General features: G+C 52.9%; 2 protein-coding genes across 2 annotated transcripts; both read left to right on the forward strand.

The window, feature by feature from the left end:
• The first annotated feature begins 14,642 nt into the window (after positions 1-14,642).
• HMCN2 (hemicentin 2) lies at positions 14,643-168,072 on the forward strand. The gene is given in 101 exon segments (XM_036856498.1): positions 14,643-14,892; positions 34,816-34,886; positions 36,374-36,532; positions 37,348-37,470; positions 43,538-43,709; positions 44,371-44,477; positions 45,376-45,496; positions 47,525-47,788; positions 50,218-50,362; positions 50,890-51,011; positions 52,842-53,114; positions 54,215-54,356; positions 54,833-54,960; positions 55,678-55,791; positions 58,029-58,178; positions 65,107-65,295; positions 66,317-66,412; positions 66,720-66,847; positions 68,788-68,805; positions 68,807-68,864; positions 68,867-68,890; positions 68,893-68,931; positions 72,059-72,171; positions 72,296-72,455; positions 73,509-73,674; positions 82,976-83,103; positions 85,282-85,536; positions 86,195-86,281; positions 89,602-89,796; positions 90,757-90,887; positions 91,223-91,352; positions 91,776-91,902; positions 93,080-93,234; positions 94,213-94,491; positions 96,016-96,297; positions 96,954-97,062; positions 97,293-97,462; positions 98,337-98,491; positions 98,934-99,030; positions 99,504-99,599; positions 101,151-101,327; positions 103,002-103,159; positions 104,013-104,136; positions 104,563-104,738; positions 105,751-105,847; positions 106,051-106,170; positions 108,662-108,823; positions 109,649-109,930; positions 110,974-111,141; positions 112,283-112,396; positions 112,841-112,927; positions 113,647-113,838; positions 114,690-114,863; positions 114,993-115,106; positions 115,616-115,758; positions 116,436-116,586; positions 117,195-117,413; positions 119,032-119,145; positions 119,556-119,743; positions 120,384-120,480; positions 121,249-121,410; positions 121,585-121,698; positions 122,665-122,867; positions 123,578-123,650; positions 125,238-125,369; positions 128,081-128,224; positions 128,313-128,472; positions 128,561-128,685; positions 129,137-129,320; positions 131,634-131,731; positions 132,277-132,543; positions 133,063-133,253; positions 133,718-133,799; positions 133,895-134,031; positions 134,652-134,793; positions 134,880-135,024; positions 135,902-136,029; positions 136,659-136,815; positions 137,614-137,735; positions 138,588-138,752; positions 140,019-140,126; positions 140,361-140,495; positions 140,809-140,943; positions 141,500-141,690; positions 143,064-143,277; positions 144,544-144,678; positions 145,673-145,863; positions 147,413-147,494; positions 155,971-156,240; positions 158,359-158,508; positions 159,920-160,057; positions 160,158-160,279; positions 160,613-160,850; positions 160,995-161,057; positions 161,168-161,290; positions 161,982-162,116; positions 163,201-163,329; positions 163,888-164,205; positions 165,168-165,287; positions 166,147-166,273; positions 167,272-168,072. Coding segments are annotated over 101 exon segments (15,186 nt in total). The 3' UTR covers positions 167,618-168,072.
• Positions 168,073-178,050: 9,978 nt separating this feature from the next.
• ASS1 (argininosuccinate synthase 1) lies at positions 178,051-229,342 on the forward strand. Its single transcript, XM_036856775.1, has 15 exons — positions 178,051-178,246; positions 185,230-185,339; positions 187,269-187,337; positions 189,017-189,205; positions 195,246-195,302; positions 197,317-197,391; positions 200,704-200,774; positions 201,350-201,380; positions 206,463-206,553; positions 209,395-209,479; positions 210,012-210,076; positions 218,541-218,672; positions 223,543-223,699; positions 227,767-227,832; positions 229,054-229,342. The coding sequence occupies exons 2-15, from the start codon at positions 185,235-185,237 to the stop codon at positions 229,097-229,099; spliced, it is 1,239 nt and encodes a 412-aa protein (XP_036712670.1). The 5' UTR covers positions 178,051-178,246; positions 185,230-185,234; the 3' UTR covers positions 229,100-229,342.
• The last annotated feature ends 47,716 nt before the right edge of the window (positions 229,343-277,058 follow it).

Here is a 277,058-nt window from a genome sequence, read left to right on the forward strand (position 1 = left end):
TGCCTTCTATGTCTTCTTGGGGTTGTTTGTTTTCTTACGGTTGGGTTTTCAGAGTTCTTTATACATTCTGGATACAAGCCCTTTATTGGGCATGTGATTTGCCAATATTTTCTCACAGTCTGTAGCTTGTCTTTTCATTCTCTTAACAGTCTTTCACAGAATGAACATTTTTGATTTTGATGGTGGTCGTCAGTTTTTTCTTTTATGGATTATACTTTTGGTGGTATGTTTAAGAACTCATTGCCTAGCCCCGGATCATGAATATCTTATCCTCTATTTTTTTTTTTTTTGAGTTTTATAGTTTCATGTTTTTTCATATTTAGATCTATGACCCATTTGAGTCAATCTTTGTATAAGATGTGAAGTTTAGGGCAAGGTTTTTTTTTTTTGTCATTGCTGAGTTTTTGCATATGGATATCCAATGGTTCCAAGACCGTTCATTGAAGTGATTATCCTTTCTCCATTGAATTGCCTTTGCACCTTTGTCAAAAATCAACTGGCCATAATTATGTGTGTCTATATCTGGACTTCCTATGCTTTCCATTGATCTATGTAGCTATTCCTTCACCAGTACCACACTGACTTGATTGATAACTTCTGCTGTATAGTAAGTCTTAAAACTGAGTACTGTGAATCTGTCCACATTAGCCTTCTTTTTCAAAATAGTTTTGGTTATTCTAGTCTATTTGTCTTTCAGTATAAATTTTAGAACTGGTTTCTTTATATCTTAGAGACTGCTAGGATTTGTATCGGAATTGCATTAAGTCTACAGATCAGTTTGTGGAGAATTGACATCTTTACTGTATTGAGTCTCCAATCCATAAACTCAGTATGTCTTTTCATTCCTTTGCTTCCTTTCATCAACACTTTGCAGTTTTCAGCATATGGATCCTATAGACGTTTTGTTAGATTTTTACCTAATTATCTCATTTTGGGGAGCTATTGTAAAGCAGTATTAAAAAAATTTTGTTTTTGATTTCCAATTGTTCACTACTACTGATATAAAAATAAGATGAATTTTTGTGTGTTGATCTTGACCCTGCCACCTGGGTAAACTCACTTATTAGTTCTGGGATATTTTGGCGGGGGGTAAATTCATTGGAATTTTCTATTCTGACAATCATGTCATCTGAAAGGAAGGACAGTTTTCTTTCTTTCCAGTCTACAGCCAGCTCTCTCCCCACCCCCACCCACTTTTTTCTTGCCTTGTTATACTGACTAGGACTTCCTAGAATGATGTTGAAAAGGAGTGGTGAGAGTGGACATTGTTTTCTTGCTCCCAATCTTAGGGGGAGGGTGTTCAGTCTCTCAGCAATAAGTCTGATGTTAGTGGTATGTTTTTGTTTTTGTTTTTGTTTTGCAGTTGCCATTTATCAGGGTGAGTCAGTTCACTTCTATTCCTACGGCTGAGAATTTTTTCAAGAATGGATATTGCATTTTGTCAAATTCTTTCTCTGAATTGATTGATATGATCATATGGTTTTTCTTCTTTTTTTTAACATTTTATTGGAGTATAATTGCTTTACAATGGTGTGTTAGTTTCTGCTTTATAACAAAGTGAATCATTTATACATATACATATATCCCCATAACTCCTCCTCTTGCGTCTCCCTCCACCCTCCCTATCCCACCCCTCTAGGTGGCCACAAAGCACAGAGCTGAGGGGCTTCCCTCGTGGCGCAGTAGTTAAGAATCTGCCTGCCAGGGCTTCCCTGGTGGCGCAGTGGTTGAGAATCTGCCTGACGATGCAGGGGACACGGGTTCGAGCCCTGGTCTGGGAAGATCCCACATGCCGCGGAGCAACTAGGCCCGTGAGCCACAACTACTGAGCCTGCGCGTCTGGAGCCTGTGCTCCACAACAACAGAGGCCGCGATAGTGAGAGGCCCGCGCACCGCGATGAAGAGTGGCCCCCGCTCGCCGCAACTGGAGAAAGCCCTTGTGCAGAAACGAAGACCCAACACAGCCATAAATAAATAAATAAATAAAATTAAAAAAAAAAAAAAAAAAAAAAAAAAAAAAGAATCTGCCTGCCAATGCAAGGGACATGGGTTCGAGCCCTGGCTCGGGAAGATCCCACATGCCGTGGAGCAACTAAGCCCGTGCGCCACAACTACTGAGCCTGAGCTCTAGAGCCCACAAGCCACAGCTACTGAGCCCACATGCCACAACTACTGAAACCTGCGCACCTAGAGCCTGTGCTCCGCAACAAGAATTAGCCCCCGCTCACCGCAACTAGAGAAAGCCCGTGCACAGCAACAAAGACCCAACACAGCCAAAAATAAATAAATTAATTAATTTAAAAAAAACCAAAAAACCAAACAAAGAACAAAGCACGGAGCTGATCTCCCTGTGCTATGCGGCTGCTTCCTACTAGCTATCTATTTTACATTTGGTAGTAAGACAACCCTCAGAATGGGAGAAAATATTTGCAAATGAACCAATGGACAAAGGATTAATCTCCAAAATCTGCAAGCAGCTCATGCAGCTCAATATCAAAAAAACAAACAACCCAATCCAAAAATGGGCAGAAGACCTAAATAGACATTTCTCCAAAGAAGATATACAGATTGCCAACAAACACATGAAAGAATGCTCAACATCACTAATCATTAGAGAAATGCAAATCAAAACTACAATGAGGTTTTTCTTCTTTAGGCTGACCATATGGTGGGTTAAACTGATTGCTTTTGAACAGTGAACTAGTCTTAAATTCCTGGGATAAACCCACCTTGGTCTTGGTGTATTATTCTTTTTATCTATTTCTGAATTTGGTTTGCTGTTGTTTTGTTGATGAGTTTTGCATCTTTGTTCATGAGAAATATTGGTCTGTAGTTTTCTTTGTTTGTCCTTATCTGGTTTTGATATCAGGTTGTGTCATAAAATGAGTTACAAAGTGTTCCCTTCTCTTTTACTGGGTAGGATTTTCTCACCTCCTTAAATATTTGGTACAATTCACCAGTAAATTACTCAGGTAAGAAATCTTCCTTTTTGGAAGGCTTTTAAATTATAAATTCAATTTATTTATTAGTTATAGGATGAGTCAGGTTATCTATTTCACCTTGGGTGAGTTTTGGTACTTTGTTGTTTTTGAAGAATTTCTCCATTTCATCTAAATTTTTGAGTTTATGTGCACAGAATTGTTCAGACTATTCCTTGTTATTCTTTTAATGTCTGTGTGCCTGCAGTGATCTCTTTTCTTTCATTCCTGATATTGATAATTTTTTTGTTTTCCTTTGTCAGTTTGCTGGCAGTTTATCAATTTTATTGATCTTTTCAAAGAATAAGCTTCTGGTTTCACTGATTTTCTCTGTCATTTTCCTGATTTCAACTTCATTGATTTCAGCTCTTTCTATTTCCTTCCTTATGGTTTGGATTTATTTTAAGCCTCTTTTTCTAGCTTCTTAAAATGGAAGCCTCGATTATTGATTTGAGAACTTTCTTTTCTAATATGAACATTTAATGCTATAAACTTTCCCCTAAACACTGCTTTACCTGCATCCCAAATATTTTGATACATTATCTTATCATTTTTCTTATTGATTTCTAGTTTAATTCCACTATGGTCAGAGAACATACTTTGTATATTTTAATTCTTTTAAATTTGTTAAGGTTTGTTATGACCAGGATCTGGTCTATCTTGGTCTCCTAGTTGCAATCAAAAAGAAAGTGAATTCTGAAATTGTTAGGTGGAGTGTTCTATAATATGGCACAAATGAACCTAACTACAAAACAGAAACAGACTCATAGACATAGAGAACAGACTTGTGGTTGCCAAGGGGGAGGGGGAGGGAAAGAGATGGACTGGGAATTTGGGGTTGGTAGATGCAAACTTTTACATTTAGAATGGATAAACAACAAGGTCCTAATGTATAGCACAGGGAACTATATTCAATATCCTGTGATAAACCGTAATGGAAAAGATTATAAAAAAAGAATGTAGGGGCTTCCCCGGTGGTGCAGTGGTTGAGAGTCTGCCTGCCAATGCAGGAGACACGGGTTCGAGCCCTGGTCTGGGAAGATCCCACATGCTGCGGAGCAACTAGGCCCGTGAACCACAATTACTGAGCCTGCGCGTCTGGAGCCTGTGCTCCACAACAAGAGAGGCCGTGATAATGAGAGGCCCGCGCACCGCAATGAGGAGTGGCCCCCACTTGCCGCACCTAGAGAAAGCCCTTGCACAGAAACGAAGACCCAACACACCCATAAATAATAAATAAATAAATTAAAAAAAAAAGAATGTATATATGTGTATAACTGAGTCACCTTGCTGTACAGCAGAGACTGGCACAACACTGTAAATCAAATATACTACAATTAAAAAAATGAAACAAACAAAGAAAAGAGTTTGAAATGTCAGTTAGATACAGGTGGTTGATGGTGGTGCTAAGTTATTCTGTATCATTGCTGGTTCTATCAATTACTAAGAGAAGCCGAGTCACCACATATAGCAGTTGCTCAAGTAGGGGTCAAAACGGCACTTTTGAAGGACAAGATGGCTGAGTCCTCACGGCCGCATTGGTTTGTTCATTGCACCATCTTGGGAGGCAGACACACATGGGTTTGAATCTCCACAGTCCCCCTGCTCCCTAAGGGGGAATTCATGGTTAACAGCTGAGTTTCAGACGTCACCTATGTACGTCCAAACACACATATGCCTAGAACTAACTTTTCATTTCTTATGACATTTTTGAGGAGGGAAGTTTGATGGGGTCTGGGTATTCACTGCCTTTGCCCCTCCCTGACCTAATAAACGTTTTGTTGTTTTCTCTGAGACTTTGTGGGCTGATAAGGAGTAATGGTTAGAGAAGTTGGGATAAGTCGAAAGGGGCTAAATTAAGTTGCATTTAAAAAAGAGCTCATTGCTATGAAGGAGAAAATACTTGATTTGGGAGGGAGTGAAAAGGAGAAATTTAGAGGCGCATCTGTGAGGATGAGAGGGCTTCAGGGGAGACGTGTTGAAGGGGGACTTTTAGGGAGCTGAGCAAAATATCAGGAGGTGTAATTCCCCCTCTGCCAATACTCCAAGAGTCTTCAGTAGAGACTGACTTGACTCTTTGATGCCTTTTAGTCGCACTTGTGTTTCTTCGGGCTATGATGTCTTGCCGAGTTGGGCCTGAAGGTCAGACAGAGGCCAAGCTGTCATTCAACGCATTAATTTGTGGGACACCCTACAGGAGCTTGGGGGAGTAGGGTTTCTTTCTTTCCAGGCCCAGAAGGCACAGAACTATGCTCCCTATGCCGGCAGGAGAGAATTGGCCAGAAGTTTACACGTTGGAATTCAGCGAACTCCTTAATTTTGAAAGAACTGTATTTAAAGTGTATCACTTCCTCCAAGAGCAGGTCATCAAATCCCTCAGAGCACAGTTGTCTGGTTACTTCAAAAAATATATTCTTCCCTTTGTCAAGTTCACAGAACTAGGAGGAACCACTTGGCGGTGGTGGTAGTGGTGGTGGGGCTTTAATTAAAAATGTTAGGGGGAAAGAAAGGGGAAACAACCCATCCCAGATCTTGAACCCACTGCCTCCTGTCACTTGCCCCCAACTCTCTGAGTTTTAAATGGGAAGGAGATAATTAGAACCAATGATAATAATAGCTTGTTGTACCCAGCAATTATTGAGCGCTTGCTGGATGCCAGATCATTTCACATGCAGTGAAAGTGCCTAGGCCAGGACCTGACATTAGGAAGATGCTCAGAAAGTATTTGCTGACTGACTAATAATATTGGCCTATTCTGCCAATGATGTTTCAGTGCTCAGGGATTTTGTTCCTTTTAACCGTAAGTCAGCTGCCATCTCAAGAGAAAGACAGGCCCATGAGGCCATCTCCTGAATAAAGCAACACTTCTCCACCTTCAATATTTCAGACTTTTGTTATAAATGGCAGAAACCCAACCCAAAAAAACCTAAACAAAAAAAGGGAACTTATCAATTCATATGATCACACCACAGAAAGTAGGGGGTGGGGAGCAGGGACTTGTCTCTCTTCCTCCCTCTGCTTCTTGTCTCTGCTGGCTTCATTCTCTCCTAATGCAGATGGTCTCCCCCCGGGGGTGGGGAACATGGCTGCTGGCGTCTCCCCCACTCACAGCCTCTGAGTCTTGTTAGCCTGGAAACAAGAAAGATTCTTCCCCAGTAGAAATATCCCAGGGAAGGATGTTGATTGGTTCCACTTGGGTCACGTGCCCATCTCTAGACCAATCCTAGGGAAGTATTTTGATTGGCTCTACTTGGGTCACATGCCCATCTCTAGACCAATCACTGTAGCTGGAGAGATGGGACAGTATGATTAGGGTCACGTGACCCTCTTTGGTTGGGGGAAGTCTGTTGGTATCCATTACCTGAAGGAATGGAGCAGTGTTCTTAACTGTATGCAACAGAAGCTAACTTCTGCTGATTTAAGCAGTGCGACTGGGTGCTCACATGTGAGCTAGGGAATCATGCTTGGTGCTAACCAGGTGGAAACAAACCCCCAAAGCCATTGCAGCCCCAGTCTGATAACTATAGGCTGTGGCTAGCACCACTGCCCCGCCACGCCGGGAGCGTGATCTTGTTGCCACTGCCACCAAGGGGCCAGCAGCTTCTTTGTCTGGCTCTGGACCCAAAGGTCAGCATGAGTGTATATGATGGGTGCAGCCCATGACACCCATGCTTCAGCTGCAAGGGAGGATAGGAAATCAAGTAGCTGTATTTTAGTATTGTGGGTGGCCAAAACTCAAAACAAATGTACACCACAGGGTATATATTGTACATTTGTGCACGGCCACTAACCACTTTGTTCCTGGGGATTTTGTTCCTTCAATGTAGACCTGTTTCTACTAAATGTCAAATGAGAGGTAACCAGATCTCCTTTCGTAGTGGAGTCCACCCCATTAAATCTTGGCACTTGCAAGCGGCTCCTCTTCATGCTAAGAAGGTCACGACTTGATGTCTGGGCTGGCGAGCAACATTTCTCTCTTTCAGATTTTCCAAATGGGCTTTCTTGGGAAGCAGCTCCAGGCATCATTAATTTAAACATCTTTAATCTGATTTCTTTTGCAATTCTCTGCTTTAATCAGAGGTCAGCTGTCACAGCTCAGTTGTTAAGATGGGTCAGTTTCCTTGATGGACATCATTTCCGTGACACTTTGGATCCTTTGCTGGAGATTTCCTGAGGGCAAACTGAATTGGCAGGAAGTGAAAGGAGACATGGGGGCGGGGGTCCAGGGTGGTGGGAGAATTCATTATCCTCACTGCAGCGGCTGAGCTCAGTTTCACTCAGAGGCAGAGGGAGGCCCTGGCTGCCGTCCCCAGATCCCCTGGTCACTGGGAACGCCTTACTCTGCTTTTCCATCCACCCTCCTCAGGGAGCCAGGCCCTGCCTTAAAAAAAAATCTTTTTATTGTGGTGAAATACACATACCGTAAAAGTCGCCATTTAAATTACTTAAAAACATACAGTTCGGTGACAATTTGTACATTTACAATGTCGTGCAACACCACTACTGTCCAGTTGCAGAACATTTTCATCACCCCAAAAGGAAACCCCATACCCACTAAGCAGTGGCTCCCCCCCGGCCCCTCCCCCCAGCCCTGGGCAACCACAGATCTGCTTTCTGTCTCCATGGGTTTGCCTATTTTACGTTCTGGATATTTCCAGATTTGATGCATGTGATTCCATATACGTGGAATCATACATACGTGGCCTTTTGAGTCTAGTTTCTTTCATAATGTTTTTGAGGTTCATTCATATTGTAGCATGCGTCAGTACTCCATTCCTTCTTATTATTGAATAATATGACATATTTTGTTTATCCATTTATCTGTGATGGACATTTGGGTTGTTTCCACCTTTTGGCTAGTGCGAATAATGCTGCTGTGTTGGTGTACAAGTTTTTGTTTGAACACCTGTTTTCTACTCTTTGGGGTATACACCTAGGAGTGGAATTGTTGGACCATATGGTAATTCTGTGTTTAATTTTTTGAGGAACTGCCAAACTGTTTTCACCGTGGCTGCCCCATCTTACATTCCCACTGCCCTGCTCTTCTTGACCTGGCGTCTTTAAATGTTTTGCAGTGATTTTTCTTGGCTGTCACGCTTCCCTTCCATTACCTTGGAGACAGGCTTTCAGAATCTTCTGGTTGACCACAGCCAGTCTGCTGAACAGTCCAAGCTAATGTACTGGGAGAGGGTTAGGGATGTCTTGTCTGAGCCAAGTGCTGTATTACAGGGGCTTCTTGAGTGAATCCCTTCTTCTGTGCCACTTGACACAGAGGAAGTGGTGCTGACAGTGGGCATTTAGTCCTGGTAGGAAGGGAACTATGGCTGTGACAGGAGTGGGGGGGGGTCCTGATTTGGGGGCAGGTGGGGCTTTATAGAATCGCTGGCTTTAATGCCCCTGTCCCCAATACAAAGACTGTCCAATTCTGACCTTGTTCTACAAGCATCTGCGGGAAATTATTCAAATAATGGGAGAGTATAAATTAAGGGGAATTACTAAAGAAACTTGGATACAGCTTATGGTGTTTTAAATGTACTGATTAAGCTCGTGAGTTTATCAAACAATGAATGAAAGGGCTTGGAATCTTCTTGTTCTATCCATCCATTCACACAACACTTATTTATTGAGCTCCTACTATGTGCCCGTGTGTGCTAGGGCTTGGGGACATGAAGGAGACTGAGTCAAATGTGGTCTTTGTCCTTTGGGGGACACTTTCTCGTGGGTCACTTTCTACAGTGGACAATCACAGCTCTTTCCTCAGGGCACCTCAGCACCTCCTCCAGGGCTTGGATTCCAAAGGCAAAACATAAGAAGTCTAGGTATAGAAAAATTGTTTGTTGATTCCTTTAACTACTCATGAAGATCACTGTACATGGGTTTTTTGTGTGCTGCTTGAGTAGAAATAGTTGGGTAAAGCCGTGCACCATGTGAGGGGAAACAGAAGGACAGGCACATCATGGTGAGAATGCTTTTGGCTGCAAGTAACAGAGACTGCAATGCATTTGGCTTAACTCTGAAGGAAAATGCATCATCACACGTGACGAGAAAGGCATACATAGGGCAGCTCCAAAGTTCTCTTCTCTTTGCTCTTTTCTTCTCCCCAGGCTGGCTTTCCTCATGGTTTCAGGCTGCAAAGTTCCAGGGGTCCTATGCAGACACGACATCACTGAGTGGAAGAAGAGGGGCTCTTTCTTCCTTGTGCCTCTTTTTCTAGAAGCTTTACAGCTTAGCTTTTACACTTTGGCCTATGAGTCATCTCAACTTAATTTTAGTGTATGGTGTGCGGTTGGGATCCAGGTTCATTCTTTTTCCATACAGATATCCAACACCATTAGCTCAAAAAGACTTTCCTTTCCCATTGGCACCTCTGTCAAAAATCAATTGCCCAGGGATGTGCAGATCTATTTCAGGACTCTTTTCTGTTCTATTGGCTGATTCATCTTTCTTTTTGCCTATATTACTCTGTCTTAATTACTGTTGCTTTAGAATAAGACTTCAAATCAGGTAGTGTAAGACCTCTGACTTTGTTCTTTTGTGTCTCTTCTGGAGACACACTAGCAGGGTTCCTTCATGTCCCATTGGCCTGGACAGCCTCAAATGCCCATTCCCAGCTCAACCACTGGCCAGGGGACTGGGACCACATGGGTGACCTAGCCCATCAGAATTTCCCTTGGAGAGGGGAATGGGTCACTTCTTCTTCAAATCATGTGGAAGAAGAGTAGACACCTGAACCCGAAAGTCAGGGGAGAAAGCCAGGCTTTCCAGGAAGAAGTGGGGAAAACTTTAGGGTAAGAAGCCAACAGTGTCTGCCAAAATGCACAAAGCAGCTCAGTGGAATTTTTAATTATAGGAGAGAGAGAGAGAGCTAGAACAAAGGAATAAAAGGGACATACAGTAAACCTCAACTCATTCTGGATATTCTTTCCCGCCACTGATGACAATGACAAAGGTGACATCATGGCCATAAGTGACAACAAGGCTTAGCATACAGCACAGTGAGCAACGACCCCTGCCAACGAGGCCAACGAGGTGGGCTCCTTCTCCCCCGACGACAGCATCAGGGGCTCGGCAATACATAAGCTCCATCCGAGGGATGACAAGCCAGGTCTGGGTGGTGGGGAGCGAGTCTTTGAGCTGTGCTCTGGCTTAGCTCTTGTCGTTGTTCGTTCTTGAAGGCATGGGGATGAGTAACAGCTCCTGTAACTCTTGAGCTACTCAAATATTTCTTGGGACCATCTCAAACCATTCACTTATGGTACATGTGACTTGGAGGCTGGTCCCACAGAGGGATGGCTTCAGCAGTAAATCACTCAAGTGCCCGCACACAGTTATGCCGATTCTGACTCCCTAGTCCCCCTCCTTATCCTAAGTAGCTCCATCTTCCCGACTTATTTGTCAGCTCCTTCGACTCCCCGCTAGTCCTGTCCCCCAGGCCCTCACTTAATTCTTCAATTCCTTCTAGAAGAGAGAAACAAGGTTTTGAGGCTGTTTCTACTTCTCAGGCCCTGGGCGTGTGACCACAGAAGGACGGGCAGACTTATGTACACCATTGCTTCTCTCTCTCCTTTCATTTTCCCCAGGCACTTTGGTGAGACATGGTAGGATATGACTTTACGGCATTTCAAAGGTGCTGAGGGTCTGAAACTTGAGTCCAAGTCCAGCCCAAGGAGCTGCCCACCCAGGTCCACGTTAGCTCTAGAAGTTCTGCTTGCTGGAAATCCTGTACAAATCATCCCCCTATGTTTCTGAGGCAGCACGAAGTGGAGGAGCTGATCTCGGGTCCTGTAGAAAGGCAGGCGTGGATGCCAAGTCCAGCCTGGACACAGGACTTCATCTCTCTGAGCCTCAGTTTCCCCACCTGTCACATGAAGGGTAAATATTGACCTCAGCGGAGATCTAAGGGGGTGTTTGGCAGAGTGTCTGGCAGTCAATAAGGATCTGGTAACTGCTATCCATCATTAGTCTTTTTACTCTTTCAGAGGAATAAAGCAGGTTCCTTCAGGGAGAGGGCTGGGGTGGGATGAGGTGAGAGGTGGGTGTTAGAATCACAGAGGCTCTGATATGACCGAGACTAGGATGCCTTTAGGGAGTGGGAGGTGAGGAAGCGAAAGGAAGGCCCATTGGTAGGGAGGGGCCGCTTTTCTTGGACCGGCCAAGTATCTAGAGCCCTGGGTTCTGATCCAGATGCTCAGCTGGTCTTGGATCCCAGTGTAGACACAGTAGACAGGCCTGGATTTCCAAGCCAAGGCTGAGAGAAGGTGACGGGTGGGGGGAAACCATAACAGTGCATGCCTCCTTTAAGCTGACGGGCCAGACCCACGGTGCTCTCCATAGCAAACATGTGGTATGCTAGGAAACAAACAACTCCACTGAGACTGCTCCTTCTGGCAACAGGGGGAAAATGTGGATTATCTCGAGTTCAAAAATGTGGGCTCCCAGGAGGTCTGTAAAGTCGAGGTGGCGGGATGAAAGTTGGTTGATGAGGTTTGGTTGTGTTTTCTCTGGCCTCCTGGGCCCCCTGTGCTCAGGCTTTGCACTGCGGGCCTTGTCACCTGGGTGACCATGTTTATGTTCCTGGGAGCACTGAGCGCTGGGCAAGGCTCAGCTAGGCCATCCTGGATGACAGGTGCCTGCCCAAGGCTCCCTCCCACGGCAACTGGGGGAGGCTTTGCTACCATGAGCTCAGACGTTCCCTTGCATCCTTCTTGTGTCTCCAAGGGACCCCGGAGATGGTTCTAGAGTGGGGGAGTTGCAAGAACCACTGGAGGCCATCTTGTCAACCCCCTTCCATCCCCCAGATTCTACAAATGAGGAACCAAGACAGAGAGGGCAAGGACCTCGCTCAAGGTCACAAGGCTATTTGGGGACTCAAATCCATTGGTCCAACCTGTTCTTGTGATCAGCCTGAGGAGAAGCATCTTGCTTTCCTTGGGACCAGTTCTGCTCTCAGCTCCTCGGGAAGAAGATTTATGGCTTCTTGGCATCTACAAGTTCGACCCTCTGAACTTCGACCTTTCTGAAATGCAAATTGGAACAGGTTGCTTCCTGAGGGACAGTCTTCAGTAGCTCCCCAGGGCCTCTGCAGAAACCCAACGCCCTTTGTAAGACACGTAAGGCCCCTCAAGATCTGGCCTTTGTCCTCTCCTCTGCCACCACCCTCCAGTTGTACGGGCTAGCAGTGGGTCTCTCGTGTCCTCCTGCCTTTGCACATGCTGTTCCTACTCCTCGAATGCCCTTCCCCTCTTGTCCTTGAAGGCTTCTCAGGCTCACTCTGTGGCCTCTTCTGACTCCTGGGCTCAGCCACTCCTTCCTCTGAGCTCCCAGAGCTCTTGGTAATTCCTCTATTAGCACTTAGCTCATTGTCTTAGAATTATTTGTTTACATGTCTCTTCTCCCCTGGGTAGGAAGCATGTCTTACACATCTGTATGTCCCCCCTTCCCCAGCAGGGCCTAGCAGAGCGCTGGACACCCAGCTTAGGCTCAGCCAATGTATGTATGCAGAGTGAATGACCGAAGGACTCATTTGTCCTCAAAGGTCCCCTGCACGGTGCCTGAAATGTCACCGTCTGTGAGCCCTGCCTGGTTCCTGGCTCCTGTTCGCCTTTGCCTTCCCACAGCTGGGGCCTCTTTTCTCTCTCCAACAGCTGGCCCAGCCCTGCCCAGATTCTGGGGCCAGCCACAGCCTTAGCACAGGGAGATTTAAAGAGCCAGTGTTCAGAAGTGCAGGTGACTCAACCTCCCATGAGCTGGACCGTGAGTTCTACTGTCACCTGGGTCTAGGCACTTGGTTCCTACCATATCCCATGAGACAGGCAGCTCCCCGGAGACCATTTTCCCTGGACCCTAGTCCTTCTTATAAAAGGTCCTTGCCCTGGTCTAGAACTGGGTCCCTGAGGATGTGTGTCACTTCTTCCCCATGGCCAGCGCCCAGACATAGGGCTTCTCTGATACCCGCTGACCCATTTAGGTGGCAAACCTTCATCGGGCACCTACCATGTGCAGGTACTGGGTCTCTGCTGCCCCAGAGCTCAGAGTCGGGGTGGGAGGGGCAGAGAAGACATTGGTGATATAGTGTGGTCACCACTAGGACAAGGGGTCAGACGAGGGGCTGTGGGGTCACAGGGCAAGGTGCCGAAGTAACCTCAGAGGTGGGGTCTGAGCTGAGATGGAGGGGGAAGGAGAAGTTATGGGCGGGAGGTGGCGGGGGGGCTTCCTCCTGGTTGAGGGCTCCGGAAGGGAGGGGCTGGAGAAATCCACCGCCCCACCCCCGCCCCCCCTACAGACCCAGAACTTTCAGCCATGTCCATGGGGCTGCCTGCCCCTGTCCTGGGAGCATGATTTTCTCAGGGGAGGGGCTGAAAAGTGAGAGGACCAAGCTGGGCTCCCTCGCATGCTTCTCAAAACCAGGAAGGCCCACAAAAGCTGTCTCTTTATTTATTCAGTCAATATTGAGTGAGCCCCCACCACGTGCCAGGGACTGGGCTGGGGCACTGGAGGCTGACTGGGGGAAACAAGATGCAGCCCTGCCCTCAAGGGGCTCCTAGGCCAGTAGGGAGAGAGACGTAGAAATAAGCCATGAGAGCACAGGCTGAGCTGAGCAGTGGGGGGGTGCCCGACCCTCTCCAGGTGGTGGGAGGGAGCACTGTCTGGGAGGGGATGGCTATAGGCACCCAGACAGCACCACTAGCATCTCACATGCATCCCAGAAACCCCCATGGGATCCAGGGGATCTAGCAAGGCAGGTGGGCAGAGGGGCATCCCCCATCCTCTGGGGTCATCAGATGACCTTAGACAATGTCTGATAACACTTAGAAGAGGCAGCAGAGCCCAGGGGCTTTGGAATCTTTCTAGAGCTGGCTTCTAATCGACTCTCTACTGCTTGAGAGCTGAGTGACTTTGGGCTAATGACTGAGCTTCAGTCTGCTCATCTGTAAAATGGGTTTAGTGTTAGTGCCTCCCTCTAGGGTTGCACCGAGCACTCGAGGAAATAATAACTATGTGAAAACGCTTAGCACATACTAGCTGCTCAACTTCCGTTGCTTGATTATAATAACTGTGATAGACAACAACTGGGAAGCACAGATTCCTGAGGAAAGAAAGGGAGTTACTCTGTGTGTGTGTGTGTGTGTGGGGGGGTCAGTTTTTAGGGGGCTGGGTGGAGGGAGCCACAAAAGCCAGGGCCCGTGGGCAGCCCTCCAGGGCAGGGGCAGCGCCGTTCCCCCTCCCTCTCCCGCCCCCGCAGCGAGGCGCGCGGTCGGCGGGAGGCGCAGGTGTCCAGTGACTCCCATGCGTCCCCATCCCTTGCGGCCTTGGCCGAGGGCCCGGCTCCCTTCTGCCGTCCGCCCCGCGTCCTCCCCTAACCTCGGGTCTGGACTGGCGAGCAGCGGGGCCGGGAAAGTTTGAGTCACAGTGAGGGGAGCGGAGGAGGCGGGGCCCGTGACCCTGAACGGGGTGGGCTCTAAGACCGCCTCGGTCTCCCAGCAGGGGGACCCCGCCGCAAACCCACGTCCCGCGCGCACCGGCCGCGGTCCGACGGAGCGAGGCGCCGCGCCGCGCTGCAGCCGTGCGTCGGGTGGCCGCTGGGCGCACCAGGGCGGTCGCGCTCCCAAGGCCCCGCGAGCTTCCACCGCGGCAGCCGCAGCCCCTCGGCCGCGCTCAGCAAGGATGCCCCGGGCGCCGCTCCTGCGGCTGCTGCTGGCGGTCTCGGCGGCAGCGGCGGTGGCCGGCGAGCCCGGGACGGCGCTGCCCCCTACCACGGGGGACGCCACCCTGGCCATCGTCTTAGACGTTACCGGCTCCATGTGGGACGACCTGATGCAGGTGATGCATGGCGCCTCGCGCATTCTGGAGCGCAGCCTGAGCCGTGGCAGCCAGGCCATCGGCAACTACGCGCTGGTGCCCTTCCGTGATCCAGGTAGCGTCCCCCCGCGCCCCCGGCGGCGTCCGCCGCGCCCTGGCCCGGCGCCCTGGCGCGGTGCGCTCTCCCGCCCGCATTGCGCCCCGGGCGCACTGGACGCCCGCAGGCTGCACCGCGGCCCGGCGGGGGCGCCTTCTCGACGCCTTCACTCTGCCCGAGCCCGGGCACCTGGGGCAGGCCTTGCAGCCGCCGGGTCCTTTCCCCGGGAACCTGCTCTCCCCTTCTCCCGCGCCTTCCGGCTTGCGTCGTCAGGCCAGTGACGGAGAGGCGGGGGCACTGCGTTCAAATGCCGCGCAGCCACCTCCTGGCTCTGCGACTTGAGCAAGTGACCTCACCTTCCGGAGCCTCACCTTCCCCCTTTAGGAAACGGGGCGAGAACTGCCTCCCAAACTTGCTGAGATGTTGAAATGGGTCCTTCGTGTCCAGGGCCTGGCACGCATGAGCCTCCGCAAGGTTTGCGGATTTGCCTTTGTTAATTCTTCAAATTCGCTCCCGTCGTGGGCTTCGGGGGCCAGAAGAGCCACCCAGGCAGGAGAACTTCGCGTCTTGTCCCTCACCTGTTCTCGCGAGAAAAACAGCAGCCAGGTCGCCTCTACCCGCAGTATTCTCACTGCCAGGTCCCCCCACCTAACCTCTTCTACCCTGCAGACAGCACCTCCTTCCCTGCAGCCCCCTGTCTTTCAGCTCGGTGTTAGGGGCATGCCCTAGAAAAGACCCCTGGGAGACCCCACTGTGGGGAGTTTCAGGGAAAACAGCTGTGGAGCGTGCTTAGACTCCCAACTTTCTGAGTGGCAGGACTGCTTTTTCTCCAACATTTTTAATGAAAAACTTCAGACTTACAGCAAAATGGGGGTGGGAAATACATAAACACCTGTCTGCCCACCGCCCAGATCCTGTGATTAATTTTACTCTGTTTTATCATGTTTCTATTAGTCACCTCTCTAGCAGGATAGCTTTATAAAGCCAAAAAATAAAATAAAAATGGCAGATTCCTTGCAGAATTGCTCTGCAAAGTGTTCTTGTGCTGAAAAAATACACAATGGCCCAAGGCTATATGAGCTAGTAAGCCCTTTTAGAAGAATTTTTCTTTATTAATCACAGCATCATTACAGATATTTGAAAAATGGGCCGCAGTCGGTGTACATAATCCCACGCAGCCCTCAGGCTGAGTGTGGAGTCCCTCTGCTTCCAGGAGTTCTGGGCTCTGCAGCTCAAAGCACAGAAGTCAGAGGTCTAGAAAAAGTTTCCTGGGAACATCAGAAGGACAGCTCCCACCTGGGGGTCAGGGGGCAGCAAGGTTGGTGGAATTGTGAAGACGTGGGGTGTGAGGTGTGTCCTGGGGGTTTCAGCTCTGACGCAGTTCACCCTCTACCCCAACTTTCTCGCTCCCTTTCTGGGTCATTCTTGGGCTTCCAAAGATATTGCATTGAGAGAGCTTAGGGATCATTTAATCCAACGCTTCTCTTACGATTGGAGAAACTGAGGCTCAGGACACGGATGGGAATTATGCAAGGCCACCTGCCAGGCTGATGTAATTTCTGATTCATAACCCGTATTTGTCCCTAAAATGCTTGGCTGTAGTTGTAGGGCAGGAGAGCAGCCTGTTGGAACCAGACATAGTGTCCCGGGACCCATAGTGTCCTCACTGCCCCCTCTCTGGCCATCATCTTCATGAAGCCCTCGTGCCATCTCCAACCTCTCCTCCCTGGGTGCCGAGCGCGTGCCTGACTCTCCAGCCTTCACTCCATCTTCTATGAAACAAAAAATCCCATCCTTCTCCCCGCCCCTGCTCCCCAAACCATACTCCCTACAGACACCCCAGGTCCAGTGGAGGGGGACCTCAGCGTTTATTGAGCCTCTGCTGTGTGCACAATCTTGTGAGGCTTCCAGTGTGAAGGGGGCAGGGTTCACACCAAGGAGCTGGCAGTCTGCTGGCGACAAGCCAGGCAGAGGGTGGAAGGTGTCACTCCTGACAGCTCCTGACTATCGGCTAGCAAGGGAAAGGACAAACCAAAGGCTCTCTGAGGAAGCATCATTGGAGCAGGACTTGAAGAAGATGAAGGGAAATTTATCAGCTTTGGACCATTTGGCAATGCTAGCTGCCAGGGATGCAGTGGGACGGAGGTCTCCCTGAGCACATGAAACTCCCTGGGTGGTGGCAGACATGTAGGGGCAGGTGTGTGTGGGTGTGGAGCCAGGGCGTAGGAGGGGTGAAATGGGAAAGCGGGGAGAGGCGAGATTGGTCCTGGCTGTGACTGTGGAACTGAGGACTCGGAGCACTTCGATTTCCTTCTATGGGCTGTGAGCAGCCCCTGAGGGCTTCTGAGCAGGGATTGGATCTGTGGTTTAGGTTAGGCTGTGTCTTTTGAATCAACCAATGGAATTCCCTTTGGTGGAAGAGGAGCTGAGAGTCAGGGGTTTTAGCTGACAGTTCAGGCCCCCCAGGGCTGCGTCCTGGGGGGGCCTTCTTAAAGGAACCCCCTACCTTCCACCCCAAAGACCACGCTTTGCAGGGCAGGTTTCAGTGGTTCTGGACTGCACATGCTTGGAGATAAACCAGAACCTGTGCTTTGGAAATATTTTTTAAAGTTTTTAAATGAAAAAAAGTGGTATGTTCCCAAACTGCAAAGTTAGACTTTTGCTAATGGTTTTATTTTGGCTGAAATTTAGGTTGTTTTCAGGTTTTCTCTATTAAAATGTTGCAAAAAAGCACTCTGGTGTGTAAATCTTTGTCTGCATCTTTGATTGGTTTTTTCATTGGATTAAGTTTTTGGAAGTGGAATTCCTAGGTCGTTATAAACACACTGAGTGGGTAGGCAGCTCTTCAGATTGTTTTCCAATGTTTTGGGAGTTTAAACTTCTACCAGAGGCATTTGAGGGGACCGTTTCAGAGCAGCTGCCCCCAACCCTAGGGATTAGGGTAACATTTTTTTTCCTAATTCAAAAGATGGAAAATGATATCTTCTTATTTTAATTGCTAGTGAGGTTCAGTAAGTTCTCAAGTGTTAACTAGATGTTTTTGTGTGTGAATTTCTTCTTTTGTAAAGTGTCAGTTCCTTTACTCATTTTTCCATTCCGGGTTTTTAGTGGTTTTCTTATCAGTTAGTATGAGGACTTTATATTGATGATATTAGTTGTTTTTTGTTATGTGGTTAGCATTTTTCCTAGTCATTTGTCTTTTAATATTTGTGATTCCTGATGTTTTGAAGTTTTAGATGTTTATGTAGCAAGATCTATTGCCTTTTTCCCTTTGTAATTTCTTCACTTTCATTCTCAGAAAGATTTTTTTTCTATCACAAAATCAGTTACGTACATGTTCTAGGTTTTTTCATTTGTTTTCTTTTTTTTCTCTTCATATTTAATTTTTTAACCTGGAATTTAAAAAAAATTGGCACTGGTATTAAAAATAATTTGATGTAATTCTTCTAGAACAGGATAATTGATGGTACAGTTACATTTTATCAAATAATCCTTTTTCATTCATTTAGATCCTGCCTTTATCCAAAATTACTTTATATCCATTAATTTACCTGGGCTTTCCATTCTGTCCTATTGTATGACAGTTCTTGTGCCAGAAGCACATTGTATTTGGCTTTATAATATTTGGCCTTATAGTAGGGTAAATCCTTCCTCCTATTCTTAAAAAAAAAATTTACCCCCAGCCTTATTGAAATACAATGGACACATAATATTGGGTTAGTTTAAGATGTCCAATGTATTGATTTGATACATTTATATATTGCAAAATGATTACCACCATAGCAGTTAGCTAATGCCTCCATAATGTCACATAATTACCATTTCTTTTTTTGTGGTGAGAACATTTAGGATCTACTTTCTTGGCAATATTCAAGTACATCATACAGTATTATTAGTGATAATTACTATGCTGTACATTCGATTCCCAGAACTTATTCATCTTATAACTGTAAGTTTGTACCCTGTGACTAACATCTCCCCATTTCTCCCACTCCCTGATTCCTGGAAACCACCACTCTACTCTCTGTTTCTCTGAGTTTCACTTTTTTTTTTTTTTAGATTCCACATATAAATGAGATCATACAGTGTTTGTCTTTCTCTGTCTGACTCATTTCACTTAGCATAATGCCCTCAAGGTCCATCCAAGTTGTCCCAAACAGCAGGATTTCCTTCTTTCTCATGGCTGACTAGTACTCCATTGTGTATATAAGCTGTATCTTCTTTATCTTTTCATTGGCTGACAGTTTTAAAATTTTAATAAACTTTTATTTTTAGAACAGTTTTTTTTTTTTTTAATAAATTTATCTTTGGCTGCTTTGGGTCTTCGCTGCTGTGTGCGGGCTTTCTCTAGTTGCAGCAAGCTGGGGCTACTCTTTGTTGTGGTGCGCGGGCTTCTCATTGCAGTGGCTTCTCTTGTTGCGGAGCATGGGCTCTAGGCGCGTGGGCTTCAGTAGTTGTGGCTCTTGGGCTCTGGAGTGCAGGCTGAGTAGTTGTGGCACACGGGCTTAGTTACTCCGTGGCATGTGGGATCTTCTCACACCAGGGCTCGAGCCCGTGTCCCCTGCATTGGCAGGCGGATTCTTAACCACTGTGCCACCAGGGAAGCCCTAAAACAGTTTTAAATTTACAGAATTATTGCAAAGAAGTTCCCATATACCCAACACCCAGTTTTCCCTTTTATTAACATCTTATATTACAATGGTACATTTATCACAATTAACAAACCGTACTGATATGTTATTTTTTTTTTAAGATTTTTTTTTGATATGGACCAATTTTAAAGTCTTTATTGAATTTGTTACAATATTGCTTCTGTTTTATGTTTTGGTTTTTTGGCCTCGAGGCATGTGGGATCTTAGGGATCCTGACCAGGGATCGAACCCGCACCCCTGACATCGGAAGGTGAAGTCTTAACCACTGGACCGCCAGGGAAGTCCCCATATGTTATTATTAACTAAAGTCCGTTACTTTTTTTTTTTTTTGGCTGCATTCTGTCTTCATTGCTGCACACGGGCTTTGTCTCTAGTTGCGGCGAGCTGGGGCTACTCTTCGTTGTGGTGCGCGAGCTTCTCATTGCGGTGGCTGCTCTTGTTGCAGAGCGCGGGCTCTAAGCACACAGGCTTCAGTAGTTGTGTCGCGCAGGCTTCAGTAGTTGTGTCGCGCAGGCTTCAGTAGTTGTGGCTCACGGGCTCTAGAGTGCAGGCTCAGTAGTTGTGGCAGACGGGCTTAGTTGCTCCACGACATGTGGGATCTTCCCAGGCCAGGGCTTGAACCCATGTCCCCTGCATTGGCAGGTGGATTCTTAACCACTGCACCACCAGGGAAGTCCTAAAGTCCATTCTTTATTCAGATTTCCTCAATTTTCCCCTAACATTTGTTCCAGGAGCCCATTCAGGATCCCGTTTAGTTGTCATGTCCCTTAAGGCTTCTTTTGGTTGTGATGGTTTTTCAAACTTTGTTTTTGATAACCTTGACAGTTTTGGCGAGTATTGCCCAGATGTTTTGTCCCTCAGTCATGATTTGCCTGATGTTTTTCTCCGGTTAGACCGGGTGATGGGAGGAAGACCACAGAGGAACAATGCCATTCTCATTATATCATGTCAAGGGTACATGCTATCATTATGACTTATCACTGTTGACGCTGACCTTGATCACCTGGCTGAGGTTGTCAGGTGTCTTCACTGTAAGTGTACTCTTTTCTTCCTCCTTTTCTGTACTGTCCTCTTTGGAAGAAAGTCACTTACACGCAGCCCACACTTAAGAAGTAGGGAGCTGTGATCCACCTTCTTGAACATGGGGTATTTACATAAATTGTTTGGAAATCTTCTGCGTGAGAGAGTTGATTCTTTTCCATTTATTTGTTTATTCAATCATTTATGTATATCAGTATGGACTCATCATAGTTTTTTTTTTTTAATATTTATTTATTTATTTATTTATTTATTTATTTATGGCTGTGTTGGGTCTTCGTTTCTGTGCAAGGGCTTTCTCTAGTTGCGGCGAGTGGGGGCCATCATAGTTTTATACTTTGGGTTATAATCCAATTCTACTTTATTTTGTTGCTCACATGTTTCCAACTTCAGTCATTGGGAGCTCTTTCATTTGGCCTCTGTGTGCCTTTGACATACCCCTATTGTTGTGAATTTTTTTAAAGCACTTTCTTACTTTCTGGCACTACAGGATATTTCAGACTCACCTTATGTATTTCTTTCCCCAGTCCTAGAATTAGTCATTTCTCCAAGGAGCCCTGGTTCCATTGCTTAAAAAATGGTATTAGACACCAGCGTCTGAGTGCTAGGTGTGCTTTTTGCTACTGGGGTGTCACCGCTTCTGCATCTTTAGCTGACAGAGCAAGGAGATCCATGTTTTATATGTAACCTTTGTGTATACCCATATCTATAAATATTTCTCTGTTTAACTGTTTGGATCTGTATTAAGCTGAACATGAGTTCATTCTGATGTCTCCAGCTCTCATTGATTACCACGTGGATCCTTCTAGCTTCCTATTCTTGCTTATCTATAACCTCCCACTCTGACAGTGACTAACCTGGCCTTCACCATTCACCACTCACTCGTCATTTACTTAATTTTCAGTTCCAGTCTACATTTATAGTGCTTTTAGCATTGCTAAATTGCACCCCATGGAAAACAACTTTGTTAATAGAGTACAGTTCTTTTGCCTTTAGTCTTATAGATGCAACTCATTTCCAGAGTTACTTAGCCCTGCAGCTTCTTCATGTTCTTTTTATTCATCTTCTTCGTTTTCAAAATATTCTTGAACATGTTTTCTTTTCAGATGAAAAGTAGAAAACGTAGTCAACTTCCAAAAAAAATTCCTACTGTGAATTTCCTCAGAATTGTGTTAACTCTTGATTTGGGGAAGAATTATCATTTTAAAAAATTTAATTGTTTTCCTCTCGGAGACCTCTTCCTTTTTTTTTTCTTTTTACGTATTTATTTCTTTTTGTAAAAAACTTATAGGTTTTTTTTTTTCCTTATAGGTTCCACCCATTTCTTTTTAAGATAATTTCTAAATGTTTTGGGTTTTGTATGACTATTTTGACCAGGAATTTTTTTCATTACTTTTTTTTTTTTTAAACTTTATTTATTTATTTATTTATTTATTTATTTATTTATGGCTGTGTTGGGTCTTCGTTTCTGCGCGAGGGCTTCCTCTAGTTGCAGCAAGTGGGGGCCACTCTTCATCGCGGTGCGCGGGCCTCTCACTATCGCAGCCTCTCTTGTTGTGGAGCACAGGCTCCAGAGGCGCAGGTTCAGCAATTGTGGCTCACGGGCCTAGTCGCTCCGCGGCATGTGGGATCCTCCCAGACCAGGGCTCGAACCCGTGTCCCCCGCATTGGCAGGCAGACTCTCAACCACTGCGCCACCAGGGAAGCCCTCATTACATTTTTTGCAAATGAGTATTGCTAGTATGTTGGAAAGCAATTTATTTTCATATATTTATTTTGTTTCCAACTTTCTTACTGAAGACTTTGTAAAAAAAACTAGTTCTAATTTTTTGGGGGGTAATGTCTTGAGTTTTCTAGGTTGACAATCACAGCCTGTCCAAATTGTAATATTGTCTCCTCTTTTCCAATCAAATTTTTTGCTTGTTTGGAATGTTTTGTGGTATTTAGCACAGTGTTAAGTAATGGTGGTAGCTGAAGTCGGTCTTGTCTTGCTTCTGATTGTATAACATTGTATGATATTGGTTCTTGGTTTGAGGTTTTCTTCATCAGGTGAAGGAAGATACTTTCATTCTTAATTTTCTAAAGGTAGAAAAAAACACCCGCAAAACAAAAATTCCAAATGGATATGGTGCTGAATTTTAGCCAGTGACTTTCTGGCTTTGTTGAGATATTTGTAAGATCTTTCTCCTGTTGACCTCTGGATGTGATTCCTTCATTTTAAACCATTTCCACATTTCTTGCATAAGCCCTGCTCAGTCATTGTGGATTATTCTTTAATATACAGCTGGATTCTGTTTGCCAGTGTCTTCTTTAGGAGTTTTCCATTTATTTCAATATGTATGATCAGTAAATGATATTCTTTCTTTGTGCTCTTTGTCAAGTTTGGCATCAGGGCTTAGCTCTTTCAGTGAATAACTGACATTATTAAGTTTCCTCAAAAAATTACAAATTTAATACGTGCTTGTTAAATGTTCTAATAACACGACTCTCAAGAGACGCAAACACTTTTAATCATTTTGTGTGCTTCCAGACCGTGTGTGCGTGTCATTCATTTGTTTTTTATTTATTTACTTAGTTTTTTTATTATATAAAAAACGGGATTATACTATGCATACTGTTTTGCAACTTGCTTTTTCTCCCCCACATGCTATATCATGGATCTCTTTTTACGTTAGGAAATATCGATCCACCGCATTGTTTTAATGACTACAGAAGGTGTTACAGGAGGGATCTTAATTTATCTTACCTCGATTTATCCAACCATTCCGACATTATGAAAAATAGTTTGCTTTCAGTTTCCTTACAATATACACACACATTTGCAAAAACAGGTCTATAGGAACGGGACTTCCCTGGTGTTCCCAGTGGGTAAGACTCTGTGCTCCCGATGCAGGGGGCCCGGGTTTGATCCCTGGTCGGGGAATTAGATCCTGCATGCATGCTGCAACTAAGATTTTGCATGCCGCAACTAAAGATCCCGCATGCCGCAACCAAGACCTGGTGCAGCCAAAATAAATAAATATTAAAAAACCACAACATATCTATAGGATAGATTCTCAGACCTGCAATTGGTTCGTTGTTAAAGCATATGAACATTTTTTAAAATTATAATTGGTATCAGCAAATCGTCTTCCAAAAATGCTCTACCATCTAGCCCTCCTACCAAGAGAGTGTGAGACTGCTTTTTTCCCAAACCCTTGCTGGCATCTGGGGACGTCACTCTTCCCTTTTTTGCTAATTTGATAGGTGAGAAATGGTGACCTGTTTTAATTTGCATTTGTCTGATAGAGAGTGAGTTTGAGCATCTTCTCTGGGTCTCCAGGTGTGCTGTCAGCTTTCCCCAGGGAAGAGGTGGTTTTAGGGACTTCCCTAGTGGCGCAGTGGTTAAGAATCTGCCTGCCAATGCAGGGGACACGGGTTCAAGCCCTGGTCCGGGAAGATCCCACATGCCGCGGAGCAACTAAGCCCATGCGCCACAACTGCTGAGCCTGTGCTCTAGAGCCCGCGAGCCACAACTACTGAGCCCGTGCTCTGCAGCAAGAGAAGCCACTGCAGTGAGAAGCCCCCACACCGCAATGAAGAGTAGCCCCTGCTCGCTGCAGCTAGAGATAAAGCCTGTGCAGCAACAAAGACCCAAAGCAGCCCAAAATAAAAATAAATAAATAAATTAAAAAAAATAATAAAGTATGTTCTGTTATTAAAAAAATGTTTATAAAAAAGAAAAGAAAAGAAAAGAAACGGGAAGACTGAGTCGCGGAGAGGGGACACAATTTGCCCACAATGGTGGCAGATGGTGAGACCCTGCTTGGGGCCCCTGCAGCAGGAGGAGGGGGTATGTGCACACCCAGAGTGGCCCCAGGGTTCAAGCCCTGCTTTCAAGGAGGTGGGAAAGGCAGACTCGGGGAAGAGTCCTGGACGTGAGGTCTTTCTGAGACTGGCTCTGTAGCGCCTGGCTGTGACCGTGACCTCTGGGACACACAGACTGGGGGAGGGACTGTAGGATCATCCACGTGAAGGGCTGGGTGGTTCTTCTCGTGTGTGATCCTCATGTGTCCTAGAGGCTCCACACCCTCGTCTTATGGAGTGGAAAGTATTTCCCTATAGAGAGATGGTTCTGGGCCAAGCTTCTGGGGCTCATATGCTCAAGGGCAGCACAAGTGGAGACAAGGTCATGGGTTTCATCATCCCTGCACCTGGCAAGCCCTGCTCAGACGGAACCCACGCCACATCTGCCCAGCTGTTTGGCAGGTGCCCACCTTCAGTCATGAACGTCCCGCCCCCTCCAGGAACAGGAACGAGGGGCTGGGGAACAAGTGCCATATGTCTGCAGCTTCATGCATGGTTGAGAGCTTGGATCTGGGGTCAGACGGACCCAGGTTTGAATCCTATCTCTGATGCTTCCTCATTGTAAGACCTTGGGCAGTTTGCTCTACCTCGCTAGCCCTCAAATTCTCACCTATAAAATGGAGATAGTAAATAGGAGACTTCATAGGTTTCTGTAATGTTTTTCTGAGTGAATGTGTGTCAAGTGCATAGAACAGAATCTGGTGCTTAATAAATATTAAAACAATGGTAGCTGTCATCATCACCATCATCATCGCCCTCATTTTTGGAGGCAGTATAGCCAGTGGCAAATAGAACAGGCTTTGGAGCCAAATATGTGGATTTGGACATTATTCTAGATTGAACAGTGTCGTCACAGAATTCCTGTCTTTCCTAGAACCTCAGAATGTGACCTTTTTTGGAAATAGGGTAATTGAAGATGTAATTAGTTAAGATGAAGTCATACTGAAGTAGAGTGAGCCCTTAATCCAATGTGACTGGTGTCCTTATAAGGAGAGAAGAGACACAGGGAGAAGGATTGGAGTGATGGTGTGTTTACAAGTCAAGGAATACCAAGGATTGCTAGTATCACGAGAAGTGAAGAGGAGGAAGGCATGGAGCAGATTCTCCCCAAGAGTCTTCAGAGAAAGCATGGGCTGCTGACACCTTGATTTTGGACTTCTAGCCTCCAGGACTGTGAGAGAATGTATTTCCATTGTTTAAAGCCACCGGGTTTGTGATATTTTATTACGGTGACCACAGGAAACTAGTACAGTTATTGATTATCACTTGCTAGCTGTATATGACCTTCAGCAAGGTCTTGGCATCCTCAGTTCTAACAGGGAGCTGTTAATAGGACTGAGCTAAACTCTGTACAATAATAAGTACTCGATGCATTGAAGCTGCTGTTAGCATCGTCACCCACTTCTACCTCCACCACCATCAACATCATCATCACCATCATCATCACCATCATCATCACCATCATCATCATCATCACATCATCATCACATCATCATCACATCATCATCACCATCATCATCATCATCACATCATCATCATCACCATCATCATCACCATCACATCATCATCACCATCATCATCACCATCATCATCACCATCATCATCATCATCACATCATCATCACCATCATCATCACCATCATCATCACCATCATCATCATCATCACATCATCGTCACATCATCATCACCATCATCATCACCATCATCATCATCATCACATCATCATCACCATCATCATCACCGTCATCATCCACATCAACATCATGCTAAGAAGGGCTTTTTATCCAGATCCAGTCCTTCCTGGACCGGCTGAAGGAGGGAGATGGAGAGGGGCTCAAGCAACCCCTCTCAGTGGGCAAACTCACATGGGGACATGCCAGGTGTCCTGCCCTGTCCTGGTACCTCACTCTGTCCTGCTGGAAGACAGGTCTTGAAATGGTTACCCTGCTGAAAACACCCTGTCCTGGGGAGCTTTGGCATGATGAGTGATGATGGTGCAGTAGGTCCCAGGAATGACAGATGAAGCCGTGGACCAGCATTAATTAACGACAAGAAGGCATCTATCTCTGTCTCACTGCCTGGAGCTGTAGATGGATGGGTGGGCAGGTGGACAGTCGGGCAGCAAGGAAGACAGGTGGAGAGAAGACCTCCGTGCCTCCAGCCCCGTCTGGGCATCTTGAAAGCTGGTCCAGCCCTGGAATGATGGGACTGGTCAGTAGCAACCAGCGCCCAGAGCTGGTTTGGGGATTATCTGTTCAGTAAAAGGAAGAAATCAGACTAGTTTTTGCACATCAGTGCGTCTGTGTATGTAAGTGTGCTCTCCCCTGAGAGCCTTCTTTGTTCAGAGCTTGGGGCAGAGCTTTTAAAATGCCCTGCCCTCTAACTCAAGAGGAATCACAAACACTTTTGTCCATCTGGCCAGCTCTCCCTTAATATGGCCAACCCCTCTGCATGCCCCAAATAACCACATTTGGTTTCCTGCCTCATTTTGGATCTGTTTCTCTGAGTGATGGGCAGCAGCGTGCTGTGGTGGGAGGGCCTGGGGATCAGGCAGGCTTGGCATTCAGAAATATTTGCTGGGTGTTGATTGTATGCCTGGCATTGTGCTGGGCACAGGATATAAAGATAAAGGGTCCTGGACTTACCTGGTGGCGCAGTGGTTAAGAATCCTCCTGCCAATGCAGGGGACACGGGTTCGAGCCCCGGTCTGGGAAGATCCCACATGCTGTGGAGCAGCTAAGCCTGTGTGCCACAACTAGTGAAGTCCACGCACCTAGAGCCCATGCTCCGCAACAAGAGAAGCCACCATAGTGAGAAGCCCGTGTGCCACAATGAAGAGCAGCCCCCGCTCGCCACAACTAGAGAAAGCCCGCGCGCAGCAACAAAAGACCCCACGCAGCCAAAAACAAATAAATAAAAATTAAAAAAAAAAAAAAAGATAAAGGGTCCTGACTTGGAGCTGCTCAAACAGTATACTCAAACAGTATTTGTTATGAGTAAATGAATGTTATTCATTTACTCCTGTGAACAGTATTTATTAAGCACTTACCATGTGCCAGACGTTGAGGTTGGCAGGAGGTCTATGATGATGAACAAGAGAAGGGGTCACTGTTGGTGTGATGTAGCCAATCAACCCTAGTGCCAAATCTTCCCACCTGACCTTGAAGGACTCTCTTCCCCTCTCTGGCCTCAGTTTCCCCATCTTTTTAAAAGTGGGGGTCTTCGGATTTCTTCATTCTCCACATTGTTATATTTGGCACATAGGTTTGTAGTCAAATCATTTTTTTTCCCAAGCGCATTCCTTTTTTTTTTACCTTTTATTTTATATTGGAGTACAGTTGATTAACAATGTTGTGTTAGTTTCAGGTGTACAACAGAGTGATTCAGTTATACATATACATGTATCTATTCTTTTTCAAATTCTTTTCCCAATTAGGTTGTTACAGAATACTGAGCAGAGTTTACTGTGCTATGAAGTAGGTCCTTGCTGGTTATCCATTTAAAATATAACAGTGTGTACATATCAATCCCAATCTCCCTAACTATCCCTCCTTCCACCCTTCCCCCCTGGAAACCATAAGTTTGCTAAGTCTGTGAGTCTGTTTCTGTTTTGTAAATAAGCTCATTTGTATCATTTTTTTCTTAGATTCCGTATATAAGCGAGATCATACGATATTTCTCTTTCTCTGTCTGACTTACTTCACTTAGTATGACAATGTCTAGGTCCATCCTGGTCAATTAATCTATGACAAAGGAGGCAAGACTATACGATGGAAGAAAGACCGCCTCTTCAATAAACGGTGCTGGGAAAACTGGACAGCTACATGTAAAAAAAAGGAAATTAGAACATTCTTTAACACCATACACAAAAATAAACTCAAAATGGATTAAATACCTAAATGTGAGACTGGACACTATAAAACTCTTAGAGGAAAACATAGGCAGAATACTCTCTGACATAATAAATCACAGCAGTATCTTTTTTGATCCGTCTCCCAGAGTAATGGAAATAAAAACAAAAATGAACAAATGGGACTTAACTAAACTCAAAAGCTTTTGCACAGCAAAGGGAACCATAAACAAAACAAAAAGACAACCCACAGAATGGGAGAAAATATTTACAAATGATGTGACTGACAAGGGATTAGTCTCCAAAATTTATAAACAGCTCATGCAGCTTAATATCAAAACAAACAACCCAATCACAAAATGGGCAGAAGACCTAAATAGACATTTCTCCAAAGAAGACATACAGGTGGCTAAGAGGCACATGAAAAGATGCCCATTCCTTTTTTAAAAATTTATTTTATGGAAGTATGGTTGATTTATGATGTTGTGTTAATTTCTTTGATACAGCAAAGTGATTCGTGTGTGTGTGTGTGTGTGTGTGTGTGTAGGACCTTGTTTTTTACCCATTCTGTATATAATAGTTTGCATCTGCTAATCCCAAACTCCCAGTCCTTCCCTCCCCCCTGCCCCCGGCAACCACAAGTCTGTTCTCTATGTCTGTGCGTCTGTTTCTGTTTCATGGATAAGTTCATTTGTGTTGTATTTTAGATTTCACATATAAGTATATCATATGGTATTTGTCTTTCTCTTTCTGACTTACTTCACTTAGTATGATAATCTCTAGGTCCATCCATGTTGCTGCAAATGGCATTATTTCATTCTTTTTTATGGCTGAGTAGTATTCCATTGTATATATGTACCACATCTTCTTTATCCATTCCTCTGTCGATGGACATTTAGGTTGTTTCCATGTCTTGGCTGCTGTGAATAGTGCTGCTATGAACATAGGGATCTAAGCCCATTCTTGAAGGAGACAGGATGGTGGAGGCTATGATAGGCAGGAAAATGCCCCCCCCACCCCTGCAGATGTCCATAGAACCTGTAAATCTCATACTTGACATGGCAAAAAGGACTTCGCAGAAGTGATTAAGTTAGGAATCTTGAGATGGAGAGATGATCCTGGATTGTCTAGTTGGGCCCATTGTGATCGCAAGTGTCCTTTTAAGAGGGAGGCAGGAGGATCAGAGTCAGAGAAGGAGATGTGATGACAGAGGCGGAGAGAGAGGGCGATATTTAAAGATGCTACATTACTGGCTTTGAAGATGGAGGAAAAGGACCATGATCAAGGAATGAAGGAAGCTTCCAAAAGCTGGAAAAGACAAAGAAATGGATTCTCCCCTAGAGCCTCTGGAAGGAACACAGCCCTGCCGACACCTTGATTTTAGGGCTTCTGACCTCCAGAAATGAATGTGTGTTGTCTTAAGACACTGAGTCTGTAGTAATCTGTCACAGCAGTAATAGGAAACTAAGACAGAGTCCTTAAAGTCCTTTCCAGGGATCTCCAGCCCAGGGGCTCCTCCAGGGCTTCTGGAATTTCCTGCGTCCTGTGTTTGCATACAATCCCTAGTCCTCAGCGTGTGCTGGCCGAGTGCTTGGGATACCAGGAGGTTGCATGAGGCGGTAACTGTTGAGGAGCATTGCTGAGAGGTGTGCGGGAGTTGGAATTGGGCAATTTCCCAAAAGAATCTTCCTCCCTCTCAAAGCACAGAATATCTCAGAACGGCCTTGGCAATGGAAGGTCAGACCTTAGATGCTACGTCTGGCATTCTCCCCACATTCCACCACAGGGCTGCTCATTTTGGGTTTCTCAACCCAATAAAGTCATTTTTTTTAAAAGCTAAAAGAAAAGAAAAGGGGGGGCAAAAAGCCCAGAGGGAGCTGACATAGGTGACCAACATTTTAACACCATACACAAAAATTGTAACACCATACACATAACATTTTAACTTGTGAAGCCCGCTCTTCATAACTAGAGAAAGCCCATAGAACCACGAAGAGAATCAACTCCCTTTGGCTATTATTGTTCTTCCATGAAAGAAGGAGTGATCGTCAACTCCCCAAGCAGGAAGCAGATGGACCGAAGAATAAAGGGTGGTCCTTCCAATTGGAGCACATTTAATTTGTGATAACCCACTTTACCAACTTAATTTTTCTCATGTTGCTGTGAATGGGAGAGAATGTGGTCAGCCTAGAGCTGGTCCAGCCTTGGGAACTGTTGGGTAGTCTGACACCTGTGATAGATTGTGATGGGAGAGGGCAGGGCCACCCAGATTCAGAACTGGCGCAGAGGCTTCTCTCAGTTTCCAGGCAAGGAGAAGTTGCTGTCGATTTTTGAGCAGGGGTGATGTGAGCAAAACTGGCCCCAAGGGCGGCTTCTCTGGCAACGACAGGTGGCTGGATCAGAGGCAGGAACGTCTGGGGATGAGAAGGGCAGTTATGAGGTTACTGAATTTGCATCCAAAGTCTTTACAAATGCCCTTACCTTTGGCCCAGCAATTCTGCTTACGGGCGTGTATCCCAAGGAAACAATGGAACTAGTGCTTGAATGTAGTGGATATAAAGATGTTCTTAATAACATCGTTCATTATAAAAATTGGAAACAAAACAATATGGGCAAGACCATTATTGGACATTTATACAAAGGAAATACTTTGTAGCCATTAAAAATGATTTTGAACTGAGTATTTGACCTTCTGGAAGGATGCTTACAATATGTTGTTCAGTGAAAAGAGTCAAATTAAAAATAGTACATTATTTATACTTAAATAGAAATTCTGCTTCAAATAGTGTACACTTATATAAGATTTACAAATATGCATGAAAGTTTTGAAGGTTACATATAAAAATAAGAGTATCTCTGGTTGGTAGAATTCCCTTCTTTTTCTGCATGTCAGGAATTTCTATGTACAGTTCACAGTTGTCAAGAGCTCAGATTCTGGGACTTCCCTGGTGGCGCAGTGGTTAAGAATCCGCCTGCCAGTGCAGGGGACACAGGTTCGAGCCCTGGTTCGGGAAGATCCCACATGCCGCGGAACAACTAAGCCCGTGCACCACAACTACTGAGCCCGTGTGCCACAATTACTGAAGCCTGCGTGCCTAGAGCGCATGCTCCACAACAAGAGAAACCACAACAATGAGAAGCCTGCTCTTTGCAACTAGAGAAAGCCCGTGTGCAGCAACAAAGACCCAGTGCAGCCAAAATTAATTAATTAATTAATTAAAAAAAGAAAAAGAAGAGCTCAGATTCTGGAGTTGTACAGACCTAAGCTAATATTCTAGCTCTGCTGCTTACTGACTGTGTGTCTTTGGGCAAGTTACTTAGCCTCTCTGAGCTTTCATTTCTCCTCTGTAATATGTGGGTAAGAGTTGGACTTACCAGGTAGGAGGGAGGATTCAGTGAGCTAATATGCAGGAAGCATCTCAACACATAGGCTGGTACATAGTAAGTGCTTAGGAAATGTCAGAATCATTAATGTCATATATTTTTTAATGAATGTATATTATTATGTAATAAAGAAATAACCAATGTTGAGTAAAATTATTACTCTCCTCAGTCAAACTAGAATTTGAGGACCTCATTGGAGCAAGACGGCCTTTGCCTGTCTGCCTCATGTGAGATTGCCCAGCAATTGTGTGTTCAACCAGCCAGAATGGCCATCATTGAAGTCTACAAATAACAAATGCTGGAGGGGGTGCGGAGAAAAGGGAACCCTCCTACACTGTTAGTGGGAATGTAAATTGGTGCAGCCACTATGGAAAACAGTGTGGAGGTTCCTCAAAAAACTAAAAATAGAGTTGCCATATGATCCAGCAATCCCACTCCTGGGCATACATCCAGACAAAACTATAATTCAAAAAGATACATGCACCCCTGTGTTCATAGCAGCACTATTCATAATAGCCAAGATATGGAAACAACCTAAATGTCCATCAACAGACGAATGGATAAAGAAGATGTGATATATATATATACACACAATGGAATACTACTCAGCCATAAAATAGAATGAAATAATACCATTTGTAGCAACATGGATGGACCTAGAGATTATCATACTAAGTGAAGTAAGTCAGAAAGAGAAAGACAAATACCGTGTAATATCACTTATATGTGGAATCTAAAATATGACACAAATGAACATATCTACGAAACAGAAACAGACTCACAGACATAGAGAACAGACTTGTAGTTGCCAAGGGGGAGGGGGGGATGGGAGAGGGAAGGATTGGGAGTTTGGGATTAGCAGATGCAAACTAGTATATATTGGATGGATAAACAACAAGGACCTACTGTATAGCCCAGGGAACTATATTCAATATCCTGTGATAAACCATAATGGAAAAGAATATATATATGTATAACTGAATCACTTTGCTGTATAGCAGAAATTAACACAACATTGTAAATCAACTATACTTAAATGAAATTTAAAAATAGAAAAGAAAAAAAAAGAATTGTATGTTCAGATCAGCAGGGCCAGCTCCTGTTTGCTGAGCCTTTGCTCTAACCCAAGCGAGGCGTTTATCTCCCTGCGTTTACTGGATTCTCACAATGATGGTTCTCAGCTAGGAGAAATGCATCATTTTACAGATGGGGAAACTGAGGCTTGGGACGGTGAAGTAAGCTCTGAGAAGCCGCAAGACTGATGAAGGGTGGAGCCAGGATTCCAGTCAGCTCTGCCTGAGGTCAAAGGTGAGGGTTCGGCTGAATTAGTCACTGCAGAGTTCAGGAGGAAGGCAGAGGAGAAGGCTTGGTGAAGGCCAGAGCAGGTGTGGAAGGGGCCGTTGGGTGTGGGAATAAATACAGAGCAGAAAGGCAGGGCCCTCCAGGTGGTGATTCTGAAAGTATACAGCAGAAGAGCTGGTGTCCAGACCCTTCCTTGGTAATGGTGGATGAATGCCGGATAATGCCATGTGCTTCCTTTTCTAAGAAGGACTAAGGTCTGTTGATGAGTTGCCAAGTATGGGAATTTTTTTTAGGGTGACTGAAATTTAGAATTTTTGAACTAAAAATTGTCACCAAGGACTCAAATGAAATATTTCCTGAAGAAATCTGATGTCCACATCATCTTGCAAAACCCGCACTGTGCACACGTCCACATGGCGAGTTGGAATTCTGGCCGTGTTCTCAGTGCACTGGTAGCCTTGTCTTATGTTAGCTGTGGCTTTCAATTACTGCTCTTTAATAAAAAACTATTTATTAGGGAAATTTTCAAGTATATACAAAGTAAGCAGAATAGTATAATGAATCCCTATATCCCCATCACCCAGCATCACCAAATATTAAAAAAAATCTGCCATTCTTGTTTCATCTATATCTCCTCCCACCCTCCACTCCCCCACTCAACGATGATCATTTTTTATGTTTCTTTTTTTGTGAGGTAAAATTAACATACATTGAAATGGGCAAATCTTCGCTTTACACTTTTGACAAACAGATAACACCTGTGGAACCCACATTCCATCACAATATAGAGCGTTTCTGCCTTCCCAGACAGTTCCTTGGATGTCCCTATCCCACAGACAACCTCCGTTCTGACTTTTTTCACCTTTGATTAATTCTGCCAGTTCCAGAGCTTTCTGTAAATGGAACCATATAGTAGGCACTCTTCTGTGTCTGGCTTCTTTCGTGCAGGATTATGTCTGCGAGATTCATCCATCTGGTTGCCTGTATTGGTAGCTCGTTCCGTTTTCTGGCTGAGTGGTATTTGATTATACGAATGTACCTCAGTTTGTTTATTCATTCACCAGTTGATGGACATCTGGCTTGTTTCCAGTTCTGGGCTATTGTGAAAACAGCTGCTATGAACATTTGAGTACAAGTCTTGGTGTGGACGTATGTTTTCATTTGTCTTGGGTAAATACTTAGGAGTGGAAAGACTGGATCCTGTGGTAGGTGCACGTTTAACTTTGTAGAAACTTCCATTTGTTTTCCAAAGCGGTTGAACCGTTTTTGCATTCCCACCGGCAGTGCGTGAAAGTTTCAGTTGCTCCATATCCTCGCCAACATTTGGGATCCGCCCTTGTAATTAATCCCGCTCTTTTCAAGTGAGCTAATATATGGATGGAGTTTCTGGAAGGTTTAACTTTTGTTGGTCAGTCTGGTGTCGGCCAGTTGCTCTGTGGTCCAAAACTTTATTTGCTCAATTCTCTGTTTCTTTGTCTTCCCAGAATTCCCTTCCCGCTGATGCAGGGGGTGGGTGGGCTGGTAGAGGGGAGGTTTCTAGGGGAGTCATAGTCACAAAAGATCGGGAACTGTGGGTCTGGGGGCGGGACTGGAGTTTTGCCCCCTGCTCCATCTCTGTGCTCCCCTGGAACTCTGGGTCCAGTTTGGAGCAGGCAGGGGGCCAAGTGGCCTGACCTCCCTTCCAGATCTGACCCTGGCAGCCCTGGAAGCTGCTCCCCTACCACTTCCCCATTTGTGGAGGTCTCTGAGGTCCAGGCCTCAGCTCCTCTCCCCTCTGATGGTGGCACATCATGCAGTTGCTGCCCCAGCCCACGGGGGCTATGCGTCTGGGGGTCCAAGCCCACCTGGTCCTCTCTCTCTTCCCTGCAGATATTGGCCCGGTGACCCTCACGGCCGACCCAGCGGTGTTTCAGAGGGAGCTGAGAGAACTCTACGTGCAGGTAGGCTGCCCCGCCCCTGGCTGCTGGCCCTCTGTGTCCTTCTGCCCAGTCCATGCCAGAGGCCAAGGTCTTTGCCCCACCTGGGGGCCAAGGTGGTGCTTCCTGCAACCGCTATGACCTGCCTCCCAGCTCTGCCTGGGGCTGCCCCCCAGCTTGGGGATCCTGCAGATTTTGTATTTTGGGCGTTTCCTTCCTTCATTCAGTGAACCAAGTACCTACAGGACTCCCTGTGCCTGGCATGTAGAAGGTGGTTGTTATTTACTGCATGGATACAGGCTTGGAAGGAGGGGGTATGTGGTAGCTGAGGGAGGATTCAAGAGGGGTCAGTTCAGGCCCCCAAAACCTGGCCCGAGACTGGGTCAGACGTCCCATGGCCTCCTCGGCTTTTGGGCCACACTGAACACCCTGGTTCAGCATATGTCTCCCCGACCCAGCTTCCTGAAGGCAGGGACCCCACGGATCGGTCTAGCTCACCGCCAAGTCCCCCAGGGCCCAGAACAGGGCCCGGCACACGGAAGGGATGAGTGAACCAAAGAGAGAAGCGTTTACTGAAGTTACCACGTGCACACCCTGCTTCCGATGCTGGGTGTGCGAACCTGGGGGGGCAGAGAGCTCCTGGCTGGTGGGCGGGGAGGGGAGGGCTGTGTGTTTATTCGGAATCGGTTCCAGGGCGGGTTACAGAGAGGATCTGAGGAGGCGGCTTTGAATGTTTTCCTCTGCCCACCCCTCACCTCTCCTTCTCCTGGCGACCCCTCTACCCCTCTATCCTCCAAGCCTTGGCTAACACGTGGCTTCTTTGGCGTGTCTGTTAGATGTCCCGGTGGCTCCCATCCCTCCTATCCCACTGGTAGCACTCCTCACAATGGTAACTAAATGCTCGTGTTGTGCTTGTTAGTGTAAAGTCAGCCTCCCATCCAGACTCTGTGGGAGGGACCGTGTCGCTCGGGCATGGGTGAGTGAATGAATGAATGAATGAATGAGTGAATGAAGGAATGAGTGAGTGAATGAATGAATGAAGGAATGAAGGAATGAGTGAGTGAATGAATGAATGAATGAATGAATGAGTGAATGAGTGAATGAAGGAATGAGTGAGTGAATGAATGAATGAATGAGTGAATGAGTGAATGAAGGAATGAGTGAGTGAATGAATGAATGAATGAGTGAATGAGTGAATGAAGGAATGAGTGAGTGAATGAATGAAGGAAGGAATGAAGGAATGAGTGAGTGAGTGAATGAATGAATGAGTGAATGAGTGAATGAAGGAATGAAGGAATGAGTGAGTGAATGAAGGAATGAAGGAATGAGTGAATGAATGAGAGATGAAGCGGATTGGATGCTACACTGTGTCTCAGGGAAGGGAGTGGCTGGGGCCCTGGCCTGACCCTGGACGGGCGGGACAGAGGCCACTGGAGGGGACCCCCGACCTCCCTGGGTGGTCCCCACGGCGAGGAGGTGGGCGGCAGCCGCTGACCTGCCCTGTCCTGCAGGGAGGCGGGGACTGCCCAGAGATGAGCATGGGGGCCATCAAGGCTGCCGTGGAGGTCGCCAACCCCGGCTCCTTCATCTACGTTTTCTCGGACGCCCGCGCCAAGGACTACCACAAGAAAGACGAGGTGCTGCAGCTGCTGCAGCTTAAACAGTCACAGGTGAGCCACCACGAGGGGGTGCTGGGGAAGCTGGGGTCTCCGAGGGCCGCCCCAAGACCCCCACCCCGCGCCGGAGAGCTGAGCTGGTGCTTCTCTGGGTCCGGCCTCCGCCAGCAGTGCCGACCAGCCCGCTGACCGAGCTGGGCTGTGAAGTCCAAGTGTGTTCTCATGCTCCCGCCCCGTCCGCTAGGCCGCATGCCTCCCTGGCGAGACCCATTTTTGATAAAGACCACACCACCCTGCTCCCTTCACACCCCGCCAGAGTCTGGGCAATCCATCTTCCTCCTGGCGTTGCGCTCCCCGCCATTCTTCTTCCGTTGTCTAAGGGTCTGGAAGATGTGCTGGGGCTTTTGCTTCTTGCTTTCACAGAGAGGGGTTGGGAAGGAGATGTGTGCAGGGAAGGGAGGAGGGCCCGCCCGCTGGAATCCTTGGGAAAGACCTCACGGGCTGGGACGCCTCTCTGCTCTCCCCTCTAGAAGGAACTCGGGTTCTCCAAGGTTCTTCTAGCTCTGCGGCCTCCAGGGGCCACTTGGAGCAGAGTCGATTTCCATTCCCTTCCTCGTAGATTTGATAACGGCTCCCATTTATCGAGCACCTACTGTATTCCTGGCCCTGTGATGAACACGTGACCTGCATGAGTCCTGACCCCCACGGGGTGGGAACTCTTATCATTCCCATTTTACAGATGCATCGCCTGAGCCCAGAGAGAGGAAGGGGCTTTCTCCAGGTCACTCCTCCCTGGTTCTGGCCCTGCTACTCACACCTGTAGAAGGTGGCAGAGGAGCCGTGAGCCAGGCTGCCTGTCTCTCTTCTAGGTGGTCTTCGTGCTGACGGGCGACTGTGGTGACCGTACTCATCCTGGCTACCTGGCCTACGAGGAGATTGCTGCCGCCAGCTCCGGGCAGGTGTTCCACTTGGACAGGGAGCGGGTGACCGAGGTGAGCCGGCCCTGACATGCTGCATCTCTGGGCGGCTCGGCCCATGGGTTGCTTGCCATCAGGGACGAGCAGTGCTGAGCGCTCACGCCACAGCAGGAAGCGCAGGAAGCCCGGTGCTCAGGGATTTTTGGCATCATCTGGCCCAACCCTCTCACTCACCCCAAAAGCAGGTGCTGCGGGTTTCTCAGTTTTGCCGGTAAAAAGATTGGGGCTTGAAGGAGCGCGCTGGGTTTTAGCCCGGGTCCCCCAGGAGGTCCAGGCTGGTAGGATAGATCTAACAAAGGCTGGCAGAGTGGGGGTGTAGGGGGAGCTTCTCCCCAGGGTCGAGGAGCCCAGGAGTGGATGGAGGAGCATGGGGGGGGGGGCATCAGATACGGACTGTGTTGCTGAGACAGGAAGTCGAGCTTGGGGACTTGGCAGGGAGAGGCTTGCTTGGCCCTGAAGCCTGATGTGCAGGGCTGCTAATGCCCCAGCGCTGACCAGGTGTCTGCGTCCTCATCTCGGTCTTGGACCAGGTGCCTGCCCTTCCTCCCCTCCAGGCTCCGTCAGTGGCTCAGGTCTCTCCCCGCTTTCCCTCTGCCCAGCACGTCCATTCCTCCCCAGGAGCCAGAGGGATCCTTCCAGTGGCATGTTGGTAAATGTTTCACAACCATCTCTCTCTGGAAGGAACAAGAATGCCCGCTTCCATGGTGTAAATACTCCTGCTTTGGCTGGTTTCAAGCTGCCGTCACGAAGTCGCAGAGCATGGGAAGTGACGCTCATAATCGGCTTTCTTGAGCCTGTATGAGCCGGCTCCTGCATCCCACTGGATCCTCTAAAACAAATCTGACCAACAGGTCCCACCCCATTGTCCCCTGGAACAGGTCCAGACCGTTATCTGAGCTCCGCCTCTCTGAGCCTATCGCCTGTGTTCTCCCCCTTGCCCGCTGCTGCCGCCCTGCTGGCCTCTCTGCTCTTTCTTCAACGCCCCGTGTCTTTCCTCCCCCAGGGCCTTTGCTCGTGTGGCTTGTTTTTCCAGCTCCTCCTCCCCTGGCTCCTCATCTTCCCAGTCTTAGCTGAAATGCACCTTCCTCGATTTCCCATCAAGATTAAGTCTCCTTTCATACCCTCTCCCAGCTCTCTGTACTGCTTTATATAATCGTAATTTTGCAGCTCTGCGATTATTTAATGCCATTAGGCTGTGAGCTCCCTGAGGGCAGGGCCCTTAAGCTCCTGTTTGCTACTGTATCTCCAGCGCCTGGTACAGCCGCCAGCATGGAGCAGGTGTTTGGTAAGTAGCTGGTGAATGGATGACACGGAGTCCCTTGTGCGTGAGGAAGAGAAAGATGAGAGGAACAGCACCTCTGAGGCCACCGCGGCCTCCAGCCAGCCCTGCTCTTGCCTCCGGGAGAGGGTATGGTATGTTGTATATTTATGATCTCCAGGGCCATGTTTAGGTTAGCGCCTTCGCTCCCTGTTGAAAGATGGCGTTTGTGGTTCTCTGCTACACATTAGGATTTATTTCTTTTGGCATGTCAGCTTGCTCTGGCACTAAGCCGCCCAGGCAAGGGTGGGAGGCATTTCAGAGTGGAATGATGGCTTGGTCCTTGTTTTGGGGGTGTCCTATCTGGGAAGTTGCTCGGGAACTGGGTTCCTGCTGGGGCAAATCAGATGTCAGGCATCTGGGTGGGTCGGTGGAGGACCGCTTGCTCAGGTGTGGGGCTGGACTCTCCTAGCCTCTCCCTCGAGCCATGGAACCTGGGGCGAGCCCCTGGCTCCTGGCCGTGGTGCCAGCCTTCCGCCGTGGCAGCCTGGCCGGGCAGGACACGTCTGACGTGGTAGGACATCCGATGGCCAGGATTGGCTGCCCCTGGCTAGGGACCTGGATCTCTCTCCTCCCTGAATAGAGCTCTGTCATTCGTTAGCTTCATGCCTTGTACCTGGCCCCTTCCAGATGTCCCCAGACATTTGGCAAGCTTGGGAAAGTAGCCGGGGCAGCCAGGGCTGTGGTCATCCCCCCAGGAGAGGGAACAGTGCCTTTGCCCAAGCCAAGGGGGCTCCGGCTAGAAGAAGTTGCAAAAGTCCCCCAAACCCTGCCTGTGTAGTCAGTTTTTTGACCATTTCAAAGTGTGTCCAGCATGGCAGGAACGACACATTTTGCGTTCTCTCTTCCCTTCATTTATCGAGCACCTGCTCTGCGCTGGTGCAGCTTTAGGTGCTGGGCGCCGAGAGATAATCCGTCAAGCTTAGGTCTCTGTGCTTTCGGGCGTTTAGCTTTTTCCACCTTTGAGATTCCAGAGTAACTAAAGGAAGGTGAAGATCCCCTCCCCCTGGGAGGGGTAATCTGTAGCTTTTGCCATCCTTCAACGGACAGGGGAGGCAGGCAGTGTGACCCCTCGGGCCTGTCCCAGAGGTGTGCATTTTTTTTTTTGGCCATGCTGCGCAGCATGTGGGGTCTTAGTTCCCCGACCTGGGATCGAAACCATGCCCCCTGCGTTGGAAGCACGGAGTCTTAACCCTTGGACCGCCAGGAAAGTCCCCAGAGGTGTGCATTTTTAATTAGGACTTAGCTAGGTCCAAGAGCCTCCTTGCCCCAGCACATCTTTCCCACAGGCTTCCCCCCAGCTCAGACCCAGCTCAGCGTCCTGTCCCCAGCTCCAACAGAATGGTCAGAATTTCTGGGAAAACCCATCATCCTGAAGCCCTCTGGGCTCCTGGGAAGTCCCATTCTGGGGGCTCGGACCCTTTCCCTGTCCAGCACCAGCAGGTACAAATATGACAAATTGCTCAGAATCTGGGCATTAACCAGGGGAAAGGTGAACTGCCCTCTAAGACAGTAAGGGGGAGGGGAGGTCAGATAAACAGGTGGTTTGGATTAACAGATCAGGAGACACAGGCCCTGGAGATGACCTCATCCTGGACCCTTCCCAGGGGAGGTGGGGTGGTGGGGGGGTTAAGGTCACATGCTGTCTTCAGACCCCAGCTCTGCCACCTGTCTGCTGTGTGACCTTGAGCACAGCACTTAACCTCTCTGGGCCTCTGTTTCCTCAGGTGCACAGTTGGGTTATGAGGGCTACTGCCTGGAGAGATGGTGACAAGGGTAGGAGGAAGACCTCTGCATGAGGCCAGGCACCAGGGAGCCCTGGGTGAGGGTTAATGGTGGGCATACCTCCAGCTCCTGTGCTTCTGTGTGGAGCGCAGAATACACACACCCCAGCTCTAGTGAAGCCCCCTCAAGGGTAAGAGCTTTCTCTGGAAAAGGTTCTCAGGAAGGTAGAGCCTGGGCCCAGTGCCCCGTGGCGCCCAGTTGTCAAAGACCCTCAGTTTTCTGATCTGTGGTTCTTGAGGCCCATTTGGCGCCCCCATCCCCAGCTTCCCCTCTCGGCTTCCTCACCCTGACTATCAGATGCTTTGGGAGGAGCCTCGGGGAATGATTTATCTGCTGTGAACGGCTGAGCGGCAACCATCTGGCCGGGGTAGCAGCGCCAGGTTCTCTCATTCCTTCCCCATCAGCAACAGAGATGAGCCCCAGTGCATTGCTGGCTCCCAGGCCCCCCCTGTCCCGCTAGCATCTGGAAGCCATTACCTTCGCAAATAAACATTAAGCTTGCGTGATGAAGGCTCTCTGCTCAGAAGTTTCCCTCGATTCCTCTCTGAGTCCCCGGGCCATCGCCAGGTCCAGAAGGCTTTGCCCCCAGGCCTGGGCCTGCAGCCGTCTGGCCTTGCTATGGGCAAGAGGGTCAGCACCCCCAGCTCCCGAGTGGTGATGTGCTTATAGGGCAGCCCTCATGGGCGGGCCGCCTCCTGATGGGGTCGCTGTCTTCCTGTCCCATCTCAGCCCTCTCCGTGCAGTAGCTTGAGCTCTTGGGCATCTTCTCTCCATCAAAAAATCCTAGAAAGAGCTTGTAATGACAGTTGCAACACAGTAGCGGGTGTGACTCGTCTGGGTAATTGTCAACTGGTGCTGCCACCACCTCCTGGCAGCTTTGCTCATTTCTGATTTCCTCCTGACCCCTGACAAGGCCTGGCCCCGGGGGAGGAGGACAGTGGTCACAGAGCTGTTGCTTTGCTGTCGGGGAGCTGCCTCACTTACTTCGCCAGCTTCTGTCTGCCTTTCTAGCTGGGAGCCTTGGCTGCTGCTTCTGGTCTACCTCCGCGTGGACAAAGAGCCTTGTCCTCATTTCTTAACCAAAATAGGTGGGATCTTTTCAAGAGAAACATCACTTAGAAAGTTAGGCAAAAACAGAAGAATGAAGTAGCTCCAAATATAAAAACAGAGGAGTTTTCAGAACACAGAATTCTTGTCCAGTGATAACTGAAATCTAGCTGTAAAATCTAGGTGTATATGTTCCAGCTCAGTCTGACCAAAACATATTCATTTTCCAAATCTCAAGCAATTCTTCCAATTCCCTTCTGTTCCCTTTCCCTTCCATGGAAGATCACATGGTAGGCAGAGCTGGAGGACTGTCATTTAGAGCGAGGATGGCCAATGTGTAGCACGCCAGACACCACGTTCTAATTCCAGATCCATGGCAGACATTGCTAATCAATCACAGACCTTTTCCTAATTGAGGCTGAATGTGGCTTCACATTTCTCTGAACAGTATTCCAGGAAGTCACTTCCTGTTGATTAGAACTGGGAAGCAACAGGATACCCCTATGGTTGCTCAGGTATATTCTAAAGTCATGCTTGTAAAGGCATACTTGTTCCTTTTAATTGATTTTTGCTTAAAAATTTTCTATGAGAAGTGTCAAAGATATAGAAAAGTAAAAACAGGGACTTCCCTGGTGGCGCGGTGGTTAAGGATCTGCCTGCCGATGCAGGGGACACGGCTTCGAGCCCTGGTCCGGGAAGATCCCACAAGCCGCGGAGCAACTAAGCCCATGTGCCACAACTACTGAGCCTGCGCTCTAGAGCCCGTGAGCCACAACTACTGAGCCCAAGTGCCACAACTACTGAAGCCCACTCGCCTAGAGCCCGTGCTCCGCAACAAGAGAAGCCACCGCAGTGAGAAGCCCTTACACTGCAACGAAGAGTAGCCCCTGCTCGCCGCAACTAGAGACAAAGCCCGCGCGCAGCAACGAAGACCCAATGCAGCCAAAAATAAATTAAAAAAAAAAAAAAAGATAGACTCCAGCGTAACCCACAATATCACCTGATAAAATGACTAGTACTTTGCTAGTATCAGCTGATGCCAAGCCCATATTCAACTTTCCCTATTTGTCCTCAAAATGTCAAATCAGGATTTAATCAAGGGCTGTGCATTTCATTGGGTTCTTATGTCTGTTAAGTTTCCTTAAATCTGGAGTAGTCCACCCTTTTTTCATGCCACTATCTTGTTGGAGAGGCATTGATTATACAGTGTCCCGTGTTGCGGATTCACCTGATTGCTTCCTTGTTCAGGAGAATAAGTGGTATGGTATTTTGGAGAGAGAGTTACCTGTTTCCTGATTTTCAATGGGACCTGTCTGAAAGAGTAAGATTTTAGAATGAATAAGCAGTTGTAGAAACAAAGGATATAAGATTTCTCAGTGTTGTGATAAGGGTCAGGAGGAGACTATCTTTGCTGTCTGCTTAGAGACATGGTCCTGCTTAGAGAGCATGGTGTCCAGGTGAGGGTGTGGTCTGAGGCCCCTTGGGCAGGGGATGGTGAACCACATTGCTCTGGGAGAGATTCCGGATCTCCAGAGTTCATCAGTGTGTAGGAGGCATCAGGAGGGCTTCCTGGAGGAAGTGATGGGTGTCACAGAAGTTGGCCATGTGAAGAAGGAGGGAAGTCTTCCCAGCAGAGGGCACCCTTTGCTCCTTCTGTCCCAGCTGAGTCCTCTGGATGCCTTCATTCAGGTGTCACAGTTCTGAGCCCACAGGCCAAGAGGGTAGTGACGTGTGAATCGGGCCTAGTATAGGGCAGTGGGGAGTGGGGTGGCCTCAGGTGACTTGGAAAGCCTGTATGCTGCCTAAAACCCACTGGGGGACCAGATTTTGCACACAGCTGGCAGCGTGTTAGGGACCCACCTCCTGTGGGCCAGACACAAGCAAGACATCACGGGCACCTGCTAGTGTCAGCTTCTCATACCTGCCTTCCAGGTGCTGAAGTGGGTGGAGTCAGCAATTCAGGCCTCCAAGGTGCACCTGCTGTCCACGGACCACGAGGAAGGCGGCGAGCACACGTGGAAGATCCCCTTTGACCCCAGCCTGAAGGAGGTCACCATCTCCCTGAGTGGCCCGGGGCCCGAGATCGAGGTCCAAGACCCGCTGGGTACGTGCGACCCAGGGCTGGCCTCCACCTTGGCCCTGAGACTGAGCTAGGAGTCCAGAATGGGACAGAGAGAGAGGCCCTGGGGTGATGGGGGGTTTGGACACAAGGCTCCAGGAGCAAGGAGGGTAGGGGGGATGCCAAGTGAAAGGCAGAGAGGGTACCCGTGGTAGGTGAGGAAGCAGGAAGGCCATTAGCAGCCCAGCTAGGGGAATTAAAATAATGACAGTCCCTGGGCTTCAAGGATCACGTGGCATCTTCCCCGTGTTCTCTCAGTGGCACTCTTCAGTGGCCTGGAGAGTCAGTGGGGGCAAGAATTAGTGGCACATCGTAGAGATGGGAAGCTGGGGCTCTGGGAGGTGGAGTGACTTGTCGGGTCGCCCAGGGTCAGTGTGATTTGGACCCGGTCTCCTGGTCCCATGGTGCTCTGAGGATGTCCTGAGTATTCAGGTCCAGAGGCCAGGGGTACAGCTGGCACCTGGGGAGGGATGAGGATGGAGATCAGGATAAGGTAGAGGCCCGGGTACCACCAAAGGCCTCTTGTCAGTTCCTCTAGGAAGCCCGAGGCTGGTGTTTGGAGCGCTGTGGGTTCCAGGGGATGGGGTGGGCCTCTGTCACCCCCAGGAAATGGTTGGGGACTAAGTGGTCCTTGGGGCTTCCACAGGGAGGATCCTGCAGAGGGACGAGGGCCTCAACGTGCTCCTCAACATCCCTGACTCGGCCAAGGTTGTGGCCTTTAAGCCTGAGCATCCTGGGCTGTGGTCCATCAAGGTAGGGGGCCTTGGGTTCCTGGGGTTGGGGAGACCAGCTTCACCGGCCTGAGATACCACCTCCCTCTTGCCTGGCCCCAGGGAGCCTGGGGCCCTGCGAAGCTGAGAGCTGGAGCGTGGATAGTGATGTGGGCATATCAATAGAAGTAAAGGGTCAAGAACAGAGGAGGAGTATTCTGCCTTGCATCAGTGAGAGGAAGTGGAGTGGTTTGGGGTTAGTTAGGGAACTTCTAAGAAGGGCTTATAGAAACCACTTGAGTGTCCAGAGGTGGGTGACTGAGCTGGCCCGTGGTTCAGAACCCTGTCCTGTGAAGAGTGCACGGAAGCAGCAAGGGTGACCTTGGGCTCAGAGGGGCAGGGCCGGCAGGGGAGCAGGGTCTGCTCTGATCTGCAAGGTGCTGGGGGCAGGCTGGGCTCCTGACAAAGTACCCTGGGATGGGGCAAGCTGCTGCTTCAGGAGGATATGCCCCTTGCTGATCAGGCAAACACGCATGGAGCCCCTGCTGGGCGCCAGGCACGGTGCTGTGTGCTGCAGGCACCGCGATCCTTCAAACTCAGCATCTTTGAGCCAAGAGCTCTCATGCCAGTGGGGAAGGCAAGGCAGGGGTTAGACGTGCAGGGGGACAGACCAGACCCGCGGGTGTTGGGGGCGGTGGTAGTGGGAAAGGCAGGGCAGCTTCGAAAGTGCCGCTCAGGACAGTGCTCTAGCTGGGTTTCTTCCACTTCATTTGGGGGGCATCGTGCTGGGCCCCCAGGGAGCAGGTAAGTTGCCCACCTGTATGCAACGGCGGGAGAATTCCAGCTGCCGATTCCAGGCCGGGTCAGGTCGCCCGCCTCCTGCCTGGAGTTGGGGTGCTGGGTTCGGATGCCCCGGTGACGTGGGCCTGGGCCTGTGCTAGGTCTATAGCAGCGGCCGCCATTCGGTCAGGATCACGGGCATCAGCAACATCGACTTCCGAGCTGGCTTCTCCACTCAGCCCTCCCTGGACCTCAACCACACCATCGAGTGGCCCCTGCAAGGTACGGTGCTCCTGGCCCCAGGGCGATTCAGGGCCGCCTTCCGCGGAGGTGGGGCTCGCCTTTGGGAAGTGGGGGGAGCTCTGGGGGGAGCCGTGAGTGTGTGACTATAGAACGGGCCTGCAGAGGCTGGGTCCAGCCTCTCTGTCACATCACAGTGAACTGCGCCCAGGGCCAGCACTCCCTCTGTCGGCTCCAGCCCAGGTGACTGTGGGACCATTTACCTTTAGAACTTCCTCCCTGCCCCCCGAGGCCTCCAGGACCTCACGCAGTCCCCCTTGCTACTCCTTCCCCTTGCTCTTTGTCGAGATTTGTCTGTCCAGAGCCCCACGTCTTCCAGTGAACATCAGGCCGGTGCAATACATTCAGAGGTGCTTGAGTGGACACCTTCCCCGAAAGGGGGACCAGTGTCTCACTCCAAGGGAACGAGTGTCCTGGTGGACATCCAGATGCCCCTGGAGGCTGATAGCCTGGGGGGACGTTGGAGGCGCAGGATGAGTTTTCCAATGAGAAGCCGCCCACTGGGTTCTGAGGTTGCCTACATACCCCATCATGGCTCCACCTGGAGAAGGCTGGGCCCCCGAGCAGGCAGAGGCTTCTGGCTCAGGGTGCCAGAGCTTCATGCCAGAAAATGCCATCTGGTAGCCAGACCAAGGTCCCAATTATAGTTTGGAAAATATGGTGTCTTGCCACGGGTCCATCCAGAGGATTTTGCTAGGACCAGCTGAACAGAGATGGGGGGGACTAGACCAGGTCAGGCTAACTTTGGACCACAGAATAGTGACCCAAAATGGTGTGTGCTAGATCCTTGGGGCTTTCTTTCTAGTCTGTATCTCCTCTAATGTCTGTCATTCTTGTCAGCCCTTGTAGGTTTCCCCGCCAGGACCAGCAGTAATATCTTCAAAATGAAAAGGGGTCTGCTTGCTCATGTCGTGTTTGTTTTTGCCAGTAGGAGGGAGGGCGCGAGGCAGAGAAGCTTAGTTCCTATTCTAAAGCCAAGAGAGAAAAGAAACCCTACGTGAAGTGCTACAGTGGGGATTGAAAACTGGCCAGTCTCCAGTGGAAGAGGGTGAAGGGGGCCATCTGTGACCCTCTTTGGTTTCTGCTTTTGATAAAGATGTGGGTCCCAGACATCCAAAAGGGACAGAGAAACAGCAGGGCAATTGCAAATGATAAATAGCGATTGGTCTCAGTGCCAGGGGCACCAGGGAGTGGGCGAGGCTGTGGCTAACTGGACAGTGGGGGCCTGGGTCACAGGAACAGCTGCTACACGCCGTTGGCTGCTTGTTGCAACGTGGGAATGGTGCCCAGCACTAACACGCTTGATTTTTCAAAGGAATCTGGACTTCTAGATTTGTATATGCCCCTTCCAGATTGTTTGATATTTTTTCAAAAATTTGAAGGCACTTCCTGGACCACATCCTCTGGTCCCCGGTTTATGATCAGTGAGAGGAAAAAAAACAATGAAGAGCCATCTGCAAAGGGAGCGACCTGACCGTTCCCACATCAACTTAGGAGATTATAAAACCCAAGTCCAGTTCTGTCTGTCCTGGGATAGTGTGGAAAGTACATTTCAACAAGATAGAAAAGGAAACCAAAGGAAAGATGAACATGGGGAAAGGATGGGCAGGAGTCAGCATTCCCAAACCGGGACGTGTGTCTCACCTCGGCCGGTCCCAGAGCCTGCCTGATGGCAGCCAGCACCAGAGTTAGTGGCGGGGCAGGGGTGGGGGTACCCCTTCCCAGTTCTGCTCAGTGAGCACCCCAGTCTGCACAGTGGAGGGGATGTAGCCATGGGAAGCCATGGGTTGGAGGGACACTGGTGTTTCAGGACCACGGACAGTAGCAAGCCCCCGCTTCTCTGCTTATCCCACCCAGCATTAGTTAGCCCAGGGAAGAGAAGGTGAGGGGGCCAGTGACGGCCGGCCAAGCAGGCTGGTCTCTGACTGTGGTCCTAGAGCCCCTGCTTGGGGAGGATCGTGGAGCCCAGCACAGATGGCAGCATCTCCTTCCTCGCCCTTCCCTCTGCAGGGGTGCCCATCTCCCTGGTGATCAACTCCACAGGCCTGCAGGCGCCCGGCCGCCTGGACTCGATGGAGCTCTCACACAGCTCAGGGCGGTCCCTCCTGACTTTGCCCACGCGGCTCCTCTCCAACGGATCCACGCACCAGCTGTGGGGCGGGCCGCCCTTCCGCACCCCCCAGGAGCGCTTCTACCTCAAGGTGAAGGGCAAGGACCATGAGGGAAACCCCCTCCTCCGTGTCTCTGGAGTTTCCTACGGTGGGGTGGCCCCAGGTGAGTCATTGGCTCTTACCACCCCCAGCTCCCTGGTTCCCTTGGAGGCTCATTTCTTTCCGGAAGGCTTTCCTGATTAGATTACATTGGATTAGATTAGGAAATATGTTTTCATTAAACTTCTCTGGGCAGCAGGCTCTGCAAGGCATTATGCCAAATACTGAGATGCTTCAGATGTAGCTTTCAGCTGAAGGATTTGCTGCAAAGTCATCCATCCATCCATGCATCCATCCATCTGTCTGTCCATCCATCCACCTGTGCATTCAACATTCATTTTGTGTCGGTCATGGTACTAGGCACTGTAGACACAGCAGTGGGCAGGGCAGTGGGTATGGGTATGCCCTTCCCTAATCATAATTACTATCATAGTCAAAATCATGGTAATACTAATCTAGTCACCATTTTGAACACTTTCCGTGGGACAGTCCTGGGCCAAGCACTTGCCATGCGTTAGCTCATTGAATGCTTACACCAGTTCTGAGATGTGTCCCCATTTTATAGCTGGGGAAGCCGAGGTCACCCATTTTATAGGGTTGCTCGAAGGGTTCCATAAGCTAATGCACATAACAAGACGGCTCTTGGGTACTCAAGAGGCTGCACACAGGACGTGGGAACCGTGGACCAGGGCCCTCCACACGGCTGCTGTTACTGTGACGTCATTGGAGGTCATGTTGTGTTGGTTCCCATGTGTGTGGCTTTTGCTGGTTTCCTGTGTGTTCCTGAGGTCTCACCATCCGGGTTGGAAGCTTCCAGAAGTCAGGGCAAAGTCTTTGGCTTTCCAGATCTGCCTCTGGTCCTGGGGTGGGGTGGGGTCTGAGTTCACTGGCCATCGGCCTCCTCATTGGGCTTCGTTCCCTCTTCCAGCCCACTCCCCCCTCCCCTGGCAGTGAGCGGGGAGGAGTTCAGAGGTGGATGACACTGGCATTCCATCACCAACTTTGCTGGGGGTCATCCCACTTCATTTAAGGATGCAGGGAGGGTGCCAATGTGCCGGTGGCGAGGTGGAGGACTTGGAGGACCCGAGTGGGGCAGGGCAGGGTCGGGGGCTTGGGACCCCTTCTTTCAGTCTCCTGGCCTCCACTCCCCTGCTGCGGCCCCTGGGCTTCTCCTCCCTTAGCCTTTACAGCTTTGAGGAGGAATTTTCAGGAAGCAATTTCAGCAGCCTCCGTTTCTCTCTCCTGTTCTTTCAGATGGCTCCCAGAGTTTTGAGTTTAGCGCTGGCTTTTGGTCTCCATGTCAGCTGTAGATTCAAGTGTGGAGGTGGGGTTGCGGGGGGGGGGGATGTGCCTCCCCTACTTTCCGGGTCTGGGAGGCTGGGAGTTTGACTGAGAGCAGGAGGCTCTGGGTTTGGAGACATGGGGGTGGGGAGGGCGGGGCCTCAGGTCGCTGGGCTCTTTGAGCTCAAGAAAGAAGGAGCCGGAGCTGGCGCGGCAGAGGCTTCCAGTGCGTGGGGGTGAGTGGTGGTTGCTGTGCGCGCAGCTGAGGACGTGGCTGGATGGCCCAACGCCCCTCTCCCCTGGGAGGTGGCAGGGAGCCTGTAGCATGATGTCACCCGCCGCCCTCCCACCTCCAGCTCTGTGCTCAGAGGAGGTCTGGCACATTGCCTCAGCCTCGGAGCATTTCTGGTGGGGATGGGGGAAGAGGGCAGTGCGAGGGTTGAGCACACGTCCGTGATCGCCCAGTGAGGCACTGACAGTCCAAGACTGACCCTGGGGGACAGTTCTCAGACTTTTCCACTGAAGTAATTCCAAGAGCCAAGGAAAGAATATGTATCACCCCAAGGCCAGGGTCAGGCGAGGGGGGCAGTGGCATCTGATGGGGTTCCCAAGAGGCTCATCCCAAGCTGTGAGATTTCATGGAAGTCTCTTATTTTATCTCAAAAATGCGTGTGAATTTTGTATTCACAGCCATGCTCCAAGTATGCTTATTTTTCAATAAAAAAGGTTTCCCTCCCACAACTTTGGGTAAAACTGACCCTCCAGCCAGACAAGCAGACTCACAGCCCTACCCACACCCCTGGAGAGTCCTGTCTGGGTAGCACTTCGTCAGATTTCAGGGCTGGTTTGACTTCTCTGCCCCACAGAATTGCTAAAATGGTGGCACAGGCTGGTCCGTCCTGGCCAGGCTTCTCACAAACCATAAAAACCCCATGAGTTTTCATTGACGGAGCCGGTCCTGCCACGTGCATGTGCCAGGTGCTTTCCACACCCCATCTCTCACCAACTCCTCACAGCAACACGATGAGGTCAGTAACCCAATTAACCCCATTTTACAGAGGTGGAAACTGAGGCTTCAGGAGGCGACGCAACCTGCTCTTGGTGACCACTGGATGGTGGTGCCAGAGATTGTATCCCGGCCTTCTCTCCCCGGGCTCATCCCTGTGGGTCTCTGTCACTGGAGGAATCCTGAGTGCTGGTCCTTGCCCACAGGTGCCCCCCTGGTCAGCATGCCCCCCAGGATCCACGGCTACCTGCACCAGCCCCTGGTGATCTCCTGCTCTGTGCACAGCGCCCTCCCCTTCTGGCTACAGCTGCGGCGGGATGGAGCCAGACTGGGCGAGGAGAGGCACTTTCAGTGAGTGGCTGAGGGCCGCCCGTTGTTCCCAGCCCCAGGGCTCCTGGGGACCTGATGCCCTGGAGGGATCTAAGGGGGGTGGGTGGCAGGAGTGGGACCTTGGTCTCAGTCATATTGTCCTCCTGGGCACCTCCCAGCTTGGCCAGGGATGGGGGAGGGTGGTTCCCTGAGGCTCCCACTGCTGCTGGGCCATCCTCATGGGATGGGCCTTCCTCAGCTTCTGAAGACTCAACCCATGCAGGCCCAGCTCTGTGCTGGTCAGGGCAGGAAGGACCCTCTTGAGACCCTCCCCGCTATGGTTGGAAGTCCAGGGCTCAGAGAGGGGAAGGCACTTAGAGTCACATAGCATATCATGGGATTGGCATGTCCTTGGCCGTCTGCCTCTTCTTACCAAGTCTCCAGGAGGATTTGCGACCTCCCTTCTGGGCAAGATTCAGGGGACCAAGCCCCCCAGTGTCTGGACGAGGCTGGGGGACCCTGACTGGGGGCTGTGCGACTGTGTGTCTCCAGCTGTTCTTTGTCCACAGGGGGTCAGGGAACAGCAGTTGGGAGATCCCACGGGCCTCCAAGGCTGAGGAAGGCACATATGAATGCACAGCGGTCAGCAGGGCTGGGGCCGGACGAGCAAAGGCCCAGATTGTCGTCACAGGTCTGTCCCTTTGGTCCTGTCCGCGTATCCCCTCCCCACCCCCTTCCTGATTTTTCCCTCTAGGGTTTCCTCCCAGGGTTTCTCCATCTGTGGGCAAGCATGCCAGCCAGCTGCTGGGGTCTGTCCGTCATCCAGAGTCTGATGCCCACACTGCACCTGCTTGCTGGCTCCCCGCCCCCCCTCCCCGTTTGGGCTGTTTCACCCATGAATGGCCTGTGAGTCTCAGCTGCAGCTCGGGCTGTGTCCCCCGCCACCAGCCTCAATCCCACCCCTGACCTCTTGGCCAGCCCCCAGGCCCTCACAGGGGCCGCCGTCCATCCCGTCGTTCCCAACCCTTAATGCTTCCAGGTCCCGCCGCCGTGGCACCATTGAGCTCAGGGAGGCTGGCAATGCCACAGACCCTCCTAAAATGAATGGGCTTTATTTTTAAAATGATGAACCTAAGCTGCCTTGAAGAGAAGAAAAGGGGTCCAACGAACAGGGAGAGATCAGCCACTCTAAGTTGTCCTAAACTCACACAAAATCACGCATGCTCCCTGTAGGAAGACTGGAAAATATAAACCAGCAGAAAAGATCGGAATGACCTGTGATCCCTCTGTTCTATCAAAATGATAGCATTTTGATTTACTTTCTTTCAGACCTTTATCTATGTGTGCATTTTAACAAAAATGGGATAGTATTACACGTACTTAAAACAACCTGATTTGCTGTCATCTAACACTGTAGTGGGTCAGCAAATATTTTACTATAAATGGTAAGTACAGAAAAGTAGAACAGTATAAGGAAATTTGCACGTGCATTTATTAGACTTAATGATTGCTAATCTTTTGCCATATTTGCCTTTTCATTTTATGGCCAAACTATTTTATTTTAAATTTTAATTTTATTGGAGTGTAGTAGATTTACAACGTTGAGTTAGTTTCAGGTGTACAGCAAAGTGATTCAGTTATACATATAACTGAATATATTCTTTATATACATATAACTGAATATATGTATATTCAGTTATACATATATTCATTCTTTTTTTTAGATTCTTTTCTCCTGTAGGTTATCACAGATATGGCTAAACTATTTTAAACTAAATTGTAGGCATCCTGACATTTCAGTATGTATCTCTTTTAAAAACATAGATTTTCCCATATAATAAAGATTCTATGATTACACCTAATAAAATGAATAGTAAGTAATGCCTTAATACTACTTAATTTTGTCCGGAGTCAAATTTCCCCATTCGTATACTTGCACATCATGGTCATTGACATGTGGATCCAGCTTTTTTCCTGCAGGTCCTGCAGACTGTCCCTGGATAGACGGCCTCTGACCTGCCACTTCTTACCACCTTTTCTTGTTGAGAGTGTGGGTTTCTTAGCTCTTCCCTCCTTTGGGGCAGTGGCCTTCCTTAGTTCCACATTTGGCTGCTACTTGTACAGAGAATCGCTCTGTACTTGTTACTCTTTCCCTCTTGAGGGTGATTTCCGAGGCTTTATCCCCCAGGGCGGAATTATTGGCTCAAAGGGTGTGAAGAGTGGTGTAGCTCTTGCTAATATCGCAGTTGGGTGTTGTGTGGAAGGTAGGCGTGCGCACGCATGTGCAGACGCATGCATGCGCACACACACGCACGCATGCACGCAGCCCCCTCGACGGGTGTGTGATGGCCGTGGGGTGGCGCCGTCCGGGCATGGTGAGCAGATGCTGGTGAACTGCTCTGCTGGCTGATGTGTCCTGAGGAGTGCGGTGGGCTCTGGGGTCTGGACACCACCAGGGCCTGCAGGATGGCCCCCTCCCTGTGTCAACCCTTCAGTGCCTCCTGTACTCCTGTTCCTGCAGACCCCCCGCCGCAGGTGGTCCCTGTCCCCAACGTGACCGTGTCCTCTGGAGAGACCGCCGTTCTGTCCTGCCGGGTCCTGGGCGAGGGCCCCTACAACCTGACGTGGGTCCGGGACTGGCGAATCCTGTCGACCTCGACGGGCAGAGTCACCCAGCTGGCCAACCTGTCTCTGGAGGTCAGGGACATCACCCCCAGTGACGGCGGGCGGTACCAGTGCATGGCCAGCAACTCCAACGGGGTCACGAGGGCGTCCGTCTGGCTCCTGGTGCGAGGTGAGGCTGCTGTCCTCCCAATTCAACACAATACCTAGCATTTCCCTCCAAAGCCCATCAATCCATCTCTCTGCCCAGACGTCACCTCTGGCAGGCAATGTCAGCCCTTTCAGTGTTTTCTCAACCTTCAGAGGAAGACGATTCTGTAGCCTTCCAGCGTAAGTGTAGTGGTTCTCACTGTTGGGAAGTTCATCCTCATATCTGACCTAAATTTCTACTGCTGTAGGCCAAGCCAATTTCACTGAGTCCTGTCCTCTTCCCCTGCCATTGAACACCTCCATTACCTACCCCTCTCAATATGCAGGACAGAGATGGAACAGTGGAAACTTCCGAAAGCCCAGAGATCAGACGTCCTTGGCAGGGGTTGGGTAGCACCGACCAGATGGGGGTGGAGGAGGCAGTGGGAAGAACCCACGTCGGGAGTGTTGGTGCCTGGATTAGGTACTAACCTAGGATTTAGGTCCACCCAGGATTTAGACAGATCCTCCTCCCTGGGGTGCTATCTCCCCAAGTGTAAAAGTGAGTGTGTTGGAACAAGTTTTCTCTCTTATGCTAGTGACTGTTGATTGACTGCCTAGAGTGTGTTGAGAAGGATTCTGAGGCCATATCTAGGCCGCTGGTATGGGAGGGGCGTGTTTGCCGTGTCTAGATGAGATGGCCCACGATGTCTGTTTGAGCGTGACAAGTCCGCTGCACTGTGAGCTTTCCGAGGGCCAGGATAGAACCTACGTTTGCAGCCAATACTTGGGCAGACCTTGAGGTCCACTCAGGTCTCCAGCCCTGGCATCTGGACAGCTCCCTAAGCCTCTTCAGGGTGCTCAGCTCAGAGCAGAAATCCAGGGAGCTCAAGCCTCCCACTGGGGGTTATTGGGAATTCAGGTCCCCGTGTAGCCTGGGGATGTGCCTGGGAGGCTGCCTGGCAACACTCCCCAGTTCCCCAGCAAGCCGCTCCCAAGGATCCAGGCCCCTTGGGACCTTTGCTTCCTTTGTCTACACCGTCTGTGGCTGCCGGGAGGGGCCGGGGGCCCAGGGCTGGGTGCCTGGGACAGCACAACTGCTCTGACAAGCTCCTCCCCACCTGTCCACTCTCTGAACTACAGAGGCCCCACAGGTCAGCATCCACACCAGGTCACAGCGCTTTTCCCAGGGCATGGAGATGAGGGTCAGCTGCTCGGCCTCTGGATACCCTGCACCCCACATTTCCTGGAGCCATGAGGGTCATGCCCTGCAAGAGGACAGCAGGTGAGGGCTCAGGGCTTGGAGGTCTGGGACTGGGAACAGGTGGACTCCCAGGGGACCTCTCTGAGCCTTAGTCTTCTTAACTATTAATATAAATGGGGGAGTAGCATTTGCCCTGCCCTCTTCCTGGGATGATTTGAGGCTGAGGAGACAGATCACTTGGGAAACATGACAGTGTGAGCTCAGGGGTCAGGAGCTACAGCTGCAGAATCCAACAGACCTGTACTTGAATTCTGCCTCTGCCATTCAGGCTGTGTGACCTTGGGCAAGTCACCGTACCTTTCTGAGCCCCATGAATGAAAAAAGAACATACGTAAAGTGCTGAACACACAGCCTGGCACAGAGCAAGCGGTCAGTGTAGAATGGTGTCACCAGTGATGTCGTTAGTTAATTTGTTATTAAAAATGACTGGGGCAACCCCATGTGACCCCACCTAACCAGCCCCTTGCTGTTGAACATGTTTCATGGCACGACTCCAGAGTCCGCGTGGATGCCCAGGGAACCCTGATCATTCAGGGCGTGGCCCCAGAGGATGCTGGGAATTACAGCTGCCAGGCTGCTAATGACGTTGGCACAGACGAGAAGACGGTCACCCTCTACTATGCAGGTACTTGGGTCAAGGGTATCTGCAGGAGAAGGATCTCCAGCCCACCCTCCCTCCCTCCTTCCCATCCCCAGATACTTGTTGAGCATCTACCGTGTGGCAGGCACTGGGGCTACAGCAGTGAACACAGGGTCCCCATCCGGGTGGAGCTTATATTCTAATGGGGAGGCACAAAGCAAACATGCAAACAGATAAATAAGGTGCTTTCAGATGGTGAAGGTACTAGAACGAGTGCAGAGCAGGGTGGTGTGATGGAGTGACGTGCCCCCGGGCAGAGAGGGAAACGGCTGGTACACACAGGACCAGACCCTTGCCGCAGATGGGAATGGGAGCAGCGTTCCAAGCAGAGGGATGGGGTGGGGCAAAAGCCTGGAGGTGGGAATGAGTCCGGGCTGCCCAAGGGGCTGCAAGGAGGCTGGCTGGAGTGAGGGGGCGGGGGAGGGGCAGGCAGCCCCTGTAGGGCCCTTTAGAACCTTGTAGGATTTCGGCTTTTATCTCAAGATCAATGAGGAACAAAAACGGGTTTGGTCCCGGGAGTAACTGGCTTTTTAGAAACCAGCCGAGGCTACATCTTTCTGGGGTGACTGTCCCGGTTGGTGGGGGATGGGGAGGAGGCAGGCGCTCAGCCCCACCTTGTCCCCGCCGCCCCTCCCCCAGCTGCATTCTCTCTCTAGGGAGTCTGCGGGTTGGTCCCCAATTCCCCATCTGCTCCCCACACAGACCCACCGTCCGTCTCCGCCATGAATGCGGTGGTGCTGGCCGCCGTCGGGGAGGAAGTGGTGCTGGCGTGTGAGGCGTCCGGGGTGCCTCCGCCCCGGGTCATCTGGTATCGAGGTACACTGGGTGGGGGGAGGGGCCCTGGAGGGTCAGCTTTCCAGGACGGTCGTGGGGGGCACTCCGAATTGGGTGTCTGGAGATAGAGGACCGTTTCTGGCAGCCCCACTCCCATCCCCAGGCCGGCGTCCACGCAGCTAATGCAGGTTGGCTCCGTGGTTAGGAGCAGGATGTAGAATAGACCTCGATTTGAATTCTGGCTCCCCTGGGTGACCTCAGGCAAGTGACTTGGTATCTCTGAGCCTGCTTCCTTAGCTGGAAAGTCAAAGATAGGTGGTTGTATGAGGATTAAATGAGTCCATATGTGCAAATTGTTTAGAACGAGCCTGGCACACGGGCAGGGCTCAGTGTTCTTAATGATGGTGACGATGGCGATGTGGTTATCTGAGAGCTAGCAGTAATGGTAAGAGGGCTGTTCTGAGGCTCTCCTGAGTTAACGAGTGTAGAGGGTTTTGTCTGTGCCAGACGCGGAGCTGGAGTTTGAATGACAGGAGCTGCTCTTGCGCCCGCACCAGTGGACCTGGGTCCTGGGGCTCCTGCCTCAGACTTTCCAGGGGCAGAACACTGGGCTCCTTCTCAAGCACAGGCACCTCCCACCTGGATGCACTCCAGCCTTTGCAGCACCTGTCTGTGATCTTGTCAGAGCCTCACCTTGACATTGACAGGCAGAGTCAGCTCAGAGTTTGAGCATTTTGTCCACGGTCACCAGCTAGTGGTGGCAGAGGCCTCAGGACTCCTTACTCTGTGCTCAGGTCACTGCCTGTGGTGGCTGAGAGCTCTACCAGCCCAGCCCGGGAGCCCCTTTATAAAGGGGGATCTCTCAATGGAATGTTGCTCAGCCTTGAAAAGGAATGAAGTTCAAGTTGTACAATGATGAAAATACAGTTGCCACTTAAAAATGGTTAAGATAATAAATTTTATGTTTTATTTAAAATTAAATTCAAATTCTTTCTTAATTTGACTCCTATGGCAAAGAAAAAAAAAGAATGAAAAAAAGCAAAATAAAAAAGGAAAATAAATCAGGCTCATAGCAGCTGCTGTGTAGAAATTTCCCCCTACTTCTAATTTGCTGAATGGAGAAAAAAATCTTTTATTTATGATATTTTCAGAGACATTTGCTCTAGTATGGTGTATTTAAGTAGTAAAAAAGTAAAAGAAAAAACAATTTTTCTTAATTTGGAAAAAAGGAGTGAAGTTTTGACACAACATAGATGAACCCTGAGAACATTATGCTAAGTGAAATAAACCAGACACAGAAGGACAAGTATTAAATGATTCCAGTTATTTGAGTGGAATCTCATATATGAGATGCCTAGAATATGCAAATTTATAGAGACCGAAAGGAGAATGGTGGTTGCCAGGGGCTGGGGGATGGGGAAATGGGGAGTTAGTGTTTAATAAGCAGGGTTTCAGTTTAAGAAGATGAAAAAGTTTTGTGGATGGGTGGTGGGAATGGTTGCGTGACAATGTGAATGAACTTAATGCCACTGAATTGGACACTCCAAATGCTTAAAATGGTAAAATTTTGTGTTATGTATATGTATGTACCACAATTTTAAGTGTAAAATATTAAGTTGTAAAAAGAGTTCAGAATCAGGGTGGTCCCTCAGGCCTCAGGAGGGGGAGGCCTGGAGTTGGGGTAGGGGAACAGTGCACAAGGGAAATGAGAATAAAGCCTCAAAGAGGCAGAACTGGGGGGAGAGTGGTCGTCTCCGTGACCCTGGGCTCCTCCCAGAGCTGATCCAAGCCTCAAGTCTGCACCTGAGCAGAGGGTGGGGAGCCAGGAGGGAGGCCCAGGCAAGGAGTTCTTGGGTGATGAACCTGCCGCATGCAAGGGAACAGGCTGAGACTCACTCGTGGTCAACAAAGGGGCTCAGGGAACTGGACCCAAGGGTGCTGACTTTAAAATTGTGACAAAATTCGCCTAACATAACATTTACCATGTTAACCATTTTTAGGTATACAGTTCAGTAGCATTAAGTATATTTACATTGTTGTACAACCATCACCACCATCCATCTCCAGAACCCTTTACATTTAGCAAAACTAAAAATCTGTACTCATTAAACAATAGGGGTCCTGATTCTGGGGGAAATCTTTCCCTCACCCACACCGCTCCAAAGTCCCTGCTTTGTGGAGTTGCAGGAACCCAGGGTCAGGAAGGCAGCCTGATCCCCTGGCCTCCTGTGGTAACCATGGATACCTCCCTGCCTGATGTTTTCTCATCTTTGGTCCAGAGGGTCTTGAAATGATTCTGGCCTCTGAGGGCTCCAGCTCTGGGATGCTGCGAATCCCGGTGGCCCGGGAGAGGGATGCTGGCGTCTATACCTGCCGAGCTGTCAATGAGTTTGGCGATGCCTCTGCAGAAATCCGGCTGGAGGTTGGACGTGAGTGTACACCTTGTCCCCACTTGCCCTGCCCCTCCTGCCTTCCCCCTTCCCCGTCCCCCACCACCTGCCCTATTTCTGAGCAGGGAGGAGAGAGTGGTACCATGTAGCCTGCCAGTGGGGTATTTGCATCATTTGGATCCAGAGCACGTGGGATAGGGATTTTAGAGGGAGATGGTGTATGTGTTACCTCTTGCTGTGTAACAAATTGCCTTAAAACTATGTGGCTTAAAACAATAAGCATCTATTGTCTCATGGTTCTGTGATTCTGGGAGTGGCTTTGCTGGGTGGTTCTAGCTCCAGGTCTCTCATGGGATGGCAGTTAATACCTTGGCCGGGGATGTGGTCATCTGAAGGCTTGACTGGGGCTGGAGAATCCACCCTAAGTTCACTCATGTGGCTGTTGGCAGGAGGCCTCTGTCCCTTACCCAGATAGGCTTCTCCAGAAGGCTTCTTGGGACATGGGTTTTCCCAGAGAAAGTGAGTCAAGAGGGATAGAGATAGAGATAACATCCAAGATGGAAGCGGCAGTCTTTATAACCAGTCGCAGTCTTGGAAGTGACATACCATCACTTCTACTATATTCTATTGGTCACACAGACCAACACTGGTATGTGGTGAGTGGGAGGGACCACTCAAGTGTGAGAATCCCAAGAGGCAGGGGTCACTGCCCATCACAGAGATAGTTTGGTTCCAGCATGGGTGTCATCATCCCTGAGACCTGAGTTCCAGTCTTGTCTTCATCACTTACCATCTATGTGCTTTGGTCAAATCATTGACCCTCAGTTTCCCCATCTGTAAAATGGAGCTGACCACACTACTTCCTTTGTTGGGTGGCTGTGAGGCTTCAATGAAATCAGACACACAATGCTTAGCACAGGGTTTAGCCCATTGTGAGTGCTTAATAAAGGGAGAAGCTATTATCCCCTTTTTACAGATGGGAAGTTTGAATTCTTCTGTGGCTGGTACATGGCCTTGGCTGTGATTATCATGATGTCTAAGTTCCAGGCCTGTATCCTGGGCACTGGGAATTGCTCGGAAGTTGTGGGCACAGCTCCTTGGTGTGCTGAGCTGGAGCGGATTGTGCTCTGAGGGTTGACTGCGGCCATGATGGGAGAGACAGGTGCTGGGAGTTCTAGGGAAGTGCAGAGAATAGAGAATGGACTTGACTGGGCCGGGTGGGATGGCCAAGGGGCTCCCCAGTGAGGCTCAGTCAGGAGGGTCTGGCCCTGGGGGAGATGGTGCCAACTCAGGCTTGGGGATCCTCCCCATCTGTTCCATCATCTATTCCTCCAACATGTGGTCACCTGATAACCAGGCCCTGTGCCCCAGACCCTGTGTTGGGGCTACAATGGCATCTGCCTTTGTGTTGTTCTTGGTGTCCAGAAGAGAGATGGTAAACAGACCATTAGAACACTCAGTGTACTGCGAATTTGGAAGTGGCATCCTTGGGTCCTGTGCCCAGAGAAGGGGGCTAAGCCAACACTGGAGGCCGGGAAGGCTTCTTGGAGGAGGTGATGTGTAAGCTGAACCCAGAAACAGTCAGGTGACGAGCTGGGGAACAGTGTTCCAGGCAGAGGGAACAGTGTTCCAGGCAGAGGGAACAGCATGTGCTGATCTCCCCATAGCAAGAGAAGCAAGGCAGCAAGTGAGGCATAGAGAGGGTGGGGAGGGGAGGCCGGGGCAGCTGCCCAGTTTTGGGTCACTCCCGGCCTTGGGCTAAGGAGCCTGGTGGAGTTTGGGCTTTGTTCTGTGGAGGCGGTGAGCATTTTCTAAGGAGGAGATTGATGTGCTCAGACTTTCCCTATCGAGAGTGCAGTGTGTTGCTGAGCTCTTGGGTGGGGTGGGGTGGATATGGAAAGCCATAGGCCTAGAGCCTGATAATAAAAATATAATAAGGCTTCCATGGAATCTGCCACATGCCAGGGCCAGCTCTAAGCACATTTCATGTACTAACATATAATCCTCGTAACAACCTTTTGAGATGGGTTCTACATTATCCCTTTTATAGATGGAGAAAACGAGGCACAGAGAGGTTAAGTGCCTTGCCCAAAGTCACACAGCTGGTGAGTGGCAGAGCTGAGATCTGAACCCAGGGTCCGGGCCATTAGCCCCTGGACTTGATCCTGATGCTCCCAGCAAGGTGGGCTTGGATGTTGCTTCCCCACTGTGAGCCTCGGGCTCCTCACTTGCAAGATATTTCTGGATGGATGTTGTGTGAGTGAGAGATAAGAAAGGCCTCGGACACAACGGGCTCTGACAAATGTCACTGTCATTGTGATTAGTCAGTAGGTTCTGGGTGAGCAGAGAGGGTGCTCCAGGGAGGGCTGCCCTTGGCATGGTTACAAGCAGTCATCCTTTGCTCTGTGTCTAATTTCTGTCCAGCAAAACCTTATTTCTTTGGGGCCCAGGCTGACATGCCTGTTCCTTCACCTGTTAGCCATGGGTCTTGGGGCCATTTCCCCAGGTGAGAGGTGGGGGGGATGGCTGGCATCCCAGAGGCAGGCTTCTGGGGCACGGGGCCACTGGTGGCCTCTGGCCTTGAGGTCCGGGACGGCATGGACAGTGGCCCAACACCTGTGTGTCTGGGGTGAGCTGGCCTGGCAGCAGTGGTGGGAAATTCAATTTCCTGCCCATCTGGGTGGCAGCTGTGGTGCAACCTTCCTGGCCAGGCTGGCAGAGCCTGCCAGGGCTGAGAACGGGTGGGCACTGTGCCCACGTCCTGCTGTTCAGCTGGGAACTGGCTTCCTGGTGATATTTGGGGCACAGGGAGGACGGCAACCTCCTCCTGTATTGCCAGCAGGTGCCTGTATTTGTGTACCAAGCCTGCGAGGTGATTTTGCATCCCCTCTGGACCTGGCATTTGGCTGATAAGAGTCCTGGATCAATGTCCTGGTCCTGCTGCTTGTTTGGCCAAGTTATTTACCTTTCTGAGCCTCACTTTCGTCATCTGTAAAATGGGGATGATACTGATAGAGGCTGTTCACAAGGTCCTTGAGAGATTTAATGAGATAATGTGCTTCGCTCAGGGCTTGAATAGGATACATAATCAATACACGGCCCGTGGGCTGGACCAGGCTGACAAGGGCCTGGCGAGGCAGAGTGAGGCGGAGTGATTATCACACAGCTGGTGACTGGTCTCCATGGTTGGCACCTGCTCCTGGAGCTCAGTGCTCTTTCTATTACTTTTGTTTTTTTTTTTTTTTTTGCCACGCCACTCGGCATTCGGGATCTTAGTTCCCTGACCGGGGATCGAACCCGTGCCCCCTTCAGTGGAAGTACAGACTGAGTCTTAACCACTGGACCGCCAGGGAAGTCCCACTCTTTCTGTTACTTTAACACTGCCCTGAGCTAAGTTCCCTTTGCCCTGCTGGATTTCTCTCTAAGTGGCTGTTCACTCAGCCCTCTTTCTATCCTCGCATTTTAGTCTCTGCTTCTTATTCCCAACTCGGAAGCCCCTGATTGCTGGGTGAGTGAGCAGGGGAGCAGGGGGTGTGCTTTTGCGGGAGCAAAGACCCTCTGGCCAGCCTGGGGGAGCAGGAGAGAAGCAGAGCTGGGCTCTGTGGCCAGTGTGGTCAGTATCTGGGTGGCTTCTCTATCAGGCACAACAGGCAAGGGCCCAGGGCCCGTGATACTTTTAGGGCTGCTGGACAGGGCTCTGATTTTATTGCCATCAGAAGAAAAAAGTGAAGAATAATAAATAGATTAAAAACGAGTCCGGATTGTGTTTGTCTTTATAAACAGTCATAAAATATCATTTAAAATATTTTTTTAGGGAGGAAAGTCATCCTGCAGCCCTGGCCAATGGGGCTGTGGCTCCAGGCTCGACTGAACGATCTTTCTATGGGGAAAGGAGTCTTCCCGGGAGGCGGATTCGGAGGCCATCCCCAGCATTGTCTCATTCACAGATGCCCTGGAATTCCCTCTAAGTGCAGGGCAGGGGCTGAGGCCAGCCTCTCCCGTGGCCACCCTGCCTGTCTAGACAGTCTTTGGGCCTGAGACCCCCTCCCTCTTCTGACCGAACTGAGTCAGGACTGATTGGAGCTCTCCTTCCTGAGCTGGTGCATCCCCACCAGCTCTGCCCCAGGGCTCTGAGCCACGGGAACTGGGGGGATGGTGGAGGAGGCTGGGGGGCTACAGGGTCTCCAGACAATGATAAAGAGTCCTGGAACTTTAAGGTACTGGAATCAGGGTAAAAATAGTTACCTCTTTCTGGATGGGGAACTGAGGCTCAGAGTGGTGAAGGGGTTCATCCACGGGTGTCCAGTGGGGCAGGGGCAGCAGGGGGGCCCTGCCCAGGCTTCAGGCCTTCAGGCTGGTGTCCCTTGCCCTGGGGCCCAAGTAAGAGGAAGGGATCACCTCTGTCAATTTCACTTCGCTGGGAAGTCCCTGGGGGTGAAGGGAGTGGCCCAGCAGTGCTGTTAAAGGAAGTCTCAGCTTTGGCCACACACTCCTGTCCTGCCCCCTCCCAGCCTGGTGGCTGGCATCCTTGGTGGGGCTGTTCTGTCTTCTGTGGTGTTCCCGGTTCCCCCGCACAGAGCTGCGTCCCCGCAAAAGCGCCGCAGCTGTCAGGTGATGAGACCTGGGCCTCTCCAGGGAGCGCGGCAGCTGCTGTGATGTCTAGCTGTCTCTGGGCACTCGCAGCTCCTGACCCGGAAACCTGCCCAAGGTCAAGGCAGAAAGGGCTGTCCGTGGGGAAATCTGGTGGCTGTGGAGCCAGCCCATGATCCCTCCCTGCCGAAGGTCACCTGAGAGTCTGTGAGGAGGGGTCTTTGAGCCTGAAAGCAGAGGTGGCTGAGCCTCGCGATGGGACCGTGGAAAGGGCATGGGGCTGGGAACCCGTCCCCACACCCGACATGCTGCAGGATCAGGGTGGGCCCCGCCCCGCCCCGCCCCGCCCCGCCCTCGGACTTCAGTCTCCCATCTGCACAATGAGGAGACCAGAGGACCTGCAGCTCTGGTGTACAGGGTTCTGAGGTCCCGCCTTATTTGAGGGACTTCAATGAGGAGCAAGGGGATGGCTGCACAGGAGATAGAGTCACAGTTTTCTGGGCAGGATGTGAGTCGGGATTCACCTCTGAAAGAAGACGGAAGAGATGCCAGGTTACCCCTGAGTACTAGGGGTATGGGGTGTGGTGGCTGAGAGCCTGGGTCTTAGCAGCAGCCAGACCTGGGCTCTGATCCCAGCTCTGCCACTGACTTTGAGCTGCACCTGGGGCAGGTTCTCTCTGATCCTCAGTTTCCCATCTGTAAAATGGGGTTGTGATAATACCCACTTCAATCAGTTTATTGAGGCCCCGAATGAACTCTAAAAGCACCATCACCATGCCTGTCACCTTAGTAGGTTTTCCAAATGCTACCCTTTGTACATGTTATTTGCTTACTATTATAATTCAGCTGTCCTCTCTCAGGGAGGAATTCAGGGCGAGGCCTGCCTGGAGGAGGGAGGTTTGAGCTGGGCCCCTGCGTGGGCTGGGCAGAGCCGGGCAGAAGGCTCTGGGGGTACCTGGCCCTGGAGCTGAGCCACGGCTCTGCTCAGGATGGGAAGAGGGCAATAGCAAAGCTCTGCTCCCGGGGCCAAGGCTCTGCAGGACCCGTGACGCCATCTGAGGCACCTGGATGGAAGACTTTCTTGGATTCTGAGCCGAGGCAGCTGCCAGGCCCCAAATGAGGAAGAAAAGCAACGTGCGGGTGGTGTCTGAGGTTGGGTCCAAGACTGTCTTCCTCCTTGCAGTGATTTTCCAAGTTGTGCTTCTATCTCCTTGGAACTTCCCTACTCCCTGAGGCCAAGAGGGAAATTTGATGTCATGATTTGGATGGATGGGGGAGATTTCTGGAGAGAGACAGCAAGAACAAAAGAGGTGGAGGTTTTTCCACAATGCTGGACGCCATGGGTTCAAAAGAGGCCGAGGACCTTCCTGGTTGTGGGTCTGGGGACAGGGACCTGATGACAGTGCCCAGAAGCTGCAGGGAACAGGGCCTGGACCTGTCTGGCATTGGACCTGCTTCTGGCCGCAGAAAGGTGGAAAGGATCATGAGCTTCTGTTTTGGGAAATAACTTATTTCCATGCGCACCCCCCCCCCCCAATCATAAAAGTAAGACAATGCTTAGAAAAAAAGTTTGGAAGAAGCACTACAAACCATTAACAGTGGTTACCTTGTGGAAGGGCATGGGATTTAGAGTGTGTGGAGCAAAAGTGAAGGAAATAAATCCTCGTGTGTTGCTTGGATGTTTTATAACTCAGGTGAGCAGGGCTGCCCTTGTTTGCATCTGTTATCCTGGTGTAATTATTAATATGGCTCTTTTCACTCTTAAGTGTCCCATTTGGACCATAAAGTATAAGGTCAAGTTATTAATAGGCTTGTTTTGATTTTGTAGTAGAGATTTATGTGCTTATTACAAAACGTTCAACAGCAGAGAAGGATGAAGCAAGGTAAAGATGAGCTAGAATCTCCCCACGAAGCTGGCTGTTTGGGAAATGGTTGCCGGAGTCTAGGAGACCCGTGAAAGGAAGCTCCCGTGGCCCAGGAAGAGGGCAAGGGAGGTGACGCTCAGAGCTGGTGGGGCTCCTGTGGCTGAGGGTGACTTGCAGCCCCTCTGAGGTGGGCTTCCCAGGCAGTGTAACCAGCAGAAACAGGAATGTTGCTCCCCTGTCTGGCTGGGCAAAGCGGGGTCCCTGAGACCCCATATAGGGTATGAGGACTTCACCCTGCCAAAGGGCACTTGCTCTGCCTCATCATCCTCAGGAGCTCTTCAGGGTGGATCCTGCCAAACTCAAGTTGGCCCCGGGAGCCCTGGATATGAGTCAGGTTCATGAGGGCGCGGCTGGAAGAGGGAAAAACCCCCCAGCGATGGGCGGGGAGGCAGTGCCCTGGGGGCTGGGCGGGTCCAACCGCTGGGTGAGGCTGACCACTCACCTCCCTGCAGATGCGCCCCAGCTGACCGAGCTGCCCCAGGATGTCACCGTGGAACTGGGGAGGAGCGCCCTCCTGGCGTGCCGGGCCACGGGCCACCCACCCCCTACGGTCACCTGGCGCCGTGGAGATGGCCAGCCGCTGGGGCCCGGGCAGGGCAGCAGGAGTGGGCAGCCCAATTCAGGAGTGCTGTTCTTTGAAAGTAAGAGATTGGGGCTGAGGGAGGGTGGGCAGGGGAGACAGAATGGCTTCCGACACCCTCAGCCCCCAGACTGGGTGGCCGGGAGCAGGGCCCTGACCCCCAGTGCTGACCATAGGTTGGGCTGTTGCAGGGTCATATTTCAGTTGGGTGACTCTGGTCACGTCATCCCACTACTCTGAACTGGTCACAATAGTGATAATGACAATACCTACCACCTGGGTTTAATAACAGGCCACCTTAAGGAGCTATTGCGTGAATAATACACGTAAATCCCTTAGCACAGTTCCTGACACATATTAAGTGTCATATGTGGTAACCATCATCATCATCATCATCATCACCATCATCACCACCATCATAATCACCATCATCACCATCACCACCATCATCATCACCATCATCACCATCCTCACCATCACCACCATCATCATCACCATCATCACCATCACCACCATCGTCATCACCATCATCACCATCCTCACCATCACCACCACCACCATCATCATCACCATCATCACCATCCTCACCATCACCACCACCATCATCAACATCATCACCACCACCACCATCATCATCACCATCATCACCATCCTCACCATCACCACCATCATTATCACCATCGTCATCACCACCACCACCATCATCGTCACCATCCTCACCATCCTCACCATCACCACCATCATCATCATCGTCACTACTACTGCTTCTATTTACTGTGTGCCAGGCCGGATGCTGAGCACTGTATTTGCATTATCTATTGACCCCTCCCAATCACACTACAGGGTGCAGTTATTGATAAAACTATCCCCATGCTACACATGAACAAGCTGAGCCTTCTCACCCTTCCAAGGCCTGGCTGTATCCCCCATCCCTCTCCTCCCTGCCATCCCAGCCCTCCTACCTAACCTCCGCAGGGCCAGACTGTGACAAGGGCGCGTCTGCACCTGGGGAGCTGGAGCCTGTGGGGGCTGGGGCCGTGATGTGCTCTGACAGTCAGGCCTGCCTCTTTCCTGCCCCTCAGGTGTGATTCCCGAAGACCAGGCCCCGTATGTCTGTGAAGCTCAAAACGTCTTCGGGAAGGTCCAGGCAGAGGCCCACCTCCTTGTGACTGGACATGGTTCGCTGGTGGATCTGGAGAGGAGGGTTTGGGGGGGGACACCAGGCACCCCCAGAGACACCCCCCCCATGACTGCCCATCCTTTGGGACAGGTGTGTCCACAGCCAGGTTCTCCAGGAGGAGCATCTGGACCCCTACTTCCTGGGCAGTGTGCCCCAAGAAGTGCGCCCTTTGACCCTTTAGGGTCCCCAGTCCTGATGCTTCCCCTGGTTCCCTGGGGAGGAGACAGTGGGGAGTGGGGCCCTCTGTCCCCCGGATGCCCACCCACAGGAGTCTCGTGTACCCACACTGTCTCCTCTCCCTATAGCACCTCCACAGATCGCCAGCAGCGCCTCCACCGTCCGGGTGCTGGAGAGGCAGCCCGTGTCCCTGCCCTGCATCATCCTGGCTGGGAGGCCCCGCCCCGAGAGGCGCTGGCTCAAGGCCGGCCGGCCCGTGAGTGCAGGGCCCCTCTGGGTGCAGGGGACGAGTGCGCTGTCACGTTCACACCTCGGTCTTTGCGGTTCCCCTGTTTTGGAACGTCCTCTTCCTTCCTGCTTCTTTCCAGAACCTTCTCTGATAACGCACTGATAGCATCCTTCATCCTCTAGAGTCCTTGGCCGGAGGAGCTTGTGCATTAGTGCTGTGGGCGGGGGCACAGACGCAATGCATTCGTCACCCCCGTTCGGATGATTCCAGGGCAGAGACGTGACCCGAGCGGCTGAACATCTGCCCCGGCTGCCTGGCACACTGCTGGGTGCACAGGGGCTGCTTCGTCCGTTCCCATCCATTTGGTTTTCTTTATTCCCCTCTATTTCCTTTCTGCCATTCACTCCTTCTTTGCCTCTCCCTTTTCCTCCATCCTTCTGGCCTATCCTCAGACATCCCGCGGTCCTTGTGCCCTGGAAGCTATAAAAGAGGTGCCCTCGCCCCAGCAGAGAGCAGACGCTGGACACCCAGAGAGGCAGTGACTGTGTGACCAGATGGCTGCCCTGGTCCCGGCCCCGTTGTTCCAGTGTCTGATGCAGTGCAGACAGGGTCCAGCTCCCGGAGCAGGGAGGCTTTGCCGAGGCTGCTCGAGTGGGTGACTCCTTCCGCAGCCGGTGTAATTAGATGTGACCCCGAGGAGGACCCTGCCTGGGCGTGTAGGCTGGGGCGGTGAGGAGCCTTCCTCAGTAGAATCCGATGGGCATGCGGGGAGGGGTGGCCCTGGGCCTCGTGCACACCAGGATAGGAAGTGGCTCTAGACACAGAGCTTGTTTAGTTCAGCGGGGACGCTGGGTGGACCTGCGCCCGCCCAGCTGCCGAGTGCGAGGAGCAGAGCCCCCCTCAAGCTCACTCAGCCTGAAAGGAGCCTCTCCCGGAACCGGCGTGCAGAATGTGCAATCTGGTCACGGGACAGGGACACAGACAGGGAGGCTGAAAGCGGGCTCAGGCCTGGTGGAAGCGGGCTCGGGCCCCTCACCAACGATGGACTGGCTGGACATCTTTTTTTTTTTTTTTTTTTTTAATAAATTTATTTATTTATTTTTGGCTGCGTTAGGTCTTCGTTGCTGCTCACGGGCTTTCTCTAGTTGCGGCGAGCGGGGGCTACTCTTCGTTGCGGTGCGCGGGCTTCTCATGTTGCAGAGCACGGGCTCTAGGCGCGTGGGCTTCAGTAGTTGTGGCACGCGGGCTCAGTAGTTGTGGCGCACGGGCTTAGTTGCTCCGCGGCATGTGGGATCTTCCCAGACCAGGGCTCGAACCCATATCCCCTGCATTGGCAGGCGGATTCTTAACCACTGCACCACCAGGGAAGCCCCTGGACATCTTTATAGAGGTTGCCCCAGGCCCCATTCTGGACCAGTGCCACCTGCCCCACCCCGGTCCTGATGGGGACAGACCTGGGCAGCCGCCAGGAGTTGCTTCCTCTGCTTCTCTCTCTGGGACCACACCTGATGTGGCCACACCTCTGCTCCGCTCTGCACGGCTCTTTTCTCTCCCCACAGAGGGGCTGTCCCTCCTCTCTGTGGCCTCGGTGTGGAAGGGCCTTGGAGCTTCAGCCCCGACTCAGTAAAGGCTCTGGCTCCAGCCCTGCACTCCTGGGAGAGGCTCCCATCAGCCCCCTGGGTCAGGTGTCTTGCCCTGGACCAGTTGGCCCTGGGAGAGTGGGTCAGCGGCGGGCCGGGGGTCAGGCCCACCTGGTCCTGAGGGTCTGTGTGGGGGGTGGATGAATATCAGGGAAGGGGAAGGAGCATCAAGCCCCCCCAGATTCCCCACCCTCTCCAAACCCCTGGCCTCTCTGTCCAGGCTGCTCCCTGCTGGCCTGGTGGGCAGTGAGGTTTCTGGAGTGCTCTCTCTTGGCTGGCTCTGAGCGGAGCCCTCGGCCCAAGCTGGTGCTTCCTCGCCCTCACCAGCTCCCACCGGGCAGCCAGCAATTCCGTCCGAGCGGATGGCAGCCTCCACCTTGACCAGGCGCTGTTGGAGGACGCAGGAGGTACACCTGTTTGGTCAGCAACTCGGCGGCTCTCAGCACAGGGACGTGGAGCTGGTTGTCCAGGGTGAGTCCTGGGGTGGTGGGGACACGATGCGATGGGGGAAGGCCCCCGGGGGGGAGCTTGATCTTGAACATCTTCGTTTAGACAAATTGCACAAATAGTACATATTCACTGTAGGAAATTTAGAGATTGGACAAACCACCCCCCCAAAAAACCCCCAAAAAAAACCCAAAAACAAAACCAAACAACAAAAAGAAACCTCCCTTAATACCAGTAGCTAAGAAGAACCAGAATAATTTTACATTTTGGTGTGTATCTTTCATACTTTATACACACATGAGTTTGCACATGTACATATACACACACTGTATATATATATAATATATATACATTATATATATTCTTTAGATATGTTGTATATAAATTATTTTTGCATGATATATATCCTTTATATAAATTAGGTATAAATCCTCTGTGTACACATACATAGAAATATTTAGAAACCAACTGGAACCAGGTAATATTTCTGTCTTGCAACCTGAGTGTTTCTTGTGACAATATTTTATGACTCTTTTCTGTCAGTAATACTCAGAAGCAGTGGTTTAAGACCGCATGTCCCCTGTTTGGATGAGCCAGGAGTACCTAACCTGTCCCCTCGTGTCCTGTTTCTCACCAGCGTGAACACCTGGGGATAAACATTCTCATGCCCCACCGTTGCCCATGTGACCAATTCTTTCCCTAGGATAAATTATTGTTGTGGAATTGAGTTTTGACTCACAGAGATTGCACATTTTTAGGGCTTTTCGTGTATTTTGCCCAATTACTTTCCCACCCACAGCGTTGGAGAGTCCCTGTTTCCCTTCACCCACCCAGCCGGGTACCACCGTTCTTTTTAACGTAAAACAAGAAGTTTAAACTAAGTCTGGTTATGTTTTGTCATTTACCGCATATGTTAATATCCTCTTTTGTTTGTTTGTTTCACTTGTTTTATTAAAACCCCGAGGGATGAGCGGGACGAACTCATCATTCCCCATTTTGTAGAGGAAAACTGAGGTTCAGAAGGAGGCTGGGTTTAGAACCCAGCTGTCCTGTCTCCTCATAATTCCAATTAAGAAGAGTGATCAAAGGTTGGGCATGTGTCATGTGCCAGACCTCTGAGAGGCTGTGTGCAGGTTTCACTTAATTTTCCGAACTGCTCCAAGAGGTGGGTTTAAAAGACTCCACGCTTCTTTGAAATTAAGGAAGCTGAGGTTCCGAGATGGAGGTAACTCACGAAGTCACAGGATCAGCAAAGGCTGCCTCTGTAGAAAGCCTCACCCCCCCAACTTCCCACCCTGCCGCACAGCCTTCTCTGTGCGGTGGCGATCAAGCCCGTCTCTCTTGGCTAATTTCATTTCCATTCAACAAATGCTAATCGACTTGCTGGCTTTGGCCATCTGGGAAAATCCAGAAGGGCATTTCCCGCCCTAAAGTAACTGAGTGTTACCGTCAGAGCCCTTGGCTTCTGACTTTCCCTCCTGGTTCTGATTTTTCCATGCCCGTTTCCCCCTCCCCTGCTCCTCTTGGAGACATCCCCCCCTCCCACCCTGTTTTAATGCCTGCAGATCTGGATGGTGCCCAGGACGGATTTTGCACTTGTTTTCAAGTTCACTGTGTCCTGTGAACACTATTTTCTGCCGTTTCTCATCCGTCCATTCCCAGAGAGTGAGCAGGGAATTAGGGTTAATTTAGCTTTTTAGCTGATCAGGGAATACGGGTACCAAAAGATTAAGTGGTTTATCCAAAGTCCCACAGTTAAGAAACGGCACAGCTGGTTCCTAAACACAGGCTGCCCTATGTGGGGGGCATGAATTTACAGCAGTGGTGGCTGTCTTCTTCTGTTAAAATTGTTTGTTTTTTTTTTAAATCATGATAAAATAGGGACTTCCCTGGCAGTCCAGTGGTTAAGACTCTGTGCTTCCACTGCAGGGGGCACGGGTTCGATCCCTGGTTGGGGAACTAAGATCCCACATGCCACGTGGCACAGCCAAAAAATAAAAAAATTTTAAAAATCATGATAAAATATACATAATATAAAACTTACCATTTTAACCATTTTAAAGCCTACAGTTTAGTGGCATAAATTAAGTGGCATAAGTGGCATTCACATTGTTGTGCCACCAGGTTCGTTTGCCCAATGCACGGCAAGCCAAAAGGCTTGCAGTGGAGAAAGGATGTATTCACAAGGCAGCCAAGCGAGGAGACAGGAGAACAAGCCTCAGGTCCACCTCCCCAAAGGCCAGGGGCTTGGAGTATTTATGGGATAAGGAAGCAGGGTGGTCTTTGGCGTGGGGAAAGGTGATTGCAGGTAGGGAAAAGGTGAGGTAGTCAGTGTCCTGTGCAGGTGTATCTGGGTTACATGCTTCTTCATGGGACGCATGTTCAAAAATGGAGGCGCCTAGCATGATCTGACGGTGGGGTTTTTGGCCCTCTGGTGTCAAAAGGTCATTCACCAGATACCTGTGCAGGCCCAGTTTTAGGGTCCGTGGTCCCAACCAGTCTTAGCTGGCTTGAGCTCAAACTAGGCACAGGTGACTCCAAGTTCCTGGAAAACAACTCAGACAAACATCTTATTGTTTAGGCTACATGAAGCTTGGAGGGTCTGCAATTTGCAACGAAACAATTAAGCGAGCTTGCTCAGTGAAGGCGGACTCAAGCAGAGGGGTTTTTAGCAAGCTGTAAGACACGCCAAGAATTTCTGTTAACACAGTTTCAGGATGGGTTTTTTTAACCGTATGGGTTACAGTTTCACAACCATCACCACCATCCATCTCCAGAACTTTTTCACCTTCCCAAACTGAAACTCTGTACCCACCAATTCCCCATTTCCCCCTCCCCTAGCCACTGGCCAGCACCATTCTGCTTCCTGTCTCTATGAATTTGCCTGTTCTAGGTATCTCGTGTAAGTGGAATCATACAGTATTTGTCCTTCTGTGTCTGGCTTATTTCACTTAGCATAATATTTTCAAGGTTCCTCCATGGTGTAACACGTATCACATGTTTATTCCTTTTTAAGGCTGGAAAATATTCCATATGTACACATCACATTCTGTTTATCCATCACCCTCTGTTTGGATTGTTTCCACCTTTTGGCTGTTGTGAATAATGCTGCTATGAACTTTGGTTTATGAAATTGGTTTGTTTTTAAAAGTGCCACCTAGAATCCAGCCCACTGCCACCCACCATATCACCAATGAAGGCGTTCCAGCCTCTCTCCCCTGTGTAGCCTCAGGAGTGCCCACCCCTACCGTCACCTGGACCAAGGTAGGTGAAGCCTGTTACCATAGAGGTAACCAGAGAGGTAGGCCCAGTGCATCATGGGGAGAGGAATGATGCAAATCGCCGTGGGGTGTGGGCTCTGCTGATGTCACCTGTGACTCTACCACAGGAAACCAATGCCCTGGCCTCCAGGGATCCCCACTACAATGTGAGCAAGGATGGTACCCTGGTCATCGCCCGGCCATCTGCCCAGGATGCAGGGGCCTATGTCTGCACAGCCACCAACGCCGTGGGCTTCTCCAGCCAGGAGATGCAGCTTTCTGTCAACAGTGAGTGATGGCCGCCCCTGTCCCGGGAGAGGGGCTTGGCAGGCTTCGAGGCAGGGGCATGGACAATTTGACCTCACCTGCATCTTCCTTGCATCTCGTCAACCCCGCCTCTAGATTCCTCACGTCTGAAGGGCATGTACACCAAAGCTGTCCTCCAGAGCACTGTCCCCCGTAGTGTGGGCATGCTCTAAGAGTGGTTCCAACTCAGCCCTTTGTCACCGGATGGGGGGGAAAGCGTCACATTAACAAGCCTTGGAAAGACACAAGGCCCTACACTGGACCCCCTCCCATCTTGGCAGCCCCTTCGCCCACCTTTCTCCCCAGCTCTTTGTGCCCAGACCTTTTGGCCTCCTTTCAATTTCTTAAATGATCCATCCTGCCTCAGGGCCTTTGCACATGCAGTTCCTTCTGTTAGAATGCCCTTCCCTTACCTGGTCCAGCCTACTTCTCCCGTCAGTCAGATCTCAGTTCTCTCTGACCTCTGAGGCTGTGTCAAATCACTTTGCTGTGAACTCTCTGGAATGTCCCTTTCTTAGTGCCCATCACAACTGTGATTAAATCATTAACTGTGTGTTGAACTGTTTGGAACTAGTGTTTCCCTGGGGCCCTTGGCACAGAGGGAAACTGGGCATCATCTGTTGGTTAATCCCATTTATTCCTGAGAATAAATGGGATAATCAAGGGTGAGAAGGGAGAGAGAGGAGAGGGAGGACAGAACCTGCCAGAGTGTCCCCAGGGAAGGGAAGCAGGATGGAGAGAAGCAAGAGGAGGACACTGGGGCAGGAGGGACCATGTCAGGGTCATCAAAGCAAGACGAGCTTCCAGTGGGAGGATGGGGTAGACAGGTAGGTTGGGGTATGACTGGGGGAAACCATGGGATCTGAGCCCACCCTGAAACCTACACTCTGCCATTATAATAGAGCCCACCCACCTTCTGCATCTCTGGGGTGGCAGTACCACCTGAGCTTCCTGGGGGAGCCGCGCTGGGCCCCTCTGGGCCGCAGCCCCTGGCTTCCTGCTCTGCTCACACTTCCTGCATGATTCTCCCAACAGCCAAGCCCAGGATCCTTGTGAATGGGTCACGTGACGCAGAGAAGCCTCTGAGGGTCACAGCCAAGGCCAGTGATGAGGTGACCCTGGACTGTGAGGCCCAGGGCTCTCCGCCCCCACTGGTCACCTGGGCCAAGGACTCCCTCCCTGTGCCACCCGTCACCGACAGGTAACCCCAATCGTGGGGCCTTGGGTCTGGGGATGGACGGAGCTTGGGGTTTGAGGAAACTGACCTCCAGGTGCCCAGTGACCCGGCCAGTGTGTGGGACCCTGTGGACACCCCCAGGGGCATGCGGTCCGATGACACACACAGCACTTTTGGCCACTGGCCTCTAAGGGAGCATGGACGCCCTTCAGAGGGGGAAGGCCTCTGACATGACACGCACCCGGGTGCTGCAACTCACGGCCGAGGGGCGCTGCGTGCAGGATCGCCTTCAGTCTGCCCAGCAGAGCAGAACTGAGCAGAACTCAGTTTTCTGAGCGGAACTGAGGCTCAGCGAGGTGGGCTGCGCAGCTCGTGGTCACTCAGCTAGGAAAGAGTAATGCCACGGTCGAGACAGCCTCCTGAACGAGACACGTGCTCCGCCCTTGCCTGCTCCGCGGGCCAGGTGTCCGGCAGCCGGGATTTCAGGGATCCTGAGAGTGGGCGGAGAGGGAGGAGGCGGCTTGGGCATCCTTGAAAGCCTGGCTGTACCTCCCCAGGCAGGGGTGTCGGGCGGGGTGGTTCCAGACAAGAAGGCCTCAAACTCCTGGGACCCTTGACCCTCGAGGAGTGGGGCTGTGGCGAGGGGGCAGCTCTGGCCGGTGACATCAGCCCTGGCGGAGCCTTTGAGAAGTTCCAGACGGAGGAGGTCTTGGAGCAGCCTGCTGTGCAAGCTCCCACTCCTGACCCCCACACATGGGTCTCTACCTCTCAGGACATCTGTTTGGTGCGCCCTCCCGTCCTTGAAGCCTGCACACCTGAACGCGGCTGGGGTCCTGGGTGGGGCTGGGCTGGCGCTGTGCTGCCCCCATCCGCGCGCCCTTTGGTGTCTCTGCAGCCCAGGTCGTAGGTGAGGGTGGGAGTGGTCGTCTGGGGAGCCTGCATATCTCCGCAGAAAGCCTGGTCCTGGCTCCCTGGCTGGGCAGCCGCCTGGCAGGTGCTTGTTTATTTATGGTTTGTTACTGAAATGGCACACCGCATTTCCCATTTGTTCACCCCTCCTTGTTGTGATGCGTTAATAGATCAGCCGGGAGCCATAAATCTGTGAGAGCTGCTTTTGCAATGCTGGAGTTTTGTTCTGTTCCTTCTCCCCTGGCCCCCTTCACTTCGTGCTGGCTTACGACTTTCTCTTGAGATTTATGAGATTCCAGGAGTTCACCTACATGAGGTGGGAAAATATGCCTGGAGGGTGGGGCTGGGGTGAAGGGCTCAGACCCTGGAGTTCATCAGACCTGAGTGCGGATCCCGGCTGGTTCTGTATTAGTCATGTGGCCTCAGGTGGCCACTGGTTCCTCTTGGACCGTTTCTCCATCTATAAAGTAGACAAGGTTTAAACCCTGTTCTCGAGATACAGTGATGGATGTGCGATGCTTAGGACATTGTCAGTGGTGGAAAATCACTCCCTTTGATAGCATTTTCCTGCTGCTGCTATAAACTAAAGCATCATTTCCAGCTTTCAAAAATTATCATCATCCTATCTGTTATTTAATTCTCACCAGCTTTTTTCAATGGAAAAACTTTATTGAGATATAAATCACATGCTTTCCAATTCTGTGTTTTTTAGTAAATTCTGAGTTGTGCAACCATCACCACAATTAACTTTAGAACATTTCCAGCACCGTCCTCCACAAAAAAACCCCCACACTCACTGGCAGCCACTTCCCATCCCTGCCCGACCCCAGCCCAGCCCCCGGCAACCACTCATCTGCTTTCTGTCTTTGGATTGATCTCTTCGGGACGTCTCATGTAAATGGAATCATGCGCTATGTGGCTTTTTGTGTCTGGCTGCTTTCACTTAGCATCATGTTTTTGAGGTTCTTGCATGTTGTAGCAGGTGTCAGGACTTTGGTCCTCTTTATGGCTGAATAATATTCCGTTGCCTGGGTAGAGCACCTTTTGTCGATTTATTCACCAGTTGATGGACACTTGCGCTGTTTCCACTTGCTGGCGATTGTGAATAACCTCATAGACCTTTGATTGTATTGACACTTCATTTGTGGGCTCTGGGTCCCCGTGGTTCTTTGGGCCTCGCTGTGGCATCTGACAACTTCCCCACGCAGAACAAAGCTCCCTTTTCTGCCAGACACACAGTTCCCCTTAGTCCCACAGCCATTCAGACAGAAGATGCAGGTTTAAAAAAACCCATGGGAAACACACAGGGAGCAGTGGTGGTGCGGGGGGTGGCTTTGCTGTCGGTCTGCTCCCCTTCCCCTCTACCTCCTCCACCTCTTCCTCTTCCTTCTCCGAGGGACCCCCAAGGCTCAGCTTCAAAGCTGCCGTTCTGGAAGCTTGAGAACTTATTCTGATGCGTCATGGGTATTCGTCTACCTCCAGATTCTGTGCTCCTTCTGCCTGGCTGAGCTGCCCCATCTTCTATGGTGGCCCCCTTCTCTGTCCTTGGATGGGGGAAGGCCTGAACCTACTCGGGTTGCCCGGAGCCTCTCTTTCCTGAACCTGTGCCAACCTTGGCCAAGGGCTGCGGTCAGGGTCACCAACAGACCTCCAGCACTGGTGCTTCTTCAAAGCTCCTTGGTAACTCTGGTGCAATCAGGGTTGAGAACCACAGTGTGGCCGAGCCACTGAGGCCTCCTGCATCTCTGTTTGGGTGGGGCGGGACCCTCTTCTCCGGCTGGCCATCCTGGAGGTGGGTGGGGTGAGCGGCATTATGCCCAGTGCCTTGAGGGGGGAAAAAAGCCATGAGGTGTGGGGAACTGGGATCCTGATATTCCCACTTCCCGGGCTGGGCCCTAACGTGCACACCCACACACCCACAGACACACATAGACATGCACAGACATATACAGACATGCACGGACACATACAGACATGAATACACATGGACAGGCACACAGACAGACACAGACACACATAGACACACAGCCACGCGGACTGACACAAACACAGATACAAACACACGTGGACATGCACACAGACACACCAGAGATGCAGACATGAGAACACGTGGACACATACATATCAGGCTTCTGGGCCAAGGTCGGGCAGGCCACTGCTCTTTCTGGAGATTCTAGAGAATATTCTGAACTCAGGGAGCCTTGACCTCCTGCGTCAGAAAGTCCTAATGGAAAGAAAACATAGTAGGAGCTTGAGTACCCATGAAACTCTAGACCACCCACCCACCCACCTGTGTCCACGACCCCTTCCAGTGTGTTCTTGTAGATGCTTCTAGAGAATTAAATTTAGTGCATCTTCCATTCCGCCCTTATCATTGATATTTTTCCACATTTACCCATTTTCTAGATTCATCCTGGCCCACGTCATTGCTTTTCATTTAAAGGGCAAGATAACATTCCAGGGCGTTCAGCTCTCATCGTTGCTAAGCTCTTTCTCTGTTTGGGGCAGATGCTCCGTTGCCAGTTTTTGGCGGTAATAAATGGGGCTGTTGAAACATTTTTGCACAAATGCTTCTCTTTATCTCCTGGGTCATTTCCTTGGGGTATAGCCCTGAAAGCCAATGGCTGAGTCCAAGGCTGGGAATGGTTATCGGGTGCCTCTTACCCTGTGGGACTGCTGTTTGTGAAAAGACCATTTGAGTTGTGAATTCAGAATTGAAGTCCGCAGGATTTATTGAGCAGCTCATGTGCCCAGGACTGTGCCGAAACTGTCTAGGAGAGAGAAGACATGGGCTCCGGCTGTGTGTGACATCAGGTAGCAAAAGACCTAGGGTCCCATCCCAGCCTTGCCCCCAACTCTCTGAATGAACCTGAGCAAGACCCTTCCCCTCTGTGGGCCTGAGTCTTCCCGTCTGAGAAATGAAAGGGTTGGACAGGCGATGGTGGCCAGAGAAGTGCCTAGTGGCTCTGGTCCCATGATTCAGCCCAGGGATGCTGGGGCGAGGTGGTGTTGCTAGGCAACAGTGTTTGTTTGTGGTTCTGATGTGTAGCTGGGACAGCTGCGAGTGCTCCTGGCTTCAGCACTGGCTCCCGGGGGCAGCCAGCCAGGGTCCCACACGGGGCCAAACCAGCCGCCTCCGGGGGAGGGGAGGGGACAGGGAGAGGATGGAGCCCCGAGGATGCCGCAGGGCAGTTGGCACACCCAGTGCCTCTCGTGGCCCAGTGGAGAGGTGGGGGGCTGCAGCTGGGGTCTGATGATCCAGGAGAAAAGCTGCTTCCTCCTTGGAGGCCGGTGGCGTGTCATGGACTGCCCAGGGGCCCCTCGTGGGGTCTTTACCTTGGTGGATCTTCAGAGCTCATCTGATTCCTGGCCTGGTGGCTGGGTGACCATGGACAGCGGGACTTCATCTCTCTGGGGCTCTGCAAAAGGGGTGATGAGAGTAGGATCTGCCTGCCTTGCAGGTTTGGCTGTTGAGAGTTTCAGGTGACGGCGTGCGCGGAAGTGCTTAGCTGTGCGGTGGCGCGTAGGAAGCGCTCAAGTGTAGACAGGCGTCACCTGTTAGCATCTCTGGGTTTCTGTTGCACAGGCCCAGAGGATGTGCATTCTCCCCCTCGCTCATATATTGTGCTTGGCCCTTTTGTTGGTATCAGGCCCCTCTTCCTAAACTGCTCCAGCTTGGGGTTTCCGTTTGGGGCTTCCTTATAAGGGTCTACGGTGTGGGTCAGGGTCAGAGTGGCCACTGGTGGTTGAAGGTGCTGTCCAGGCTGACGGGTGCTCGTGGGGCGGGGGGGGGGGGACGGGCAATCCCTGCTGCAGGCTCAGACCCCACCCTGGCCCAGCAGACAAGCGCCCAGCATGTATTTGCATGCGGTGGGCGTCTGTTGAGCGCGGTTCGACTGCGTGCTGTGGGTGAGGGTCAGCCCCTGGTGGGCTCGGTTCTGCAGGGGGTGCTGTTCATTCATACGACAGCCTCCGCCCAGGAGGCTCTGCTCACACAGTGAGGTTGGACGGGCCCTTCAGAAACGGGGGCAGCAGGATGAGCGTGGGACACAGCAAGAGGGACTGGACGCAAGCCAACCATCCAGATCCTGAGCCGCCTGAGGGCGGGGAGCGTGTCCTTCACCCCGGCGGCAGCCGGCCCACCTTGAACCCAGCGGCTCTTTGTCATACGAGTGAATGAATGAATGCACGAGAAGCTGGCTGACCTCGGCTCCATGGAACTCAGAGCAGGGGAAGTGTAACCTGCCTGCACTCGTCAGGGAAGGGTTCATGGAGGGGCTAGAGGCTGTGCTGCCTTGAAGGGGGTCTGGGGGCAGGAGAGCAGCATCGAGACAGGGTGGGGTGTGGGAAACAGTGTGAGCGAAGGTGGGAAGGGGTGCGTGTGTGGACACGGACAGCTGGGATTTGCCATCAGATGTTTATCGAGCACCTGTTGTGGGCCAGCACCTGTGCTAAGCGCTGGGAACATGGCAGGAACCACCTGGGCAACCTGGCCGCTCCCTTCATGGAGCTGTCAGACAGCGACAGGTGATTACAGGTGTGTTAAATGCCATAAAGCCTCCAGGAGTGTGTAAGTGAGAACAGGGGTCCAGCAGGGGCAGTTTCCCTGAGCCACAGAGGAGCTGGAGAGGGGACCCCAAGCTGGGTTGCAGCGACGGTGTGGCCTGGGATTTGCACTTTCTATCAGATGCCCTTTGGTCTCTCCAGGCGGATACATCCCCCTTGGAGCTCATAGGACCAGGGGGACACGGCAGGGTAGGTGGATCTCCCTGCCCGTCCCCCATCATCTGCATGGCTGTGTGATCCTCACAGCCGACACCGAAGCCTCGAGCTCGAGCGCAGTGGATGTCATAAACAGGAAATTCCCCTCGAACCTCTCCACGTTTTCATCTGGGCGCCACACGGAGCCATCTGGCTGCTCTTGCCTGGGCGGGGAGGCTGCTGCTAATTACACCACAGGCACAGGGCACACGGCAGCGCTCTCCCCGCTTCCTCCCACCTCCCCCCTGCCCCTGACACCCCTCCCGGGGCTGCAGCCCCCAAACCCCAAGGAGCCTTGGGAATGTGGAGAGAGAGCGCCCGGGGCGTGGGGCGGGGGCGGTGCAGAAGGGCTGCCCTGGAACCCCTAGACCTCTAGGTCCTGTTTGGTCCACCCCAGGCCCGATACCTTTTTCCTATATCTGGTCCGAGTGGGGTTTGCTCTGTGCCAGGTCTGGGCTAGGTTCTGGGGATACAAAGGCAAATAAGATGGCTGGGGATGTGTCCTCTTAGGGCCCACAGGTGACAGGTGGTCACAAGCCGGTGCGGTGAGGGTTGTGATGGGGAGGGCTCTGCAGGCCTCAGCTTGACCATTTATAAGATGGAATTTCCATTCTTTCCATTTTCTCCTTTGTGGTATAGCGAGCAGCCTTCCCTTTCTAGGAAATGACCTGGGGGTCATCATGAGAAAGACAAGATGCCTACATTTATTGTTGAGAATTGTTTCCACTTTTGGAAGTTTCTTTCATTATTTTTTTTATCCCAGAAGCTCCCACTTGCTATCCTTTTAAGGGCTTGGTGAGGGAGGAAGCAACTTCTCTAAAGTTCTTAGAAGAACTAGAAGGCAACCTCTGAGATAAAGGAGTCTAAGATAAAGAGCAGCCTTTTCAAATATGAAGAAATTGGGGTTCAGAGACATTGTCTGCCCTGCCTGGGCTTGCTCAGCATGTCTATAGCAGAATTGGACCTCAGATCCAGAACTCTGGTGCTCAGCCTAGACCTCTTTTTGCAGACCCATGCGTCCCTGCTTGGCTAGTCAAGGTTTGCAGCAAAGTCCCCTGAAGGAACCGTGTCCCTGCACCAAGTGTGACTCAGTGTGTATGTTTCAGCCTCAAACTGATTTGGCTCGTGTTTGGTGGATGTCAACGTTATTTAACTTAAAAAAAAAAACTGTTGGTGAGAAAAGCCAAGCCAGGAGAGGGGAGCCACACAGGGGAAATGTTTACTTGTCACTGAGACAAAAAAGCATCTGTGTTGTGTTTTTTCCTTTTTTCTTCCACTTTGGAAGATTAAGGGACCTACTTAGGGCTGCCCAGCTGATTGGGGGCTGGGGGACGAAGCACCAGACATGTTGAGGGGGGCGTGGTTTTTACTAGCAGCAGGGCTGTTTATCGAGCACTTACTATGTCCCAGGGACCATGGGCTTTGTGTGCATCATGTCACTCCATACGTGCCGTCTCCTGTGATCCCAGGTGAGGACACCGAGGCTCAGGGAGACGGAGTCCTTGGCCCAAGGTCAGCCTTCAAGAGGCCGAATGGTGGTGGATGCGGGGGCCACTTGCTGTCAAAGCCCTGTTCCCATCTGCTCCGCCGGGCTGCTTCTCAGGGCAGGGGCACTTCCCTGTGTCCTGGGGCAGTGCTCCCAAGGGGTGGTCCCCTCTGAGAACCTTGGTAAAGCCCCGATTCCAGCCTCCCCCCACAGATCAGAGTCTCTGCGTGGGTCCTGGGAATCTGTATGTTTCACATATAGCTGGAAGATTCTGATAAGAAGCCCTGCTCTACAAGGGGGAATGATGGACTCTACCTGTGAGAGCTGATGGTGTGTGAGGCTGTGGTGCACGAGTCCTGCTCCTGTGCGTGGGGACACGTACATCAGTGTGCAGAGAACTCTGGTGGTGAAAGAAAGAAAGAACGAATGAAGGAAAGAAGAGAGGGAGGGAGGAAAGAAAAACCTAAATGTTTAAATGCCCACCAAAAGGAGAACAAATTAATCCAATTGTGGTACGATCACACAACAGGCTACTATACAACAGTGAAAAATGAATGAATTAGACCCACACACATACACGTGATGCCATTTATATAAGAGTTTTAAACGATGCAAAACTGCATTGCGTATTGTTATGGATGCACTGTCGTCACCATGACAACAGCTGACCTTTGTTGAATACGCCTCTGTTCCAGGCACTGTGCTGTGAATTAGGTCTTTCAGTACTCTGGACAACCCTATGAGGGATAAGTACCACTGTTGTCTCTTTTTTCCAAAAGGAGACAACTGAGGCACAGAAAGGTTAAGTGACTTGCCCAGCCTCACACAGCAAGCACATGGCAGAACAGCGTCGGACCTAGTTGTCCCAGCCCAGTGCCTGGGCTCTAGAGACCACTGCCTGGTGTATCATTCACAACTGTCCTCAGAGAACTTGCCCCAGGTGCCTGCTGGTTGCTCAGGGCAAACTGGACAAAGGTTTTGCTGGGTAGGGGGATTACAAGCCCACTTTACAGATGGGGAGACAGAAGACCAGCAGGGAAAAGCTAGTCACCCGTGGTTGTCCAGAGAGTCAATTGCCAGCAATATTGACCTGTTTAATAAGTGCATGTCCAGCACTTGGCTTGCACCGGCTTGGGAGATGGGGGCTATTGTCATCCCCGTTTTGCAGAGGAGGAATCTGAGACTCAGCAGAGAGGGGAGTGGAGACCAGGACTGGAGCCCAGCTGTACCCTGATGAGCATAGGCGGGGGAGGGGCTGGCCCTTGGAGGTTACCACCCCCACTCCCCGCCCCCGTGCCAGCTGCTTGCACTTGGGGCCCTGCTGTGGCCAGTGGCCACAGCTGCCCACCCAGTTCTATGGGGGCAGGGGCTGCACAGAGCCAGCACATGTGGGCTGGTGACATCATATCTGCAGGGGCCCCCTGGGGTCCAGCCCAGCTGTAGGAGCCGGGCTGGGGGTCCCAGATCCCTGTGGGATGGGGGCCAGGTGACTTCAGCAAGGTGGGCCAGGTTGGGGAACGCAGCGATGGGGGACCTCTACAGCTTCCTCCTGAGGGCCCAATACAGCGCCGGACAACAGGACACTGAAAAGCCCTGGATTCAGGGCCTGGCCAGACCTGGCACTTAGATGCAGAGGGTCTCTGGGCTGCAACTTCTCCCTGGAAGCCGTGGGGGGCGGGGGGCCCTCCAAATGAGGCCTCATCCCCCTTCTCAGGGCAGGGTCGAGGAACGGTAGGTATGTACATTAGAGGAGGGGGAGTTATTGGTGACTAGGTACCAGGCCCTGGGCTGAGCCCACGTGGAATCTGTTCACCAGCCTCAGCCACAGAACTTCTTAACATGCCCATTTTACAGATGAGGAAATGGAGGCTCCGAGAGGTGAAAGGACTTGCTTCACCCAGCTGGGAAGGGTTCAAAGTTAAACCCAGCCAGCGGACTCCTAGCCTAGTGCTCTTTGTCTGTTACGCAAGTTGGAGGGGACCTGGCCTTGGCCTGGTGGTTTGGGGGAAGTGGAGGCAGGGCAGGGGGAGGAGTGAAGGGTGGGTGGCGGACACTGCCTCAGTCCTGGCAGACTTCCTGGAGGAGGCAGCTGGTTCAAGTTGGGTCTTGAGGCCTTTCCAGCAGAGGTGGGGTCGGTTGGGTTCTTACCAGTGCCCCTCACTCCCACAGGCATCGCCTCCTCCCGTCGGGCTCCCTGCATCTGGCCCAGGCCCAGGTGAGTGACAGCGGCCTCTACGAATGCACAGCCAGTAACCCTGCGGGGTCCGCTGCTCAGTACTACATCCTCAGGGTGCAAGGTAAGGCCCTGGCTGGCAGCCTCTGTGTCACACCGCTCCCCCAAACCCCCATCTTTCTTAGGCCTCTCGTGCCCCTCCCCCATCTCCACGCCAGGCTCTGTCACCTCTTCATGGCCCTCCAGTGTTTCTTCTATCAACTCTATTTCCTGTCTTTTTCAAGCCTTATCTCTCCTTCTCCTCACCCCCCTTCTTCCCCTCTCCTGCACCCCTTGGTTGAGCCCGGAGAGGCTGTTCAGAGGCCCCCTGAGAGCAGAGGGCAGGGCCCTGTGGCGGTGGGGACTTGGGCGTTGGGAGGGGGACCCACGGAGGGGGTTCTGGTTCCTGGCTCGGGTGGGGGCCCAGGAGTGCGTGTTCACCTGGGTGTCCAGGTTGCATTCACAGAAGCCACCCAGTGGAGTCACTCCACCAAAGAGGCGGGACCTTGTCATCTGCAGGAGCGCGGGGATGAGTTGTCTGAGACAGGGGTCCTCTGACTGCAGCCCTCAGCCACTACTGACCTACGTGCCGTTTTCATGTGGCCCACGAGTGAAGAATGATGTCTACATTTTTAAATGATTGGGGGAAAAAAGACAAATAATGTGGCATATGAAAATTATATGGAATTCAGGTTTCAGTGTCCATAAATACAAGCTTTATTGGAGTGCCACCACACGCGTTCAGTTACGTAGCGTCTGTGGCTGCTTTCACGCCGTCATGGCAGAGTTGAGTAGTTGAGACAGAGACCATCTGGTCTGCAAAGCCTTTTCAGAAAAAGCCCTTTCCAGAAAAAGCCAACCCCTGATCTAAGCTGACTCCCCATTTTACAGGTGGACAGGCTGAGGTTCAGAGAGGGAGGGGCTCAAAGCTTCGCTATGAGTTTGCATGAGCGTGGGAGAGAAACAGAGAAGCAGGAAGCAGGGCGATGAGCAGGGCCTCAGAGTCGGCAGAGCTGGGTTTGAATGCTGACTCTGCCACGGACTGGCTGTGTGACCTTAGGCCAGCTGCTTGGCTTCTCTGAGCCTTGGATTCTTCTTCTATAGAGTGGAGGCAATAATGCCTATCCCATAGTTGTCAGAAAGGGTATCGATGACATCAGGCACTCAGCACGGTGGAAACTGCTGTTGTTTTTAGCAAGTGTTTTTAGGGGGGTGGCGGGCAGGGCATGTACACCCTCGTGCTCCTGGACAGCAAGGCTCTGGGCTCCGGGTGGGGGAGCTGATCTCTGCCCAGGGGCCAGCTTCCATAGATGGTCTTATCTTCGGGCTCCTGCTCTGAAGCTGGGAAGGGAGTGGGTGTCCTCAGCTTCCCCCGAGGGCCCAGGACACTTGTCCTCGTCTTCGAGAATTCTCCTGGGCTCAGCCTTGGGGCCGGTCCAGCTCCTATGAGCTGACGCAGTGGGTGACTCTGGTCAAGTCACACAACCTTTCTGAGCCTCAGTTTCTTCATCTGCAAAATGGACATAGCATCACCCACCCCGTAGGAGGGACCAACTGGGATGGAGGATGGGAAAGTTGCTTGAAAAACACAAATGCAGAAGAAACAACACCCACTATCCTCCCCAAGCCAGGAAAGGGAAAGAGCGAGCCGGGAACCCTGAGAGTGAGTCTAGCCGCAATGTTTTAGGCCCCACTGTGGAGCAGGCTCTATGCTGGCTGCTCTAGTGCTGCATCTCATTTCATCCCAGGGCTTCTTTGCGAGGAGGGGAAACCGAGGCTCCAGCCAGTGCGGGGTCCTGTGGCCGAGAGGGGCAGGGCTGGGATTTGAACCTCCCCTTCTGTGCATGCTGCCCCCTGGGCTGAGTCAGTCCCGCTGCCCCCTGGGCCTCAATGTCCCCATCCGGCACTGAGCTGGTGTTTCCCAGCTGGTGGTTCTCAAATGGTGCTGGGTGCAAGCCTGGGGGTAGGGATGGGGGTGGGGGCTGGGGAGGGGTGGGGTGGGGAGTAAGCTGAGCATGGAGGAGCAATTCTTTGATGGCAACACGTGTGTTCAAGGAAAAGGCTGATTCTACTCTTGCGGGGGGGGGTCCACACGGGATGTCCTACTATCAGTCGCCCCCCACAATGACGATTTCTGCTGGTTGGTGATGTCCAGGGGTGTGGGGAGCCCTGCAGCAGGCCGGGCCCTTTCTGTAAGTCTGGGCTCTGTGACTCCCCCGACCCGGGACCCCTGCCTTGACACCCCTCCCCGTGGCCCTGTCAGTGCCCCCCCAGGTGCAGCAGGGCCCGCGGGTCCTGAAGGCACTGGTGGGAGAGGCTCTGGACCTGAACTGCGTGGCCGAGGGCAACCCGGAGCCCCAGCTGACCTGGTCCAAGGATGGGGTGGCCCTGCGGGGCGGGGGGCCCGAGGGCTCCGTCCACTTCATGGCCATCCGAACCTCGGACGCTGGGACGTACCGCTGTGAGGCCTCCAGCAGCGCTGGGCTGGATGCGTGGGAGCTGGAGCTCAGGGTGCTGGGTGAGTCTCCCTCGAACCCCCAGAGCTCACCTCCCCACTCCTTCCCCAGCAGCAGCCTGGGCTTCTGAGCTGCTGGACCCCTTCCTTCCTCCCAGCCCCCGAAGCCATGTCGGGCCGCTTTCACCAGCCCTGGGGGGGGCTCCGTCCTCAGGGTGGGGTGCAGGCACCGTGAGGTGGTGATTGAAGAGCAGCGGGCCAGCTTCTCCCGCTTTCCAGCTGGACAACCATCGGCCAGTCATTTACATTCTCTGACCCTGTAACATGGGTCCAGTAACATGTGAGGGGTCAGTGAGAGAATGTGTGTGAAGTGCCTGGTGCATAGAAAGTTCTGGATCCCTGGTGCTAGCATTTTCACTATGATGAATCTGAAACACACTCAGAGAAGGCAGGGCAGGACGATCCTGAGCTCAGCCCCCCGAGCCCGCGGGGTCGTGCGTGGCACTGGGGGCTGTTCCATGGACCACCCTGCAGGCGGTGAGCTGGCGCCATGGCCCTGACTCTCCCTGAGGCTGAGGGCTGGAACGTGGGGCTTGTACCCCCTTATTCCAGCTGGGGTTCTGGATGGGAATGCCCCCTCCACCAGCCCTGGGCTCCTGGTGGGGGGAGCATCAGGCTTTGGGTTTGGGCGTGTGAGTGTGGCCGCATTACCTTCCACCAGAGCCGCCATACTGGGGGGCCGATGAGACCAGTGGCCTGCTGGAGAGGGTAGCAGGAGAGAACGCCAGCTTGCCGTGCCCTGCCAGAGGTGAGGCTGGGCCCTGGGCGGGCTGGGAGGGGGAGAAAACCCACCCATGTTTCAGCGCCCTGGGTCACTGTGGGCAGTGCGCGTGGGTATGGAGGCTTATGGGGTCCCCACTCCTGTCCAGGACCATGCCAGGCACTTCATCCCATCAACAGCCCTATAGGATGGGTATTAGCATTAGCCCTTTTTTTTTTTTTTTTTTTTTTAATTAGGGGCAATTTAAGCCCAGAGCGGTTAAGAGGGTTGCCTGAGGTCACAGCCAGAAGGTGACTCACGGAGTATAATCTGCTTTAAGCCCAGCCCCGAGCAGTGCCCGTTAAACCCTGGGCCCCTCTGCGACTGGAGATTGTAACAGCTGGGGCTGAGGAAGGCCCTAGGGTCCTAGGATCGGTGCATGGTGGCCCCTGCCTCTCCCCGAGCCCCAGGCTTTCTCACAGGACGTGGATTCATGCAGTGCTGGGCAAACCAGTCCTTTGGGACCCCCTTTGGGCTACAGCACAGTGTGGGGTCGAGATAGCCACCCCTGGGTCAATTGCCTGGTGCCGGGCAGTTCACACCTCCTTTCTGAGCCTCAGTTTTCCCAGCTGTCCAGTGGGGTCACACCTGTCCCTCCACACAGGGCTGCTGTGAAGGCCCAGTGGACAACAGAAAAGTTTAGGTCCCAGCACCGTGCCTGGCACACAGTAGGAGCTTGGGGAAATGTGTTGAATGGATTCTACTTTTCTGTAAAATCTCCCTGTGGCACCCAGTGGATCCCACTGGCTGCCAGAGTTGCTTCTGGCTTTGGGTCAAAATGGCCAAAATGTCTCCCCTGTGCATGAATGGTTCTGTCTAGAAGGGCAGGTGTCTGGGTGTCTAAGAAGCAAGTGGTAGCTTACAAAAAGCCTGGCAGGAGCCAGGAGAGCTGGTTCTAGTCTGCACTGCACCTCCTCATGCCACAGGACCCAGGGAAGTCCTTGGAATGGGACAGAGGGAGGGCCAGGTAGGAGGCAGGTGGGAGCAGACCACCTGGAGGGGCCATCGTCCCGCTCTTGACCAGGGCGCCACCTCGTGTCAGTATCTGGTAACAGCAAGGAACCTTTAGGGCCCTCCCGGGACGTGGGAGGTGGGAGGTGGGACCACCAGCCCCGGCCTCCTGCCCTGATACCCCACAGTCACTCACAACCCCTGCATCATCCCTGGTCAGCCAGGGGCCTGTCCTCTGGGCCTGACTCCAGCCAAGTCAGCATAAGCCAAGTCCCTCCATCAAAACTGCCTGTCCCCGCCCCGCGCCACACCCCACCCCCCTTGGCCTTCTCTCTTTCAAGCAGGTGGCTGCCCGGTGGGCAGTGTTGGGCGCTGGTATTCACCAGCCATGTGACCTTGGGCTCGGAGGGCTCGGAGGGAGAAAGGAGAAAGCCTGGAGCACCAGAGGGCGTGACCCATGGGAGCCCTGGTACCTGCAGTGGGTGGCACCATCCGCCTCCTCCTCGTGGGGTGGGACAGAGGCCAGGAGCCTGGCCACCAACTTGCTGGTGATTTTGGGCATTGCTCCTCTCTTGGTCCCTGTAAAATGGGAGTGGAGGCAAGATGAGTGATTTTTCAGCAGCAGCTTGAGTCCCTGGAGTCTTCCCATCACAGAGCAGTGGTGCAGTTCTGTGTGGTTAGAGCTCATTTAGGGGTTAGATGTTTGCATTAAAAAAAAAAAAAAAAGCCTCCAGGGTTCAAAACTCAATACCCCTCAAGGCCAGCAGCTCTGAAGTCCTGGTCTCTGGGTGGTGGGAGGATGGACTGGGGCCTTCGGGAAAAGATGAGGAGCTGGGAGGGGCATGTGTGTGTCTGTGGGGTGTATGTGTGTATGTTGTGTGTATGTGTTCACACATGTGTCTCCATGGTGGGGAGCAGCTGGGACACTCCAGCAGGCATCCTGGGCAGGCACAGAGGAAACGGCAGAGGGTTCTATGAGAAAACAGACACAGAGGATTAAGTAGCCCAAAGATCGCAGAGCATGGGTGGCCCTCCTTTTCCCTCAGGGCCAGCGGGCAGAGTCCCCAGCACTTAAGCAGGAGCAGTCAGTACAGGGTGGGGTGGGGCAGGGGCCGTCCCGATCGAGACAACACCCAGGATGCCTTGGAGGTGCCCCATCTTGATCGCAGCCCCATTCCCCCAGATGGGGTGTCTCACTTGTCCCTCCGACGGTGAGGATAAAAGAGCAAGTGAGGCAGAGAGAATGTGCTTCCAAAGAGCCCCGAGCTGCCAGGGGAGTCGGCAGATCAAGTGGGGGTGTGGTGCATGATAACTGGTATTTAGCAACGATTATGACCCCGATGGTGGGTGACGGAGGGGCTGCAGGCTGCCCTCCTACTCGGTGCTAGCAGAGGTAGGAAAGCAGGTGAGGGCCCAGTAGGCAGGGCAGTGGGTAAGGGCTGCCCTTGTCCTGAGATCACTCAGCAAGTCTGCAGAGTTGGGGCTCACGTGACCCAGGCCCCGCTGCGACCATTGGGCGCCATGCCTCATGGGCACGTGTGCTGCTTGGAATGCTGGGTCATTCCTTCAACACCGATCTGAGGACCTACTGTGTGCCCTGGCCCAGTGGGGCAGCCGTTCATCCTGCACCCGCTGTGCGCCGGGCTGTGTGAGCCGACAGGCTGGTGGCAGAGCCAGACGCTGCACAGTCCGACGTGAGGAGTGTCGGAGAAGGGCCTCCAGGGGGACTGCGGCGCTCACGGTGGGGCTAGGGGTGTGTGGCCAGTGGTGCCCGCCTCGTGCCTGTGAGGGGAAGCACAGGCCCGGTCCACCTGGGGCCTCCACCGTTTATGCGCGGATCCGATGGGACAATATGGGTACTGAGCACGGCGGGCTCATTCATTCATGTAGCACCTACTGTGTGCCAGGCGCTGGGCTTGCAGCTGGGGGTGCAGCAGGGAACAAAGCAAAGACTTCGGACCTTGTGGTGGGAGACAGACAATAGACCAAAAAAAAAAAAAATGTCTAAAGAAGTGCATCTTATGTATGTTAGAAAGTTGGAGATGGCAGGCAAAAGAGAAAACACAGGGCGGGTGAGGGGGCTGGGAGTGCAGATGAGGTGGGGCCTCTGCGAAGGGAACCAGAAAAGGCTCTGGCCCCTGTGCCTGTGGCCCGCGGGCCGCTGGGAGGCCATGTGGACGCCAGCACCAGGTGAGGAGGTGGCAGGTGTGTGAGCACCTGCTTCTCCAGGGGCTGCTCCTCCAGCCTGGGGGGCAGGGAGGCACCTGAGACCCACCCCCGGGAGGGTCAGCAACACGGGGGTGGGGGCAGCGTGGGTGTGGACAGGGTTTCGCGCTGATGACTCTGTGCCCTGCCAGGGACGCCCAAGCCGCAGGTCACGTGGCGGAGGGGCCCGTCCTCAGAGCCCCTGCGTGGCCGGCCGGGCCTGGCAGTGCTGGAGGAAGGCTCTCTGTTTCTGGCCTCCGTCTCTCCCACGGACGGTGGAGACTACGAGTGTCAGGCCACCAACGAGGCGGGCTCCGCATCCAGGAGAGCCAAGCTGGTAGTCCGTGGTGAGCAGGGGCCCCGGAGCTGGGGAACGGCTTGTACACACCTCCCAGTGGTACCCATGGATGCCGGGGTGGGGCAGCGCCAGCTCCCCAGCCCGAGAGCTCACCGCAGGGGCAGGGTCTTGCCCTCCCCCACCGCGTGCTTGTTGGGGAGGGCTTGGGGGTGTTAGAAAAGTGGCAGGTTGAATGGACATCCCCTTCCCCAGAGAGAGCCCCACGGAGACAGTGTAAGGAGAAGAACCTGGAACTCCATAAATGGCTTTAAAATGGTCTAGTAGTGAATTTATTTTAGAAGGCTCACTGATGGCAAATGAGAGTCCCAAAGCCCACCTCCCGCTGAAGCTGCGGAAACTACCCAAGGCTCCTGTTCTTCCCTGCAGCAGGAAGACCTTCCCACAGCTCCCGCCCCGTACCCCTCCCCCCGCCCCTGGTGCTGTGTGCAGGGGGAGGGGAGCCCGTTTCCTTCACACGGGCTCATGGAGGGGGTTTTATGGTTCCTAGGGAGCACCTTCCGCCTCCCTGGAACCAGCCACCCCAGCTTGCCGTGAAATGACCTGCCCGGGAAGTTTGTTTCAAAGACATACCTAGGCCCCACCCTCAGAGATTCTGACTCGGGGCGGGGGAGGGTACCCCCCTAGGTGACCATGACAGCAGTTTGGGTGTAGAGCCAGATGGGTCCCGGGGCTCCGGCATCTTACAAAGCTGAATGTCAGAGCCCGTAGACAGTTCCTGGGCACGACCAGCGCGAGGTCCCAGGGCGAGGCCGCTGTGGCCATTCCCAGGTCCACGTGGCTCCTGATGGCCACATCAGGGGCTGGGGCGGGCATCCTGGAACCCCAGAATCTGGGGAAGGCCGGGAGTTGGGGCTGCCCGTCCAGGTGGGGAAGAATGGCCCATAAGGGGTCTGGGTGGCCGTGGCTGTCTTGGGGAGGGGGCAGCTCCTCTGCTTCTCCTTGCTCCAAGTGCCCCCCAGCATCCGGGAGAACGGGCACAGGGCCAACGTGTCAGGCATGGCCGGGCAGTCCCTGACGCTGGAGTGTGACGCAAATGGCTTTCCGGCCCCCGAGATCATGTGGCTCAAGGATGGGCAGCAGGTGGGTGTCCCTTGGGGTGGATGGGCTGTGGGTGGGATTTGGATAGGGTACAGACCTTCTGGACGGGTTCCTGCATGTGCCAGGTGTGGCGGGGAGGTGTGACAAGTGGCAGGTGTCTTTGGGGATGCACTGGGGCTCAGGGCCATGGAAGACCGTGGGCCCACGATGAAGCCTGAGGGGCTGCATGGTGGAGAGGGCATGGCACTGTTCTGGGAATCAGAAGCCCTGGGTTCCAGTCACCAACCAGCTCCCTGGGCCTCAGTTTCCTCATTGCTGATGGGGGTTGGGGGTGGCCAGACCCCGCTCACCAGCTCCCTCTGGCCTCTTCTGCCCAGATCCCCGAGGTGGACGGGTCCCGGGCCCTCCACTTTCCCAGGATCCAGGAGGGCGATTCTGGCCTCTACTCCTGCAGGGCCAAGAACCAGGCTGGGACTGCGCAGAGGGACTTCGATCTCCTCGTGCTCAGTGAGTGAGGCTGAGCCCTCCCAGCTCCCAAGTGTGTCTGGCCCTGCAGCCCCTCCCCTTTTAGGTGGGGCGGGGGAGGGAAACTGCCTGCTGGGAGCGAGGGGCATAGAGGGGCTCATGGCAGACCTGGTCCCTGTCTTCACAGAGCTATGGGGGCAGACATTAGACAATCACATCATTAGCCTTGTAATTACATTATGCGTCACGTATGTGCATTATGTGCTACGAAAGAGCAGTGCCGGCAGCTGAGGACGCACAGAGCAGGGGCCGATCCAGCCAGGGGTTTGGGGGAGCTTCCCATGAGGGCCGCGTAGGAGAAGGGAAGGGTGACCAGGCAGGGGTCCTGCACATGCAAAGGCCCTGCAGCAGGCGGGGCTTGCAGGGGTTAAGGATTTTTCTCCCCCCACCCTTTCTCGCCCCCAGTCCCACCTTCCGTGCTTGGAGCCGAGGCCGCTCAGGAGGTGCTGGGCCTGGCTGGTGTAGGGGTGGAGCTGGAGTGCCAGACCTCGGGGGTCCCCACGCCCCAGATGGAATGGACCAAGGATGGGCAGTGAGTGACCCCCGACGGGGAGTGTGAGGGTGGAGCCTCAGCCGGGGCTGGGGGAGAGGGCCTCTGGGGAGATGGAACTCTGCAGGGTTGGAGCTTGACAGGCATTGCCCGAGCCAGCCAGGGCCCAGGCAGAGGGCGGTGTGAGGCACACCTACCCCCCAGCCTGAGATCACCCAGGTGAGACCCCGCTTTCAAACGGCAGGGTTTTCTCATCACTTAACCAGCCTTCCTTTCATTTTTTAAACTTTTTTTTTTTTTAAGCATGAAGTACCAAGATTCACAGCTCTTTTTAAAAATTTTTATTTATTTATTTATTTATTTTTGGCTGTGTTGGGTCTTCGTTTCTGTGCGAGGGCTTTCTCTAGTTGCGCAAGTGGGGGCCACTCTTCATCGCGGTGCGCGGGCCTCTCACTATCGCGGCCTCTCTTATTGCGGAGCACGGGCTCCAGACTGCGCAGGCTCAGCAATTGTGGCTCACGGGCCTAATCGCTCTGCGGCATGTGGGGTCCTCCCAGACCAGGGCCCGAACCCGTGTATCCTGCATTGGCAGGCAGATTCTCAACCACTGCGCCACCAGGGAAGCCCCTAAACTTTTTAAAAGGTGTCTTTTAAGGTATTTTAAATTTTAAGGAATCAATATGATGTTTACCATTCCAAAGTGCACAATTCAGTACACTGTGTTCAGTACTAAATGCAAGTACATCCACAGTGTTGCACATCCGTCAGCTCTGTCTGGTTCCAGAACATTTCATCACCCCCAAAGGAGGCCTTATACCCATTAGCAGTCACTGCCCTGTTCCTCCCCCGCCCCAGCCCCTGGCAACCACTAACCTCTGTCTCTGTGAATTTTCCTATATTTCATATAAATTTCATGCAGTCATACATATGTAGTCTTTCGTGTCTGGCTTCTTTCACCTAGCGCACAGTTTTCGAGGTTTTTTCGTGTTGTAGCAGGTTTCAGCACTTCATTCCTTTTAATGGCTGAACAATATTCCATTGTAGGGATGGACCACTTTTTGCTTATCTGTTTATCCATTGATGGGCACTTGGATTGTTGGTACCTTTCAGCGACTGTGAATCTTCCAGGCTTCCTTTTCCCAAGCAGCAAGCTCCCCTCTGTGTAGCCCGCCCCTGCCAGCTGGCCTTACTGACAGTCTTCTCTTGACCATCTTTCCAGACCTGTCCTTCCGGGGGACCCTCGCATCCAGCTGCAGGAGGAAGGCCAGGTTCTCAGAATCACCACCAGTCACCTGGGGGATGAAGGGCGGTACCAGTGCGTGGCCTTCAGCCCAGCCGGCCAGCAGGCCAAGGACTTTCAGCTCAGAATCCACTGTGAGCCCAGCCCCTTCCCGGCCCCCACCATGGGCTGCCCACTGCATGGAGGGAAGACAAGGGCAGAAACGGGGGCCTATGAGGAGGGAGCCCCCCATCCAGTAAAGCTGGGGGGGCGGGGGGGTGGGATGGACCGGGAAGAACAGAGGGAATCTGGCCCAATGTTTCCCAAATCCCACTGTCCCCATCTGAGCTTCACAAGTTTTCCTATTCCTGATACCACTCAGGATGATTGTTTGTTTAAATCAAGTCACTTTTCTTTACACTGAAACTCATTTATGTAAAAGGATGTTTAATACATCAAAGGGAAGTGGGAACCAGGGCTGCTTGGCCTTCGTGGGAGGAAGCTGTGACAACAAATGCAACCAAAGAGGGATTTTGGAAGCCCTTAGGCGTGAGCTGCCTGCATGTGGTAAAAAGGGCAGAGTAGAAAGTTCTAGAAAGGTTACGAACATAGTCGCACCAAACGGCCTTTTCCTTTGTCGTAATCAGGCAGGAAGGAGATTTGGGGAGGGTGTAGCTGTTCTGTTACGAGCTGCATGCCCACGTGCCCTGAGGATCAGCTTAGGTACCACCCAAGGTGTGTGACCTGCCCCATAGGAACCCTGGATCCAGTTCGGCCCCTCGTTTTACAGATGGGGAGACTGAGCCCCCAGAGAGGGGAAGTGACCTATGCGGGTCATACAGTGAGTCAGAGGCAAAGTGGGGTCCAGAGCCTGACCTGTGGCCCCTCCCCTGCTTTCTGCGCCTCTTGTGATGGCCGGGCTTGCCCCCCACGTCAGCGTGTCCCTGGCCGGTATCTCCTGTCTGTCCCCAGAGCCCCCCCGCCCCTCCTCCCACCCCTGCAGTAGAAACCTGTGACATGTGCGGGGCTTGTGGCCCACAGACAGGTGCATGGGGCTGCAAGGGATGGGACACCAGCCACCTCGGTGCTGGGCAGGCTCCCTGTGATTGCCCCCCGCCCCCCATTGTCCTCAGCACCTCCCACCATCTGGGGCTCCAAAGAGACAAGTGAGGTGGCCGTCATGGAGGGCCACCCCATGCGGTTCCTGTGTGAAGCCCGAGGAGTGCCCACGCCTGACATCACCTGGTTCAAGGATGGGGACCCCCTGCTCCCCAGTGCCGGGGCCGTCTACACCAGGGGCGGCCGGCAGCTGCAGCTGGAGAGGGCCCAGGGCTCGGACACTGGCATCTACACCTGCAGGGCCAGCAACCCCGTGGGGGTCATGGAGAAGGCCACCCGGCTGGAGGTTTTCGGTGAGCGGCCCGGGGTCGCAGCAGGAGCAGTGGTCAGCTGGGGCGAGCGGTGGGAGGGACTCTGGGCCGGGGTGGCCTCCGTCTGGCTCTAAAGGTGGGTGAGGGGAGCAGCCAGAGGCCCAGGAAGATGCGAATGAGGGGTTACCCAGGGAGAAGGGTCATCTCAGCTCGTCCAGCCTTCCTCAGGCGGGTGAGGAAACCGACGCCAGGGGAAGGGCCTGTCTCGGGGCCCCAGCGGAGCCGAGTCGAGAATCCAGGTTTCCCCCTCGTGGTTTAGGGCTTCTCAGGAAATCGCGCCCACACCCCCATGACCACAGCTAATAACTGACTGCTCTTAACTAGCCTCGTACTGTGGTCCAGACGCCCTGGGGCTCGTCACAGTGCTAGCTAATTTAATCACGGCACAGGGACTAGGGCCCTGGTCCCCCCACTCATGGGTGAGCGTGGTGGGCTCTGGGGCTGGCCCAGGTCACCCCGCTGGGAGGTGAGAGGACCCGGTTCCTACCTCGAGGGTCTGCCTTGTGCTCTGGTAACCTCAGCGTTGGCCTGCCTGGAGGGGCTTGGCTCTGAGGACATGTGAAGAACTCAGAGGACAGGGTGTGTGTAGGAGGGCAGGGATGGGTCTGAGCAGATGAAGTCTGAGAAGGCAGAATGCAGCCTGGTGGGGTCATTCTGGTCCCTCTCGAGGAATCAGCTCTGGAGCTCTGGTCCCCAAAGATACAAAGGGCTTGGATGCTGGAGTCCTGGGGACCCCAAAGGGAAGTTGGGGTGTGTGGGGTCTATGGGCAGCCTCTGAAGTTGAGCCCAGCAGCCAACTCCGGGATTCTTATTCAGGGATCTGAGAACCTCCTGGAAATTGATGGAAAATGCACGTGTGTGTTTTCATTATATTTTCAGTGGGGCTAGTGACCCAGGCAATGTTGAGAAGCCCATCCCGTTCCCTCATCGCCCCATGTCTCCTGGCAACGACTCTGTGGGCTTAGCAACTTGGGGGCCCTCCCCAAGGGGAAGAGAGAAGCCCCCCCTCTGGCTACCCCCTTGGCCATCACTGGCTGAGTTAGGAGCCCCCAGAGGCTGGGCCATCTGGGCTAGGGTCTGCTCGCTTCCTCAGACCAGGGAGGGGACCAGTAGGAGGAGCAGAGACTCTGGTCTTGGGTCCTGGGGAGCCCATCACTTTGGGTTCAGCGGATCTTGAGACCTACTGTGTGCAGATACCGAAGACACACCTGGTTCAAGGATGAGAGACAAGTGTTGCTCTGCTCAGGCTGAGCTCACGGGGGTAGCAGGGTGTGGAGAGAAGATGCAGGCAGTGTAGGGGTGGGGTGGGGATGGCACCAAGGGGCAGAGGAGCCAGGGTGGGGGAGGCTTCCAGCCAGGGTGCTGGGGGAGGCTCCCCGGAGGAGGTGATGTCTGAACAGGGGTTCCAGCTAGTGGAGGGGAGGAGAAGGCATTTCACATGGGTTGGGGTCTGTGAGGGACTTAACCAGGCTGCTGGTCCCTGAGCACCCCCTGCCTCTTCCCTAGTCCCGCCCACCATCGAGGGCGCTGGCGGAGGGCCCCGTGTGGTGAAGGCCGTGGCCGGGAGGCCCTTGGCGCTGGAGTGTGTGGCCAGAGGCCACCCACCCCCCACCCTCTCCTGGCACCACGAGGGGCTGCCCGTGGCGGAGAGCAATGGGACGCGGCTGGAGGCGGGCGGCGGCGTGCTGAGCCTGGAGAGCCTGGGGGAGGCGTCTGGAGGCCTGTACAGCTGCGTGGCCAGCAGCCCCGCCGGGGAGGCCGTGCTGCAGTACTCCGTGGAGGTGCAGGGTGAGCCCAGGCCTGCCCCACCCGAGTCACCTGGGCCGTGGACCCCTCCTCCCACGCCTAGTGTGTGCAGAGGGAATAGAAGTGACCAGTGTCCTGGATTGCATGAGACAGATAAGGGGACAGATGAGGACACTGCGACCTGGGCTGGGGCCCCTCAGGGATACAGGGTGGGCAGGGTTGATTCCCGGGATCAAGGGTCCCTGCTCTTGCCCATGACCCTGGGCCAGGTCATCCAGGGTGAAGGACACCGCTCTGCCTTCCAGGAGATGCTCCCGGTCAATGGGATGGACATTTATACCCTGAGGCCCAAAGCTGGGTGGTGGGCGCTGGTCCTGGGGATGGGTGGGTGGACCCTTCGCCTGCTTCTTCCATTTCACAGACACTTCACAGCCATTAACTCTGGATAAGGCAGGGAACAGGCAGACGGGACTCCTGAGCCCTGGGTCTGGTGGGAAGACATTGAATAAACAGACCAATCCTGTGGGGAGGCTGAACTTGGGTGGTCCTAGAAGGCCTTCTGGACGAGGGGCCGTTTATGGGAGTGCTTGAAGGGTGAGGTGAGGCTTGGGCCTGGCTCTGGCGGCACTGGGACTTGGGAGGGCTGTAGGCAGGGATTTCCTCAGCTCCAGACACCCAATGGTGGCTTCTGCCCACAGTGCCCCCGCAGCTCCTGTTGGCTGAAGGCTTGGGCCCGGTGACCACCCTCGTGGGACAGCCCCTGGACCTTCCCTGCCAGGCCTCAGGCTCCCCAGTGCCCACGATCCAGTGCGTATGGGGTGGTGGAGGCCAGAAGTGGGGGGCTGGGGGACAGGCAGAGAGCATGCTTTGGGGGTGGGTGGGGACGGGAGATTCTTCCCCTCCCAGGAGCATGAAAGAGGCCATGGAGCCAGGGACGTGGGAACGGGAGAGAGATGCTGCCTGGCCTCTTGGCCTGTCCTGTTGCCCCTACCTTCCCTAGCCTCAGGCTGACCTGTTCCCCTCCCCACACACCTTAGGTGGCTGCAGAATGGCCGCCCAGCCGAGGAGCTGGCCGGGGTGCAGCTGACCTCGCAGGGGACCACCCTGCACATCGACCATGTGGAGCTGGACCACGCGGGCCTCTTCGCCTGCCAGGCCACCAATGAAGCGGGCACTGCAGGGGCTGAAGTGGAGTTGTCTGTGCACGGTGAGGGCGGCCTGGGGTTCTGGGGCAATGAGAGCCCAAGGATGCCGGGGTGGGTGAAGCAAGCCTGACAGACATGGGAAGGGCATGGAGCTGGTCTTCTCTGGACAGCATTTCTGGTCTGGACTTCCCAGTTCCCCAAGACACAGGTGTGAGAGGGTAGTCTCAGCTGCTCACCACACTTGTCTACAGGCTTTCGATCCCCTCCCCAGCCTCCCCCCGACCCCGGCTTGCTCTCTTTATGCTGACCACGCTGAACTTCATTCAACTGTACGTTGGCTTTCTTACCTCCAGTCCTGCAAATGCTGTTCCCTCTGCCTGGAACATTCTTCCTCTTTGCCTGATTAGCTCCTCCCTATCTTTCAGGTCTGTCCTAAAAAACACCCCTTCCTCCAGGAAGCCCTCCTTGATTCCACCATGGTTATAATCTGCACTGCCCAGCCTCTCGTGGCCATAGCCCCCCACCTACTGTATTGGGATTTCTCGTTTGGCTGTTCATCTCCACTGCCCAGCTTGGGAGCTCTGAGGGCAGCACAGAACTTTCTCTGCTGTGTTCCTGTGCATAGTGCAGTGTGGGACACAGAGTAGATGCTCAGTGCACATATGGATGGATAATGGGTGGATGAATGATGGATGGATGGATGATGGATGGATGGATGATGAATGGGAGAATTTTAAAGGGAAAGACTAGCTCTGCCAGCTCTCAGTCTGGTGCTCTTTCCCCTAAGGCCAGGTGTCTGGAGGGTTGAGTGGGGGGAAGCTAGAGGCCAGCCCTGCAAGGCCACTCCCTCCCTCCCCGGGCATTGAAGAGGTTTCTGGGTGCCCATTGCACCCCTCCTGACCCTGACTGAGCCTCCCTGCCTCTCCCTCTGTCCAGAGCTCCCATCGGTGGTCATAGTTGGGGGTGAGAACATCACAGCCCCTTTCCTGCAGCCTGTGACCCTCCAATGTGCAGGGACTGGGGTCCCTACCCCAAGCCTCCGCTGGTGGAAGGATGGTGTGGCCCTGGCAGCCTCGAGGGGGAACCTACAGGTACGTGCAAGGGCCCCAGGGCTGGCAGGCCAACCTTGCACAGGTGGAGGGGCTGCTTTTTAGTGGCCCCGGGGAGCCCAAGCGGAGCTCTGACAGCCTGGGGGCAGGACAAACAGAGTCCACTCACCCTAGAAATGCTCAGTGGACCTTGGGGTGCTGGGTCTGAAGAAGGAAGGGAGCCCTAAGCCTAGTCCAGGTCCCCGGAGTTTGAGCTCCCAGAGGGAGAAAATGGGGGGAGGGGAGTATCCCCAAGACCAGAGGGATCCCCTGGATTCCGAATGTGTGGCTCAGAGCTCCACCCGGAACCAAGCTTGTGCCCATGCCTCACGTCTCCTGCGCTGGGGTCAGCAGCAGCCTGGCCACTTGCCATGTCCCAGGGTTGCTCTGACCCCAGGCCCCACCCACATCCTGGCACACACCTGCCCTTCCTCCTCTCCACCAGATCGAGAAGGTGGACCTGAGGGACGAAGGCATCTACACTTGTGCTGCCACTAACCTGGCTGGGGAGAGCAGGAGGGACGTGGCGCTCAAGGTGTTGGGTGAGGATGTGGGTGGAGGCGGAGCCCGGGCCTGGGGTGGTGGGTGATTGAGGGCCCGCAGGGCTGCCGTGGGGGGTTGGGGACGGCTGGGGGTTCTAAAATTAATGTCACATACTTAACTTTAGAAGTAGAAAATCATTAGCTCCGGGACCACTTTTGGTTGTTTTCTGCCGGATTTTCAGTGGACAGCCTTGTTCTCATTCATATTTATCTTTGCTTGTTCTATTCATCTGGGGGCTCATTTAGGTCCTTGTGTATATGGGCAAATCCTTGCCCTTGTCACTCCTCATGACTGCCTGGGGTCCACCTCTCCGGTGTGCCTGATGCTGGCTGTTCCTGGGGGGTCGGACTCCAGGGTTGTCCTTGTTGCCCAGCCCACCTTGGGAAGGCTGGGGAGGGGCACTGGGGAGGCTGAGATGAGCCACCCAGAGCCTGTACCCCCGCCAAGCCAGGGCTCTCCTCGTCTCCCCTAGTGCCCCCCAGTATCGAGCCGGGCCTGGTCAAAAAGGCAGTGCTGGAAAATGCCTCCGTAAACTTGGAGTGTCTGGCTTCAGGCGTACCCCCTCCTGGTAAGTAAGACCCCTCCTCTTGGCTGAAAGCCACCTCCAGCCAACCCCAGTTCCCCATCCAAAGAGGCGGGGCAGTGCCGCAGGCACCACTCTGGCTGTGGACGAAGCAGGATGAGATAAGCAGGCCTTCCCCTTCCCTCCCCAGCGTTCCCCTCTTCCTTCTCAACAGCTGTTTATCCAATGCCCATTACATGCCAGTCACTGCCAGGGCCCAGAGCCTTTGCACTGGTGTCTGAAACAAACCTGCCAGGTTTCTTCTGAGTTTGTGGCTTCACGGGGCTGCCCCGGGGCTGGCGGTGAGAACCAGGACCTCCATCTGGGCCTCTTCTCTAGACCAGCAGTTGAGCAAAGGTCTGGGAGCTAGGGCTAGGCGTGGGTGCCCGGCAGACAGGATGGGCCCAGGAGGGGGGTCCGTTTCCTGTCCCCCATCTGAACCAGGTCAACCCTGCTTTGCCTGGGGTGGTGAGCCCTGGAGGTATTTGCCCTCTGCCATGGGGAAACCCTCTTCTGGGATGGACCCTGGCAGGAGGTAAGGAAGTTGAAGATACAGTCGGTCGTTACTTATTTATTTATCTCTTTATTAACTTTATTTTTTTAATTTATTTTTAAATTGAAGTATATTGGTTTACAATGTTGTGTTAATTTCTGCTGTACAGCAAAGTGATTCAGTTATACATATATATATATATATATATATATGTATATACATTCTTTTTTTATATGCTTTTCCATTATGGTTTATCATAGGATATTGAATATAGTTCTCTGTGTTATACAGTAGGACCTTGTTGTTTATCCATTCTATATATGATAGCTTACATCTGCTGACCCCAACCTCCCACTGCATCCCTCCCCCAACCCCCTTTCCCTTGGCAACCACCAGTCTGTTCTCTATGTCCACGAGTCTGTTTTGTAGATAGGTTCGTTTGTGTCATATTTTAGATTCCACATATAAGTGATATCATATGGTATTTGTCTTTCTCTTTCTTACTTCACTTAGTATGATAATCTCTGGTTCCATCCTTGTTGCTGCAAATGGCATTATTTTGTTCTTTTTTTATGGCTGAGTAGTATTCCGTTGTGTATATGTGCCACATCTTCTTTATCCATTCATCTGTTGATGGACATTTAGGTTGTTTCCATGTCTTGACTATTGTGAATAGTGCTGCTATGAATATGGGGGTGCATGTAGCTTTTTATAATTGGTCCATATTTATGAGGCTGCTGTTTTGGGGTATACCATGTTCTCCTCTAAAGATCTCCCTCATGGGTGGTCTCCTGGCAGGGGGGAGGACGTGAGGGGCTGGGCTGACTTTGACTCTCCTTGCTCCTGGCGGCCCCAGCCTGCATCCCTCTCTGCCTTCGGTTCCATCTCAGACAACGCTGCCCTGTTCTGCCCCGCCCCCCTTCCTGGAGAACACTGGCTTTCTCCAGTGCCTGAAATAAAGGCACACCATGTGGCCACCCAGGAAGCCTCTCCTGGATGCCCATGACACAGGGCACAGTCTGAAGGGCTGGCAGGGACCCTTTCATCTCTCTTCTCTTCACCAGATATCTCCTGGTTCAAGGGCCACCAGCCTGTCTCTGCCCAGAAGGGAGTGACGGTGTCAGCTGATGGGAGAGTTCTCCTCATTGAACGAGCCCAATTTTCTGATGCTGGGATCTACCGCTGTGTGGCATCCAATGTGGCAGGCAGCACAGAGCTGCAGTATGGCCTACGGGTCAATGGTGAGCTGCCCTGCGACTAAGGGGATCCTTGTCCCAAAAGTTGTCTTCCATCCATTTGTCCCTCAGTCTGTTCATCCATCTGTCATCCATTCATCCATCCTTCCTTTCATTCATCTTTCCTTCCTTCCATCCATTTATAATGTATCCATCCATTCATTCATCCATCCATTCTTCTATCCATGCATGGAAACACCCAACTGTTCTTCCACTGATCCAACCATCCATCCAATCCTCTGCCTATCCGTCCATCCACCCATCTACCCATCCAGCTGTCCATCCCCCCAACCATCCATTTATTCAAACATCAATTCCTCCATCTATTGAGTACAGGCGAACCTCAGAGATACTGCAGGTTCATTCAGTTCCAGACCACCACAATAAAGCGAATATCAAAATAAAGCAAGTCACATGAATGTTTTGGTTTCCCATTGCATAGAAAAGTTCTGTTTACACTATACTGTAGTCTAGTAACTGTGCAGTAGCATTATGTCTAAAGAAAGTACAGACCTTAATTAAAAAGTACTTTATTGCTAAAAAGTGCTAACCTTTGGCGAGTCGTAGTAGTAACATCAAAGATCACTGTTCACAGATTGCTATAACAAATAGAACAGTAAGGGAAAAGTTTGAAATATTGCGAGGATTACCAAAATGTGACACAGAGACCAGAAGTGAGCCAATGCTGTTGGAAAAATGGCACCGATAGACTTGCTCGATGCAGGGTTGCCACAAACCTTCAGTTTGTAAAAAACACAACATCTGCAAAGTGCAGTGAGGTGAAGCACAGTAAAACGAGGTGTGCCTGTACGTGCTCTGGGCAGACCCTGGGGCTGCAGCCCTGAACAAGACGGACCCAGGAGCTTTCAGTCTAGTGGAGGATATAGTAATTGGATACTTACCCAAAGTACTGTTTCATGACAATTGTGATAAGAGCTAGGAAAAGTGAGGTACAACTGAATGCCTGGAACTGGGGCGCTGACCTGACCTGGGGGGTCCCAGGAGGCATCTTTGAGAGCTGGATGCCTAAACGGAGACCATGTGCCAAATGCTAAGGCTATAGAGAATTTGAGAAACTGAAAGGAGGCTGGGGGCTTGGAGCTTACAGAACAGTGAGAGGAGGGGCCAGGGTGGTGCTGGGGACCAGACGGAGGCTGGAAACATTGGGTCTTTATCTTAAGAGCAGGGGGTAGGTAGCTGGACAGGAGGCTGGGACCCTGGGTGTCATGGCTCATGCCTCCCAGATACAACTGAATCTTCTGACCGCTTTCTGCCCACGAGGGGCCGTCTGTAGGCTGATACCTCTGAGTTGGAAAGCAAAACCTGCCCAGGGATTCTCAACCCGGGTTACCCCTATACCATCCCCATGATAATGACCTCATGCTGACCAGAAGGCCCAAGTTCAGGTGCTGCTTCTGCCACTTCCTAGCTGGTCAGCCTCGGGCAGGTGACCTCCATCTCTGAGCCTCAGTTTCCCGTCTGTGGAAGCCGCGTGGTGGAGCTGGAGGGATGAGATGAGCCACCTCAAGGACTGTGCAGTGCTGCGCCCGTGTTGGGAGTGGCTGTCCCTAAGGTTTTGTTTGTGGCCGTGTGCTCCTGTGTGGGTACCCAGCCCGGGGCCCTGCCTGCTTCACCCCCAGCGGGGCTCAGCCAGTGCCCTGTGCCGCCCTCACCCCGCAGTGCCTCCGCACATCACTCTGCCACCCAGCCTGCCGGGCCCCGTGCTGCTTCACACCCCGGTTCGGCTGACCTGTAACGCCACGGGAGCCCCCAGCCCCATGCTGATGTGGCTGAAGGATGGAAACCCCGTGTCCACGGCAGGGACCTCTGGCCTCCAGGTCAGTAGGGCTGGGGCGCCCTGACTCGCCTCCCGGGTGCCTCAGTAGGTGCTGGGAGCAGAGGTCAGGGCCTGGGGAGTGCCGAGGGGAGAGGGAAACAGTGATGGCCCAGGATGGTCGGCTGGAGGGAGGAAGGGGAGCTGCTGAACGGAGTCTAGAGCCAGGTGGTCTCCAGAAACATAATGCGCACCACCAAGGTGAACCGAATATGTAATTTAAAAATTTCTAGTAGCTGCATTAGGATGAATAAAAAGAAACAGGTGAAACCAATTTTAATAATGCATTTTAAGGAATTCCCTGGTGGTCCAGTGGTTAGGACTCCTTGCTTCCACTGCAGGGGCCACGGGTTCGATCCCTGGTCGGGGAACTAAGATCCTGAAAGCCTCGCAGTGCGGCATAAATAAATAAATAAAGTGTCCTTTGGCTACTTTATTTATTTATTTATAAATAAATAAAAAGTGAATATTAAAAAAAAAACAGCTGTATAAAAAAATACATTTTAGTTCACCCAGTATATCCAAAAAGTATCATTGCATCACGTGATCATTATAAAAAATCATTAACCAGACATTTTACATTCTCCTTTTTGTACAAACTCTTTGAAATCAGTTGTGCATCTTACACTTGGGGACCAGCCCTATTTCAAGTGCTCCCTAGCCATAGCCCTACTCCAGGGAACTCTTTCTTAGGACCGATTATTCGGTTATTCCCCACCAGCCAGCAGAGGTCCTGAGGTCTGGGTAGACCTCGAGGTTCCTCTGCATTGTGGCGGGCCCCGGGGGTCTGGGGCAAGCTGCCCGCTGTGCCTGCCAGCAGGGCCCTGACCTCATGTGGACTTCCTTCTGGGCCACAGGTCTTCCCTGGGGGCCGGGTCCTCACGCTGGCCAGTGCCCGGGCTTCCGACTCCGGCAGCTACTCCTGCGTGGCCGTGAATGCAGTGGGCGAGGACCGCCGGGACGTCATCCTGCACGTCCACAGTGAGTGTCAGGCCCTGGACTCTGCCGGGGGCAGGCCGGCGGCTCAAGACGGCGGGGCTGGGGCATCCCCGGGGGTTGGATGTGGGAGGTCTGGCCTGAGACTGCGTCTGCCTTCATGTAGGGGTCAGTTGGACCCCCAGAGCCCTCTCCTAGAGTGTGAACTCCCCTGTTGTGGACAGGTGGCCGGGTGGGCCCTTTCCTCAGTGGTAACATCTGGTACAACTAAAGTACAAAATCATATTCAGGATATTGATGCTGTTACAATGCACCAGCCTCTTCAGGTTTGGGGGCCTCCTCTAAAGGTCATCAGGGGAGGGCAAGAGGGCTGCAAGCTCAGGGGGTGGGCCCTCATGCTAATGGTGACGTCCCATCCCTGGTGTTTGCTCCTGGCTGCTGAGACAGCCCCTGCCCCGCCCCCGCCCGCAGTGCCCCCAAGCATCCTTGGAGAAGAGCTGAATGTGTCCGTCGTGGCCAACGAGTCAGTGGCCCTGGAGTGCCAGAGCCATGCTGTGCCCCCTCCCGTGCTGAGCTGGCGGAAGGACGGCCGCCCCCTGGAGCCCCGGCCTGGCATCCACTTCTCCGCAGACAAGGCTTTGCTGGAGGTGTGCGGCCTCCCAGGCCACCAAGGGGACCCCCACTGTGAGCAGAGCTGAGCCCCGAACAGGGCGGGCTGAGGTGCCCCCGTGAGCATCAGTTCAGCTCACTGTGACCCGCAGGCCCCTCCAGTCCGAGGACCCATCAGAGCTGCTTCCAGCCAAACAGGGATGGAGAGCGAAGCCCCAGGACTGAGCCCTCAGTTGGTGGGGGGACTTCCCTCAGGACCCCCACGAGTTTTTCACTCCTTGTTCAAAAGCCTCCTTGCCTTTGGGCATTTAAGGCCCTTCATCTGGCCCAGCAAGGCAGGGGTTAGGGTCAGGGACTCTGGAATCAGCCTGGATTTAAATTTTACCTCCACCTCCTCCCGACTACTGCACTGTTGGGTTGGGTCGTGTTCTGACCACACTGGCCTCCCGTCTCTCACCTGTGAGCACCTGGTGCCTTTCTTCTGGGGTGGCTGGGAGAGTTCTAGAGAATGCCTGTGAGGTCCCACCTGCCCCAGAGAAGAGCTCATCCATGTCAGCTGGGGGAGGGGAAGTACCTCTCCAAGGTGCTGGGAGAACGCTCCACTCCAGCCTGCCCCTCCTTCTCCCACCCCTCTACATCTTGTGATATGATCATTCCCAACTCTGAGCCCCTTTGTTTGGTTTCCTCTGCCTGGAATACCGCCCCCTCCTTCCCTTCATTCTGCAAAGCCACAGCCTAGCTCCATCACCCGCCTAGGTCAGGATCTGACCCCTGAGGACAGGGTCCCCTCCGCCTCCTCCTCGGAACAGGAAGTGGGGTGAGGCTGGCAGGGCCACCATCTGTGCCCAGTCCGTGTCAGGCCACCAAGGCCCTGGTTTCCAGAAACTTCCCGGTACAAGAGGCGCAGCAGGTGCCACCACTGCTCCCTGGTTCCAGGTGGGAGGGGGGACTCAGCAATGTAAAGTGACATGCCCAAGGTCACACAGTCTGTCCAGGGGTAATCCCATCTGTGCTGCCCCCGCTGATGGGTTGTTTTTTGCTCTCGACCAGGTGGACAGAGCCGGGGTGGCGGACGCAGGCCACTATACCTGCGAGGCGCTGAACCAGGCAGGCCGATCGGAGAAACACTACAACCTAAATGTCTGGGGTGAGGGTCTCCCGGGCTGGGCTGGGGTCCCTGGGGTCCCTTCCCCTGCCCCTGTTAGGGCTGGCTCTCAAGCCCTGGGGTTGGGGCTGCCTTGAGTGGGTTCTAGGATACAGCCCTCCTCCACCCCACCCTCTCCCCCCGGGGTCCCTTTCTTATCCCAGCCCACAACTTCCTGCCCACCTCACCTCCTCTCTTTTACTCAGTCCCTCCAGTGTTCCCCTCACCAGAGCCTCGCACCCTGACTGTGACTGAGGGGCACCCCGCCAGGCTGTCCTGCGAATGTCGGGGCGTCCCCTTCCCCAAGATCTCCTGGAGGAAGGACGGTAGGATGGCTGACCTCGCCCAGCCCTACCCTCATTGCCCCACCCAAGGAGGCTGCTCCCTGCCCTCGCTGGGTGCCCCCACTCTAGCTGAGTTGGAGGTGGGTGGGCTTACAGCCCTAGGGGGTGCGGGTGCTGGTTACAGAAGGCCCTGCAGCCCCTTCTCAGCCAATGAGAGCTGGATTCATCCTCAGGCCTCACTTCAGATGTCTCTTCTTCCAGGAAGCCCTCCCTGACCTCCACCCCAGTCTAGGCCTCCTTGACGCCACCCCTGTATGTTAGCTTGTCATATTACCCACCTTAGTCCTTCAATGTCTGCTCCTCCGTGAGCCCGTGAGCCCTGGGAGGCACTGTCTGGGAATTCAGCAGGGGCTAAGACAGTGCCCGGTACAAAACAGGTGCTCGATAAATATTTGGAATTCATTCATTTAACCAGTATTTGTTGAGAGCCTCTCTGTGCCAGGCCCCATTCTAGGTGCTGGACGTACAGCAGTGGATTGAGTCAGTCAGGTAATAAATGAGAAGTTAGTACAGGCATACCTCGTTTTATTGTGCTTTGCTTTACTGAGTTTCGCAGATGTCGTGTTTTTCATAAATTGAAGGTTTATGGCAACCCTGCCTCCAGCAAGTCTATTGGTACCATTTTCCCAACATTTTCCAGCATTTGCTCACTTTGGGTCTCTGTCACATTTTGATAATTCTCCCAATATTTGTAACTTTTTCATTATTATAATTATGTTTGTCATGGTGGTCTGTGATTAGTGATCTTTGATATTACTATTGAAAAAAGATTATGGCTTGCTGAAGGCTCAGATGATGGTTAGCATTTTAAAGTATTTTTCATTAAGTTATGTACATTGTTTTTTTAAACATAATAGTGCACACTTAATAGACTAAACATAATTTTTGTATGTACTGGGAAACCAAAAAAATCACGTGACTCGCTTTATTTCGATGTTTGCTTTTTGCGGTGGTCTGGAACCGAACCTATGATATCTCTGAGGTATGCCTGTAAATGACTTAATACCTGACATGATAAGTGCTATGGAGAGAAATAAAAGCCAGGAAAGGGGAGAAGTTGTGAGGGGGGAGGGAGGTGGGATTTGCAATTTTAAGTTGGGTGGCCAGGGACATTTGACCAAGCAGATGTGGAGAAGGTGTGAGGGATGAGCATGAGGATATTGTAGGGAAAAGCCTTCCAGGCAGAGGTGATGGCAGGTGCAAAGGCCCTGGGGCAGGGATGAGCCAAGCATGTTTGAAGAACAGCAAAGAGGCCAGTGGGGCTGGAGCAGATTCAGCAAGGGGACGGTAGCAGGAGATGGTCACCTGAGCGATGGGGGTGGATCAAAGGCTGTAAGGATCTCAACTTTTACCTTGAGTGAGATGGGGCTTCTGTAGGGGTCTGGTTTGTACTCTAGATGGTTCCTGCCAGCATGATGAGAATAGAGCATTGGGAGCAAGGGTGGGAACAGGGTGGCCAGTGAGGGGGCTCCTGCAGGGACTCTGGGCAAGAGATGCTGGCACTTGGACTAGGTGGGTATCCATGAGGTGTTGGGAGGGGCCCGGCCATAGTCTGGATGCATTTCAAAGGTGGTGCTGGCCGGATTTTCTGACGGCTGGGATGGGGGCTAAGAAGAAGGAGGAGTCGGGGAATGACTTTTGACCTGGTAGTCGGGAGAGTGATTCTGCCATCACCGAGATGGAGAGGCTGCAAGGGCAGGTTTGGGGGAGCAGATAGGGGGTTTGGGGCATTTAATTTTGAGATCTGTTAGACACCCAACAGGTTGTCAAGTGGGCAGTCAGACATAGGTGCCTGGAGCTCAGAAGAGAGGTCTGGACTAAGAATAAATCCAAAAGTGACAAGTCGAGGTCACCGGGGGAGAGAGCATGGACAGAGAATAGAATGTAAGAGCGAGGAAGAATGTCATGTGGCCACCTAGTCTCCTCCCCCTGCTGGGACACATGCTGATGGATGGCCAGAGCCCAGAGGGCCGCTCTGCTGTGAACAGGTGCAGGATGTTGGAAGTTAGTGTTTAATCCAGTGCCTCTTGGTTTACAGAATCCTTCCCTGCATCGGGGTCTCCTTGCTGCCAGGTGTGCCAGCTGCTTGGTCTCCCTCGCCCATCTCTGTAGCTAGATGGATGGGTCATTCATTCGATAGCCTTCACTGAGCGCTATTATATGTCAGGCCCCAGAGAGCCTCTAAGGATCCCAGGGGGAAAGTGAGGCAGGGTCTGCCCTCCAGGACAGCCCACGCCAGGGCAGGATTCGGACGTGCCACCTGCAGGCTTATCTGTGTTGGGCAGAGGCTCAGTGTTATGAGAGATCAGAGTGGGTTCCGGGATCAGATTTGGTGCTCAGGGAAGGCTTCCTGGTGGAGGTGACATCTAAGTGGGCACCTGACGCATGAGCAGGAGCTGGCCAGGATGGATGGGAGGACAAGTGTTCGAGGTGGAAGGACCAAGGACCAGGGGCTTCTTTCTCATGCCTCCAGGTCAGCCTCTGCCCATGGATGGGACCGGCCTTGGGCAGGTGTCAGCTGTGGGGCGGCTGCTGTATCTAGCACAGGCCCAGCCGGCCCAGGAGGGAACGTACACCTGTGAGTGCAGCAACGTGGCCGGAAATAGCAGCCAGGACCAGCGTCTGGAGGTGCATGGTGAGTCAGGCTGGGATGACCTGAACCAGGCGGGAGGGGCCAGAAGGGGCCCAAAGGGTGGGCAGCCAGGTGCCCTGGCAGGACAGACGTCACCCCCAAACCCAAGCAAAGACAAAACAGGGCTGATGAGAGCACTTTCCTGTTACCCCTTAGCTCTCTGGCATTTCAACTGCCCCCTACCCCCAGGCAGCTTCTTACAGCTCCTGACCTCAGCATGAGAGAGGGGGCAGCGTGATCCCAAGAAGCCCCCAATGGTCCAGAGGGGGAAAAAAACACAACTTGAAACAGTTGAAAACTAAAGAAATGTAAAATTGATATGAAGCTCCTATATGTGATGGAAACATAAGTCTCCATCTACTTGTCCTGCCGTGATGAAATTAAATATCTCAACCTTGTAAAAATCATTCTAGAAAATAAAACCAAGAAAAATGCTGTTCAGCATCTTGGGGAGAACCCCACCTGTGGAATAATCCCCCGCCCTCGGCCAGTCCTAACAGCTGTTTACGTTCTGGGAAGCCTCTGGTTTCTAAGGAAGAAAACCCCTCACAAATCTTCAGGGCTGTTCTGTGAGCTCATTGTCCAAACGTCAGGCCTTCCTGTGATTCACAGGGTGTGGGAGAGGGGGCCATGGGGTACTTTTCTGACCCCATTATAGAGATGCACAGTGGAGGCCCAGAGAGGTGAGGTCACCTGACTGAGGTCACACAGCCAGTGAGGGACATGGAGGAACACAGGCCAAATGGAGGCGAGCCCAGAGCCTGGCATGTGGCGCGTGTTTGGTGCCCGGCGGCCCACTTTCCCTGACGTGCTTTCTCCCCATGCCAGTTCCCCCTCAGATCGCGGGCCCCCGGGAGCCCCACACACAGGTGTCCGTGGTCCAGGACGAGGAGGCCACTCTGGAATGCAACGCCACAGGGAAACCCCCGCCCAGGGTGACGTGGGAGCGGGACGGCGAGCCGGCGGGGGCCGAGCCTGGCCTGCGGCTGCAGAGCCAGGGTCAGAGGCTGCACGTGCAGCGGGCTCGGGCTGTCCACGCCGGGCGCTACAGCTGCGTGGCCGAGAACGTGGCCGGGAGGGCCGAGAGGAGATTTTCGCTCTCTGTGCTGGGTGAGGACTGGCGGCCTGCTGGAGGAGGGCAGGAAGGGGACCAGACTGCAGAAGGCAAGGCTGCTTCCGTCCCCAAGCTGTGCTCCTGGGGCCACCCCCTTGTTCTGCCAGGAGTCAGACCCCTCTGGGTAGGGCTCCTGTTGGAAGAAGCTGCAAACGCTGCTCTCAAAATCAGGATTGGCTCCAAATAGCCCTCATTTCCCTCCCTCCCTGTCTCCCGTGTTTGCTGCTCCCCTTCTCTGTTCCGGGCATTCTTTATCCTGCATGATTCGTATGTGATGGGGGAATTCGGGGGTTCCCCGAGAGATCAGGAAGATCCTGACCGCTGTCCTGGGAAGTCAGGGCAGCTTCCTGTAGGAGGTGACCTTTTAGCTGAAATGCAAAGGCTGAGTAGGGGTTCATCGGGAGCCGGGGTGAGAGGAAGAGTGCCAGGCAGAGGGAACAGACTCTGCGGAGGGCTGGAGCACATTCACGGTGGCTAGAAGAGCCTTGTGATTCCAATCTCTTACTGAGCTCCTACTGCATGCCTCAGGGTGGAGGCGGGGAGTGGAGAGAGACAAGGAGGGAGAGGTGGGCAGGGGTCCTTTAGGGAGGACCCTCTCATGTCTCTATCATTGCTGGGATTCCCCAGCCTCGCCCACCTATCCCTGCCTGATAGAGTGTGGCTTCCTTTCTGAATGGAACTCTGCTCTGTGGATTTAGGGACCCATCTGGTGTTCCCCTTTGCTCTAATTCCCGTCTCGTTTGCTCAGTCTTTGCTCCTTGCCAGGCTCTGTGCTAAGCGCTCTACACATGTCCTTGTCGAATTCTCCTGGCATTCCAACGAGGGGTCGGGGAAACCGGGGCCCAAGCCTGATGCCAAAGCCCAGCCCGTGGCCATCACTCACTCCCTTCAGTGGGAGCAGCTCTGATCTTGTCGCTTCTGCTCCTCAGGCTGACCTGACTGGGGGACGGGAGTCCTCGGGGAGGGCATTGGTGGGGAGCCAAGCAGGAGCGTACAGCCCCCGTCTGCATCCTGAATGCGGCTTCTTCTCTGTGTCTAGTGCCCCCAGAGCTCATTGGAGACTTGGACCCACTGACCAACGTCACGGCTGCCTTGCACAGCCCCTTGACGCTGCTCTGTCAAGCCACAGGCATCCCACCTCCAGGGGTCCTCTGGTTCCGAGGGGAGGAACCCGTCAGCCCTGGGGAGGACACCTACCTCTTGGCAGGTAAGATGCCAGTCAGGGGAGTATCTGGTTATCGGGTCTGGCCCTCCACCTCTGTCCATCACATGCCTGTGACCTCTGGTCCTGCACTGGCAGGCTTGGTTGGGATAACCGTTTTAGCTGTTGGTCCCCATAAACACTGGTCAGGTGAGGTGTTCCAGGAAAAAAAAATCAGATTTAAATAAGTTTGGAAGAGGCTTCCTGTTCTGCTCTCCTGGAGACTCACAGTGACCATCTGTATAGTCAAGGTTCTGATAGGTCCTGCAGAAAAAAATTCTCACGGCACCTATGAAACAGCATGGAACCGTAACCAACTTTGGGAAATGCTGATCTAAGCACTTTCTCTTTTGAATATCCATCTTCCTCACAAAGTTGGTTTGTGATGGTTCTTGCTTGAGTACAAATGGGGAAACTGAGGCCCAAGAGGCAATATCCCATCAGAATCTTGCAGGGACTTCCAGGCCCCCTGAAGCTCAGCCTCAATGACCCCTCAGTTGTTCCATGCAGCCAAAGCTGGGATGGTAAATAAGTTTCCCCTTGTGCACCACTTCTGAGCACTTGGTGGAGGCCGCCAGATTCAGTGTGATGGTATGAATTCAGAGACTGCATCTGGGCCCAGCAGAAAGGAGAGTGGCGATCAATTAGTGATGTCTGCCCTGGGTGCAAGAATAGCAGTGATGATGTGTATCTGCCTTCCTTGGGCTGGTCTTAGGAGATCCTTGCATTCCTCTGAGAGGAGCTGGTTCACCTCTGAGAGGTCCTTGGGAGAAGGTGGCCTTTTACAAGGTCCATCAGAGTCGAATGAGGGTTCTGATCTGAGCCAGGACTACATAAACCATTGCTGTCCTTTTAGCCCCAGCCAACCCACAGAAGAGAGGGTAGCCAGGTGACAGATCCTTCTTACCAGAACAGGGTCCTCAAGTTTACCCTGGTGTAGGTCTAATGTCCAGGGGGCTCCATCTATCTGTTTACCCTCCTGGGCCTCAGTTTACCCATCTGAGGAATGGAACATTGTGGGAGGCAGACACCTATACCTCTAAATATAATGCCTGGCATGCTCCTCTTCCTGGCAGGCAGCCTGGGCTCAGCTTGGGACAGAAGGCTGCTCATAGCTGTGCTTGGAACCCACTCCCCCCCTCCCCAGGTGGCTGGATGCTGAAGATGACCCGGGCCCAGGAGCGAGACAGAGGCCTCTACTCGTGCCTGGCAAGCAACGAGGCTGGGGAGGTGCGGAGGAACTTCAGCGTGGAGGTCCTGGGTGTGTCACCGCCCCATTCTCATGGGCACCCACCAATCCTTTCCCTCCGGCCTGGGAGCTTCTGGGGGTGGGGTCTGGCACCGGCAGGAGGGAGAAGCCAAGCCTTGTTTTCTTTGCCTCATCAGCAACCTCTTCTCTGAGGCTGCCATAGAACTTTCCAGAAACAGCTGGAACTAACCCCAGATGAAAGGGGGAAAAGATTTTCAATACCACCCAACTGCCTTCCTCTGATCAGGGCCTTCTCCCAGAGGCACTGGTACTTCCCTCAGCCGGCTGCTGAGGGTTAGGGTTGGCGTTAGGGTTAGGGTTTATTAAACTCACAGCCCCGTGGAGGCAGGCGTGAGGGGATGGGGAAATGAAAGAGAGGTGCCATGGGCTCTTAGCTTCCTGCTCCGTGGTTGTTCAGCATGGTCAGTTAGCGTCAGTCTTCCCTGCTTCTCCCAGTTCCTCCCAGTATCGAGAACGAGGACCTGGAGGAGGCAATCAAGGTTCCCGAGGGGCAGACGGCTCACCTGACGTGCAATGTCACAGGTAAGGGACACACGCAGTGAGCTGGAAGAAGGGTGAGAGGCAGCTGCGAGAAGGAGGGGGTCCCCGGAGATCTGGGCTGCCTGCCCCCAGCCCTACTGCTCCCCACGGAGGGTCTCTCACCATCTTGGCCTTTGCACTCTCTGTGCCTCTGCCCCAAACACTCTTCCCTACTCCTTATCTGACTACAGAGCTCAGCTTCCAGGACCCTCCACAAGGAGTCCTTGGTTGACCCTTTGGGCCCATGGGCTCCTACAGGTCCCAGTGTTCCCCTATCCCAGCACTGACCACACGGGGCCATAGTGGCCTTGTGACATCTGTGTACCCCAGCCAGGCTCTGAGCTCCTTGAGGACCAAGGGCTACCTTGTCACCATGGTTCCCCCAGTGCCCAGCAGAGTAGGCTCCCATTAATGCTTGTGGGCTGGGAGAGATGGATGGATGGATGGATGGGTGGAAGGGATAACTTGCCTTTCTGTCCTGCCTGTCTGTACCAAGCCATTCCTGCCCACAACCTGGGTAAGGAAAAGGCAATCAAAGCACACAGGAAAGGGCCCAGGCCAGGCTTGGTGTCTGCTTCTGTGTCTTGCCCTGCTGCATGGGCCTCCGGACTAGGATGGAGAATTGACGTCCCCTGCCCCATCTTGGAGCAGCCTCTGACCTCTTGTTTGACCTGGTCGAAACCTGCTGAAGCATTTCACTTGCCTCTCCCCTCTGCATACAGGCCACCCACAGCCCAAGGTCACATGGTTCAAAGATGGCAGGCCCCTGGCTGGCGGAGGTGCCCACCGCATCTCTCCAGATGGAGTCCTCCTGCAGGTCCTCCAGGCCAACCTGTCTAGTGCAGGCCACTACTCCTGTATTGCGGCCAACGCCATAGGAGAGAAGACCAAACATTTCCAGCTTAGCGTCCTGGGTAAGTGCTAAGCATCTTCTGGCCACCCTAGGTGCCGGCAGGAGGGAGACCAAGGTGACCAGCTCCTTACAGACAGCTTCCCACAAAGCACTTTACTATTTTTTCTTCCATGTCAACAACAACAAAAATAATAATAACAGCCCTATTGGCTGAACATCTACCATGGGCCAGGCATTTGGACAGGCCTGATTAGTTGAATCTTTTCAACAACCCTAGGAGGTGGGAGATGTGCTTGTCCCCATGTCAGCAATGAAGCCCTGAGGCTTCGAGAGGTGACAAGACTCCAGGCCCCAGGGTCGGGGCTCACACCCAGGCAGTCAGTCTCCCAAGGGCCGTCAGCATGAACTGTCTCGTTAGGAGAAACAGGGGTCTAGAAGTTGAGAGGAGCACAGATCTGTTTCTTAAAATGCTGTTGGTAAAAGGGAGGGTCCCCAGCGAGAGCTGAAAGAGAAAATTTGGGGACCAATGAAAGCAGAGCTATCCTACCCAGCAGGGAGTAAAACTCCATCCCCACCTCTGCTCAGAGAGTGGTAAAAATTGGAACCACAAACAGAATTGAGAAGGCTCTGGTTAAATTAGTAGATTCTGGATGTTAAGAGACTATTGGGGAAATTGAGGCACAACTGACCTATAGGATTGCTTAGTGATGGAGAGCCTGGGCTCTGGGTCACCCAGGCCTGAGTTCAAGTGTGGGCACATGGTGCGTGGTTCCTCTGAGCTTCAGTTTCCCCTCTGTGCGATGCCAGTAGCAAAAGCACCGAAGCCAAGCACCAGGGTCTGAGGCTTTTCTGGGTCCTTGGGCCCAGGGTGGGGGACCTCCGTTAACGAGCACGCTCCCTGCCCCACTGCAGTGGTTCCCACCATCCTGGGAATGAGCAAGGACAGTGCGGATGAGGAGGTGACCGTGACCATCAACAACCCCATCTCTCTGATCTGCGAGGCGCTGGCCTTTCCCTCCCCCACCATCACCTGGATGAAGGATGGGGCCCCGTTGGAGGGCTTGAACAACATCCAGCTGCTCCCAGGTGACGCCCTCGGGGCGGGGAGGCGGGAGAGAGGGGGCAGGTGACACATCATCGGGCTGGGTCAGAGGAAGGGAGCCTAAGTGAATGCCTGGGGGTGACCCTGGCCGCTGCCCCCCGCCCCCTAAGCAGGCACCCACGGGCTGCAGATCCTGAATGCCCAGAAGGAAGACGCGGGCCAGTACACCTGCGTGGTCACCAATGAGCTTGGCGAGGCCATGAAGAACTACCACGTGGAAGTCCTCAGTGAGTCAGGGACCCTGCAGGGCACCAGTCGGGTGGGCAGGAGGCGGCCCGGGAACCCTAGGGCTGCTTTTGACACCCCAGATGCCTTCACATGGCTTGTCTCCTCTGATGGTCAGTGGCCAGCCAGGGCCGGCTCAAGTCATTTTAGGGCCGAGGACCTAGGAGGAGGGAACCAGTGAGCTAGGACTTGGGCCACGTGGACGCCCAGAGCCACACCAGTCCTGGCTTCCTTCTGCCATTCACACTGTGGTACAACCAGAGACCCCACAACTTGAGACATGGTACCCCCAAGAGGGCTCCCAGAGGTCACCCCAGGAATCCCCTCACCTCGGACCTGACCTGTCCCGTAACCATCTCTCCCCAGGAGTGGGTGGGTTTCCAGAGTCCCTGTTACTCCACTCTCAGAGAGCCAACACCCCGTTTCTGGGACAGAGCCGGGACCAGGGGGAGCGCAGGGTCTCAACACGTCTTCTGCTGGCCTGCTCCTCAGACTGCTTTGTGGTTTTCAGTCCCCCCTTCCATCTCCAAAGCTGACCCCTCCGGGGAGGTCGGCGTGAAGGAAGTGAAGACCAAGGTTGATAGTACCTTGACCCTGGAGTGCGAGTGCTGGGCCATGCCCCCACCCACCATCAGCTGGTACAAAGACGGACAGGTGAGCCCGGGACCCCCCTGGCGGCCTCAGGCTCTCAGTCTGGTCCCCCCTCCTCTGCTTGGAAGCTTCCAGAAAAGGCAGTCAAGGCATCAGGTCCCAGAGCTGGCCTGGGCCCTGCCCCGCCCTTTGTATTTTAATAAGAAATTCAACTCTTTATAGGAAACAAGTCTCACAAACATTAAACCCTATATTCACCCACTGAATTCTCTTCTAATTTTTTTTTTTTAATTAATTAATTTATTTTTATTTTTGGCTGTGTTGGGTCTTCGTTTCTGTGCAAGGGCCTTCTCCAGTTGCGGCGAGTGGGGGCCACTCTTCATCGCGGTGCACGGGCCTCTCACTATCGCAACCCCTCTCGTTGCGGAGCACAGGCTCCAGACGCGCAGGCTCAGTAGTTGTGGCTCACGGGCTTAGTTGCTCCGCAGCATGTGGGATCTTCCCAGACCAGGGCTCGAACCCGCGTCCCCTGCATTGGCAGGCAGATTCTCAACCACTGCGCCACCAGGGAAGCCCCTCTTCTAATTTTTAAGTTGTATGGATTTGGTGTTACAAAATTGTCAGGGTGTTCTTATCACTTTATGTTGTATTCTAAAAATTGTGTGAAAATAGAAGTACACTCGTCTGGGGGCTTTCTGCCCCGCATTTCTGATGTCTGTTTCCCCTCTTTCCACCCTCAGCCCGTGACCACCAACCAGCGTGTCCACATCCTTGGTGAAGGGCAGCTACTCCAGATCGGGCCCACGCAGGTCTCAGATTCCGGGCGATACGTGTGCGTGGCCACCAATGTGGTTGGCGAGGATGACCAGGACTTCAACGTGCTCATCCAGGGTGTGTAGGGCCACAGGGAGGGGTGGGGCGTGGGCCAGTAGGACCGGGAGGCCACATAGCTGGGGGTCGGGAGTATCAGTGCTTCTGGGGTGGTCTGGCGGGAGGGCTGTGGTCTCATTGCTGTCTGTATGTCTGGCCCCACGCCCCTGGCCTGGGCTCTTTCGTGAACTGACCTTGTGACAAGGCCATCGTTGCCCCCCAGGCCTTGGTTTTACCTTTGTAAAATGTGGGTGATCAAATCAGGTGACCTTGAGGGCCCCCCCCCAGTCAAAAAGCCAGTGATGGGGGGCCTCCGTGCTCCAAGGCATACACTCTGGCTAACGCTTAGTATCTGGCATTCTCCTCTGAGAAATACCAGCGTGTCACAAGACTGAGTCCATTAGACACGAGCTCCAGAGAGAGGAAACTTATCCTAGTGCCCCGCATAGTAGTTGCTCAGTAAACACTGGTTGAAGGAGTGAGTGAATTTAAAAACTGCCTTGACTGAAGGGATTGGCTCAAACGGTGGAATTTCTGTGCCTCAGGGAGGCTGGGACGGGAATCTCTTTGAGAAGAGAATCTCTGTCCCTCGGCTGTGGGTCCTAATGGCTTTGTCCCCCACTCCCCAGTACCCCCTGTGTTCCAGAAGGTGGGAGATGCCAGTGCAGCCTTTGAGACCCTGTCCTGGGAGGAAGAGGCCCGGGGTGGGGTGACGGAATACCGGGAGATCGTGGAGAACAACCCCGCCTACCTGTACTGTGACACCAACGCGGTCCCATCCCCGGAGCTCACCTGGTACAGGGAAGACCAGCCCCTCTCGGCCACAGATGGGGTGTCTGTTCTGCAAGGTAGGCCAGGGCTGCACAGAGAAGCAGGGCATTTGCAGGCAGGCACCAGGGTCACACCCACATCAGAGCTGGTCTCCTTTGCCTTTCTGTAAGTCCTTGAGCTCTCCTGTGCGCTGCTTGCTGTGTGACCCCGGGCAGGGCACGTGACCACTCTGGACCTTAGCTGCCTTTTGTAAACCAGGGCTAGAAGTTCTTTACCGGTTTGAAGACAAGAGTGGGGTCCCCTTCTGCCTCTGGTTTTTAGAACAGAGGTTCTCATCTCGGCCGTGCCCTCCTCTGGGCTTCAACATCTGTAATGTCCTGGCCCCTTTCTCTGGAGGTGTGGCCGGTTCCTTTATTAAGATCTCGTGACCCCAGATGCTGAAGAATCTCTCACTGGGCTCTGATGACCACCCAGAGTCCAAGTTCATGGCTTATGTGACCTTTTAAATTTCTTCTTACAACTTTAAATATTCCTTTAAGGTTATTTAATTTTTGTAAGCAACTGCTTTATTTCAGAACAGCTTTTTGTGGATGACTTTGAACTAAAAGGCTCCGGGGATGGGACTTAGAAATGCCTGGCTTCCCTAGGGTGGCCCAGAACTGGGAGGTATTCGAGACACAGAGCCCGGATGGGGTTCTGCCGGGTCCTGCCAGGCTTGGTCCAGCTGTGGCGCTGTCCAGCAGAGAGGGATGACGTGGGCTGCAGGATGAACAGGGTCATTCCAGGGTTTGTACTTTGGTACTTGCAGAAGAAGGTGGCCCCTTGGAGATCTGGGAGAGGCAATGCTTACGGAAAGCTCGATTGACCTCTTAACCTGGCACTGCCCTCTGATCTGGGGACACAGTGAGCTCAGTCACATGCTGATTGGCCTCTGGCCCTGGCCACTGACCCCTAATCCTGGGGACACAGTGGTCACAGTCACAGCTGACTTTAATTCTGGCCCTGATCACAGATTACCCTCATGTATCGAGTGACCCCTCCCCCAGCCATGGCCACTGCCTCCCCAAATCCCGGGTACTGTCTCCTGGCTCCGCACATAATGAGCCCCTGGTTCTAACCCTGCTCACGGCCCACCACATCCTGGGTCAGAGATCCCCCAACCCAGAGTCCTGAGCACACAGCGACCCTAGCCCAGCTTCCACTAGAGACCAGCTCCAGCCCCACAGATGCCAGGGTCTGGCCCTGGCTGGCTCTTGTGCACGGAGGGTCCCAGGTGACGCCCCCCAATTGCCCCCACGCCCAACCACCACCGCCTCCTGAGAGCCTCTGCCGACATTTGCCAAGCTTTCTGCCCCTTCCCTCTGCCTTCAGTGAGGAGCTGGGCTCAGCACTGCTGGGCACTCTTTGGGAACCTCAGTTTTTCCATCTGTAAGATGGGAGTAGTAACAGCACACGGAGTCAGAGGCCAGGGAAATGCTCAGCCCAGGGCCTGGCACAGAGTAAGCCGCTACTGCGCTTCATATGATCCCCTTGACCCGTGACCTGAGCAGAGCAGGCAATTCTCTGCGTTTCACACATGAGGTGGGGGAACGGGAGTGGCGGGGTGGGGGGGAAGTGACGTGTCCCAGGTCCCGTCCAGGGGGAAGAGCGGGTTTCCTTGCCCTGGCTCAGGCCTCTGTCCCCATATCCCCGCAGGAGGCCGGGTCCTGCAGATCCCCCTGGTACGTGCGGAAGATGCCGGCAGGTACTCTTGCAAGGCCTCCAATGAGGTGGGCGAGGACTGGCTTCACTACCAGCTGCTGGTGCTGAGTGAGTGGCCCGGCCTGGGCGTGGGTGGTGGGGGGGCGTGGTCTCATGTCTACAGGTCCCATGAGGGGCTCCCTCCCAAAGGGGGTCCAAGTAGAGAGCATGTTCAGTCCTACTGTACTCAGAGGTTGGTGAGGTAGGGGTTAACGAGCTTGGGCTCTAAAACCAGACAGGACTGGATTCAAATTGCAAGTGAGCTGCTTCCTAGCTGTGTGACCTTGAGCAAATCACAGCCCTCTCTGTGCCTCAGATTCCTTAGCTGCGGCAGGGCCTGGGAGGGCTTGGTGGGCAGGGTTCAAGGAGCCCCAGCCAGTGCCCGGCACCAAGTGGCGTTCTTGCCTCCACGCCCGCCTCCCCCCGGGACCTTTCCCAGGGGGGCTGCCCGCTCCTCACCCTCTTCTCCCCCCGCCCAGCCCCACCTGTGATCCTGGGTGACACAGAGGAGCTGGTGGAGGAGGTGACTGTCAACGCCAGCAGCACCGTCAGCCTGCAGTGCCCAGCCCTGGGCCACCCTGTGCCCACCATCTCGTGGCTCCAGAACGCGCTGCCTCTCTCCCCAAGCCCGTGGCTGCAGGTCCTGGAGGACGGGCAAGTCTTGCAGGTCAGGGCGACCCCTGCTCGGGCTGAAGGCAGCGACTGCTGTGACTCAGTGCTGCTTGTCTGAGGACCAATGAGCTAACCACTCTCTGTGCCAAATGAGGCTCTTTGCCTGAAGCCATGTTGGAGCCCCTGGGATTTAATTCAGCCCACCAGATAATCGTACGTGAGCAGCCTTGCTGGGCTACGCATGGCACCTGGAAAGGACGCACAGGCATGCCACACTTGGAGCCTGGCACGGCACAAGGCAGCCTTCCTCGGGAATGCCGTTGGACGTTTACAGAGCTGTGCCCAGCACCTAGGACCTCAGGCAGCTCCTCGGCCACCCAGTGTCCAGACACAGCCCCACGGGACCCCTGGAGTCCAACACCGCACAGAGCACCCTCCTTGGGGCTGGGGGAGGGGACTACTGTTGTCACCATCTAGTTTGCTACAGGGAATCATCCCTCAGCTTCACATCCCCCCAGATGTCACAGAAAGCCCTAGATGGCTGTGGGGTGACCCCCTAAGCTCCATGTAGGCAAAGGTGGTCTTCTGAGGGAGCTCCTGCTGGTCCCTGCCGTGCCTGGAATGGGTGGGAGGGAACCCTCACGCTAGTTCCTGGTGGGACCCAGAGCCATCCGGCCGGTGGCGTGCACCCACAGGTGTCCACGGCAGAGGTGTCTGACGCTGCCAGCTACATGTGTGTGGCCCAGAACCCGGCGGGCTCCGCGGAGAAGCTCTTCACCCTCAGGGTGCAAGGTGAGCTGGGCTGAGCAGGAAGCCCCCTGGGTTCCCCAGCTGAGGAGGGGCTGGTGCTCTGGGTCTGCCCCACGCGCTCCGAGGACTCACCGTGCGGGCAGACACAGCGCCTCGGTCCTTCCAGTGTCCTGGGCTCTGGGCCTGTGCCAGCCGTACCCCAGGAGCGCAGCTGGGGGACCCTGATCACTAGATAATTTTAAGCAGCTTCGGAGGCTGCCGGAAGAATGGCTCTTCTGAGGCCTTACAGCACCATGACTGTGCATTTACTGTGTACTTGGCGTGGGGCTGAGTGCTTTCCCCGGACTCAAAGCTGAGCGGTTAGCCCAATTTTGGGGCTGTGGAAACAGACTCAGAGAAGTCACCCAGTGGGGGTCTCCCCGCCCTGGAGTCGGCCCTCTCAATCTCTGCATTCTTGTGACACATATACATCTCAGTGGCCATGAGCTCTGCCTCCAGATGTGGGGCAGCTGTGGCCTCAGGGGCGGAGGGATGTTGGTGTTACTCAAGGTCTAGGACTCGAACCTGAATTGATATTCTGGCTCTGCCACTGAGCAGCTGAGTGACCTTGGAAAAGTGACTCTCCCTCTCTGATCTCTAAGCCCCAGTGTTCGCAGCTGTAAGATGGTTATGACAAATAGGAGCTGCTGCACAGTGAGGTTTGAAGCGCCAACAGCCCGTGAAGGCCCTGTGTTTCACTCTGTGACTGTCCGCTCCTTGCCGGTATGCGTTGTCATGTGTCTTTCTTTATCCTGGTGGCCGCGGGGACAGTCCCACCACGAATCGCGGGTCTGAACTTGGAGCAGGTCACCGCCATCCTCGACAGCAGCGTCTCCTTACCATGCGAGGTCCACGCTCGCCCAAGCCCCGAAGTCACGTGGTACAAGGACAGCCGGGCCCTCTCCCTGGGAGAAGAAGTCTTCCTCCTGCCTGGTGAGTAAACTGAGGCTGGGGACCCAGCTCTGAGGCTCTGTGGGAAAGCAGAGCTGCCTCCCCAAACCTGGGACCGGACTGGATGTCTGGGAGGGCTTTAGGACTGTGGGCGTGGGGTCTGGGTGCTGGGGCCTGTTCGCTGGTGCCAGGGGCTATCTCCCCCACCCCTGGCAGGCACCCACACGCTGCAGCTGGCTCGGGCACAGCCATCGGACTCTGGAATGTACATGTGTGAGGCCCTCAATGCCGCCGGCCGAGACCAAAAGCTGGTGCAGCTTAGCGTGCTGGGTAGGTCCTGTCTGTCCCCCCACCTGTACTGCCCCGACTCCTTCAATCAGCCCTCACGCCCTCAGGCAGGAGAGGGGCAGCCGGCCCTGGGGGAGCCTGGGATGCCCTGTGCCCTCTGCTGCAGTGGTATCTGGGGGGCATGGTGGTTAAGATCCTAGTTTTTAGAGTTTGGACATGCTTGGGTTTGAAACTCAGCTGTGCACTTATTTGCTCTGTGACCTTGGGCAAGTCACTTCCCCTCCCTGAGCCTTGGGTCTCTTATCTGTAAGGTGATGGTTGGTATAAGGGTAAGATGATGGTATGTGAGCCCTTAGCCCAGTGCCTGGTGCCCCGTGAGCTGTGAAGCTGAGGAGGGGACAGCAGGATAACAGCCAGAGCTGGCCCAGGAAGGGCCCTTCCCAAGCCTGATTGATCACGAAGTTCTCCGCATGGAACCTTTTTGGGGGCTTCTGGTCTTCAGAATCCTCTTGGGGAAAAGCTGGCCCAAGATGTCACAAGCCAGCACTCCCTGGAGGGTTCTTTCAAGCCCTGGGGCAAGTTCATTCGTTTGTGCCTGTTCACCTACTGTGCGCCCGGCACCGTGCCAGGTCTTGTGGGCTCACAGCTGGGGTGGGAGCTTCTACATTGGTTTGCTGGAGGGCCATGGGCCCGTGGACCCCCATGGAGGGCCCTCACCTAAGCTGGGGCTGTCATGTATAGGAAAGAGCCTAGGAGGGGTTGTCATAGCATCTCCGCCAACTGGGAGGCTGAACCCCAGAGAGGGCAAGAGCTTTTCCCAGGTCACCCAGCAGGGCCCTTGGCATGCTGTGCCTGGATTCTCTTCTTCCAGCTCCCTGGGTCTGTGCCATCCCCTGCGGCGGGGTCCACTGCGTGACCTTGTCTCTCCATAGGCTGTTAGCCTACGGCTGGGGCCAGGGAGGACACGGGGAAGGCCACACCCCTCACTCAGCTCATCTCCTTCCCCAGTTCCCCCAACCTTCAGGCAGGCTCCCAGCGGCCCCCAGGATGTGGTCCTGGTGAAGGCGGGGGACAAGGCCGTCCTGAGCTGCGAGACAGACTCACTTCCCGAGCCAGCCGTGACCTGGCACAAGGACGGGCAGCCCCTGGTCCTGGCACAGAGGACCCAAGCTCTGCTGGGTGGGCAGAGGCTGGAGATCCAGGACACCCAGGTGAGATATCTGGTGGTGCGGGCAGCCGTGGGCAGCCCTGGGAATGTCGCCTTCTGGTCCTGGTGAGCCGAGGGTGGGCGTGGGGGGCAGCTGCGTGGCAAGATGGGGGGGCTGCTGCCTCCGTGGCCTGCAGGACCCCAATCCAAGGTGATTAGCAGCGTCCGGGGTGGGAGACGTGGGAAGAGCACAGGGCCCCAGATCCGGCTCCACACTGACTCACAGAATGACTTTGAGCGGATCCGCCTGCCTGTTGCCCCAGAATCCAGAAGCCTTTCCAGCCCCCTCTGGTTATGACTCCCTGGGAGTCTGTTCCACCTGCCCACGCCCCTCCCTGGTATGGATTAGACACTCACAAGTGTTCTTTGGATGAACGTTTGCTGCTCCTCTGGAAATGCACCCGGGCTCCGTCTCCTGACTCAGCGCCATCCCCACAGTGAGGGAACCTTCTCCTCCAGGCTCCACTGACAGACATGCAGCCCCAGGGAAGGGTGGGGTCTGGGTCCTGTGCACTCACCTTCCATCGGCCCTCCTGCATCTTAAGGCTCTTGGGAAAGGCCAGAGGGTCCCATCTCCCCTTTGGCTTCCCAGGCAGGACCAGCATATTTGGGGAGTCCCTGCTGTGGAAGGTTCTGGGACCTGGATGTTTTGGGGGAGCCGTAGGTATCCCCACTGCAGCCGCACACTGTCATCATGTGCTCTCTCTGTCCCAGGTGTCGGATAAAGGTTTATACAGCTGTAGAGTCAACAATACAGCCGGGGAGGCCGTGCGGGCCTTCATCTCACGTCCAGGGTAAGCTGGATACCAGGCTGCGAGCGTCGCTGTGGTACCCGTAGCAGCACAGGGAGTTGCCAAGGATGGGAAGGGCCGTAGCTGGAAAGGGAAGGTGTGGCTGAGTGTTTAGGGCCCAAGATCTGGAATTGAAAAGACCAGGATCCGAATAGGACTCTGCCAATGACTTGCTCTGTGGGACTCAGTAGAGTGACTTTATTCCTTTGAGCCTCAGATTTATCTTCAGTAAAAGGAGCTAAAAGTAGTACCTGCCTGTTTGGCACACAGGAAGTGCTCCATCTGTGGTCTGCCATGACTGTGTCTAGAAAGTGCTGGGCACGGGGCCCGGCGTGGAAGCACTGAGACAGGAGCCCTAAGAGATCAGACCCTCGGAGTGCAGGGGCCATGTCACCCCCGCCCGAGCCCTGAGGTGCCTGCCCCAGCAGCCCAAGAACGAAACACAGATGGCATTTCATTGGGTGTAGCTTAAGCAGTGGGTGAGGGAAAGCCTGTTGGAGCTGCCTAGGGAAGCAAGGGATGAAGGCTTGGCCAGATTTTCTCAGGATCAGCTATTGTGTGGGTTAGGGAATAGACTCAGCTGGGTAACAAAAAGACCCGAAAATACAGTGCATCAAGTAAGAGAGAAGTTTACCTCTCTCATCCAAAAGCCCAGAGGTGAGTGTCTAGGCTGGAGGGTAGATCTGTACCTACCAAGTGGTAATTTAGGGACCAGGATCCTTCCATCCTGTTGATCTCCCGTCCCCTGGGGGTTGTCCCTGTCCATGTCGCATCCTGTCCCAGCCCACGAAGCAGAAATGAGCAGACGTAGAGGGCAAGCATTTTTATTTTAAGTGGGTGATGCAGAAGTTGCATCTGTCCCCTGTGCTTGTATCCCATGAGTGAGAACTTTGACAGCTGGCCACAGCAGGCTGCAGGGGAGACTGGGAAATGTAGTTTCTACCTGAGTGACCCCGTGCAAGATGGGATGGACAGTTTGGGGGGACACCAGCTGTCTGCTGCACATGCCAAACCCTGTAGCCTCCCCAAAAGGGGGACAGTGGATGGATTCAACCCTGAGCCATATTGAGTACCAGTGTTGAAAATTATTGACACCCGGTCTGCTGCTCAAAGCTCATAGCTCTTTCTCCTGATGGCCACCTTATGAACAGTGGGAAGGGAGGAATGTCTGGTCCTTGAGGGAGAAGATGTTTCATCCTGAGCACAGCTATCTCTTTTCTACTGGTAGTGGCTACCTGGGATGCATGACTTCATGCTGGCTGAGCAGGGGAGAGTGTTGGGATCAATTAGTGATGTCTGCCCTGGCATAGGCTAAGGTCTGCTGGTGCAATAGCCATGTATTTACCATCCTTGGGCTAAGTGGTCCCCGCCTGGGCTCTGCTTTGTAAATGTTTTGAAATAGCCAGCTGCTGGTTGTATTTACATTTGCGAATAAAACAACTCATATCACCATCAATGGCAAGGCATAAAATGTCAACTCCTAACCACAGGGAAGGGCTTCTTGGGCATCCCTGATCTGCCTGAGAGGAAGGAAGTAGGGGGCAGAGTCTTAGGATTCTGGGAATCTGGCTTCTCTCCTGCAGTGCCCCCAACGTTTGACAACCCCAAGACGGAGACCGTGAGTCAGGTGGCTGGAAGTCCCCTGGTCCTGAGCTGTGACGTGACTGCGGTCCCTGCACCTAGTGTTACTTGGCTGAAAGACAGAATGCCTGTTGGTGAGTGCATTCGTCCTTATCTTTTTGGTGCCAAGTAGTCCTTTATTTAATGAAATGGCAATGAAAGCAGAAGGGGTAGTTGGTTGTTAACGGTTCTCACTCGGCAAAATCAAAAGCTGGCAGCGCCCTGTTGGTCCCATCCCCCCCAATTTGTCTTTCAACCCTGTTGGCCTTGAAATCCCGACACTGAGGACCATTTGAGTGGGGGCTCAGTGGCTCGTTGTGTTTGTATCCATAGTCAGCTCCCACGGGACAGAAATGCAGAGTGGGTGCTGAGGGTCTAGCTGGCCCGACCCTGGGCTTGGCATTGGCCCCCAAAGCTGCTCCTTCTCCAGTAACTCAGCTCCATTCGGCCCAGCTGTTGGTCACCCCCATCCAGGCCTTCAACCTTGCCCCGCTCTCTTCCTCTCCCCCGACCCACCCACCCATCAGTCAGTAGACACCTCGTCTTGTCAACATAAATGCCTCCGGTGCCAGCCCTGCCCTCCGTCCATAGCCTTTCCCGTTCCGGCCACCACTGTCCACACCCCTGGGTGAGGGCAGCAGCTCCTACACTGGTCTCTTGGGTCTACTTCATGCCTCCAATGCAGGCTCCACCGGGGCAGAAGGGATCACAAAGTGCAGCTCTGAGTGGGTCAGTTGTCTGCTGAAACTGAAAATCCTTTCGTGGCTGGAGTCCTCAGAACCACAGCCCGGGAGGCCATTCGGGGCTGGGGCCAGCCCCCCTCTCCCTGCCCTGCTGCGTGCTCCAGACCGACCCAGCTGCTCTTGACTCCTTGCATATGCCTATGTCTGTCTGTCTGTCTGTCTGTCTCTGTCTTTCTCTCTCTCAATGACAGCCTTATTGAGATATAATTCACATACTCTACAATTTACTCAATGAAAGCATATAAATCAATTCTTTTCTGTATAATCACAGACCATCCCCACAATCAATTTTGGAACATTTTTTTTCCAACTGTATATTTTATTTTATTTTTTTCTTTTTTAAAAAATTGAAATATAGTTGATTTACAATGTTGTGTTAATTTCTGCTGTACAGCAAAGTGATTCAGCTTTACATATATACATTTTTTTATATTCTTTTCCATAATGGTTTATCATAGGATATTGAATATAGTTCCCTGTGCTATACAGTAGAACCTAATTTTGGAATATTTTTATCACCCCAAGGGAAATCCCTTACCCATCGCCTTCACTCCCAGCCGCCCCAGCCTTAGGCAGCCACTAACCTACTTTCTGTCTCCATAGACTTGCCTGTTCTGGACAATTCATGTAACACGTGGAATCATACAACACGTGACCTCTTGTGACTGGCTTCTTCCACTTAGCATCGTGTCTTCAAGGTTCATCCATGTTGTAGCATGTGTCAATTCTTCATTCCTTTTTTAAGTTAATTTTTTTCTTTCTTTTTTATGGCTGAACATTCCACTGTGTAGATATATCATGTTCTGTTTATCCATCCACTAGGTGATGGACATTTGTGTTGTTTCCACCTTTTGGCTATGATGGATAGGGTGCTGTGAATGTTCGTGTACGAGTGTTTGTGTGGCATATGCTGTCCTTCCTCTTTGATGTATACCTGGGAGTGGAATTGCTGTGGACCCTGTTCTCTCTTGGCTCCAGCTCTTGGCACGCGCTGTTTCCTCTCTGAAATACTCATCCCAGTCTCCCCGGACCACCTCCACTTTCACCTGGCTGATTCAGACTCACCTTCAGGTCTCAGCTGAGACTCACCTCCTCCAGAAGCCTGGCCTGGTCTCTCCATGCTCCATCAGGGTTTCACAGGGCTGGGCCCACAGGATTGTACCTGCATCACTGTCTCTGATGTATTTTGAACTCCTTGAGGACAGGGACCATGTTTCACTCATCTTTGATTCCCAAGCTCTCTCGCTGTTGGACATGTAGTAGTTGCTCAGTACATTTTGTGTTGAAAGACTGGCTGGACAGATGAGGATCTGGGGGAGGGCAGACCAGCCTGGACTGGTGCAGTTAGAGAAGGCTTTAGGGCAGAGGTGCTGTTGGAGAACATGAGGGGGAGGCATTCTAGGCTGGGGGAGGGGTGCAGCCTGAGCAGAGGCCCAGGGGAAGCCCCGTCACTGGACTCATGTTGGAGTCAGTGAGTGGCTGGTCCACCTTGATCAGTGCAGGGAGGGAAAGGTTGGAAGGAGGGCGGGAGATGAGGGGTGGGCCTGAGAGTCAACAGGAAGAGGAGCAAGTCCTGGACTCTAAAGGGATGGGAGGACTTCCCTGACTGTCCAGTGGTTAAGACACCGAGCTCCCAATGCAGGAAGCATGGGTTCGATCCCTGGTCGGGGAACTAGGATCCCGCCTGCCACACACGGCGTGGCCAGAAAAATAAATAAAAATAAAAAAAATTAAGGGAGTGGGGTCCCTTGGGAAGAAATGTCCCCAGTGAAGGAAGTAGGGAGGGGTTGGTTGTAAGGACCAGAGCAATCAAAGGAGTCCAGGCTGGGGAAGGCCGTGACGTAAATGGCTAGAGGCCCTGCCCATGTCTGGGCCTCAGTTTCCCTATGAGCATAAGAAAGGGGTGGGTGATTCAAGGGTTCCCAGGGTCTTTCCAGCCTTGTGAGTGCGGGGTCAGGCGCCCTCTGAGGGAGTCACGAGACTTCTCTGTCTGGGCCCAGTGGTGGCACCTGGGGCGCTGGGTCTGAGCAGGTGAAGTCCTGCCACACCCCTCCGTCCCACAGAAAGCAGTGTGGCACGTGGTGTGGTCTCCCGGGGGGGCCGCCTCCAGCTGAGTCACCTGCGGCCAGACCAGGCTGGCACCTACACGTGTGTGGCCAAGAACGCCCAGGCGGAGGCCCGCAAGGACTTCGTGGTGGCCGTGCTGGGTATGTCTGCGCCCTGCGCCCCCCGTGTCCCACCCCCATGCCGGCCCCAGCCACTGCCCCGGGCCTCACCACGCCCCCTCTGCCACAGTGGCCCCCCGGATCCGCAGCTCAGGCGCCACGCGGGAGCACAGCGTCCTGGAGGGGCAGGAGGCGCGGCTGGACTGCGGGGCTGATGGGCAGCCACTGCCCGACGTGGCCTGGCTGAAGGACGGTCGCCCGCTGGGCCAGGGCGCCGGCCCCCACCTCCGGTAAGACCCAGCCTGTGACATCCCCGCCCCAGGAGGCAAGCCTGCAGGCCCTCACGCGCCTGCTCCCGGCTCTCCCGCCCCGGGGCAGGTTCTACCTGGACGGCAGCTCCCTGGTGCTGAAGGGCCTGAGGGCCTCGGACTCGGGGGCCTACACCTGCGTGGCCCACAACGCGGCCGGTGAGGACGCCAGGCTGCACACCGTGAACGTGCTGGGTGAGCAGCTGAGGGGCGAGGAGAGCGAGGCCGCCCCACTGTCCCAGGGCGGCAGCAGCCTGGCCGCCGTGGGGCCTCCACTGGGGCACCTGGAGGGTGGTGCCAGGGCCCGGATACGGGAGCCCTGGTGAAGCCCCACTCTGTGAGCCAGGCCAGTCTGACCTCTCTGGGCCTCTGCCCCGTCCTCAGACCAGGGGCACAACCGCTCCAGCCCAGGGGCGCAGTGGGGGGAGTCGGGATAAAGGAGAGACCCACGCCCCCAGGCAGCGCGCTTCGTCCTCACCTGGGTTGGGCGCGGGTCTAAGACCCACGTGATGATTGCCACACGATGGCTGCACGTGGCAGAAGTCGAGGTGTCGGCGCCACCTCCGGGGACTTCCCTGAGAGGAGCCCACCTCCCCGCCCAGACCCCCTCACTGCCCCCCGTTTTTCCTCTCTGCCCACCCACCAGTGCCTCCCACCATCGAGCAGGGGGCAGAGGGCACGGGGACCCTGGTGAGCAGGCCTGGGGAGCTGGTGACCATGGCGTGCCCTGTCCGGGGCTCCCCGCGCATCCACGTGAGCTGGCTCAAGGATGGCCTGCCCCTTGCGCTCTCCCAGCGCACCCACCTCCACGGCTCGGGCCGCACCCTCAGGTAAGGGAGTGGCTCCCCTGCCCGCCAGCCAGAGGATGGCAGGCCCCAGATACACTCCTCAGGCAGCTTGGGCTTAAAAGCACGTCTGAATGTTTTTAGACTAAAAATAACATAAACATACAGAGGTTTTTGATGGGGAGAGTGAGAGGACCCCCACCCCCGAAAGGGAACTTCAGAGATGAAAGGGGCTTCTGCCCTCAGGCTTTCACAGCCCAGTGGGGGAGGTACAGATCTGGGTGATGACATCTGGTGGCACCTGACTCAGCCTGGCCCCAGGTAGAAGAAATCTGGGAAGGCTTCCTGGAAGAAAGTGCCTGAGCAACGTCTTCATGCCTTCAGCAGCACTTAACGGAGTGCTTGCTGTTCCAGGTGCAGTTCCAGGTACTGGGATGGAGCAGTGAGCAAGATGAAGCCTTTGCTCCTGCAGCTTTGGGGAGGGAGGGGAATGGAAAATAAACAGATATAAAAGTGACATGTCACAAGGGATGTGTGCTCAGAAGAATAAAGTAGGGTGAGGGGATGGGAGGTGGCAGTGGAGGGTGCTATTTTAGGGTGGCCAGCAGTAGGCACTCAGATGAGGTGACACTTGAGCAGAGATGGAAGGCGATGAGAAGGGGAGGTGTGTGGATTCCATGGCAGGAAGAATTCCATTCCTTCCAGGCAGGAAGAGCAGGTTCAAAGGCCCTGCGGTGGGCGTGTGGCTGTGTGTTCTAGAAACAGAGTTGGAGGGTCGGTCATGAAGGGGGCAGTCAGGTGACATAGGGCCTCGTAAGTCCTTCAAAAGACTTGGGCTTTCCTAAGGAGAGAAGGGAAGCCCTGAGAGGGTTTTAAGCAGAGAAGCATCATGATGTGACTTAAATTTTGTGTATGTGGTAAAATACACATAATAGAAAATTTACCATTTTAACCATTTTTAAGTGTACTGTTCAGTGGCATTAAGTACATTCACATTGTTGTGCAACCATCACCACCATCCATCTCCAGACCTTTTCATCTCCCCAAACTGAAACTCTGCCCCATTAAACACTAATTCCCCATCCCCCTCCCCAGCCCCTGGCACCCAGCACTGTACTTGCTGTCTATGAACCTGCCTTATTCTGAGTACCTCATATAAGTGGAATCATGCAATCGTTGTCCTTCTGTGACTGGTTTCTTTCACTTAGCATCATGTTTTCATCCATGTTGTAGCACGTGTCAAATTTTCCATCCTAATTTTTAAGGCTGAATAATATCACCTGGTATGTGTAGAACACATTTTGTTTATCCATTCACCCATCCATGGACACTTGGATCGCTTCCACATTTTAGCAGTTGTGAATAATGCTGCTGTGAACATGGGTGTTCGCTTATCTGTTTGAGCTTCTACTTTCATCTCTTTGGGGTTGTGACTTAGGTTTTTAGACGATGCTTCTGGCCGCAGTGTGGACAGCAGACTGTAGGGCCAAGGGCAGAGTGGGAGGGCATTTTAGGGCTGTGGCCACAAGCCAGGTGAGACGTGGTGGGGCCTGGATCAGAGCCACGTGGTGGAGGTGGTGGAGGTGCTCCGGCTGGCGGTGTTTGCGGAGAGACGGGGAGGGGTTGAGCAGGGCTCTGGGGTCTCTATCTGGGAACCCGGAAGGCTGAAGTCCCGTTTTCTGAGATGGGTCCACAGTGGGAGGGGCAAGCTGAGGGGCGAGACCGGTGTTCTGTTCCAACCTGTTGGTTGGAGAGGTTCTTGGACATACAGGGAAGATGGAAACCAGGCATTTGATACTCCTGTCGGGAGTTTAGGAGGTAGATGTTTGGGGATTGTCAGTGAACAGGTGGTGTTGGAAGCCAGGATGGGCTGCAGGCCCCGGGAAGCGAGGGTGGACTGAGCCTGGGCTGCCAGCGTTAGGGTGGGTATAACAGACGTTTCAGGGTCACTGGGGACGTTGACAAGGGCGGCTCGGGAGGAGTCGTCGGGGCAAAAGGGGGTTTGAGAGACAGTGAGGGTTCAGGCAGTGGAGACAGTGAGTGGAGACGAGTCTGGCGAGTCCTGAAGGCTGAGAGGAATTGTCTAGAAGAAAGGGGTGGGAGTAGCAGGCTGTCCGGGGGTGGGCCAGTGGAGCTTCCAGAATTTGGGAAGCAGTAAGTCTGGCTGCAGAGTGGGCAGAGAAGGCAGCAGGGGCGGGGGGTGAGGTGGGGAGTCTCTCTCTCTCTCTCTCTCTCTCTCTCCCTCTCTCTCCCTCCCTCTCCCACCCTCTCTCTCTCTCTCTCTCTCTCTCTCTCTCTCTCTCCCTCTCTCTCCCTCTCTCTCTCTCTCTCATCCCCCCCTTTGCTCGTGGGCTTCAGGATTTCCCAGGTGCAGCTGGCAGATTCCGGCGTCTTCACCTGTGTGGCTTCGAGCCCAGCGGGCGTGGCCGACAGGAACTTTACCTTGCAGGTGCACGGTACGGAGCAGGGGAGTGGGTTAGCGGGTCCTTTGGCCTTAGGGGCGAGAATCAAGGCTCTTGTCCCCTCCCCTCTGCCCATCTGGGTGAAACCAAGGGATGGCCCTCAGGGATGTCAAGGCAGGGCAAATACCCAGTCTCTGATTCATTCGGTCACTCATTCATTGATCTCACAAGTAGCTGTTGGACACTAGTGTGCCAGGGCCTCGCCAGGCACTGGCATATTGCAGTGAACAGAGGTAGCCCTGACACCAGGAAGTCGGTGAGGGACACAGCTCTGTAAAATTAAAATTCCACGCAACTAGTGATACCAGGGGAACGAGAGGGTGCCACAGGAGCACAGAAGAGAGCACCTCACCTGGCCTCGGGGGTTCAGGGAAGGCTTCCTGGAGGAGGTGAGGTCTAAGCTGGGGACTGGAGATGAGAAGGAATAGTCCAGGAGAAGGGTATTCTGGCCAATAGTTAGAGTCTGTGCAAAGGTCCAGGGGCGAGGGCCACCTGGCATTGAATAAATTGGCTCGTGCCCACTATTTTGCCCTATGCAGTGCCCCCTGTCCTGGAGCCGGTCGAGTTCCAGAATGACGTGGCGGTGGTCCGTGGCTCCCCGGTGGTCCTCCCCTGTGAAGCCCGGGGCAGCCCCCTGCCCCTCGTGTTGTGGATGAAGGATGGGGAACCCTTTTTGCCCCAGAGCCTGGAACAGGGGCCTGGCCTACAGCTGGAGACAGCGGGAGTTGGCGACTCAGGGACCTACTCCTGCGTGGCCGTGAGCGAGGCAGGGGAAGCGAGGAGGCATTTCCAGCTGACGGTGATGGGTGGGTCACCTGCCCCCAGCGCCAGCTTCTCTGGGCCAGGGACGGGACAGGGACCCTCTGGGGGCGATGGAGGCGGTGAGAGAGGTGAGCACCCTGGAGGCTTGGGGCTTAGGGAACAGGCCTCGCTGACCTGGCTGCAGGGGCTGGGGGCCAGGACGCTTCATTCTCCTGGGGCTGTGCCCCTCTGTCTTGTCCTCGGAACCTTGTAAAGCAGAAACAAAGCCACCGAAATCTTGGGGCTCTAAGTCTCAAGCACAAGATTTTGCAAGTGTTGTGCCCTATTGGAAAGATGTGTTTCCCTGCATACTGTATCCTTGTTGGTTTTTAAGCGCAAATCATTGTCCCAGGCAGATGGGCCCAAGGTCTGACGTTTTTAGGACCCTCCAACACAATCACCACCCGCCTGTTTGCAGGCCCATGTGCTGTCGGCATCTGGATGGTGGGGGAGGGGGATGAACCCCAGCTCCTAGTGCTCTGGGCACGGCCCCCATGGCTGACCCAGGGCGGGGTGTCTTGCAGATCCCCCCCACATCGAGGACTCAGGCCAGCCTGCAGAGCTGTTGCTGACCCCCGGCACCCCCTTGGAGCTCCTCTGTGATGCCCGGGGCACCCCCCCACCCAACATCACCTGGCACAAGGATGGGCAGGCCCTGAACAGGCCGAAGGACAGGAAGAGGGCCGGGAGGGTGCTCCGGGTGGAGGGTGTGCAGGTGCTGCTGCCCCGCCTGCTGTGGGATGAAGCTGGGGATGGGAGGGGAGGGACCCAGTGGCACTTGGCAAGGTTTGCCCAAGCTCCACTTTTATTTGGGGTGTGAGGATGTGAAGAGGACTCCCCACCCCGGCCCCGGGCCATGCCCTTGGGAGCTCCCAGTCAGGTCAGACCCAAGGCTGATGCAGAAACCAGATAAATCCCTAACCCCACCAGAAAAGAACTGGTACAGTCAAGGGGGACTTCCTGGAGGAGGCAGACTCTGCCCTGGCCCTAAAGCAAGGGTGAGACAGTAATAGGGAAGAAACATCCCAGAGAGGAGAAGGGGTTGGTGGGAAAGGCAGGATGGCTGACTCAGCAGGCCTGAGTCTAAATCCTGGGTCCTCAGCTGTGTAGGAGGGAAATCAGATCAGGAGGTGGGCAGGGCGGGGCCAGAGGTAGCTGCTCACCCTGCTCCATCCCCAGGTGAGTGATGCTGGGCTGTACACTTGCCTGGCCCACAGCCCTGCTGGTGAAATCGAGAAGAGCTTCCGGGTCAGAGTTCAAGGTAGGGTGGTGCCAGAGTGGGTGCAGGAGAGGGAGGCAGGATGGGACCTGCAGGGGTGGGTCCATCTCTCATGTCCTCTCTACCCACCTCACCAGCACCCCCAAATGTCATTGGGCCCCAAGGCCCCCGCTTTGTGGTTGGCCTGGCCCCGGGACAGCTGGTTCTAGAGTGCTCAGTGGAGGCAGACCCAGCGCCGGAGATTGAGTGGCACCGTGATGGCATCCTGCTGCAGGTGGGTGCCAGGCTGGGGACCCAGGGGCACCGCCTTCTGTCCCTCTCAGGCCCCAGACCCTGACCAGACTGGATCCGAGGTGCCGAGGGCCTATTCTGTGCTGGCACTTTGCACACCTGCTCTCCTGATGTTTTCCACCCCTGTTACTATTGTCACCCCCATACTGTGGATGGGGACACCGAGGCAAGGCTAAGATTTGCACCCCAGGGCTTCTGATGCATATCTGTGCTGTACCTTTGAGCTATGCTTAGTGGCTGTGTGGCCTGGGGCCAGTTACTGAGGTTCTCTGTGCTCACCCCTGAAATGCGGTCAATTTGCTGCTGTGGACCCAAGGATTGTAGATCTGGTGGAAGCTCCAGCTCCTAGTGTGAGCATGAGTCCCCCCTGCAACATGCCCGACAGGCAGAGCTCCAGGGAAGATGCTCTTTCCCTCCCAAAGGAGCCTATTTCCCCAGAAAGTCCTCAGCTGGGCATCAGTTCAGGGGTTGCAGACCGGCCCAGAATGAATGGGGCAGAGACCACTGTCCGGCCCCGCTGGTTCCTTGGTCCTGGTGCGTGGGGGGCTGGCCTGGCCCAGCCCAGCACTGATGAGGGTCTCTCCACCCTGGGGGTCTCTACAGGCAGATGCCCACACCCAGTTCCCAGAGCAGGGCAGGTTCCTCCAGCTGCAGGCCCTGAGCACGGCCGACAGTGGCAACTACAGCTGCACAGCCCGCAATGCTGCAGGCAGCACCAGCGTGGCCTTCCACGTGGAGGTCCACAGTGAGTGGCCCCACCCCACCCGCCCTGCCCAGCCCCCTGAGAGCGACAGGGTCCCAGCACCCGCTCCCTCTGTGCCTCTCCTCCAGCGGTGCCCACCATCCGGCCGGGACCACCTGCAGTGAACGCCTCCGTGAACCAGACGGCTCTGCTGCCCTGCAAGGCCGACGGTGCCCCCCCGCCCCTTGTGAACTGGCGGAAGGACGGCATCCCTGTGGATCCTGAGAGCCCCAGGTGGGAGCTGGTAGGGGAGGGCATCAGGGAGGGGCTCAGCTACCTCTTTATGGGTTGTAAACGGAAGCCCACCTGGGCAGTTGGAGCAGAAAGGACATGGGTCTTCTCAGAACCCAAGGACATACATGCCCATTCCTTAAGGGCGTGAGAACCCCTGGTGGCTGTCTGTCTGTCTGTCTAGGTTTGACTCCTGGTTGCTAATCTCTGTTTCTGTGGTGGGGGCGCTTCATGCCTCTCTCCCTCTCAGACCAATTTTCTACACCTTCTTTCTCTAAGAACATGGGAACATGGCAGAACGGCTCCCTCCACACACCTCCCCCCCGCCCCCCCACCCCCGGCCAAGTTATAGCTGCTCTGTTCACACAACCTGCAGACCCCAGTGAGCTTGTCTGTGAATCCCAGTTCCAAATTCCCAGGGCAGAGAATTCCATTGGCTCAGACTGCATGATGTGTTCATCCCCCGTCCAACTGGCTGTGGCCGGGGGCGGGGTCACACAGTACAGACATGGCCCATGGGAAAGGGCAGTTTTCTGACCTTATTGAGGGGCTGTTCTCAGAAAGGGTTGGGGTACCACTGCCCTCTGGCTCTTGGGGGGAGGCTGGGCCCAGGTGGGAGCACGGGAGGCCCGAAGCAGCCCCTCTCACCCTTTCTGATGCTGGGTTGTGGTGCAGGTTGCTGCCCAAGGCTGTGGCCCCACGCCCCACCCCCCCACCGACCTTGGCCTCACAGATGCAGGACTCCTGAGTTAGCATCCTCTTGCTCCGAAAGCCAGAGACCAAGGGGAGGGTCTTGCTGGAGACACCACCAGGGGTCCAGCTCCTCCGTAGGGACTTGCTGGTCTGCCGGTATCCATGGCAACCCCTCCCTGTGTTCCAGATTTCAGGTTCTGCCTGAGGGTTCCCTGAGGATCCAGCCAGTCCTCGCCCAGGATGCCGGCCACTACCTCTGCCTGGCGTCCAACCCTGCAGGTTCCGATCGGCAGGGCCGTGACCTCCGGGTCTTCGGTAGGTAGAGGAGGGAAGGTGTGTTTTTTTGCCTTCAGCATCCACCCCCTTGTCTGGGCCGGGTCCTGCTTAGTTTCTGGGTCATCTTAGCCATCAGGAGCCAAGAGCAACGATCTCCAAATGTTTTTGACCATGAATCCTATTAATAAAAAGTTTTGAGCATGTACACTCAAAGATGCATATTTATCTTTATGCATACATTATACACACTTACTACTATACTATTATATTCAATGACAAAACATGCACAAGCTGTAAAACACTCAGAATCACTGAGCCAGGTGCTCTAATCTGCTCTTCAATCCCATTGATCACCTGGGTGGAGGCTGCGCTGCTGGGCCCTAGCCTCGGGTGGGGCCGCTGGGGAGTTGCGCTCTGGAGGCCCCATTTCCAGGAGATGTAGTTAGGGGGATACCAGCCTCAGGGGTGGTGGTCAAAGGCCCCATCGCCCCAGCTTTGGGAGCCCGTTGGAAGATCCGCTCGGGGAGTTTCTCCTGCCTCCTCGCCCCTGCTTCCTCGGGGATGGGCTGAAGGTGGTCGGAGTATCTCCTGCTCCTGGGCTTCCCCTTAGAGACCCCCGCCCTGCCCCCATCCTGTAGCCCGTCTCCTGATCACTGTTCTCTCCCCAGAGCCTCCAGCCATCACCCCCGGCCCCTCCAACCTGACCCTGACTGCTGACACCGCCGCCTCACTGCCCTGTGAGGCCAGAGGCTCACCCAAGCCCCGTGTGGTCTGGTGGAAGGACGGACAGAAGCTAGACTTCCGCCTGCAGCAGGGAACCTACCGGTACTGAGCTGGTCCTTCTGGGAACGCCATGAGATGCCCGGGGTGGGGAAGGGCGTGCCCGTCTCAGAGAAGGGGAGCTGGGCCAGAACCGAGGCAGGGGCGCGCTCGGGTCTCACCAAAGCCAGCACCAGAACTTGTGTCCTGACTTCAAGGGGCCAGGAGGGTCTTTACACTAAGATACCTGGTCGGAGGTGGGGGCATTTGGGACATACAGCCAAATGGAAAATGTATGGCCTTTGCAAGCACTTTAGTCACTATTGAAGAACCCACGTAGAAGCCCAAGTTCATGCCGGTTGAGCCTGGACCCATGGCTCCTGCAGGAGCCTCGGTCTCCGCGTTTCTCAAAGGCAGCTGATCCTGAAATGATCCCTGGGAGTATTAAGGGGTCAGTTCACCAATTAATTCACCAAATATTTGTTGTGTTAGGCGCCAGATCTTCGTGGAGCTTTGTGACTAAGCAGGTGTTCAGTGAACGCAAGCAGTTCTGATCAGGGCTTTGGATATGGTTACTATTACAGAAGTTATCATAGGTGGTGACTGTAGAAAATTTTTAGGATTATGGAGAAACCCAGAGGCAAACATTAAAATTGCCCACAAACTGAACAGGTAGACCTTGGGAGGTAGAAAATTCTAGGAGAAACTTCTAGAGTCGAGGCTGGGGGCCGGTTACAGGAAGGGAAAATAGTCATGAAACACATCCCTCGCCTCCAAATTCCCCGGGTAGGGAGGCCACAGCTGGCTGGTTTCAGGTCAGCCTGGCCAGTCACTTAGCAGACAACCGTCCGTCTGTCTGTCCAGGCTCCTGCCCTCCAACGCCTTGCTCCTCACAGCCCCCAGCCCCCAGGATTCAGCCCAGTTTGAGTGTGTGGCAAGCAATGAAGTGGGCGAGGCCCACAGGCTCTACTGGGTGACGATTCACGGTGAGTTCACGGTCAGGAGTGACTGTTCACAGCGAGGGCAGATGAGGAAGCCGGGATGGGGACAGTGCCTCCCTCTCCTGGGTGCTCTCTCTGCCTCCAGGGACCTGCACGGGTTCCCTCTGAGCCTTTCTGTGCTTCCCGGGTCACCGCCTCCAGGAAGCCCTCTCTGATCCTGCCCTCCCACACTGACATAACCCAACTCCAGCACAGTTCCTGGCCTGTGGGAGCTCGTAGGCAAGGCCTCTCCCCAGTCCAGAATGTTCTGAACCCAAATCTGACCTTGTCATCACCCCAGTTAAAATCCCTCCCACCATGGATGCCCACTGCCCTCAGGATAGAATGCATGGTGTCACCTGGGCCCAGAAGGTCAGCCCTGCTGACCCCCCAGGTTCAGCTCACCCCATGGTGTGCCTCACTCTGGGTTGCATTCATGCCTCTCAGCTTTTTGTTCCTTACCTCGGGGCCTTTGCACATGCTGTTCCCTCTGCTGAACACTTCTCCCTTCACCCAGGCAATATCTGCTCTTCCTTCAGATCTCAGGTTAAATACCGCATGCCCCAGAGGCCTTCTCTGGCCTCCCTCACTCTGTGCCCCCACCAAGCTCCCTTGTCTTGTGAAACGCTCCCTGAGATACCTGTCTGGTATCTATAGAAAGCAGTTCATAACTATCCCACACGCCCAGCAAAACACATCTGAGTGAGGAAATGTGACTGCTGCACCTCCCTCCCTGGAGCTTCGTCACTGATGTCACCTTGTGTCTTAGTGTGTTTATCCTTCTCGTCCACCTGGCCCCATGGCTGCGTGTTCCCCAGGGCACCTCAGCAGGGCCTCAAGCCTTGACTTGCATTTCAGTGCCTCCCACCATTGCCGACGACCAGACAGACTTCACCGTGACCATGATGGCGCCCGTGGTCCTCACGTGCCACAGCACAGGGGTGCCAGCCCCAGTTGTGTCCTGGAGCAAAGCAGGCACCCAGCTGGGGTTGCGGGGGAACGGCTACCGTGTGTCACCTTCGGGTAAGTAAGGGTGAGCCACGTGGACCTGCTGCTGAGGGGACACTAAGGGCCATTGGGCAGAGGCTGTGAAAGCAGCCCGCTGGGGCCTGGTGGTTGAGAAGATGGAAAGTCCTGGCCTGGCTCTGCCATTCCCTCACTGTGTGACCTGGGAGAACCCCCTCGCCCCCCCGGGCCTCAGTATCCCCATCCACGCACTAGAGTATTGATATCCATCAGTCAGTCCCTGATGCTAGTTGGTAAATTGGTGCTCCTTATGGCAGAATGAGAAAAATAATAGCTACATGAGAGTTTTCATAAAGCTAGTTTTGGCTCATTAGAAGGATTGTCCTTTATTCTGAAATAATGCTTTTCTTAATAATTTGGTGTTGAAAGTGCCTTTCTTTTATGAAATTAAGGTGATAGTACATGGTAATTTTTTAAGTGTCTTTGCTTATTAAAATAAAAAGCTGGCAACTTTATGGGGATTCTCTAAATTAAATGTATTTTTTAGTTGGTTGGTTAGTGAAATCCTAAAGTCTGTGAACCACTGGCCAGATCTGTGGTTTTCAAACTCTTCCAAACCAATAGAACACTTCCTTCTGACAAGTGGTTATGGGGAAGCCCAACACGTGAGAGAAGCTAGGTTCTGGTTCCATTTGGGGCTGGGATGGGGGCTGTGGGGTGGTCCAGAGTCAGGTGGGCCTCGCTCCCTTTGCCCCCTCAGCAGGCCCTTAGGGGTCCACAGGGGATGGTTTAGAAACCACCTTACCTGACTGTTGCAGCCTGTGGTCTGGGAAGGTTAAAATGGTATTCATTGAGCAGCCAAGGCTGAGGGAGAGAGGGCAAAGGGAGGACAGAGGAGGCAGCAATCCGGGGAGGCTTCCTGGAAGAGGCAAGTTTTGTGCAGAGTGCAGCAAGGATAGCAGGGTGAGGGCCCATGGAACTAGGCACGGGCGGTCCAGGGATTCCAGGCCGGGTAGTGGCAGATCCCGGCACATCACAGCCAGAAGGGTCTAGAGATCATCCTGTCTGATTCCTCATTGTACACCTGGCCCAGAGACTAGAAGTACCAGAGGGTAGAAGAGACTTGCCTACAGTAATGGCCTGAGCAGGGAGCAGAGGCAGGCCCAGGTTCCCCCGTGCTGCTTACAAATGGGCAGGGAGGCAGACTGAGTGGCCTGTAACAGAGACACCAGGGTTGGGTGTTTAAGAGCCCTGCCGGCTCCACCCCTGGGACATCTGTCCCAGGCCCCCTCACCCCTCTCTGTGCCCTATTCCCGCCTACAGGTGCTCTGGAGATCGGGCAGGCCCTCCCCATCCATGCCAGCCGATACACCTGCACGGCCCGCAGCTCCGCGGGCGTGGCCCACAAGCACGTGGTCCTCACCGTGCAAGGTAAGCATCCCCCAGGCCAGACAGCCATGGCTCTTGGGGCAGGGAAGCCGGTGGAGGGCCAGAGGATTCTTCGGGAGAAAAGAAATAGCCTGCCCGTGTCCTCCTTTCCGACGTTTCCGCAACCCCTTGCTCCCTTTAGCAGCCTCTCTCTCCGGTGCTCAGACGGCCCCTGGTTGGAGAGGCCTGGGTGTTAACGGTGTCCCCAGGGACCTCTGCAGCCCTGTTCCTTTGCAGCCTCCCCCGTGGTAAAGCCACTACCCAGTGTGGTCCGGGCGGTGGCAGAGGAGGAGGTGCTGCTGCCCTGCGAGGCCTCGGGCATCCCCCGGCCGAGCATCCGCTGGCAGAAGGAGGGGCTCAGCGTGCCTGCAGGTGAGTCTCCTTGGCAGCCAGCGTGGGTGGGAGGAAGACAGTACGAACCTGCGGTCCTCCTTCCTGCCCCTGCTTCACCTCCCGCCTTCCCGTCTCCCCTCACCACCCCAGAGCCCTTGATTCTGCCTGAGCACTCGGTGGCTGGGTTGGGAGGTTGGGTCCGGCTTCCGTGCTCGCTCTGCTCCCTCGTCACCCTGTGGCCACAGCAGGTCACTTGTCTGGTCAGACAGAACAGCCCAAGCAGCCTTCCTGCCCTCCTTGGGGGTCCTGTCGCCCCAGCGACCGGCCCCCAATTCCTTCCCGCCAAATCCAGGGGTGAGTACCCAGGTCCTAACCAGTGGACAGCTGCGGATTATCCATGTCAGCCCAGAGGATGCCGGGAACTATTTCTGCATCGCCCAGAACAGCGCAGGCAGTGCCCTGGGGAAGACTCGGCTGGTGGTGCAAGGTGGGCCCCGGGGGTGTGCGTGGGGCTGAAGTGGACCCCAATGAGCTAGGGCCTTTGAGGCTCCTGAGAGCCCCTCCCTTCTCTGCCCAGCCCTGGTCCCTGGCGGGGCATGTCCCCGCATCCACCCCTACCCCAGCACGGCTTGTGGTTCTAGAAGGAATTCAAGAAAAAAACGGCTCCCATTTTGCACCCAAGGTCTGGCTCCAGACAGTAACTCCAGAGTCCCCTCTGCCTCCTCTGGCCCCTCCTGGGAAACTAGTCTGGTCATTCTTCGTTCATTTTGGCTTTCCAGTAGCAATAGCCATTTCTGTCCCTTTAGTCACTGTGTGTGCATGTGGGTGAATGGGTCACTCTGTCACAGCTTCACCAAACTCGAGAGAGTCCCCAGATTACCCAGACCACGGGGCCTATGACCAGGGGCCGGTGGGGGCAGCAGACAGGGGTGGAGGAAGGGGCTGAGGATGTGTCTAGTGCCAAGGGCACTGGGGCAGGTATGGCCCACCCCAGCCTACCCCAGCCCAGCCCCGTCACCGAGGGGACCTCCCTCTCCCCACAGTCCCGCCTGTGATCGAGACTGGCCTTCCGGACCTGTCCGCCACCGAAGGCTCCCACGCCCTCTTGCCCTGTATGGCCAGCGGCAGTCCTGAGCCCGACATCACCTGGGAAAAGGACGGCCAGCCTGTGTCTGGAGCTGAGGGGAAGTTCACCATCCAGCCTTCCGGGGAGCTGCTGGTGAAGAACTCAGAGGTGAGGGCCTGGCCCCAGGGATCAGAGGGGAATAATAGTAACAGCCGGAGCAGCAAACACCTGCTGAGCACCCCGCTGTGTGTCATGCTCTGTGCTGAATGCTGTGCAGTTTCTTAATCCTGGAACCTGGGGAAGTAGGTGTTATCACCCTAGCTACAGATGAGGAAACCGAGGTTCAGAGTGTACCCAGGTTTTGAAGACATGCTATTGCCAAGAGGCAGAACCAAGATTTGAATCAGGACCTCTATGGCTAGTCCCTGGGGGAGGGAAGGAGCCCTGGAAGAGAGGGAGGGGGGAGCGTGGCAATGACTTTGTGTCCCCAAACTGCCCCAGATGTTCTCATCTTGAGCTACAGGCGTGGGTGGGACCCCGGCTCCCTTCCCCCATCAGTACTCATCATGTTCTGTAATTACAAAAGAAGCCGCTGTCCAGATGGATGGGTGGGCACATCTCGAGGGGGCCGTGGGGGTGGGGATCCTGCCACACAGGGAGCCAGATGTGCAGGGGTGAGCGCACCAGCCCTGCTGGGATGCACCACAGAACTTCTCCTCTCGGAGAAGGCACCGAAAGCAGGACCCGCCTCAGGGATGATGGATGAGGTGAGCACAGGTGAGCGGAGTGCAGGTTCCGTTCTGAGCACATAGGAGGTGCTTAGTAAATGGTGACTGTTACAAATGTGTGGTCAGGCTTAGATTATGAAGGCTGAAAATTCAATTAACAATCAAATTAAGAAGGAAAAAAAGGGAATTTTTTGGAGCCAAACTGAGGATTATAACCGGGGAGACCTGTTAGAAGTAAAGGCACGGTCACATACATTTTCAAGACAAAGAATCATACATCAGAATGACATACTCGTATTTTACATAAAGTTCGCCAAAGACACATAGTCCGGGTAAGCAGGTACAGAGTGAACAGCGAGTCACCATGAGCCCTTACAGAGCTGGGAAAGAACGCTATCCTTTTAAGAAGTTACATTGCTAGCGTCAGAGGAAAGGAAAAAAAAAATGATCTTTACAGCTGAGCAGGCACACCCATCCTTGAGGAGCTCTGGTTAATGTGTAATGCAGATACACACTGCACATTAGGGATGGAAGGAGGAGGCCCAAAAAGACAGAGAATTTTATGTTTAATTTTTCTTGTCCTGCCTTAAAATATAAATTGTATTTCATCAGAGCGCATAGCCATATGAAGGCTGCAGGGAGGTGCAGTGGTGAAGCCGAGCTGTTTGCTAGCTGTGTGACCTTGGGCAAGTCACTTTGCCTCTCTGGGCTGGATGGTCCATGGGAACCTGCCAGGGAGCAGGTCCCTGGGGGCATTCTGGCCCATGTTGGGGTGGGGGCAGTTCTCAGGCTGACCCCTCCCTTTGCCCACAGAGCCAGGACGCTGGCACCTACACCTGCACTGCCGAGAATGCCGTGGGCCGCGCCCGCCGCCGCGTGCACCTCGCCATCTTGGCACCGCCTGTCTTCACCACCCTGCCTGGGGACCACAGCCTGAACCTTGGGGACAGGCTGTGGCTTCGCTGTGTGGCCCGGGGCAGCCCTACACCCCGAATAGGCTGGACTGTTAACAACCAGCCAGTCACAGGTCTGGGCCTGCTGGGGGCGGGTGGGACAGGGACCCAGGACCCTGGGAGGTTGAAGAGGATGGGCGGGGGGGCGCGGTGACCCAACCTGGTGAAGAGGAAGAGGGTACCAGTCAGCCTGTGGGTTCTGGGTCTCCAGACTTGGCCCTGCGTTGGGGCACAGGGCAAACACACATGTGGCCCTATGTGACCAGTCACATGTCAGACCCAGCAAGAAGCCACCTGTGAAAAAGACTCAACCCTGGAGACCTCAGGGCCAGGAGAGGGGCCTGTGCTCCAGCCCAGCGCTGCTGCTCCCATTGTGGGCCCCTCAACAAACTCCATTCATGGGGGACTCTTTCCTCTCACCTGGGTCCCCGGTGATGTTTAGGGAGGTCCAAGGCCTGCGCAGGCCCTGTGGTGTATATAGTAGGTACTCAATAAATGTCTGCCGAATGGATGAATTGCTAAGTCTCCTCCACTGCAAAGTGATATTTTCATACCCTCCTATACCCAAGTCCAGGTGCTGGGAAACGTGTGAGGCTCACCTTTGCACACCTGTGCAGAAGGCTTTGCCTCAACCTCACTGCTTCCTGGGCGGAGAGATCAGGAGAGAGATTCAGCCTCTCTGAGCCCAGCTCTTTGTCTTGAAATAGAGATAACAGGGGTCCTGAGGGCGGAATGATTTAATGCAGGAGGCTCGCTTGGCAGGGCCTTGCCCAGAGTAAATGCCGCATCGCATCCGTGTAGCACTTGTCCTTATTCCTGGTGTAGGGGCAGTGTCTAAGGATTACAGGGAAAACAAAGGCTGTAATAGCATCCATCTAGGGACTTCCCTGGAGGTCCAGTGGTTAAGACTCTGCGCTTCCACTGCAGGGGGCACGGGTTCGATTCCTGGTCAGGGAAATAAGATCCCACGTGCGGTGTGGTACAGCCCCCCCCAAAAAATTAATTAAAAAAAATAGCATCCATCTATATGTAACTCATGACAATATCTCTATAAGTGGCACATGTTAATAGGCCCCCGAAGACCTACCCTTGGCCACTCATCATACTCGTGGTGTGGACTTGAAAATGAGAAAAGGCAGGTCTTCAACCTCATCTTCATCATCCGATCCTGTGCCTGCCACGATCGGATCCCACTTGCTTAGGCTTCCAGCAGGGAGGGGACACTTTGTGCCTTTATGAAGCACCTGCTGGATACCGAGGCCTGAGTTAAGTGTTCAGGGCAGGAGGTCCCTGGCACCCTGAGCTCAGAGCCCCCTGGGGCATCTCTTTCTCTGCCACAGAGGGGGTGTCCGAGCAGGACGGGGGCAGCACACTGCAGCGGATGGCAGTCACCAGAGAGGACAGCGGGACCTACATCTGCTGGGCCAAGAACAGAGTGGGCCGAGTGCAGGCGGTCAGCTTCGTCCACGTGAAGGGTAGGGAGTGACCACGTGGTCTTTCTCCAGACCTCTGCTGACCCAACCTAGTGGTTTTTCTAAGAAACTGGCCTCCTGATCTCTGAACTAGTACCTCTCCACCCTGGCTGGGCATTGGGATCTCCTGGGGGACTTTATAAAATACCGAGGCCCAGGTTCTACCCCCGACTCAGTAAAGGTGAGGCCTCGACATCAGTATTTTTTACCCTCCCCAGATGACCGGCTGTAGGCAGAACTGAGATCTGACTCATCAGCCTGAAGCACTACTCTCAGCTGGATGGTGTCAATGTGGGAGGGGGATGGGGGCCAAGGTACCCTGGCAAACGATGCGTGAATCTCGCCAGCCTCCCGGTTGCTCCCCACAGCCCTGCACAGTAACCCTCATGGCACTGTGACTTGTATGTCCAACTTTAGGATGGGAGGGTGGGGCTCGATGGAGGGGAATGAGCTGCCCAAGGCACCAGGATTCAACTGTACTGTTGGTAGATTCAACCTCAGGAAACTGGCAAGGATGAAAACCAGCACAGGGCATCCAAGAGCGGTTTAAGAGTTGCATGAAATGAGAATCAGGGACGTCTTAGTGTTGCTATGTCCAACAGAGGTGTCCTAATGATTGTGTAGTCCTTGTTTTCCAAAGTACCCTGCCGCTGGGCTAATCCACCTCTGAGCGCGAGTGTATGACACTCATACACTTTCTCCCCTCCTGTGCCTGTCTCAGGCATCACTAATCAATCATAGCACTATTCCCACTCAACTTCAAATCCTTCTCAGCAGAGTGTTCCTGGCAGCCACTGCCAGTCTAGTTCACTTGACCTGAGACACGGAAGCTGTATGCCATCCCAGATGTATTGATTCTACACAGCCACGCTGAGCCAGCAGGAGCCTCCATAGGTTCCTGGGGTCTGTCTGGCAGGCTTTTGGGGATGGATTTATGGGAATTTTAGCCTGAAGGAAACCTCCTTTCTCACTCCTTGTCCACTGTCACCTTGTGCAGAGGCTCCTGTCCTACAAGGGGAGGCTTTTTCCTACCTGGTGGAACCCGTTGGGGGCAGCGTCCGGCTGGACTGTGTGGTCCGTGGAGACCCAGCACCCAACATCCACTGGATCAAAGATGGCCTTCTGCTGCAGGGCAGCCGGCTCCGGCACTGGCTGCAGAATGGCTCGTTGACCATCCGTAGGACCGAGGCAAGGCGGGGCCTGGGCTGGGGCCACCTGGGACAACCCTCCACTTTATCTGATTATCCAAGACGGTTCTTTAGGTTGGCACCACACTCTACAGTCTACAAAATACTTTCCTGCCTGTACCCAGAGATTCTCGCCTGACTAACTAGGGTGACCTCCAGCCAGTGGCTTAACTTCTCTGTGCCTCAATTACCTCATCCATTCAATGGGGCTAATAATTGTTCTACCTCATAGATTTATAGCGAGGAATCAGTGAGATGACCCACACCAGGTAGTTAAGAGTGACTGGTCCCTCAGTAATGCCGATATATGTTACTAATAACAACCCCATGGAGCAGAGTAAGCGGATAAGAATGCCTCATTTTACAGATGAAGACACTGAGGGTCAGAGAGGCCCACAGCCAGTACGCACCCGAGGCAGGACCCCAGCCCAGGTCTCCTGATTCCTACTCCACGCCATTTCCAAAGCCTTGAGCTCGGGGGCAGCCCCTGCTTACCTTCCCTTCTGTGTCCCAAGTCCCAGTGGTCCTGCAGAATTCCACAGTTCGATGATGTCAAGGACTCAATCTTAGGGGTCCTTGATCTTGCCCATCTGGGAGCCTGTCTCAGACTGGTAAAGGCAGCAGCAGCAGCAGCAGCAGTAAGGGTTGCCGTGACCTGAGTATTTGCTGTGGACCAGGCACCGTGCCTCGCATTTAGGGAGCATGATTTCATTTGATGCTTACAACAATCTTATCGGTTATTATCCCCGTTTTAGAGATGGGGAAACTGAGGCTCCAGAGACATGGTGAACAGTGGAGCCCAGATTCGGTCCCATGTTGGACTGATGCCCAAATCTATACTCTTAATTGCGTGCCGTGCTGCCCGATGACAGTCCCTTGGGAGTGGCCTCTGGGATACTATCTTCTGGGCGTGGACAGTGGCCTCAGGCTGCCCCAGCTCCATCTCATGGTGGTGCTGCCACTCGGAAGCGAATCTGAGCCAGCATTCTTCCTGAGTTGCATCACTGCCATGGTCGTGGATATCCTGGGAAGAAACTTCCCTATCACCAAGGCCAGGAAGTGGTGCAAACCCTCCCCCTCTGGAAGACTCGCAGTGCGCACAATAAAAGTCCCCGGGAGCCTGCAGTGCTGAAACCTCTTCTTGTCTAACTCAGTGTTTCCCAAACTTGCTCAAACACGAAACCCATTTTTTAAGGAATTCCTAATAATGTGCCGTGGAGTCATAATACTTTAACGTGCACAATTTGGAAGAGGTGGATCTAAATCATGCTTCTGCAGCATATAGCTCCCCTTAGAGCAATGAGTTGTCACCACCCCGAGTTCCAGGGGTGAAAGGGGCTGGATTCTCTTTGGATTCTCTTGACAAGCAGCCATGGAAGCCCCCCTGGTGGAATCTGCGGGCCCCTGGCTGGTTGATGCTCTAAGCTCCTCCTGGTTAGATGGGTCTTGCTCCAGGTGCCCCTGTCTGTGCCCAGCTGTCCCCAGACGCTCCCCGCCCCCTCGTCCTCCTCTCCTGAATGCCACGCCCCCGCTCCCGTGCCCACCCACAGAAGGACGACGCGGGACAATACCAGTGCCTGGCGGAGAATGAGCTGGGCGCGGTGGAGAAAGTGGTGGTCCTCGTGCTGCAGAGTGAGTCTCAGCCCCACCTTCCCTGGGCCCTGGGTGGGGACCGGGTGAGGTGGGCACCCAGTGAGGTGGGCACCCAGGGGGCAGCTGTGCTGAGGCTGTGGCTGCCGCCGCCCGGGCTGTCTGATGGGAAAGGAGGGCCATTCTGAATATTTATTCAGAACACGCAGTTGAAGTCCCATGAACTGTCTCCCCAGTGTGGAATGGGAATTAGGGGCTGGTGAGTACTGGGGACCCAACAGCCAGGCCTGGGGGACCTGTTTATTCAGAACTCAAAACTGTCATTGAGATCATAGTGACAGCTCCTGTGTTTGCCAAGCAGGTTATAGCTAACAAAGCACTATGTGAGCCTCAAAGTAACCCTGTGAAATAGTCTAAATAGGGATTTTAAAAAAAAATTTTATTGGAGTATCATTGATTTACAATGTTGTTAGTTTCTGCTGTACAGCAAAGTGAATCAGTTATACATATATATATATATATCCACTCTTTTTTAGATTCTTTTCCCATATAGGTCATTCCAGAGTATTGAGTTCCCTGTGCTACACAGTAGGTCCTTATTAGTTATCTATTTTATATATAGTAGTGTGTATATGTCAGTCCCAGTCTCCCAATTTATCCCTCCCCCGCCAGAATGAAATAATGCCATTTGCAGCAACATGGATGAACCTAGAGATTGTCATACTGAGTGAAGTAAGTCAGACAGAGAAAGACAAATATCATATGATATCGCTTATATGTGGAATCTAAAAAAAATGATACAAATGAACTTATTTACAAAACAGGAATAAATAAGGATTTTTAATGAAACTTTTCATTGAAGATTAACACACAAGGAGGAGGGCACATGTCACAAGAGTACAGCTCAATGAATTTTCATAACATGAACCCACCCACGTAACCTGTACCCAGATCCAAAAACAGAGCAGTAACAGTTCCCAGACCCCCCCCCCCCCATCATGCCCCCTTCCAGTCTCTACCCCCTCTCGAGGGAATCACCGTCCAGAATTTTGCCTTTTTAAAAAATAGCTTTATTGAGACATAATGTACATACCATAAAATTCACGCATTCGTATTATTCACCCTTAAAGAAGAAGGAAACTTTGTCACATGCTACAACATGGATGAACCTTGAGGACGTTATGTTAAGTGAAATTAGCCAGTCACAAAAAGACAAATACTGTATAATTCTAATTGTATGAGGTCCCTAGAGTAGTCGAATTCTCAGAGACGGGCAGCAGAATGCTGGTTGCCAGGGGCTGGGGGAAGGGGAATGGGAATTAGTGTTTAATGGATATAGTTTCAGTTTGGCAAGATGAAAAAGTTCTGGAGATGGATGGGGGTGATGGTTGCACAACAATGTGAATACATTTAACACTGCTGAACTGTACACTTAAAAACGAGTAAGATGGTAAATTTTATGTTATATGTTTTTTTACCACAATTTTTAAGTGAAAAAATCCACCCATTATAAGTATACAGTTTGGTGATTCTTAGTAAATGTATAGCATTGTACAACCCATTTTTAGGATATTTCCAAGTTCCCTCTGCCCATTCGTAGTCAATCTCCATTCCCACCTCCAGCCCCAGGCAACTGCTGATCTGCCTTCTGTCCCTATAGATGTACCTTTTCTGGTAATTTCACATACATGGAATCATATGCAGTTTTTCGTTCCGACTTCTCTCACTTATCGATGTTTTGGGGGTTCATCCATGTTATAGCATATGTCAGTACATCATTCCCTTTTATTGCTCAATAGTATTCCATTGTCTGGATTGACCACATTATGTTTATCCATTCCCCAGTTACTAGACATTTAGATTGTTTCTAGTTTTTGGCTCTTATGAATAATGCTGCTGTGAACATCTGTGTATACGTCTTTGTGTGGATATATGTTCTTTCTCTTGAGATTCCTGGGAGTCTAATTGCTGGGTGACCTGATCACTGTAGAGGTCACTTTTTAAGAAATCACCAAACTAGCTGTACTGTTTTACTTTCCTTCCAGTAGTGTATGAGGTTTTGGTTTCTCCACATCCTTGTCAACACTTGGTAATGTCAGTCTTTTAAATTTTAGCCATCCTTGTGGTTACAAAGTAGTATCTCACTGTGGTTTTAATTTGCATTTCCCTAATAACTAATGATATTGAGCATCTTTTCATGTGTTTATTACTCTTTCGTATGACTTCTTTGGCTAAGTGTCTGTTTAGGTCTTTTGCTCATTTTTAAATTGGATTGTCTTATTAATGAGTTCTAAGAGTCGTTTACATAGTCTGGATACAAGTCCTTTATCAGATAGATGATTTGCAAATATTTTCTCCCAGTCTGTGGCCTGTATTTGCATTTCCTGTATTTTGCCTTTGAAGAGCAAAAGTGTTAAAATTTGGTGAAGTCCAATAATATTTTATGGATTGTGTTATATTTTAAAAATCTTTGTTTAACCTAAGGTCACATTGTCTTCTGTAATTTTTACAGTTTTTGTTCTTATATTTAGGCCAAATCCATTTGAGTTAATGTTTGTATGAGATAAAGATCTAAATTCCTCTTTTTTTTTTTTAGCATATGGATATCCAGTTCTATACCATTTATTTAGATCTTTTCCATTTCTCTCAGTGATATTTTGCAGTTTTCAGGGTACAAGTCTTGTACTTTTGTTAAATTGATTACTAAGTATTGCATGATTTTTGACGCTATTGTAAGCGGAATTCTTCTCTTAGTTTGATTTTTTGGATTTTTCATTGCTAGTATATAGAAATACAATTGATTTTTGTTATCTCGATCTTAAATCCTGCAACCTTGCTAAATTAGTATTTAGTTCTAGTAATTTTTTGGCAGATTCCTTAGGATTTTCTACATGTCCTCTATGAGTAGAGTGGTTTTACCTCTTCCTTTCCCCTCTGGATACCTTTAATTTCTCTATGTTGCCTATGGCATTGATTAGACCCTCTGACACAAGGTTGAATAGGAGTGGCCAGAGCAGGCAGCCTTGCCTTGTTGCCAGCTTTAGGAGGAGAGCATTCAGTCTTACACTGTTGAGTATGATGTCAGCTATGGGTTTTTATAGATGCCTTTTATCAGATTGAGGAAATTCCCTTTTATACCTAGTTTGTTGAGAGTTTTTGTCATGGATGGGGGTGAGGGAGGGAGGTTTCTGGTTCCAGACAAGATGGCATTAGAGGCACTTCTGCTTATTCCTCTTGCTAAGGACAGCTTAAAAACTCTAGACTTTATATAGAAAACAAACACTATAAGACTCTGAAAGGTAGAGAAAAGAAGGATGGGCCAAGGATCTTGGGACCTATGGGATGATATGGCAGCAAAATCCCTAGTTTTTCTTTTTGCCTCATATATCCTGGGCAGGATGCTTGAGAAGCCGGCAACCTGGAAATACCGATGGGCTCAGACAAAAAAAAAAAAATGAGGGCCCCCCGCAAAAGTCTGCTGTCTCTTGCTAATGGACCAGAAAAAGGACAGCATATCAAGCTAGAAAACTTAGGTAATAACACCCTATTCCAGCCAAACACTATGAAAAACTGCAGCCTCACCCCAAACCCCATCAACAAAGACCAAGCGGGAAGCCTACACTTCTGCCTTTTCCTTGCTGTCCCGAGGCACCCCTCTCCCCACACCGCGGGGTGGGCAGGGGGTAATGGTTTCAGATGAGGCCAAGTGGGGGCAGTAACCCTCCCAGCCAGGTCTGATATCCGTGGAGGCCTAGTGTGAACTCTGAACTCCGTGCCTGCCCAGTGATGGTAAAGCACCCTTTCTTGTTCTGGGGTGTCAGTGGAGGCCAGCTGGGGAAGCGGGGTTTCTACCTTCACCTGGAAATAATGAGGCCACACCTCCTTCCTGTGGCAGCGTCAGAGGCAGCCTGTTAAAATGAAAGAACTAGAACTAGAGTCTTTCAACTCAGAATGTTCAGTATACACTTGAAACTCATTCATCATACCAAGAACAAGGAAAATCTCAACTCAACAAGGACTTTAAAGTGGCCATGAGCAACTGTGAACATGCTTAAACGTGAAAAAGTAGAAGATCTCAGCAAGGAAATTGATATAAAGAAGAACCAAATTAGCACTAAATTTATAATAAACAAAATTAAAAACTCAGTGGTTGGGTGTAATAGTACAAAGAGGACAGAGGAAAGAATTAGCAAATTTGAAGATATAACAGTAGAATTTAACTAGTCTGAGCAACAGAGAGAAAATAGACTGGGGAAAAAAATGAACAGGGCCTCAGCGATCTGTGGGACTACCCCCAAAAGATCTCACATTCGTTCATTAGAGCCTCAGAAGAAAAGGAGAAAGACAGGTGAGAAGTAGTCAAAGAAACAAGAGCTGAAATTCCCCAAAATTTCACCAGATACATAAACCTACAAATTCAAGGAGCTGAGGAAAACTCAAAACAGGATAAACTCAAAGATGTCTGCACTGAGACACATCGCTATCAAACCTCTGAAAATTAAAGGCAAACTTCTGAAAATTAAAATAAAACTCCCATCTTCCATCAATGAAGCGGAGCATGGTTGTGGAGTAATTCAAAGTTCAGGCAATTTTGAGGGTGATCAGGAAAGACCTCTTTTTAATTTTTTTTTTTATATTTTAAAATTTAATTTGAGATCTGAATGATGAGAAGGAGGCATCCATCCATGTGACAGTGTAGGAGAAATTGCTTTAAGCAGAAAGAATAGCAAGTGCAAAGGCCCTGAGGCAGGAATAGGTCATTCTTGCTTCAATCCTAGTGGTTGAGAGGGCAGGTTCTGGACTCAGTCCACTCGGAATTGTTATTGGTTCGCCCATCTGCTCTGTGACCTTAGGCAAATCATTTAATTTCTCTGTAGTTAAGTTTTCTTATCTTTAAAATAAGGATAATAATAGAACAGGTCTCATAAGTAGTGTGAAGTTTAAATGGAATAATGCATGTAAAGTGCTTAGAACAGTGCCTGGCACACAGTAAGTAATCAACAAATGCCACCTAGTATTACTATTGTTTTCAAACTTTTGATATTTATTGATTTGTTTTTCAAACCACTTTATTGAGATCTAATTGACATTAAAAAAAAAAAGTTCAGGCAGCTTTCAAGTCAGCCCTGGCTCTGACTCTCCCTTGGCCCTTTTGGGTCCCCCTGCCTAGGTGCATATTTCCCACATCAGCCAGGGGTGTGTGGAGAGCAGATCCAGCGTCCCTGGGGCTCCCTTATTCCCAGGTTCTCCTTATTGTATTGCTGGCTGGTCCCTGGTTTCCTCAACCAGGGCCACGACTGCAGGCCAGCAGAGGTGCCAGGTCCCCACTTGCTTTCTAGAGTTCTGCTCCTGTCCCTGATGACACCCCCATTTCTCAGAGTCTGCCTCCATCCTCTGCTGCAAATCAAGTCAGCCCCTGGTTTCTCCGCCAGCCCTGCCCTCATAAAACTAGTGTGATGATGGGGTGGGTTGGGGCTGGGAGATGGGAGCAGCGCCAGGCAGGAAGGCCACACCCTTACCCTGTTTGTGCCCAGAGTTCTAGAAGCTTTTCAGAAGTAAACAATTCTCAATTTGTTGTTTGCCCTTAGTCGATTTCTAGAGCCCTGGAATATTTGGTTTTGACAATTTTGTCAAGTTTTGTACTTTTTTGGGGGGGGGGGCCAACTTGCTGACCTCTTTGCTCGGCCATAGCCAAAGTCCCGCTCTTGCTTGTTTTTGACCTTTGTTGAAGTGGAATCATGTCGCGTGTACTCTGTGTCGGGCATCTTGCGCCTTCCCAGTGTGTGAGATTGCACACGGGATGAGTTTATTCCTTCTCGTGGCTGTGTGGTTTCCACTCTGTGGCTACACCACAGTTGATTCATGCATTCGGCGTAGGTTAGTCTCCAGCTGGGGGCAAATGTCAACAGTGCCGCTGCGAAGTCCTTAGGCACTCCTTTCCGTGAACATAGGGAGATTCCAAGAGTGGAATTCCAAGAGCGGAATTGCTGAGTCATACAGGACACACCGGTTCAGCTTTAGGACATACTGGCTGTGGGAGGCTATAAAGGGCTCCCAAAGATATGACCATGTTCTAGTCTCCAGGACCTGTGAATTCTTTTTAAAATTTAATTTTTATTTTATATTGGAGTATAGTTGATTTACAATGTTGTGTTAGTTTCAGGTATACAGCAAAGTGATTCAGTTATACATATATCTATTCTTTTTCAGATTCTTTTCCCATATAATGTTATCTTACTTGGAAAAAGGATCCTTTTTTTTTTTTAATAAATTTATTTTTTTTATTTTTGGCTGCGTTGGGTCTTTGTTGCGGTGTGCGGGCTTCTCATTGCGGTGGCTTCTCTTGTTAGGGAGCACAGGCTCTAGGCACGTGGACTCAGTAGTTGTGGCTCACGGGCCCAGTTGCTCCGTGGCATGTGGGATCTTCCCAGATCAGGGCTCGAACCCATGTCCCCTGCATTGGCAGGCAAATTCTTAACCAGTGAGCCACCAGGGAAGTCCCAGAAAAAGGATCTTTGTAGATGCAATTAAGTTAAAGATCTTGAGAAAAGGAGGTTGTCTTGAATTGTCTTGGTGGGCTCTAAATGCTATCACAAGTGTTCTTTTGTTTGTTTGTTTGTTTTATTTTTTGGCTGCACCTCGCAGCATGTGGGATCTTAGTTCCCTGACCAGTGATTGAACCCACTCCCCCTGCATTGGAAGCGTGGAGTCTTAACCACTGGACCTCCAGGGAAGTCCCACAAGTGTTCTTATAAGAGAGAAGCAGAGGGAGATTAGAGAGAGACACAGAGACACAGAGAGAGGGAGAGAGAGGAGGGAAGACCATGTTAAGTTGAGGCAGAGAATGCAGTGATTCAACCACGGAATTCAAGCCACAGAATGCTAGAAGCCACCAAAAGCCATAAGAGGCAAGGAACATCTCCTCCCGTGGAGCCTCTGGAAGGAGCACAGCACCTTGACTTTAGCCTTGAGAAATGATTGATCTTGGACTTCTGGCCTCCAGAACTGTGAGAGAAAAAATTTTTGCTGTTTTAAAACCACCAAGTTTGTGGCCATTTGTTACAGCAGCCATGGGAAACTGATACACTGGCAAACGGTTTCCACAGTGGTTGTACACTTCTGCCCACAGCGTGAGAGTTCTGCTGGCCCTGCATCCTCACCAGCGCTGGACATTTTCCATCCTTTTCATTTTAGCCATTCTGGAGGGTCCATAGTAGTAAGTGGGCAGGAAGTATCATCTTTCAGATGAGAAACCTGAGGATCAGGGAGTGACTTGAGAATCACTCACCAGTAAGTGACAGAGCCCAGGTCTGCCATGTCATCTGGCATCAAGTAGAGGCAATTCTGGCAAATGTCACCCCTTCACTGGAAACAAGCTAAATGTCCTATAATAGGGACCTGGTTAAGCAAATCATAACAGATCCAAACAATGGAATACCAAGTAGACACTAAAAACAAATATTTAATGCCGTGAGAGGCAGTTATGATCTATTATAGAATTAAGGAAGAAGAAAGAGAGAGAAAGAAAGAAAGAAAGGGAGGGAGGGAGGAAGGAAGGAAGAAAGAAAGGGTAATATGGTCACATTCTCATAAGGAAACAGTGTCTAGAAGGAAATACTCAGGAATGGTAAGTGGGTGGGAGGATCATTTGCCTCTGTATTTTCTAATCTGTCTGAATGAATATGTACCCCTTGAATAGAGGCACACCTCGTTTTATTGTGCTTCACTTTATTGCATTTTGCAAATATTGCATTTTTTATAGACTAAAGGTTTGTGGCAACCCTGCATCGGGCAAGTCTGCTGGCACCATTTTCCCAACAGCATTGACTCACTTTGTATCTCTGTGTCACGTTTTGGTAATTCTCGAAATATTTCAAACCCTCCCAGCAAAAAGATTGTGACTCACTAAAGGCTCAGATGACAGTTAGCATTTTCTAGCAATCAGTTATTTTTTTTTTAAATGATTGATAGTTTCTTTTAAATTTACTTATTTATTTATTTATGGCTGTGTTGGGTCTTCGTTTCTGTGCGAGGGCTTTCTCTAGTCGCGGCAAGCGGGGGCCACTCTTCATCGCGGTGCGCGGGCCTCTCACTATCGCAGCCTCTCGTTGCGGAGCACAGGCTCCAGATGCTCAGGCTCAGTAATTGCGGCTCACGGGCCCAGTTGCTCCGCGGCATGTGGGATCTTCCCAGACCAGGGCTCGAACCCGCATCCCCTGCATTGGCAGGCAGATTCTCAACCACTGCGCCACCAGGGAAGCCCAGCAATCAGTTATTTTTAAATTAAGATGTATAGGTTGTATTTTTAGACATAATGCTATTGCACACGTAATAGACTACAGTATAGTGTAAACATACTTTTTATATGCTCTAGGAAACCAAAAAATTCATGTGATTCACTTTATCGTGATATTTGCTCTATTGCGTTGGTCTGGAACTGAACGCACAGTATCTCCAAGGTGTGCCTGTATGCAAAAATAATAAGATGTTTCTAAAAGCTGCCCCGGGCCTCCCACAGGTGCCCCGGTGTTCCAGGTGAAGCCCCAAGATGTGACAGTGAGATCTGGGGATGCCGTGGCCCTGCGGTGCCAGGCCTCTGGAGAGCCGGTGCCCACGGTGGAGTGGCTGCGAGCGGGCCAGCCCTTGCGGGCCAGCCGGCGGCTCAGGACCCTAAAGGACGGGAGCCTGTGGTTGGAGCGAGTGGAGGCTGGGGATGCGGGCGCATATCAGTGCGTTGCTCACAACCTCCTGGGCTCTGCCACAGCCCAGGCGTTCCTGGCCGTGAGAGGTACGGAGCCTCCCTGCCCAGACCTTTGTGGACAGGGGTGGGATTCCCTGCCCAACGGGACCTAAAACAACAGAAGTGTATGATCTTGCAGTTCTGGAGGGTGGAAATCTAAGATCAAGGTGCCAGCAGGGTTGGTTGCTTCTGAGATACGTGATAAAGAATCTATTCCAGGCCCCTCCCTTAGCTTCTGGTAGTTTGCTGGAGTTCTTTGATTGTAGAAGCGTCACCCCTCTCTCTGCCTTCATGATCACGTGGCATCCTCCCTGCGCTCGTGTCTGTCTCTAAATTTCCCCTTTATCTAAGGACACCAGTCATATTAGGTTAGGGCCCACCCTCATGACCTCATGCTAACATGGTTACCTCTGTACAGACCCTACATTCAAATAAGGTCACGTGCTCAGGTACCGAGGGTTAGGACTTCAGCACATCCTTTTAGGAGGACACAATTCAACCCATAACAGCATCCTTACTTTTTTAATGGAAACAACTAATTTGTACCTTGTATATGTTAATTGTAGAAAGGCCAGATAATTTTTAAAAATGTGTGAAGAAAAAAGTCATGATCAGTTATCTCCCATAATTCACTTAGAAATAGCTCAGGTAATGATTTGGGGGTATATATTTCTACACTTTCTCTCTGAATGTAAAGAGATGCACTTTTTTCTTTTTACAAATGAGGTCAAATGTACAAGCTGTGTTTACAACCGGCCATATTTTCTTACTCTATCATGGACAGTAGCCCACACCTTCTGTAATGATTTCATACCATTCCGTAGGAACATGTTTTAAACTTAATTGCTGTTGGCTTCATTAAAAAAACAACAGGTTTGTGGGGTTTTTTTTTTTTTCCAGTTTCCCCTCCAGAAACCATCCCGTGGTGCACATCTTTGTGTGCTGGACCGAATATTTCTATAGGATAAATTCCTTCAAGGGACGTTGCTATATAAAAGATATTCAAAGGCGTCGAGGCCCCCTAACTCTCTCCCTCCTTTCCCATAAGTCTGGGGAGGGGCACCCTGGCCTTGTGGGGGAACAAGAGGCTGCTGAGTCACCTCATGTCTGAGAAGGTTGCCAGCGGCTTGTCATTCCTGGCCTCCAATTTCCTGTCCCCTTCTAAATCTGCCAGGGTCATGCTGCTGCCTTCTTATCTGCTGTTCCCAGCTCCTCCTTACCCCCTTATTACAAGGCCAGGGGAAGGTTCATGGCCTTTTCCTGTCCCCCCCATAAATCCCAGAGCTGCGGATATTGACGAGAGACATCCCAGATGGGCATCAAACCTCATCAAACCCCAGCTAAGGGCTGCAGGAAATGGCATTGCTTCCTGGAATCCAAAATTAACCAGCCCCCTGATCTATCCACTTAGGATCTTGGCAGTTGAGTGTTGTATGTTATTTTTTTGACAGATCATTGGCAATTTGTTGTCAATTTCCCCCGAGGGCTGGTGAGTGGAGAGTCAGGCTAGCTTCTGTCTCTTGCCATCTGTCCAAACGAGACAGCTGGCCCATTAGCCAGAGGAAGCATCCCCCTGTGCCTGTACAATCCATTTGATTAGTGCTGAAGAGCATCTGCTAGCAGACTGCCTGACGGCTGCTAGAAATTCAGCCCACCCCAGCTGGGCCAGCGGCAGGGCAGCCGGAGCCAGGGCCACTGACGGAATGGGAGGTGTTCAGGTGGCAGCATTCATTTCCTGGCCCGGTGCCCTGCCTCTCCTCCCTGGCTCCTCCAGTGTGCCACGCCCCCTGCCCCCATCACTTGGCATTTTAGGACCCAACAGGTCTTTGGTGCATCTGTGGTCCCACCTCCTCATTTTATAGATAAGCCAACTCAAGTGTGGCTTGGGGGCCGGACTTGCCCAGGTTTTCAAGAAGGTGATGGCAGAGCCAGAATTAGAAGCTGGCACCATCCCTGTGTGGGGCTCCTCTTAAATATCTCCCTTCTCTCTCGAAGCCAGGATCCCTGAGTGTTGAGTTCATCACCCATTAGCTGTGTGTCCTTGGGCAAGTTACTGCCCCTCTCTGAGCCTCAGTTTACGCCTTCATGAAATGGAAAACAGTACCTGCATATCCCTGAGGGCACAGAGGTGGATAGTGTCCCTCTTGTTCTCTTCCTTCCTCACAGGGGAGCCCCGGGGGAGCCGGGGCAGCATGATTGGGGTGATCAATGGGCAGAAATTTGGCATAGCTGTCCTCAACACCAGCGTGCAACAGGAGGCACATTCTGGGGTCACCACCCTCTGCAGCAGCATCAGCCACATCCCTGCGAGTGTGGGTAAGTGGGGGCCAGAGCATCTCCTGCATCTGGGGACCCTCCGACCTGAGCTGAGTCTGAGCCAAAGTGGATCGAGGTGCAGGCCACTTCCTCTCCACCCCACAGCCCGCAACCAAACAAAATAACTGCATTTAAGATCAGCCCGAGAGCGCGAAATTACCAGTATTATGTGAATGCAGGGTCAGATTGTGACTTTTGAAACCACTGATTGCTATGTGAGGTTTTTTTTCCCACTGTTAAGGCAAGAGCTGCTAGCGAAGTGAAGGGATCACTAGTAAGGAGTAAGGGATATGGGCTGCAGGGGACAGAAAAAGGGAAGGAAATGTGGAGAATAAAATTAGCTAGAAGGCCCAGAGAACCAAGAAATGTCCACTTTCAAACAGATTCATAAAATAGTGTGTCCTAAGCAAATGGAATGTTCTGGAGAGACATTACAGATGCTGCTGTAATGGACTCTGCTGTCTCACCCTGCCCAGGGGGCCTGCATCCCCTCATGGGGGTCCAGAGCAGGGAGAGGGCAGTGTTGACAGGGGCTTTGCTAAAAGCAGCCCCTCCAGAGCTGCCCTTGAGCACAGACTGTGTGAGCAGTGGGGGGTCAGGGGACTCTGGCTTGGGGGGGTCACTCCGGGCTGGCTGTCGGCAGGGAGGGAGTGAAGTGAGACGCTGCCCAGGTGTGGCTGCTTCTTCCAGCTTCAGGAGCAGGAGCCATGGAGAAGCATCTGGCTCCAGGCCAGGCGTGCCTGGCTCTGTTTAGTGGAAGCAGAGGCACAGAGAGGTAGAGAAGTTTCTGCTCCCAGGGACAGGGGCCCAGCTGGCTCCTGTGAACATCAGCCCTCTTGTACCTCTTCTGAGCCAGCAGTTTGGCTGAGAAGCTGGACCATCCCTGGCCCCAAGCAAACAGCGTTCCCCCTTCCCCAGCCCCAGACCCCACCTACCCTGAGAGGAGGGCCGGGCATCGTGGGAAGGTCTGAGAATCCGTGTCCAGGGCACTTTTGGGCTCTTTTTTCCAAGTCAGTGGTTTAGAACGATCCTCCCTCTCCCAGGCTCTTCTGGAAGGTGTCAGTTGATTTTCTACTTGGTCCAGCATGCGTGTAGTGATGGTCGATGCAGTCCCATGCTGTGTGGTGACCCAGTAGCCCTCAATATTTATTGAATTCAGTTGAATATTAAAGGCACTTCTTTGTATAAATATATTTTGCTCATTTTCACAGCTACTCCACGAAGTAGTTTTCACCACTTCCCACCTTCTGATCTGATTACCGGCCCAGGCAATCACGGGCTAGGCCTGGGTAGGGAGGGAAGGGGCTGAGCTCTCCTGGGGGCAGTAGGGAGCTGCAGAGGGATCTCGAGCAGGAGAGCGGCTGCCCTCGGGGTCTGGCTCTAGCCTAGCCTCTGTGTCCACCCCGTCCAGGGCCTCTGATGCGGGTGCTTGTGGTCACCATCGCCCCCATCTACTGGGCTCTGGCCAGAGAGAGTGGCGATGCCCTGAACGGCCACTCCCTGACGGGCGGCCGCTTCCAGCAGGAGTCGCATGTGGAGTTTGCCACAGGTGAGCGGGGGCCTCCCCAAGGTGGGCCAGGTGGGGCTGAGGTCTGAGCCCAGGGCCTCTCCCCCGAGGTGACTCCAGGCTGGGTGGGGATGGATTGCAGGGGAGCTGCTCACGATGACCCAGCTGGCCCGGGGCCTGGATCCCAATGGCCTCCTGCTCCTCGACGTGGTGGTCAATGGCGTCGTCCCCGAGAGCCTGGCGGACGCAGATCTGCAAGTGCAGGTGGGGGGAGAGCCCTGGGGTGTGCAGATGGGGAGCGCGAGAGAGAGTGGCGTGTCCTGCCCCAACCCTCCCCGGGCAGCCGGGCCCACTTTCCTTCCTGACTCCCCAGCGGGGACTGGGGCGTGGCCTGGCTGGGCTGCGGGGAGGACGAACCCCGCAGCAGGAGGAGGCTGTGGCCCAGCTTCGCAGACAGCTCGAGGGTGCCCAGCTGGTTGGAAGAAGAGCCGAAAGGCCCACCAGGCCCACACCCCAGCATCCGCACTGGGGGCTGAGGGCCCCTCGCCCCTTGCAAGTTGATATCGTGATGTCCTCCTCCCCACCCGCCTCTTCCAGGACTTCCAGGAGCAGTATGTGCAGACGGGGCCCGGCCGGCTCTTTGTGGGCTCCACGCAGAACTTCCGGCAGGAGAGCCTCCTCTCGTTCCTGCGCTGCAACCACAGCATCCGGTACGACGTGGCCCGGGGCCCCCAGCCCCAGCTGGTGCAGCACCTGTGGGCCTCCGCTATCAGCTCGGCCTTCGACCCCGAGGCCAAGGCCCTGCGCTTCCAGCTCTCCACGGCCCTGCAAGCTGGTGAGGCCCCCGTCCCGTCTCCACCCCCCACTGCCCCAGCCAGACCCTGCCAGGGCCCCCCAGATGGGCCTGGGCTCTCTATCCCCGGGCACCTTGGGCACTGGGGCCCTCGTGTCCTCAGGGTCTGTCCCCTTTGCCTAGCAGAAGAGAATGAAGTCGGCTGCCCAGAGGGCTTTGAGCTGGACGCCCAGGGAGAGTTTTGCGTGGGTGAGCACGCCTCCCCACCCCGGCAGGGACGAGGGAGGCCTCAGCCTGGGAGGGACTGAGGGCTGGAGGGCCTGTGAGCGCAGACCACCGGACCTCTGCCCACCCCGCAGACAGGGACGAGTGCTCGGGCAGTCCCAGCCCCTGCGCCCACTCCTGCCGCAATGTGCCCGGCCGCTTCTCCTGCTCCTGCCCAGCTGGCTTCACCCTGGCCAGGGACGAAAGGACCTGCAGAGGTGAGTGGGCCCCAGGTGGAGAGGCTCGTCTTGGACCTGGCTCAGGTGTACTCAGGGAGATTCCGGGGCTGGGACCCTGGCCAGGGGGCACATCCCTCAGGGGATGTGAGCCCTGTTCCCACTGAGAACTTCTTATTTTGAGGGCCACAGAGGGGAGGGGCTCAAGTACTGAGGGGCGATGGGGATCTCTAAAGACATGCATGTGGCCACCGTGTGCTCACGGCACGCACACCCGCTGAGCCTGGACGTGGCCTCGGAAGCTTTCCCGGCCCTTGGCGGGCATCTCCAGTCCACCGGGCTTGGAAGTGAGCTGATACCATCTGGCCCTCTTGCCCTGCTTGCCCCCGTAACGAGGTTGCTGGACGATAAATCTGACCCTGAGCCGCTGTCTGGACTCTGATCCCGCACCTGTGTCCCTCCATCCCACCAGTGGGGCCTGGCGTGGCCAAGTCTCTTTGGGGCACCCAAAGGGCATTGTCTGCAGCCTCCCTTCAGATGCTACAGGCCAGGCCCGCCGGGTCCCTCAGAGGAGGCTCTGTGTTTCTGGGGGTGCCGAGATGGTGGACAGAGCTAGCAGGAGGGGTGGGGACCTTCCTGCCAGGGGCTTCTGGGCCTAAGGACAAAGCCTGTGTGGGTAGGCTGGGCCTGGGGACAAGTGTTCATGCAGCCCCTGCCCCCGCCCCCCCCACAGATGTGGACGAGTGTGCTTGGGAGGCCGATCCTTGCCGAGAGGGGCAGCGCTGCGTGAACCTGCTGGGGTCCTACCGCTGCCTCCCTAACTGCGGGCCTGGCTTCCGGGTGGCCACTGATGGAGCCGGTTGTGAAGGTGACAGGGGCATGGTGCCGGGCTGTCCCGACTCCCGGGAACCCAGTGGTTGCCAGGGTTCAGCAGAGGGCATGCTGTGTGTCACTGGGACGCTGAGCCTTCAGGGAAACCGGAACTCTCTTGGCAGAAGGAGTCGAGTGAGGCTGGGGAGAAGGCCTGAGCTGGGCTCAGGAGGTCTGAGTCCTGACCCAGCCTGGCTGCTGGTGACTTGAGTCCCTTTGGCAAGTGTCTTTTCCTTTCTGGGTCTCAGGTTTCTCATCTGTCTGATGAAGGGGGACCAGGTCAGGGATGCCAAACATATGCTACATCTACTGCCACTTCCCCTCTCTCCCCTCGTGGATCATGGTCCAGCCCACAGGCAGCCTCTGAATCCTTCTCAACACAGCTTCTCCAGCTACAGTGGCTACTATGAATCAGTTGCAGTGGGCCTTTGAGACAAAACCTAGGTGCCACCCCTGGGTGGGTGACCTCTAGGGTCCTTCCTGTTCTAGCATTCTAGGCTTTCATGACTGTGGGTCCTCCTGGTTTCCCCAAGAGAGACCGTCAGTGGAGGGGGAGAGCGTGGTGAACTTGGACTCAGAAGAGGCAGTCATCCCATTTCATCCCATTTCTAGGGCTCCTGCCTGCCTTCCTCCCGCCCTCCCTTCCTTCCTTCTCACCAGTTTTTGAGCTCGGCCCATATACCAGGGTCCTAAGCCCTTCACGTGCATGATCCAGTTTTCTCCCCATGATCCCATGAAGGAATCCTATCGTGACCCCTTTTTACAGATGAGGAAACTGAGGCTCAGCGAGGGAGAGTTACTGGCTCAAGGATCAAGAGACATGGCAGAGCTGAGTCCAAACCCAGGACTCTGCCTCCAAAGCCCACCTTTTAAGCCCCTTCCTTCTTTTGAACCCAGAACCTTCTTACCCTCCAAAGCTGGTATAATTAGGAAGGGTGGTTGCAAACGCTGGCATTCCTCCTGGTGGCACTGAAGTTGGAGATGGGGATGGGGATGAGGCCCAGATGCGGAGACGCATGGTATGTCCTAGGGGGAGGGACTGTGGGCTCAGCGCCCCCCCGCCCTTGCCCCTGCCTTTCCAGATGTGGACGAGTGTCTGGAGCAGACGGACGAGTGTCACTACAACCAGATCTGTGAGAACACCCCAGGCGGGCACCGCTGCGGCTGCCCCAGGGGGTACCGGGTCCAGGGCCCCGGCCTGCCCTGCCTAGGTATGGGGAGAGCCACCCCTTCCCTGGGACCCGGGTCAGCGCCCACAGCTCAAGGGCGGGGATCGGTTATGACAGGGGTGACACTGAGTTCTGTGAATAGCACAGCAGCCGACACCGATTGCGTGCCCACCATGTGCCTGATCCGTGCTTTGCCTGCTGTTTCCCACCGAAACCTCACCCCCTGCCCGGCAAGGTCGCCTTCCCTGGGAGCCCAGGAGGAGGAGGCGGGTGGAGAGAAGTGGGTGGGTCTCAGAGAGGCTTTGCAGGTGGAATGGACCTCACCAGGAGGCTGAAGGGAAGGGTGCTGAGGGACACTGGGGTCCGGAGCTTGGAGCTGGGGGAGGGTGGGGCCTCTCTGAGCAGTAGAGGCTGGAGCGGGAGAGGAGGCTGGGGGTGGTCCAGGAGCGGGAGGGCTTGGAGGCAGGCCTGTGTGCAGCGGGTGAGGCAGCTGGATTCTGGGGAGGGCCGGAGAGCAACAGAGGCGGCTGGAGCCCGGTGGGGCGGCTGCAGCGTGCCCTGAGCCACCTTGGCACCCTGCCTGGGCCTGCTCCTCTCCAGATATCGACGAGTGCCAGCAGCTGCCCCGGAGCTGTGCCTACCAGTGCCACAACCTCCAGGGCAGCTACCGCTGCCTGTGCCCGCCAGGCCAGACCCTCCTCCGAGACGGCAAGACTTGCAACCCGCTGGAGCGCAGTGGACCAAACGTGACCACCGTCAGCCACCGGGACCGCTTGGTGGCCTGGCTGCGTCCCCGCGCCCCCATCCCCAGTGGGTCCTACCGCGCCTGGGTCTCCCTCCGACCGGGCCCCAGAGCCCTGAGCGTGGGCCGGGCCTGGTGCCCGCCTGGCTTCAGCCGGCAGAACGGTGTCTGCACGGGTAAGACCGAGCCCCAGGCGTGCCCACAGTGGACACACCCCGCTATGTTGTCTTAGGCTCCTGGGTTGGGCGTGTGGGCACCGCGCCCGTGTTCAGAAACCCAGGGTTCACAGGGAGATCAGCTCGGTGCTTTGTGACCACCTAGAGGGGTGGGATAGGGAGGGTGGGAGGGAGGGAGATGCAAGAGGGAAGAGATATGGGAACATATGTATATGCATAACTGATTCAGTTTATTATAAAGCAGAAACTAACACACCATTGTAAAGCAATTATACTCCAATAAAGATAATAAAAAAAAAAAAAAAAGAAACCCCGGGTTCACAGGCAAGCGGGGTAGGTGGCGCAGGCGGACGGAAGCCTCCTCGCTACAAGGTTTCTTGGAGTCCTGGCTGTGCTCACTGGCAAGGGGCTTCCAAAGTGGGTGGAGTCCTTTCCAAACCATTTGACTTCAGGACGCTTTACCCAGAGGGAGGGCAGATGTTCCCAGGAACCCACATTGAGAACATTCCTCTTGGTGTGCAGAGGTGAAGCAGTCAGGGAGGGAAGAAGTATGTTCCAGGTTGACGTGAGAACGTGAACAGGGACTGGGGGTGCTACAGGGGCAGGGGGTGTCGAGGAGAGCCCCTGGGCCCCGCGGAGACTGGCGCGGGGCTGCAGAGAGGCGAAGGGGGAGGGTAGCCTGGAGGGCGGGTGTGCTTCAGCGTTGCCGCCTGGCAGCGGGGTCTGTCCTGGGAGCCCTGTCTCCACCCCCCATGCCTTGCTGCGCATCAAGCCCAGGGACTCTCCTGACCTCGCAATCCAGGGTTGGGTGGGGCAGGGCAGGGAGAAGGCCCGGGTGCCTAAGGCAGGGACTGCCCTGGCTTGTCCTGAGCCCTGCGGTTAGTCGTGTGGCCACCTGGGCACCTATGACTCAGTGTTTCTCTGCCCCCATCCCCCCACCCCACCCCCATGCCCCGGGCCAGACCTGGACGAGTGCCGGGTGAGGAACCTGTGCCAGCACGCCTGCCGAAACACGGAGGGCAGCTACCAGTGCCTCTGCCCCACTGGCTACCGCCTCCTCCCCAGCGGGAAGAACTGCCAGGGTGAGCAGGAAGGGGCTTCTCTCACCCAGTCTGCTCTCTCCAGCCCCTTCCCAACCATCTCATGTGAGGGAGGGGCAGGGAGGGGGTAAGTGCCGCCCCCAGGTGGCCAGAGCCAGGCCGGGACCCATACTCCAAGCAGGAGCTAAGAAACTGCATGCGCAGGCTCTGAAACCAGCCCTGGGGGTCGACTGCTGCTCTGCTGTGTGTCACTGGGCAACTGACTTCACCTCTCTGTGCCTCAGTCTCCTGGTGAGATGGGGCTAACAGAGCCCTCCCCTAAATGTTGGGCAGAGACGTGTGGAGGGCGGGCACAGAGCCGGTGCTCGCAGCAAGGCAGCTGCTGCTGGGAGTAGCAGGGAAGTCCTCCAACGCCCAGGCCAGTGCATTTTCCCTAACTAAGGTGCTCTGGGGTCCGGCCAGTCATGCTGCTTCTTCCCTGTAAAGCAGGAATCATGTCTGCCTTGCCAGTCTCCATCCCTCCCTCTCTGTCACGGGGGTCAGTGAATGTCCTCTGAGAGGGTGGGGCTCCTACAGGGGGCAGAGAAGGATCATGGGCAGTGGCTCCTCTGGGTCCGAGGGCAGCCCTCATCTTCCCCAGCCTCTCCACCCCAGCTCTAGAGTCAGGAGGTCCCCAGAGTGCCCTCCTGGGGAATGGGGAGGTGCTAGGAGACTGCCACCTGGGCTGTCATGGGTCAGGCTGGCTGGGGACTGGGGAAGGGGCCGTGCACCTCGCTGCCCTCTGAAGGCATCGCTCTCCCACTTAACCCTCCCCCCACGCCTTCCCTGGCTCTTCCTTGGGCCCCTCCCCCCTTTGCTCCATCTTTTCACCCCCCATCTCTTCACCTACCTCCCTGCCCAGACATCAACGAGTGTGAGGAGGACAGCATCGAGTGTGGGCCCAGCCAGATGTGCTTCAACACCCGCGGGAGCTACCAGTGTGTGAACACGCCGTGTCCTGCCACCTTCCGGCAGGGCTCCAGCCCTGGGTAAGGGCTGAGTTGGCTGGGGGCTGAATGGGGAGGATTCCCTGCCAGGATCTGGGCAGCCAACACTCTGGCTCCTGTATAGCCAGAAGGAGGAAGGAGGGCCTCCAGGAAGGCCCTGTCTCAGGCAGAGACCCTCTTAGGGTCAGTGGGTCAACCCTGCCAGGACTCCTAGGCAGGGCCCCTGAGCTCACGGGGCAGTGTGCCCTCAAGCACTTTCCTGCAGCCACTTGGGGTGTGAGCTCACCTGGACAGTATCATTTCCTGCACAGTGATGCTTGGGCCATGCATGGAGCACAGGGGGCTGGGAGACGCCAGAGTTGGGAGAGAACCGGAGGGAGGGGTGCTGGGAGATGGACACACAGGGACACATGGGAACACATGAATACATTCAGGAAACTCTGGACACAGGAACACACGTGCAGGCGCATAAACCCCACCCAGAATCCCACACAAAACCCCAGGGCTCAGACACGCGCAGCTACACAAACACAAAATACATTTCTCTCACTGTGGCTACAGACACTCCTAAACACGCACAGACATGGGGACCTTGGCTGGCACCAGCTGCAGCTGTTAGGGAAAGGATCCTGGGGTGGCGACTTGCCCCGGACTCTACTAACCAGGAAGCCTAGGCTGAGGTGGTGGGTGAGAGGGAGTAGGAGCCCTTGGCAAGGCTGAGCACGAGTCTTTGAGCACAACCCCACCCCCCCAAATCCAGAGCCCGTGACTCAGCTCTGGGGCTCCGGGGGACCTGGAGGGCTGTAAATTTTATCACCTATGGGGGACCTGATCGGATGGGAAAGGGCATGTCTCTGGCTTCCTGGGGCCTCAGTTTGCCGCTCTCTAAAATGGGCTAACAGTGGCGCTTGTAGAGAGGCACGGGGCGCGTCGGGGGTCGGCGCATGGCTGAACTGCGGGGGTCGGGGGTGAGAGCCAGTTTATGCGACCGGGCACGCTCAGATGGCAACCCAGAGTCCGTCGGTCTGTCCCGCCCGCAGGACGTGCTTCCGGCGCTGCTCGCAGGACTGCAGCGCGGGCGGCCCCTCCACGCTGCAGTACAAGCTGCTGCCGCTGCCCCTGGGTGTGCGCGCCCTCCAAGACGTGGCCCGCCTGGCCGCCCTCTCCGAGGCCGGCGTCCCCGCCAACCGCACGGAGCTCAGCGTGCTCGATCCCGACCCGCGCAGCCCCTTCGCCCTGCGCCCGCTGCGCGCCGGCCGCGGCGCGGTCTACACCCGCCGCGCGCTCACCCGCGCGGGCCTCTACCGGCTCACCGTGCACGCCGTGGCGCCGCGCCACCAAAGCGTCTTCGTCCTGCTCATCGCCGTGTCCCCCTACCCCTACTGAGGGCCGCGGTCAGGGGCAGCGGCTTTGGGGCCAGCGACCTCCGGGGATGGGGGGTGGAGAGGCCCCGGCCGCACCGCCCAGGTGGCCCTTCCCCACGCCACCTGCTGTTGCAAGCGACGTTATCTTCTCCCGTCCCCGTGCGTCAGCGAGACCTGCAGCAAACACGACCCTGCGCCCAGCCTTGACCCCGGGACAGCGAGAACCCGAGCTCCCCCTATTCCCCCACCCCCCCGTGGGGGTGGAGCCTGGCAGGCAGGTGACAAAGGCTGCCCTTAGGTGGCAAAGGGCAAAGGGTTGGGGTGAAGCCTGACCAGCTTCTCCAGGCTTGCCCCAAGCCCCAGGGGAACCTGGGCCGGGACACAGGGCACCAAGACACCCGAGGGGAGGGGCAGACCCTACCCTGTGGGGATGGCAGCAACTGTCACCCGCCCATACCTGGCACTGTCATCCTGAACGCGGTGTGTGTATATATACTATAAAAACGTTTGTTTTTACCAATTCGATTTCTTCATCCAGTTATTTTGCTTTGGTAAGGAGGGGCTTTGGCTGGGAGGGAGACCACCACCCTTCTGGTCCAGGAGCACCAGAGGAGGAGTCCAGGAGCCTCTGCGCTTTATTCGTAGGGTGGCTCTGGCACCTTTCTGGGCTCAGTTTACTCATCCAAAAATATGAAAATACGACAGTGTCCCCACCCCCAGGGCTGTGGGGACAATTAAATGAGAAGGAAATTGATCACACAGACAGCAGCTATCCATGGTAGCAAAAAGTAATGCTTAATTAAGAATAATTCCTAATTATATTTAATGAATTAATTAAATTTAATCATTCCATCATCCACCAAAGATTCATTAGGTCCTGCTTATGTGCCAGGCAGTGAAGGTAAAAATCCCTGTGCTTGTGAGGTTACGTTCTTCGGGGCGAAGGGTTTATAAACAGCAAGGAAATGAAGAGTGAAATGTGTACTTGTCCGTTAGTGAGGGTGCTGGGGAGAAAACCTAAGTTGGGAAGTGCGGGTTAGGGGGCAGTTTTTAATAGGCCGTCAGCGTGGGCCTCGCTGAGAAGGCGGCATCGGAGCAGAGACCTGAGGAAGGTGAGGGAGACAGCCGTGCAGACATCTGCGGGAAGGGTGTTCTGGCAGAGGGAACAGCAAATACCAGGGCCCTCTGGCAGGAGGATCCTCGGGGGTGGAGGTCTGGCAAGGAGGTTGGGGGTGGGTAGCTGGAGCTGGGGGTCAGTGGGGGGAAGGAAGAGGGAGGTGTGATTAGAAAGGTAAGCGGGTTGGGGCAGATCCCGGGAGCCTCTGGGCCTCTGTAGGGCTCTTGGCTTTGACAGGGTGAGCCGGGGAGGGACACGATTAGAATGTCTATGTATGTATGGACGTGTCTGCAGTGTGCTGGGACAGGACTCCTGAGAAGCCCAGCGCGGCTGCTCTTCTCACTCCCCCCGACCCTGTCCCTGCCCTCCCGCCTGGGCTGCCCGCAGCCCCTGCCGGCTGTCCCTCAACACAGCCTTTGGCAGAAAGAGGCTGTCTCTCTTGCACGTGGTTCTGGAGAGGAGAGATCCTTTCTTCCGGCTGTCTTTGGTCAGTGTGACTCTGTCACCTACCCATTAGCATCCCCAGTCTCTCATCTGGGCAACAAGGAAAGCTGAGTTATTTCCCACTAAGGTATGAATGACCATCAGACTTCCTAAACGGAGCCTTCCAGCAATGCTGGGGTGAACAGAGAAGCAATCTCTGTGTGCATTTTACAGATGGAGAAAAGGACGCCCAGAGGGAACATGGCCCAGTCACTTGCTTGATAGGTGACGGGTTAATGGTTAGATGGGGACTCCTGACTCCCACCAACAGCCCCAACTGAATCTTCCCCGGGGCACTCCCACTTTCAAAGCTGGTTTCTTTTGAATCAGAGGTCTGCAAACATCTTCTGTGAAGGACCAGATAGTGAATCTTTTTGGCTTTGGGGAACGTATTAAACGACTCCCCTGGCCATTGCAGCGCAAAAGCAGCCACAGTCGACACACAAAGGAGGAGCGTGGCTGAGTTCCAGTAACGCTTTGTTTGTGAACTCTGACTTTGAATTCATATAATTTTCATGTGTCGTGGAAGTCTTTTTTTGATTTTTTTTTCAACCATTTACAAATGCAAAAACCATTCTTAGCTTGCAAGCTTTACAAAACCAGTTAGGGACCATAGTTTGCCAATCCCTGGTTTAAAGCACAGAAGTTACCAATGGTGAAATTTCAGGCTGGGTGAGGAGAGATTCCAGGAAGGAGGGAAGCAGGGAGGGAGGGAGGGCCTTCCCAGTTCCCCCTCATACTCCATTTGTCCAGGACCCACCTGTAGAGACTTGACTTGGACTGAACTACCCTCTCTGTGCAGCCCTAGGGGCGATGGGTCACAACTTGACCCCTGCCGTTTGCGGGGCTGTTAATCTTTTATGGAGCCAGGGACTTTGCAGCCCGTGAAAGTGTCAGCCCTGGGGCCGTGGCACTGAGCGCTGAGAACTGCTGCTCTCTCCTGCCTCCTGCACCCCAGACTCACCCTGGCCCTTCGTGTTTGTCAAAATACCATTTGTTGACTGTTCAATGCCCTATAGACCTGAGTTTATTGAATTCTTCCGGGAACTCCAGAGGCAAAGAATATTATGTCCATTTCACAGATGAGCGATGGGGGCTCAGAGAAGGTGAGCCACTTGTCCAAGCTCACACAGCATGGGGGGGAAGGAAAGAGAAGGACTCGATGCAGGCCCATCTGACTCTGCAGCCCAGGCCTCCAGCCTCCGGGCTCCCCTGCCTCCATTCTCTGAGGAAGGAAGATGGGGAGGAGAGGAAGGTCCAGGAGCGGGATGAAAAGGAGGGACATCAGCAACTCAAGACCGGAGGAGCTGCCAAGGGAGTGTGTGTTCTGTCGGCCTCCCTTCTCTCCCACCTTCTCTTAAATTTCCCATTTGAGGCTCTGAAACAGAGGCAAGTGAGAAGGAGTGATTGCTCAAAGTCCTACAGCAAGCCAGGGGTAGACTTGGCCTGGAATCCAGGCTGTGATTCCAAGTCTTGTGCTCCCCACTCCACCCACATCCACAGGATGGTTGCCGAGGAGAGGAGGTGCCTCCCAAGGGAGCTCAGCCGGCTCCAAAGGGGTGTTTTCCACTCTGCTTTTCCAGCTGCTGCCACCATTGGCCAGGGCCCCATCCAGCTGCCCGGCCTCCTGGTACTGCCTGACCTCTGAGGCTGCTCTGAACCATCAGGGGTGGAAAACAGCCCTGCAGGTCACTCATTAAACTCCCTGATGCAGCTTTTCCAAGAACCCACACTGGACTCTGTGTTCCTTCTGGGCGGGGACTGGCAACCTGGGGTCCAGCCCAGAGGACACTCTTTGTTCCTGGGGCCAGTGCCCAGGCCTGGACAGCAGCAAAGTGGCTTCTGGTGCCAACCATGAGATGGTTGCAGGGCGAGGTGCTTGGGGTCGCTACACACCCAGGCACCTCCACGACCTGCAAGTGCAGAGCCCTTGAGTGGCAGAGGAGAGAGGGAGGATAAGAGGGACCTACTCCACGGTTAGGTACACAGGCTGCATCTATGTTTTTAGGTCGCCAGGGGATTTAACAAGGTCACGTCCACTGAGTGTGCCCTTCAGTTCAGACAAGTTGACCCTACAGTCAGAGCTGACCCTTGGAAAAGGCACCCTGGCTGCAGTGTGGAGGGTGCATCATAGCAGACAGGAAGACAGGTGAGGTGTCTCCTGCGGAGGTACGGGTGAGAGGTGATGGTGATCTAAGACCACAGCAGTGAGGGGAATTCCCTGGTGGTCCAGCGGTTAGGGCTTGACACTTTCACTGCCGTAGGCCCAAGTTCAATCCCTGGTTGGGGAACTAGGATCCCGCAGGCTGCATGGCACAGCCAAAAATAAATAAATAAATAAAAAAAATAAAAACGGGGGAAAAAAAAGAAAGACAACAGCAGTGGGGAGAGGGGGAAAAAAAAAGAAATTTTGTCTAACAGCAGTGGGGAGAGGGGGAAGGGACCAGAGCCCTCATTTTCATCTGTTTTGTTGCCGGAGATTTCAGGCAGCTACTGTGTGCCAGCATGAGAGACAGCATATGACAAGGGACAAATCTGGTGGGAGGAGGAGAAGGGGTCAGAGAAGCATCCCCAAGGAATAGTATGTGCAAAGACCATAAGACAAGGAAGAGGTTGGCACATTGAAGAAATTGCAAGCAGGCCAGTGCAGCTGGAGTGCAGTGGGTGAGGGCAGAAGAGGAAGTACAGGGTTCTAGATTTTATCCTAAGAATGATGGGGAACCATCAAAGTCTTCATAGAAATCATTTCAATTCATTAATATTTCAGAATATATCTCTAAACTTTAAAAAATCTTTTTAAAAAAGATATCTACAATACCATTATCATACTTTAAAAAATCAACAGTAATTCCTTGCTATCATCAAGCATCCTGTCAGTGTTCAAACTTCCAATTGCTCATAAAGATGGTATTTCTTTTTTGCTTAAAAAAAAAACCCCCAGGATCCAAATAAAGTCTACATGCTATGATTGATTACGTCCTCTGTGTGTCTTTTAACTCAAAGTTCCCCTGTCTCTTTTTTTTTTTTTCTTAAAAACAAACTTTATTGAGATAGAATTAGTCTGGGAATGCAAGGTTGGTTCAACACCTGAAAATCAAGCAATGTAATTTACCACATTTACAGACTAAAGAGAAAATCATATCATCTCAATAGATGCAGAAAAAAACACTTGACAAAATTCAGCCCCTACTCATGACAAAAACATAAAAGTGAACTTCTTCACCTGTGAAAAATATCTAATAAAAACCTACAACTAACATCATACTTAATGGTGAAAGACTGAATGAATGATCCTCTAAGATCATGAACAAACCAAGGATATCCACTCTCACCAATTCTAGTCAACATTGTACTGGGGTCCTCACCATTGGAATAAGGCAAGAAAAAAGGCACAAAGATAATACAGGGAAAGAGTAAAACTGTCTCTATTCACAGTCAACGTTATTGTCTATATAGAAAACCCTAAGGTATTTACAAAAATCTACTAGAATTAATCAGCAAATTTAGCAAGTGCAGAAGACAAGGCCAGTAAACAAAAATCAGTTGTATTTCTATATATTAGCAACAAGTGATTGGAAAATAAAATTTAAAATATTGTTTACAATAGTATCAAAAAATTTAAAATACTTAGAAATAAATTTGATGAAAGATAAGCAAGACCTGTACACTGAAAACTATAAAACATTGCTTAGACATCTGAGTCAAGATGGGTCTTTCGGCACTCCTATTGAAAATGAGGACATTTGTACCACCCATCAGAGATGCCCCACATGCCAGGTCTTCGTCTTCTCTAAATAAAAGACTTGGGCATTTGCCTGAGAATAGGCTTCCACCTGGCAAGTCATCCAAGGTGTCCAATAAAATATCCATCTCAAAGCTGGGCTCTGGAGCAGCTATACCTGTGACCCCAAGAAGCCCTATCTCTTCTAGCACAAGAGGTGACCTGTTCACACTGATGCCACAGATCCCAGCCCTTTCCCATAATAGCCACACATTCTTTCCCAAATAGAGCACGTCTACTCTCGCCTAGTCCATTTACAACCCCTGATCACCAGCAGGGACCTTTTTTTTTTTTTAAATTAATTTTTATTGGAGTATAGTTGCTTTACAATGTTGTGTTAGTTTCTGCCGTGCAGCCAAGTGAATCAGCTATACATATACATACATCCACTCTTTCTTAGATTTCCTTCCCATTTAGGTCACCACAGAGCATTAAGTAGAGTTCTCCGTGCTATTCGGTAGGTTTTCATTAGTTATCTATTTTATACATAGTAGTGTATATATGTCAATCCCAATCTCCCAATTCATCCCACCTCTCCTTCCCCCCTTGGTAACCATAAGTTTCTTTCTCTACATCTGTGACCCTATTTCTGCTTTGCAAATAAGTTCATTTGTACCATTTTTCTAGATTCCACATATAAGCGATATTATGTGATATTTGTTTTTCTCTTTCTGACTTACTTCACTCTGAATGACAATCTCTAGGTCCATCCATGTCTCTACAAATACCACTATTTCATTCCTTTTTATGGTTGAGTAATATTCCATTGTATATATGTACCACATCTTTATCCATTCCTCTTCAATAGACATTTAGGTTGCTTCCGTGTCCTGGCTATTGTAAATAGTGCTGCAATGAACATTGGGGTGCATGCATCCTTTTGAATTCTGGTTTTCTCCAGATATATGCCTAGGAGTGGAATTGCTGGGTCATATGGTAGCTCTGTTTTTAGTTTTTTTAAGGACCCTCCATAATGTTCTCCATAGTGGCTGTACCAATTTACATTCCCGACAACAGTGTAGGAGGGTTCCCTTTTCTCCACACCCTCTCCAGCATTTATTGTTTGTAGGTTTTTTGACGATGGCCATTCTGACCAGTGTGAGGTGATACTTCATTGTGGTTTTGATTTACAGAAATGTAGATCAATGGAACAGGATAGAAAGTCCAGAGATAAACCCACGCACCTATGGCCAGCTAATCTATGACCAAGGAGGCAAGAATATACAATGGAGAAAAGACAGTCTCTTCAATAAGTGGTGCTGGGAAAACTGGATAGCCACATGTAAAAGAATGAAGTTAGAACACTCCCTGACACCATACACAAAAATAAACTCAAAATGGATTAAAGACCTAAATGTAAGGCTGGATACTATAAAACTCTTAGAGGAAAATAGAGGCAGAACACTCTTTGACATAAATCACAGCAAGATCTTTTTTGATCCACCACTAGAATAATGAAAATAAAAACAAAAATAAACAAATGGGACCTAATTAAACTTAAAAGCTTTTGCACAGCAAAGGAAACCATAAACAAAAGGAAAAGACAACCCTCAGAAGAGGAGAAAATATTTACAAATGAAGCAACTGACAAGGGACTGATTTCCAAAATATACAAACAGCTCATGCAGCTCAGTATCAAAAAAACAAACAACCTAATCAAAAAAAGGGGTGGAAGATCTAAATAGACATTTTTCCCAAGAAGACATACAGATGGCCAACAAACACATGAAAAGATGCTCAGCAGGGACCTTTTGGTTTTTTAAAAAATAAATTTATTTATTTATTTTTATTTTTGGCTGCGTTGGGTCTCTGTTGCTGTGCGCAGGCTTTTCTGTAGTTGCGGCGAGCGGGGCTACTCTTCGTTGCAGTGCACGGGCTTCTCATTGGGTGGCTTCTCTTGCTGCAGTTGTGGCACTCGGGCTCAGTAGTTGTGACTCGCAGGCTGTAGAGCACAGGCTCAGTAGTTGTGGAGCACAGGCTTTGTTGCTCCGCGGCATGTGGGATCTTCTCAGACCAGGGATCGAACCCATGTCCCCTGCATTGGTAGGCACATTCTTAAGCACTGTGCCACCAGGGAGCCCTCAGCAGGAATCTTTGAAACTCTAGCTCTTGTAGCTCTGGGTCCTGCTGGTCTATATCGTTAAAAGATTCTCACCTGAGATTTCATGTCAAATAAGGAGCTGTTTTGTGACACTTGCTATATTTCAACATTATCTCAGAGATACACTTCTGATCTAAAGCACATATTGAATTCACCACAAATGAAGACCATCTCAAGATGTAGACTGACCTGAGTTTCCTTCTCATTGCTCATATAAACAGCAATTAATACTTTTGAATAAACAGTTTTAAGTTTTGGTATTTTTTAATGTTGGGAAATTTATGAAGATATAAATAAATGGAGAGATATACCATGATCATGGATTGAAAAACTCAATATTGTTAAGATGTCCATTCTCCCCTAGCTGATATATAGATTTATTGCAATCCCCAATCAAAATCCCAGCAGGCTTTTTATATAAGCAGACAAGCTGTTTCTACTATTTGTGTGGAAATGCAAAGGACCTGGAATAGCTAAAATAGTTTTGAAACAGAACAAAGTTGGAAGATCTATACCATCTGACTTTGAGCCTTACCGTAAAGCTATAGCAATCAAGATGGTGTGGTATTGGCATTAGGATAAATAAATAGTAGAACAGAAGAGGGAATCCAGAAATCGACCAACACTTATATGGTCAATTAATTTTCAACAAAGGTGCCAACACAGCTCAATGGGGAGAGAAAAGTCTCCAACTAATGTTGCTAGAACAATGGGGAACCGATATGGGAAAAAAATGAACCATCCAAGTTCAGTCTCTTCTCACCTTGATCTGTGCCCCTGGGCAACTATCCACCCTGGTGCCCAGTGGGCAGGGCCCCTGCTGGCAGTTGGGCCTGTTTTCCTCTCAGGAGAGCTGTGACCTCACTGCTCCTCACGTACCCAGTGCCTATGCATTGGGAAGGGACAGTCCTCTGGGCTGGAGCCATTTCTGCAGCAGGGAGTAAAGGTCCCCACAGCCTGTGGCCCTGGGACTGAGGCTCTGGCTCCTCCACCAATTCAATTTAAGCCTGAGCTAGAGCAGAGGGTTTGGGCTAGAGCTCCAGACCCTGGGTTCTAGTCCTGCTCTGCCTTGGCCTTGGGGAAGATACACCCTCTCTCTGAGCTGCAGGTTCCTGTCTGTAAAATGGGGATGACAATAATAGCGACTTCATATAGGGTAGTCGTGAAAATCAAATGAACGGAAGCATAAAAGAATGTTTAGTGATAACCGTGAGGGTTGTGGTTATGGCCCAGATCCAACCAGACATCCTAGGGAATGCTGACCTTACCTCTTCTTCCACCCCATGCCCCCCACCCATCCATCCTAGACTGGAGGGGCTCAGCCCTCACCCCACCCTCTTCCTAAGGTCTGGGTAACAGGGATTCTCTCTGGGGCCACCATGACTTTGGGGAGCTTGGGAGAACATTAGGTCTTCCTGCCCCAGTTTCCCTCTCCACTTCCTCTGCAATAAGTCCAAGGAGGTGGCCCCTCTCCATCCATGCCTTCTCCAACTTTCTCGAAGGGCAGTGACATCTTAGAGGAAGAAACGAGGACAGAGCACAAAGTCAGGGGATGGAGACTTAAAGACAGGGCAGAGGGGATTCCCTGGTGGTCCAGTGGTTAGGACTCCGGGCTTCCACTGCAGGGGGCATGGGCTCAATCCCTGGTCAGGGACCCTTGAGGGCGTGTTGTTTTGTGGCTGCACCTCACTCGCCCGCAGCTAGTGTGGAAGGCCAGGGGCAGCTCTGCGAGGCCCCGAGGTGGCCCAGTGAGGGGGCTAAGGGGGTTCAGCCACCATCCCAACCTCCTGCGGGAAAGTGACTCAAGTCACCGCAGTCACCCAGCCCCACTGGGCTCACAGGGGCCCCCTTGCCATCACGGCCACTTCTGGGGCTTGGGTGCCAGAGGTTGGGGGGCTCACAGGAAGCTGCGGCTTTGCTTTTAAGTTGGTTTGATGCTTTCTCCCTCCTGAAGGACTCACAGCTACTCATCTGGCCGAGGTGCTTGAGTGACTGGACGGGAGTGTGGGGCAGTGGGACAGGGGACCGGGCGGCAGAAGGACTAAGAGTGACTAGACCAGCAGCCTTCACCCCTCTGTGCAGAGGCTCCCTTTCTCTGGCTGCTTCTTGGTTGCAGGAAGGGGCCTGGGACAGGGCTGCCTCCTTACCGTGACCTACACCCCTACGTCTTTTCCATGATGGCTGGATGGCTAACCTGGCAGGGCTGCCTCAGGGCTCCCACCTCCAGGGCGGGTTCAGGGCTGGGAGGATTTGGGAAGCTTTTCTCTGGGGGTCAGTCCTAACCAAGGGGTTGCCTTGGACAGGTTGGGACCAGCTGTTTTACTGGGTTGTGGTTGCAGTGATTGGTGCTTTGGGGCCTATAAACCAGGCTGGAAAACTCCTGACACAGAAACTTCTGGAGGCCAGACTGGGGACACAACTCCCCGTTTCTTTTGTGAACCTCAAATTTCCCTGCTGTTCAATGGGTTAGCAGTGGGCCAGTCTTCTATTCACTATTTACCGGGTGCTCTTGGGAGTTTGGTCAGGTGCCAGGCTCTGGGGAGACAGGCAGGAACCAGCCCTGGACTGAGGGATGAAACCCCGACCTTCTAGGGCCACCTCCACCTCAGTTTTCTCACCAATACAATGGGCTCCGGCTCACGGGGACTAGAGAGGGGGGAAGGGAGGGGCTTTGAGGTCTGTAGAAAGGCCACCACGAGACAAAAATGGGCATGAAACTCACGAGCCTAAGGGTCTTTTATTCCACTCCCACGACGAAGCGCTTGAGCGTTCCCCACGGGCCAGGCGGCAAGTCTGGCAGGAGGGCTTGTCACCCTGTCAGTCGCGAGGATTCCAGCCACTACAGCGCCCAGGGGAGCCGCCAGACCCCGCGGCCAGGGCGGGGGACCGGCCGGGAGGGTGTGTCGGCAGCTGGGTGGGCAGCAGGGAAGGAGGGAAAGGGGAGGGGCGAGGAGGGAGGGAAAGGCCTGGCCCCGACCCCCCGCCGGTGGCCGCGAACGCCGAGCCGCTCCGCGAGGGGGGCCGGGCCCGGGGGCGGGGTCTGCTGCTCTCTTCCTCCGACTTGTCCCCGGGCCCCGGCCCTGCCCTGCCCTCTGCCCCGTGCTTATAACCCGGGATGCGCGCCGCCACCAGCCCTGCTCCGCCGCCTGCCGCCGCCGCCTGCCTCCCGGTAAGGCGTCCCCTTCCCACTCCCCGGCCTAGGTCGCCCTCTGCCCGGACCCCACCGCGAACGAGCCGAGGAGGCGGAGGGCACCGCGCGCCCCGGGCTCGGACCTGGACGGGCGGGCAGGGGGCCGACGCCCGGCCTCCTGTTGCTCAAACGCTTGGCGGCCGGATTCCTGGCTCCCTTGGGCCGCGGAGAGGGGCCCGGGGCGCGAGGCCGGGGGTCTGAGGGGCAGGTCGGGTTACTTGTCGCCTTTGCGGGCCGAGGTCCTTTCTGGATTTTCCTTCTCCGATCCAATTTCCCTTATGCCCCGAGCCCCACAGATGGAGACCTTGGGAACCCGGAGGGTGGGAGGATTCCCGATTCTCTCGGCCCCTCTCTGGCCCTGGCCTCTGTCTCCGCCTCTTTTCCTCTGCTCGCAACCAGAGGTCCAGCCTCACCGCCGCGCCTCGCGCGCCCCCGGGGCTTGGGCATCTCGGCCCCTCCCACAGCCCCAGCCTCAGTTTCCCCCGGGCGGGTCGCTCCGGGCTCCGGGCGGCTCACCCCGGTGCCTTGGGTGTGGCTGGACTCCCTCCCCTGCAGGGGGCGTCAGTCGCGCGGCTCTGCCTTCTGGAAGGGCACTGCGTTCTCTGGCCGGTGGGGCGGGGGCCTCGCCTGGCCGCGGTGCCCGGTTTCCGGCTGGCACTGGCCTGGGGGAGGGACCGCTCGTCAGGAAATGTCAGCCGTCCTGATGCCTGTTGCCTTTGGCCCCTGGGGCGGCCTCGCCCTCCAGGGAAGGAGAGTCTCTGTGAAATGCAGGAAGCTCCTCTCCCATCCCGCCAGGGCTCTTCCTGAGGAGGTCCCGTGACCCGGCCGCCTCAGTGCTCCTCTCTGCGAAGTGGGGCGTCTCCTCCCGAGAGCAGTGCGGTCTGACTGCACATCCCGGGCAGGAGCAAACCTCTCCTTTCCCCAGGGATGGATCAAATCGGCCCTGGGCTTTGATCCCTCCCCGCCACGCCCAGGCTGGTGACAGAAGAGGGCAGGTTCTGGAGGCCCACAGACCCCAGCCCGGAAGGCAGGCACAAGTCCACAACTGGGTGAGCCTTCGGGCCAGCCTCCCAGAGTCCTAAGCCTCAGTTTCTCCATTCGTCATGGCTGGCACAGGCTCAGGGCTCAGGAAACAGTAAGGGGATGTATACTGTTGAGAAGGGTGCCTGGGTCCGTTCACTCCCTGTGTCTGGGGAGTGACTCACCGGGTGCTACCGTGCTGGGCATTCGGAACAGGAGACGGAGTCCCTGCCCTCCTGACTTAGGTTCTGGCGGGGGAGGGAGACAGTAGAGGCAGAAACAGCCACAAAGGGCGTGGGAACTGGATAGGAGCTGGAGGAGTCTCCGTTCTACACTCCCTCCCCCCGCCCATCCCCGGCTCAGAGCCAGGGCAGGGGGTCCGGTCCCGGTGGAGCCACCTGTGCGTTATGCTGAGAGGTAACTCTGGCTCTGCTGAGTGCTCGTGAATGAGTGGTGAATCCTTCCGGCTTAGCGCCTAGACCCCAGGCCAGGCACAGGATGGGGTGGAGGGAGGCCCCCACTCAGCACAGTCTGAGCCCCCCTGAGTACCCACAGGTGCCCCCATCAGCTGCCTGCCTCCCCTGGGCTTGGGTGGTCAGTTGGCTCTGATGGTAACCGTTTCCCTGGCCCAGGGCCCAGGAGCCTGACTTTCGGGGGGCCAGGCCCAGACTCACCTGCTGTGCAAGCACTTTCCCATGCCCCATCTCGTCTTCGTCCCCTGGGTCCTGGGAGGCAAGCCAAGACAGCCAGATGCCTTCATCCGAAAGCTGAGTGCACAGCCTCTGAAGCCAGCGCCTTGCCTGTGGGCATCCATGTGGAGAGAGATAACCTCCGGAATTCAAGGTCTAAGGCTCTGATTTCGGGCAAAGTTGATCCACCAGGCCTTGGCTCCTTCCTGTGGGGCAGACGCCCTCCCCAGACTTGGGATAGGCCAGGCAGCCACAGGCATTTCAATATAATAAACAAATGAATGAACTCGTGCTTTCTTCCATAACCAAATGCTCTGGAAAGGGTTTAAGTGCCTGTCACCGGGGCGTGGTGAGGTCCACTTAGTCTTCCTACCTCCTACCTCGGGACATTCTCGTCGAAACTGGAGACCCAATCTTCCTAAGCCAAGGCACTCCCAATGGAACCCCCTACCCTGGGCAGAGGAAGTTTGCTGGAGTGCTGGTGTCCCCAAGAGAGCCTGGCATTCCTGATTTGAATCTCAGGCCCCAGGAATTTGCAGCGGAGAGCCAGCTCAGTATGTAGCCTAGAGCACCCCTACGGCCCTCAGCTTTCTCATCAGACGCAGAAATCCTTCCTCTGTGTCTCGCCAAGTATGCAGATGAAATGAGCTGAGTGTGTCAGGCAAACAAATGTTCAGGCTGAATCCTGACACTTTGACCTCCTGGTCAAAGTGTGGAATTACAGCCTAGCTCTATCAGACACGAATGAGGGCAGCAAAAGGATAAGAGTTGCAGTCCTAAAATGAGCAAACCCCTAAGTCAGGGAGAATTCTATGGCCTTGGTGGAGCTAGGCTATTTAAAAAGCCTGGAAACTATAATGAACTCAGCTCGACTGAGTTAGAATGGGAGGGCAGGGGTTCCAGGCGAACATTCGTGTTACTGCAGCACAGAGAAATAGAATACTGACTGGTGATGGTTCGTTGAGGATTTTGTCTTCTGGCAGACAAGTAATGGGAAGGGGAGACAGTCTGTGGTCTCCTAGAGACCAGAGAGTGTAGGGCAGAGAGCACTAAAGAACAGGTGGTCTGCAGTCAGCCTGGGTTTCTATCCCAGCACTGCCATCCGCCAGCTTGAGACCTGGGCAAGTCACTAACTTTTCTGAGCCTCGGGCTCACCATCTGTAAATAGGTGGTAATAATAGTTCCCGCCTTGAAATGATGCATGTGTGGCACTAAACATAGCAACTGCTCTTGTCATCCTTCTAGCTCTGATGTTTTAGAGCCGCATGAATTTTCTTAGTGCTGAGCAACTGCCCAGGCTGGCCTGGCACGTTCACTGGGAGCTGGCCGGATGGCTCTGGCGGGGGCACTGGAGAATGCCCCCTGCCTTGCCAACTAAGGCCAGGCTGGCAGGCATCTTGGCATGAGGCCCTCTTCTTCCCTTCCCAGGTGTCCCTCTTCTGGAGCAGGATGTCTGGGCTGGCCCCGGGAGCTGGGGGCATGAATGTTCTTGGCAGTGGTCATGTGCCTGGGAGCTGGTGCACCTGCCCTGCGCCCTTCGTGGAGAGTGAGGTGGCGGCAAGGCTGGGGCTGGGGGAGGCCGAGACTCAGGAGCCCCAGAGCCCCAGGAGTCCAGCCCCCCTGGCCTGGGGGAGGCCGAGTCCTCAGGCAGGAACTGGGGTGTCCTGGGGTGTCAGAACCAGAAGGGCTTTCAGGTTCTTGTGCAGACGGCGATATTGAGGCCTAGAAAGTGAGGGGCTTGCCCAAGGTCAGCCAGGACCCAGTGGTAAGGAGAGTTTGGTGGGCACAGGTGTGGTACCCAGCCCTGGGCTCCTCCTGGAATCTCACGGAATCCACGGTCGCCCTGTGGAGGGATGGGCTTTTCTTGCTCCCGTTTTGCAGGTGAGCAGCTTAAGCTGCTTGAACTCAGGTCTGGAGGACCCAGCCACTGTGCTCTGCCCCTAGTCTCTTCCACTCTCCCTCTCCCAAAATGAGGCCTCAGCTTCCTTCAGTTTCTGCCCCACGCAGTCTGCCGGGACCTCACTGGCAGGGACCTCACTGGCTGAGGGAGGAGGGAGCTTCGCCAGGAAGGGCGGAGCAATGCCAGTGTCAGATTATATCATTGTCTCAGCCCACCTGCCCAGCTAATCTCTGGACATGCACACGCAGACTCAAATGCCACACACACACACAGACACACACACGTGTGTGTGTGTGCAGACACAGGTGCATGCATGCAGTCTCAGGTACATTCTCCCCAACAAATGCAGGCACACATGTGCACGCGCACACACACACACACACACACACACCCCTGCACTCAGGCACATTCTCCTGGGTGCACCCATTCCACCACGTGTCTCAGACCCAGAGGCTGAGGCCCTCTGTAGCCGTGCATGCACGTGGCCTGGCAAGCAGGAGGGGCTCACAAGTTTACGGATGAGAACGTGCATGGGATTCCAGACTTGGAGGGGATTATAATCCTCTCTTTTTATACGTGAGGAACTGACCTCCAGGCCGCAGAATCAGCAGACTTGCTCTGAGTGCCTGCCATGTGCCAGGCACTGAGAGATGGTCCTGTCCCCACAGAGCTCACAGTGGGCAGCGGGGGCAGTTAGAATACATTGTGACTGTGCTGTGATGGGCCATGCATCAGGCTCAGGGGGATCACTGAGGCAGAACAGGGCAGGCCCCGGAGGTCTGTTTCCATGGAGCTGCCCCTCCCCCACTCCGGTGCCCATCCTCTGGCTCCAGGGCCTTTGGGAGGTGGCACAGCAGGGGTGACTCTTGGGCCCGCATCATCTCTCCCTGTCACTCCAGGGTGTCTGAGCCACCTGTGGCTTCCCAGACCACACCTTGTCCCAGGGATCCCCTTCCTTGCACCTCCCAGAGAGGGGAAGCCTTGTACTTATGAGTCTAGCTGATCTGGGTTTGAATCCTGGCTCTGCCACTCACCAGCCAAGCAAGGCCTTGAGCAAGTTCCTTAACCTGAGCCTCAGTTTCCCTGTCTCTAAACTGGGGGTAACACAAATGGAGGACTCAGCTTATAATGGATACCTTCATTATCTTGATCGTGGTGATGATTTCCTGGCTGTAGACACATGTCGAAACTTACTAAATTGTACGCTTTAGATATATGCAGTTTATTGCGTGTCAATTATATCTCAATAGAGCTTCACAAATATGCAACGTTACACCCCGCACCCGACCACACGGCTGGGAGCGCGCACACTGCAGCAGGGTGCTGGACGGGGCTCTGGGGCTCCTGAGTCTCCCCACCCAGCGAGGCTGCCCAAACGGGAGTCCAGGGGCTGGGTAGGCTGGGTTCACGGCCTCTGGTGTCACCCAGCTGCTGTGCCAGGCAGCCGAGTGGCCCTTGCGTTTGCAGGGTGGTTCGCTGAGCCATCAAGACAGATTCTGGAAGCCGCAACCCACACGTTCAGCCCCAGGCACTTCCCACCTTGAGTCCTTCCTGCCTCCCTCCCACCTCCTCCCCTCCATCCTGGATGGCCTGTTGCCTGGCTGCGGTTGCCATGGGCATGTCTGCTGGCCCCGGCTGGCCTGGGACAGCCTGGCAGGTGGCCGAATGCCCACTGAAGGGGGGAATTGTGGACATCCGTCCCTCAGAACCGCCCCCAACCTCACTGTTCCATGAGGTGTTTCCCCTTCCAAGTCCAAAGGGCAGTAAAGACATGTGAGCCCTGGGATTGGCTGGCAGGTGGCCCGGTGAGATGCCGGGGACAGCACATAGGATGTGTTCTTGTCCCTCAGTTGGGCTGGGTTCTACTGCAAAGGGCTGGGTGACCACTTTGCCTCTAAACCTCCAGGCACACGAGAAGCCTTCAGTATACAGGAGCCTGTGTCCTTGGGGAGAGGCCCTTCTGGATGAGGCCCACGTGGATCTGTGCAGTGATGCCCACAGCCTTTCCCAATAGATTCTATTAAGGACCCTGACTTCGGTCAGTCTCCAGAGCAAATGCTCCCACCAGACACAAGCACACACCCAGGAAATGCAGGAGGCTGGGGCCATGTCCATGGAGGCTGGAGACAGAGGGACTGGATCCAAATCTGGCCCCGCCACCTGCTGACCATAGGACCTCAAGCAAGTGACCTCGCCTCTCTGACCCTCGGTCTCCTCTTCAGCAAAGAGGGCACATAGCAGCATCTACTCTCAGGGCCATGTGGAGAGTGGGGGGGAGGCAGGGCCTGGTGCAGCCCGAGGGTTCAGGGAGAGCCTTCTGGGCAGAAGGAACAGTGGCTGCAAAGGCAAGGAGTGAGGAGGCCCTGGTGCCTTCTGGAAGCGTCAGTGTAGCTGAAGAGAGGGAGGGATAGCGTGGGACACATCTGTCCTGCTGCAGAAGGACGGATCTACCATCTGTACGTCCTGGTTACCTTCCTCCTCCGGGCCTCAGTTTCCCCCTCTGCACATGGGGAAGTTGGTCTCTGAGCTCCTCCCAATTAATCATTTTGGAGCTGAGTTCATTGAGGTGTTTGGGGTCTCTTGTGTTTCCCCTCTCAGAGGTACTTGCTTTTAAAAAGAGCCTAAAGTCCCATTGTGTGAAGGTTCACTGGGGCCCAGGGGGGAGAGGTCCAGGGGGGCATCCTATTCCCTGTAGAGCTGGCAGGCAGCCCTGCATGCTGGGAAGAACCCAGGTTCTGGAGCCAGACAGACACAGACACGTGCTCTGTGACCTCGAGCTGGCCACTGACCTCTCTGAGCCCCAGTCTCTGCTGCCCCGACATGCATGACAGCTCCTACCTCATGCGGTCATAATCGGGGTGCAGGGTGATCTATATGAGGCCCCTAGGGCCATGCCTCACTCGCACTGGCCCAGCCTAGCAAGGAGCAGTTCTGACTGGAGATGTGTGGGCTGCCCGAGCCTCAGGGCCACGGCCTCTCCCAAGCCTCCTGATGCTGTGCACCCTTCGCGTCTTGACCTTGACCCTGTCGTCTTCTCTAGCTGGTGGGGAACTGGCTCTAAGACATGCCTCCACCTGCCAGGCCCCAGCGTGGTGTGTGTGGGTCCCCTGAGAGGGTGTCGGGGGTGGAAGGCGTGAGGCTGCAGGAAGGAGCAGCTCAGCTGGTCCTGATGACAGACGAACATCCTGTTTCACACCTCACGGTGGCGGCCTGTCCAGGGGATAAGACTGCCCAAGGCCGAGGTCGGGGCTGGGGGATAGGCCAGGAGGAAGCTGTTGGGAGGGGCTGGCAGACGGGGAGGGAGCAGGGCTGGCTCTGGGTCACTCACATTCTTCCTCGTCTCCTCCCTCCAGACGAGATGTCCGGCAAAGGCTCCGTGGTTCTGGCCTACAGCGGGGGCCTGGACACCTCCTGCATCCTCGTGTGGCTGAAGGAGCAGGGCTATGACGTCATTGCCTACCTGGTGAGGGGGCGCCTGGCATGTGTGTCTTTCTACTGTCGGCCTTGCTGTCCATGCAGCCTGCCCACCTGCCCATTGTCGCTCATCCAAGCCCAGCTCCCCCTCTCTAAGCCTGTCTTGAACTGTAGGAAAATGCTTCTCACTTACTGCCTCTTTCTCTTCATCTGTCGAGTGAACACCTTGGAAGTCCCCCAGGTCTGAGATGCCCCCTCAGGTCACAGAGGAGGCCAAGTCTCCATGCGAGTAACTGGACGGGGGGCACAGGAGTGCGCCTGGCAGAGCTGCTGGGCCAGCCTGCCTGGAGAGGGACCAAGGGCTTGGATCTGCTGAAGGCCACGAGAAGGCATACAATCTTCCCCTTTCCCAAAGCCCTCAATAATTCAGCAAAGAGTGTAGGATCCTACACTGGCTAAACTAGACGAGCCCTTGGAGATCACCTAATTCTGGGATAGCAAATAGGTCATGGGCCATAGGTTATGTATGATGCCATCCCCCATCCAGGGTCCATAGCAGACATCCCTAATTAAACCAGCTCAACTTCTGATAAACCTGGACATAACCTCTAAATCTTTCTCCATATGACTGTGCAAATTCTAGAAACCCAGCTTAAGCCAAATAAAACCAAAAATAAACAAAGAAAACCAAAATAATACAGTTCTTCATATAACAGAAGGCCAGGGGTATAATGGCTTCAGGCAAGGCTGGATCCAGGTGCTTATCCAGATCTGCCTCCATCTCTGCTTGGCTTCATTCTTGGCCTCTCCACAGGACAGGCGAGGCTCACATCATCACACCCAAGTTTTCCCGGAGAAAGGAGAGCTTCCTGCAGAGGCTCTGACAGAAGGGCCAGGGGGGACTCTCATTGACTGGCCTGAGTCCCTGCCCACCATGCATTTGTCAGTATGGCTGTGTCTCGGAGGGCTTGTCCCTACAGTGAGCAGGTGACGTGATGTGCTCTCACCCATCCCTGTGGAAAGAGGTCCCAGGAGAGAAGATTCTCTTTGCAGAGGAAGTGAGGATGGCACTCTGGACAGGAAAAGTTCAGCTGTTGTCAAGAACCGTTTGTTTGCAGTTGAAGTCAATCTACCGTCCGTAACAGTGCTGACCCCGTGTCCCTCAGGTGGGGGAGGGGAAGTGCCTGGCTCACAGTTGCCTGCTGAGAGAGAGCCAGGGCTCTGAGCGGATGCAGAGAGCCTGGGGTGTGTGCACGCTGTCATCAGCAGCAGCGGTGGGCCGTCCAGATCCCGGGCTCCCCCCAGGCGGATTTAAAAGCTGAGTGACCTCAGAAAAGCACCTGCAGCTGGACTCTGGGAAGATTCCAGAGTCTGTTGAGCAGAAGCCAGGGCCAACGTCTAGGCAGGAGGCCAGAGTGCAGCCAGCAGAAAAAAATGCCCGTGTCTAGATGGGGCTGTCGGAACCGGAGGCTGGGCTCCAGCAGGGGGACAGCTGGGTGCCCAGAGCCCAGGCCTCAGCCTCGAGCTGGCTCAGGCGCCCTGGGACAGTCAAGTTGCTGCACTTGGCTGGGGAAGTGAGCTGAGAGTCGGGCAGCTGCTGACTATCCAACCTTTGTACTGACTTTGGGGGAATTGGGGGAAGAGTTAGACGGGTTCAAGGGAAGCCTTAGACCTTCAAGGCAGTGACAGCAAATGTTGCAACCTAGCAGCCTGGGTGCACAGGGCCAGCTCGGCCCGTCCTTCAACCAAGTTTTTGCTCTGGAGAGTGTTACAGCTTCTGCAGACCCTGGTTCGCGCCCTTTCTCCTTCCTACTTTGACCTCAGCGATCCAGTGGAAACCACCACCACCTGAGGGCTGTTGTGTGTGAAACGCACTTGCCCAGGGCTCACCCCAGGGGAGGGGAGGGGCCGGGGGAGACATTCTTCTCAGCTCTTCTTTCTGCCCCTGGGTTGATGGGTCCTCTCTGCTGCTCCTCAGGCCAACGTCGGCCAGAAGGAAGACTTTGAGGAAGCCAGGAAGAAGGCGCTGAAGCTTGGGGCTAAAAAGGTACCAAGCGGGAGGCAGGGTTTGGGGCTGGAAATGGGATTTGACCTGGTGGAGGCAGCTGTGGGGGGTCCTGTCCCAAAGCTCCTTGTCCCCTCCATGCCTTCCAACGGGTCCTCTTGCTTCCAGGAGTATAAGGTCAATTCCTTCTGCTTTTGGTGTGCAAAGGGCATCATCTTCTGGTCTCCCCCAGCCACTCTTCTACCCAGTCACCTCCCCAGCCCACCTCCCCATCCATCTGTCTCTTCCTCATCCATCCATCCACCTGCCCATCCCTCTTTTATCTCGCTGTCCATTCACACATCCACTCACTCATCCATCCCTCATCCATCTAACTGTCCATCCCTCCTAGCTCTCTGTCCATCCACCCATCCTTCCATCCATTCAACAGAATCAGTGCATTGATTGAGCAGCTAATCATGTGGTGAGCAGGCCCATAAGGTGAACGTGGCCAGCGTGGTCCCTGCTCACATAGGCTAACAGTACAAAAGAAACGCAATATCTGCGAAGCACCATAAAACGCAATAAAACTCACATCAGAAGTATTAGGAAGCTGTCAAGTTCATGGTGTCAGATACAAGTTTTCCATAATTCTAACTTTTACTGGAAAGCTTGAGTTTTATCATTGGCAACAAATTCTCAGTTTTCCTTGAAGTGATAGGGTCACTTCATTCCTATGAAAATGTTGGCCAAAAACCCAAGTCTGCATTGACCCTGACTTGTCTGTCGGTCCTTTGTTCAAGAACAATGTTCTATGAGAAAAGGGGCTAGTTGAGCTAATAATTCACTTGTGAATGCAGCAGATATGCTTTGTGTATATTTCACATTTTGTACTCAAGTCGAGATATAACAAAAGTTAATCATTTTTTACTGCATTTTCAAGACCACTCTTAAGAGAAATCTGCACTGTGAGAGCAAGGCGTGAGGAACGCCATGTCTCTGAGGAGTGTGGTGCCTCTGCCCTGATTTGTGCTAAGTGCCAGCCCCTTCCCCCATCATCACTTTTGCATATTCAATGTGAATGTCAACAGAGTGAAAAAGGCAAATATCAACTGAATATCATAAAAAATGTTTTCAGTCTCCTTGAAAGGGTCTGGGGAACTCTAGGGGGTCTACATTTTGAGAATAATTCCTCTAGATCAGGGTTTCTCAACCTCGACACTATTAACATGTGGCTGGCTGTCCTGTGTATTGTAGGATGTTTCGCAGCATCACTGGCCTTTACCCACTAGAGGCCAGAATGACCCCCACAACCCATCAGTTATGACAACCAAAAATACTTCCAGATATTGCCAGCTGCCACCTGCGGGACAAAATAATTCCTGGCTTTTGTGGATTACATCTAGATTTAGATCTTAGATTTAGATCTTGTTTCGTCTCAGGCCCAGAATGCTATGTTGGGAGAGATTTAAGGACCACATCCAGTTTCACCTGGATGGTAGATCAGGATCGATTAGTAATGTCTGCCATGAGTGCTGGAGGGAGAGTAACTGCACTGTATGCTGGATTGATTTATGATGTCTACTACAGATGCAGAAGGAAAAGTGGAGGTACAGCTTGCCCTGGGATCCATTAACAGCGTCTGCCTTAGATGCAGACCACTTGAGGCCCCTGGGACTCTGCTTTTCTGACTGCATCGCGTCCCTGCCGAGGCTCCCTCTCATGGGCTCCTCTCCCCATAGGTGTTCATCGAGGACGTCAGCAAGGAGTTTGTGGAGGAGTTCGTCTGGCCCGCCATCCAGTCCAGCGCGCTGTACGAGGACCGCTACCTCCTGGGTACCTCTCTCGCCAGGCCCTGCATTGCCCGCAAACAGGTGGAGATCGCCCAGCAGGAGGGAGCCAAGTACGTGTCACACGGCGCCACAGGAAAGGTGAGGCCAGGATGGACGGCTGGGGACGGAGAAGGAGGCAGGGGGCCTGCGAGGGGCACACAGGCAGCCAGGCAATGGACGGTCCTCAAGCAGTTGTAGGTTCTCCCCCAGCACAGTCAGGTATGCAATGGACGGACTGGGCCGTCCAGTCTGAATAAGAGGAATGTTTTTAGTAGCGAGATAGGGACGGCTCTGCCCTGTACCCCGAGTGTGTGAGTCCCGTGTGCCTGTTCCACATGCGGTTTGAGCAGTGTCACCCCGTTTTGCAAACTTGCTGCTGAGGCTCAGGGACCAAGGTCACCGTGGGAGTCTCCGTGCAATGCAGTAGGCAGGGTCAGAGACCACGAGGTAGCAAAGGGCTTGAATCCCAGCTGTGTGGCCTTGGGCGAGGCCCTTGCCCTTCCTGAGCTCAGCTTCTTCAATTGCAAAATGGGGATGAGGCCTTGTCTTAGTCTCCCGGGGCAACAGCACCACAGACTGAGCGGCGTAAACACCAGGAACGGATTCTCTCACAGTTCTGGAGGTTTCGGAAGTCCAAAATCAAGGTGTTGGCTGCCATGCTCCCCCTGAAGGCGCTAGGGAAGGGCCGCTTCCGGGCTCTCCCCTGGCTTCGGGTAGCTCAGGTGTCCTTGGCTTGTGGGTGCATCACTCCAGGCCTCCATCTTCACGTGGCCGTCTCCTCGGGGCATCTTCACATCGCCTGCCCTCTGCATGTGTCTGGTTCTGTGTCCAAATTTCTCCTTTTTATCAGGACACCAGTCCTACTGGATTAAGGCCTGCCCTAATGACCTCATCTTAACTTGATTACTTCCGTAAAGGCTCTATCTCCAAATAAGGTCACATTCTGAAGTATTGGGGGGCGATTAGAGCTTCATCTTATCTTTTGTGGGAGACAGTTCAACCCATAACACACCCGCTACTTCTGGCCCTTGTGTGCAGGAGTGCAGACTGAAGGACGACCCTGGGGGTAGAAGGCAGGAAAGCCCTCAGCCCCTGTCCCGCAGGTGGCAGGGCTCAAGAAACAAGATTCCTAACGATGTAGGTGACTGTAGGCAGTGTTACTCTGGAGTCATGAGCTCGCAGTTAGCGGACACGCCGCCAACGGCTTGCTCCAGATGGGTGGGAAGGGGGCCTACCTCTCAGCACACGTGTCCTGACCTGACCCAGGCCCGCCCCCCCGCAAGGCTGGCCGACGCAGTCGGGAGTGGGGGAGCAGGCCCTGGCTCAGGGTGACGTAGGGACACTCACAGCTCAGACTGTGACGGAGGAGGTGTGATTTGGGGGTGGCCTTGCAGACAGTCGCCCCACCAGGTGGTAGTGGTGTCTTTGGAAGCTCACTCATTTGCTTGGTGCTCGGTCGGCCAGCTTGTACTGGCGTCCGTACAGGGCTGAGTGTGTGCTGGACACCGGAACAGTGTTGAACTTCGCGGGCCCTTTTTCCTGCCCTCAGGGGGCCTGTGTCCTAGCGAGGGAGAGAATGGATGCAGGCGAGGGTGGCCGTGGGGTCGGTGCCAGGGGAGCCGAGGGGGAGCCATGGGGCAGCAGGCAGGGGCCGAGGGAAGGCTGTCCTGCAGAGCACGGCCCTGAGGGAGGAGGAGTGGGCACAGGAAGAGAGTGCCAGGCGGAGGGAACAGCCTGAGCAAAAGCCTGGAGATGAGGGTCCTGAACATGTAGTGGGAGCTGCAGCCTTGGGAGAAGCAGCAGGGCCAGGGCTGGGCCGGGGCCACGCTGCGGGGTTTGGCGTCAAACCCCCAGGCTGGACGGGGGTGGCCAGTGACCCTCCCCGACCCCCATGGTATGTAGGGGATTGTTCTGGACTGAAACCATGGGCTCCTGTAAAAGAAGCGGACTGGTGAGCGTGGCCCTAGTTTTCGCTAACACCCTAGTCGTGAGCACATTTTTTTTTTTTTTTAAACGTCTTCACTGGAGCACAATTGCCCCATAATGGTGTGCTAGCCTCTGCTCTACAACAAAGTGAATCAACCATACATATACACACGCTCCCACATCTCCTCCCTCTTGCATCTCCCCGCCTCCCACCCCTCTAGGTGGTCACAAAGCACCGAGCTGATCTCCCTGTGCTTTGCGGCTGGTGAGCACATTTTGAGCGGGGTGGTGGGAATCATAGGCGGAGCGGTGGGTGGGCCGGGCCGTTTGGGCAGAGACCTGCATGCTGCCTTCCACTCGGGCGGTAGGAGAGAGTACAGAGGAACCCAGAGGTTCAGGACTTGGGACTTTGGGGCCAGTACAGCTGGGTTCAGATCCTGGCTCCCCTGCTTTCACACTGTGTGACTTCACCCCATGAGTCTCAGTTTCCTTATCTGTAAAATGGGAATAAAATAGAACCCGCTCATGGGGCAGTTGGGAGCAGTGAGTAGGATCATTCCAATAAAGAGCTCAGCCTAGACCTGGCACGTCGTAAACACTCAATGATAGGGAAGTGCCCTGATCGCACGATCATCAGACCTGTACTGGGGCTTGGAGAACAAACATCAGTGCAGAATGAACCTCTGAGACATCTCACCTGTCCGTGATGAAATGAGCTGGGCAGTGAGCTCCCTGTTCCAGGAGGTATTCAAGCTGAGGCCAGAAAGTGAGGATTATGGAAGGGCTCCTGCCTGGAGAGAAGGTCCCTCCAGAAGTACCATCAGGACTGAGGAAGGGTGGCTTTCAGGGCTAGTGGAGTGAATGTGTGTGTGGTGCGTCTGCCCCTGGCCTGGGAGGCTCTTGGGGTCCAGGGAGAGACCCCCCACCCCCCCGACCCTGCACTAGACTAGCTCACATGCAGCTGGGAATAGCTGCCAGCGGCTGTGTGCGCTGCTCCATTTGGCCACAAGAGGGCACCAGAGGTTTGGGTTTGAGGCCTCCCGAGGCTGACCCTGCAGGGAAGCGGCTGGAGGAGGCCCTGGCCACGCAGGGTCCTGTTTCCCACTCTGGTTCTTCGGGGCTTCGGTTCTGAGAAGAACACCCTCTGCGGCAGCTCTGTAGCCTCTTGAGATTCGGGGACGTCCCTGCAGTTCATGCTCAGTGTCCACAATAGGGACAGTAAGACTTGAAACAGCACTGGGGGGCCTCCGAGACCAGCAGCGGGAAGGCCACAGGGGATGGTGGGGCCCGGTGCCCCCCCACCCCGAAATCTCCCATCTCTTCTGGGGGTTGATGGGCAAGGCGCACTCCTGTGCCTCAGTTTCCCCTTATTTAATAGGACCTGGGGAAGCCCCCAACAGCCTCTGCAGACAGTTTCCTAGAAGAGGGGGGTGTGAGTGAGGAGGGGCAGGAGGGCCTGGAGTGGGGCCCAGAGGGATGCCAGGCTTGAGGCAGGGGGTGGTGGGGAGGGAGGGGCCAGCCACCTGCAGGGGCTGGTGGTCTGCTTGGCTCGGGGGGGAGGGGGGCTGGGGGGGGCGCATCAGTGACTTCACACGTCAGGAGATGGGTATCCAGAGTGAGTGAGTGTGGCCTGCAGGAGGCTGGCACCCAGAGGCAGATCTGGGCAGGACAGTTGGCCGAACTTTCTGCAAGGGCTTCACAGTGAAGAGAAAGAGCTGGGTGTAAGCAGACTGCAGGGGGGCTTCCCCAGATGGGGAGATTCTAGCATGCACCGTCCTGAGCCCCCGGCCTCTCCCAGCTTCTGGCTCCCAAGTCGGGCGATGGAGAGACCCAGGGCCTCCAGGCCCTTGTTCCAGCCCCGCCGATGTCGCCTTCATGCACTGGCTCACTGAACCCCCCACTGAATACCTACCCATCCCTGGCTGTCCTCCACACACTAGGACACCCATACAGGGGACTTGGGAGCCCTGACCCAGCAGGGGGTAACAGTGATCCTGAGACATCCAGGGGAGCAAGAGTTAGCCAGTGACGCCAAGGAGGAAGGGCATCCCGGGCCGCAGGAACAGCTTGTGCAAAGGCCCGGAGGCCAGAGGCAGCTTCTCACCCAGGGCCCAGCCCAGGCGGCACCTGGTGCAGAGAGAGCTGGGGTCCACCCCTTCACACCCCTCGGAGACCCTGAATCCTCCCCACCAGAGAGCTGCACAGAAGCTGGGATGGCCCTTCGAGGGCCCCCTTCCTCCCCCCTGTTTTGGAAGAGGGGCCTGGAAATAGGAGCCTGAGACTCGGGAAGGGGTGTGGGCAGCAGGGGTTTTGTAAATGGCGCCATCTGTATGGCGAGGCCAGGAGCAGATGGGAGAGTCCCCGAGGGTGCGGCACCCGCACTTACACATGTATATCAGCACGTGGACACACACGGGGTGTGTGGGACCTGCTACACCTCCTCCCCGGCCCCTGGGGAACCTGACAGGGCCACCCTGGGGCTGGGGCTCCTGGGGTCAGGGAGGGAAGGGCCGGACAGGCCTTGGCTCTTGTCTGGGACAGAGTTTCAACCTGGGGAGCCTGTTTGGCTTCTGCTAGGGTCTCTGGCTCGGGAACAGATGGGTGTCCCCATGGCGATCCTGATGGCAGACCCCAGCCCGGCATGCCCGTCCAAGGAGGCACAAGCTGCCATTGTGCTGGGGGAAACTTGAAGCCCTGGAGAAAAAAATCACCAGGATATGCAACAGTAGACCATATGCTTTACGAATCTAAAATAAGTCTGCTTTTTATTGTAGACACCATTGCTCCAGAAACTGTGCTGGTCACTGGCCCTTGGGCAAGTATTACCGCCTGTGCCTCAGTTTCCCCATCCGTGAGATGGGGATAATAATAGAACCCACCTCAGGGGCTGCTGTAAGGGTTCAATGAGTTATGCGTGGAGCTCAGACCCGTAACCTGACTGTGAGCTATTAGGATGGGAGTGGTGCCTGCTGGCTGTGTGTCCCTGGGCAAGTGACTCCACCTCGCTGAGCCTGAATTGCCTCATCTGTAAAACGGGGTTAAAAATCCCGCTGGTGCCAGGTGGCTCTCCCGTGTGACAACCAGCGCATGGTAGGCACTCACTGAAGGGATGGGATGGAGGGTGAGTGGGGTGGCTGGTCCGGCACAGCTTGTGGCCCCGGGAGATACCAAGAGAGGAGCGGCCTTGGCCCCTTAGCTCCTGGCTCCGAGCAGAGGGGCTGAAACCTGTATTTCCGCGTTGCCTGACAAGACTCTGGAAAATAACATGTTATTCCCGCCGCTGCCTCGCTGCGCCTGTGCAGTTTTCACAGTAGGCGAGAGGTCCCTCTGTTATTTCCACAGCGCTTAAGCCTCCCTCCAGGCTGCCGAGCTGATGGGAAGCGGGCGGGCGGCTGGCAGCCATTGTCTCTGAGGACAGGATGCAGGCACAGGGAGGCAGGGCCGCCTGCCCAAGGCTGGTGGGGGCCGTGGGGGCCCAGTGCCTGAGGCTTGGGCCAGGCTCCGTGCCCTTGGACTTGTCCCTGCTCCCTCTGGGCCTGTTTCCCTCTCTGTGCAGAGGCGCTGAGGAGCCCTTGGTGGTCACCTGGATCCACCCCTCCCCCAGCCAGCCACTGTCTAGACAGGGAAACTGAGGCTCCCAGAGGAGACAGGATTCCCGGTTTTCTGGACAAAGCACCGTGGAACCATGGGAGTGGGGCAGGTGGGAGGCCCTCAGGAAGAGGCTGACGTGTGGGCAGCTCGGGGGCTGCCTGGAGTCTCAGCGGGGCCCGGCCTCCGGGCCTGCATGTGTGTGCACCCCCTGAAGTGCAGACACACGTGATGATCTGTGCACACGCCCCCTCACACGCCAGTGCGCACAAGGTCACGACCATCACAGCTCAGCACACAGCGGGCACGTGGGCATCTTGCGGACGCATAGACACACGTCCTGCACACCTGAGTGCCCGCACAGCTCAGCTGTGTACTCGGGGAGTCCTGGGTTCAAGTCCAGAGCAGAAAGCCCTCTCCAGTCTTCATCTTTCAAACAGGCTCGTAGGATCCACCTCAGAAGGCTGTGAGGTTGGGAGTGAGCACATGCGGAGAAGGGAACCACCCCGGGGGTCCGCCCTGAGTGGCCCTCGGGTGCATCGTTGAAGGTCACGCGGCATTGCCCCCCCCACCCCGCAACTGGTCCCTGTCCTGTGGCTCCTGACCATCCCGTTCCACGTTTCAGGGGAACGACCAGATCCGGTTTGAGCTCACCTGCTACTCACTGGCCCCCCAGATTAAGGTAAGATGTTGCTCCTCCCCCTAGAGGGTGGGCGCTGGGGGCTGAGGCCCCTGGGGGTGTGGGGCATGGGGTTCTGGGAGGTTCTCCAGACAGGGACCTTGTGGTGGGTGGCGCCCTTCTTTCCCATGGAGAGCTCCCTTCACTCACGCCAACTGCAGGGGGACAACACTCTGTCCCTGACCATTTGTCCTTCCCGAGACACCGCCCAGGTGCCTGGGTGGGTCAGGCACTGGACGGAAAGATGAGGCGGCCCGTCCGCCAGGGTCCTCGCAATGCCGGGTCTGGCTTCCCGGCTGCAGATTGGAACCATTCTGAGACACGGTTGGCCAGTATCTGGGCTGCTCACAGCCCTCTCGGCCCCAGTGGGGGCCACCCAGCTAAGGCCCTCCTCCTCCCGGCTGCCTGAGCCCTGACCCCCGGGGTCTTGGATTCTTTCCTGGGGTGGAATCAGCAGGATCAGGCCTCTGGGCATCCAGTGCACAAGGCCGAGCCATAGAAACACCCTAAATGCCACAAACACAAGGCCCACGGGTGATTTCAGTTTTTCTAGTGGCCACGTAAAAAAAAAAAACAAAAACAAAAAACAAGATGGAAAGCAACAGGTGACATCATTTTATTATGGTTTATTGAACCCTATGTATCCAAAATGGTACCATTCAACATGTTATCGATGTAAAAAAATTTTTGAGATGTTTTACATTCTTTTGGTACTAACCCTTTGAGACCCACTGTGTGCTCTACACTTAGCTGGGACCGGCTACGATTCGGGCCTTGGTGGTCACACGTGGCACCCGGGTGCCATCTTGGACGGCACAGGCAGGCGTGGGTCCAGCTCCTTTGAGGCCACTTCGGGCTAAAGCTACAGAAAACGTGCCCCTCCCAAGCCCACAAGGGTCCCTAAGGGGTTTCATTTTTTTTTTCTTTTAAGTGGAACATCTTTCTCTGTCCCTTTAACCAGCCAGCAGCTGCTTGGGGGGTGAGAGTGGCCTGGAGGTGAGCGGTAATGAACTCTAATGATCTGTTTTGACCCCAAACACGAGGCGGCAGAGAAGCCCCCGGAAAGTAGCTGCCTGTTGATGCTGTAGGCGGGTGGGCGTGAGGCCCTCCCCCGACCCCCATTCTCTGTTCCCCCAGCAGCTTGGGGGGCCAGGGTGTCCGGTTTCTGGGTCTTTGTCTGCAGAGGCCAAGGCCAGGGGTGGGATGGGGCTGGGGACAGGGCCCCAGGCTGGTCTCCGGGAACTAGGATGAGGCCAGAGGGTGCTCCGCGCCCAGGCACTGCTCATTCCAGGCCTGGGGGACCCCACTCACGCCACTCTCATCAGCTTCCCAGCCCAGAAATGACACCGGCTTCTCCATCTAGATCACACCTCCACCCCAATTAGGCTGCTGTTGGCAGAGGCAGGGCCCTGGCTGGCTCCACAGCTGAGCGGTAGCTTTTGTTGGGGACTTGTCCCCGACCCCCCAGGCTGGTGGGATGAATTTGGTCCCTTCAGTCAGGCTCCGACTTCCCTCCTTTCCCCAGCCAGAGCAGCCCCGGGGGAGGGGGAAGGGAGGGAAGCAAGAGGAGTGGGTCAGGGGACGTTGCATGTCGTATGGCCCTCACTGCCCCGCAGCAGGGCCAGGCTGGGCAGCTGCAGCAATGTGAACCCCTCCTTAGTCACCAGGGGTGCAGTGTCCTGGCCCTCTGGACGGGGTGCCATCAAGAGACTTGAGGCCTATCTAGTTCAAACCCTCAAGTCTCGGTGGGAGAGACTGAAGCCCAGAGGGGCAGGGACCCGCCTGGGGACGCACGGCCATTCTGCCACAGAGCTCGGGCCTCTCCAAAGCCACCCTCTAGGGCGGCAGGCCGTGTCATTCCCCTGCCCAATGGGGTCCCCCTGCCCATACCCCGTGGGCTACATAGAGCCCGCACCCAGGTGCCCAGTGGAGCCTCAGGCCCTTTACCAGAGCGGCCAGCTCTGCAGCTTAAAGCCAGGAGAGGCTGCCCGGGCCTGACTGCTTGCCCCGTGTCCAGGTCATCGCTCCTTGGAGGATGCCCGAGTTCTACAACCGGTTCCAGGGCCGCAACGATCTGATGGAGTACGCGAAGGTATGGCCAGACCCCACCATCACCCCGACCCTGGCCCAGTGCCCTCCAGGCACAGCCCTCCAAGGGGGTTGTCTGGGCCAGAGGCACGAGGCTGGGACTGATGCCCACGCCTGGAGACTGAACCTCTGCCCTGGCTACTACCCTCCGCCCCGTAACACCTGTTCCCTGGACCGGCTCCGCAGAGGTGTGGTCACTGCCAGGGGCAACTCCCAAGGGAGCCCCCAGTCCGCCAAGCAGGAGGGCGACGGGCCCCCTCTGCTTCCTGTTCCAGCTGCCACCTCTGCGGTGTGTGTCACTCAGGGGACGGGCGCACGGGGGGCTGGGCGCGGCTGTTCTGTGCCCCTCCGTTACCTAATTGTCCCCAGTGCTTTCCCAGGGACAGGTAGGTGCTCCGAGGGGCAGAGGCAGACAAAGACTTTTGTCGCACCAGCCCTTTTGAAGTACAAGTTGCCGTAAAACATATTAGAAGTTTTGCATCAAGATCCTTAGCCACTCCCCAGGGTACCTTTCTTTTTAGCGACTCCATGGCAGCCCTTGACAAACAGCCTCAATCAGTCAGACAGGGCAATGCAACCCCGTGCATGCACCAGAAAATTGCTCGGGGTTTTAAACAGCAGTCACCAGGGCTGGCTGTGAGCTCTTGCCGCGGCCAAGGGGCCGCGTGGCAGGGGACACGGCGGTGACGCAGCCCTGCCCCTACCGCCAGCATCCCATTAAGACCTGGAGAGCTCGGAGGAAAGATCTCCTCTACCATCTGTTGTTTTATTATTAAAAGGGGAGTTTACAAGAGCAAGCCCATATGTTGCCAAACAAATGTTCAAATAGCAGAGCTATTAAGGGAACAAGGTTAGAGGCTTTTTTCCCCTCCTTGGTCTCCTTGAGGATATAGAACACGAAGCACGTTTTATCTTTAAGAGCAATGAATTGAGACCCCCCTGCCCATCTACATTCTTACGCCTGCGGTTGTGGTTCAAGAGAGGGCTGACCCACACGCTGCCCTTCATTTCCGTGAAGCTCCCAAACAAAAGCGACTCCTGGTTTTTCCAGAAAAGATGAATTTCAGGAGTATTGTTGTCCCTCCTTCCCAGATTTTGGGGAGAAGGCCCTTGGCTCAGCTTCTGTCTCAAATGACCTTTTAAACAGGAAAGTTTGCCCCGGAGAAATGAGTCTGTGTCCCCGGCCACCGACCCTCCCTCGGAGGCTGGGGTCAGAATTGAGCTCTCGGCAATCTGACCACATTCTAGGATGGAGGCAGTGTCCCTGCACCCGGGGAGTGACCAGAATGACTGAGCAGCAAGCAGACTCTGTCCAAAATTCAGAGCCAGGCAGCTGCTTCAGCTGAGACGAAAATCAATGGGGCTTTGAAAAGCCCTGCTTTCAAGATGCGTAAGTCGCCAAGGCCACAAGGTGCTGTTAGGAGACTCATCAAAAACATGCATTTGCATCACTTTCCACCTCCCCGCAAATCCATCATCCAAGGAAAAACAGGGAAAAACACTCAGAATCACCCCATCCTTATCCCTGTCACCATAATTCTTTTAAAGCCAGTGTGCAAGGTCGGGGGCTGGAAAGCAGGGCAGTCTCCTGTGTACATGCTGAAGATGGTTTTGTTTTCTGTTCTCAATTGCATCCAGAATTTCCAGTGTGTGTGTGTTGGCGGGGAGCTCAGGATGGAGAGGGGAGGGGAAACAAATCTCTTTGGTTGAGGGACTACGTTTGGCATTTGTATATATCTCCCTGCCAAGGAAGGGCTGCCCATCCTGTCCTTCCTCCTCCGCCCCTTACCTCCTGTTCTTCTCTCCTCGCTCACTCGGATGGAGCCCCAGCGGGAAAGAGGAAAGGCAAGAGTGTTTCCAAACCACCCCCCAGAAGAAAGGCTCCAGGGAACCCGCCTGCTGGTTTTCTCAGCCCCCAGCCCGGGGAGTCCTCTCTGAGGGGATTTCAGCCCATCCCCTGGTCCCCACACCTGGCCACTCTACCTGGAGACGGCACAGGGCAAGCGTGTGGATTTGACTCTGGGCAGCTTCATGGGGGACAAGGAGCCCCCTGACATTGATCAGCCTCTAAATGGGGTGTTCCGTTTGCCCATGTGGTTTACATTGAAGAGTATGCAAATTTTAGGGTGGGTGTGGGCTGTTTCTTTTAAAACAAGCCTCTGGGTAAAGCTTGACAAACATCAAGAGGGGATAACCTAATTTATTTTGAAATTTTAAGGTGCTGATGAAGGAAACAGCGGCTCCCTGGAGGGAAGCCTCTAGAATCTTAGTCGTGGGCATGAGCTGAGCCTGGGCGGAGCCCCATTAAGAGAGACAGGGTGATGCTGGTGGAGGCTGTGGGACCCTGGGCTGGCCAGGTTGGGGGACCCACCCAGGGGGCGAGGTGCTGAGAGGGGGCCTGGGAGGCGGAGCGGACAGTCTCACTGACTTAAAGGGGGCCGGGCTGGGCCACTCAGCTTTTGTGCCCGGTAAGCCCGGGAGGGGAAAGCAGGATGTAATGCACGTGCTGGATCCAACCAGGTGTCAGCCAGGGCAGCACGGGGCAGCTCAGGAAGCCAGCCACATCTTTAATCCAAAAGCCCTTCCAAGTGTCACCAACAGCCTTTCAGGCCCAGGGTCTCCGGAGGGATAACTTTTCTCCTTGAACCGAGGCATGGATCATCTGGGAAGCAAAGCAAAATCAGAACCAACAGGGAGGATGGGGGCTATTCCTATTCAGGGCTGCAGAGTGATGTGTGTGGTGCCTGCTGGGCAGTGGGGAGAAGGGGCCCCGGGAAGCGCCCGGCCACGCCCCGTAAACAAGCGTCCTGAACGAGCAGCTCTCATGGGCGCCTCTCTCTTCCTTGGGTGAACGGTAAGCACCCCTGTGGGTGCAGATGCCTTGGTTGAGATCCATATTGGAAGTTGGGTCCATCCCAGCTCCCGGCTCACAGGGCCAAGGTGGGGGTCAGCCGGTGGTGCTGGGAGACCCTCGGCACACTGCCTGGCACACTCGTAAGTGCTTCGGGGAGCACTTGAAGTATAGACTCGGAATCTTCTGGAAGAAACCTCCAAGGCCAGCGTCCACTCCACAGCATCTCAGACACAGGGTCTTACAGTTTCTGCCTGGACGTGTCTGGAAATGGGGCCCTCGCTCCCTCCCTGAGCAGCCTGGGGGAGGGGAAGGAAACCAGGGGTGCGTCCAGGGCCTTGCCTGCATGGGAACCAGAGTTTGGGGATGTCTTTGACCTTGAAAGAAAACCAAGGCAGCTGGGCCTGACCCTTGTGTCTACTTCACGCTGCCTCACGCCAACACGGTGTTGCCTCTTACCTGCAGCAACACGGAATTCCCGTCCCAGTCACCCCCAAGAACCCATGGAGCATGGACGAGAACCTGATGCACATCAGGTAAGACGCCGCCCACCTGCCCGCTGCTCTGCTCAGCGTCAGTGCACGCCTGTCTGCGTCGGGCCAGGACGTAGTGGTGGCCCACACAACACATGGTCCCTGCCCTTACGGAGCCCGGGGGCCTCGAGGAGGACAGGCCACCTCATTCCCAGCTCTTGCTGCAGTTCTGCTGAGTGCCAGCCGTAGATAAAGGGCACCTGGCCTCGGCTGGGGTGTCAGGGAGGGCTTCTCTGAGCAAGTGGCATTTGAGGTTAAAACCTTAAGGATGAGGAGGGACCGGCCGGGGCTCAGGGAAGGGCATCGAAAGCAGAGGGAACAGCATCTGGGAACAACCCTCTGAGAAAGCCCCCTGGATCTGGTGCCCTGAAGACTGAGGGAAGTGTCCCAGGCCCTTGCTTGTAGCCTGCAGCTCCCACGGCCAGCTGCGGTGGGCCCAGAATGTTCCAGGCGGGCTTGGCAGCAGTTGCTTTGGCAGAGATAAAAGGACAGACCGGACTTAACGTTGGGGGTAAGGGTGTCAAGGCTGTGTCCCTCTGCCCCCCTCCACTGACCCCCATCTTTCTTCTCCCCTACAGCTACGAGGCTGGAATCCTGGAGAACCCCAAGGTAAGTCCCCATTTCCCCAAGCCGGCTGTCTAGCAGTGGCTGCTCCGTGCCGACACTGTCTGGTGTGTTTGTAGCCTAATTTGAAATTTCACGGGGGGCCGGGCGTGGGGCTGGGGCCGAGTCCTGCCTGTGTTCCCCGACCCTCCCCACCGGGCGCCCCGCCGCCTGGCCACTCCACGCTGCGTTTTAAGATCCACCCCCCTCTCTGGTGCTCTTTTTCTAATTGCTGTCGGGATGAATAGGAGAAGGAAATATTTCAGGGCAGCACAGAGCCAGAGTGTGATTGTGAGACAATAAAGAAGCAATTAGGCAGATGAGACACTTGTGGGAGGGCCCAGCCTGTGCCCTCTCAGGCCGCGCTGCTGCCATCGGGGGAGGTGGCACAGATCAGAGCCTCAGGACCCATTCGTCTGGGCCTGTGCCCGCCTGCGTCAGGCCGCCCTGATGCCCCTGTCCCCAGCCTCCCAGGCTGGGCCTCGGCTGTGTTTGAAGTTTAGGATTTCTCTCCCTGGGGGGGGTTTCCTTTGTATCTCCCCCCGCCCCCCGTGGGAGATGGGGTGAGATCTACCCTGGGAAGAGAAAAGTCTCTTTGTCCCTGAGGGACTGTGTCTCCATTGCCTGGCTCCGCGCGTCCCCCCCACGCCGGGCGGGCGGCTGCTTTGGGGGTGCGGTGCTCATCTGATGTTAGGGGAGAAGTGTGCTGGGGGGCTGGGCCTGGGGGGTCCAGGAAGACCAGCTGGAGTGGAGGAGGCCCGGGTGGTTCCGCGGGGGCGTGGGGTGAGCTGGAGCCCTGCCCAGCCCCGGGGTGGCTCCCCGCAGGCACCAGGCCTCTTGGTCGGAGTTGACAATAATATAACATGTACCAGTGACCGTTTCTGGAGCCAGGCCTGGCATTCGCGTTTTCCTGGCTCGCTTTCCTCGGCTCCTGCCTCTGAGCCTCCTGGTTGCGTGGGTGAGGAAACCTGAGGCCCAGAGAAGTGACTCGCCCCGGGGCACCAGCTGCCCAGCAAGGGAGCAGGCCTGGTGCCTGTGTTGCCCCGTCGCAGGAGTGGCCCTCCGGCCTCTGTGGTTCCCCAGCGACCCGCACCTCCCTTCCCCACCCAGCTCAGCCCAGCCGTGTCACTCAGGAGAGCCTGTGCCTTCGCCCCCTGGGGGCTGATGACCCCACGGGGCTGCTGCCTGCCGCCCAGGCTTTTCCAGTTCATGCTCTGCCGACCCCACGGCACTCAGGCCAGCCAGCCCTAATCAGCCAGTCAGCCAGCGCCCAGGGAGGCGGAGGGGGCTGAGCGCAGCAGCGCGGCTTCGAGGGGGTGTCCACCAGGCTCCAGGCCCGCCGGGCAACCATCCCACCCCTTCTGTAGCGGCCTGTGGCGCTCTCACCTCGGGACTCGGGGAGCAGGGCCAAGGCCAGAGGGGAAATCGCCCCTCAGGCAGTGCCGGGCAGTGAAGGTCCCCTCCCCTCTCAGGCCTCCTTTCTAATGAGGGCAGTGGATGGGTAAGTAAGTGTTAAAGAGTGCATTTTTCAGGATTCTACGACCCAGTCAAGGTGGGAAGGTTAGTGCTTGGCTCCCAGAGATCTGAAACCTGGGTCTGAATCCTGACTCTGCTTCTATTGCTGTGCAACCTTGGGCAAGTTACCCAACCTCTCTGAACCTCTGACTCGTTATGCAAACAGTGGGAAATCACAACACCTCTCTCCTGGGGCATCGAAAGCACTTGGCCTGTTCCTAGCACAGGGCAAGGCCTCAATCATGGAGGCAGGGGTCCTGCCCTCCCTCCTCAGGCCGGCTAAGATTATTTGGGGAGGAAGGAGCCAAGGTTCTCTCAGGACCCCTCTCATCAGGTAGGAAAGGCTGGGCTGCGTGTGAGTCGAGGGGGAGACAACATTCCCGCTGAGAAGTGTAGGGCCAGGCCGAGGGACCCAGGGTCTGGCCACCCTGGCCCTGCTTTCCCAGGCAGCTCCGCTGCAGGGTGCGGGCCAGGGGAGCCTGTTGTCCTCCCATTGCCACCAGTAGATCCCCGGAACGAGGGGGCAGCCGCTAGGGGCCCGGGGGCACTACTCTCCACGGTGGAGGAACGCTGTACGCCGGGCAGCCCCGGGCCCCTTGGGAGGCGCTGGGGAGACGGAGCTTCAGGGAACCGGTGCCCCCTCCCCCTCTCCAAAAAGAGCCCGAGACCTGCCAAGGGGAGGGTTTGAAGGCAGATGGCGGAGCCATTTTCTGCCTCTGTGAGGGCTGATTGAAGGGCAATGAGGCAGCTAATGCGAAGAAAGATAGAAATTTACTTGCTTTAACTTCATACGGCCCACAGTGAAAGAGTGCATTCAGTTGCCGGCCCGCCATATCTGATGGATGAATAAACCATTTGCAGCATCGATCATGCCTGTACATCATGGTTTAGTTCATGGGCCATTTGCTTTCAATTTCTCCTTCTCGGCCCTGTTTCATGCTTTCTTTCGCCCTCTCCCCATCACCCCCCCAACTCTCTCTCTCTCTTTTTTTTCTTCACTCTCTTCCCTCCCCCAACACCCCCCCCCACAAGATGACATTGGAAGTGAGCCCTCCCGCTAGGATGGATAAATAGATGTTATTGATACTCAGCAACAAACTATTTGTCATTTGAACTGGGCTTTTAGGAGGGAGAGTAAAAAGAAGGCAGGCGTGAGCCACCTTGGAATGCAAAGCAAATGTCACTTTATTTCTATTTAGTTATTTTATTTAATCGGTGCTGTCAGGGTGTCAGAAGCCTCCTACTTCCCACTGCAGAGAGCTGGGATGCTGGTCCCTCGAGGGCTTCCCACCTCCTCTCTCCTTCCAGTGCAGACATTCTCATCCTGTTTGTGGCTCCGTTAAGTGTTTGGGAACTGATGGGCCGGCAGGGGCAGAACAGGTGGAGGTGGGAGGGAGGCGGCCTCAGGTGGAGGCGCCGGGGCTCTCAGCGCTGGTACCTGCTTTGAGTTCAGGCTGGGCTGGACAGCCAGTGAGTGGCCCCGGGCAGGTGGGAAAGGAGCTCTGGAGTCCTGTTGGTCACCCAGAGGTCCCAATCCCTGGTTCACTTTGCCTTATGGCCAAGGATGGCCCTCGGGCCTGTCTGTTCCCAACAAATGTGGTGGTTGGCAGGACCCAGTAGGGCCTGGGGAGCCCTACTCCCTGGCATTTCTCTGAAACCAGCCTGATGCCCGAGCTGTCTCTGGCCACATCCCTGGTGCTGTTTCTCGGCAGAGCGGCTGGGAAACAGCATAGGGTGATGGAAAGAGCACAGGATAGGGATTCTAGGGTCCTCGGGGCTGACTCCCATGCCGATGGGGTGGGGTGGTATGATTTGGACAAGCAGCTTCTTTGGCTTTAGTTTTCCAACTGGTCCATGGAGGCATCAGGCTGGAGGTCCTTAAGGACCCTCCTCCTCCTTGGGTCTGTCTTGGAGGTCCGTTCTGGGTTCTTGTTCCTGCCCCACAAATGGAAACAGATGAAGGGGTGCAGCTGATCTCAAGCCACACAGCCCTTTGGAGGTGTGAGGGCTTCATCACCGGCCCCATCTGAGCTCAGAAGTAAAGCTAGAAGGATCAACTGTCCCTGTTTGCCCAGGACTGGGGGGTTTCTCAGGGTATGGGAACCAGGATGGTTGGTCACCCTGACATAGAGCCAACAAGCAAAGTGACCGCAGATGAGGGATCTGAGGCACTCCTGGTGGCCCCACCTCTCCTGGAGCAGCTTTTCTCGGAGGGTGGCATCACCAGGAGGCTGTTCCAGCAGTCCTGTCGCCTGCAGGGCAGGTTACAGCTTGTACCAGGCCCTCTCTGGCATCTTCTTGGGTGATTTTCATGTCCAGTAAAAAAATATAAAAATTGTCTATATATTTAAATTGTAAGGCAGTCAAAGGCAGGTATCGTTTCCCCCCATTTTACAGATGAGAAAACCGAGGCTCAAACTGATGAAGCAACTTGCCCAAGGCCCCACAGCCTGAGGTTGTGGATCCCGGCTTTGGGGGTATTTTCCACCACTCTGAAATCCAACACATCATTGTTGAGGGCCTCGTGGGCTTCCTGCCCTGGGCCATGTGGCCCCCACCTCCGCACAGCATACAGGGTTGCACCTACAGTCCCCCTCTGCCTCTAGTTCTTCCTCCATAGGTGGGGTAACAGTACTTGACCTTCTTACCAAACGGGGCTGCAGAGAACACAAAGGAAGCTGTAGATGCAAAGTGGCATGGGAATGTTTGCAGGGTTTTGAAAGGCAAGATTTAAGGGACTGCACTTCCCAGGATGTCGGCAGGTGGATAACAGCGCTGGGCCCTGGCATGCCCCCCGGGGATGGACTTGAGCAGTCAGGCCCAAAGGACCCCCACTGTGGCAAGTGTCCAAGCCACAGCCTGGGGGGGGGGGCGGCGGCGGGGCGGGTCAGGGCTTCGGGATTGGGAGGCAGGAGGGACTTGGAGAGTTCCAGGCAGCCAGCGGCCCCTCCGCGCTGCATCAAGACGAAGGAGAGGCCCATTTTCCAACACGCCCAAGAAAAAAATATACATAAAGGTTGATGTGTTTTCAAATGGGTTTTTGCTTTGCTCTTCTCTTTTCTCCCTGTGAGTATTAACCTCGGGGACCCCGGGGACGGCTCTGCTCGCCAGAGCACCTGCTGGGGTCACGCGCAGTCATTAGCTTTGCGGTCAGTGCAGAATAAACCCCAATTCCCGGTGCCGGGGAGAGCGTGTGCGCCTGAACCCACTCCCGCTCCCGGGAAGCCCGCCTAGCGCCTCGCTCCCCCAAAGTCACGCTTTTGCTGCCTGACTGGCTCCTCCTGCTATATTCTACCTCCAGCTGCGGGGGCGTCAAAGAAAAAGATGAGATCAAGTTGAGGGGAAAAATTGTCTGATTTCTTGAGCCCTTTGTTTCCCAGGCCCCTGGCAAGCGGGGCTGGCTCCGGGTGGGGGGCTGGGAGGCCTGCTGGACTGGCCAGCCGATGGCAAGTGCCAGCAGCGCCCTGGTTCTGGAGAGGGGCGCAGGAGGCGGCGTGCAGGGTGTCCAGGGACTGGCACGGCACGGTTTGGCTCTGGCACACCGCCCTCCAACCTCTTTCTGTCTTTTGTCAGAACCAAGCGCCTCCAGGCCTCTACACAAAGACCCAGGACCCGGCCAAAGCCCCCAACAGCCCAGACATCCTTGAGATCGAGTTCAAGAAAGGTAGGTGCCCGCCTTTCGGGACTCCAGGGCGTGGGCTCCTGGGGCCCTGGCTCTTTTCCCCTCCTTGCCTGGGAGCCTGGGCACGAGCCCTCTGCATCCCTCCTGTGTTCCTGGAAGCCAGGGTCCAGGCTGGGGCTTCAGATGTTCCCAGCTGCCCCCTCCCCAGATGGCGTGATCTGTGGAAGCCTCCAGGCTTGGGATGAAATCCCCCTCTGCTGATGTCCATCGGTTCGTGGGCACCAGGTCTGGAGGGAGCGTTCTAGTCCCTGAACAACCACTTGCCAACTGCTTTGGCCCTTTGGGGAAGTCGCTCCACTTTCCTGGCCTCAGTTTCCTCATCTGTAAACTGGGGATAAAAGAGTATCCACTGCCTCGTGTTTTCATGGTGTAGAATAAGATCTGGACGAGGTGTATCCAGCGCAGGGCCCTGCACCACAGAGGTGCTCAGCCAGTATGAGTCTTACAGAGCCAGCCTCGGGTACCCCCCTGACCCCATAGCTAGTCCTAAGTTAGCTGCTTGATGCGTCTCCCTACCCCCCATCCTGGGTTCAAAGCTGCTGCCACTCTTGCTTGTGTCCTGATCTCCTCATCTTGTCTGCTACCATCAAGAAGTGTTTGCTGGCCTGAACTGAGTGCCCAGCCTTGAGCCTGGCACCAGGGACAACCCCCTTGCCCTGAAAGATGGAGAGAAAGCAAGGCATGCTGGGTAATGGAAGGAGCAGGACCAGGTTCAAGGTGAGGGCTCAGAGTGTCCAAGGAGAGGATTTTTCCAGGAGGCTGCAGAAATCGGAGAGGCAGAGATGGAGGAACCAAGAGGGGGCGTGAGGGCATCCCAAGCCCAGGCAGGGAGGCTGGCCCTTCGGTGCACAAGGCAGCTGCAGGGAGGGAGCAGAGGGAGGGGGCTCTGCAGAGAGACCTTTCCCAAGGCACCTCGGAGACGGAGGATGGGGAGGGGCAAGCAGGGGCCCAGATAGATCCCCTGCTCTCACCTGCCAGTGTGACCTTGACAACCAGCTTCACCTTTCTGGGCCTCAGGCTCACTCGCCTATAAAATGGGCCACAGAAATGGATGCTCGCAGGTGCCGAGCATGGGGTATGGAGTGAGGCGCTGGGGAAAAAGCCTGTTGATGCTTTAATAATCTGCCTCCTCCCAGCCTTTCCCAAGAGCCTGGACAAGTCAATGGGCGTTTTCATCACTCCCCCCCACCCCATCCTGCCGCTATCAGTTCAAACCCTTGAATTTCATGCCCCCTGGGACCAAAAGGCCCTTAGTCTAAGGCCCCTAAGGGTAGCTGGAGCACTAACTCCATCTTAGGCCCACTCTCTCTGACCCAGGGCTGTACTGGCGTGGGGCCTCTTTGGGCATCATCTCTGAGAAGATGGTGAGATGAACCCAGGCAGCACACCCCACCCCAGGTCCCCCGGAAAACTGGGAGGGCGGTGAGCGTGGGAGGTGGGCAGGAGGCAGCAGAGGGTCCTGAACACAGGCTCTGACCCCCTTTCCTCCAGGAATAGGGCAGCTCTGAGGGCTGAGCCCGAGAAGAAACGTGATCCATTTTAATGATTTGCGGACTGTCTGGAAAAAAAAAAAAAACAAAGTAGACGGGAGGAACCCTCCTCGGCTACTTCCCATTCACTCTCTAGTTAATTTATTTGAAGTTTTAATCTAATTATTAACTATTTTAAAGGCTAAGAGGCTTTCTCTGGCAGCAGCACCAACAATGTCAGTTCCTCTCTGGGGCAGGCCCCATCCAAGGCCCCGCGAGGGCCATAATAGGACCGGGAGGGAGAGAAAGGGAGAGGGGAGAGGCGGGGGGTGGCGAGAGGGGCTTAAGGTTCATTATTGGGCAGACTTACATTTAATAGCAATTTACAACCAAGTTATAAAACCCCTGGAAGTGGGGGTTAAGAATGGCGAGGCTGACAGCCCCTGAGCGAAGCCCCTCCAAGCGGCGCCTGGCTTAATAAAGACTCGAAAGCCGCTATTGAGGCCTGATTGGCACCCGATGGCTGGCTACATGGTAATGAGCTGGGCAGATGGGTGGGGGATTAGCCGCCAACTTTGAACAGCTTTTCTTTGTCACTGTTACAGCTCTCTTGTTAGTCCTCTAATACATTTATTGCTCATTTCACACCGCTCGAGAAAGTGCCCCTTGCTATTCAAAGTCAACCCCGAACCCACACACTGCCCCCCCCCAGCCCCCCCCCCCCCCCCCCCGACTTGGCCCTTCCCTCCCCGCGCGGCTGCCTCCCTCCTGCCCTCCTGCCACCCCAGACCCAACTTCTCAGAATGCAGACGCCTCCAGCACCTCGCCTGCTGGCGCGGGCATCATTTCACCCCCATCAATCAGATGGCTGTGTGCGGGTCTGGGGTACAGGGTTGGGGCTCGGGGGTCCGCCTGACAGACGTGGCCGGGGGCCGTGTGTGTGCGTGTGTGAGCTCAGCCGCACCTCAGCCAGGCGCTCCCCCCGCCCCGTAACTGGTGGGACAGAAGGTAGTCCCGGTACTCCCTCCTAAGACAATGGTGGAGCGTGAAATTCAATTAGTTCAGGGCCTGGTTCCAATTTCACAGCCCCTAAATGCAAAAGGGGCAAAGAGAATGGGAAGGGTGGGGGAGAGGTTTTTATTGCATTTTCCCTTTCATTCTGGGGGGCTTTCTCGCCCCTTCTCTCTCCCCAGCAGGCCTCAACCTGCACAGGGCTTTTCAAGGAGTCATTTGGAGTCCATATCTGTCACATCCATTTAAGGCATTTCGGGCGGAGGGAAGGGGCGGGGTTGCAGGCACAGGCTCGTCCGCTGAGCTCCAGCCACGGGCCCACTGCCCTCTCCTCCCGCCCTAGGGGTCCCTGTGAAGGTGACCAACGTCAGGGATGGCACCACCCACAGCACGGCCTTGGAGCTCTTCCTGTACCTGAATGAAGTCGCGTGAGTGCCCCCAGCCCTGCCCGGCCTCCTGGGAAACCACCATCTTGGGCAAGCACCAGCCCGGACCACTGGGGCTGATGGTCCCAGCCTGAGGCTGAGGGGCCAGGGAGGACAGGCCAGTGTCCTACAGTCAGCCTCGGCACAGCCCCATAGCCATGGGGTCCTCTGGTTCCGTGGGAGAGTCCTGGTGGCCCTCAGCCTTGGAAGGTAACAACCCCAGGGGTCTACTGCCCCCTAGGGATGGTCCGGAACTTCCAAGCTCTCTACTGGATCTGAGACCAGGGTAGAAGGAAAGATGAGCAGTGGATAGGCCTGGGTGCCACGTGAGGCCCAGGACAGAGATAAAGGAAGTTGCACGTTGAACTCTGCTGTGTGTCCTAGGATAGCCCTTCCCTCCTTGGGCCTCAGTTTCCCCACCTGTCCAATGGGTGGTTGGACCAGGGGGCCTGGCTCAGATGTCCTCTGAGTCTTGGATCCCGAGACGGTGCCTGACGCCCTGCCTGTGACCCCGAGTGACCGGTTCTCCCCCCAGGGGCAAGCATGGCGTGGGCCGCATTGACATCGTGGAGAACCGCTTCATCGGGATGAAGTCCCGGGGTAAGTCTGCTCGCCACCCTCAGGGGCATGCCTCGGCTCCTAGCGGCCCCTAACGCCCCAGTCACATGCGGGTGTTGCTCCTCCCAGGCTGACTTTGGGCGAGTCCTTTCACCCCGCCAGACTGTTTCCCTCCTGCGAAGGGGGGATGAGGGGCCCTTGGCCACTGATGTCTGAAGGCATCACGAGAAGAGCTGCCCCAGGAGCAGGGAGAGGCTCAGAGGACAGAGGAGACGCGGGCCAGGCCTGGAGGTCAGGCTCTCCTGTGGCCCTGGGGCGGGTCGGCCAGGCTTAGAGGCAGACCACGCAGGGCTGATTTCGTGGTCATTAAGGCTGCGTTGACGAGGCCAGCTGGCCTGGTGGGGTGGGAATCCCGCCAGGGGTGGGCGCTGTGAGCCAGCCAGAGCCTGAGGGCCTGTTCCAGGGTCTGGCATGGCATGGGGGCGGGGCTCTGCCTTGGTGCTGAGCGGCTGCCACCTTGGCTAAGCTGCCCAGCCCATATCCACCTCGGGCTGGGCCTGGAGGGAGGATAGGCTGGTCCCCAAGCAGGGGCTCTGTCTTCTCTTAGTAAGCAGAGCCCCATGGTTCCCTATCAGTCACTCATCGTGTTGTCTGGGCCACACCCTCCCCCCGTCCATATGAGGGGATCTCCTGTTCCCCGGTGGTAAAGCAACGCTGCGTGCTTCCGGACTTCAGGATGGGGGGGCAAGCTTTCAAGCAGTCAGAGTCCCTGGGTTGGGCACTCAAGTCTTTAAGCACCGGGGGTGGGGTTGAGGCCTCTTATGTGGGCAGGTGTTTAACTCACTTTGCTTAGGGTCAATTTAAAAGGATGACACAGCCAAATAAAACCAGGCCAGGGTATAGCCATTGCCCTTTGTCTTTCAGGGTGTTTTTACTAAGATTCTAAAATCCAAAGAGAGCCGATGGCTGGATTTCAGTGGTTAGAAAGGGCACTGGTCCAGAGGCAGGATGCTGGGGCTTTCATGCCAGGTTCGCCGTGCCTTGCTAGATGACCTTGGACTTGTTATCTCTGGGCCTCAGTTTCCCCAGGTGTAATGCGGTAGGCATGGAGATGGGAGTTGGATCATTCTGGCTCAGACCTGTTTGAATTTATCTCAAAAGGGGAGGAAGGAAGGAAAGTGGCTTTGCCTCTTTCGTGTGTTTTTTCCTCTTCGACACACATACACTCTGTGAGAAACAACCTAATTGAAACTCTCTCGGGAAGGCCTTGTGGAGAACAATATTACTATGGAGAACAATATTACTAATTAGCTGCTCCCTTTTATCCTCACTTACCTTTGTATCTTACCTATATTAACATCTGATTAAATGTCCCTTTGTCTCAGTCTGCCCTTGGGAGCCAGCACAATGCAACCTATCCAAGGCAGATCCCGGAGGGACCTTGGGGAGCCAGAGACCAGCACCCTCATCTTACAGGCAGGGAAACCAAGGCTCAAATTCACAGGCACCAGGACCAGGACTGATGTCCAGACACAGAGACGCATGGAGTGGAGGGCTGAGAGCTTGAACTCTGCTAGATCCGGGTTCTAGCCCATGTGTAATAGCAGGAAGTGGCCCAGTGGAGGAACTTCATAAATGGCAGCAGCTCCACAGGGATGCTGAAAGGGCAAAGGCAGCCTATGCCCTCTGGGTACCGTCTGAGTGGCTCAGAGATGTCCACTCTGCACCTACTGTCACGTCCCTCCCATGCCCAAGGCAGGCATCACTAATTGATTGTGGATGTAGATCAGTGCTGCTGACAATGGAAAGATAAGGACTGGCCTGAGGTCACTCTGTGAAATGGCACGCAAGTGAACTTGAATGGAAGGAGGTAGTCATAAAGGCGTGAACTGGGCTAATCTGGGAAGACATCCTGAAAGAGGTGGCAGGAGAATAGGCTTCAACTGGTAGAATGTGGAATAGAGTGGAGTGGGAGCCTTCCGGCGGGAAAGGTAGAGAAGGTAGGAGGAGCCCCAAGTGGCCAGCTGGGTGGTGGGTTGGGTCTGAGGCTGACTGACCCCCTGGAGACCTTGGGGAGGCACATTGAAGGGCTGGTGTCAGGGGCCAGGCCCTGTTTACCACACTTGACTCCCCATCTTGGCTCCATCACCGTTGGGAAAGCAACATAGCCTCTCTGAGCCTCAACTTCTTCATCTGTGAAATGGGTTGTGGTGCAGATCAGAGACCTGTTGACCCATAGCAGGAGCTGTGCCTGGATTGTAGACTTCCTACCTTTTCCCCAGAACTGGGGGCATCATCACCACTGAAGGTGGGAGTCATGAGATTAGCACTCAGTTCCAACTCCCTTGGCTTCTGACCACCCACCTGAGGAAAAGATTCCTGGAACACAGCCCTCACTCTGCCCAGGTACTGTGTGTGTACCTGTGGGGGGCTGTCCCTAAAAGCATAGAATTTAGCCTGAGAGTGGTACAGTCTTTGGGGAAGACAACCAGGGTTCTAAGTCCCAAGAACTTGCTGTGTGACCTTAGGCAAGTTGCTTTCCCTCTCTACTACTCTCACCAACAAAGGTGGGCACACTAGGTGATCTCACCATCTCCCTCTGGAAGTTCTAACTTGCCTATTTTCTGACTTGGGTTGGGGGGGTGAGAAAAGAAACTTGCTTCATAATTTTAGGGGGAGGTCTTGTTTTTTATTTCTCCACTCCCAATAATTCACTGTGAGAAAGAAAGGCAGGGGGTGGGGGCAATAAATGAGGATGATGTGGATTCACCCACAGGTCTACGGTCACGGTCACGGGAGAAGCTGTTAATTGTCAATTATATTGAGGGCACAGCAGGAAAATGCTATTGTTTGTACCTTGGTATACAAGGGGAAAATGTCATTTGTATTGATTTTACAAAGCTCGCAATTGAAATTCGTTAAGGGCTTGGGGTTTTTTGGGGTGGGGGTGGGTGGCGGTGGATGGGTAGGAAGTTGGGCAGTGCTAGTGCCCTGGGTGTGGGGTGGCCGGGTCGGCAGCACTCGGGGCCACGGGGTCAGCGGGCCGGGGGCTGGGGAAGCTGCAGATGGAGTAGCTTTTGCTGTATTGTGGCTGTTCACATCGTCATTATCACATTATCTTTTTAACTCTGGAGGGGGGCTAATTAAGTGAAGTAAATGTGATCAGTGGGGAGGAGAAGGGGGGCAAGGAAGGCAGGAGGGAAGCAGGGAAGGAGCCAGCGCTGGTCCTTCCCTCACCTCCTCTCCGGCTGGTTCCTCTCCTCCCAGCCCTGCCCTGTGGGGCTCACCTCTGCCTGCTGCCACTGCTTCCCTCTGCCGACTCCCTCCGCCCCCTCCTCATTGCCTGCTTTCTCTTCTTCCTTTCACTCCCTCCTTTCCTCCACCCTTCCCATCTCTCTCCCACTCTCCCGTCCTCCCTCACTTCCTCCTTACTCCTCCACTTTCTGGCTAAGAAGGAACAAGGGTTGCCACCCACCTGTCCAGGCCTCCCAGAGGCTCCACTCAGATGGAATGTTCCAGAGTGGAGGGAGACCTGTGAAGCAAAGGTGTTTGCATTCCCAGAAGCCTGGAATGGCCAGACTCAGAGGCCTGCCCTGATTCCCAGGATGGGGCCTGCGGGGTACCAGGAGCATAGAGGATAGCTAGAGCCCCACCAGGACTTGCCTCCTCCTCACCATGGCAACCGCCTCTATCCTTGGCCCTGGTACCCAAGAGGGGAGCCCTTGGGCTCCAGCCAAGCTCCCTGCCCCTGGCCTTTCCAAATCCCTCCCTCTGGATACTGCTTTCCCAAAGGATCAGAGGCTCTGGTCCAGGTGCCCTAGCCCCCAGCCCCACCCCCGCCCCCCAGCTGAGTTGGCGGGTCCCACTCCATTCTGCCAAATTGCTCAATCTGGGCTAACCTGGCAGCCTCAGGAACAGATGAGAAGGATTTAAGCGGCGGCAGCTGTTTTGGTCCCCTCCTCTTCCTCTTTGGTCCACTCTCCCCCAACCTCGGCCACCCCCCAGCTCTTCGCCCTTCTTCCCCACCCGCTCCTTGGCAGTAATTATGGTGTGATTGAAGCTGCTCCACGGAGAACCGCTGACACCTCTGTCTTTTTCCTGTAAACACGGAGAGATGAAAATAGACACTTGAATCCGCTGCGCGTGTCACTCTGAAGATGTCTGCTGTCTCTTCCACAGCGACACCGAGACTCACCTGTCATTTCCTCCTTCTTTTTGCGCAGTGGTTTGTATGCCGACTGTCAGAAGCCCCAAATCCATCGTCTTTTAGCATCAGGTTTCTGTCACTGGTTTTTTTAAAGTCATTTTTTTTTTCCAGAAGAAATACACAGAAATCATCTGTACCCCCTACCCCCATGGAGAGGAGAGGGAAGATCTTTAAGATACACACACACACACACACACACACACACACATGACAGCAGCAACCTGAAAACAAGCTTTTTGATCAGTCACAATTAACTTTAACACCTTCTAAGAAAAGGAACAGGAATATTAACTGTGCTGGTGTGTTTCACGGCTGCGGCTTTTCTTCTTGCCTATGACTCTTCCTGCGGCGGCCTTGGAGGGTTGACCGCTGTGAGGCTGGTTCTAAGGGCTCAAGAATGGGTGAGTCTGCCCGCCAGGCGCTCTCTGCTCTTTTCCTGGGGAGCCTCTAAGGTGGGGCGATAGCGGGGGGCCCTAGGGCAAGCATAGCTCTTCCTCGATGGAAAGCATGGGTGTCCTCTCGCCCTGCAAACCACCGGTGCTGTTCCCTCTCTGGACTGCGGGGAAGTGATGCTGGGAGATGGCTACAGCGTTCCAGAGACACACCCACCAGTACGCACTGGGGGACCGTGTCTGCGTGCTCACCTTCAGGCAGGTCTCGGCGGAAGTTAGAAGGAAAAGCAGCAGACACTTGCCACCTTCTCCTTTTCCAGACAGGTGGCCGGGGCCTCAGAGGGGAATGAGGTGGGCCAAGGTCACATAGCTGTGCACTCTCCGTAAAAGTGTAAGTTGCGAGGGACTTCTGGTCTACAGCTCCGGCCCTACAAATACAGCTTGCACCCTGCCCACAGCTGGCCAGATGAGGACAGGAGAGCAGGGAGACAGCTAGGTTCTCCAGGAGCTGAAAATGAGGAGGGCCCCTGCTATTGGCCTGCCGTTGTGAGTGTGTGTGCCAGCATAAGGAAGGCTTTGGAAGTTTCTGAGTTTTTCCAAAATGCGGCAAAAGTAATAATGAGGAGGAATCAGAAGGCCCATTTCTAGTCCAACATTTATTGAGTTCTTAGTATATACTAGGATGAGAAGACAAATAGGGCTTTGTTCTTGTCTTGCTTTTGGTGTCTCTTGGTGATAAAGTTTATGGGATAATTGAAAACTTGCTCCTTTCACGTTGCGGTCATTTCTGCCATTTTGGGGAGGCAGATATTTCCAAAAGTTCTGCACATCTCTATCTTTGGAAACAGACTGCTGAACCATCAGGCCTTTCTCAGTGACCTGGGGCCATTGGGAGCCACTTGTTTGTGGCACCATACTGTCCCCACAAGGAGCAGCCCCAAATCCTGCGCTGAATTCTTGTCTGCTTTTCATAGGTTTTTTTGTGTCCCCGCAGCCCCCCTCTCATGCTGTCATTTTCTTGGCCACCCATCTGACTCCAACCCCATCAACCTTTCTAAGCCCTTTCTGGGTTGTGTCTCTGAGCCATTTTGCAGAAGTGGATGACGGAGCCTGTCTGAACCATGTTTATAAGGGTAACGACGAGGCCTAGTGAGGGCCTGAGGAACTCCCCAGAGAATCGAGGGCTTGGGCCTGGTGCATAAACTTGGGGATGTGGGTGTTTTCCTACTGGGGAGGCATTTACTCCCACAACTGATTCAGGACAGCAGAGGTGGCCCAAGAGCTGCGGCCACACAAGTGAAACAGGACAGGCACATTGTAATCACATCAGCTCCTGGTCTCTTTGATGTGCATGTCCCCCGAGACCAGGATATCAGGGGTTTGCAGATGAGAGACTCACCCCCCCGCCCCTGCCAAGAGGCTCTTTTCCGCTAGGGAACACCTCGGAGCCTTGGGAACAGCCCAGGGTCTTCCTCGGCCACAGCACCTCAGACTTGGGTGTCCTTTTCATGCCTGGTGAGCACTGGATCACTTGGCAAAGGCCCTAAGAGGCAACCTGGAGCAGAGATGGAAAACCTAGATGCAGGTTCCATTCCCCCTGGGCAAGTCATGTCCCTCCCCCGGGCCTCTGTCTTCCCATCTGTGCAATTGGTATGTTGGGCCGGATTAGCGTTTTAAGGACTGCTTGGTGGAGCCCAGGGTTTGCAGAGGGGCCTCTGCCCCACTCAGTGGGACATTGTTTTCGATTGTATATGCTGAGCTTCCACCTAAGACTGTTCGAATACAGCATTTGCAGCTAAGTTAGGAGAACGCAGGTGATCCTCAAGGGCCCTGACATTCCTGTGGTTCCCAGACTTAAAGATTAAAGACTAGAGAAGTTCTCTAAGGCGAAAGTTTCTGGCTACTCACATCAGACACAGCCTTGCCCATGTCCCCTTTGGACTGCAGAGTTGAAACAATCTCCTTTCTGGTTTTGGGGGTTTTTAAAGCATTTTTCTAAATTGTGGTAAAACATAGAAAACATAAAGCTTACCATTGTAACTGTTTTGAGTGTACAGTTCAGTGGCCTTAAGTACAACATTCACGTTGCTGTGTAACCATCACCACCCCCCATCTCCAGAACTTCTTCATCTTCCCAAAGTGAAGCCCTGTTAAGCACTAACTCCCCATTTCCCCTCCTCAGCCCCTGGCACCCAGCATCCTACTTAGTTCCTATGAATTGGACTCTTCTAGGAACCTCACGTAAGTGGGATCACACAGTATTTGTCTTTTGATGACTGGTTTATTTCACTGAGCGTCCTGTCCTCAGGGTTCATCCATGGTGTAGCGTGTGTCAGAACATCCTTCCTTTTTTTTTTTTTTTTTTTTAATGTATTTATTTATTTTTGGCTGTGTTGGGTCTTCGTTTCTGTGCGAGGGCTTTCTCTAGTTGCGGCGAGCGGGGGCCACTCCTCATCGTGGTGCGCGGGCCTCTCACTGTCGCGGCCTCTCTTGTTGCGGAGCACAGGCTCCAGACGCGCAGGCTCAGTAGTTGTGGCTCACGGGCCCAGTTGCTCCGTGGCATGTGGGATCTTCCCAGACCAGGGCTCGAACCCGTGTCCCCTGCATTGGCAGGCAGATTCTCAACCACTGCGCCACCAGGGAAGCCCCGACGTCCTTCCTTTTTAAGGCTGAACATTTCATTGTATGTAGTTATCTCACTTTGTTTATCCACTCATCTGTTGATGGGCATTTTGGTTGCTTCCACCTTTTGGCTCTTGTGAATAATGCTGCCATGAACCTGGGCGTACAAATCCTTTCTGTGGAAAGACGATGGTGGTAAATTTTGAGGATAACTGAAAACTTGCCCCGTTAACGCTGTTAACGTTATGTGGTGGGAAGAAAGGGACTTTGGGGGGCGGCATTTGTGGGGATGGGGCGGTATTACCCCTCCATCAGGACAGCGGACACGGGGCCGGTTTATCCAGGGTGCTCACCCGAGCTTGATTCACGAGGCTGCACTGCTGGGAAGAGGGAGCCCGGCCATGTGCCCGGGGGCCATCCTGCCTCCTGGAACCTTAGTGCCCCCAAATCTGGGGTGGTGCTACTTATAAGATCTTCCTCTCAGGGCTACACTCAGCCAGGGCCAGGTGCCCCTTGTCACTTGGAGACCATGATGTTCAAGCAGATTGTTTAGTAAATGGAGGATTTGGGCCTGAGGTGATGGGGAGGGGACCTAGCAAGACTGTCTTCCCGTGACCTTTTGGGTTTGGCCCCCATCACCTGCTGGTCCACAGGGCAGCAGACAGTGCTACCCAGGGGCCTAGATTCAATTCCCAGCTCCATTTCAGCCAAGTCTCTTCTCCTCCAGGGCTCAGTTTCCCCGGCTGTACAGTGGGGTCAGCACAGGTGACCAAGGCGGTCAGGATTTCTCTGCAGAGACACGGCTGCAGGGGAGCCGCCGGCTGAAGGTGGCATGTGTGGGCACACGTCCACGCGCGCGCATGCGTGTGCACAGCCGTCCCCTCCCCTGGCTCCCTGGTGGAAGGCAGGAAGGGACATCCGGGGCCCTGGGCTCGACCAGACTCGGTTTAATTACAGGTTTTCAGCTGCGGGCCGGTGGGCACGAGTTGGGAAGGAGGGGGGGAGCAGCTCTGAAACCCTGTCATTTTCCAACGTCTGAGGGCCTCTTCAAAGGGGGGCATCTAGACATTTTCTCCACAAGCTGCAGAGTGGACTGTCGTGGCCCCAGCATGAATATAATGACGGATGCATTTTGCAGCAAGCTGGGAGTGAATGGGTCCGACTGGCTTGTCTCCTGTCAGACGAGTCATTATTATTTTTTTTCTTTTTGTCATTTGCTGACAGTTTGGGTTTCATGCGTTTCTCTCTTTTTTCTTCTTCTCCCCCTGCCTGGAAAAATGGCTAGGTATCTACGAGACCCCAGCGGGGACGATCCTTTACCACGCTCATTTAGACATCGAGGCCTTCACCATGGATCGGGAAGTGCGAAAAATCAAACAAGGCCTGGGCTTGAAATTCGCCGAGCTGGTGTACACGGGTGCGTAGACCCTGCAGCTGCTCCCCTCCCCTCCCTCACCCAGGGGCACCCTCCTCCCGTCCCGCCTTGCCCACTGCCACTTGCTCAAGAGCCCGGAAGATGCAGGGTGAAGGGGGTGGAGAGAGGGCAGGGGACGAGGAAGCGAGGAGGGGACGTCGGGACCTGCCTTGTTCACACGGTGTGGAGGGAAATGCACCGGTGCCCCGGGCTGTCCCGCCGCCTCCGCCACCTGCGACCCGCATGACGGCCGCAGGGCCAGGCAAGCATCTTGTGTCATGCCTATGGCTGCCAAGTTTTATCCAGCACATGCCGGGTACCTGGCACTGTGTGGGAACACAAGTCATCCTAGGGGGCTTCGCAAGTTTCCTAAGAGAGCTGCGGCCAGAAACTGAGGCTCCGAGCAAAAGGAGCTTATATAAAGTTACACAACTGGACGTGGCCTAGCTGGGTTTGAGCCCAGGTCAGCCTGTTTCCAGGCAGAACCCGGAGGTGCTACATGAACTGCCTCAAGCAAGGGAAAGCCTACCTTGACCGAGAACGGGGCCCCAGGCCTGGGCATTGCCTGGGCCAGATCCCCACTGGGAAGCCACCGGGACGGCCGAATGCCCAGCCCACGTGTGGAGTGTGGGCTGGGCTCCATTCTACAGGTGAGGAGACTGAGTTTCCGTGCCTTACCTGCTGTCACAGAGTAGAAATCCAGTCCTCCCGACTCCAAATCCATCCCACACGTTATAACAGGGGTGACCAAATCCAGCCCGTTGCCTGTTTTTGTTCAGCCCATGAGCTAAGACTAGTTTTTACATTCTTCAATGGTTGGGGAAATTTAAAAAAAAATAATACTATTTCATGGCACGTGCAAATTATAGGAAATTCAAATTTCAGTGTCCATAAGTAGTTTTTTGGGCACCGCCTTGCTCATTCGTGTGCATGTTGCCTGTGGCTACTTCAGAGCTACACTGGCAGAGCAGAGTAGTTGCTAGAGGGGCCACGTGGCCTGCAGAGCCTAAAATATTTACTATCTGGCCCTTTCCAGAAAGGGCTGACTCTATTCTATGACATTAACATCTCCCTAATTTGAGAAATCACATCAGACAGCCCCTCTGAGCTGTTGGGGGGGACAGGCTGCCGTCTATGGGGGCCTGGATGTCAGAGGGACCCCAGGAAAGTTAATAGCAATAGTAACTGCCTGGTAGAAGCCTCCACCGCCCTCACCTCTTCCCCTCGTCCCCCACTCAGAGGTTTTGTTTCCTCTGAAACCTCCTAATCGCTAGAACTCATCTAGGGATTTCAAGGGGACATGGTGGTTATTGGCTGGCATTATTTTTCCCTCCCATTGTTCCCAGGAGCTTTGAAGCCCAGTTCCCCCCTTCCCAGGTACAGACAGGTGTTTAAATAACATTGTCTCCTGCGGGCTCTCTTGCTCAGCGGGGTTTCCACACTGAAAGGTGGATTTTGGTTACAAAGCGGGAGAGTCATTAAGACGCGGCAGGCTGCGATGGGGGGACAGCACCTGGCCAGGGGGCATCCGTGGAGGCCGAGCGGGGGCCGGGCCGCCAGCCTCCCTCCCCACGCTAGATCGGCTGCCACCTCTCTTGCTGCCCAGCCCTGAGCTGGGCACTGACGAGTATTATCTAATCTTAGCTGCACAGAGGGGAGATGAAGACGCTTGCCCAAGGTTTCACAGCTGCTGAGCAGTGGCTTGGAGCCCAGGACAGGCCGGCTTCAGAGGCCAAGTTCTCGGCCACTCCAGCAGATCCGAGGTGGGTAGGAAGCTGGGCTGGGGCCATTAGCACGGGGTGATCAAGGGGCGCAGTGGTGTGTACAGGGCAGCCCTGGGTGTCAGGAGCACAGCTTGGCCCTTGGTGTGGGGCTGGTATCCCTGGACCAGGCTGCCTGGGTTGAGTCCTTGCTGTCACCCACCGAGCCCTCTAAATCCCCAGATGTTACAGTGATTAGGTTTAAAAGGAAATAAAATCTCAGAGTGGAGGCTCCTCCCAGGTAGTTGTTATTAACATGAACTTCGCCCAGGTGCCCCTGACGTCCAGGCCCCCCACAGGTGTCAAGGTCGGCCTCTGGCAGCAGCCTGTCCCCACCCCGCAACAGCTCAGAGGGTCTGTTTGAGGGGATTTCTCACATTTGGGACGCATAAAGGTTAGAGAGCAGGGATTCGCTTGAGCAACTTACTTGACCTCCCTGTGCCTTGGTTTCCTCATCTGAAGAATGGGGATAATTCTGCCTGTCTCACAGTGAGGACTCAATGCACGGATATTTGCAAAGCCTCCAGGACAGTGCCTGGCATGGTCTCTGAGCGTGGACGCAGGAGAATGGGGCCTTGCCTCTGGCTGGCTTTATGATCTTGAGTAGGTCTGTCTCCTCCCCGAGCCTCAGTTTCCCCTCCTGTAAAATAAAGGGCACGGGCCCAGGTCCCTTCTCCATTCTGTCTAGCTCCCCAGTTATAGAACCATCACTGTGCTATGGCACTCAGCTTCCTCGGAGCCCCTGTGGTCTCGGGGTCCAGGGAGACTGAGGCCCGGGGAAGCCCTTCTGCCTCGGTCCCACTCCTAGCTGCCCTGACTACTGTGACCACTGTCTCCCCCTCCTCTCATCCCATCCCCAAATTTCCTGATCTGCCTGTATGAGGTTTATACAGACCCCCTCCCTCCAGGAGCACACTGGCCTCACCCCACAGGGTCATTCTGGCAGGACCCCAGCTTCAAGACACATCTCATTTAGGGGGTATAGCTCACCTCTCCCCTCACCTCAGTTTCTTCGGCAGTAAAATGGGTATAATGCACAGAGGGTTGTCGGCCTGATTAGTACAGAATTTGGCCCAGCTCCAGGCCCCACCCACTGTGCATCCCCCAGCCTGGGACACGCAGGCTCTCCCCAGTGCAGCACTCAGGACTCACTGCCCTCCACCCCAGATTGGGACTGCTGGGAAGAGAAATCTGAGCACAAGGCCCCCATGACAGGAGGGGAGAGATCCTGAGATAAATCCCAGGCCAGGCACTCCCACAGCGGTCTTTGCCCCCATATCTCTGGCTCCATCTCCCACCTCTCTTCCCACCTGGGAACCTAATGGTCTAATTATCCTGACTTAGAAGGGTGGCCGAGACACTGGGGCATGGTGGGGGGTGGCCATCAGTGTCCCCTCCCACGGGACTCTGGGCTAGAGTCAGGAGCACTCTGGATCTCGCTGTGTGGCTTTGGAAAGGTTCTTTCCCTCTCTGGGTGTCTGTCTCCCTGTATACAGTGAGGGCTGGCAGAGGTCATGTTCAAATCTTGAAAGCAAAAACTCTCACTGAATCCACACTACCCCCCGCCCCCGGAGAATAGTTAGTATTACCTCCTTGTGCAAATGAGGAAACTGAGGCACAAAGAGATCACGTGGCTTGTCAAGGTGGAACCAGCGGTGAACTCAAAAGGCAGGACATCGGAGAGTGAGGACGCAACCCCTTCTCTCCCTGCCCGTCCCTCCCCCACGTCTGGAAGCCACCGGACCCATCGTGGAGAAGGCCTGCTCCCCTTTCCCACGGAGGGCCTCAGCAGGTGCCCCTGGAGGCCAGGGCTTCCAACAATAGCCACAGAGCCGGGGCTGACCCAGCCCTTTATCAGGGCAGGAGATCGCGCACCATCTGGCCTCACAGCTGCCCAGGTGGGCTCACCTTCCCGGCTCCGTTTCAGAGAAACCCTACCCCTCTCGCTGTCCCTCCCCCAACCCTGGCCACGGCCCCCCTGCCCTCGGCAGAAACTGAGAGGAGCCACCGTCCAGACCCTGGGCAGACGGGGGACTGAGCACGCGGCCCTCTTTGGCCCGAGGGATCTGGGGGACAGATATGGGTAACGGGGGATGGGGGCAGCGCATTTCTCAGGCAGCTCGGGGATGTCACAGATGTAGACGGGAAAGCTCCAAAATGATCATATGAAGCACAGTTGTTAGAACTCGGGCCGACTGAGGTCAGGTCCAGGCCCCCCACTACAGCCTGTGTGATCGTGGAAGAGTCTCTCAAATTCCCTGAGCCTAACTTCCTCACGCAGAAAAGAAAGAGGCTAAGAGAGGTTTTTCTCCCGCGACTGGGAGGATTCAAAGAGCTGGTCCAGGTAAAGAATTAGCATGGTGCCTGTGCTTCATCTGCAGAAATCTTTGCGTGTGAAAATATTAGCAGTATTTTAAAGACAGGTCACTTGTTTCCAAGGGGTCTGCCCATCCTGAGGGGTGGGGCTCTTCCCAGCAGCGTTCACAGCAGCCCCTGAGCCCAGGGCCTCCATGCACAATAAGCCTGCTAGTCCTGGGAGGGCGAGGCTGTGTCATCCCCACTCAACAGATGGGGAAACAGAGGCACAGAGAGGTGAAGGCCCCACACACCTGGTCTTTCTGACCCCAAACCCACCACCCAGCTGGGCACCCCCATCGCTCGGCCCCGGTAACATATGTCTGAGTCTTGCTTGAGGTCTCCTGCCCAACTGTCTGCTGCCGTGATAAGACTGAGCCCCCTGTGGGCAAAGGATGGGGTCCCTTCACCACTGAATGTCTGTGGTGTGAAGCAGCAGGTTAGATCCCCTCCTCCTGACCCTTAGGGGGTGACTGCATTGCAGGGTGTAGAGGATGCCTCCTTACCCCCAGGAGCCCTACAAGGTCACAGGACAGGGGCAGGCGGGCTTGGTCCTCACTGTTGCCATTTACAAGTGCATGTCGTGCCAGAACTCCACAGTGAACAAGGCAGATGCGGGACTGCCCTCCCAGGCTCACGTCTGCCATGACGGGGTGAGGCGCAGGGTGACTTTCCTGGACCCCAGTCCTCCCCACGTCCTGGCCCGAGGCAGGCACACGGTGGGCCTCCCCAGCACCCTCGCTTCTTCCTCCCTGCAGGTTTCTGGCACAGCCCCGAGTGTGAATTTGTCCGCCACTGCATCGCCAAGTCCCAGGAGCACGTGGAAGGGAAAGTGCGGGTGTCCGTCTTCAAGGGCCAGGTGTACATCCTCGGCCGGGAGTCCCCACTGTCCCTCTACAACGAGGAGCTGGTGAGGTAGGCGCCCCACCCCTGCCCCCAGCTGGGCACAGACCCTCATGTCCAGTATCTCCTCCGACTGGCTTTCTCAGCAAAGATATGCCCAAGCACGTGTAGGGTATGGGGGAGACAGTCCTGAAGATTATCCGCACCACCTCTGCCCTCATGGAATGTACAGGCTAGATGGGGAGAAAGGCCCCAATCAAAGGATCACCCAAGTGCAGGATTAGGGAAGGAGGTGCCGGGCTGTGGGGAGATACAGGATACTTGGGCTGGGTATAATAACGGGGGTGTGGGGAAGTTTCCCCATGGAAGTCATTTCTGAGCTGGTCTCCAAAAGAAAGGAGTGAACCAGGTGGAGAGGGGGCAGGAGAGTTTCCAGAGAGACTGTCCTGTGCGGAGGTTCTGAGCCTTGGAAGAACCCAGAACATCCCAGGCACTACAAGAACTCCAGAGTGTGAGGGTCCTGGAGCCAGATCTTAAAGGGAAGGACACATCAGACCTGTGGGTTTTTGAGGCCCCTCTTGCTGCTCTGGATTTGAGGGAGGTGGGAACTGGCAAGGGTGGACACAAGGGCTCCCCGTGGGACACGCTGGTGGCTTAGACCAGGCTGCTGGTTCTGGGAATAGAGAGCAGCAGATGGATTTGGCACATATTTAGGAGGTGGGATTGAAAGGGCTTGGATGGGGAGGGAGATGGAAAAGTTCAGAACCACTCTGGGTTTTCTGGCATGAGCTGCTCGGTACACTTTGGTGGCAATGACTGAGTTGAGGGAATGGGGGGGGGGGAATCATGCACTTGGATTTGGACATCTGCAGGATGAGTTTTCTCTGAGATAGACCAGGAGAACTATAGTCGGCCACTGGACACACAGGGCTAGAGTTGAGGAGAAACGTGGTCTGAGGACACTGGTTGATGGGGCCAAGAGGAGACAGCCCAGGGGAGCGGCAGAGTTGGATGAGAGGGAGCCAGGAGGGAACCTTGAGGAGCTGCCTCCCGATGGGCCAGGCTGAGGGCGCTGAAAGGATGCGGGAGAGGCTGGGGAGACCTGGCGGGCTGGGTCCAAGGTAGCAGTTGCCTATTAGCTGCACCTGTGTTTGCATCCTGAATGATAGACTGGCCTTGACCGAGGAGCAAGGTGTTCCCTCTGGAGTCCACCTGGCCAAACAAGAGGTGGGAACAGGCAGCCCCACCTGATACAAGTCCCAGGTCCAGCTTGGCTCAGGCTGAGGCCAGCTCTCCCCTCCCGGAAGACGGTCAGGAATTACAGTACGAGTTTTGTTTAGCGGTCAATATTATTTTCCTCTCTCCCTTCTCTTTGCCGTGTTGCGTTTCTCTCCCCCCCTTCAATCTTCCTAAACACTTTAGAAGCCATAAATATAACCGAATCAGTTTAGATCAGTCGGGGTAAATGTCAAATTATCTTCTCTCTTTCTCTCTCTGGCTCTTTCTTCCCTCCCCCTCCAAATCAACAGCCTCTAATAATCTGTCCAACCCTTCATTAAGCCTTACAGTCTCACTCAGGGAGATTAAATGAATAAAGTAAAAAGGGAAAGGGGAAAAAAAGAGAGAAAAGCAGGAGCATTTATTCTCACTGTGTCTCCGACCATTTCCCTTTTCTTTCTGATTTCTACATCGCTGACTTGAAAGCCCTTGAGTGACAGCGTCACAGGGACCAGCGAGGAAACCGCGAGAGGTAGCAGAACTGGAAATGCCGCGGCACAGTAGGTAGAAAGTACCGTAATTATAGAGCAGGTCAGAGCCACTCGAATGAACAAAAATAAAAGCACAGAGGTTTTCTGTAGACCGTCAGGGGAGGTAAAAGAAAAAAAAAATTGTAAACTCTTTTTCCACCAGTACCCCCTACCCCCCAAAACCACAGATTTTAAAAGAGGTTTTTCGGTTCCCGAGAAACACCTCTGGAAATAGTTCAGCAGTCCCATGGGACAAGTTTGTCCCTGGATGTGGGCCTCTCTTTGCAGGGGCTGCTGGGGTGGTCTGAAGGGCCTGTTTGGGGGCAAGGGGGTGGGAGAGTTTGTTTCAACTCCTGAGAGACGGAGGTGAAAGGACGGATGCACACCGGGGGCAGGAAGGGGATCCAAGCCCTGCTTTCTCCCTGGGCTGAGCGCAGGGGCCCTTCCAAAGGGGACGAGCCCCTCAGACAGCGGGAGCGAGGCCAGGTGTCCGAAGCCCGTGCGATGGTTTGGGATGGGGGTGTGGAGGCTCAGGGCGGGGTCATGTGAAGCTTCGCTTATCACCCCAGCAAGGTCTGTAAAAGCTATTCGAGGAGGCTGACGCTTTAGGTGGGTCCAGCCTCTCCCCTGCCTGGTGAGGGGTGCCGAGCTCAGCCCCTCGGATGTCTGACATCTTCTCCCTTCACGGGGAGCTTGCTAGTCGATTCCTGGTGGCTTCAGCCACCTGAGCCCTGGAGGGGCCAGTGGAGGTGAAAAGGAGGGAGCACTGAGAGCGTGGGAGTTCCAGCTTCAAGGTCCCCTGGAGGTCAGGGTGAGGGCGTGGCAGGGGGAGGCACAGAGCCCAAGTCCCGACAAGCTGCAGGGCAGCCGGGCGCAGAGACCCCGTTTGTTGTACAAAGCCCACAGCCCACAAAGAGCCAGTCAGAGGCACAGCCTCAGGGTCTCAGAAAAATGGCAGAACCCCTCTGCCCTCCTCCTCCCCAATCTCACCTCTCTGGAGAAGGCTCCTGAGGGGACAGGCCACCTCCTTGTCATCGAACCTTGAGACTGCTTTGTCCTGAGGCTGGAGTTCTGCAGACATGAAGACAAGGGGCTGATTCAGGGCAGGACGCAACAAGAGGCCCGTGAGAAATGGAAGGGACCCCCTTCCCCCAGGGGGCTCAGAGGGTGGCCTCATGGAGTCAGATCTGAGACCACAGCGCCCTGAACTCGTCCTCAAAGAGCATATCACAGTCGTAATTGTCGAAGGCAGATGGATGATTGATTGCTGATGTCTGCACTCACCGCCCCACCACCACCTGCCCCCCACGTGGGTGCTGTTCTTGTCTGGTTCTTGTTTCCTCAGCACCTGGCACAGTGCCTGGCAGGTAGTAGGTGCTTAATAAACACCTGAGTAAATGAATGAGTGACTGAATGATGTTAGTAAAACTGAGTGCTTACCTGGTGCCAGGTGGCAGCTACATCATTTCACGTGGAGCCAGTGATAACGCTGAAAGCCCCATCTCACAAGTGAAAGACTGAAGCTCAAAGAGCAAGAATATTTGCCCTAAGGTCTATGGCAGGGGCGGAGCCAGGATGTTCACCCAGGTCTATGGCAGGGGTGGAGACGGGATGTTCACCCAGGTCTGTGGCAGGGGTGGAGACGGGATGTTCACCCAGGCGGCTGGACCTGACTGACTGGTTGGGAAGGGTTCCAAAGCGCAGCTAAGTGAGAACACCCAAAAGATGAAGGCTGTCGAATCTGGAAGATGGAAACTGCAGATGGGGGAAAAAAAATCTGTTCCACTGAGTATAGCAGGGGTTGACTAGGCACTTTTCAGAGCCAGCTGGCATGGGGTGGGTGCCCATGTTTGAGGATGGATTAGACTCGGTCTCACTCAATGGGCAAACAAGGTGAAAAAGACTTCGTGGACAGATCTTAACTGCTGGGGCCTCTCTGCAGCTTGAGGGATGCCGTCACGCATATCTGAGGCTGTTTGGTGTGTAACTCCTGGCCTCCCAGGCCTTCAGGCCACTGGACATCACCAGCTGTTCCTGGGCACTCGTCGAAGCCCTCCACAGCCCGAGGGCAGAGCTGGCTCCAGTGCATGTCCTGAGGTTACAGATGCAGCGCTCTGGTTCGTGGGAGGAGTTCACTGGGCTGGCGCTGGCTGGACCAGGACCCAACCTGCCCATTTGCGTAGCAGGGATGTGGCTCCCTGCTCTCCAGCCCCGGCGTGATCCCCGGCCCAGGGTAGGGATCCCTGAATTGGAAGGAATGGCATGAAAAGCCAAAGTGCAGGGAGTATTGGATCAACACTGAGGAAATGCCTGGGTGTCTGTGAGGCTGAGGTCCCTTGGATGCCAAGGCCAAGGCCCGGGGGATGCTGACGAGCTCCTACTCTTTTGCAGCATGAATGTGCAGGGAGATTACGAGCCAGTTGATGCCACTGGTTTCATCAACATCAACTCCCTCAGGTGAGAAGCTCTGATGGGTCCTCAGAACCTCCAGGTGTGGGGAGCAGGCTCTGATGGGACCTCAGTGCTCTGACCACTGCTCTGCCCTAGACAAGCCCCACCTTCCTGTCCCTCCACCCACCCCATCCTCAGCGCCTGCTTTGGACCCAGCCTGCTCCCATCCTCTGCGGGGCCAGAAGGCACACTTGTGACAGCCAAGAGCAACAGAGGGTCCTGGGCACCTGAGTTCCGGGGTTTCTGGGTTCTGCTGTCTGCCTCTGACACTCACTCCCACCCTCTCCAGCCACCAGGAGCCCCTTTCCTGGGCAGGTTAGCAAGGGAAATGGCCAAGGGGTAGAAAGAAGCCACAGAAGGTCACCTGGCTGGCTCTTGCGTTCACGTCCACATACATGAGCTTCAGGTCTAACTGGAACCATGGATCTCCATGGCCCAGTGGGGTGATACACACCATCTGAAGCCACTCAGACCTGGGTTCGAATCCTGCCTCTGCAGTTTGGTCTCAGAACCCTTCTGAACTTCTGGAAATCATAGGATGTTAACCATACCTGCCTCACAGGTGCAGGGAAAGTTTGATCTGAGTCCGTGGAAATCAAGCACTCTGCCCAGACCCTGGCACCCAGGAAGGGCACAGTGCCTAGCAACAAGTGCTCAGTGGGGCTGAGTCCAGAAGGCCTGTCTGTCCAGCTCTGGGTTCTTAATCACCAGCTTCCTTCTCCTGGGGCTTGGGGTCAGGAAGAAGGCATGAGTTTCTCTTCTCTCGCTGATAACATGCCCCCAGCACAAAACCATTTTCTCTCAGAGCCAGCCTCCTGTCCCTGGAGCCGAGACTGGGAGAGACATGGATTCCAGCCCAACAGTCACCTCCACCTCCCCGCCTCCTTCACCCTGTTTGTGTTTTATGACTCTATAAACCCTTTTAAATGGCTCCGAACACACCGGGTTTTCATAATGGCCTCTTCATTTCTCCCATTGCCAGTTTAACGCTTTGTCTTAAACAATGGCAAGCAGTGTTTTCCCCCTAAGATAAATTAATTACATTATCCTGATTGGAGGGCAGGAGGGGCCAGGGCAGGAGAGGGAGAGAGGGAGAAAAAAAGACAACTCCACACACATCTTAACAAACAGCTGCCCCGCCAGCGCAGCTCTGCCTGAATTAATTGAACTGAGTGCATGTTGTTATTGTTAATTTACATTTTTCTTTGTTTTGAATCTGGTTTACAGGCTGAAGGAATATCATCGCCTCCAGAGCAAGGTCACCGCCAAATAAACCGGCTGACAATGGGGAGCTGGGCCTCCTCGCTTTGCCCATCTCCCAAGTACGGCCGCTAATTGTTGTGATAATTTGTAGTTGTGACTTGTCCTCCAGGGCTGGCAGTGCAGTGCGGGTGCCAGGCCCCGGCTTTGTTCCCTGGTCCCCTGGAGCCTGCAGAAGTGGTCAGCAAACGGAAGGGGCGGGGGGCCGGCTGCAGTCAGGAGCTGTAAAATGATGATTAAAAAAAAATGATTCATTGGTCTTTTGTTTATTTCTGCAGAGAGAGGAGTAAGAGAGTGTGTGTGTGTGGGTGTGTGGGTGTGTGGGTGTGGTGAATCATGCTTTTCTTAGACCAACCTTTGTGTTTTCTGACTTATGCACTGCCGAAGGCCACCTTTTGCCAGAGAACCTGTTTATCTGGAAGAATCGACCCCTCTCTCCAGCAAAAAGCGTGGAATCCAGAAGCACCCCCCCCCCCCCGCGTCAGACCCTAGCCCAGCAGCCTGGCATTTTGTTACCAGCTGTGCCCCTGTGGCACGTGCCAGGGAAACCGAGGAGAGTTTAGGTGACAAACTTGGGAGCAGTCGTGCCCACAGCCTGCAGTGAACTCCCGGGAACGGTGGCCACGACTGACCACACCAGGCTTCCCCACCGTGGCTGGGTGGCCTTAAGTGTCCTCCATCAAGGAGGAGAAAGAACCCAAGTAAGAAGAGCAGCCTGAGCACAGAGGACAGAAGCACAGACATAATTTGGTGGTGGTGGCGGTGGTGGTGGGGAGTGTCTACCTGGCTTACAAGGGTCCCTCCATCCTTCCTCCACAAACCACGGCCCAAAGCCGCCATGTTTGTACTTGACTCTGCCCCTTTGGTCATATCTGATTGGACCACGGCTGGGCACCTGACTAGAGCTGGGCCAATCGGAATCTCAGTCCCAGCAATGGGGCCCAGGGAACCGGCCAGAAGCGAGGACAAGGGAATTTAGGCGTGGTGGGATGCCCTGTGGCTGGAAAAGCAGAGACGGAAAAGGGAGTGATGGGAAGAGTGGGTGTCCGGTTTAGAATCCCAGTTCCCATCCTGGTAGGCCTCATGGAAGCTGGCGGCATTTCTTAACTTGGATTCTCTGAGACACTGGTGTTCTCATAACCAATTACCATTTAGAGCTTAATTAAGCTGGTGAGAGAGTTTGTGGTATTTGCAGACAGAAGCGCTGTTACCGGGAAGACTTGAGTGCTGGTTGCTCTGGACCCTTCCCTGGTTCTGACCTCCACTCCATTGCCTTCGTTAATGAGGGTTTCTTTCAAAAGAAATTTTGTTTTTAAAACTTGTTTTCCTCTTATTGTGAGGGTTACAAGTAAATTATTCAGTGAATCTTAACTTTGTGCCAGACACTTTGCTACACACTTTATTCACATTATCTCTTTGAATCTTCAAAATGACACTGAGGTAGATGCTTTTATTTCCGTTTGGTGGAGGAGGCCACTGAGATGCAGAGGAATTGCTTTGCCAGCTTTCAGTCAGCTAGCAAGTGACAGAGCCAAGAACCAGACTCTGGCCTGGCTGACCCCCCAAATCTTGTGTGTTTATGTCCTTAACCATCATTGGGCTGCATCTTATTAAAAAACAAAACAAAATACAATCTTATAGAAATAACTATCACCCATCATCTCACCACCCAATTATAAACACTGCTTATACTTAGTGAATTTCTTCTCAGTCAAATTTTTCTATGCTTATAAATATTTTTACAGAGTTATTTAGGATAAAGTATTCTTTTTTCTTTTTGGCCGTGCCACGTAGCATGCAGGATCTTAATTCCCCCACCAGGGATCGAACCCATGCCCCCTGCAGTGGAAGTGGGAAGCCTTAACCACTGGACAGCCAGGGAAGTCCCTAAAGTATTTTAAAAGCAAGTGTTTTGCCCTGCTTTTAAATTAACATTACATCATAAACAGTTTTCTTCATCAAAAACTCTTAAACACTTTCAACAACTATGTAATCTTCTATTATATTGATAGCTGTTAACCTTTCCCCATTTATAGATTTAGTTTTTCACTCTAAACTATTTTCCTGCCTTTTGTTGGATTTAATTGAGTATTCTTAGTAGTTGGTTTATTAGTTATGCTTTTTGTCTTTTCAGTGGTTTCTCTAGGGTCTACAGTATCCATATATCTTTAGTTTACAATGGGCTACGTTCATTAATGTTGTACCGTCTCATGTGTAATATAAGAATCTTACAACAGGGGACTTCCCTGGTGGCGCAGTGGTTAAGAATCCGCCTGCCAATGCAGGCGACATGGGTTCGAACCCTGGTCCGGGAAGATCCCACATGCCGCGGAGCAACTAAGCCCATGCGCAGCACCTACTGAGCCTGCGCTCTAGAGCCCGCGAGCCACAACTACTGAGCCCACGTGCTACAACTACTGAAGCCCGCTCACCTAGAGCCCGTGCTCCACAAGAGAAGCCACCGCAATGAGAAGCCCGCGCACCGCAACAAAGAGTAGCCCCTGCTCACCGCAACTAGAGAAAGCCCATGCACAGCAACGAAGACCCAATGCAGCCAAAAATAAATAAATAAAATAACTAAATTTAAAAAAAAAAAAAAAAAAAAAAAAAAAAAGAATCTTACAACAATACAATCTTAGAACATTTCAGTTTGTGCTTTTGTTGTCATATATATTGCTTCTACAAAAGCCCACAATATGTTGCTATTTTTTCTTTAGGTAGTCAAATATCGTTTTTAAAAGATTAAAAATAAGAAAGATATGTGTTTTATATTTATCCTGTGTAGGATTGGTAATGTTTCTTTCACAAATATCTGATAGAATTCACTAGTGAAACCATCTGGGCCTAGAATTTTCTTGGCAGATGCTTTTAAGGCATAAATTCAGTTTCTTTTATTTATATTGGGTTATTCATGTTGTCCATTTCCTCTAGGGTCAACTTTGGGTAATTTGTGTCTTTTGAGGAATTTGCCCATTCCATTTAGATTGTCAATTTTATTGGCATAAAGCTTTTCATAATATTTTCTTATTATCCTTAACTGTTTGCAGGATTGATAGCAATGTCCCTGTTTCATTACTTACCTTGGTGATTTGTGTCCTCCCGTATTCTTTTTTTTTCCCCCCAGGGATTGCTGAGACATGCAGAAGTTTTTGTTTTTTTTTTTTGTTGGCCATGCCACGTGGTTTGTGGGATCTTAGTTCCCCAACCAGGGATCGAACCCGGGCCCTTGGCAGTGAGAGCGTAGAGTCCTAACCACTGGACTGCCAGGGAATTCTGAGAATTTTTATTTATCACATATGTTACTACTTATTTTTACTTGTAGAACAGAGTCACAGATAGAAGAGCAGGCTGTTAGTAGGTATTAGTAGAGCTCAGGGGTCTAGCATAGCATCTAGTACATAGTAGGTTGTCCTCCCTTATTCTTTTTTTTTTTAAACATCTTTATTGGAGTATAATTGCTTTACAATGGTGTGTTAGTTTCTGCTTTATAACAAAGTGAATCAGCTATACATATACATATATCCCCATATCTCTTCCCTCTTGCATCTCCCTCCCTCCCACCCTCCCTATCCCACCCCTCTAGGTGGTCACAAAGCACCGAGCTGATCTCCCTGTGCTATGCAGCTGCTTCCCACTAGCTATCGGTTTTACATTTGGTAGTGTATATATGTCCATGCCACTCTCTCACTTTGTCCCAGCTTACCCTTCCCCCTCCCCGTGTCCTCAAGTCCATTCTCTAGTAGGTCTGCGTCTTTATTCCCATCCTGCCCCTAGGTTCTTCATGACCTTTTTTTTTTTTTTTAGATTCCATATATACGTGTTAGCGTACGGTATTTGTTTTTCTCTTTCTGACTTACTTCACTCTGTATGACAGACTCTAGGTCCATCGACCTCACTACAAATAACTCAATTTTGTTTCTTTTTATGGCTGAGTAATATTCCATTGTATATATGTGCCACATCTTCTTTATCCATTCATCTGTTGATGGACACTTAGGTTGCTTCCATGTCCTGGCTATTGTAAATAGAGCTGCAATGAACATTGTGGTACATGACTCTTTTTGAATTATGGTTTTCTCAGGGTATATGCCCAGTAGTGGGATTGCTGGGTTGTATGGTAGTTCTATTTTTAGTTTTTTAAGGAACCTCCATACTGTTCTCCATAGTGGCTGTATCAATCTCCCTTATTCTTGATCAAAGTAACTAAAAGCTTTTGTTGTTGTTCCTCTATATGTAATGTGTCTTTTTTCTGCCTGCTTTTCGGACTTTCTCTTTATTGCTGATCTTCAGCAATCTGATTATGATGTGCCTTGTTATGGTTTTCTTATGTTTATTCTACTTGACATTCATTGAGCTTGAACCTGTGGATTTTTATCAAATTTGAACATTTGCGGGAGTTTTTCCTCAAATTTGTTTGTCTACCTTCCTCTCCTTTCTGGCACTCTAATTATACATATCATAGACCATTTGAATCATTCCGTAAGTCACTGAGACTCAGTTCATTCTTCTTTGTTTAGTCTATTTTCTCTCTGAGATTCATTTTTTTTAATAGTTTTCTGGAATCTTTTTTTTTTAATATTTATTTATTTATTTTTGGCTGTGTCGGGTCTCAGTTGAGGCGCTCGGACTTAGTTGCCCGGAGGCATGTGGGATCTTAGTTCCCCAGCCAGGGATCGAACCCTAGTCCCCTGCATTAGAAGGCAGATTCTTAACCACTGGACCACCAGGGAAGTTCCTGAGCTTCATTTTGTACAGTATCTGTTGCTATGTGTTCAACTTCATTGACCTTCGACACTATCAAATCTGCTATTAATCTCATCAAGTGTATTTTTCATTTCAGGTATTTTTTTCATCACTATATGAGTCATTTTTATATATCCAATTTCATGGTTATGTTTTCCTTTACATCCTTGAGCATATGGAACATACTCATAATGGCTGCTTTAATGTCCTTTTCTGTTAATTCTATCGTCCCCATTACTGCTTGGTCTGCTCCTATTGACTGATTTTTCTCTTAACTATGGAATTTTTTCCTACTTCTTTGTATAGCTCATAATTTAAAAACTTTGACCCTGGGCATTGTAACGATGCATGGCTGGGTTTTCTTGTATTTCCTTAAAGAGTATTGGACTTCTTTAGAGAAGGCAGTTTAGTTACTTATAGATTAAGCTCTTTTAGAGCAGCTCTAGTTTTTATTCTAGGGATAATTTAGCTCTGCTTCTAAGGTGTGGCCTTTCTAGTGTTCTTACTTGATGACTTGTAGTCAATGAGGTCTCTCTCCTCTAGCTGGAGGACTCTTAAACAATTCCCAGTCCTGTATGAGATTCCTAGTAATTTTTCTTTCCTTGAAAATTGTTCTTGTGTATGCTTATGGGATTTTGCTTGAAGAGAGTGGCACCTGCCAAAGTCTCAGCTGGACACTATGCAGATGACTGGAGTTCTTTCTCTTAGTAACTCCCTCCTCTCTGGTCATCAGTCCCATCAATTCCAGCTGCCTTGGTCTCCCCAAATCCCATCTGTCTTCTTAGCTCAGTAAGATCACTGGACTCTTTTGTCTTGCCTTCTCCATTCTGCATTTTGGGAATTATCTCCAGGCAGGAAGCTAGACAATAGTAGGACTCATCTTGTTTTTCTTTTTTCACAGTCCTGTGCTGCCTGTTGTTGAATGTCTGAAAATAGTTGTTCCTTGTGTTTTGTCCAGTTTCTATTGTTTACAATGGGAGTATAATTCTAGACCACCTTACTGCTTCGTGGACAGAAGTGGAAGTTGATTTTTTTTTTTCAATTTAACAATAATACAATCCAAATGCCCATAGGCCACCCTGGCCTGGGGTCACATTTACTATTTCATTAACATAAGTCACATAATTTCTCATCCTTGTTGAACCAACACCCACCCACCATGGCTTCTGTCTCACTCAGCATAAAATCCAAAGTCCTTACTGTAACCAGCACCAACTCCCTGACATGGAAATGCATGGGAACCTCCAGACCCAGGCAAGCCATAAGATGACAGTAGCTGCTTAAATGATCCCACATGAGACCAGCAGAAGAACCACCAGACTGACAACCTATAGGTACATGAGAATGAATAAATAAAGTTCTGCTCTATTGCACTAAGTTTGCATTATTTATTTTGCTGCAACAGATAATTGATACACTTACTATGACCTTCAAATTCCTTCATGATCTGGCTCGCTACCCCCTCTCTTCCTCACCTCCCTTCACTCTCCCTCTCACTCTGCTCTAGCTCACTGTGTTACTTGCTGTTTCTCAAACAGGCCAAGCTCTGCCTGGAACCTCCTTCTCCCTCCTCCAGATAGCCACGAGGCTCACTTGTTATAGAGCCTAAACCTGGCATTTGCTATACCCTTTACCCTGCCTTTCTCTTCTCCATAGCACATATCAGCACCTGACATTATGCACTGATTTGCTTTGTGTGTCTAATAATTTTTTATTGGGTGCTGGGCATTGTTGAATGTCTCTCCCACTAGACAGGAAACTCCATGTGGGAAGAGACTGGCTCTGTCTGGTTCACAGCTGTGTCTCAGGTGCCAAAACCACGTCTGGTCCATAACATTTACTCAATAAATATTTCTTGAATGAATGACTACCAATCCAACCTTTACTAGCTAGGAAGCCACATCCAAAGAACTTGAGGAACACACACTCCCTCCCCCCACTTCAGGGCTTTCTCTGTTCTAGAAGCCCAAGGAGTGGTGCGTAGGTGCTCAGGAGCCATTCCAATCCAGTCCTCATGCCACAGCCCAGGACCTGCCCCTCCTGTCACTCCACTTCAGCCCCTGCCCATGCCACTGGCTGCTGCCCCAGCTCTCAAGACCATTAACCCCAGCTCCACTGAGAAGTGGGTAGGAAACCACCACTTTAGGGGATCTGGAGTAGGGTTGTTTGGACACCGAGATGTTAGAACTCTTACCTTTTCGTGTACACAGCCGCTCTCCACCTGAGCATGCAGGTGTCGCCAAATAGTCTGGATTGGCAGTAGTTTTAGTCAATACCCCCCAGCTGCCACTAGAACCACCTCGTCCCCCAGCTAGCAGATCCTATCGCAGGGGTTAGCTGGTCTGGACTGATTCCGCCTTCTCAGGGTAGATTCTGCCCTTGGGAGACCCTAGATCTCCCCACCCCTGGCTATAAGGCTTTTATGGAGTTGCCCCCAGACCATTGCAGAAGGCTGAGTATGTCTGAATCAGGTCACTTCCAACGCTGGAGATCTTTTTCTAGGCATGTTCTTAGCTCGACTCAATCAGGAAATGCAAATAGATATTGGGGTATAGATGGGGGTGTTGGAATCTCACACCATTTTTTACCGGGGCTCAGCCAGAGTGTCCTAGTAGAATAATATCGAAAATTACAGAAACTAAGGAAAATCATTAGGAAAAAATTTCATTTCTGAATCCAACATGTTAACCAAAACGTTTTGGTTAATATTTTTATGAGTTTCCTGCTAGTCATTTTTGCATGTGCAAAATGTTTTCATGCAGGTAACGTAATTTGTTTACATTGTGTACCTGCACATTTGCTTCATTTTCTCCCTTTTTACCATAATAGTGCAATTAATTTTCCACATTGTTAATAGGCTTCTTAACAAACTGAAAATGTATACTTAAAATGGGTGAATCTTGTATGAGATATAAATTGCATCTCAATAAAGCTGTTAAAAATAAATAAATTTTTAAAGATAAGGGGTAAGGGGAAGATGGCCAGTGTTAAAGAAAGGAATGGAAGAGAGCATGGGCCGGGAAAGCGCTGGGCTGGAGCAAACCTCTGAGAAGTACAGAGAAGGTGTTCGGCCAGAGTGGAGCACCGGATCCTCGAAAGGCAACTGTGGGCAAGCAGGTAGGGTGGCAGGGCAGTGCGGGGGATGGATCCCCAGCTCAGGGACCAGACTTAGGCTAGACTCACGCTAAATCCTGGCTACTCCTCTCCATTGTGAGAACTTGGGCAAGGACTTCACTCCCCCTGAGCCTCAGTTTCTCCATTTGTAGGATGGGACCTTAAGGGGCCCTTCCTCCTGGGATATTGGAGGCCCCACTGAGGCACCCAGCGGGACATCAGAGACAGAGCCTGGTCTCAGTCACCACTCCACATACAGGCACGGAAGCATTACAAAATCTGGTCAAGGCAAATAAAAGCTTCCCTTCATGTGTGCCCTGGGTGGACAGTTCAGAAGATCCTTTCTTTCTTTTTTTTTTTAAGATTTATTTTATTTATTTATTTATTTATTTATTTATTTATTTTATTGGCTGCGTTGGGTCTTCCGTTGCTGTGCGCTGGTTTTCTCTAGTTGCAGCAAGCGGGGGTTACTCTTCGTTGTGGTGCGAGGGCTTTTCATTGCAGTGGCTTCTCTTGTTGTGGAGCACAGGCTCTAGGCGCGCGGGCTTCAGTAGTTGTGGCTCACTGGCTCAAGAGCTCAGGCTCAGTAGTTGTGGCACACGGGCTTAGTTGCTCCGTGGCATGTGGGATCTTCCTGGACCAGGGCTCGAACCCGTGTTCCCTGCATTGGCAGACGGATTCTTAACCACTGCGCCACCAGGGAAGCCTGTGAGAAGATCCTTTCTTTTTCTCCTTTATGCCATGGAAAACCATCATGGTGAGGGAAGCGGGGAGGGGAATCCGCATTTTACAGGCGAGGCCGCACAGACCTGAGTTCAAATCTTGCCTCTGTCACTTCCTAACTGGGGACCTGGGGTGACTTCTTCAGTATTTCTGAGGGCCCTCAGTGTCCTTGGCTATAAAAACAGGATAACAATAGTGCCCACCCTGCAGGAGCACTTTTTTATTCAGCAGCTGTGGGTCTCAGGGCTCCTGGCTCCTAACCACGGTGTGCCAGCCCGTGCAGCACGCTTACAGGGAGCAGGAGCTGTCGGTGCAAGTTTGGCCTGTGTGACCATTCAATTTTTTGTTATAAAGTCACAACATGGCAGTTGGGTGCACTTTGTTTATTGGTAGCTGCTGCCTCTGAGCTGGTGAGCCTGGAACCTGACAAGGGCGACCTTCTTGGCCTTTGAGGTTAAAAACCACATCTTCCAGCTTTCCTTAAATGCCCAGCCCTGGACATTCCTGGGGTGGATTCCATTTCCTTGCAGGCCGCAGGCAACCCTGGGAGCAGTGACCATGTCTGCTGTGCCCACCACTGTATCACCTGGCATTCAGCACAGGCCTTAGCAGGTAAGAGGCTCTCAATGAAATTGTACTGAATGAATGACGGGATTCTCCCATCCCCTCTTGGTTATCATTTTATTATTTTCTTTACTGTTTGTAAATCCCCCCACTCCTGCCTCTAGCTCCTGGCTGGGCAATGGGGGGTTTCTCATGTCTGGGGGAATCCTGAGAAGTCAGGTGCTGGGAGGCTGGGCTTCAGCAGGGTGGGTCAAGCAAGGACCCCAGGCCCCCTCACCTTCTGTGGCTGGGGAGCTGAGGAGGGGTCCAGGCCACCGGCCAGCCAAACCCACCTTCCAGGCCCCTCCTGCTTCCCTGGAAGAAGCAAAACATTCCTGTTCAGGGCTTCCCTGGTGACGCAGTGGTTGAGAATCTGCCTGCCAATGCAGGGGACACGGGCTCGAGCCCTGGTCTGGGAAGATCCCACATGCCGTGGAGCGGCTGGGCCCATGAGCCACAACTACTGAGCCTGCGCATCTGGAGCCTGTGCTCCGCAACAAGAGAGGCCGCGATAGTGAGAGGCCCGCGCACCGCGATGAAGAGTGGCCCCCACTTGCCGCAACTAGAGAAAGCCCTCGCACAGAAACGAAGACCGAACACAGCCATAAATAAATAAATAAAATTTAAAAATAATAATAATGATAATTTAAAAATAAATAAATAAAATTAAATAAAATAAATTCCTGTTCAAAGGCGGAAGATAGAGTTGGTTTTTGTTGAGGTAAAATATACATACACAGACACGTGCATATAAACATGTACACATATACACATACACGTGTACACGTACACGTGCATACACTTGCATAGACACGTGCACACACAGAAAAGTGCATACGTCTGAGGTGGACAGCTTGATACATTTTCCCTGTGTATCCACCTGTGTAACCACCACCCAGGTGAAGCTACGGAAACTTTCCAGTGCCCAGAAGGCTCCTTGGTGCCATGGTGAGACTGGTGGAAATCACAGGGTTAAAAAAAGAAAAGGAGAATGCCTTTCTTCTTTTAAAAAATGTACGGGGGTGTGCTGGGCAAATAAGAAAGCTTCAAGCCATCTGGGCTGCCGCCGTCACAGTGCCCATGGATGGCCCGGGCCAGCGAGAGCATCTTGCTCGTGGGAAAAGAGCTCTGAGCTCTGATTGGTTCCTGCCCTGCAGGAGTCCACAGATGAGTGAATGGGTGAAGGAGGCTGCACCTGCCTCTGACGCTCAGCTGATTTCTACTAAGACATTCCACCTCTCACGTGGCCAATGCGCCCAGCCCCGTGCCATGGTGGGGGCCGTGCGGCGGGGTGGGCAGGGCGGGGCAGACACAGCCTCTGCCCTCAGGGAGCCTACCTCCAGGACCCAGGCCCGTGGGCATCCCCTTTCCATTTCCGGTGCTCCAGTGCCTGAACCGAGGGAGAAGGAACAGACCTTAGGAGCTGCCAGCAGGCCAGGCTGCCTGGAGAGGAGGCTGGATTCTCAAGGGGCAAAGGTGGAGTTGAGGTCGTGTCACCTCCTGTCCCAAAGTTTGCACTGCCCGCCCAAATGGTGGCATCAGGCCGTCCTCCCCCGCCTGCGGCCTGGCCTCCTGCTTCTCCCTCTCCCGGGGGCCCAGACAGACCTCACTCTCGAGGTTCTCCACTGACTGTCCTTTCCCACCTTCTCACCTTTGATCATGTGAACTGCCCCCTCCCCATCTCCCTCTTGAAAGCAAAGAACCTGCAGAGCCCAGGCCTTGGCCAACCCAGATCAGCGCACCTGGCGGGGCTGCTGTCAGCTTCCCCTGGATCCTGAGCACACGGGGGCGGGGGGCTGAGGATAGGAGTCGGCAGGGCCCCGGCAGCCGCCGGCCGGGTGCAGAGCTGATCTGCACGCCTCTCAGGCTGGGGAAAGGGCTCACCTGGGGTCAGTGCAATCGATATCTCATCTGCAGCTCTCCTAGCGGAAGTGATGGCTATTGGAACATGGTAATGGGTGTTGTCTAGTGGAAGAGACTAATCTTCCCAGCTGTGGCGGGCTCCGCAGGTGGCCCGCACCGCTAGCTGCTGTCACTGGGGCTGTCCAGGCACTTTTAAAGCCACAGCAGCCTCGCTGCATGCTGGTGTCCGTCCTGGTTTCCCGGCAGCTTCCTGGCACAAAGCCTCAGGGGTCACCATGACCCAGTCCTTCTGGGCATGGTTGAGGAGACTGAAGCCAGTGATTCACCCAATGTCACTCAGTCAGCCAAGGACCAGAAGTAAATTCTGGTCTTCAGACTCCTGATCCAGTACTACACAGCATGCTGGCCATGGCAAACCCATGGCCATGGGCCATACTTGGCCTTTAGGTATGTCAGTGTTGTCCGTTGTCTGGCTCGATGCTTCTTGAAAAACACTAGGATTCAAAGGCCATCACTGTTGGCCGCAGTCCCTACCTCTCCCTAATGTCTCACACTCCACCTGCTTCATACATTAAGTTCCCTGTCTGACCTGGGATCAGTGAAACTGAGGTCTTGGCATAGAGGGGTGAGGAGAAGGAAGAGAATCAGCCTCCTCCCCTGGAAAAGAGGAGCCACTGCCTAATCTTCCTTACCCTGGCTCACAGGCCACGGAGGCCTGACCGGCTGTGAGCCCCGTAACAGCAAGGGCTGCGTCTGTTTTGCCCACTGCTGTGGATGATGTTCAGTGCATATTTCTAAAATATTAACTGAGCAATTTCTATATTCCAGGCCCCTTGCCAGGCTGGAACACATCAGCCCAGCTAACACAAAGCCCTTTATTTTAATGGCTTCATGTGCACCTGAGAGAACGTGGCAGTAAGTACTAGCCCTCCAGGGATGGAACCCCAGACACCTGTTGCCCCAGGCAGCTTGACATCGTGGAAAATTGTTGAAATGACTCTACCACTAACGTGCTGTGTGGCCTTAGGTAGGTCCCTTAACTTTAGGGACCTTAGTTTCCCCAAATGTAAAACAAAGGGCTTAGATTTCACGACCTGTAGGTTCCCTTTCTTTTCAAATGTTCTTTTTACAGCTTGTGAGGCTGTGAAAGCCACTCCAGCATCCTCCCCGTGAATCTCCACAGTCCCAGCTGGTGACAGCCTGGAGAGCTCAGTGAGGACAAGTCAGAATTTTAGATGTGGTTCCAGCCCACTTGTCTGCGTTCTGGACGAGCTCAGGGAGGCCAATGAGACAGCACTCTGGGCTCATTTCCTTTGTGACTTCTGAAATGGTGGAGCTGTGTTTTGCCACTGGTGGTGCGCTGTTTCTTGATAAACAGGCAGATTCCTGAGTTGGGCCCTTCTTGTCTGTTTAACAAGCTACCTGTGTGATTCTGATGCTCACTGAAACTTGAAAACCATAGGCCTGGAGAGATGGTGGCTGATTGCATCCACCGAGGGGGAGGCCTGATAAATGTGTTCTGTGATGGTTCCTCTTTACCCATCTCGCCTCCATAGGATCTAGGTGGGGCCAAATACCTGTGTGTTTAACCAGGACTGTGCAGACTCAGCCGGCACTGGCCATGTTCACCAGCCTCCCTGGGGAAGAGGGCCAGAGCTGCCAGGGCCTCTGAGGGCTCCCTGCAGAGCCACGGTAACAATGGAGAGCACAGTGGCTGCAAACTCCAGTTAGAACTCAGGTGGACCTGGATTTGGAGCCGATCACTTCATCTCTCTGAGTCTCAGTTTCCTCATCTGTAAAATGGGTCCAATAATAGTACTGACCTTTTGAGGCTGGCCTGAGGAATAAATAACGCACTTAAAGAGCTTAAACCAGGCCAGGCCCCCTGGTAACTGTCCAAGAAACGGGAACTGTTGTTCTATTATTATTAATGATCACAGCTCCACCAGCACCCCACACACTTGCTTCTGCCCCCCCTTCCCCCTCCCCCACACCCTGACCCTGAGGGTGGGCGCAGGCACCAACTGTGACTAATCACGACGTTAGTCACCTCCACTGGGGCTCCTAGGGACCCAGCCGGCCACTCAGTTAAGACGGTAATGAAGCGGCTGTGACACAGGATGCCTTCCCATCTGGGACCCCGGCTGACCCGACTCCTGCCTGAGGTTTGAGAAATCACCGTGTGGACTCCAAACCCCCCCAGCCCGGCTGTTTATGCCTGGTGTGATCATTTATTTACGTCCGTGTTACACAGGCACGGGCCCGGTTCCCACCTCCCATTTGTCTTTGCTGGTCTTCCCCTGGGCCTCGCCCTGCCCCTGCCAGGCCCCAATCATGAAGACAGATGTCCCGGCCATGGCTGTGGAGAGGCAGCCCCCAGCCCTTCAGCACCACTCAGAGGACGGGGTGGGTGATGAGACAGAGGTAGGGGTACAGGGACCTCTCCCCTTTCCTGGGGTGGGAGTGGCCCAAGGGCGACACCCTACAGCTGTGGGTGGGAGATTGTGAGGCCCTAGAAAAGCTTTGGGATAAACACAGGCAGGCTCCAAGCCCTGGCCACTGCTTCCACTCGCTGGGTGACACCCCCTCGGGGAAGAGGACTGCTTCTTTTTTTCTTTTTTAATTTTTTTATTGAAGTATAGTTGATTTACAATGCTGCGTTAGTTTCTGCTGCACAGCAAAGTGACTCAGTTATACACATATATACATTCTTTTTTATATTCTTTTTCATGATGGTTTATCCCAGGGTGTTAAATATAGTTCCCTGTGCTCTACAGCAGGACCCTGCCGTTTATCCCTTCTATACGTAATAGTTTGCATCTACTAAACCCAAACTCTCAGTCCATCCCTCCCCCTTGGCAACCACAAGCGTTTTCTCCATGTCTGTGAGTCTGTTTCTGTTTCGTAGGTAGGTTCGTTTGTGCCATATTTTAGATTCCACATATACGTGATGTCATATGGTAAGTGACGTAAGTCAGAAACGGGGCTGCTTCTTTTATTCGACAATTATGTACTGCCCATGTCCTAGGTGCTTGGTTGTTCTAGATTCTTCACTGTTGTAGGTGAAGAAAACAAGCTGCCCCACCTCCACTGTGCCCTGGAGGGACGTTAGAGGGGGAATAAATGGGATCTGAGGTGGGGGCGGGGTTGGACAGGGGAGCCGGGGGGGCCTCCGAGGACGGTGAGCAGGAGGCAGCCATGTGAGAAGGGCTGGGAAGGGCATTCCAGGCAGAGGGAACAGCACGTTCCAAGACCTGAGGTTCAAGCATCCGAAAGGGCTGAGTGGGTTCAGGAGAGAGAATGAGGGCCTGAGGTGGTGGGCTCAGCCGGGTCACCCACAGCCTCATGGGCCTTGGGTTTGCTCTAAGAGCATCCAGGGTAACGGGTGGCTTATGTGGTTGAGAAGAGCACCCCCAAATCCAGGAGCCCTGCTCTCAGAGATCCAGGCCCCTTAGTCCCACCCTCTCTGCCCTCCTGCGCCCAGGACTCAGTGAGGCCGATGCCCTGCCCCTGGGAGCAGCTGGCCCCATGCACCCTGGAGAGACCCTAAGGGGAAGGGTCTCACCGGAGCGGTTGGCGGGGCGGGGGGGGGGGCGGTCCCTGCTCTCTCTGAACCCTCCCAACAAGGCAGCTTTGTCTGCCAGCTCCAAGGACCCCAGGACTCCTCCCCGGCCCCCTGCAGCGGCCTGAACGAAGCTCTGAAAGGCGGCTTTATGTGTGTCTCGGGGCAGATCGCTGGGAAGCGGACGGCCGGGGCTGGCACATGGGCCAGGCGGCAGCCTCAGCCTTGACTCCTGAGGCCGCAGATGCAGAAGGAGGCTGGGGAAAAACGAGTGCCCTGGGGGGCAGCCTGTCAAAGCTGTCTCCCACCACAGAGGGGGACAAGAGAACTACACAGGCACCCTCTTGCAATCTGGTCACTCCATCGCACTGGTCAGTGACATGGCCCTTTGTGCAGCCCCTGCCCTTTGGGAGAAGGGAGACAGGTGAGGCTGAGCTGCCTGTAACCAGATCTCCCGGGCCTGCTCCCCACTCCCTTTCTCTGGTCCTGGGAAGCGTCAGGGTGGGAACAACCAACAAGGAGGGCAGTCTTCCAAATGAAAAGGAGCCTCAAGAAAGACCTATGCCCTAAGCCACCATCGGGCAGTCTGGAGATGAGGACGGGAACCAGAAAGAGATGCCTTCCAGCTGCATCTGTCACCCCTGCTTAGCCCTGGTTAATGCTGACCATGGCAGCCGTCGTGTCCATGACGTGCCTTCTCGGAGATTACCTCTGAGGTCCACAAGACCCTCTGTGGCAGGGGATGGCAGCCCTGTTTCACAGGTGTGGATACAGCAGTCGAGAGGTTAGACCCTCTGCCTAAAGCCACCCAGCTGGGGAGAAGCAGAGTCAGTGTTCGAACCCAGGACTGTCAGAGGCCAGAGCCCAGACCCTGAGCGCCGGGCCTCCCGACTGAGCTGGGTCTGCCCACCAGCCAACTTACTTCACTCCATACGACAACCTCTAGGTCCATCCATGTTGCTGTAAGTGGCATTATTTCATTCTTTTTAATGGCTGAGTAGTATTCCATTGTCTATATGTTTAGTGCCTGCTGCAGATGTGTGCAGAAGCCCCACGTCAGCTCCATCCGTGGACACAGCAGGTGTAAGAATTGGGAGGACACCTGGTCATCCTGCTGCAGGGGACCAACTTACTGCTATTATCTACTTACTTGCCCTTATTTCTTTAAGGGACTCTGCTCTCTCTGATAAAAGGTGAGATTATTAGCACTACAGAACTGTACACTTAATGGTTAAATGGTAAATTTTATGTTATGTGTATTTTACCACATTTTTAAAAACAATTTTTAATGTTCAAACATTTTTTTAATTTTTAATTTTAAAAAAATTATTATTTTTTTTAGGCTGTGTTGGGTCTTTGTTGCTGCGCGTGGGCTTTCTCTAGTTGTGGTGGGCGGGGGCTACTCTTCGTTGCGGTGCGCGGGCTTCTCATTGCGGTGGCTTCTCTTGTTGCAGAGCACGGGCTCTAGGCGCCTGGGCTTCAGGAGTTGTGACTCGCAGGCTCTGGAGCACAGGCTCAGTAGTTGTGGTGCACGGGCTTAGTTGCTCCAAGGCACGTGGGATCTTCCTGGACCAGGGCTTGAACCCATGTCCCCTGCATTGGCAGGCGGATTCTTACCACTTCACCACCAGGGAAGCCCCAAACATTTTTTAAAAGTGAGTTTAGCAAGGATTAAAAAGGCACTAAACATATACACAATGGAATATTACTCAGCCATTAAAAAGAATGAAATAATGCCATTTGCAGCAACATGGATGGACCTAGAGGTTGTCATATGGAGTGAAGTAAGTCAGACAGAGAAAGAGAAATATGACCTCGTTTATATGTGGAATCTAAAAGGAAATGATGCAAATGAACTTATTTACAGAACGGAAACAGACTCACAGACTTAGAGAACGAACTTATGGTTACCAGGGAGGAAGGGTAGAGGGAAGGGATGCTTAGGGGATTTGAGATTTCCATGTCCACACTGCTATCTTTAAAATGGATTACCAACAAGGACCTACTATATAGCACAGGGAACCCTGCTCAATATTATGTAACAACTGAAATTGGAAAAGAATTTGAAAAAGAATAGATACATGTATAACTGAATCACTTTGCTGTACACCTGAAACTAACACAACATTGTTAATCAACTACACTCCAATATAAAATTAAAAGTTTTTTTAAAAAGCCACTAAAGACAAATCAACACCAACCCAAGTCTCCCTGACATAATGAGAAGGGTTGGAAGAGAATTGAAAGGACAGTATATTTATCACAACAGGGTCCGATGTTATTACATGCAAAATCCTAGCTCAGCTTGTGGGCCGCCAGCTGTGCCTGTTGTTTTGGGGAAACACCAGTCATCATACAAATGGGGAGACTGAGGCCCAAAGAGAAGATGCAGTGCAGGGCCAGTTGTAGCAAAGCCTAGGCTGGAACCTGGGCCCACTGGCGTCTGGATGAACCACACCCGGAGGGCTGGAGGGTCCAGCAAGGACAGTTAGTGCCCCCAGGAGGCAGATGCCCAGTCTTCTGCATTGCATCTGTGCCCTCAGCCCACCGTGTTGGGCACCAGGGACCTGCAGGTGTGATGTCTTTACCTCCGGAGGCCCCCTTGGAGGGCAGCTAGAGAAGTCCAAGACCAGGAACACTGAGTCATCGGGGGGAGGGATGCTGAGGTCAAGGAAAGGGGAAATGGGATATAAAGACAGCAGCCATACTCACTTCTCCACCCCAGGCGCTGCTAAACCGTTCACACTCGTAGAGGTAAGTTTGGGGAAACGGAGGCTCAGGAAGGCGAAGTCCCTTGCCCACATCCACGCAGCAAGTCGGGGCAGAGATGGAACTCAGGTCTGTCCGGGAACTGTGGGGTGATTGCCTGGGAAGATGGTGGGGTCCAGGAGTGGTGCTGGGAGGGAAGTTTAAACCCCATCATCCATCAACAGCCCCAGGATGCCCACAGGAGCCTTCGCCACACCCACGCCCTGCGAGCATTCCAGAGCAGTAATCTCATCATGCCGTGCCGCTCCCCACCCTGAGCTGGCATCCTCCTGTGGCTCCTTAAAGAGTGAAGCTGGTCTCTGGCCACCTCTGGGGCCTCACCCCCACTTGTCTGGACCTCCTTGTATTTTGTCCCCCAGCCAAAGTGGCCCTTTTGCAGTTCCTCAAAAGCTCTGCCACCAGCAAGCTGAGCCAAGTCTGTGCCCAGTTTCCCCACTGTCAGAGGAGGCCACGAACCCCACCCCCTCGGAGTCTGCTGCCACAAGGACAGGGCGTGGAGAGTTCCATGCAAACTGTAAATTGCTGTGACCCGGGCTTCCCTGGTGGCACAGTGGTTGAGAATCTGCCTGCCAATGCAGGGGACACGGGTTTGAGCCCTGGTCTGGGAGGATCCCACATGCCGCGGAGCAACTGGGCCCGTGAGCCACAACTACTGAGCCTGCGCGTCTGGAGCCTGTGCTCCGCAACAAGAGAGGCCGCGGCAGTGAGAGGCCCACGCAGTGCGATGAAGAGTGGCCCCCGCTCGCCACAACTAGAGAAAGCCCTCGCACAGAAACGAAGACCCAACACAGCCATAAAATAAAAATAAATAAATAAATAAGCAAATATGGTTAAGAAAAATATTTTTAAAAATAATAATAATAAATGCTGTGACCCCATTCTATGATGACAAAGGAGAGCAGACAAACCCAGGCTACCCAGGGATGCTGGGCATCTAGCCACTTGGGCCATTGTCTGTCATTTCCCTGGCATCTCCTGCCTCACCTCCCCCTTGCCCCTGTCCCCACAGCCCCCACTGCCCCCAGGGGAGGTAGATCCACTCCCAGATTTACTAGGGCATGTTAAGAACATGGTTTGAAGCCATCTCTGAGGTCATGAGGTCATGGCAGTTTCCCATTGATCTATTTGTCCCTCCCTTGGCTGGAGCCCTTTGCCCCTGCCAGCCCCCAGAGCCATATCAAACTTCAGCAGCCTCGCTGCTCCCAAGCTAAGCCCCAAGGAGGCAAAACACAGGGCAGGGCTTTAAAACACTGCCTCTGGGTGATTTACCAGCTGGGCTGCCCAACCCCTGACCTCGGGAGGAGATGTAATGCATCTCCCTGGTTTAGCTGGGTCAGCGGTGCTGTGAAAAACAGCCCCAAGTGGGCCAGTTAGGACAGCAGAGAAGGACTCCTTCCCCCAGAAACCCCACCGTGGCGGCCACTGAGCTGAGGTCTGCGTGCGTGCGTGGGCACAGGACAGCTCCAGGCTTGTCCACCAAAGTGTCTCAGGCACGAGCCCGCAAGAGCTGGAGATTACTGAGCCCAGACACCTGGGTTTCAGATGGGGAAACTGAGGCTGAGGGAGCTCCTCAAGGTCACAGAGCAAGTTCAAGGAGGTCTCTGGTTTTTCCTCTCCCTGCTCAGCACTTCTGCCTTTTCCTGTGGGCAAGGGTGGCAGTCCTGGTATTTGGGGTGTCACTGGCACCTTGGAAGGCCAAGCTTGTCTCTCCCACAGCCTTCAAATCGGACCTCAGTGGATCCAACGTGCCACCAGGATGGAGCTCCCTGCCCTTGACTCCACGTGTAGAAACCAGACCTCAGGACAGTCTTCTGTCTCAGCTGAAACATCCCACCGAGGGCAGAGGCCAGAGGCACTGAGCCTCCCTGTGTTCAGACCCTCTCAGTCCCCAGAGAGGACAGTGGCCTTTATTTAGGGAGGAAGTTTACCAAAAGCTGGAGGGCCTTGAGTCCAAATTTTCCTCAGTCATCATGTGACTTGCCACCCTCACCAGTGGGGCCAGCAGGAAGAGGGGGTGGTGCTCCGATCTCCTACACCAAGCAGGGTCCATGGACCAAAGGGGTCACCTGGAAACTTACTAGAAAAGCAGAATCAGGGGCCCATTTCCCTAGGATGTACTAATCAGACGTATTTTAACAAGGTCCTCAGCTGATACACATACATGTTAAGGAATGAGAGGTGCTGGTCTCATAAAGTTAAATAAGTAGGCGTGTGTGTGGAGGGGGCATGTGTACATATTAAGATCTTGAGCCTAAAGATGAAGAAAGAAAGAAAGGAGGGAAGAAGGGGGCTGGGGGGAGGATACTCTTTTGCGTCCAAAAGTATTTGATGTAACTTCAGAACAGCACATGGCAACTCACTTGAAGAAAAACAAAATAGGGACTTCCCTGGCTGTCCAGTGGTTAGGACTCGGTGCTTTCACTGCTGGGGCCCCAGGTTTGATCCCTGGTCGGGGAACTAAGATCCCATAAGCCGTGCGGTGTGGCCAAAGAAACAAAAAAGAAAAACAAAATAGATCCCACATGAACAAAGCAGAGAGAGGTGGGGTGGCTGAGACAGGGGTGGTCCCAGATGGGCAGTAGTTTGGGCAGGACCCTAATCACTCAGAGTCTCGGGCCACTGGAGGATTTTGGATAGGGGTGACAGGTTTTGATTTAAATTTTTGGAAAGATGGTCACCTGAAAAGGGCTACCGCCTCTGCTCTCTAAATGCTGCCCAAGTAAGTGAGATTTTCTGCAAGTGATGACTAATAGGGAAAGAGGAGAGAGGATGTCTGACACTTGGAGGGAGGCCTTGGTGGTCCTGAGGGCCTGGATAGATAAGAGAAGATGGTGGGTGGGAGAGGGAGGGAGGGATAGAAAACCAGGGCTGGCCATCCACTGTGCTCGCCAATGGAAAAAAAAATTTTTTTTTAATTTAGGTATAAGTTACATACGATAAATTACACAAATCTTAAGTGTACTTGATGAATTTTTACTACTTAATACACCTACATAACCACCACCCAGATCCAGATATGAACATTTCCAGCATCCTGGAAGCCCCCTTATACCCTCTCCCGGTCAGTCTCCTTCCAAGGGTGTATTAGGTACCTATCACAGCACAACAAACGATCACAAACTTAGCAACTTGAAACAACATCCATTTATGATCTCACAGTCTCCATGGGTCAGGAGTCTGGGCACAGCTTTGTGGTCCTCTGCTCAGGATCTCCCACGGCTGCAGTCAAGGTGTCGGCCAGGCCGCGTCCCTTTCTGGGGCCCAGAACTGTCTTCCGAGACCTCATGGCTGTTCGCCGCATCAAGGTCCTTGCAGCAGTAGGACTGAGGTCTCTGCTTTCCTGCTGGCTGTCAGCTGCGGCTGCTTTTGCCATGTGGCCCTCACGCAGGCAGTTCCCACCACAGAAGCTTGCTTAAAAAGGAGAATCTCTCTTTTTAAGGCTTTTGCCTGATTAAGTCTGGCCCACCCTTTGGGTGAACTCAAAATCCAACTGATTTGGGACCTTAGTGACATCCACAAAACTCCTTCCCCTTTGTCACAGTCTATTGGCTAAAAGCAAATCACTGGTCCCGCCCACAGTTAAGAGAAGAGGATTATACAGGATGTAGACACCAGGAATTATGGGGCTCATCGTAGGATCTGTCTCCCACAGATGGTGATGACTATCCTGACGTCTATCATCATCAATTTGAACTTCACATTAAAGGAATCAGTGTCTCTTTGTGTAAGGCTCCTTTCACTCAACATTGTGTCTATGGTATCTATCCATGTTGTTGCCTATATAGCAATTTGTTTCTTTTCACTGTTACATAGTATTTCATTACCTGAATGTACCATGATTTATTCACCCATCCTCTGTTGATGGATAATTCAGTTGTTCCTAGTTTCTGGCTAGTCAAATCGAGCTGCTAGCACTTGGGATTCTGGTTTGGATTCTAGAAGAGTAAAAGGACATTAGTGGAAAAACTGGTAAAATCAGATCTAAGTCTGATTTAATAATATTGGACCAATGTTAGTTTCTGAGTTTTGACAGATGTGCCATGGTTACATATGAGATGTTAACTGCAGGGGAAGCTGGGTGAAGCACATGGAGACGCTCTCTGTACTATCTTTGCAACTTTTCTATAGACCTAAAATTATCCCAAAATAAACATTTTACTTAAGAAGCAAATGAATAATGCTGCTAGCAACCATCTGCTACTGGTCATGGTGGAGTAATAGGTACCAACTAACTCTCCCACTATAAACATCCATAAAACTGGATCAAATGTATGAGGCAGTTATTTTCAGGAAGTACAAGACTGCAGTCCCTGGGAGAAGGGAAACCTGTGAGGTGAGCTCCGCACTCACCTGGCCCTCTGCCTGGGGCCAGTGCCCCAACCACAGATCAGAGAGCTGGGGTCCAAGCTGAATACAGTCATCCCACTGAGCTGGGGAGGCAGAGGTCAGAGTTTGGAGCTGCTAAAACAGCTGGAATCTGTGGGGCTGGAGAAGAAGTTGCTGCACAGCAATGGGTTTCTAAGCAAGTCCTTGGTCCAGATCTGGGCTGTATGTGCTCAGGACAAGACCCCTTGGGTCTTCCCAGAGACCAGCTGCTATAGGGTGGGGAGTGGAACAGAGATACTGAAATCAAGCAATGCTGGGGGATGTTGGCATTCTGGTCCAGCCAGAGAGGAGAGACCTCATTAACCTCGTGGGCCTCCATCTCTGACATCAGAAGAGTCTCCCCTTAGGAATGAGGACTGTGCCCTACAGTAAGGTCTACATGTCCTAATAACAAAAAAACAAGCCGTGACAAGATCCACAGGGGAAGCAAAATTAAGAGTTTCCGACCTGCCAAGTTAGAGGGATTTGAGAAATACCTTGGGCTCTCTACAGATCTGCTCTAACAAGGTACAAAACCAAGCATGCATGAGCCCAAGGTGATCAGCTAGCAATGAAACTGCCTGCTCCAATAAGAACCAATAGTCTTCCTAAGAAGATTACAGAATCCACAGTCTCTACAGTGCATCATTACAATATCCAGTATAGAATCAAAAATTACTAGAGGCACAGGAGTAAAGCTCCTTTGAACATTCTTGTACATTAGTTTCATAGGCACTCATCTATTATTACTCAGAAGTGGAATTGCTGGGTCTCACTGTTGTTTTGCTAAAATTATTCATTCAGCTGCTTGCGAGGTTAAGAGGAAGGAACCCCAAACCCAGCCTGTCCCCTAGTCTTCAGACTATTTTAATGTGTCTATGAGGGGCCATCAGTACCCAACTCTGGGCTCCATAGCTTGTGAGTTTTTACCAGGAGAATGCTGGGCAGGGCCCTTGAAGGCCTCCATCTCCCTGACGTCTCTTGTCTCTCCCTCAGTGTGGGCTGGAGTTGGCGCCCTCAGATGAAACCCAACATTTTTGTCATTGTTGTTCTAAATCTCTCCTGCACCGCCAGAGTCAGGCCAAGGAGAAGGAAAATAAAATCACACCTGATTCATTTGGACAAACTATCCTTAGAAAAATAAAACCTGTGTTCCCTGACCCGCAAGCTCTGCAAGTGTCCATCCCCCTCTACCCACCGCCTTGCTTCCTTATCTCACTCACACTGGATGATAGCAAGGAACCCATCACAGCCAGGCTCATCTCAGAAGCCAGGGTGGCAGAGACCAACGGGAGGGAGTTCAGTTGTGGCACAAGGCACTGCACACAGTGGGCACTGATGGGCTGTGCGCCAGCTGTTGGGCTAACCCTGGGGGGAACCAGAAGGGACAGAAACGAACAAGATCTTGTCCTGATCCTAAAGGAGAGGACAACTGGGGCAGAGCAGGAGTTAATAAACATGCACTGAATAAATGAATGAAAGAATGAATGAACGAGGCTGGAGAAGCTACCCCCTTTCCTGCTCTGACGGCCAGAATGGAGAAGGAGGGAAAGGAAGGTGGTGGAAGGTCAGCGTTTGGTCCAGCCACAGTCATTCTGTGAACTTCCACTCCATCAGGCATTGAGGATGCCCTGGTTGGCAAACCAAGTTTTTATGCCCATGGGGCCCACACTCAAGGCGCAGGGGAGCAGATCACAGACTTGGAAACAAATAGCATAAAATGTCAGATGATGATGAGGGCTAGTAAGATACATGAAGCAGAGCAAAGAGGTGGAGAGTGATGGTAAGGGACTATTTTTTTTTCTTTCATTGGGATTTGCTCTATTATAATCAGCTCCATGGCAGTGAATGCTGGCATTGCCCTCTCCCCTAGAGCCATTACATTACTTGGTAATTGAGAATAGCATTTAAACCATCCACTTGTTTCCACGTTAGAGTCCCAAAGAATGAAAATATCTGCTCATAGGTTAGAGGCTGCATTTCAGGTATTTATACCTCCTATGAGTTCTACCCATGGGAGTACCATCTGCTGTATTTGCATACCTGATTGAATTCTTATTTTTAATTGTGGTTAAATACATATAATGTAAAATTTACCATCTTAGCATCTTTAAGTGTACAGTTCAGTGGCATTAAATACATTCACGTTGTCACGCAGCCATCACCACCATCATCTCCAGAACAGTTTTCACCTTGTTAAACTGAAACTCTGTGCCCATTAAACAGTAACTCTCCATTTCCCTCTCCCCTCAGCCCGGGAAGGGGTTATTTTAAACAAGGCAGTGAGGGAAGCCTTTCTGAAGTGGTGACATTTGGGGAGCAACCTGAGCTAGCCCTCCAGATGGGGGGTGGGGGAGGGATGGTCAAAGTAGCAGGTGCAAAGGCCCTGAGGCGAGAGTGGGGTCATGGGTTTAAAGAGCAGCAAGGAAGCTGCTAGTGGGGAAGGGGGTGGGTAGAGGACAGAAGGGGAGAAAGAATAGGGAGGAAGGCAGGGAGAGAAGAGGAGAGAGATGGAGGGCAGATCATATAGTGTCTTGTGGGTAGAGAAGAGGACTTTGACTTTTTTTTTCTTTTTTTTTTGGCTGTGTTGGGTCTTCGTTGCTGTGTGCAGGCTTTCTCTAGTTGGGGCGAGCGGGGGCTACTCTTTGTTGCGGTGTGCGGGCTTCTCATTGCAGTTGCTTCTCTTGTTGCGGAGCACGGGCTCTAGGCACGCGGGCTTCAGTAGTTGTGACTCGCGGGCTCTAGAGTGCAGGCTCAGTACTTGTGGCGCACGGGCTTAGTTGCTCCGCGGCATGTGGGATCTTCCCAGACCAGGGCTCGAACCCGTGTCCCCTGCCTTGGCAGGCAGATTCTTAACCACTGTGCCAGCAGGGAAGTCCCAGGACTTTGACTTTTGCTCTGGGTGAGACAAAAGTCACCAGAGGCTCTTAGGCAGAGATGTGTCATGGTCCCTCGCTGTTCCCCCGCCACAATGGCATGGTCTCCACTGGCTGCTGAGTGGAGAGCCTGAAGCAGGAGCTCAGTCTGGAGACCACTAGGAAGCTACTGCCAGGTCTAGAAGACCCACGATGGGGGCTTGGGCCAGGCGATAGGGTGGCGGTGGTAGAGCCAGGGTTGGAGTCCGGATTGATTCTGAAGGTGGAGCCGACAGGATTAGCTGATGGACTGGACATGGGGGTGGGAGAAAAGGGGGCCCCAAGGTTTCTGGTCTGTTGAGTTCTGTGACTTTTGACCTTTTCTTTCAGCAAATACCTGTTACTATTGTAATGAGAAAGAAAAAAGAAAGTACATCTTTTACTGAAGGGAGAAAAAAGCATCCTCTTCGTTGAAAGCGATCCTGAGGGGAGCGCATTACAGGAGGCGCCATCTTTCCCCAGGTGCCCCTTGAAGATGGTTTATCCAACTCAGGGAACTTTAAGCAGGGCGGGTCCGAACCTGCCTGCTACACACGTCGGCCTCTTATTCTCCTTGTTCATTCTATGCCCTTCCTGTCCTCCAGCCTCTGACCAAGGCCCGCAGGGATGCACAGAGCAGAGGACTGGGGGTGGGGTGAGGAACAGGGGCAGCGAGAAGGTTTTGGTGAGTTGAATGAAATTCTTGCTTTTGATGAAAAGAGCGTCCTTCTCCTCCATCAACTAGATTCCCAGCCCAGACTGGGTTCCCCTCCAAGGCCAGTTCCTCCTGGGCAAGGACTGTCCTTGGCATCTCCCTTCATCCGCCCCTCTGTCACTGCCAGTGTTTACCATTGAAACGTGGAGAACAGAGACCCATCCTGGTCTCACCCCTGTGCCCAGGCTCACGTGGGTTCACTGGCCCTCAGTGTGTCCCCTCCCACTCCTCAGGGCTCTGTCCCTCCTCAGAGCCTTCTCACTACCCTTCTGCTGCCCAGATGTCTCCTTTCCTTCCCTCTCTGCTCACCTGAGGCTCTCAGTGTCCCCCATCCCCCTCCTCCTGACCCACTTCCCAGCACCGCCCCCCCCCAAGGTCTCTTCCTCCAGGCAGTCTTCCCGACCCTCCACCAAGGTGCCCTACAGGTCTGTGCAGCTTCTCCACGGAGTACACATCACGACTATAATTAATGATTATCTCTGGGATTTTTAGTTATCATCTGTCCCTCTGCTAGCCTGTGAGCTTCTCGTTCACTCTCTATTCCCAGCCCCTAGCAGAATGCCTGGCTCATAATGCGGGTTCAAAAAATACTTATTAAATGATCTATAACTCAAATAGAGATGAGTGAATCTGAAAAAGAGCCACCCAGGAGCTAGCATGCAAAATGGACTTTGAAAGTAGATAAAATGTCAATCAACAAAGGTGGAAAGATGGGGGTTTCCAGGGAGAGAGCTCACCATGAAAAAGGAATGATAGTAGGAAAGTGTAGGTCAACCTCAGTACTCAAAGCTGTATGTACAGCAAAATAAAATATTTTTAACCTTTATTGAACAAAAGCGCTTGTTAAATGAATGACTGTCCATCTGGATGGATGAATAATTGAGTGGATGGATGGATGGACAATGGGTTAAATCAAATCCTCTCCTTTTAAGAAACAAGACCTGGGAGAAAAGAAGATTAATAAAGATGGCTGCATTGAATTGAGGTTAAGGAAAACTGCTTTAACTCCAGACCATATCCCACTGTCTATGTACCCTTGTGTCAACTGCCTGTCTGCCACACTCCTTCCTGCTCCCAGGACCCCTGCCCCCGACTCCAGCATCCCCTCACAAGTAGCTACTTCCTTGCTCACTACTTCTTACCAAACCTAGAGCAGAAGCCCTGGGCATGAGGGTGGCCAGGAGATGGACCCTTTGTCCAAGCCTCAACCCAGGTAGGGGGGCTCCCTCCTCCCCACTCCCTCTGCCATCTCTCGGTGACTTTTGTCCTTGGATCGTCTGCGTGACCAGAAGAGGTTTCATTCTCTGGCAACTGGGCGGCCATTAGGAAGAGGCGGACGCATTACCCTCTCACTGCACAATGGTTGGCTAATTCAGTTATTCTGTTTCACCTGAAGACTGTCTTTGCTGCCTGAGCCTCTCCTTCGGAGCAGGGCAGGCCCCATCTGTCGGACAGTTCGCTCCAATGTCTCCGGCCATTATGCCTCCACTCGGAGGACGGGTGCGTGTGCAAGCGAGCGAGCGTGCCTGCCTGTCTGCACTCTCTCCCTCTTGTCTCTTTATCATTCTCCCAGGGCTAAAGAGAACTTGTTTCAAAGAGTGCTGTCAGATGTGTGCAAAACAGACCGATAAAACCTAATGCATTTGCTCCCCTTTGTCTGTCTGACTCTCCTACTGAACATTTCCCACTCAGAAAGCCACTTAAAACACATCAGCAGTAACTCCACAAAACAGCCACTTGTTGGCTAATTGTGCTAAGCAGCTGCTGGCAGGGCTGGGGGAGGGGTGAGGAGGGGACCTCTGCGAGAAGCCCTTTTGCTCCCAGCCCAGCTCCGAGGGAAGGGTCCCAGCCCAGGCATCGCCTCCCTCTCCTGCCTCTGCACCGGGAGGCTCTCGCTAGGAGAGAAGAGACAGGGCTCACTGGGTGGGGGGCAGAGAAGAATACAGGCCTGGGTGGGGGGGACAGGATTCTCTCCTAGCACCCCACCAACTTGCGACGGGACCCTGGGAGGGGGAGGGGTCACTGCCCAACTCTAGGACTCAGTTTCCGCTTACATCCCTGGAGGGTTTTGGACTGTGGCGTCTAAGGTCTCTCCCAGCTCCCAAAGCCTGCCTGGTGTAGTGCCCCAGAACCTCGGACAGACCCGGGTTCAAATCTTCACTCTGCTCCAGACAGGCCATGTGACCTGCAGCCCCAGCCTCTCAGAGCGTCACTTTCCTGGTGGGGAAAACAGGATAGTTGCAATGTCAGCCCTCACGGATGCTACGAGGATTCACTGAGGTGGTGCCTGTTTGGATCTTGGAGCCGTGAGCACAGGCCCTCCCCAGCTCTCAGAGAATCACAGTCTGAAGGATGGGGGCTGCTGGGGACCATTACAGGGCACCCTGACCCAATCTCAGGAATCAGGCAGGTTAAGCTGAGACCTGAAGGTTAAGAGCTGAGCCTGCACACCGTGTGGGCAGAGGTGAGGTGGGGCGGGATCGCAGTTGGAAGGAACGGTATATGCAAAGGTCCTGAGGCAGGGCTGAACTGGAGGACCGGAAGGGAGCCCAGGGGAAAGGCTGGTGAAGTGACAAGAACCTGGCCAGAAGGACCCTGCAGGATACAGTAAGGAGCTTGGCTTTATCTTGAGGGCAATAGGGAGCCACGGAAGGGATGAGAACAGCAAGGTGTTCTCACGAAATTTCTCTTTTTCAAAGACCCCTACTGGCTTCCAGGTGGAGAAGGAGTTGGGAGGCAGGGGTTGAGAGCAGAGGCAGGAAGCTCTCCCTCCGCTGCTCCAACAGCCCAAGCAGGTGCTGGCTGGGTGGCAGAAGTGAAAGGTCCTCCCTGGGATGGGAAGAGGGAGGAGCCAATGTTCCCTGCTCTGGATCCTCAGGACCCCCAGCTCGCTGGCCCTGCTGGCGTGGCCGCTGCCCAGTCTGGAGAGGCAGGGGTTAAGCGCCGCAGCCTTGCAGAAATCAGAGGATTACAGGGTTGCGGGTGACCTGTCCCTTCTGTCAGACAGGTGCGACGCACCCTGCTATCTCTGGGCTCAACTGTCACCGCTGTGCACTGTATCAGGACCCCATTTAGGGGGCCCAGGCGTTGGCTGGCAGCTGTCAGGCCAGGGGTCTTGAGGACGGCAAGTCCTTACCCCACTGCACCTGCATGTGAAGATAGCCCTGTCCGCTGGTCCACGCTGCAGCCTCCCCAGAGGCAGGAGAGCCATGGGTGCAGGCAGCACGTGTGGGCTTGGGTCTGAGCAGCCCCAGTTTGAAGCCTGCCTCTGCAGCTCCTGGACCTCGGATACGATGCTCAGTTCCGTTCCCTGAGCTTCGGCTCTCTCATCTGCACGGCGAAAATGGTGATGGCAGCCTCCCCAGGAGGCCACGGAGGGGTCTCAACAAGGCCCTAGGCTTCAAGGAAGTGCCCAGCACACCGGAGCTGCTATCATATTCCTTACTTCTTTCGCCTGCCTTTCTACATTGCGAGGTGCTGGTTATTATTATCACCCGGTCTTTCGCTTCTGCCAGTTTCCCTTTTGGCCTTGTCTTTGGAAGCTCAAAGTCAAAGTGAACCGTTGGTCAAAATAACTCACTCTTCCTAGGTTCCTGGTATAATTACCACCCTCTTCATCATTGCTTCTGATGCCTCCTTTATTTTTGCTTTGCAAACTTTAACCGTCCTTGGTGCGTGTGATTTCAGAGGTACCACAAAAAAAAAAAAAAAATCTTGCAAATGAAAATAACTTAATTGCCTCCCTGCCCTTGACTGTGGGCGGTCACTTCCAATCCTGGGATGTGGGCCCTGGAGGCTGCCCAGGATGCCTGTGCTGGGGGCAGCATTAGGGGTCCTTCCTCTTGGCCTCCTGCTCTGCCTCTGGGGGTCCATCTTCTCTCACAGCAACTACAAGAGGAGCCCCAGTTCCATCCTCATCTCCCGTAGAGTCGCTCACACCGGCATCTACGGATTTTGTGGCCTTTCCTGGAGATGGTTGGGCTAGGGGGTCCCAGAGAGGCCCGTGCTCCCCCCACACCTCTGCTCCTCACCCCCAGCCCCAAAGACCCCCAATTCTTCTCCCTCTGCTCTGCAGGGCACCTCCCGACACCCCTGATGTCTTGGGCCCCTCCTGGAACTCTCATCCAGCCCCAGCTTGAGAAAGCTGCCGCGTGGTTTGGCACGGAGTTCCAGTAAGTCTGCCCCTGAGGCACGTTGTTTTGCAACACTGATGCTGGATTAAGCTGCGCGGTAACCCACATGGGGTACCACGACTGGGGAAGTGTGCTCCCCTCTGGAGGAGCCTCTCTGCTTCTCAGCGCTGCCGCCTCTACAAAGTATGTCGTCGTGGGCGCTTTTATGGACTATTCTCTCCGCACAGGGAGCTCATTGATCTTTGCCAGGTTGTTCACATCTTTCTTTTTTAAGGGGAAAATAATTCTTTAAATGCTAGTGGAATGCTCATTTTCCTGTTCCCCAGATATGTCAAGTTTATATACAGTCAATAAGCCTGTTAACAACTGCCCACCTTCATTTCTCATAAAAAAATATCCCCTATGTTTATGTTACAGCTCACTTTTGCAGTACATAGGTGAGAAGAGGAGGCCAGGAGAGTGACTTCTGCAATTTTTCATTGATTCGTTAATTCGGCAAATATTGTTGAGTTCCTGTTGTGTGCCAGGCAGGCCCTGTGTTACAGTCTCAGGATATAACTTTGAAAAGGGCAAACAAAGGCCCTGACCTTGGGAACTCACAGGCTAGTAGAGGGATTAGCCAGTTCGTATAACAGCCTCAGGGAAAGGAGGAGAGCATCCCTGAGGAGGTTAGGGCTGGCTGAGACCTGGAGGAGAAGGAATGTTAACCAGACCAAGAGGAGGGGAAGGGTGTTCTGAGTAGAGGGAACAGCACGTGCAAAGGCTAGGAGGTCAGAGAGCCACAGACCTGTCTGGGGACCTGACAGATCCGTGTGGCTGGAGGGAAGTACCCAGCCAGGGTGAAGGGTCTCAAGGGGGACAGGAGAGACTTGAGGGAGAAGATGAAGGCAGGGGTCAGGTCTTGCTGTACCCTTGGGCCGAGTTCAGGAGTATGGAGGCCATAGAGGAGGATTATGCAAGGGAGTGGCCCAATCGGATGCGTGATTAGTGGAGGAATGTTCAGGATCTGGCTTCAGAAGGGTTTGAATTCAAATCTCAATTCTGACACTAACCATTGACCTCGGGCAAATTGCTCAAGCTCTGAGCCTCAGTTTCTCCAGCTATAAAATGGGGACAGTCATCGGTTCTACCACCAAGAGATGTGGAGAGGAGTCACTGAGACACTGTGTGAAGCCATCAGCCCAGGACCCACATGCAGTGGGCGCTCCATGGGCGGTATCTTCTGTGGGCAGGCTTTTTGCTTGATTTGCTCACTGCTGCATCTTCACACCCGGAAATAATAGACATGCAGTAAATACGTGTCAAGTGAATGGAGAAGTAGACAGTGGATTGGAGAGGCAAGCAGGGATCAACCAGGGATCCCTCTTGGTTACGGAAGACAAGAGGATAAGAAAATAAGAAATAAAGCTAATTCAATAATCAAAATGCTATAAGCCGGCACAAAAGGTTAAGTAACTTACACACAATAGCATTTTCCCTGCGCATTTACAGGTGAGGGCACAGAGGCTCAATCAATTGCCCAAGGCCACCCAGAGAGAGAGAGAGCTCTGAGGCTGGAATTTGCATCCAGGCCCTTTGACCCTGAACCTTTGAAGAACAACTAGGATGTCATGGGTCCTACCCATGTCCCGTTCCACTTGATTTACTTACCTTTTGGCTGCCCACACGTGGCTAAGCTACATGCAGGCATAAGAGGGGACCGGTGGACACAGAAATCAGTGGTCCCCAGAAAGAACCTTGTCCCAAAGGCCTTTCAGTCCATCAACAGCTTTTTTTTTTTTTTAATTTTTAAAAAATTTTTGACCATGCCGTGCGGCATGTGGGATCCTAGTTCCCCGACCAGGGATCGAACCCGCACCCCTGCGTTAGAAGGGTGGAGTCTTAACCACTGGACCGCCAGGGAAGTCCCCATCAACAGCTATTTATCCAGCACCTGCGCTGTGCACTGCCCTGTAGGTACAACAGGGAGCACGGTCCGTCTGCACGGGGTTTACAGCTCGTGGAGGTGATGGACATCAAACCAAGAATGACCAGTGGGTGGAGAGCCGCGTTGGACAGGGACAGGCAAGCTGATGTTCACTGGCAGGGACGGTGGTTGAACTATGGCGACGTGTCTGTGTCCACTTCCGTCCCCTGGGACCCACCACACAGGCCTCACCAGGCCCACTAACTAAAGAGTTAAAGCCTGCTCACCTGGGGGTCTCCAGGCCCCTGCTGCAGGGCTGCAGTCAGCGCCCATTGTGATTGGCTGTACCTGGTCCGTGCAGCCATTCAGGATTTTGTGCGGTACCCCCAGGGGCAGAGGCTACAGAGAGCTTTGAGGGCCCGCCCTGATGGCGGACAGGAGTGAGCTGGGAAGGCTGCTTGAGGAAGGGACATTTTAGGGATACCTGAGGCTGAGTGAGAGTTAGGTGGGTGAAGAGAGACAAGCAGAGGGAAAGCCAGGAGGAAGGAGACACGGCTGCAAAGGCCCAGGGTGGGAAGGTGCTGGGAGGGGACGGAAGCTGGAAGGAAGGAGGCCCTTGGGGGGTGGGAGTGGGGGGAGATTTGGTTTTTATCCCAAAACCAGGCCAATGAAGGGCTTATCCCAAGGTCAAAGAACCGGAAGAGGTTCAAGGAAAGAGAGGGTCCTGGCTTGGTGGGAGGGGCCAGAAGGGGGAAGGGAGATGGGTGGAAGGGGAGGCTGGGGCCGTGGTGAGGATGGCCCGGAAGAAGGTCAGGAAAGTGGGCTGGAGAGGGAGGCACAGGCCCCAGTCAAGCGAGAGGTCAAATGAGAGGTAAAATCCCCCATATAGCCCACCCACCAGGGTCCTGGAGCCTGTTGCTCAGACATCATTCCTTGGACCCCCAGAGCTCCAAAGGGAGCTTTCTGGAACCGGAGGCAGGTTCCAAGTCTCAGAGCAGGCAGGTGTGAGCGCTGCAGCGTCCAGGCCCGGCTCCCCGGAGCACCAATTCTGAAAATGACAAACGGAGACCCAATAAGAAGGTTGGAAAATGGGCACCTTGGCGCCTCCCTGTGTCTATTGCAGGGTTTGGAAATAGCTGAGATGAAAAGAGAGCCACAAGGCAGGGGTGCCCACTGGGCAGCTGGGAGGCCAGAGGGAACAGCTGCCACTGGTGCAGAGCAGGAGGCCGAGGAGGGAAAGGAGGCACAGGCAGGATAATGGAACAGCACGATGGGACACGATCAGAAGATGGAAAGGACAAACGTCAAAATGGACACGCACACAAAGACCAGTTGTGGTGTGGCCTAAGACTGTGGTGTGTGTGTGTGTGTGCGCACGCGACGCGGGCTTGGAGGAGCAATTTCAAAAGCCTCCAGCCCCTTAGCCCATCTGAACACCCCCCTACTGTCTTCACTCCCGACCACAAAAAAAAAAAAGCAGAGAGAGAGAGAGCACGAGAGAAAGAAGGAAAACAAAATATCTACAGTTGTCGAGACAAGAGGAGAAAAATAGAGGCAAACATCCGTAATTTTCTCTGTGGGGCTTTGAGGTAATTGAGCCATTTGGATAAAAATAAAGGCAGCAGGCCCCTTAGGTAAGAAGAGCTTTTGCAATCTAAGAAGCTTGAATTATGCGTCTTGTGTCACTTGAAATCCCCCCATCTCCCCCTTCCCCGGGAAGCCCAATCCACTTTCCCTTTTCTTATTATTTTTTTAAGTACCCTGTCAAATGTCGTCTGCAGAGCAGAGAATTTCAGCTGTCACAACTAATTTCAATTTTTCCATGTGCTTTTCCCCCCTCGGTGTCCCGGGGGAGGGGCCTGGCTGAGCCCACGTTCCCTCCCTCTTGCATCCGCTCACTCTTTTTATTTATCATTATTGTTATTATTTCAAAACCAGATTTACATCATAAATGTGTTTGGGGAGTGTTTAAGGACGGTGGTTTGCTTCTTTGGGAAACTGGGCCTGGCCTTGTAGGTTTCCAGCTTCCCCCACCTCCCCCATGCACACCCCCAGGTCCACCACCTTGAGTCCTCAAGGACTCCCACCACTCTCTTCTCGCCACCCACCCCGACCCCAACCATCCACCAGAGAAAACCCAGACCCCAAACACAACACTGATGCTTGAGGTTCTATCAGAAGCGTGGGAACCACTCACGTCTCCCCTGGTAGAGGGAGGGCCAGCGGGGACAAGTGACATTGATTTGGCCCACTCTTCCCCATTTCTCTCATCTTTTCTCTCATCTTTCTTTCCTTCTTAATTTATGCATTAACTCAAGGGGCATTGAGCCAGGGCCGCCTCCTACGTGCCCATCCTGCCAGGGTGCTGGACACATGAAGGTCAGCAGGCACAATCCTTACCCCTGAGGAAATGACAATCTGGTAGAGTCAGGAGGGCAGACAGATTGGTACAAAGCATTTGGTGTGCTGGCCGGTGGCTGTGCAAGGACAGTGGGGTACAGTGGCGGCTAGGTCACAGTAGCTCAGCTTCTATGAAGACTTTGCCAAGGAGCGGTGCTTGAGCTGACATTTGGAAGCAAATGGAAGCTTGCCTGCCAGACAAGTAAGGGAAGGGAGTTCCACACAGAGGGAACAGCCTGGGCAAAGCCTAGTGTTATGAGTTGAATTGTAACCCCCAAATTCATATGCCAAAGTCCTAACCCCCAGCACCTCAGAATATGACCTTTTTGGAAATAGGATCCTGACAGATGTAATTAGTTAAGATAAGGTCACACAGGAGTAGGAGGGGACCCTAATCCAACATGACACAGACAGACACACAGGGAGAGAAGGCCACGTGAAGATGAAGGCAGAGATTAGAATGACGCTTCTACAAGCCCAAGAGTACCAACGATAGCCAGCAAACCACCAGAAGCTGGGTTCTGCCTCACAGCCCTCAGAAGGAACCAACCCTGTGGACACCTTGATCTCAGACTTCTAGACTCCAGATCTGAGAGACAGTAAATGCTGCTGTTGAAGCCAAGCAGTTTGTGGTGCTTTATGACAGCAGCCCCAGTAAACTAATATGCCTGGAGTGCATGAAACAACATGTTCTGAGAAGTGCGTGTGATTCAGCAAGGTGGGTGCTGGGAGTTTGAAAGGGGTGGGGCTGGAATACAGCAGGGCCAGATCCTGCAAAACTGGAGACATTATCTGGAGAGCAGGGTGGGGGGCGGGGGCATACGGGGAGGGCATGAGAACATTTCAAGCAGAAAGGGGGTGGGATGGGATGAACATTGTTTTCTTTCAATTTTTTAAATTGAAGTATAGTTGATTTACAGTGTTGTGTTAATTTCCGCTGTACAGCAAAGTGATTCAGTTATACATATATATATATACATATTCTTTTTTTTTTTAAGATTTTTTTAAAATTTATTATTTATTTTATTTTTGGCCGTGTCAGGTCTTCGTTGGGGTATGCGGGGTCTTCGTTGAGGCATGCTGGATCTTTCGTTGAGGCACGGGCTCTTCGTTGTGGCACGCGGGCTTCTCTCTAGTTGTGGCGTGTGGGTTTTCTCTCTGTAGTTGCGGTGCACAGGCTCCAGAGCGCACGGGCTCTGTACTTTGCATCACGTGGGCTCTAGTTGAGGCGCACGAGCTCAGTAGTTGTGGCGCATGGGCTCAGTTGCCCTGCGGTATGTGGGATCTTAGTTCCCTGACCAGGATCAAACCCACATCCCCTGCATTGTAGGGCAGATTTTTTACCACTGGACCACCAGGGAAGTCCCTCTTTTTTTAAAATATTCTTTTCCATTATGGTTTATCACAGGTATTGAATATAGTTCTCTGTGCTATACAGTAGGACCTTGTTGTTTATCCATTCTGTATATAAAAGCCTACATCTGCTGACCCCAACCTCTCACTCCCTCCCTCCCCCAACCCTCTCCCCCTTGGCAGCCACCAGTCTGTTCTCTATGTCCGTGATTCTGTTTCTGTTTTGTAGATAGGTTCATTTGTGTCATATTTTAGGTTCCACATATAAGTGATATCATATGTTATTTGTCTTTCTCTTTCTGACTTACTTCACTTAGTTTGGTAATCTCTAGTTGCATCCATGTTGCTGCAAATGGCATTATTTCCTTTTTCATGGCTGAGTAGTATTCCATTGTATATATGTACCACATCTTCTTTATCCATTCAACAGTCGATGGACATTTATGTTGTTTCCATGTCTTGGCTATTGTAAATAGTGCTACTATAAACATTGGGATGCATGTATCTCTTTGAATTATAGTTTTGTCAGATACGTGCCCAGAAGTGGGGATTGCTGGATCATACAGTAATTCTATTTTTAGTTTTCCGAGGAACCTCCATACTGTTTTCCACAGTGGCTGCACCAACTTACATTCCCGCTAACAGGGTAGAAGGTTTCCTTTTTCTCCACACCCTCTCCAGCATTTGTTATTTGTGGATTTTTTCATAGTGGCCATTCTGACTGTGTGAGGTGGTACCTCATTGTAGTTTTGATTTGCATTTCGGGATGAGCTTTAGTTAAATGCACACCCTGGTTACAAAGAAAGCACTGGGGGTGAGACGTCTTTTTTCTCCCACTCCCTTACTTTCTCTTCCCCTTCAGCGCGTGCTCCAGAGCCAGGCCTGGTTTACTCACCAGTGGGTTCTGGGGCTCACGATGCAGGCTGTCCCTCATGGGCCCCCACCAGAGTCTGTCGAGAGAAGACACAGGTCAGCTAGCTCCTGGTTCCCCAGCTCTTCCCCCATTGCCCCCTCGGTTAATGGCCCTCACAGAGCACCTGGTGTACAGAACACTGTTTAGCTGAGGGGGCTGAGTGACAATATATCCACTCTGGGACACATCCCACCGTGCAGCTGGTGTGTCAGCACAGATGCTGCAGAGAAGTGGCCACCTTGGGACCAGAGTCACCAAATGAGGATGGACGTGGATGAGGTGGAGGGCCAGCCCCTACTTCTCAATCCCCTCTCTTCCTCCTTGGTCCACCCAGGCTCCTAGTGTGAGCTGCTTGGTTTTCTCCTGTGTTGTCCTGCTTTCCTCTCTTGTCCTGCTGTCCCTGGGAGAGAATAGAGAAGGGCCTAGAAAAGGCCAGGGCCCTTCCCCAGGACCTGAGACACAGAGAGGTTACATGACCTGCCCATAATCACACAGCTGGTAAGAGGTGGAATCGGGGAATTGAACCCAGGAAGTTTGGGACAGAGCCTTCACTCTCAACACACACAGCCCCCCACAATACCCATTTGTTTAACTCAGCACTCACTTCCAGAAAGGCAGTGTACCTGGTGATTAGGGCATGCTCTCTGGAGTCAGCCTGCCCACAGCCGAATGTCGGCTCCATCCCCTCCCAGCTGAGCCACGGGACCACTCCGAGCGCTGGTCTCCTCAATGCAAAATTGGAACACTAATGGCTCCTACCAGTGGCAAATACTGGCTGCTGTCCACCAAGCTGTTTCCCTTTTCCTCCCAGGCACTCCCAGCCAGACTACGTTTCCCAGGCTCCCTTGCAGGCACCATGTGACAGAGTTCTGGCCAATGGAATGTAGGAGGAAGTGACATCACAACTCCTAGGCCTGGCTCCTAAAACGTCCTGCACCATTCTTCCCACGCTCCACCCTGGGCCCATGAATGACCGCGTGGAACAGAGTCCCCACCCAACACCCTTGCCCCACATTGGACTATGAAATGAGCAGGAAATGAGCTCTTATTGTGGGGTTATTTGTTAAGATAGTTAGCCTGCTCTTATGAACACCCTCCCCATCTAGCTCTCGTGAGGACTGAAGGGCGAATCTCTACAAAGTGCTCAGCACAGCGCTTGGTGCTTATGAAGTTCTGGCTAATGAGTTACCATCATTGTTCCACAGCTCCATCCTGCTGGAGTGTGAGCTCCAAGGGCCCGGCACATAGTGGATGCTCATAAATACACATCAGATGCCTTGTGTACCTGTGTCCAGCACTTGGGTCAGTGTTCCCTTCCCAGGCCTCCAGTCTCTAAGAGCTGGGCTCCCTGTCATTCTGTCGGGGATACCTCAATCTGGTGGCTCCTGGCCTCAGTAACCTTCCTCCCTATAGCTGTAGACTCAGCCCTGCCTCCACTCACGATGTGAGAAAGATGTGCCAACATCCACTGCAGGATTCCCCAAACTATGGCCATGCCTCAGAACCCAGGCTCAGAGTTCCTATGCAGGGGTCTAAGGAGCCTTCCCAGGATTTGGCTTCAGAGGCCCTGAGAACCCCCTGAGTCAGATGCCACAAGCTGGGCAGTGTTACCCTACCTCCTCTCTCTAAATGTCTGTGTGAGGGGTGCCAATACCACACAGGACCACACCTGCTAGCCAGCCCTGCCTTCCTACCATTTAGGAGCTCCTCGGGGGAGCTCTGTGATTTTGGATGTGCACCTTAACCTCTCTGAGCCTCAACTTCCTGCTTTGCTGCTTCTAGGGCCAGGCTGCTGGTTACGGTGCCCAGAGTAAGTGCTCAACCAATGCCTGGGGTCAAGGCTCTGCCCACCATTCTCATCCCAACAGAAACTGGGAGGGTGAATCCTGAGTGCTGAGATGACGTCTCCACAGGCAGCATCAGAGCAGACCCAGGAAGCCAAGCCCCGTGCTCTGTATTGGGGCTGGAAGCCATGTGGCTGGGAAATCACTTGTCCACAAGCCCAAGTCTAGTCACGGAGTTGTGGTACCACGAGGGAAATTGCCCTAAATGTGAGTCCACGTGCAAGCCTGGGGAAAGTGGCTCTGATGCGTGTGAGCAGATAGCGGCAGTCCTTAGTGCACAGTGTTTGCAGCTTGTCTGCCTTCCAATCGCTCCTAAATAATATGTTTTATTTGCTGTGACTGCTCACAGGGGCCCTGCTCCACGCAGCAATGGCAGCCAAAGCATAACGTTTAAAGTCTCATCTGCTTTTCATTTGTAATGAACAAAATGGGTTTCAGACTCCCTCAGCCGGCTTGCCCAGTGCTGAGAAGCAGCTCTCCCCAGGATACATTTGGGCAGGCCCATCACTGAGCAGACACCAGCATGGCCCGGAAGGATGGACAAGAGAGGCCAGCTGGCCTCTCAAGAGAGGCCAGCTGGAAGCAGCATTTCCTGCGGCAGTTCTGGGTCCAAACCTTGAGTCCTCCGCTTCCTGGCTGTGTGGCTTCAGTAACGTTGCTTGTCCCCTCTGAGCCTCAATTCTTCATCTGTGGAAGAAATGATGAGGTCTTTGCCACCCAGGTGTTCCCCTAATTCTGATTTCTCCAGCAAGGAACCAGCAGGGGGAGTTCTTGGTTTTCCACCCACCACCTGCCACGGCAAAGGCTTCAAAATTCAGCTTCTATATTTGCACACCCATGTTCATAGCAGCATTATTCACAGCGACCAGAAGGTAGAAACAACCCAAGTGCCCACTGACAGATGAATGGGTAAACAAAATGTGGTATACGTACAGTGGGATATTATTCAGCCTTAAAACGGACGGAAATTCTGACACATTCTACAAAATGGATGAATCTTGAGGACATTATGCTAAGTGAAATAAGCCAGACAGAAGAAGACAAATATTGTATGATTCCACTTATATGAGGTATCTAAAGAAGTTGAATATTAATATAGACAGAAAGTAGAATGGTGGTTGCCAGAGGCTGAGGGGAAAGAAGAATGGGGAATTAATGTTTAATGGGTCAGAGTTTCAGTTTTGCAAGATGAAAAAAACTCTAGAGATGGATGGTGGTGATGGTTGTATAACAATATGAATGTACTTAATGCCACTGAACTGTGCACTTAAGAATGGTTACAATGGTAAATGTTATGTATATTTCACTACAATGTAAAAGTTTTTTGTACATTGAAAGAAAACTCAGCTTCATTAAAAAAAAAACTAAAAAGGAAGAAAAGAGAAAAACAACAAATATAAACATTAGGAATGGGCAAGGGAATACAACGATGGAGGAGATTTCAAAAATGAATAGAGGATTCCATGTATAGATTTGGCTAGTAAAATTGAAAATCTGGATGGAATGAATGATTTACAGTTTCCAAGACATTATAAAATTACTGAAATTGACTTTAAAAGAAGTGGAAAACCAAATAATACATTAACTATGGACGAGGTAGACCATTTTCTCCAAGAATTCCCTCCCCAAAGAAAGTATCCGGGCCCTGATAGTTTTATGTCTGGATTATTTCAGACATCCATGGAATAAGTAATCCCAAGATTCAGACTCTTCCATAGCAAAGAAAAGAATGGAAGCCTCCCAACTTATCTTATGAAATTTGCATAACTTCATTGCCAAATGGTAACACAGCACAGAAAAAGAAAATCACAGACTATGTGTCTTACAAATACAGATGCAAAAGTCATGAATTAAATTCTGGCAATTTTAATCCATCCATATATCACTGTCACAGAATCAGGATTTGGCAACGGCCATTTCTACCTTTCCTTTAATAACTTGCTACGTGTGTAAATCAGGAATTCATCTTCAAAAATTTTTAAATTAATTTTTATCGGAGTATAGCTGATTAACAATGTTGTGTTAGTTTCTGCTGTACAGCAAAGTGATTCAGTTATACATATACATATATCAACTCTTTTTTAGATTCTATTCCCATGTATTGTAGTCATTACAGAGTATTGAGTAGAGTTCCCTGTGCTATACAGTAGGTCCTTGTTGATTATCTATTTTATATATAGTAGTGTGTATATGTCACTCAATCTCCTAATTTATCCCTCCCCCTCCCTTTCCCCCTTGGTAACCGTAAGTTTGTTTTCTACATCTGTGACTCTATTTCTGTTTTGCAAATAGGTTCATTTGTACAAAAAAAAAATTTTTTTTGAATGTTCAGTGCTTTTATGTAGAAAGCATGGGAGGGATATAAAAATGTGAACTATAAAGTTCGTGTGATAGCTCAGCTCCTGTAGACACAGGCGCTACTGGGAACCCCTTACTGCTTAGAGATAAAACCAAGGCTGCAAAGATAAACCAGAAAGACTTAGAGACGTGCCTTTTTGTGGGTGTTAAATGCTGAGACCTCCCGAGAGAAGGGGGAGGCTGTGGGGACTGGGCTGTCACAGAGATGTCTTCACTTATATACTCATACATTTATTTATTCACACGGGAAACATAATTGAGTGCCCACCCTTCTTGCTCCGCTAAAAATAATCCCTGAGTACTTACTGTGCGCTGGACACTGTTCCAGGCACACGGCTTCAGTGCAAACTAGAGAGGCAGAGTCCCCACCCTCAAGCTCCCATTCTCAGAACCCTCAGGCAACAGAGGCAGGCCTGGTAGGGATGGGAGTACCTTCCTGCTGCTGTGCTACAGGCCCCGTCCTCCTTGGTCTCTGCTACAGGGTGGAAGTGCGCACAGTTCGGTGGCTCGGTGCTTGCTTAGGACCCAGCCCACAGCCTCATCGGTGATGCCAATCCTAATAACGGGCACTTCCGAGCACCCTCTTGCCATCGTCTGCCGGAGTGCTCTGCGTGCATCCCATGTGCACTCCTAGAGCAGCCTTGGGACATGGCCATTTTCCAGGCGAGATCGCTCGGCTCAGTCAGAGACTTAAGGGACTTGCTCAAGGTGACTTAGTTACTAAGTGGCAGAGCTGGGATTGGGGCCGGGTCTGACTCCAGAACCTGTGCTCCTAGCCACTGGGCAACCCTGCCTCAGCCCAAGTGTGGCACCTGGTGGAAGTTTCCAACCAGCTCAGGACCCTCGGGATTCTTGAGGCTTCACCCCACAGGGCTCCCAGCACCTCTTTTCTCTGCCCTGTCTCTCTTTCTCTTCCTTCTTCTTCCTCTCCCCCCAACTCCCATCGCTCTCCTAACATTCTTAGAAGATAAGGGAGTCTGAGTAGCAGGGGAAAATTTTTACCAGATGGTGTAACATTGCAGTTAAAATTTGAGGCTGTGAAGTCCAGCAGACATGGCCTTGAAATCTAGCTCTGCAATGTACTAACCTTGGGCAGATCCCTTCAGCTCTCTGAGTCTCAGGTTCCTCATCTGTAACATGGGAATAATTAACAGTACCCAACTCATAGGTCATAAAACTTGAATTAGATAAAGCTGCCCCTAGTTCAATAAACTTGACATCATCATCACCACCGTCGCCATTGTCACTTGTTATGATGAGGGGCAAACGACAGGCAAATGTTCATTTCTATCCTTCCTTTATCTGACCTACAATATATTTTTCACCCGGTTAGATATTCTCACTATGCACTGAAGAATAAGATCTTTTTTCAAAATTGATTTTTAATTGGGAACTATATTCAATGTCTTGTAATAACCTATAATAGAAAAGTATCTGAAAAAGAATATATATATAATATTCAGTTATATATACATAAAACGGAATCACTTTGCTGTACACCTGAAACTAACACAACCTTGTAAATCAACTATACTTCAATTAAAAAATAAAGGAAAAAATTTTAATTGACTGTTAATTATATGAGCAATGCACAAATACATACTATTTGTTTTTAAAAAACTACCATTATAGGTAAGACTAAAGTCTCTTTTTTTTTTCATCTTTATTGGAGTATAATTGCTTTACATTGTTGTGTTAGTTTCTGCTGTACAACGAAGTGAATCAGCTATATGTATACATATATCCCCATATCCCCTCCCTCTTGAGCCTGCCTCCCACCCTCCCTATCCCACCCCTGTAGGTCGTCACAAAGCACCGAGCTGATCTCCCTGTGCTATGCGGCTGCTTCCCACTAGCTATCTATTTTACGTTTGGTAGTGTATATATGTCCATGCCACTCTCTCACCACATCTCAGCTTCCCCTTCCCCCACTGGGTCCTCAAGTCTGTTCTCTACGTCTGCATCTTTATTCCTGCCCTGCCACTAGGTTCATCAGTACTGTTTTTTTTTTTAGATTCCATATATATGCGTTAGCATACAGTATTTGTTTCTCTCTTTCTGACTTACTTCACTCTGTATGACAGACTCTATGTCCATCCACCTCACTACAAATAACTCAATTTTGTTCCTTTTCATGGTTGAGTAATATTCCATTGTATATATATGTGCCACATCTTCTAGGTAAGACTAAAGTTTCTTTTGAGTGCCTGTCCTATAGGCTCCGCCATCTTCTCATCCCTTCCCTCCCCACCCCATCCTTCCCCATCATTCTCCAAAGGTAATCTCTATTATCATTTGCTGCCTCTGCTTCAGGCGTTTTTTTTTTTTCCTGTGCATTTACCAGCACATGAATTTATGTGTGTGCAGTACATTTGACTTGCTTTTTACATAAAGGGATCAGACCAATCATATCTTTCTACTATTTGCTTTTTTTACTCAATAACACCTCTTTCGATTTACTAATGTCAGTGAGAAAGGAAGAAGGAGGGTCATCCTAGGTCTGGAAACTTCAGGACCAAAGACTGCAACTCACAGACTAGTCATTCCACTGCGGCACTTGAATTTGCTGGGCTCACCTTTGCTCTCCTTGTGACTTATCTGTTTTATCTTTGCAAACAAACCACGGTTGTTCTCTGTCTGAATCACCTGCAAGCCTCAGGTTCTAAAACATGAAAACATCTTTCTCTCCATTCACTCGGGCCAGAGTATCCATCAAACCCAGCCAGTGGGAGGGAGGCTTTCTTTACAAGATTATGAAAAGACAGCTCAGGGTCTGCGGCTACGAGGCCCAGGCCTGTTGTCAAGGCCTCTTTTCTTGAGCCCCAAGTTTTTGGAAGCTGTGATCATCAACAAGAAAAACCAGAAAGACATGTGTCACTGCGAAGCATGGAAAACACACCCGAATGTTACAAAAGCAGCCTGTGATTTGACCCTGGAATCAGACCTTGTCCCAGGCATTGGAGTGAGAAAGGATAACCCACCACCTGGCCTTTAAGACTTTTTGACCCTTGAGGCAATCCCAGCCACTGATTTTGTCTTAGGGATGAAAGGCCCTTAACCAAGAGTGACATTTTGTTGAAAATGCAGCCAGGTTACTTCCTGCTTCCACATGGGGTAGAATTTTCTTTGGAAGCATCACATTTTTCCTGCTTCATGGCAGCCTGGTTCTAGTGAAGTAGCCATTGTTTTTCCCCCTGGCCTCCAGGTCCAGAGCTGAGTCAAGCACAAAGCCACAGATAAAATAGACAACTAATGAGAACCTCCTGTATAGAACAGGGAACTCTACTTGATGCACTGTGGTGACCTAAAGGGGAAGGAAATCCAAAAAAGAGGGGATATATGTATAGCTGATTCATTTTGCTTATAGTAGAAACTAACACAACATTGCAAAGCAACTATACTTCAATAAAAATTAATTTAAAAAATAAGAAATAAAAATAAATAAAAAACAAACAACAACAACAAAAAGTTAAAAAAAACAGAAACAAAAAACCAAGCCGCAGAGCAGAAAACTGGTGTTCCTAAATGGACATAGAATAGAAGCAGGACACCTATGTGACTGGGAGAGAGAAGCCTGCCTACCTGCCTCTCTCTTTTCCAGATACTTCCAGGCTCAACCAGATTCAACACACACACACACACACGTGCGCGCATGCACACACACACACTTTTAACTCTATCCCGAATTTGTGGGACCAAAAGGCTTGAGAATCTCTAGAAATCTCTGTGTAACAAATAGAGCGTATGTTCTGATAGAAACTGTTCTTTTCCTTTGTAGCAAGCAACTCAGCCTCCGCGCCTAGTTTATTCTTTGCAGTGTTCGTCACTGCTACCACCACCACTCCAGCCCATTTCTGTCTGCTGACTCATGTCTCTTTCCCGTCACAGATATCAATTGCAGGCTTTCTATATGGTTTGGTTATTATCTTGTGTTCCTTGCAACTCCTTCCTGGATTTCATTTCCAGCCCCCGTCCTAGCTATCTTTTTCCTGATATCATGCCATCTTGGTAAGGATGATTATTGAAGACAAGGGCCTTTCAGAGACCATACCTCAATAATCCATCCACAGGAAGAGCCTTTGTTGGAAGGATGGATGGATGGATGGATGGATGGATGGATGGTGGATAGACTGATGGATGGTGGATGGATGGATGGATGGGTGGATGGATGGATGGGTGGATGGATGATGGGTGGATGGATGATGGTGGATGGATGGACAGGTGGATGGATAGATGGTTAGATGGATGGATGGAAGGGAGAAAGTTTAATGTAACAATCCCTGGCAGTCATTATTTACTCCCTATGCAGAAAGAAAAGAAGCAGTTTCATAGGCAATCAAATGATTTTGTGTTGGTCTAGCCAGGAAAGAAGTCCATCCAAGTCTTAGCTAAGGATGAGGGAGGATGGATGTGACCAGCAGGGCACATATAATTTACTGAAGTATAGTTGATTTACAATGTTGTGTTAATTTCTGCTGTACAGCAAAGTGACTCCCATATATATATATATTCTTTTTCATATTCTTTTCCATTATGGTTTATCACAAGATATTGAATATAGTTCCCTGAGGGCACATATATTTTTGAATGCTGTCTGAGCATAACCCATTTGAATGCATCCTCTTTCAACCAAATCTGTTTCTTCTCCCACACTCTCAAACTGGTTTTGCGTCACCATTTTTAGTGGACAAGAGTTGTTTATTTCCATTGTATCCACTTTTCTTCTGGTAACAGTTATATTTTCCTCTATCCCTTCATTCCCTCTCAATATCTATGGCTCTGAGATCTCTGAGCTCTCAGAACTCTATGGCTGAGATCCATGACTCAACTTCCTCCCCCCAAGATGGCTTATGTAATCTTTTTTCCAACATATTATTATGACATTTTCAAACAGAGCAAAATTGAAAGAATTCAATAGTGAACGCCCATTAATCCACCCCCTAGTTTCTACTATGAACATTTCACTATATTTGCTTTATCTCATGTCTATCCATCTATCTGCCCCTCCGTCAAGCAATTAATCCATCTTATTTTTGTTGCATTTCAAAGTAACTTGCAGACATCAGTACATTTCCTCCTAAATGTGTACCATTGACTAGAGTACAATATTTGTCTGCATGTTTTTTCTTTCATTATGAAGTTTACATACAATAAAATATACAAATCTTGACATATGCTTGATTTTGTATATACTGTGTAACCCAAATTCCTATCAATATATAGAACGTTCCCTCATGCTCCTTTCCACTCAATCTCCATCCTCAACTTTCAGAGGCAACTACTGTTCTGATCTTTCCAGTTGGGCTGTTTCTAGTTTTAGGCTATTATGAAGCTGCTATGATAATTACCATACAACTTTTTTTATGGACACATGTTTTCATTTCTCTTCGGTAAATATGTAGGAGTGGAATTGCTGGGTTAAAGAGTGGGTATATTTTTAGTTTATTAAGAAGCTTCCACTCTTTTTTTCCAAGTGGCTGTACCATTTCACACTCCTAAGAACCATGTGTTAGCATTCCAGTTGTTCCATACCTTGTCAACATTTGATATCTTTTCAGTTTTAGTTTTAGCCATTCTGGTGGGTGTGTAGCGGTTTTAGCTTGCATTTGCTTAATGACTAATAATGTTAAGCACATTTTCTTGTGCTTATTGACCATTTATTCATCTTCCTTTGGAATGTGTCTGAATTTTTTGCCCATTCGAAAAGGTACATGCACCCCAATTTTCATTGCAGCACTATATACAGCCAAGACATGGAAACAACCTAAATGTCCACTGACAGATGAATGAATAAAGAAGATGTATATTTATACAATGGAATATTACTCAGCCATAAAAAAGAATGAAATAATGCCATTTGCAGCAACGTGGATGGACCTAGAGATTATCATACTAAGTGAAGTAAGTCAGAAAGAGAAAGACAAATATCATATGATATCACTTATACGTGGAATCTAAAAAAAAAATGATACAAATGAATTTATATACAAAACAGAAATAGAAGGACTTCCCTGGTGGCGCAGTGGTTAAGAATCTGCCTGCTAATGCAGGGGACATGGGTTTGATTCCTGGTCCGAGAAGATCCCACATGCCGCGGAGCAACTAAGCCCATGTGCCACAACTACTGAGCCTGCGCTCTAGAGCCCGCGCACCACAACTACTGAGCCTGCATTCCACAGCTACTGAAGCCTGCGTGCCTAGAGCCCGTGCTCCGCAACAAGAGAAGCCACTGCAATGAGAAGCCCGCGCACTGCCATGAAGAGTAGCCCCGGCTCTCTGCAACTAGAGAAAGTCCGTGAGCAGCAACAAAGACCCAACACAGCCATAAATAAATAAATAAATAAATAAATAAATAAATAAATAAATGTATTAAAAAAAAAAAGACCCAATCAAGGTGCATGAATTGTATCTGATTATTATGTCTCTTTGGTCTCCTTTAAAAAAAAAAAAAACAGAAACAGGCCCACAGACATAGAAAACAAACTTAAGATTAACAAAGGGGAAGGGGAGGAGGGATAAATTAGGAGTTTGGGATTAACATATACACATTACTATACATAAAATAGATAACCAACAAGGACCCACTGTATAGCACAGGGAACTATACTCAATATTTTATAATAACAAGGGAAAGGAATCTGAAAAAGGGAAAAGAATCTGAAAAAAAATAGATATAAAGGAAAAGAATCTGAAAAAAGGAAAAGAATCTGAAAAAAAGGGATAAGAATCTGAAAAGGAAGGGAAAATAATCTGAAAAAACTAGATATATATTTATATATAACTGAATCACTTTGCTGTACACCAGAAACTAACACAGCATTGTAAGTCAACTATACTTCAATAAAAAAAAATTTTTTAAGGAAGGAAATTCTGACACATGATACAACATGGATGAAACTTTAAGACATTATGCTAAGTGAAATAAGCCAGTTACAAAAGGACAAATACTGTATGATTTCACTTACATGAGGTACCTAGAGTAGCCAAATTCATAGAGACGGAAAGTAAAGTGGAGGTATCCAGAGCTTGGGAGAGGGGAAAACAGGGAATTCATGTTTAAGGGGTACAGAGTCTCAGTCTGAGAAGATGAGAGAAGTTCTGGAGGTGGATGGTGGTGATGGTTGCACGGCAATGTGAATGTACTTAATGTCACTGAGCTGTACACTTAACAACAGTTTAAATGGTAATATATGTATATATTCACAATATAACAATTAAAATTTAAATATTTATTTTTAAAATTTAACTCATTAGATTTCAAAAAATAAAAATTGTGGTATTAACAAGTGTCAGCCAGGATGAGGAGTAACAAGAACTCATCTGCAGCTGGTGGGATGTATGTCCCACTCTGGAGATATTTTGTCCACATTGGAGAGCAACTGGGCTTTCTCTAGCAAAGCTGAGGTGGCATATTCCCTACCACCTTCCCCCACCCCCAGCATCTTCACACCTGGGTGTATATCCTAGAGAATCTGCCAAACACTGCATAAGGAGACAAGTTCAAGAAAGCTTACTGCAACATCATTTTGTGGCAGAGAAAAAATGGAAACAATTTAAATGGTGATCCACAGGAGAAAGAATACATAATTTCTAGTTTATTCATATAGTGGAATAACAGGGAAAGTAACTGAAATACGGCTACATGGGTAAACTTGGATAAACCTCAGAAATACACGTGGGGTCAAAAAATAAAAAAAGACACAAATGACAGCAG

This window comes from Balaenoptera musculus, chromosome 6, assembly GCF_009873245.2.
Source record: "Balaenoptera musculus isolate JJ_BM4_2016_0621 chromosome 6, mBalMus1.pri.v3, whole genome shotgun sequence".
In the NCBI taxonomy this organism is placed as follows: domain Eukaryota; kingdom Metazoa; phylum Chordata; class Mammalia; order Artiodactyla; family Balaenopteridae; genus Balaenoptera; species Balaenoptera musculus.

Excerpts from the sequence above, each read along its gene's own strand:
- ASS1 (XM_036856775.1), top strand. The coding sequence starts at position 185,235 with ATGTCCGGCAAAGGCTCCGTGGTTCTGGCCTACAGCGGGGGCCTGGAC. Across the intron at positions 201,381-206,462 it reads GAATCCTGGAGAACCCCAAG|AACCAAGCGCCTCCAGGCCT; the intron begins GTAAGTCCCCAT and ends GTCTTTTGTCAG. Across the intron at positions 218,673-223,542 it reads CGCCGAGCTGGTGTACACGG|GTTTCTGGCACAGCCCCGAG; the intron begins GTGCGTAGACCC and ends TCCTCCCTGCAG.